At 45.3% G+C, this 266,637-nt stretch overlaps 14 protein-coding genes across 17 annotated transcripts in view; 5 read left to right on the top strand and 9 right to left on the bottom strand.

Annotated features, from left to right (window-relative positions):
- The window catches only part of LOC119457818 (EH domain-containing protein 3), a 38,231-nt gene extending 23,631 nt beyond the window's left edge, over positions 1-14,600 (bottom strand). The window contains exon 1 of the mRNA XM_037719555.2: positions 13,195-14,600. Coding sequence (XP_037575483.1) covers positions 13,195-14,109 — 915 coding nt within the window. The 5' untranslated portion in view covers positions 14,110-14,600. The remainder of the gene's footprint in view (positions 1-13,194) is intronic.
- A 1,050-nt stretch (positions 14,601-15,650) lies between these two features.
- LOC119457819 (DNA repair protein XRCC3) lies at positions 15,651-17,571 on the bottom strand. The gene has a single exon (XM_037719556.2). The coding sequence runs from the start codon at positions 17,547-17,549 to the stop codon at positions 16,641-16,643; it is 909 nt and encodes a 302-aa protein (XP_037575484.2). The 5' UTR covers positions 17,550-17,571; the 3' UTR covers positions 15,651-16,640.
- Positions 17,572-23,414: 5,843 nt separating this feature from the next.
- Positions 23,415-47,453, bottom strand: LOC119457816 (transcription initiation factor IIA subunit 1-like). 2 transcript variants are annotated; one of them, XM_037719550.2, is made up of 7 exons: positions 47,250-47,453; positions 44,121-44,222; positions 43,095-43,206; positions 41,787-41,962; positions 37,267-37,443; positions 31,515-31,790; positions 23,415-23,864 (listed from the first exon to the last, which is right to left on the bottom strand). In XM_037719550.2, the coding sequence occupies exons 1-7, from the start codon at positions 47,265-47,267 to the stop codon at positions 23,757-23,759; spliced, it is 969 nt and encodes a 322-aa protein (XP_037575478.1). In that variant the 5' UTR covers positions 47,268-47,453; the 3' UTR covers positions 23,415-23,756. The 2 variants fall into 2 exon arrangements, with proteins under 2 accessions (XP_037575478.1, XP_037575480.1); XM_037719552.2 differs by having other exon boundaries at positions 41,787-41,920.
- A 979-nt stretch (positions 47,454-48,432) lies between these two features.
- LOC119457814 (SPARC-related modular calcium-binding protein 1-like) lies at positions 48,433-71,525 on the bottom strand. 2 transcript variants are annotated; one of them, XM_037719548.2, is made up of 10 exons: positions 71,333-71,525; positions 65,821-66,238; positions 63,370-63,471; positions 62,380-62,607; positions 58,506-58,646; positions 57,161-57,406; positions 56,322-56,403; positions 55,116-55,191; positions 54,253-54,427; positions 48,433-51,627 (listed from the first exon to the last, which is right to left on the bottom strand). In XM_037719548.2, the coding sequence occupies exons 1-10, from the start codon at positions 71,423-71,425 to the stop codon at positions 51,557-51,559; spliced, it is 1,632 nt and encodes a 543-aa protein (XP_037575476.1). In that variant the 5' UTR covers positions 71,426-71,525; the 3' UTR covers positions 48,433-51,556. The 2 variants fall into 2 exon arrangements, with proteins under 2 accessions (XP_037575476.1, XP_037575477.1); XM_037719549.2 differs by having other exon boundaries at positions 58,506-58,610; positions 71,333-71,524.
- A 192-nt stretch (positions 71,526-71,717) lies between these two features.
- LOC119457817 (lactoylglutathione lyase) lies at positions 71,718-79,437 on the top strand. The gene is made up of 4 exons (XM_037719554.2): positions 71,718-72,193; positions 74,168-74,229; positions 76,127-76,216; positions 79,137-79,437. The coding sequence occupies exons 1-4, from the start codon at positions 71,904-71,906 to the stop codon at positions 79,232-79,234; spliced, it is 540 nt and encodes a 179-aa protein (XP_037575482.1). The 5' UTR covers positions 71,718-71,903; the 3' UTR covers positions 79,235-79,437.
- A 2,195-nt stretch (positions 79,438-81,632) lies between these two features.
- On the bottom strand, positions 81,633-109,864 carry LOC119457813 (N-acetylated-alpha-linked acidic dipeptidase 2-like). Its single transcript, XM_037719546.2, has 18 exons — positions 109,241-109,864; positions 108,454-108,543; positions 106,111-106,368; positions 105,029-105,188; positions 104,349-104,477; positions 96,867-96,989; positions 95,868-96,039; positions 93,759-93,846; positions 92,271-92,339; positions 91,419-91,504; positions 90,432-90,634; positions 89,615-89,678; positions 88,677-88,741; positions 88,128-88,207; positions 87,646-87,736; positions 86,453-86,705; positions 84,868-84,946; positions 81,633-81,969 (listed from the first exon to the last, which is right to left on the bottom strand). The coding sequence occupies exons 2-18, from the start codon at positions 108,528-108,530 to the stop codon at positions 81,633-81,635; spliced, it is 2,334 nt and encodes a 777-aa protein (XP_037575474.1). The 5' UTR covers positions 108,531-108,543; positions 109,241-109,864.
- A 124-nt stretch (positions 109,865-109,988) lies between these two features.
- LOC119457812 (regulator of microtubule dynamics protein 2) lies at positions 109,989-126,653 on the top strand. The gene is made up of 7 exons (XM_037719545.2): positions 109,989-110,419; positions 112,023-112,255; positions 116,786-116,922; positions 119,138-119,314; positions 120,320-120,370; positions 121,518-121,599; positions 122,888-126,653. Coding segments are annotated over exons 1-7 (960 nt in total). The 5' UTR covers positions 109,989-110,141; the 3' UTR covers positions 122,890-126,653.
- Positions 126,654-129,361: 2,708 nt separating this feature from the next.
- On the top strand, positions 129,362-133,232 carry LOC119457810 (dnaJ homolog subfamily C member 17). The gene is made up of 6 exons (XM_037719543.2): positions 129,362-129,679; positions 129,967-130,036; positions 130,083-130,141; positions 131,426-131,722; positions 132,094-132,234; positions 132,752-133,232. The coding sequence occupies exons 1-6, from the start codon at positions 129,611-129,613 to the stop codon at positions 132,950-132,952; spliced, it is 837 nt and encodes a 278-aa protein (XP_037575471.1). The 5' UTR covers positions 129,362-129,610; the 3' UTR covers positions 132,953-133,232.
- Positions 133,233-135,448: 2,216 nt separating this feature from the next.
- On the bottom strand, positions 135,449-139,471 carry LOC119457811 (GTP cyclohydrolase 1 feedback regulatory protein). The gene is made up of 3 exons (XM_037719544.2): positions 139,303-139,471; positions 139,137-139,231; positions 135,449-137,139 (listed from the first exon to the last, which is right to left on the bottom strand). Exons 1-3 carry the CDS (start codon positions 139,336-139,338, stop codon positions 137,016-137,018), a joined length of 255 nt encoding a protein of 84 aa, XP_037575472.1. The 5' UTR covers positions 139,339-139,471; the 3' UTR covers positions 135,449-137,015.
- Positions 139,472-145,899: 6,428 nt separating this feature from the next.
- Positions 145,900-156,114, top strand: LOC119457808 (uncharacterized). The gene is made up of 2 exons (XM_037719541.2): positions 145,900-148,312; positions 152,916-156,114. Exons 1-2 carry the CDS (start codon positions 147,466-147,468, stop codon positions 153,206-153,208), a joined length of 1,140 nt encoding a protein of 379 aa, XP_037575469.1. The 5' UTR covers positions 145,900-147,465; the 3' UTR covers positions 153,209-156,114.
- Positions 152,152-160,481, bottom strand: LOC119457809 (peptidyl-prolyl cis-trans isomerase FKBP2). Its single transcript, XM_037719542.2, has 3 exons — positions 159,882-160,481; positions 158,800-158,882; positions 152,152-153,241 (listed from the first exon to the last, which is right to left on the bottom strand). Exons 1-3 carry the CDS (start codon positions 160,175-160,177, stop codon positions 153,180-153,182), a joined length of 441 nt encoding a protein of 146 aa, XP_037575470.1. The 5' UTR covers positions 160,178-160,481; the 3' UTR covers positions 152,152-153,179.
- A 4,450-nt stretch (positions 160,482-164,931) lies between these two features.
- LOC119457806 (serine/threonine-protein kinase VRK1) lies at positions 164,932-202,242 on the bottom strand. 2 transcript variants are annotated; one of them, XM_037719537.2, is made up of 15 exons: positions 202,111-202,242; positions 196,088-196,254; positions 194,519-194,665; positions 191,967-192,022; positions 191,807-191,876; positions 189,187-189,383; positions 186,292-186,390; positions 185,100-185,229; positions 181,925-182,045; positions 181,279-181,337; positions 180,753-180,928; positions 179,346-179,390; positions 176,349-176,604; positions 174,490-174,750; positions 164,932-165,657 (listed from the first exon to the last, which is right to left on the bottom strand). In XM_037719537.2, exons 2-15 carry the CDS (start codon positions 196,134-196,136, stop codon positions 165,572-165,574), a joined length of 1,752 nt encoding a protein of 583 aa, XP_037575465.1. In that variant the 5' UTR covers positions 196,137-196,254; positions 202,111-202,242; the 3' UTR covers positions 164,932-165,571. The 2 variants fall into 2 exon arrangements, with proteins under 2 accessions (XP_037575465.1, XP_037575466.1); XM_037719538.2 differs by lacking the exon at positions 179,346-179,390.
- A 151-nt stretch (positions 202,243-202,393) lies between these two features.
- Positions 202,394-221,417, top strand: LOC119457805 (uncharacterized). The gene is made up of 17 exons (XM_037719536.2): positions 202,394-202,866; positions 202,971-203,128; positions 203,893-203,963; positions 205,201-205,358; positions 206,161-206,252; positions 206,359-206,465; positions 207,083-207,185; positions 210,201-210,287; positions 211,781-211,871; positions 211,967-212,018; positions 213,316-213,425; positions 214,097-214,287; positions 215,192-215,283; positions 216,230-216,371; positions 217,541-217,624; positions 218,149-218,258; positions 220,566-221,417. The coding sequence occupies exons 1-17, from the start codon at positions 202,551-202,553 to the stop codon at positions 220,609-220,611; spliced, it is 2,010 nt and encodes a 669-aa protein (XP_037575464.1). The 5' UTR covers positions 202,394-202,550; the 3' UTR covers positions 220,612-221,417.
- Positions 221,418-223,450: 2,033 nt separating this feature from the next.
- LOC119457803 (apoptosis-resistant E3 ubiquitin protein ligase 1-like) overlaps positions 223,451-266,637 on the bottom strand; it is an 83,627-nt gene continuing 40,440 nt past the window's right edge. Inside the window, 18 exon segments of the mRNA XM_037719535.2 lie at positions 223,451-228,602; positions 229,629-229,804; positions 231,674-231,760; positions 233,376-233,564; positions 233,986-234,111; positions 235,580-235,759; positions 239,190-239,299; positions 240,178-240,253; positions 241,352-241,473; positions 243,655-243,796; positions 245,739-245,816; positions 245,968-246,101; positions 246,605-246,773; positions 247,184-247,353; positions 248,815-249,019; positions 249,021-249,059; positions 250,234-250,457; positions 251,588-251,799. Of these exon segments, the coding sequence (XP_037575463.1) occupies positions 228,500-228,602; positions 229,629-229,804; positions 231,674-231,760; positions 233,376-233,564; positions 233,986-234,111; positions 235,580-235,759; positions 239,190-239,299; positions 240,178-240,253; positions 241,352-241,473; positions 243,655-243,796; positions 245,739-245,816; positions 245,968-246,101; positions 246,605-246,773; positions 247,184-247,353; positions 248,815-249,019; positions 249,021-249,059; positions 250,234-250,457; positions 251,588-251,799 (2,542 nt within the window). The 3' untranslated portion in view covers positions 223,451-228,499.

Here is a 266,637-nt window from a genome sequence, read left to right as displayed (position 1 = left end):
CGACGACGATGATGATAATGATGACGTGGATGAGGAAGATGCTTGAGGTGGTGTTGATGATGATGGAGTAAGATGCCGGAGATGGTGATGGACAGAACAGGAAGAAGGATATGATGATAAAGAAGCGGAATGATAGAGAAAACAACGAACACATCACCATGTATTGAAGTGTTGTAGAACGTCTTACCGAGCAGCGCGACTGCTATAGACGAAACAAGACAGCGAAATTCACGGACCTCATTTTGTACCTGTCCTTTACCGCGGTACTTTTATGACCTGTTCTTGCGACCACGTACGACGTCAAAATTTACGTAGGCGGCGGCGACGACGTCAACGTTGTCACATACGACGTAACCGCCAAACGGGTGACGTAGGGTGGCGCGCAAGATCAGCCGTAAATCGCGTCCGCTACGCACCAAGCTTATTTCAAATACAGTGGAATCTCGTCGATACGATGTTCACGGGAAACGGAAAATAAAGTGTATCGTCCAAAAATCGTATTATCCGACGTATTATCCAACCAAATCGTATTACCGGGAAAAGAAAAAAAAACGTATTAGCCCGAAAAACTTATTATGCAGAATCGTATCAACGAGACTCCATTGTAGTTATTTTAATTTCATTCGTTACAGAAAGAATAAAGCCGCGTAATAAGCTGCTAAGCTATAAGCAGCTTAATGGGACGGCTACCACCCATAACTCGATTTTGCTTTTAACGCCCGTATCGGAAATATTCGTCCCAATTTCTAAATGCCCGCAAAAAATGGAACCTAAAGAACCAAACGGGGAAACGCTGTAATTATAAAACAAACAAACGTCAAAGTCGATCGGGAATCGTGTACGGATGAATAGAGACGTAAAGGAACCCCCCACCTGATCTGCGTTCCAGATCGTTAAATGTCCATCAAACACTACAGCGATTAAGAAAAAAAAAAAAAAAGCAGGAAGAACCGAGAACATGTTAACAGTTTGTCGTAACGCATCAAGCGACATTCCGTCTCGTACGTATGCAGGATATTCATTGTTCGAATACATATCCATTTCACATTAAATAGAAAATTGATTGATTCACAGAAACATTCAGTGATGATGTAGCGCGAGATAAGTGCACTAGCCTTACGTCACACCTCTTTGAAGTCCCGGACCCATGATTTAAACCGCGTTCACCACACTGCAAAGTGTTGTTCAGGAGCTCCCTCGACACACCTCCTGCCTGCTCTTCGAGGAGCCAAGTGCAAGCAACGGTGGTCCGGAGCAGACGACCGTCAGTTGCACTATATATACCACGTGACCGGCTTATTCTCACACTTCACACACATACGCTTTTTTTTTCCCCACTTCTGACACTCCTGATGCTAACGCATTAAAAGAGGAACGACCGCTGACTGCATCGTAACTGTCTATAATGCTCGCGTCTCACACCTGAACATCGGTCAGCAAGGGAAGAAAAAAAAAAAAGACACGAAGGAAGGGAGTCGCATTAGGCGTCATCGATACGAGAGTCGGTAGTTCGCAGCGCCGCACCGCAATCAAGCAGCATGCTCAAATTGCAATGCCAAACAGAGAGACACTGAGTCATCGCTTCAGCTTCAGTCACGCGTACAAGGCCGCAGTTACGCAGCGCGGCTTCAGCAGGGTGTAAAAGAGGACAAGAAAGGGGGGGGGGCAACGGACGCTCGAGTACCGCGGAACCCAGTTTAGGAAATGCCGTGATTCACACTCCGTCAGCGATTCTCTGTAAGTTCATGCGCTGCCAGGCCACCCCAACAGAAAAAAACCATCGGCTACACAAGCCACCCGCGATCAGGCAGGTTTGATCTCTCATTTAATTTTTTCATTCCTTAAGGGCCCAGAAGCAGGGGGGGGGGGGGGGGGGGGGGGGGTACGCAAACGGTGTGAAGTCAGTAAATGTGATTCCATTCTCCCTCAAAAGCCCTTTCCGTAGAATTAGTTTCTTTTTATTTGTCGTATAATTCATTGCGTTACCGTATCGCCTACATTGCGACATCAAGCCCATTCGCGACAAAAATCACAACCTAATCCTGAGAATATTTTTTTTTTTGTATTTGTTAACATAATTTCGAAATTTTGAACAGCAACGTACTTGGAGGTTCGTAAGTACAACAGGTATTGCCTGGAGTCTTTCAACCGTGCCTGTACTATTCACCCACCGTGTACTAAGCTCTAATTTTATGCGCAATAAAAATTCGGTCGAATAGAATCGAGCCATTGTCTATTCGCGCGGTAACGTGTGCCATTGTGCAGTCGGTATAACCTGATCCATTCATTCACCGGTAAACACGCTGCTTATAGGCTTCCCGTTGCTAAATAGATAAAAAAGCTCAAACAGGACGGGAGATTGATACGGATCGATACGGCGTCACGCACGCGACCATTGAACGTCTATACCTCAAAACTGGGTGGCAAGGCCAGAAGTATTCTTTTACTCGCAATCAGTTTAGAGTGGTAAAATACTTTAAACTGGCTTGTACTCAACACAGTAAACCGACTTGGCCCATTAAGGGTGTTTTACAGTGTCTATAACTAACACTGTTGCATCCTAGGAAAAATGCATTTCCACAAACCAAAACACCCACTCAATGGGTGCTTTGGCTAGCCATCCCACAGCTTCTTTTTTTTTCTAAAGTATGCAAATCCTATGACATTACACCCATCCCTTAGAAGCCATGCATGCCAAGCCAAGCCATACATTGCTGCATATTGCTATTGTAGTTGATCATGGTGATTTTTATTGACATCCCATTTGAAACGGGGCAGGGACAATCAGTCCCTTAGTCTGCTTGAATTACTCAGGGTTTTACATCTATCGTTATCTAGCGTTCTTCCCTAAGTTATCTCTATCCTAACTTTCGTATTTAATACCTCTATTACTATAATGTACTATTACCTAAACTTGCAATGACTCCGGTTTTATTGACCTCCTACCTTTCTTGCTTTTTCTTCCACCAATACTCTAATCGTTTCTTATCTCGACTGCTGACCAATTAATCCTTGCATTTTTTTTTATCCCGACGCTTCTGGAAGGTGTGCACTCCCTACGGGTCTCGCTGGGTGTATTTTGACATTCCATTACGAATGGGGATTAAAATGAATGAGCGATGATGATGATCAGAAGAAAGTGCGTACATTTCCAATATCCCCTTCAGTCACGACTTATGATCTACTGTCGATAAACGTATAAAATTTACATAATTTTATGCCAAGGTGCTACAAACTCCACTAAGAGGTGGTAGAATGACTCTTTCTACATTTCATGGTGAGTCACGATAATTGCAGAGTGACTAAATGTCTCACTATTGCGCACTCTGTAATGATACGTTTCTTCATAAAAAAACAACAACAACAAAGAATTGAATCACTAGTGTGAATTACCGGCACAAGTTAATTTTATAGCCAAAAACTGCCCTGGTAAACTTCCTCAGTGGACTTCGGCTGAAGTTCAATGCCTGGCCCCCACATTATCGCAAGGGGGATATCTGCGTATCCGTTTGTCGCTACGTCCTGAGACATACATAAAAAAATAAAAATAAAACTTAAGTCTGCCGTGAAGCCCCGCCCAAGCCCTCATAACCGCCAGCCACTGTTCCTCCGCGAGGCTGCAAATAGTTCGTACTTGAAACTTCGGATGTCACCTAAATAAGGCGGTAACCACAAAAATAAAAAATATAAGCGCGTAATTTTATACGTTTTCTCTCGTCTATTATAATGGAACGTACAAGTATGCCAAGTACAGTCGTATCAAGTGCGACGCCATTTTGAAAAGGTCGCATGACGACGATTTTGTTTGCTTCTGTGATTGGCTGGCGAAGTAACACAACCCCGCGCGGTCCGTGTGCCTTTGTTGCCAACTGCTGTTTTTTTAAGCTGTATCCTACTATAGTGAGCCAAATTTGGGTGCATCAAAGCTGTATTTCTGGGCAAAGCTCAATTTTGAGATCTGATGCCGTTCAAGCAAATCGGGGGTTATTTTCCCCTTTTGACGTTCTGACTGTTAAAGGCTATAGCTTAAAAAACAATAAAAGACAAAATTCCGAGGAAGTCGTCATAACTATTATCATCACCATCTTTCTCAGCGACTTTTCTCCAAAAATGGGAGTGTTTTCGGCTGAAATACAGCGATATTGCAAAAAAAAAAAAAAAAAAAGCGAGAGAGAGAGAGAGAGAGAGAGAAAAGTTACCACTGCCCTGTACTGCGCTTTCTCACCTGCTATTCTACACTGGGGACGGAAATTAAAAAGAATGGGTGATAATGATGATCAGAAGACGGAAGTGCGTACATAAAGTCCACTACGTCACGGCATTTCTAAAGACGCGTATCTAGCCCAGTGCCTTGGAGAAAGGCGATCGCTGCTTTTATAATAACGGCTGCGCTGTTGGCGTCAGTTCAAGGACCACAAACCAATCAGATAGCCGGGTCTGATATCGACGTGTCATATCAGACGCAGCCATGCTAAAACGGCCGTCGCTGTAGGTGGGAGGGGCTTAGAGGCAACAATGTTGAATTGAAAGGTCAGGTTACAACGTACACTAAGAGCACGTTTACACGCGCGTGTGCGTGTGTAACCACACTGGTCTCATTACTATCAGTTACAACGATAAACTGATAATAGTTGGACGACCGCGCCATGGCCCCCTTAAGCAATTATGAAATATATCTGGCCTTCCCCGATTGCTTCCAGCAAATATTAACTTGTGCATGCGCATAGAGTGGCTGATGCAATTCCTTCTATGGAAAAAAAAAATAAAAAATAAACATGTTTGAGTGCACAGAAGTAGATATTTAATTACTCTTCAATTATGAGGTCACAAATAGAAGAATGCACGAACCATATCATCCTACTTTCTTTCCAGCGCCATCGGCATAAAAATTCTGCAACTTTTGAAATATTTAACGAGAGCCTATCATGACCCGCGACCGAAGCGTATACGAAAAAAGCACACTAAAAAGCTAAATTTACGCAAAACGACCACGCCTTGCTTGGATCGCCCCCCAAACAACCAGAAAAGAAGATATATATTGCGGCCGTTACATGTTAAACCATGGTGTGTTGCTATGGGGACTTTAGCAGGCGCCTCTCCCAGGCATCTACTACTACGTATAGGCAGCGGACGGCGTGGAAGCGTCGACTTGAACGTCACGAATAACGTGACGGCTCGTCGGATGCATTTTAAGTGGCGCGGCGTGTGCCCTTTCTTTATGCGCCAACGAAAACCAACGGCATATCGCGCCACGCAGAGACAAAAACGAAAAACGGCCCTAAACGAATTCGCAACGGGCACTTAAAAAAAAATAAAAAAATACGAGACGTCGAGAAGATGACACAACTCGACGTATATCGTGGCAGTTCTCTTCCGAGACTGTCGTAGCAGCCACAGTTTCGACGTCGCGAGTTAGCGAAAAACGCCTACCAAACTTGAGCGCTTTTTTTTTTTTTCTTTCGTTCGTTTTTAAGCACGACGACTATCTCGCGCTTTTTTAATTGTTTTCTGGAGTGTTTGAATAGCGAAACTTTCGAATACTCGACCGAATATCGCAATTTGCTTCCTTCCTTAATTAATTAAATAAATAAAATGAGAAAAGGCGAAATCTTTCTTCTGCGATGCACGTATTGGTATACTTATAAAGTCTTTTCTCACGGAAGTTGGTCAACATGGTGAGAAAACTCGCCGATTTGGCCGGCCGTCTCGCACGACATGCAGGCTCTAATATAGCCAATATGCCTTTTCGCGACTCCAATATACAGTATATATTAACAATGCAATGTACAATATATTGCACACTGCCTTAAAAAGAAAATCTCTTTTTTTTTTCTCTCTTCAAAATGAACTCTAAAGCGATCACGCGAAATATTCGTCCTGGATATTAAGTCCGGTGCATGTGTAAATGTAAAGAAGTCGTTTACTCATATTCTTGTCATCCACTTTCGAGAGATTCGACACTCCATCGATCTAGATCTCTGCGTTGTCACAAACGGCGGATACAAACTTTAAGTGTGTTTCCCAATTCCTCGAGATTGCGTGAAAATCCAGGAAGCAGCAGCAACACGGCAATGTATTACGTGTAGTTCCAATCTTCCCCTACGTAGTTAGGCAATGAAATGCAGTTTTTATCATAACAAACAGGAGGAGATGGTCACTTCTTCCACGTACATGGAGATGCAGCTTTTGCCCCATCTAACCACGGTATCTAAATTTAAAAATAATGCCGGTCACTTATGTATCATACCAGTAGACAATAAAAACCAGGTTGAAAAGCGGCTATTCGGGTCGCTTTCGAAGGTCAATAAAAATTCAAAACGTCGAAGCATCTCGATGCGTTGTAGCATCTGCGTAAAAGTTCTAACATCTTACAGGTGCGCAAATGTCAATAGATTCGCAAGTCCGTTAATGGTGCACTAGAGAGGAATTTCAAGAGACGTTGTGTCGCGATTAAATTGCGATTACGCAATAGTGAAACGTCCCAATTTACTGTGAAGCGAAGCGACACGTCAGTTAAAACACGACACGTGTCTTGACAAGAAAAACGACAGCGACTGGTGGCGACGCCGCCCTGAAATTCCTACACCAGCTAGTCGTGAATGGCCTCCGTGATCGGGGGCGGCGCACGCTGTCTTTACCATATCACGAAGGCCATGCCATGACGTCACGAGATTTGACGGCACCCGCTCGGGTCTGGCTGACAGCTCCAAAGGAGCCAGATACTAAGCTTGGAACGTTTTCGAGAACGAACGCCGGCACTTCTGCGCAAACGAAATTGAGCACCCGAGTCAGCCCCTCTCCCGGCTCCTTCGTTCACTAGGTTGATGAGGGCACCCCCCTCCCCTTCCCCCCCCCCCCCCCCTCCTCACTTCAAGGCTACCCCACATCTCCCTCTGGGCTATATATACACCACCGAAACGTTGCAAGAAATTAAGGAATTACAGAGAAATAATTAAGGGGCTATGTAAGAACGAAGAGCTGCCAGCAAACACCTATACCAGTTTCGTTTTGCGTTGTTCTTTCTCAAAAATTTGTTTTAAACTTTTCGATCAGTCACTTCATGACTAAAATGTCGAGTGCTTCTGGCCAGCTAACTCTTGCTCTGATACATCGGCCTCAAACACACTGCCTTGGAATGCAGAATGTAATAGTAGTAGCATAAAGTAAATACGTAATAATAAAGAATGCCACCCTATGATTCATACCCAAAATCCAGTTTGCTTTGCTGCTCAAAAGTAAAAGAGGATGTCAATGATGCCTCAGTAATAAAGCGAGCAATTATATCTAGATATGGGCTAGTCATTATAAAACAACTGCTTCAGCGCAATGAAGTATTGAAGGCTAAGGCAGACAATCGGCAGCAGAAAACAGTTGGTTTTATATGCGGAGAGGCCTCCGATACATTTATTCTTCATCATTTAGCCGGAACAGCTGGTACGTTTCCTGGCTGAATATTTCATGCGTAGAAAAAGTGATCTGCAGGCATTTTTCTGCGTTTTCTGTAGCATTGATGGATTTATAGCTGGCTAATTCACCAATAGCTTTTCTTTCTACGGAATCCTCACATTCTGAAAAGGATTTTCACCAAAAAACCGACAGGAAAGAGCCGCACAGCCTGCTTAACGGCTACGTTAAATTGCATGCTGGGCGTCTAAGATTATTCTGTATCTTGAAACTAATTTATTTCCAGTTCTGAATTTACGCACAATAAGTCAAATGCAACTTATGGATATGTTTCTTGCAACAGTCCAACACATTGTTATTGTTGGCTTTCACATATTATTTCACAAATTTCTAGTATTTTGCAAGCCCGTAGTTGAGCTTATACTTCAATTTACCTTGGCTCCTTAGCAAAGCACAGATGTAATGATATTCAGCACTTTTTGTGCAATGATATTAAAGGAGGCAGAGAAAAAAGAGATGGCTTTATCAAAACCTTTGTGCACAGTTAAAGCAGCTATATTTTTCAGTGCAATAGATTCAAAGTGATTATCGCATACGAAATCTCTAAGGTTAGGGAGAGAAAGGCTCTGTAATGAAAACTGAAAAGGTTTGCTTGGCAGCATGACTAGCATAGTCTCATAAATAGGCAAGTCAAATATCTTGCCTATTTCATAGACAGCAAATCACAAACGGCAGCTAACTATTATCCTTGGAGAGAAAAGTTTTACGATCAGTGCATTCTAACATTGTTGCCCCTGGGGTCAAAACTCGGAGGTCAACCAAGAAATCGGAGAAGAAGCAAAGGACCGCGCCATGAGCGATGGAACAGAAAGTTATAGGTTTAACGTTAACAAGGCAAGAAGAGGGCAATCTGGATTAAAGAGCAAGCAGGTGTAGCAAGTGTTCAAGTTAAGATTAAAAGAAGGAAATGAAGCAAAGCAGGACACGTAATGTGTAAGGCAGATAACCAGTTAGTGCGTTAACAGAATGGCGTACTAAGGATAGAAAAACGTAGTCATGCATGGCAAAGAATCAGGTGGTGGTGATGAGATTAGAAAATTTGCAGGCACTTAGGAAATGGAGTCAGCTGATGCAAGACAGGGTAATAGGAGACTGCTGCCAGAGGCCTTTGTCCTGCTGTGCACGCAAGGTGGGCTGATCACGACATTTTCTGTGAAGCAAACGTAACTCCCGAATGCAGCTGCACAGTCCTCCGAAAAGTGCAGGTGAGTGGATGACCTTCACGAAAGTGAATTGTGCCTCAGTGTGGTTGAGGTTCATACTCACTAAACCTGCAACACTAATCGGACATGTACAAGTTACTAAGAGAAAGTACCTAAGTTATTTTACGGAGTACAAGGCAGAAAAAATAACTGAGCAGAGTAGTAATTGCTGCATTTTAACTCTTCCTGGTTTGAATTTTTCCATGAAGTGAAAATGTTATATTACAGGTATCCGAACAGCAAAGTACAGAGAAAAATAAAGAACGTCATTCCCACTGGCATTTTAGGCAATGAATCGAAATGTTTTTCTCATGAACTGCCAACAACTCCAGGTGTTGTGGGCAGAATGTATTTCTTCAGACTTTTTAAGTTCAGAATCATCATGGTGCGAAGTATGGCCACAGATTAAATGACGATTTTTGTGCCACCCAAGGAGGGTTATGTGGATTAGGCAGCAGGTTCCACCAGATAGAATACAGAGGCCTAACCTCAGCATGATGCGAATGCATGGACATTTGTGAAATTTCAGGGTGAGCCATATTTATACGAAGCACAGGGTTGACAAATGATGACCACGTGTTAGTGGCAGCAGTGCTGCCATTCACATTTGTGGGAATAGTTTTGTCGTTTGTTTTGCTTGACGTGGGACATTTTATGCAAGACATTATGATTCCCACAAGAATCATGGGCCTAGAAAGTGTTAAAGAGTACTTGAGTACTAATTACAGGAAAAAGTAACTAGTCAAGTCATATCCCCAAAGGACGCTCCATCATTATCTAAATGCCACACTTGCCCTCAAAAAGAGAAAGCTTTAGAAATTCGAATCACACAGCTTGGTCGTGCTTTTCCCGGGCGAACTGTCACTGAAAAATTGCAGCAAAGAGATAGGCGCTAACCCAGAAAAGTAACTTGCAAGTAACAAACTTTATAAGTACAAGTTAGCACCAAAAAGTAATAAAGTTACAGTATCAATTAATAAGCAACTGCAAGTTACTAACTCACAAAAGCAATTAAGTTACAGTAGCTTAAGTAGAGTATTCAAGTTAAAAGCTTGATGTAGATGCCTCATTACAAATGTTGCTTTACAAAGTGGCAGCGGAAACTTTTTTTTTTACCATTTTCTGCAGGGAAGTTCAAGCACAGCACATGCATGGAATATCTCCACACGGCCTACTTATCGTCACAGTTATTGTTCCCAGATCCCGCTGCCTTATCTCACATTTCTGAATGAATAGATATCTGTGGGACAAGCAGATACAGGCTGACCTCGAAGTAGGCCAATTGGTCATGCTGAAAGATATGTCTCCTGACCATCGTACTGTTCAATAGAAAAACACGTGTTCACGTGAAGTGCAGATTCGTCACGTATTTCAGCAGAAGTAAGCACTACAGATAAACAAACTAAGACAAAGTGCACATACTGCAGAATTCTTACATGCTACATGTTTCCTTGGGGGACCTGTATATGTGGAAACCATTGAAGACATTATACATTCCCAGATTCACGGTGCAAGAATTGCACCATAAGCATAACCTATGAAATGAAACAAACACTTACGTATACCATATTTGAGATAACTATAGCCTGATCGAAGAGTGATCGCTGACCTAACTATAGGGCCTTCATTTATTTGTGACATGCAAACTTCAGCACATCCCCTTCGGACAGTGTTTACAAATGTGCATGCCAAGACAGTGCAATATTATGAGCAAAAGCCTCGAAGAAAGCATCATTTAAAACGTGTTTCATACAGCTTGAAATATTTTCGACTGAACCTGTGCTGCAAGTTTGAACAACATGCGTAAAGTGTTTTAGTAAAACAAGTTGGAAGGCAGATGAATGGGAGTTTGTTCTTGGTGTCACTATGTCGTCAAGTAGTGGGTTCATTTCTTTCGTAACTTTTCACAACAATTTATATCCGACATACTGAAGTCGCTGGACAGGTGCTTTCCAAGTATATTGCTGGACATGAAATAGTTGATGTTCTTATATCTGAAGTTCCTGTAGCAAATTCTCATATTGAGTCCGCATTTTGCGAACCTGGCAAAACTACCTGAAAAATTTTAAACTCTTGATCCATTCTGCAGCTGTATGCCTATCATGATTCTGAAGATGCAAGAAATGTGGTGAAAATAAGTTTTCAATGGACAGAAATTACTGGCACCTGAAGGGGATATAAAAACAAATGAGGTCTCCAAAAAAAAAAAAAAAAAAAACACTGAAGTGAGCTTATCTGCCATTCATACGACTCCCAGAACAGTGGGTTGGAGGGATAGGCCAGATGTTTCAATGCCAAAGACAGAAATGCAGGGTAAGACTCAAAGCGCACATTCCTATTAGCCAGAGTGTGCAAATCCTGCTGCATCACTTCCATCCATTTATGTTACAAAATAAACACTTGCGCTCACTGTACTGCTATTTATTTATTTATTTTTATTTATTTATTCAAAATACCTTACAGGCCCGAAAAATAGGCATTGGGTAAGGGGAGCTTCAAAATTTTACATAGTATAAGTAGCATACAATTTCACACTGAACCATCAAAAGGTGAGACAACTTGTGAATTTATTATCACTGGTAAACAGCCCAACGTCCCATATCAGAATACTGCAAAGTATGACACCAGGGCAGATGAGGGGGAAGGACTTTGACGCATTTCTCTCTTACAACAAATGCTTCTAAACTACAGCTGCTTCTTTCGCAGGTGACAGCAGAATGGGAGAAATACGGGTTAGAGCTGTGCTGCTTGGCATCAGTAATTTAACCCCCCCTTCCAATGTCAATGCTCAGCAGATCCAGCAACATCAGTGCTACCTGGTGGGCTACACCCAGAAGTGCCTTCGAAAAGTTCACCAGTGGAGTCAAGGAGTGAGGGCTTCTTAACCTAGTGGTTCCATTTAAAACCAATAAAGATTTCAATAATTAATTCAGATGACAATTTCCTAACCTGGCTGTGGGGTTTGCCTCCACGAAATCCATTCGCAGTGGTGCACACTCACTCTCATTTTCCCATTCAGGCATATACAACTACTTTTGCTTCTTTCTCAAGGTCTCGCAAGGCTTGCTGCACTACTCCTGCATTATTCCTGCATAGCTACAACCCGAGCTGAAACGGTAAGCTAACTTGTAGTGCACAACCTGCACTGCTTATACAACATAAAATAAAATGTGGCGGTGGTAGGGGCACGATTAATGAGGAAGTGTGCAATTCGTTTGCTACAGAAACATCCCACCTAAACGTTCCTTAACTGGAAGTACCCTGTTTTCTACAACAAACAGCAGAGTGAGCCTCCACTGAATATTTCATAAGGACAAATAAGGGATCAAATTCTTTAGCAGTGGTTGAAAGAATGGTATCTGCCGAGTCACCTAAGAGAAAGTGATAACCAAAGCAGCCTGTAAGAAGCCAGTGCGAAATGCTGATGACAACACTAACTGTGCTGCCCCAGATACATCACCCTCAAACATGTGTCGCTACTCCAAATTCCACGGTGCATCTTACCAGTCACGTAAAGGCAACCAAAAGACTTATCAGCGAAATTAAGTGTTTATCTATGGAACCTTTTTCATTCACAGATGAAGCAACCTAGTATTTATTACAGGATACGTAAAGCCAACCTACAACTACAACACATAGCCTCGTTTGAAGGTTAATCAATACTCCTTGTCATATCTGTATTTCATTGCAAGCTTACTTCAGAGCTCATTTTCCAATGAGCACTACTTTGCGACATGTTGGTGTGGTACCAGGCCAATGTTGAACTCTCATGAAGCTGAACTTGTCATGCCAAGTTCAGCTCATACTGCTGCATACTAGTGCGAGCTGAATCTTGCAACAGCGGCAATGCTAAATCCCAAAATGGTGGTGTGACTGCACTCCCACTCATCAAAAACCATTTACAATAAGCACCTGTTGTAGCAGTTTGGTGTCTGGGGCAATGGCAAAAGAATGCTGTGGTATTATGCTCACATTACCTACGCATGTGCACTGAGACACCAAGCTACATTAGAAATTCAGTCGCACTTAAGTGTGAATGTCATCTCAGATCTTTGCCCATTTCTTTTTGTGGTGGCATTCTACAAGTGACACAGGCAACAGCAGCACAGGGTGACAAACACAAAATATGAACAAGCGTGTGGTTGGAATGTTCATTCAAAAGTTGAGTAGCATTTCATCAGAACCATCTGCAAATTACCGCAACTGAAAGTGACACGGTTCGCGGTATACATGTAGATGCACGTATGGGGAAATACTGCGGCTCGATTTTTTTCAATTTTCCAGTGGCTTAGTACAGCGAAGGGTACGACCTTGGACCAGCCGAGTCTCGCGGTTCGGGTGACACGACTTGACAGCGCATGCATCATCGAACTACGCCAAGTGAACGACGGCTGAGCGGTACACCTGTTGCCCCAATTTGAACGTTTGCCCAAAAAGAACTGCAAGACGAGACGCCGGCACCCCGTCGCGTAAAACGGGGCTCGTTAAGACGCCGCAAATGAGACGCCGTGGGCGCGCCCACACGTACCTTGGCCAGCCTGGCCCGCTTGATGAGGTCGTTGAGCTTGCGGAGCGCCGCGTTTCGCGGCAGGCCCTGGATGTCGTTGAAGAGGTCCTGCTCCTCGGCCTCGAACAGCTTGCGGTTGGTGTCGTAACGCAGCGGCTGGTCCCAGAAGGAACCGATGTAGACGCGCGCCACCTCGGGCGTGTTGAGCACCTTGCCCAGGGACCACATGAGCGCGCCGTAGACCCGCATCAGCTGCTGGTGGTCGACCATGTCGGCCTTGTTGAGCACGATGCGGATCTTGTCGTCGTGGCCGCGCAGCGCCTCGATGCTGCGCCGAAACTCGTCCGATATGTCCAGCTTGTGCGCGTCGAACAGCAGGATGATGCGGTCGACGCGCTCCGCGAACCACTCGAGCACGCCGGTGAAGTCATAGCCGCGGTCGACGCGCTGCTTCTCGCCGCTGAGTATGCCCGGCGTGTCGATGATGGTCATGCTCTGCAGCACGGGGGACGAGAGCTGCGAACACTGGAAGCGGTTGAGGAACGCGTTGCCGAACTTCGCCAGCGGACGGAACTGCTTCTTGGGGTCGACGACGAGCGCGTTACCGGGGATGACGCCCTCCTGGTCGCCGTACATGACGGCGATGAACCGGTCCGTCGTCGGCTCGGGCCCGATCCGGATGCCCGGGAAGTCGCGCTCGAGCAGGTAGCGGATGAAGGTGGTCTTTCCCGTCGAGTACTGGCCGACGAGCAGGATCATGGGCTTCGACTCGAAGTCCGGGTCGTCGAGCTGCGGCGAGTGGAAGTCGTGGAACAGGTAGTGCTCCTCGAGCGGCAGTATCTTGGCCTTGTAGATCTTCTTGAGGCCCTCGACGACCGTGTTGTAGAGTTCGGGGTGCCGCTTGCGGCCGTCATCGTTGTTCAGCCAGCTGAACATCTTGTCCAGCCACCGCCGTTGCAGCTGCTGTGCCGCCCCAGGCTGCTGCTGCCGCTGCTGCTTGCTTAGCTCCGCTGCCGCCCCTTCGAAGCGTGCGTTGCGTCAACGTCACTTCCCCTCGCCCAGCACCTCCGCCGCGCCGATGATGATGATCGTGGCTGCTGCCGCCGCCGCTGCTGCTATGAGCGCGCGTACGCTCTCTCCTCCTCTTCCACCGGTTGCCCCACCCTTCGCGTGCCTTTGGCCGCTGACGTCACGCGCGGTGTTCGACGCCGTCGACGTGGTGCTTGACGTTTGGCAGATGTAGCAGACGGCAAACAAAAAACGTGGACCTCGATCCCCGGGTCGACCAAACCACGACGGCACACAGCGCGGAGTTTCGACGCTACCAGCGCTCGCGTTTCACCGATCGGTTACCGTGACGACGACTGCTCTGGGCTTCGCACCTGTTCGTGGCCGTCCCGTTCGCGCACACGGCCCAGCCGAGGAACGAGAGCGGTCACTCGTGGTCAGGCCACGAATGACGTCAGCTGATGGACATTCCCTCCCTCCCTTCCCTACTACCTCCATTACTCGTTTCTGCGCGCCACTCGCTTTCCTTTCGGTCGAGAATTCTCAGATCGTAGTACGTGGTGCGCTTAGGAGACGCATCGTTCGTTCAACGAGCTCGACATATGCGTGTGTCAAATTCAGCCGCCGCTCTCGGCTGCATTGACCGAGTTCAGCTACCTTTGTCCTACGCTGCTGAGATCGTCGCACGCTTGTCGCGCGTCATGCATTGCTGGGAGCCATGGGGTTTTCCCCCACCCTTGCGCGTGCAGCAAGCGAACGTGACAGCATACATTAGTTTCCGCGCTCATTCGCGAACGTTTGTAGGCACTCTGAGGTATTTATGCTCGTCTCGCGACTACAAAGCAAACGTTTCACTGAAAGCTGACCGCTTGCTCCAAGTTGGCAGCAATAAGCGTGCATTTTACGGCCTCCATTCACTTGTTTAAGCACTGCATTCTTAAATGCATGGTACGCTGTACCCGTTTGTATACTTCTTGGGCGATGTGGACATTCGCCTGTTGACCTTGTGCTTAGCTGTGTGCACTGTAGTGTCTGACTAATGGACAAGGAAGGAGGATACCTGTAACAATGCAAGAAGGAACTACAAGACATGTCGCCACAGCATGCTTACTGATGACATTGTTCTCTACTGCTGCTAGAAACAATGTTGTGCAAGGTCTTAATAGTTTAATTCATAAGCTACGTCTCATTGCTAATATTTATTCTATTTGTTCAAACATTTTCATTATTTCACAGCAATGATTTTGTAACCATGACCATTTTGTTTCTGCAAAAACATCTATAAGCTGATTCGATCAGCAGTGATCGCAGCAGTCCCAGGAGTCAACATTTTGACAAGGGCAACAACATGCTTATTGTGGCCCTGAATAAGACAAGTTATCTTGTTGAGCATGTTGGCTTTATAGACGTATTTTGTTTGACCGCTGTTCATAATTCGAGTTTCCATTTTCCTTTTCCTGTGAACCGCTGTTTGGATTTGGCTAATTTGGTCGCATACTTATACTATTACTTTTCCATTTATAGCCATTTAAACGTTACTTCAAATGATGTAAAAAGCATAAATAAGCTGCGAGAACTAGAGTCGAAAGTACAGTGTTCAATACTTGGGATGTTAACCAAGGAGCACACATCTCACACATTTACAAGCATTGTGGTATACCAAATGTGGCATAAACATTGAGTACTTTTAAGGGTGGTGGTGTAATGGCTCAATTAATCTTGACTTGCTTATTTCAGATATGGGCAGTTTCAGCAGGCCAGCCATCTAAAACATGACTTGTGCAGCACTTTCCAGTATATTAAATTCAATATCAGCTGATTTGTGACAAAATAACTGTATTGATCTTCGTGAGGAATGAATATCCATTGAAAAGCAGTCATCAGTGTTTCTCGGTTGCTTAATACGAATTTAAAGATGCTTTTATGGCCAGCTTTTTTATTTTCAGCTAAACTGTATTGCCTCTTCACGGTGCCTTCAGTGGTGGATAGCCAGGCAGACACATAGTCTTGGCACAACACTACACTATGTGGTACACAACACTGCATTTTGGCCATGCACGAATTGTTGCCACCTTCTTCAAGGATATGGTGTCCGTGTAATGGTTTCGCACTATAATCATCCTTGTGCTTTTTCGTTACTACCTTGTACACTGCCTCACGAAGGATATATGCAGAGGTATGCTTACCTACAAACACATTAGCATGCAGAGCAGAGTAGAAACCACGCTTCACAGCTTTATCACAGTTAGTTTCGCACTACAGTAGTCCACTAGATATTTTCACTTCGGTTTTACGCTTGGGGTTTCGACCTACTTCAAGCACCACATTAGACACAGGAGGCGAACCATGACCATTACTGCGCGGTCACATATGACGACTCACACACATCGCGCTTTCCTAGCTCACGGGACGTTGAACACAGTAGCGGTCGACACCGGTACAAACGAATCGTCGCGTTTCTACCGCACTCCTCGCACGCCATCCGCAGTGATAACGAACCGGCACGCCTCTCTCGGCGACATCGAAGGCGCGAAGGCGACACGCAGGGCGCGGACTCCCGACCTTGACCGACTCGTCACAAGGCGTGTGGTGACCAGGTTCGCCCAGCCGGGCCCCAGGCTGGGCGCCGTGCGACCTCCGGGCACGTCCGTCACCTGGTTGACGCACAGCACAGCGATACCCGATCGCCAGAGGCCGTCTAGAAGGGCGCCCAGACGCCTCACGCCTTCGGCACGCTCCGGGTCCGCGCGCAGGAGCGCAGCGACCGAGTCGATCACCAGAAGCGTCACGCGCCTCGTTCGACGTAACGCCGGCAGCGAGCCTTCGAGGCACTGAATAAGCATGGGCCATTCTCCCAGCTGTGCCACGAGCACGCGTTCTCCGCGTACTGCGCTCGGGTCCATCTGGCGCAGGCGCTTCTCGGGAAAGCGCTCCTCGGTGCATATGTAAAGAACGTGCGCGTCGTCGTTGCCCCCTCCGGCAGTGGCTGCGAGGGACGTTTGGAGGCACAGCTGCGTCTTGCCGCTGCCACTTTCGCCGCACAGCTCGATCAGGCCGCGAGTGCTCGGGCCGCCGTCGAGGTATTCGTCCAACACGGGACAGCCCAGACTCAGACGCGGCGGCTCCGAAAGTGTCTTGGCCGTGAGTTCGATCGGTGCTGCTCGCCGGCACGCGCTCGCCAGCTTCCGACTCGCTTCGCCCTTCGAGAGACCGGCGCTCAGGCGAAACTCCAGCAATGTCATTTTCAGATCGACGGCGTCGGCTTCTTCGGACGGTCCCGCCATGGCATCGGTCGACTTGAAAGTCGTCTTGACCGCAGTACGCGCGTACGGAGCCGCTGAGCGAGCCGCGGTGTGGCGGAGGTACATGTGGTGCACTTCGCACTTTACAATGTCAGAAAAAAAAAACTTGATAAACTAAATTAAGTTTTTGTTAGCAAATAATGTTTTTGTAACTTTTATTACTATAATTAGAACATATCATAAGAAGCCAACAAACAATGACACCAAGGACAACACAGGGGAAATCACTTGTACTTACTAATTCAATTAAAGAAAGTGATAAATTAACAGAAATTAAAGTGAATGAAAAAACAACTGTCCACAGGTGGGGAACGACCATGCATAATTAGAACAGTGTGCTTTGAACAGCAGTTTTGCATGATGGCAGCAGCCATCACTTTAGTCTTGCGTTAAGCTAGAGTTATGCTGTACGTCTAGGTTGAAATTAAAGAAGCGGGAGATTTGAACCTAATACTTAGCGCGGAACTACGTTTAGACATACAGAGAAATAAATTACAGTGGATATTCCTACAATCAGAATTCTCGCAGTGTGTGGGCACAATCATGTAAATCTTCCTGACCTAACTGCCCACCCACCTCATGCCTTTGAAGTTTGATAAATCGAGGTGGTTTGCGCTATGTTATAGTGATTCCTTCCTTTTTCTATTCGCTTTGTGTTATTTTCCCACACGAAGCTCCGCTACCGCCAAGATCAGCCGCTCAGCAGCGACGGATAATAGGCTAATGCACAAAGAACCAGACGAAAATAATCCTCACAAAAACTCTTATTCGAAAGAAGCAAGTTTGTTTTTCAAAATGCACTTTGCATTATCTATTTCCGCTGCAATGTCATATGTGGCGGTGCAGTGCGGTCCACTGTTAAAGGGGACACCCTAATCTGCAGGCTCCCACATTTCTGGGCCGCTCGAGCTGCAAGTGCCGGCTGACGTTACATCAACTGCAGAGTGCAGACGTGTAGAAACGTGGCGGTGGCCACCAACCACGCTCAAGTCACGTGCTGCAAAGCCGGGCGATTGTACACTTGCAAGATGAGGCAATTTGCACATATGCTCTACACTATCATGTGGTCCCTACAACAGTGGACCAGGCTGTACGTGCTATGCCACCTTTCTTTGTCCTTCAGCTAAGATCCTACAACACAGTTGCGCTGCCCAGCTTGGCTCTTGCGCAAGGATCTCGACCTCACATACCAACAGCAGGAAAGAAAAAGAAATGTACTGAGCTCCCGAAACCACAAGCTGATGCATCATTCAGAGCAACTGTCGCTGGCAATCACAAACATCACATGTGGAGGGCAACTTTTTTTAAAGGGAAGACGTACGTTGCATGTGCACACTTAATTTCTTTGAGGCACCTAGGCTATGCCTGCACCTAAGCCATGGCTTAACTTGAAAGGGTTACATTGAAGAATTAGTGCGACACAATACAGAATTTCTGCATTAGTATGCGTAAAAAGTTTGGAAATAAAAAGTGAAACATCACTGTTTCGTAGTCATATCCATCCACTTCAAACAAGGAACATAAAAATGCTGGGAATAAGACGTATTTCATAGTTCTAGCCTGCTACGAGCAGAGTTTGGCCACAATATGTCACAGATCAACACATATTGTGTCCTCTCCAGAGGAACTTGACAGCTGTCCCAAATTTATATAATGCATGTTTACATAATTGTTATTTAATAATGGTAATAAGAAATACGAGAAGGAAAAGACTAAGCTTACTCAACTGAACTGTTAAGAATTAGGAAGCAAAGTGGTTAATGGAAGCAAACTTGCTAATGTGGGAACACATGCTCAAAAAGCAATAGAGCCAGCAAGGAAAGGTTGGAAGACATTCCACTGGACCAGCGATGTTTTGCATCACTGCATGTTCAATACACTGCACACATCTGCTTTCTTCTATGTCTAGAACTTATATAAACATGAAATACTCCTCCACTTCATAGTAAGAAATCTTGCAGGAATCTAAATAAGTTTGGAATGTATTGGAAGGCCACTGTTGTGCTTGCAGATGGGCTAAATTCAAGGCAACTACCAGCAGCTTCATCTCTTGGTTTGCAGCTTTTGGTGAATATTCACACAATGCCTAAAGGACTGCAGATTGATGAGAAAGTTTCTTAGCCACTGCTGCACCTCCTTAGTGAAGACATTATAGGTCACACGCTGGTTCTACAAAGCTAGCTGTCAAGCTTACAGGTCACTAAATAATGAACGCAGTATAGTCCTGCTAGCTTATGGCAGATAAAATTTTACTTCTCACATTGTACTCAGCACATCATAAAACATTGAAACAAGCAGCCACTATGATTGCACTTCAGTTTAAAAGGATCATAGACGAGATCGCCGTCCTCACTAAGGTATGCGAATGTCAACACCATACAATTAGGTTGACAAGACAATATAATGTGTAGCGTTACACGTAATAGACACGGACAGAAGCAAGGAGCTGCAAGCAAGATATGCAGATAACAAAGTTTTGCCCAGTGTGTGCATCTTCGTTCCTTACTTCTGTCCGTGTCTTTTACGCACAATGTTACATGTTCTAATGGCACATCAACAAACCAAAGTAGCAACCTTAGTGAAGACATTATAGGTCACATGCTGGTTCTACGACACTCTCATTGTAGAGGTACTTAAACCATCCCATCTTTCATCACTTTAATAATAAATAAAAATTGTGGCAGAAACTATTGAAGGCGATTTGTCAGAGCTAGCCAATAGCTTTCTTGTTATATCCTCATGCCATCCACCAATCACGAAACCTTGTGGGCACGTCAGCAGACACACGAAGTGACTATCTCGCTGCCAACCATAACGCCAAACGATACCACGACACAGTGTGTAATCACGGCACCCCAGTTGAAACTTCACAGTAAACGCCAGTATTCGTAGTATCTTGGCTGCAACTTCGTTGCAATGGCTGTCCGTCAAGCAGCAGTGCTCAACTGCTGCAGTGTCTGTTGCAGGTCAGGTGCTTGCAGCCGACGCGCGTCATCCTCACCCCTTACCCTCCTCTTCCTCTGCACCTCTGCTTTCTCTTCCTGCTCCTTACTTCTCCTCATAGCTCATATTACCCTCGCCAGTTTTTTAAAGTGGATCCCATGCACTGAGTTGCATCGCCGTCCAATCATCCAAAGTGGGCAACCTAGGCGAAGAAAGCTGTTGCTTTAAAAGCTTCTCACTTGTCCCTCCATGATCGTCCTATACACCATTACAAGCCCTGCACCAAGACAATTTTAATAAAGCTTTATTCTTGTTGGTTGATGCGCACTTAAAGACAGATGCTAGAAAAAAATAGGCACGCTAAACAGTCAAAGTAGTGCACTCTAAAGAATGCAGAAATGTCAGGAAGGCCCAGCTCGAGGTGCAAGACGCTGATGAACTCAGGGACGTTATCTTCATCATGAGGCACTATAAGTTAGGGACTTTCAGAAACTTATTTCAGGAACACTAATCAGGCTGGTCTAGGTCTACCTAAAGTGACCGTTTTTTCATGTTTAAGGCCATTGTCATATTTTTGGCACATCGCTAAACGGAGACAGAAAAGTCGCTAAATTGCTGGTAAATTTTGCTTAAAAGTCACTGAAACCGTCGAGTGAATTTTAGATAAAGTAGGCATTTCGGAGAACTTTAACATAAGCTAACGTGGCACAAATCATCGACCAAGGTGTTTTACGTTTGTCTAGTGTCCGTGCAGCTGAGGAATAAACAGTAAATTTACCAGCAGGGTGTACGGGGCTTTGAATTTACTTTATCTACATAACGAGTGAGGCAAGCTGAAATAGTATTGCGTTTACCTTCAGATTTTATTATTACAAATCCAGGACGATTAAAAGATTATGGGTAGATCGATTCTCTCAGCACGAAAGTTTAGCTGCTGGGACCACATTAACCCTGCAGATTTTTTTTAGTTCTCAGTGCTCGTGAAAGCAGAACAAGATCCTTTGACAAGCGCTTGTTCGTACATTAACATAGCGATTGCGTGTTCAAGGTGAGCATTTCTGCCCCTTGATCGCCTGCAGTACTTAATGATTTTTACGAAAGCCGTGAGAAATGGAAGTAATGCCTCCATATTCACATGAACACGGCCGGCCGCTCCGATATGTACGCCTTTCTACAGTCGATATAATTACGCACCGGCTGCATTTGCTATCTCGCCACAGATTTGACTGCAATTAGTTTTTGTAAATTCATTTAAGGCTATGCTTGAAAATATACACTAATTGAACGTATTTAGTGAAACCGCAGAACCTGCAGCACTAAGACGAATTCAAATCAGTTTTGCAAAAAATTTAAGAGCAGCCATTTTGTAAGCGTCATGTGAAGCCTGTTAAGATCACCGTGCTGTGAAGCCCAAATACGATGTGGACACCACTGATGTGAAAACGAATGTTGATTAATCATGGTCACGAAGCCCACACACACAACAGGCAATTTGGGCCACTTACTTGTAGCTTTCAAATAATAAAGTGCATCTCAAAAAGTCCTTTTTCAAAGCAACTTTTCAAACTTCAATGTCGCTAAAATGTCACCGATTGTTCTGTTATGCCAAAATCATTGATGACTAAATAGTAAAATGTGTCACTAAACAGACAAGAAAGTTACTAAATCTAGCAACAAAATCGCTAAAATGGAAACACTGTTTAATAAGACCACCAGGTAATTACAAATAACATATTGGAATTCCTGGTTGCAGAAATAGATGATGCAAGTGCAAACACGCACTTCAAATCTAGCAAAATGGAAAGCAAGTCAAAACATAGCAACCAAGTTCTACCAGCGAATGAAAGTGCATGGGGTGCATGATGTACGAAGTTGAGTCTCTGTGAAGCTGAGGGGCTCAGGCCCATAGTCTGGAGTTCAGACATTGTACTCCGCACCAGTATGTACCAACTAGTATCGCAGCGTTCCAATGATTTAGACTCTGCATGCCCGAATTTAGGGGTGTGCGAATATAGTAGTTTTTGGAACCAAATTCAAATACCAATCAAAAGTGTCAGAAGTGAATCGAATATTGAATATTCTTCGAACAATTTGCTAATAACAACAATTTTAACATCCTGGTATTCACAACATTAAAAATTTTCTGTTATTACGCAGCACATTGCAAAGTGTGCTTCATTAAAAGGACAATGGGAGCATTAGGAACAACTAAGCAGTTTGTTCGCAAACTCGGGGCTCTTCGGAGCGTACACGGTCATGCATTGTCATATGAAGCTTCGAAAGGAAGCTTTGTTGGCCAATTAATATCTGTGCACACCTTTGCGACCAAACCAGGAATGTATGCCGTCTGTGGCAATGCCGAGCGAAAAAAAGCACATTTTCCCTCGTGCCATTATCTGCTTGTGGCAGACAATGGCAATATTGTAAAAGGTATAGTGCAATGAAACGCATTCATATTTAATTCGATGAGAAGACACAGATGCTGCATCTATATATAGTACCAAATAATACGCACTGCCGAACATTGTCTCCACACAACATTTTATCGCGAGTGATTGTGTTTAGCTGGAAAAGTATGGATGTCTGAGCAACACAGTGCGTCTAATACGATATGTTCACTGCAGATAGCAGATATGAAAAAGATATTTTTGCTTCAATTTCATGTTTGATCATGTTCAATCGACGACATGAAGTATTCGAAAACCATTAGGAAAAATATTCGCATTTTCAAATAGCGACTATTCGACTCTAGGACCTAATCAAGTACTACAGCGACCATTCAATTCAAGGACCTGAATTGAATGGAACTATATTTTATTGGTTATACAAAAGTATCAAATATTAACACATCCCTACCTGAACTGATCAGAAATCTTGCTTTTTTTTTTAAGAACCCGCACCACATAACTTAAGACGCAGACATTACATACTCCATCAGGCAGATGACTGAGCACTGCAACAACGCACAACAAATCCAAAAGGACAATCGAGTCAGCAGTAGGCTTTATTCATTTGTTTCACTGGTCCATCAATGGACAGATCGAAAAGATACGGGAGAGGTTTCACAATCTAGTTCATTCTGTCTTATAGCCTTCAGTTATATATTTACAACGTGTTACCAACCAGCCCAGAAGGGTACCCTCATGTACGTTTCAGCAAATGTAATGACAAAAAGAAATAATAATAATAAAAAAAATTAAAAAAAAATAATAGTAAAGAAACATCCTCACATGCCCCTTGGCATTTTATTGTCCCCCCCCCCCCCCCCCTCCCGTCTTTCCTTCGCTTTGCCCTCACCAAGGCCTCCAGTGCCTTGGATGAAGGAAGGCTTCACCACTCGGCGTCCCCGACTGCCTTCTGGAAGACGTAGTCCTTTCCTTGGAGGTTCATTATTCCATCTTTGAAGTGAAACTTCCACCGATTGCGACTCCGTGATATCTGCACAGAGCGAAGATAAATAAGAAAATATGAGGTTCAATCTTGGCGTTGCAATGCGGGCTTGTTGGTATGCGAGCTTGGAGCACTAGTGCACGTAGTGCAAATAAGACGAGAACGTGCCCTTCTATTGTCCGCGTCGTTTGCGCTACGCTAGTATTCCAAGATGGGGATTTAAAGTTCCGCTTGTGCATCGAATTTTGCACAGCCTCCCAGGTTTCGGCATTCCACTGTTGCAGCATTGCGGCAAGCAATAATAATCTCAAAGGCCATGCTTTTAACGTACCGTAAAATTGCGAGTCATCCTCGCACAAGCGGAACGTGCTGAACAAGAGTTCAAATGCACATAAAAAGCAAGAGTTCGTTCTACTGAAGAGAATTTTATAAAGTGAAAGGTGTGGACAGTGTACAATATGAATTAGTATCGCCTTACCAGGGCATCAACACAGGACAGCGTGCACAAAAAAGAAACTGGCGACAAAGATTCTAAAGTGTAACTGCGGGGTTTAATGTCCAGAAACTGCACAATGGGTTATGTAAATCATCCTCAAGAGGAGGAATTTCCTTTTTTCGGATGACACAGGCCAGGGCAGCTTATAAGACCTTTGGTCATCTAGGCCTGGGGTGAAAACCCCGAGGACCGAGGGAACTGTCCAAAAGTGCGCTGCCGCTCCAGCTCCCACAGCGGGGATTCAACGCCAGTCCTGGCTCTGCCCAGGAATGGGGGCTACTTGAGAAAGGATGCTAAGAGCTGCCAAGCTACGAATTGATCAGACAGACATTTACAAGTTTGCTAAACCACCATACTGCAATTTAGTTAGGGAACAAACAGCGCTAGGACGGGACGAAGTGAGTAGACAGACAAGGTGCTGAACTAACAACCACTGGTTTATTGCTGTGAAAGCAATATATACAAAGCACAGGTTCAGCGCGGAAGGCCAGAAAAACACGGTTTATGCGCCGGGAAGGGAATAAAATCATCACATCACGCCTGTAGTCAAGGCATGTTATCATGTTTTAACAAGTAGTTAATCACGCGCGTCGTCATGGCAGGTTATGTTTTTAACAAGTACAGTAAAAGCTCGATGATACGATCACGGCTAATACGAATTTCCGGATGATACGAATTTTTCTGTGGTCCCGGCCGAGCCCCATTACTTTGCAACGTGCTAGAGAACGGTTGTTACGAATCGATTTTCAGCCTGCGTCGGATGATACGAATAAACGCCGCCCCACCGACGGCCGCGAAAGAGAACAGCGCGCAGTCACGCGCTTTCTCTCCGTCTCTTTTGGTGCGGAGGCGCAGCGCCGGACCGCGCGGACTCCGCGACTGGGCGCGAAGAGTTTGAAGCAGTGGCGCTTTTGGTGCTTTTGTACTTCTCCTTTTCTGCGAGCTGTCAGATGGAGTGGCTGCTGCGCTTCGGGCCGCGTTCTTCGTGTTTGCGCCATTTTGCCTAGTCGCAGCGAGCTATGTCTCGCAAGCGGAAAGCACGCTCCTTTAAAGAGAAATTAGACATTCTTCGAAAGGTCGATGAGGATCCCAAGAGGAAGCGGACGGAGTTGGCTAAAGAGCTAGGCCTCGCAACGTCAACACTGAGCACAATTGTTGCACAGCGAGACTATCATGAAAAACGTGCTTTCGTTCAACGTCAACGCGAAGCAAGCGAATTCGAACGCGCTTATTTCGAACATACCGCGCACCGACAATGCTCTTAGCAGCGCGCCAAATCACGCGGCGGCGCCTCCGACCGGCATTGCTCCGACACCGCCATAGAGCAAAAGCTCAGGAGAGACCCCTCAATGTCGCGCGCGAAGGAACGGGGAAAAAAAAAAAAAAAAAAAAAACCCGTGGCGGAAATTTCACCCTCTCTCAAATTGCAAGGTCGCCATTTCTGCATCGCGCCGGAACAAGCGTGTACGTGCCGACTAGAGTGTTCTAGACAACCGTATTCTAGCACACAATAGTGCCGACGTCTCAGCCACGCGGATAAAATGGCAGTGAACCCTTCTCTATTTTCTAGTCACATGTTGACCTTGCACGCTGCGGCAGCAGCGCAGAGGGAAGCAGCGGCGGAGGCACAGTCGGGCCAACGAAACTGCCACGCCCGCAAACGCTCGCTTCTCGATAACGGCAGAAAACGAAACTTCAGGGGGCGGCTAAAATAAGCTGGCGCCAGCACGGCGGCGGGCGCGCACGGAGATGTGCGCACGGAGTCGAAGGTGAGAGAGCTACGAGGGAGTTGAGAGGGAGGGCGAGGGGAGCCACCGAAGCGGCGGAGTTGACGCGGCCAAATCTGCTTCCCTGCCGCCCTCCTCCCTCACCCTCGATGGTCTCCGCGCGCACTCGTGTGCCGGCGCCGCCCGCTCGCTCCCTGAAGCTTTGTTTTCTGTCGTTATCGGGAAGCGACCGTTAGCCGGCGTGGGCAGTTTCGTGGCCCGCGCTTGCTATGCGCTTGCGCGCCGCGATATTTCACGACTCGCACCGTTCGTGCATCGTGCTATGGTGCACGAATACTTCAAAAATACGTCCTTTTAAGTCGAACAAATTTTCGGGCCCCTTCGAGTTCGAATTATCGAGATTCGACAGTAGTTTTAATTGTGTTTCGATGATACGAATTTCGGCTAATACGAATATTTTTCGTGACCCCGTGAGATTCGTATCATCGAGCTTTTACTGTAGTTAATCTCACTACTTGTTAAAACATGATAACATGCCTTGACGACACGCGTGATGTGATGATTTTATTGCCTTCCCGGTGCAGAAACAGCGTTTTTCTGGCCTTCTGCGCTGAACCTGTGCTTTGTATATATTGCTTTCACAGCAATAAACCAGTGGTTGTTAGTTCAGCACCTTGTCTGTCTACTCACTTCGTCCCGTCCTAGCACTGTTTGTTCCCTTACTAATGATGTATCAACTAGCTCAGACCAGCACACTCCTTCATACTGCAATTTCTACATGAGGAGGGCACCGTTCGTTTATCTGAAGAAACAATAAAGAGAAACCCTAAATCAGTTTACGTTGATGAATTATTCTTAAAAAAAACTCTATTTTCATCAATTCAGCGATAATAAGTCATTACAAGAGAAAATAAAGGTAAAAACTTAAACCCAGTGCTGGGAATGTAAGTGTGACGTCAAAAGTTTTTTTTTTTTTTCCTTCTTTTTTTTTACAAGTTTGGGTCACACCCGAAACTTGCCATTTTCTGTCTTTGGCTACTTTAGAACACAATGTAAACCATTTTTTACAGATAAACAATTAACCAGGTGCTAGCAAACGGCGTCAAAATCCATGAGCCACAGCGAGCTGGTGCAGGAACTTCAAGACGTCGCTACCCGTCTTTCCTTTTTTGTACCTTTTTCTGGCTTATTCAGCCTCTTCTCACGATAGGAGTAGCATTTTTTGGTATTGTAGAAGGGTTATTTACTAATACAGGTGAGATAATTTTCCTCTTAAAGGGACACTAAAGGCAAATAAAAAGTCAAGCTAAAGTGATAGAGCAATGCTCTAGAACGTCTAAGGTGTCAATATAATTGCGAACAGAGCTTTAGTAACCGAGAAATTGAAGTAAATGCAGGACATGATAAGAGACTCCCCAGGGACATTCAGGTACTTACCCGATGACGAAAGCACTCCTCAAAAAAGTTATGTAACTAGTACTCAACCACTCAGATTAAACACATAATTTCATTGGATTATAAGACGCAAGAAAATGCTACTTGTCTACTTCTATTAGATTAGAAAAGACAACTTGATACCCTTGATAACAACATAGGTGATGTAATAAAGGTTTTGTTTTTGCTCGACTCTGCGCCGTGCGCTTTCGAGTTTCAGTAGTTCCGATATCGCGTAGTGCTTCGCTGGTGTTACTGGCTCGCTAAACTCGCACTTGAAATCGCAAGCAGCACAGAATGCCACGTCCATGTGATGTCGCGGGGTGCCCGAACGGTCTGCACGACGGCACGTCCAGACGGTGACAAGCTTCTTCGCCTGATGTCGCATTGCTGGAGTCCTCGCTGCTTTCGCACTTGCAAGAGCCGGTGTCGAGGCCGCCGTCGTAGTACGCAACGATGCCGGCAGCGCGAGCCCTCAGCAGCATGTCACGCTCACCGGACCTTAAATCGCTGAAATCGAGCCCAGCGTCGCGAGCCAATGTGTCGTCGTCAGTGTCGTCAACAAGGTCCATTGCGACGAGCGTTGACGGTCATCACATTTACAAAGCGGCGCATGCTTTTCCTTTTCTTTCACACTGCCGTCGGCTCTGTCTTGGCTCTGTTTCTGGCCGCGCGTCTGTGTTTTCCGCAAAGAAGCCGTAGCGCCGTCTGTGTGCGGTACTTTCTCAATGGCGGCACAACGCCACTATGAGACCATGACGTCACCACTCCTTGCTCAGGAAGGAGGGCGATTTGAATGGCACTAAAGTACAGTAAAACCTCGATAATTCGAACTCGGTTAATTCAAAATTTCGGTTAATTCGAAGAATTTGAGCGGTCCCGTCATTCTCAATGCAAATTCAACCGGATAATTTGAATGGCCCACTGTGGCTCTATTCGGATAATTCGAAGTTTCCGGCTGGTAGCAATGTGCGGCGGTTAGGTTAGGGCGCTCCGTAGAGCCGCCAACCGATTTTCCGAGCTCGTGGGGACTGAAAAATAGTTCGAAAAACTCGTTAGGCAAAGAAAATTATTAGTGCGGCTTAAAAAAAAAAAAAAAAAACTCTAATAATGCCCTGCCTCATACTACGCTTGGAGGGGATCGACTTCCTTGGATTTGCGCAGCAGTGACGTTGTCTCCGTGTACAGTGGACACGAACGTCACCGCGTTGGCGATCTCCGCCAACGGAGTTCGCCATGGAGATCCAAGAAACAAGCTTCGCACCGCTTAGCTCTAACGAAGGCACAGGAGGTGGCGCCGATCACTGAGACATGGGTCTCCGAGACAACTGCTCAATATACACGCCGCGTTCAAAATAGTAACCGAAACTTAAGAGATAAAAAAAAAACAAAAAAAAAAAAAAACGCTGAATTAACAAGCGTGGAGTCAGCGCGCACGAGCGCGGCCGCCGCAGCATCGAGCGAAGGTTCGTGCGGTCTATCGCTTCAACGGAAACTGAGCGGCGAAAGCACAGCACATAGGTCAGGGCCGTCTGGAGATCGATTTCAAGATACGGTGCGCGCGAGAACCCGCTCCGGCGCTAAGTACACAGTTGTTAGAAGAGTAGAAGTCGCCCCCCCCCCCCCCCCCAGCGGCCTTTCGCGCGAGGGAGGAAGTCGCGTTTACGCTCCGCCGTGCGTTCGCTCTCCATGAAAGCGCGCGGCCCCCGCACGCTGTCACTCGCACATACGGCGGGCGCGCGGCAATAAAAAAAAACATACCACAATAAATGGTTAAAAGGATAGTGCAGAGCGCATATACTAGAAAATAAAAATAAAAAGTGCAGTACTCTGGAGCGTTTTATCAGCCAAGGAAGAGCGGCCATGGCCTCCGAAACGGGAGGATGGCACGAGCTTTCTATTCATAGCGCGCGCCTTCCAATCTTGGAGGCTATACAGCGAGCCACTGGAATCCAAGCCAGTGCAAAATCCAACATGGCGGCCTCCAAGATTAGGGTAGTGTGGCTCGGAAAGAGTGATTTTTAGTCCGGGAAATGGACCTTTGGGGTCTCAATTCGTCCGAAAAATTGGGTGCGAAAATGCATGAACTCAATGGGAACCCCGACGGTGCATTTTTGAAGTCCGGTATATCCATCAAGTCCAAATTTTTGAAGTCAAACACCCCCACGCCCGCTTTCGCGGCAGTTATCGATTCCGTGAACATCGTTCGCAACTTTGTTGAGTGCAGTGCGGGTGATATTTGTATGCTACGTGCTGTGAGCCAGCTGGAGAGCATGGCACTAGGGGCGGCGAACTACCGCGCCAAGTAATCCCGCATCAGTGATTACTTCGAGTAATCTTTCTCGGACATGGAAAATAAAGATGGTTTCTTTTTGCGGCAAGTTCTTGCTTGTTTTTTTTTTTTTAATTCATTTCGGTTAATTCGAAAATCCGCTTAATTCGAAGAATTTTCGTGGTCCGGCGACCTTCGAATTATCGAGGTTTTACTGTACATGGACACTTCAGATGCAATTTTCTCATAAAATAAATATTTTTTTTTGGCACGAAACAGCCGTTTCGAGGTTTCTGTGATCATATTTTAACATTGCACGTTGACTTAATATTTGCCTTTAGTGCCCCTTGAAGTGTTCGTTTAAATAAACGTACAGGGTGTCCCACTTAAATTTGTGCCAAAATTTGAAAATATGCTGGTGCTACGTAGCTGGACAGAGCCAAGGTAATGTTGTTTGCCGTTGCTTGGAGCAAGTCGGACTATATTTTTATGACATAAATGTGACTAATGAAATTAATTAGTTAAAATTAATCAGCTTCATTAAATATCATATTCACAGCTAAAGTGTCAATGAGAAAATTGTAGACCATCCTGCAAAATTCCCGATTCGCCTTTCTCTCGCTCAATATGTGCTACATAAAGCTTTTTTCCAAGCCTGAAAGAAGCCGGCGACTTGTCGTGCGCCACTTCTTTTGTGTTTCACGGGCTTTCCTTCAGGCTTGGAAAAAACATTATGTAGCACATATTTAACAAGAGAAAGACAGATCGGGAATTTTCCCATGACGGCCTACAATTTTCTGATTGACAATCTTGCTCGGATTATAAGAGGGTGAATCAGAAAGTAATTCTTTTTTTTTGCCAAATTACGGCTGTAAATGCAAAGTCAACATATACGATTCCTAGCGGTGGACTTTTCTTGGACCGGCCCGGCCTTAGCTGCCAGTAGCTTCGCGGCACGGCGCTGCTGTCAGTTGTTGAAGATGGCGGTTGTACTTGACATGCCCACGGCGTACGAGCAATGAAGTGTGATTCGTTCTCTAAGGAGCAAGGGACCAACGCCCATCGAAATCCACAGCAAAATGCAGCCCACGTATGGGCAATGGTGTCTCGCTTTGAGAAGTGTGAGGTGGTGGTACGAGTTTGCAAAAGGCCGCGAAGACTAGACAGCAGTCCGATGGCGGATCCACAGTCAGCGGGACAAATTCTTCCACAGGGGGATCTCAAATTCAGTGCTGTGATGGGACAAATGTCTGAACCGGTGTGGGGACTTTGTGGAAAAATAGTGTAAGGTTCGTAGAACAGTATGTATATGTGTAATTACCTGTATGTACCTTATTTTGGCTAATAAAAAAATAGGGGCAAAGACTTTTGATTTGCCCTCGTAATATCAGAGAACTCATGTCATTAGGCAAAATACAAAAAATAATCTGACTAGCTCCACACGACGGCAAACAGCATTACAGTGGAACCTCACTGATACGATCTTCACGGGAACCGGAAAATAAAGCGTATCATCCGAAAATCGTATCATCCCGAAAAACATATTACACAGAATCGTGTCAGCGAGGTTCCACTGTACCTGGGTTCTGTCCTGCTGCATGGCACTCACATATTTCTAAATTTTGGCACAAGTGGAACACTTTGTATATTCCACATGATGGATGATAGAGGCCACTTGAAAAATAAATAAAAAATAATAATAAACGAAAGCTGCAATTCTGACACTGGAATTTGCCATGAAGTTGCGTGGCTCTCTGCTGATTCCTCACCTTGTCGTACTGGCAGACAACCACGTTGTCAATTTCAAAGTTCTCGGTGGCCTCCTCGTCCGACACGTCGTCGTCCGAGTTGAGTGGCTCCACCTCCTCCTGGGGACCGTCCTCATTTTCGTCCTCCTGAGGCCCATCCTCATTGCCCTCCTCCTCGTCTTCATTGAACTCGTCTTCGTCGTCATCCTCATCACTCGTGTCTCGTGCTCCGTCCAGTTGGACGACGTTGCCCACGCCGGGTTGCGCAGATGCGGCCGTCACCACTTGCGTAGGCACCTGAGAAAGTGGCTGTCATTAACAAACTTGTGCAAAGTACTCAAAGGCATTTCAGTTAAGATGCTGAGTACCTGATGAAATAACTAATAAACAGAATAGCTGTATGCTAAATTTTGCAAAACACAGTCAATCTAGATACATCAGAATCCAAAGGGGATCAGCAAAATAGTTCGATATACTATATATCAATAATTCTCAATACAAAATATGCCTATCTGAAGCTTATCTCAAACCCCGTACGTCTAGCACAGTTTCCAGAGACCGTGAAAAGCGGGAATTTACCGATTTCCTTCTCCAAGGCCACGTCAAACACACAAAAGTTGACTTATTCGTTGCACTCGAATGTTGACGTCCACTCGCACAGCGGAATGGTCTTCGGTATGCTGACTGTAACTATTCTAGGTCAATCTACTGCAACGCTAACCCTAAATGCCCGCATCACCTGGCCGCGAGACCGCGGTGCGCCTCAGGCATGTCAAAACGTTTCTTGCACGTTTTTATTTAGCATAAGGCAGAAATGAACTCAGCGCGGAAGCAAACCAGCCTGTATGGATGTGCACCATGTCACCATCAGTGCACTTGTATTGCGAATCACGTGTAAATGTGCCCGACTGCGTGCCTGTTACAATACAGTAGAATCTCGATGATATGAATCTCTGGGGACTAGGGATGTGCGAATAGTGATTTCTTGTGATCAAATCGAATACGAATCGAATAGTTCCATAAGCGAATCAAATCAAATATCGAATACTTTTCGAATACCGTATAGACTCGTGTACACACATTTTTTTCCACAATTTTGATGAGGTGCGGCTCTTACACGGGACTGAACCTTGTGGTCAAAATAGTGCACACCCCGGATGTACCATTGCATCAGAGGTAAACGTGCAGCTCTCGCCATCTAGTAGCAGCACGCGGAAGTACACAGCGTGCGAACATTCACCGATACATGCGTGCCACACCGAACAGTACCGAACGCGATTGCTTCTCCATTCAATGATGTGACTGACCGAGGCCGTTTTGGAGCAGCCAAAAGTGCGTTTTGGAGCAGAAAAACTAGCTTTTGGAGCATCTAAATGCACATTTCCAAGTTGAAAAATTGCCTTTGAAAGAAGCAGGAGAGCTTACAGAAGGAGGAAGCAAGCACGTGAAACAAGCACCTTTTTAACAAGAATCATTAAGCTCAACATAAAGTTGTGGTGCTAAAACATGCGAATTCCATGCATGATGACGAAGTAATGAGGCCGACGGTGTGACGTCGATAGCATTATGGCAATGGGATGACAATTGTATGACGACGATGGCGTGATGAAAATTAGACGACGAAGCTGGGATGACGACAGTACGACCACTACAGCGTCACGATGATAGTATGACCACAAACCTCTCTAATCTCCACTTTAGCTTTCCAATTTGCAGGAGGCTGGACGCTAAAATGGCGGAAACACGGAGACGGAAATTTGGGGAACTGGACTACGGAAGAACATAAGGAGTGTGCAATGCTCGATCGCTAAGCTACACCAGCCGAAAACAGCAAAATGGCAGCAGTGCAACAAAGAGAAACAAGCTCAGTAGCATGTGCAACGAGTTGCCCCCATTTAACAAAATTTTCGGCCATCGTGTATGCCCACTTGACCAAACCACAGGAAAGAATTATATCGAGAAAAGGCTTTGCTGTACCAGCAGAACGCTTTTCCATAAAGTGTTATTTTATTACTAAGAAAGCTGTGTGCTCTTCTCACCTCTTAGTTTTGAAAGTGCCATTTCAGCAATGGCTGAAGCCACCACGTTTCAAGCGCGTAGTAGCACCACTCTCGTGCCGACGTTTTAACGCGACAGCGTTAAACGTGGGCACGAGTTGAGAAGAAAATCAGATTAAATGTGGGTCTCCTAAATTGAGAAGAAAATCAAGTTTCGGAAAGCTGCACTGATCATATTAGTGAGGCTTTTCTTTGACGCAGCGCCGCCATCTTGGTATAGCCGTAAACACGAGAGATCAGAGATTCAGACAGATGCAGCACTGTATTTTCTGCATGCAGAAATAAAAGCAACAAACGCAAGAGCAGGAAGGAAAAACTAGCTCCCGCAGTCACATGGCGCGCAGGGCGTGCCGCTTTGGCTTAGGTAAACTTGAATCATTGGCGCGCTTGTTTGCGCACATTTTGGCAGCAGCGAGCTGCACACTTCACGTATTCCGCAGCCAACATTTCAAGATATGCCTGTTTATATCTTGAGTTTCTTTCATTGCTGTCTCCTAACTTGCTACCTGATGGTGACGAGGACATGACTTTCGCAAGATCGGGGTTTTGTAAGATGGTATATATCTGTTTACTTTCCTCTGCGGTGGCGAAGCTACTGCGTATCCTGTGATCTGACGGGTGCAAAGGTAGAAAAGTTTCCAATGGTCATTGAGCACAGATGACGAACGGAAGGCGTTAAATACAGAGATGAGGCTACCCATGGAAGGGAATGCCGCCGATCTTGCTGACACGGCAAGACTGGGTCGCATGTGACTGCCGGCTTCTGATAATGTTAGAAGTGTTTGAAAACGGAGGACAAGTCGCATAATACTGCACAAAGCAACGGGGGGTGCATAATATGAAGTACAGTGGAACCCCGATTATACGACTTTGAGGGGACCACGCAAAACCGTCAGTATAATCCAGGCGTCGTATAATCGGAAAACTAAGAATATCAGCAGTGACGCTCAGTCTTGCCCAAAAAACGGGTACAGACCGCCTGAATAAGCCCGCGGCATTAACCTGCACCGGTTCCAAAGAAGGTAGATTAAATTATTAAAAAATTACCGTGCGAATTCGATTGTAACGCGAGTTTTTTTCTTTTTATGATTTTTCTTGCTTGAACTCGACCCTCACGTTAAATTCGAATAACGGCAAAATTGACCATTTACGTCATAACGGCATTTACATCTCAATCCAATCTATAGACAAGTCGACCGAAGTCAGAACTTGTATTTGGTTGGAAGTGACGCTGTTTTTGCTGTGCTTGTGACTAGTACCCACGGTCGTAAGGTGAGCGTCGTAACCACTAGGCTATACAGCCACGCTTGCAGAACATGCACCTATGCGAACCATATGATTGCGTTCGAGCGTCGTCGCCTTCATCCACAGCTGGCGCGTTCGCACGCTCGTGCTCTGTGAGGTGATGTTCTGCACGCTATGCTCGGGAGAGAGATAAAGAAAATGAGAGAGAGAGACGCATTCACGGAGCGGGTCTGCTGGAACGCGTAGTCGACATTGCAACGCGTTGAAACACAGTATCGGCATTGGAATGCGGTGTCGGTGTTGCAACCTGCTCTATGCAATGCGAAGTGATGGCCGTAAGTCCGAGACGCACGAAAAGAAATTATCATCATGAGTAATAAGATGAAGAGTTTGCGCGCACTTCCGGAAAATGCTGGGCTATGATCACCCAGCTTCGCTGTTTCAAGCGTTACGCGGCCGAGTGCATGGTTAACTTTTTTTTTTCTTTTTTTTTTCTCCAGCGGTACCAGAGAGGCATCGTATGAGGTGTGTTAGCATAAAAGTGCATCATATAATCGAGGTTATTAATACATTATTTCTATAGGGGTATTGCCAGGACCAAACCAATTCGTTGTAAAGTGCGGGTCATCGCATAACCGGGAACGTATAATCGAGGTTCCAGTATATAAAGTTCTGGCAGAATTCATTAATGCAGAACTCAGTGATGGAAGCGGCACTTGGTCTGTTGGAGCAGCTTTAGGAGCAGGAGAAATCACAATTCGGAGCAGAAATGTTTGCTGTTCGGAGCAAGGAAACAATGCCTTGGAGTAGTAACTTACTGATCTGGTGCAAAGAGGTAATTCACCCATGCTGTCCTTGGCTTTGTTATCGATTTCATCTGTTAAACGTTTCATTTGTTAAAGCATTTCATCTGCTAAACTCATGTGCACAAGTGGAATACATACAGCTGTATCCTCATGCATTAACCGGGATAAGCTCATGCTAGTCACACGGTATGGTACATGGGAAATCCACTGGGAACTACTGCCAACTCGCCTAATATATGTGTGTGTGCTTACTGGACGGAACGGCATAAGCGCGGAGCTGCAAACTATGAAAATTGTGCGCATTGCACGACGCGCGGCACATCAGGCTGTGCAACAGGCCAGGGATGGGCGAACACTAAGTGCGCCCGCAACCAGGACCATTGCATTATATTAAGCGCAGACTATTTAAACAAAGCGCTGTAAAAAGCAACGAAACTGAAAGGTTTTTTTGTTTTTTTTTTGCTATGCTAGGTTATATGGAGAAGGTGCATGTCGTCGCAGGCGTGGTGCAACACCTGCGACAAACAACAATTTGGCGCAGCATTTCCTTCACAGCACAATTTTTCACAATTGGTGCACAACTTTCATCACTGAAAATTGCAGTTAAAGAACGTTTTATTGTCGAGAGATACAAAATGCAGTGAATACTATGGGTGTTCGCTAAGGACACAAAAATATTTCATTGTGACGAGAATTCTGATGTCTCTGGCTTCAGTTATCACAATGTATGTAAACTTGTGTAAGCTTACCATGCCCAATTATGACACTTACACAGTACCTTTCAAGAACTATAGGCAAATGTTGCCAAGCACATGAGATTCAACCCACAAGGCACTGTAACACAGTGGTGTACACTGACACTACAAATGTTGGCCGGCGAAATCCACCGAGGCAAACTTTGGACTTCAAACCCCGGTTGCCACTACTTTAGCATAGTGGCAACGCTGCCTTAAAGGGACACTAAAGAGAAAAATTATTTCTTCTGTATCAGCAGATTACCCTTCCACAATACCGAAAGCACCCCTCTTACCGCGAGACGCCGCTTGGTAAGCTAGAAAGTAACGAAAAACACAGAACGCCACCTTGATGGTCCCGCACCAGCTCACCATGGCGTCATGGATTTTGACAGCATCTTCTAGGTCCCAGTTAATTCTTTAGCGGTAAAGATTGACAACATTGTGTTCTAAAGGAGCCCAAGACTGAGTATGGCAAGTTTCGCGAACTTTCACTGAGCCAACGTGGCCCAAATACGAAAAATTACTTTAGAAGTCGTGACGTCACACTGAAGCGCTGACGTTGGGGTTTCCGTGCGAAATTCAATGAAATTAACTTTGAGATTCATTTTCTCTTCTAATAATTGACCTATTGCAGTGTAATTAACGACAGCAGAGATTTTGAAGAATACTATATCAGTCTAAGCTGAGTTATTGTTTTGCTTTAGTGTCCCTTTATATGCTGGCACTGTGACCCCCCAAACAGAAACAACAGATCTCTTCAATTTGCCGTACTAGACTACCCAGGACTCCCTCAGGCACTGCCTTCAGCCAGTAAACATTGGCGTACGCAGCATGTCGGGCAGTCCTGGGCTGTCATGACGACAAAACGAAGACGCTCAATGCGAATGCACTGCGGCGGGTGTTGAAATCGGCCTTTTGGGACACACACCTGTCCTGCCGCGGTGGTGGTGGTGTAGGGCTCGCCTGCGAGAGTGACGACGGGATGAAACTGGAGTTGCCCGGGGTTGCCCGCCTGGCGCTCAGCCATGTTGAGGACACCCCCCTGGATCAGGCTGGCGGCAACGTCGGGGTGGAGGGCCAGAGCGGCAGCTGCGGCTGAAGAAGACTGCAGCGCAGGCAACAAGCGAGACGGGAGTGAGGTTTCATGAAGAGCAAGAAACAGCAAAGTGTACTATACTCTTCCACTTCCTTATAACCGAGTCGAAAAATGTAGCACAGTTTACATTCGTTATAACAATCTACACTCTTCGACTTCGTTGCAACGAAGCTGATTAATGCAGAATGTTAATGTAGAACAATTGTATAAATTGAACCTTATAACTAAGCCGCAATCGACACAAATATAACTTTGTTATATCTAATATTCGTTGTAAGAATCGACGTCGATATCGGCAAAATTTTTTAAAAATTACTTTGTTACATCTGTGTTTATCCTCCTGAGAACCAAACACAAGTACGGGACATAATCACTCTTCAAGGTGGTTTTTATTGAGTACTGCTATGTTATGAGCTTAAAGAACAATTAAAAAAAATTAAATACTACCACGCTTACATCCCAAAAGCTGTGTCTCCATGTCTCCACTCTGTCATCATCTTCTCATCTTCACGGTGGTAAAAACTACATTTCATTGCTTAAAGACAGAGATGGAGATGGAACTATGTGTAGTACATTGCCATGTTGTTACCGCGTCCGGTATTTTCACACTATCTCAGTGATTTCGAAGCACAGCTAAAGCTTGCTTTTGGCCGTCTGGGACGACCCAGAGGTATAGATCAATATAGTGGCAAATTTCTCGAAAGTGGATGACAAGAATATGAGTAAACCACTTATTTACGGTTACACATGCATACTTTATGCCCAGAATGAATATTTTGAGTAGTCACTTCCGAGTGAATTTCTAAAAATAGTTGAAGGCAATGTGCAATGTATTGTACAAGGGGTTTTAGGAAGTTATTATATCTAGGTTCGACTGCATTAGTCGCTGCAGTATACAGGGCGTCCCAGCTAACACAGAGCAAGATTTAAAAAGAAAGGGACACCTTCTGCACTGATGAAACAAACTGCTAGTTGTTAGCAACTTCATGAAGGATCCTCCAAAATTATCAGTGCTGATTAATTAACAAACATATTATAAATTTATGGCCACAGTTTCAGAGCAAGGCTGTGTAAAGCACATTTGAAAACATCACTGAAAACAAAACATTTAAAAATTCAGTGGGCTTTCTTTAGTCTAAATTAGGGAAGAAAAAGAAAACTACAAAAGTGGTTGCAAAAAAATTGAAAGTAATGTTTTCGAATGTGCACAACAAGCCTTGTACTGACAGTGTAGCCCAATGTGAATAACGAAAAAGTGTGTTAATTAGTTGATACTGATTACTCTATTAATAACAGCAATAATATTAGAGCCTGGCTGCTGCAGTTCGATGGGCAAATGATCAAACAGAACAGGAAGGTGTTGCTTTTTTTTTTTTTTTGACAACTGCTAGAGCCACATGAAGCCACCCAGACTCGAGGCAAAATTGAGCTGGATTACTTTCCCCCGAACGCGACATCAGTCCTCCAGCCAATCGATCAAGGTGTCGTGCACTCCGTGAAGGCTGCCTACCATACACACCTTGTTGAACGCCTGCTCTTCGACATGCAAAGTACAGTAAAAGCTCGTTAATTTGCACCTCATTAATTCAAGCTTTTGGACAATTCGAATTGAATGTCGCGGTCCGGCCACGCAGGATAGGTGTCTATGGGAAAATCAACTCGTTATTTTGCATGCACATCAGCTCCACCATCAATAATTAAAACTGTGTGCTACCACGTGGTGATAAAAAAAAAGGAACCCGCAATAAGTGGTTATGATGACATTGCTGACCAAAAAAAAGGAAAGAAAACGAAAAAAGTGCCGTCCCCTGAAGCGTTCTGTCGGCCAAGGAACAGCGGGCCTTTGAGACTAGAGGATGGCGTGCGTTCCCAATCTTGGGAGGCCATAGAGCGAGCCACTGAAAGCCAAGCCAGCGGAAAATCCAACATGGCGGCCCCCAAGTTTAAGTAGTGTGGCTCGGAACGAGCTATTGAGTCAGAAAAATCAAACTTTGGGTCCGAAAAATCGGTCACAAAAATGCATAGCTCTATGGGAACCCTGACAGTGCATATATGAAGTCCGGAGTATCCATCAAGTCCAAAAAATCTGTCAGCTACTGTAATAGAGGCGCTCGGTGTCCATGCACTTATTTTTCAACTTCAAAAGGGTGAAGATGAAGCTCTGCGTCACTTTCGCGCTTTGGAAGACAAACTGATGACCATCGCTTTCAGAAAAGAAGCAAAAAGTGATCACAGATTATTTTGGCCCAATAAATATTGTTAGTTACATGTGCTTTCTAGCAACCCAGTCTCAATTCTGGCTGTTTTTCAATGACTTTCATTAGTTTGAATTTGGTTTAATTCGAACTCCTTAAGCATCCCTGTGAAATTCGAATTAACAAGCTCTTACTGTAGTCAAAAATTGAAAATAGACGTCAGATTCCCAGTTGAAGTGTTGGCGAGCATTTGGCAATAGCTGAAAACTGATGTCATCAAAAACAGTCTCAGGAAGGCTGGTTTTCAGAGAAATGAGACTGCCTGCGAGGAGTCATCCGTCCTAGATGGGGAACCATCAGACCCATCAGTGTGGCCTCAGGTCAGGGAGGCAGTAGGAGCAGAGAGCTTCTCCGACTTCGTCACATTTGACAATGGTGTTGTCGACAACGAGCAACTGACGGACAAGGAGTTGAGAGCCATGATGGAAGGCCATTCTGAGTTGTCATCAGACAACGACACAGAGCAAGAAAATGAACCACATGCAGTCAGGCAGACTTCAGAGCGAGTGATTGACCACATCGAAGAAGTGAAGGAATACTTTCATCAGCAGCAAGACAACTGCTTCGTTCAAGTGTTGCTGCTGGCTGCAATACGGCGCAAAGTGACTGCATCCTCCCTCAAGGGGGGCTGCCAATCACTCCTCACAAAGTTCTTTTCGAGCTAAATCTAAATAAAAAGCTTTTGTTTGTATTTTTATTTTGGACGTTCGTCACTCACTCTTTGCAATAACATTGTTAGACATCGCGACCAAAGTTTCAGAAGTGAGGCGTTCCGGTGTTCCAACCCCATGTCCCAGTGTATGCCACTTGCAAATCAGAATTAGTTATTGTGAGAGGTGCGTTGGTATGACTATGTTAGAGCTAATTCACTTTAGCAGCGTAGGCGAAGGCAGGGGCGCAATCGTTGTTCGGAATGCGCCTTCAGTTTCGCCTCGCGGACAAAGTCGGTGGCCTAGGCCAATCGCGCGAGACATAACAAGGTGCGCTCCGAACAACGATCTCCGATCGCGCCCCAGCAGTGCACTGCACGCAACTTTTTCCGCCAAACGTGTGGAAAGTACACATGCATGTCTTCGTGACGGTTCCCTTTCTTTTTCTTTTTTTATGATGATGTTTCGCGGAGTTCTGGCGGTAGGCGAAACATGCAGTGACTGTTCAACGATCTTTTGGCATTTTGGCGGTGGCCTCCAGTTTCAGATACGATTATGATTTCACATATTACAGACTTTGGATAACACGGACAACTTTTGTCGGATTGTCAGGGTCCGTTGTAACAACAGTCGACTGTATAACTTGCGCCATGCGAGTTGGGAAACTGGTACAGTAGTAGTGTCAGTAGTAAATGTGTCAGTAGTATGCCTGCTCTCACCTCTCCTAGAAAGCTGCTTGCGAGTGCAGAGGCAACCACACAGAAGCGACATCCAGAAAAAAAAGGTAGTGACAAATTTTTGTTGTCCGTATAAATAAAATCATACACCCGTAAAAAAAAAAATTGTAAATATTCCACGAGGCCAACACTCTAACCAGATAGTACTAGATCTAGTAGTTTTAATATGCCATCATTACCAGTAAAACTGTGTTCCATGTCACCAGCTTAAATTATGCAGTGCCTTCTCGTAGGTAGAAATGAAAACACTTGCGTGGTTTGGTGGCCTTTCAGACGAGCTGCGTCCAAACAAACAGCTGATCTCAACCATACCGACAACATATCGGCAATATTTTGTCCTCAGCATGAGACAGACGAAGTAAAAGCCGACTTTAACATTGATTTCATGGTGTCACGGCAGAGAGCAAGCAGCGAGAGCGAATCTGGATATAGGCAGGCGTACTAGTTTCTGCCATATTGTTACGCAACCATGCGGTAACCAGCAGCGGCAAGCAAATTTTCTGACTGGCCTGAATTGACGATGTGACAATCGTGATTGATGCCAACAGACGATCACCTTCTGCGATGGCAAAACCTGTCCCTTGTTGCCGTCGCTCGAAAATCGCGTGTATGTGGCTGAGCTTAATTATTAATAGCATCAAACAGAAGCAAGAGGTGCAGACTACAATATGCGCGGCCCAAATGCCTGGACAATAAAGTGCACCACTGACCATGACCGTCTGGCCGGGCTGAGTGATGATCAGCTTTTGGTCCACCAGACCCGAGGCCCGAATCGGTGTGTGGTATTGCACCAGGGTGGGCTGCACCAGGCCATTTGGTCCTATCGTCAGCGGTTGGGCAGTGGCTGCAAAAGCAGGGTTGCGTCTCGGTATCTTTTCCAATATGGCTAAAAGAAAGGAAAAAGAAGAAACAAGTGAAGTGCATCCAACGAGTACCGGGTATTTTATTTTTTTTTTAAATAAAGAGATCACTATGTTCATGGCAGCTACACTCATTTAAATGTGTATTCCTAAGAAAATTTCAGTTGAACAAGGTTCATTTGTGGACCTTGCACTCCCGGTGACATAAAAATATAACAGCCAATCGTGAGCAAGGTGTTGGTAATATTTTTATTGCGGTACGTTATACCATAGCTACCGAGTGTCTTCAGTAAGGCTTGGCTTCATCACATTCTTAAGCAGTTACCATTGATGAAAATGAAGGTGGATGAGATGCGTGCACATGAAGTGTTTGGCGACGTTGCTCTTTACTTCAGCAAGATCCTTCCTCACTGCAGACGTGCACAGCCCTCTGCGTATCTGCACATCTGTCCATCTTGTTTCTCTGCGTTAGATGTCTAATAAGGCAGGCCAGTGACAATGAGCCTTTTAGTTGCGATAGAGTTACAGTCGGTTTCTTTTTTGTCTACGTCCTTCCCTCTCTTGGTTCACTGCTCAAAATTACTAATTGTTACCAACTAGCCCAGCTTTCAATCGTACGGCATAACCTACCGGCTGAGGTGGGCAAAACTCGGCCATCTTTGAAGCACTGCTGGAAAGCTGACCATGCTGCATACAAGGTAAGTGCTACAAATGCATGAGCCACTCAATAAATGTCCCTATGAAGTCTATTACCAAAAGGTAAAAATTCAAATAGCACAGACATCTGTGCCAATGATACACATGCTATTCTATAGGCAAGGAATCAAAACATTAACCTAGCATGCAAACAAACACAAAAATAAGTCAGCAGACACTAGCACTCACTGGCAGGTCTTTATCATCAGAAGGGTACATCGAAAGACTTTCTATCAATGCATGGAAAGCAACTTGAATGGGATACGGAACCAACAAAGTGAAAACCTATGCATGCATCACAACCAATTACTCGAGAACACCCTGTACTCAGCTGCAAGAACATGAGTGCCTCGCTGGTATCAAAGCCTGATCACCTTTCTTACGCGTGTCTGTGTTGTTCTGTTCCCTGCCACTAAACCCCCTTTCCTCTCCTTGTATCTCTAGTAGGGCAGGACAGTTTACCCTGTGGGGTAGGCTGCAATGTAGCTGTAGCCTGTGGCCGACTGGCAGGGGCGGGCACCGGGTGGTCTGGTGGGTCGATGGCCTTTGACTCGAGGAGCTTCTTCTCCCAGATCTGCACCAGCACACACAGTGTGTTAGCAACGAGACGCCGAATGTTGGCGTCCCACAGCACACAGTCCACAACTCACTCACGGAGGCTCTCCTTAACTAGCCTTTACAGCAATAGACGGCACAGAAAATCTCAGGCCATATTCGTAGAGCATGCCATCGCCGCAGGCAGCTATGACCTTATAAGGGAGACCATGACATTGTGAGGGTGACCGATGACAATTAAAATCATAAGGTCAAGCGAACAGGAGAGTAAGATATACAAACGCAGAAAAGAAGGTACCCCACGCTGGCATCTGAACCTGTCATCTCAACTTCCAAAAACTGATGCAGCTGGAAAGAAGTTAAAGACAGGATAGGAATCAGGAAAATAAATATTAAAAAATAATGAAGCCAAAGCTCCTCAAAGCATATCGATTCCATGCTGCTGCAGATGTTTTCTGCAACTAATACTGTACAGAGCAGTGAATTTTACTGCATGTAATATTAAGCTACTTATCTCTGTTAGATTATCACTGTTAGGAAATTGAATGGTTAGACACACCCGGTGTCCCAGTAACCATAACATCGCAAAGTGCTCTTTAACATCATAGCACATACCATCACACCATGAAATCCACTGTAATCTAATAAATGCCCTTAAATGCTTGCAAATCCAATAAATATCCATCTCTAAGAGCTCACACTGTGGCCCATTGTTGTCATGCTTTGCATATTTTTAAGTTTCTCATCACCTTCAACACCATGCGAAGTGTATGATGTATGCCCTACATGTGATCAGTAACATGTAACACTGAATGTGGCCTCACCTTAGTAGCCCCACCCGCCACCAATCACAAAAATATGCGGAAAAAAATAACTAGCATGAAAAGTGGCTAATATCGCACAGTGGCTGACGGCCATGCTCATGTTCCTCACCTGACGCAGCTCCTGAAGAGCTTGTTCGTCGACGCCTTCATCCAGGAAGACATCTTTCACTCCATTGATGACATCTTCGATGACACTCCTGTACAGCTTGGGCTGCAGAGAGAATAAAGAACAAATAAGGGCTTGCAAAGTTGAAATATGTCGCAGTCAAAGCCACACAACTTAAAGGTCAATTGCAACGAAATTTTTGAGCCGCATAAGAAGCCTAGTTTTAGACAGTTTACATATACAACAGCATGCCATCGCCGCAGGCAGACATGACCTTACAAGGGAGACCATGACATTGTGAGGGTGACCGATGACAATTAAAATCATAAGGTCAAGCGAACAGGAGAGTAAGATATACAAACACAGAAAAGAAGGTACTCCACGCGGCATCTGAACCTGTAATCTCAACTTCCAAAAACTGATGCAGCTGGAAAGAAGTTAAAGACAGGATAGGAATCAGGAAAATAAAAATTAAAAAATAATGAAGCCGAAGCTCCTCAAAGCACACTGACAAATCTTGGATGCAATGTGGTAGGACTTATGTCAAAGCCACCAATCGTCAGATGCACGCGTCGTCTCCTTCTGTGCTACCAAGAGGCTGCTAATATGAAAATTAGACAATTACCAGCCCTGCATCTTTGGCGAAATCGCTTCAACAGTATATACTGCTCCTATTTAACTAATTTAGCGAAAGTGAAAGCTAAAGTTGCTCTTTAGGACCACAACACGCTCGCATTGGCCAAGTATGCACGGACGGGCTACAAAAACCAGCATATGATAGACGCTATCGACAAAACAACACACCAGGTTTTAAGTTCCCAGCCTAGAAACTGATGACATTGTTGTACTTGAGTATGCTTTATTTTTCCAATCACTTTACGACACAAAACAAACCACAATCTCAAATTAATCAAATAAAGGTAAATCAATTCAATTGTCATTGTGGCTGCTATCCGTCATTGTGGCTGCTTATGCTTTTTGCGCAGCACCAGCTGTTATGAGCACGAGCTGTTTCATGGTGCTACTTAAGCAGTACCCAATGCTACCCAACTGTTAGTTTCTAGGTCTTGCATGCAGCAGCTACTAGTTTACTTGAAACTTGAGAACATTCTATTCAATTTGTCATGGTCAGCCAACTTTAAGTCAACAGCATGACGGGCTCAAGGCATTTCCCACAGATCTGTGGTTAGTCTTGTCCGGTATCAGCCGATTCCACCTTATATCTGCCCCAATATCATTGTTCCGTTTACTCCTCTCCGCCACTCTCTCAACTGCATTCCTTTCTATCGACTTTGATCTGCTGCTTTAATAAAGCCTCCAGTTACCAGTACTGCGCATTACATGAGCTGCCAAACCACTCCTTTCTCTTGTCTAGTACATTACCTACTTGCATTTGACCTCCAATTCGTACCGACCGTCCTTCTCTACAACTATACTAGCAACATATTATACGCAATGTTATGCACAATATTCTGTCAAAGCATTGTGCACTGTCACGCACAACGCAGTCACAGAATATTATGCCGATAAAATGCAACTTGAACAAACTGATTATAACCTGCTGTCACATTGTGATGCCAAGTACCATGCAGGAAGTTCAGAGGCATCAATGCAATTTAAATGTGCACAAAATGCCCCTTTCGATACATCGAAACTGCATTCGGCTCCCTGAGCGATCACCCAGCAATCACTGGTGGCACAAAAAGCGCCGGCCACCATGCTGTATGAGTATCGCGCTTCAATCGCTGAGCACTGTACAGCGAGTGTGCCAAGATACTGAATATGGCATTTTGCAGACGTCTTTCTTGTTCTCTCTTCCCCATTGCTTTGCTTAGCGTTATCGCTACCAAATGTTTTGATACTACGTATACCCACTCCTGTCCAAGGCGTGACACTAAGGCTGGCAGTATGTAGGAAAGGAAATGAAGTTCTTCATTGCTGCCTGTGAAATGATAGGTGGCAGAGAACTTAGCAGAGCACGCCATCCTTCACTAAGCCCATGAAAAAAAAGACACCCTTCATTGAAATTTGAAATGTTAACTGCAAAAGTGTAAGCTATGTTCACCTGCTTTTTGCCCCTGAAATTTCTAGTCCACAGCATTTATCATAGATGAATATGTATGCTCTAAACAATCTCGAAAACACATTTTGTATGTCGACGTTAGAAGTATAGACTTGCATCAATGATCTGTACTGTCAAAAATAAATTTTTCCACACTGTTAACCTTGGTGTGGCAAGTGGACTTATTGCGAACGTTTGGCTATAACGCACTGATTTCGTTGTTTCACGGTAGTGTTCGCTTACTACAAACGCTCGGCTATAACGAACGAATCCCGCGTGACGGTCAGGCTCGTCGTAGGTGGCGCCAACTGTGCAATACGACCAGCCTGACTGTAAATGTAAACAATGCAACCCCATCCGCACACTCATTGCATTATGTTGACTGACGTCAAATTAGATACTGTTGCTGGCTAAACCAGTCATATTCCTTTACCATCTGTGTTTTGCAGGTTGAGCTGCAAGTGCTAGAAGTGCTGCAAGAGATAGAAGTGAGGGGAAGCCGAGCTTTCAGAACTATATATCCATCCACCACTTTAGCGCAAGGTTCACAGACGCAAAAAGAAGCGGCAAATGTTTAGTGCACGCCGTAGTCCAGCGAGAACAGGAGGCCACACCGAAATAACTCGTTACGAACTGTTCATCGAACTCTCTTTCACTAAGCAGCAAGGACTGCGCCGTACGCTATGTTACACAAGAAGCAACGCTTCCAAGTAAATGAACGAAAGCCAATTTCCCACGTTCTTCGATCAAACTGACCCTCAGGAAAGCGTGGACCTCGGAAGACAAAGTTTTCTCCTCAACACGCGGTACAGTGAGAGCTGCTAGGCCAGAGGCGGCACAAAAACATTCGGAGGTTTGCAGGCAAGCTCCTTGAAACGTCCAGTTACCAGGAAGACCTCAGATGCACCGGTGCGTGCGGAGAACAGAGGCTGGACTCCCTTGACATCGTCTAGTGCGGTTAATTTGCGCGGTAAGCGAGACCGTTTGCTCGGGGCCGGAATTACCCACGACCGGCCCTACACCATACAGGCAGGCACGCGGGAGAGAGCCAAAAAAGAGTGGTTACGCACCACGCCAGCTGCGGCCATCGAACCCAATGCAGTGGTCTCCCGGTCGCTCCCTTGGGTCGGCGGCTATACGCCAAGCTACACTGGCGAGTTCTTCCCACCGATCGCAGGCTTCTACTTTTCAGACCCGTGGCTCAGTCATGCGAAGGATGCACGATCAACCCCCACTACGCCGACTGCTTTCTTCCGTTGGCAACTGCCAATTAGGGTTGCCAGACTAGACGTCTCGTAGCGCGCGGCATCGTTGCCAGAGCGTACGCGGCCTTCGACCGAAACCTATGCCCGGTGCCACGCCCACGCTTTCATTTGAGCAGATTCAGCTAGCTGCTTACACTGCATTGCTAGTTAACTGGCTACGTCGCATGCAGAAATAGCAACAGGCTCGTTTACAGTAGCGCTGGCGTGGCTAATACGGCAGCACGACGTCAAAGTTCCTTAGATGTGAACTTAGAGATAGGACGCACGAGTGTGCTTTGAGTGGGACAAGTGCACCGATTATTTTCGATTTTACGTCAAAATGAACCTCGTGATTTCCATCAAATGTCAAAACATTGTCAAATATACATGCGCAAAATATCATGATGGTAGCGTTTTTGTAGACTTCCTCTCTGCTTTTAAATCATATCCGCTAGCTGGCCGTGCCAATACGTGCACGACTTTCATTCATCATGAGACTGCTTCATGCGTCTTTGAAATGATTGGTGTGAACTACATTACATTTTCCGTCATACTGACACACTTCGTGCAGAATGTACTCGTATTTATTGATGCCTGCCTCACCCTTGTTTCATGTAGAGTTCCTTAAATGCCATTTCCTCTTCTACGGAAATGAAATAACAACTTTAGTTATCCTGATGATTTGAACACTGCCTAGTTTCAAGACTTTCTGTGTTGCAATTCACGAGGGCATTTCTGGTATCTACAATGCATGCATAAAACAAAACTATTTCTAATGTCTTCAGAGTTGCAGTACCGGAAAAAAAAAAAAAAAAAAAAGCAATGTTATTGTTCCCACAACCCACACTCTCCAGAACGTACACTTACAGTGACCGTAACACTGTAAATGCCGCTGCTTTAACATTTACAGCAAATCTCGGACAGGCTGGAGTAAGGGCAGCAGAGCTGATCTGACAATCATCTACACTCCCTCCTTGTCGTGGGGAACAAATGGCAGAAACGAATCGACTCTCAGTGAATACTTTTATTACAACCTTTTCAGCCATACATCACATTAGAGAGTGGCCGAACAAAGTGCTAATGGTGACCTTACGTCTGATGTCTCGCTTCCACCTGCTCCTTTATGAATGAAATCACAGTATTATATAACATCGTGCGAACCATGAGTCCGAGGCAGCTAGCGCTCATTTCTACAATGCTATAACCAACCATAGCAAAACAAGGGTTGGCGAAGCTGAGTACATGTGCTTCCACTGATGAGCTCGCAACATGTGCATTGGTCTAAGAGGGTATCTAAAACAGTCGAGTCGTGGGACCTCTGAAAAAATGTCAGTGTGGTGCAAAAAATGTACCATCGTGGACAAATGAACTGTGGACAGGACAGTTTAAACACACGCAGACCACATTCCCTCATGCAAGACACACACATCAGAAGTCTTGACAACACCCATTGCATTGCAAGCCATGTGGTCTTTATACAAAACCAATGGGGCAACTGCTACAACCAATGCTGACTTATTATTTTTGTGATCACCATCATGAAACACAATCTGTTCTGATGCAGGCATTTGTGCAACTAACCTATGGCGAAATATTCCTTTTGTAGTGAAGAGAGACGCTAGTGGGTCGAGCGCTCTTGATCGGCAACGGCTCTCATGCTTGGAAAGCTGTCACTGCGCTGATCGTTGACGTTGCGCTGCTCCAAGCTCTGCCAAATAAACAGCTTTAGAATTGGTGGAGGTGCTGGGTATCGATCCCCGTACCCTTTGCTTTTCAGAATTTCTGAGCTCTAAATTCAGGGTGTGAGTTTAACATGCAGGGGAGTCTTGCATGAATAAATATGGCCGTTTCATTGGCACACCATATAAAATTCTGAAATTCATTTTAGCGGTGCTACAATTATAACGCAAGTCGTAGCTAGGGTACATCAACGTTCAAGTCAATTGCATTCCGCAGTCCTTGAAATCGAGAACAAGTTTCCGATTCTGCCAACGTCAGCTGAAGTTTCCTGTTCAGGGTTTCATCTGTCCACGATGGTTATTTTCAAACCTGGAGGCAATAGTGCTGTTTTCCCTTATCCAAGCACTCGACATTTGCATAACAGATTTGAGAAATGACAAAGTTGGTTGAAAGGAAAACGATGTTTGCCACTGAACAACACTAGACAGGCTAAAAGCAAGACATTTTGAGTCTGTGGAGCAACCTAAAAGAAAACATCTTGATTGTAATACATGTTGGGTGAATAGTCAGCTATGCCAAGCATCACTTCTTTGCTAAGGAAGAACACAGGACAAGTGCTGAGGTCAGCAAGCGCAGGTCAGCACTTATCCTGTGCTCTTCCTTGGTCGTCCTCATCTGTTCGCACGCTGCCTACAACGAACCCACCAACAGTACAATGCCTTCACTGCATTGCGTCAACAAACTGGTTCCCCCCAAGCTTTCGCAGTTCCATAAGTTTTCTAGTTTAAGTCCACAAACAAGTAAGCAAACAGGATCGCTGCTTGAATTTTACCTTGACAACTTTTAGTAATAAAAAATCAAATGAGTTCAAAGCCACCTTAAAAAAGAAAAAAGAAAAAAATCCCTATGCCTATGACTCGCAGCTAAAATGAGCTTTTTACAGAATTAAATTTTCTGTCAACAAAGGAAAAAATTTGGATGCCTCCCTCATTCGAGGTTTAAGAATGCAGACAGACACACTATTCGTCTTCGTCTCAAGATCACAGAATTCGCAGCATTCGCAATAAATTCAGAGTGTATAGCTCAACATCTACGATGCGATATTGTCGCAGAACAATTTTCAACAGACACGACATGCGGCATGATGGCATGTTGAATCTCTTAGCCAGGACTTAAACCCGCAGTTTGAGAAACACTGGTCTAGTCAAACAATGCACTAATCATGCATTCCAAGAAGCAAGAGTGCCTAAAATACTTGCTTCCATCGATACATTTCAATATCTTTTATTCTAGTTTCCTTATACAAGGAAACTACAATAGAATCTTTCCAGCAACCACTGCAAGCTTTGACATTGGTCAATGACAATAGATGGATACGTTAAAAGGTCTGCAATAAACATGTATGCAGTAACAAAACAGTGATCGTGCTGAAACGGCAGCAATAAATGACATGCTCTCCAACACTGAGTAAGTACATGAGAAACATCATAACTGCATTGACATGTTGACGGTCAGTGCAACAAAGAATTTGCATAATGGAATTGGTTGGCTTGTTTTCGCTAACATAATGGCACAAACGATAATGATGTCGAATGGATAATGTGTGCAGGTACTAAAACTTTGATGGCGTACTTTTGTTCAAAACAATGACTACTCATTATTAGTCATATTGCAAGAGTATTCATACAACAAGCAATCAATAATGACGTCAGTGTCAGGATTTCTTCACAATGTGGCTCAAACGCTACAAAAAGCTGCATAACATGAACAAGCGTGCAGCAAGTGTGCGGATGGGAAAACTTCAATGGCACCAGGAAGTATGAATGTAAACATCTGCTTTTAGAAAAGGCAGATGGCTTTTTAGAATCAACTAAAAAGGATTGTGTAACCTTTGCACACAGGCTGTTCTGGGCTCTGGGAATGTGATATCACACAGGTACCAGCCTTCAAGAAAGCAAAATTGAACCCACTTAGCTGGAAAAAACTTTAAAAGAAGAAAAAATTTTGTGAAATTATGAAATGATTTTCATCCTTCGTTTTCATTCCTTCTTTATCACCTGTTGTGCCAAATGCTTTATCAGGACAATAACTACAGTGCAGGATAGCATGCAAACCGACGATTGAAAGCATAAAGAATGAAATTGAAGTGTAGTGACTATGTGAGCCCCCAACCCCAGAACACTTCTGCAAATTCCACAAAGTGCTCCGTGCTCAGCAATCGCACATCTGTCACTACACAAGCACAGAAAACAAATGCTGAAAACTTTCGATTCCGGTTGCCCTACAATGACTCCCAATGAATGTGCTGCCCTGCCTAGTATGAGGGCTGTTGATCGAAGGACTGATGAGCAGAAACATCACGCAGTTCAGCGTACGTGGCCGTTCGGCCTCTGCTGGGTAACCACGCCATGAGCCAAGGGCAAACTCTAAGAGCGCCTCTCCCTTCTTGAGCCTCATCTACTTATGAGGATGGTTGAAAAAGGATTGGGCCCTTTTCGTGTCCCACTGCTGGGCCGTGCAGAATCTGAAACGGAGGTCAGAGAAGAATGACTAGAAAGCATGAGGCTCTTGGTGAAAGATCTCCCACATAGCAAAAGCCATGGCATAATATTTTATTTATTTTTGCGACAGTAATTATATGAACACTCCAGGCAAGTTTTCAGTGTCCCCTTCGGCGTTGCCGTGAGGCTCCGCATATGTTTAGGTAAACCATTATATGCTTGTTCATGCTGTATATGCACGCTATCCAATCACTAAAGTTGCTCGTACCAGGCTTTAAGTTCTTGACTATATTATTCATCAGATTATTCCTCATTAACAACTGTCAAGAAACATAACATTCACAGTGCATGCCTTTTACCTTAAACCTTCTCGGATTATTAAATATAAAAAGTGCAAAACAATATCAGTGCTGAAACCTGAAAGTGATGTATTTGTATGTGAAGTATTTGATGTGTGTGTGTGTGTGTGTGTGTGTGTGTGTGTGTGTGTGTGTGTGTGTGTGTGTGTGTGTGTGTGTGTGTGTGCGCGTGCGTGTGTGTGTGTGTGTATGCGATGTATTTGACGTATGAGCAGCAGTAACAACGGTGGAAAGAAGATTCTGTGACGCTTTGCCGAACCACAACGCCTTGGAAAGGTTTGGGCGTTACATGGGTGTTCTCACTGAAGGAAAAATAATAAAGACTGCACGTTAACAATTATGTCAGTGCCAGTGCCTTACACAAGCAGCTCAGTAGAATAATGTTGTCACTGCAATAGCAGCAGCATGCCCACTCGGGTTAAAGTCTGCCCCACAAGATGGCACCAGCAATGCAGCTGCTCACGTCTACATCGCTGCAACCTGTTTTCATAAAAGAAAATAGGTACATGTATATGGATAGGCTCTCCAGTAGGGGTGTTCGGTATGAAACAGCTCCTCCAGTTAATCGGCTGGCTTGTTTGGATATTTCACAGATATGGCACTTTGCAGTGTATTCTGTTTATACTGCGCTTGGGTGCAGTACTTGTCTGTTTCATCCAGAACAAATAAGAAGTACATGTCGCCTTCAGGATTGAGAAAGTAATTATCTTCTCAGAAAGGAACAATAGTGCCACCTGCTCTAGGAGGGCTAGACGTCTGCCATGGAGAGAAAAAGAAAACTGGAGTGGTCTCGCATTCAGTGCAACAGGTGGCACCACTGTTCCTTCTAATACAAAGATCCCCAGCTCTCGCCCGGCACTGCTGCAGATGGCATGTGCTGCATTTGAGCATGGCAGTTGACAAAATGTACAATAAGATCCCACGTCTGAGGGAAATTTGAGCACAAACAGGTCAGCAGTTTAGCTGCAAAGAGCTCTCTACCAAGTCTTTAAATTATGCAATGTTCCATACTCTGACACTCCCATCACAACTACAGTTAATTTCTGCTAATTCGACTCAGGTTAATTCCATTTTTTGGTCAGTTCAATATCAGCCTAAGGTCCTGGCTTGCACCCATGTATTTCTATGGGCCCAAACGTTCGTTATTTCGATCCTAAAATTTACCTTCACCAGATCATTCGAAGTTCACCAGTCAGCATGCCTACACCTGACCTCTATGGTGACCCCAATAGCAACAACCCCTTTAGTGGTAGTGTCTGTCTCGACGGAGCTTATGAGACAGTGAATGCATTGAACACACGTCACGTACCATCGAAAACACCTATTTTCGGCCTGCCCTAGAAAGATTTTCAAGCAATAGCAGTCACTCACAATGTCTGATTATGGCATTTACTCGATTCTAATACGCAACTTCTTTTTTTGTTGTTTTTTCAGGACTAATGGGCTGGAAATTGCCTGAGCTGTGCAATCGGACACGATACCAAAACTGCCTTCCCGACGCTGATATTCTTTACTGCACAACACGGACGTATTGAGGCGAAACTGACTTCAAAAACCGTGTGGGGAAGCTGACTTTAAGAAGCCAGTCACTGTTGTGAAATATATATTAGACCCTTGCCCATTTTTCTTGCTAAAAAATCATGCACCCAGTAGATTTTCTTCGCTTAAGAGCTTTAGTGTCATTTCTATGTTGGTTTGTCACTTCGGACACATAGAAAGTGGCCGCGTGTATGAGTGAGGGGCGTGTTATAATCTTGCAAATAGTACTGCCAAATGAATTAGTGATGTGCTTTGGTGTTTTTTTCTGCATCTTGTTTAATTCAACCCGCCGGATAATTTGATCAGTCTCGTCAGTCCCATAAGGGTCGAATTAACGAAGGTCGACTGCATTGCGCAAATTGCAGCTGCGTAATACTTTATGATAGAATGGACAGGCAACAGCTAACATTTGGACTCACTGGCCTATCATGCTGCATGAGTAGACTATCACCCGTAGCAACCGCTAAGCAGCTTCGGTCTTGCTCATAAATGGAGTGGGCGACCCCGAAGTACAAGTCATCACATGTGCAGCAACATGTCCTTGTATTCCGACACGTGTGCGTGTCTTGCTATGGCATGACAAGTTTTGCACTCCAGCAGCTTAGCACTCAATGTATCATGTTTTCATGGTGAGTGGCCTGCTTTGAGGAAGTGAAACCAAAAACATTCAACAAAATGTCGAGTTATAAAAAAATATGGCACATACAGATTCACGTAAAGTGTGCGATGATGCGCCAAGAGAAAGTGTACCTGCCACTGGCTTGCCACACTTCAACCACTCGTCCTGGCTAATGCGGCTGTCGTCGTTCTCATCGCAGAAGCGAAGAAAGTTGCGCCAGCACTTGCGTAACTTTTTCCTGCCACCGTTCTTGAGGAAGCTCGCCCAGCCACGCCGGAACTGCTTCCACTCTTTTCGCTCCAACACCTGCACACATCAATGCTCCAACGTTCACTGCAACATACACAAACCTGCCTTGAGTCAAGTGTTTCTCTGTCAAGAAGGCTGCACCGCACCTCACGTGAAGGAGTTGTTGCACTTCAATAACACCAACTGATGATTCTTGTATTTTTACGAAATTTTCCCAGAGCACGCGACTTTTGCGGAACACAATGGCACTTTCTTACGATGATTTACTTTTACAAGCAGCACACAAGGGGCAGCAAACTTGGAACAATGGAGGCTGACAAGCAACGTGTTGTTTCTATACCACAGTGACTTTTTCAGTGACCTTGATGTTGCCAATTTTGCCTGCTACAGGAACCAGTCTTCATAAGGTTGCTCGAAGCAAGTACCTATCAGGTGTCCTTTCATCGCCAGAAGACTTCCAAGGCTACGCTCGGATACTGGCAAGGTATACTTTTTCGTGAACGAAACTTTTCATAAAGCTTGATGCAGCACTCGTAAAACTGTAGAAAGAACCCCAAATCACAAACTTTACGGAAAACTTGGGAAAGTTGGCAGATATTCACTTCTCTCTGGCATCACTAACTAGCTATTATACACAGAAGATGACGGGATCGGGAGGGTCATACATAACTTTTTGGGACTTGATGACCCAACAAACTCGTTGGGTCATCACTGCATTGCACTTAGAAATGTGGGCGAGTAATACCTGATTGTGGTTGATGTCGAGTGTGGAGAACTTCCATCGCAGCACGTCATCCCCCATGGTCTTCGACCCTGAAGGGCTGCAAGAAATGGCATTTTATTCAGCCACACAGTCAGCCAGTCGCCTCGTCTGGTATTCCGTTTTTCGAGCCACTCAGCTAAACATGATGGGAACATGCTATATTCGTAAAGCAAGAGATCTCTTCATGCCAGGCTAGGTAACACACTATATCCTGTGCACAGTCAATCACAAAAGTTTATGGGACATGAGATTTGTGAAAAAAAAAAAAAAAAAAAGAAACGCTGATTTACCACGAAGTCTGGGCACATAGCTTCAAATGAAAAGTTTGACTCTATAACAGCTTCTGTGACCTACATATAGTGATCGATTAAATTACAAGTGTCGCACCTTAACACAGCAGATATTCACATTTGTTGTAGAACTCTCGTCCTCTAAACTTCTGTGGCTGCCTGTACCTATAAAATTTCTAGTAGACACACACACACACAAAAAGAACTGCTACTGCAGCCAGACTAAATTGATAGTTAAGCTTGTTGCTGATTGATCATCTTTGTGCAAGGGGAGAGAAAGCTTATAGTACATGAAAGCCACTACTTGTGGATTCTATTGTAGAATTTGTTTGGCTTGACTACCTGATTCATGTTATGGCTATTGCCACTGGCTAGAGCCAAAGTACTTATGCATAGCTGGCTATCACAAGGAGTACTCACACATGTACAATACAACCTCGCTGATACATTTCTAGGGGGGCTATGAAAAAAGAAGGTGCAGAAAAAAAAAAGGGGGGGAGACATTAATAACGTTGTGTCAATACTTAAAGGAGTAGTCAATATTCCTTTAAAGAAGTACTGACATAACATTATTAATGTCTTTCTCTCTTTTTTTTCGCACATTTCTTTTTAAGACATATTTTAAATTTTATTTTCTTTGAATGAACTTCAAACCCTCTGAACTTAAGAAAAAATAGCGGCAAGTGCCAGTGCACCATAAATGCTATGATACTCATTTCTGCGAACTAGTTTACTTTTCAACATCTAGAAACGCGTCATGACAACGGTACACACTAGCTCACTTCGTTGCTGCGCTTGCATTAACCTTTAAGCGTTTATTTCGGTGCTCACGCCGACTTTGCTTGACACCCCTAAATAAGCCAGTGTTTCTCAGGAACACAGTGACCGCAGATCCTACCTGGTACCAGCTTGCTCCCGCTCCCTCTCGAAGCTGTGCAGAAGCGCAGCCAAAAACAGCTGCTTCTTCCTGAAGGGGCAACCTGCGCAAGCAAACGTCCCCTTGTACTCCCCATTTTCATCTCATTTGTTTATCTAGTTGCTTCAATATACCAAAGGGACGGGGAGCGTTAGAGAATGGGGATGGGGTCAGTAGAGTGAATGCAAATGTAAATACAACTGACAATGGACATATACTAAGGCACACGGAAGTGTAAAAAGCTAATTCATTCAAGTTTCACAGGGATGGTCATAATTTCCAACTGAGTGACACTGGGCCTGACAATGGTCAAATCACTTACAGCACTTCAAAAAGCTTTAGTTTTTTACAAACAGAGTCAGTGATCATAGAAAGCGATCCTCGTCAGTCTCGTCACGTGAATACTTATTTAGAGAGACACTTGATGAGTGGCTTGATCGAGTCATTTTTAATGACTCTATGCATTGTGCTACATGCCTTTGCATGCACTGCACTGTTTGCTGGCACAAAACGTTTTTATCAAGAAATATCCGTTATCACCTTTACTATCCATTGATTGTTTCCTCTTTATCAGGCCCTCTACTAGCTTCCTCTAAAGAACGCTTCCTTGAATGCCAAATAAAAGCCATGTCTCAAATAACCTTTCTAAAACACCATCAAAGTAACAAGGATTGCATTTCCTACTTGACTAACATACGTAGCTGGCAGAGGTTTAGGTCCATCATCACCTTACCGATTGATTGTCCAGTCGGTACACGAGGAACCTTGCAAGGCACAGTAAAATAACGATCCACAAATAGCCTAGAACGAAGACCGCTTGCCTTTAAAAGTGTCACCGAGTAAGGTGGCACAGTCGGGCCGGGATGTGGACGTCGTCCCGCGTAGTGGTCGCCCAGTACGCACGCTGACACACCAGCACAGACCTCCGTGGCACTGCGCCGGCACGTACGTACGGCCATCTGGTTGGCACTCGGGCACGTAGATCCGCGGTGCATCCCGCTGCGCCTCCTGTGCTTGTCGCCGCGCAACACCGCAGTCCTCCCCGGCCCCTACAGGCCAGGGTCCACCTGCGACACATGCAGCAGACAGGATTGCCACGTGAAGAGGAAAACAACAACAACAAAAATTCAATGGTAATAAAGTCCGTAAGTAAAAGAAACTGAGACTATACATTTTTTGCTAGTTACAACCGAGAAATTATAAAAAGTTAAATAATTTGTTATATCGAGAATGTCGTTATATTGAAGTTCGTTACAGTCAAACTCACTTATAACGATACTGGTTTTAACAATATGTCGGATATAACAATGACCAGCCTATGCACCGTCAACTTTTATGCGTGTTCTGAGGTAAAATAAAAACCGCTTACTTTAATGTTCCCATGCCATTGTTATCAGTAATAACAATTAAATCTAGCTACTGGGTGTGCGCGCCAAAAGGAATAAAAATGCAAGATTCGTGCACCTCACACAGCCCGCCTTTGTCGAACTGCCACAAGAAAAAAAAAAAAAAAAAGGAAGAAAAAATGCAGCCGGTTTGACACCCGTCTTCGGGCTATGCACTCCCAACAGCACACCTTTGTCATATCGCATCGCCTGCCCACGTACACCTCTCTCCCGTCTCTCTTCCACCCTCTCACCGAAGTCGGAGGGGGTGAAGGGGTAAATGAAGGTGTGCTATACTGGGTGCACTGTACAAAGGCAGGTGTGGCGAAACTGCGTTTTTTTTTTTTTTCTCCCTGGATTTTGCATTCTTTTTTTTTTCGGCGCAGACACTCAGTAGTCATATTTAACAGTTATAGCCAATAATGTGGCATGAGAACACTGCGGTAAGCTGTTTATTTTACCACAGCACACACACAAAAGTTCACCGGGCAGCAGCTTCTCATTGTTACATCTGAGTAATTTTAAAACAGGTGATGCTTTTCGACCCTACTTCCTGATGTCAAATTAAAATGTTTAGGTGTTTGTGCCCTCTGCCTTCTTTTGTGCAACCCGGTTATAACAATTATCAGTTATAACAATGGGATTTTCTTGGCATTTGAACACTGTTAGAAGTGGGTTTGACTGTATACCGACATTGAAGTTTACTACATTCGGTGTTTTGTGAGCATTTGCAGGATACTGCGCACCACGTTTCAGGACAACCAAGCGTGCATGCACTCACCTGGCTCCTGTGTCTCCTGGCTGTCCTTGTCCTCGTCCTCCGCGGGCTGGTTCTCTGGTCGCAGGGCCCCGGCCAGGACGGCCGCCGCCTCCGAGTTGCCCCCCTCTGAGTTCAACGACATGAACACGCGCAGGGAAACCACTGCGTTCCCCTCACATGCCGTGCGCGCGCACATGCACCACAGGCTGCCATGCAGGGCCGGATTAAGAGGGTCGTAACCCCCCTCGGGGATGCCACTGCATGATCAGCTGACGTGCAACGCTTCCCGAGGAAATCTTTCTTTTTTTTTATGTTAAGACGACAGAAATATACGAAGATCGGAAGAAAAAAGCGTAGAATAGTAGTAAAAAAATATGGTAATGGTCAGGCATCCTTATGCCCCTTTCTGCGCAATCGAAGAACTTGCAGTGAGCAGTACTGTAACCATCAAGTGAAAAACTGTGAGATGAGACTCCCGGAAATCATGGCCAAAGCTAGCACTGAAGAATAGGCATTTGTCGGATGCGAATTAGTACTTCACAGTCCTGCAATATGACGACAGCTTTCAGGTGCTAGACGGCTGTTAACATCTCGGAAATCTACACTGCAAGGCTTCAAATGCTCTCCTTTCTTTCACTTGCTCTCATTTCCCTCAAATCTTTCATTTTCATAACGAACACAATAACACAGAGACTAAACTATAAAACTTAACGGTGGTGCAAGAATTTTTAGTGCAGGGATGGCAGAAGCCACAGGATATCTCAAGTTCCCTTCTTGGGTACAATTACGCTTCACTAGAGATCGTAAAACAATGAAGTACCACATCAAATGTACCTCATAAAATTTTGAGCAGCAAGCGGTAACTGCATGAACATGTAGTACTTTGCATCTGGTGAGCATTGCGATATTCGGTGTCTAATTTGTGAACATATACTTCTAAAAAAGTATCTCGCTGCTGTATGTCTGAGTGGATGTCCTTACCGTAAACAGAGCTTCACATATTTTTCAATACCTGCCCATTGACGCCGCAGTGTGTATAGAGCAAATGCTCTCAAGCTGCGGCACTAGAGTCCCGGATGTTTGACCTGTCATGCAGGCCAGAGCACGGACAATGTTTAGCGTGTGCTGTTCCCGCTTCGCTGGTGCCGCATGCTATTCTACTAGCAGAGGTGACAAGTGCTGAAAGAAGGTTATTGCCACCCTAGCCATGTTCATGCAGCACAACAAAGAAACTTGAAAGGAAGCTTTGGATTGTGCAACGATTATTGGAACTGAAAATACTGTATGTCACATAAAAGGGCCCCTCACCAAAAACAAACAGTGTGGCGCTTAGATCGTGCGGTGGCAATCATGCCTGCAAAGTATGGAACAGCTGCATGGCACAAAAACGGTTGAAATTTTCAAACAGAAGGCCACACGAACTTCCTCTCGAGGGTCAAGGTCTCACAGCACATGTGCCTCTAAGCAAGACGCACTGCTTGCAATATCACCGACTATAGCCCGGGACTCCGGTTAATCGTCTAATTGCGGAATGCGCAATGCCACCACTGGAAATGCTTTGTGCAGCAAAAAAGAAAGAGAAGAGAAAAAAAAAGTAGGTGCGACTCGTCATGTGAATGTTACGCGGTCCCTTGGCTCTGGTATGGGAGAAGGCATGGAAGGAACGCCGCTTGCAGATGCTAGTCGAGGCAAAGGGAGAGTGTGCCTACATTTGCAGTGAAGCTTGCCTCCTGACGGCACGAAAACAAGACGGTTTAATTTCTTCCATATCCTCCATAGTGAACAGATTTGAAAACCTCTTGAAAACAGATACTGAATCAGCATACTTTCCATGTGCAACGGTTTTGCATTTGCCCAAATGCGGAAGAAAAAGAAAAAGGAAAGTCAGATTTAGCGCTCAGTGGTGCATTTTCGCTCTTATTTTGCTGTCGTAAATGAGATGCTTATGTTTTTTTTCTCCCCCTGTTTAACTAACGCAAATAAGAATGCGTGACCTTTTTTTTTTTTTTTTCCGGAAGCGCTCTTACTTGTGGACGCTTTGATTCCATAGAGTTATTCGCGAGTACAGCTGGTAATAACTCATCTGTGACTCAAGCAACATCAGATGAGAGCGCCATTGGCATGTTGTTTTTTATCTCCCGTCTAATCTGCGCTGCTCAACTTAAAAGATTATGACGACCTGCGCTTGGTCACTATAGTCTACCTCACCAATTCTGCGCAGTGCAGCAGAAGTTATGGGTCGGGTCATCGGCCAACCAGAAATGATATTAACCAGGAGAAGGGCTCTTCTAATGACCACCTCTGATTGCCCCCAAGCGATGCCAATTGAATGCAAGCTTTCTAAAATCGTTAGTAGTGTGCAGTGGGCTAGACCTCCCTCTGGAACGTGCAAGCAGCTCTTATTGATTGGCTGACACAAGCCATATTTATCGCTGCAATGGATGAAGATGGTGAGGCGGAGTGTAATCAACACCGTTAACACTGCACTTATCATTTTCTCGTATCGCTCACTGCGCACTTTTTGCCTGCCTTTCAAGTTTCTTTGCCATCCTTCAAGAATTAGCGCCACAGGTTAGTATTGGCAGAGTACAGAGCGACTGCGCACACACACGTACAGTGACCTGTGATTTTGCCGTAAGAACTTAAAAAGAAAAAATCACGCTTGCCAAGCTTACTGTTACTCAAATTTAGCGGAAAGATAGAATTTTATGGTCCAGATCACTCAAAATAATACTTAGCAGTGCTACCTGCCTAGTTTGTCAGGAAAAGAATGCAAATTTGCCTTCGTCTAAGCTTCTCACCACAAGTGGTGTCCGAAAGATGGCTGTTATATAATTTTGTCTGGTTGCTTTCATAATCTGTTGTACGGCAAAGCTTGGCCTTTAAGGTTGGCTTCTGTTAATAACTGGGGAGTGCGATTACGAGGGATGCAGACTAAGGCAAATTTGTGTTTTTCTTTTTCTCCTACCAAACTTCAGAAATAAGTGCTAATTACCATATCAAACAGTCTGAACCGTAAAATGCAACCGTGCAGCTAAATTTTAGTGAGAGCAAAGCAGCGGTAAGCACAAAATCATTGTGCGGTATTGCAAGGGGCACAAACAAAGTTCACTGCCAAACCATGCGAGTAACAGCGCTAATAACGACATTGAACGACCCAGACTTTATTAACTCAATTAGCATTCTTATCATATTTCACCCACTTTCCTCTGTCTGTGTCTCTAACTGTCTTCCATGCACAATGACAGATCGCTTCAGTTCGAGGGAGCCCACTCCCCAGGCCTGATGTAATATGATCCGTCGCCTGCGCAATCTGAACCATCCTTCTCTTGCACGTCATACTGGCGCCGGTGGGGCCGTCCTTCTTTACATTGATAGTTTAATGTGGCCGCAGAAACAAGGCAGTTTGCTTGTGTACGAACTCACAATTTTCTTTAACTGGACATATAGGATATGCATGACATGACATGTATGTCATGACATATGAATGACACGCATGCATAACATGCAGTGCATACACGTGCAATTCGACATGCGCATGATGAGAATCATGTTGGAGTGCCATGTGACATGCAGCACAAAACATGTGGGTCGACTTCTTCGCAGCGATTTGGACTTCCACGTGAATTTGCTTGGCGAATGGCCGCAAAGCGGAGCATGGATTATCGCCAGATTGCTTTAGTACTAATCACCTTAACGTCGACAGTCATCGTGAGATGGGTTCTACCGTAATTTTTATAAAATGCAATCTTACTTGCAAAATTTGAGCAAAATTAAAGCAGCAGTAAGCACGAAAGCCTCTTTTTAAAGTTTTTATGAAAAAAAAAAAAAACACAGGTCACTGCACCAAGCCACTTAATCCGGCCCCGCGAACATGCAGAGAGAAGGTGCTTACTGTCCACACGGACGGGGCTCCCTTGAAGGCAGTGCAGCCACTCGGAGAGCGACAGAATCCGATCCCGATTGGTGTCACAGTACCGAGCGAGGCCCCGGGCACATGCCTGCGGCTCCACAATGCGACGTGCCAGACGTCGCAGGTCGCGAACTTCGTGCAGCTGCAGAAATTCATCATTGTCCATGTCCAGCTCAGAGAACTTCCACCTGAGCACCGCCGCCACACGACCTGCGTTTTTGCGCCGCCGTAGAGGCCGCCTTAGTTTAGGCCGATGGATGCCATCGTCTTGAAGATGCTGGGCTGCTGATGGAAGCCCCTCGCTATTGCATGTATATATACCATGCTAGCAGTGCTGCCATTTTTTTGCTTGCAAAGATTTTATTATTTGAAAATACCTTACAGACCCTATCCAAGGCATTGTGTAACTGCGACCTCACAAAAGCAGGATTGGTGTCCCATCCCCCCGAAACAAAAGCGCATTAGGAAAAGTGGAGAACAAACAAAACAACACAGAAGTTTTGTATAAGTTTAATGATTATTGGCACAACTAGTTATTGTGTAAGGTTTGTATGCAAGATACACGAGAATCAGCTGAATATTCAAGCGAACTTGCTACAAATTCACACACTAAAGCACATTGCATTTTGCAAATTTATAAAAATCCACACAATGAATAATTTTGCACTGGCAAATTTTCAAGTGCGAAATTGCAAGAAAATGCACACTATGTGAAATAGACCCCCCCTTCACAGTAATCTCCCTCTCCCAGATGTTTTCAGTGACAACCCTAAAAAGCCAAGAACCCATGATCCATATAATGTGATGGCATTAAGAGAAAAATGAAAGATGTTGAAAAACCACCATTTTTTTTTATATACCTTAAAGCTTTTACTGCCTTTGTAGGGGAACAATCTGTAACTGTGCTTACAGCTAGGGGTGTACTAGGGGTGTAATAGGGGTGTCACAGGGATGGGTGCACAACAGGTGTACCTGTGGCATTGGCAGCAGGAGGTTTGGGAAGCCTGTCAAACTCCTTCTGGAATATGCCCACCAAGTTCTGGTTGAACTGGCTGCGATCAACGCTTGAACAACCTGCGAAAAGAAAGGGAAGGCCGATAAGTACGTTACGAGAAAATTTCATCTCGGCAGCTCTCGTCTGAATAACATAAAAATGGAGACATCATTTTCGCACAGCTTCCATTGCACCTAATTTGATGAGATTTGTTCCAGCTAAAACAAAGACATTTGTAGCAAGTATATTTTCTATTTAGGATGTAAATTTTAAACAAAAATTGCTAAGGATTGCACAAATTTTGAACGAGTGAGGCATCTAGTTAGCTCAGCAATAAAAAGCAGATGACAAAAATTTTTACGCTGTTGTCATTGTGATGTCTAAAGGGGACAAAATGGACGTACAGTCGCTAACCTATTCTTTTTTAGATTATTTGGACATGCTCGATTATTCAGACTGCTTTGCGGCACCGCCACTGGTTCCATAGACTTGTTATGTAAGGACGACTGAAATTTCACGTACATTATAGTGTGCCATTCAGTAAATTGGGCTCCGCCTGCACAGATTAAGCAGAAATAGTGATATTCTGGCTTTGTTTGATACGTCACCTGCATAGAGTTTGATGACGTTTGTTGCACTTAACTGAAAAAGTTACATCTAGTGACTGCAAGAAGCAGACTTATTTATTTAGCCCGTCAATCTTTTTGTAAAAAATTGTTGAAAACAGCAAAATTGAAAAAAAACTTAGACATCAAGTTGACAACTCTAACTCGGCAATGAAAAACGATATCACAACCTGTACGCTTCACCTGATCATACACCAAACGCGAACAAAATTGATGCATTATACGCCGCTCTGAAATTTATATCACTAGTTTGCGAGTAGGACTTTTGCAAGAGCCTCGTAGACGTTTTAACAGTTTGACATAAGCTGTAAATTCATATATCACATTTGTCTGCCTTAGATGCTCTGACGAGTGTAGTTTACAGAACTGCAATCTCTCTTTTGGCAGAAAGTTACGGATGTGTGAAGTTCGGGCTTCAATTTTTCTGAAACTTACCGATATTCAAGAAACTGCATCAAACATTACAGGCCCTTTACCAAAATTCAACTTCCTAGAGTCAATTCATGTCAATTGAGCAGTTTTTTCAGGAGAGCATTTCTGGGTCTCACTTGCACTTGAATAGGAAAATCGTGGTTGCTCCCGAGCTACAGCCTCCAACAAAGGCCTGCCAGCATTTTGTGCAATTCTACAGACGACACAGATGTTGAGCTCATTCCAGCTGCGAAACAACTTTAGCGAGCCCTGTAGCTTTAGCGAGCCCTGTCCAAAGTCTCAAGCATACATTTATTTCAAGAGTGAAAGAGGCACTAATTCCTCAAGAGTTTCATAACAACGATGTAGGAATAAAAGCAAGTTCGTTCTTGCAAGTTCAAGAAAGGCAACAGCATTTAGAAATAAGTCAACATGCTCAGAACAATTTTTTTTCATTGCTGCTTGCAATGAGATGGATGTAAAAAACAACCACCGCAGCTTTGCAAAAAGTTCGGAGTTGTGATAGCTGATTAGTTGATTGACTCATTGATTGATTGAATGAATGATTGACTGATCATGTCAAGAAGCATAGGGCCCATGAGAGATGCCAAGGTCGATCGAGGCCCCCAGGTTTATTTCGACCTGCCTGGGGTTCTTTATAGTGCAGCCAAAACTCGGTACATGCGTGTTTTTGCATTCTACCCCTATTGGAATGCAGCCACTGCACCCAAGAATGGAAGCCGCAACATTGTGTTCCGCAGCAAAAAGCCACAGCCACTTGAGTCGGCACTGTGGGTGTTGCAATAGGCACTACCAAGTGTAAAACTCGCCACAGACCAGTTCTATTAAGAAGTCCATGGCCCATCTATCTGATTCCTTCTGTTTGTTGGATACTAAAGAGGAACACAAAATCAGTTCAGACTTATAAAGTATCCTTTTGAAACTGTGTTTTTGATGACTGTTCCAAATTTATTATCATTTGGAGCTGTGCAGTTTCGCCACAGCCACAGGGCAATTAGCAATGCACTTCATAAGTTTACAGACATCTCCAGCTGGTTACGTTAGCTGGGGTTCTATCCCTCGGCTGAAATATTTGTCACATGTTCCTTTAATTCCGATTTTGTTTAATTTCACTATATTTTCTCATCAAATAGCTTCCTTCCTTGCCTTCCTTTTAAAATTTTATTGCTTATAGATACTCATTTCATTTGGGAGGCCAAAATGGCATCCAAAACATTGGGACCAAGACGTGCCTCCAGCTCTTGCAGTGCACAAATGCATGGCCTTCGAGATTGGCATCCATTACTCGAAGAGTAGGACCTCATGGGTATGTGGCCATGTTTGAAAAGGAATCAACGTCAACATCAATGCAGTCAACACAATATTCCTCGCCTGTCTTGGCCTGTGCCTGGTGAGAGGCCCTGCGCTGAAACGACCCCTGTCGCCGGGTCGTGCAGTTGGGTTTCTGCAGGTGAACCGAGGATCCTGCCAGGGGCCTGCCCTGGGTGTCCACGCACCAACAGTATCCGGTCAGCTGGTGGCACTGGACGAGCTGGAACCCGCCGTCCGGTGCGCACTCCGGGACGAACGAGCCTGGCTGCTGCTTGCTCTGCTGTTTGCGCTGGAGCAGGCACCGTGCCGCACCTGCGGCTTGCGTTGGCTCGGTGCAGGGGCCAGGGTGGCGTATTTCCACAAAATTTCCCTCGCATCGGGAACGTTCAAAGTCGCAGCGCGTGGCGTACGTGCGCCCATCTGAGCCGCAAAGAGGCTCCCCGGTGCAGTTTTGCGTAGGAGGCGGGCATCCTGCTGTCTGCAGAGGAGACAGACATAATTGTAAGCTTAGAACAGAATATAATAATAAATCATTTTCTATCAATGCATCTACTACTAACAGAGGATGTGGGAATAAGAACAGTGAACCGCTTGGCAAGGTCTACACCACCTGTGTAGTAGAAAGCGGCAGGGAGGTGCGACGAACACAACAAGCATAGAATGATGAAGTCACAATGAGGGATATGCATCCTAATTACGTTATTACAACTTATGCGAGACACATGACGCAGCATAAATAAGAACGGTAACATCACCTTAGTGTACACGGACAACATATCGTAAAGTGCACCATAAACATAATGTAGCCCACATAATGCTACCAATATTCACACCGGGAAAACCTATCCCGATATCGTGGGGCCACAGCTGTGCCCGCACATGAACGCCAGCTTGAACATGCGCGTCTGCCCCGACATTATTTAGAACGCAAGTCAAATTGCCTCGTCCTATAACACTATGTATTGTCGCATGTCAGTGATGACAGCTTGCAGAAAAACAATGAACTTAGAAGAACACTGTTTGTTTGGTGAACTTGTCTCAGCAAAACAAACTACAACTCAACAATGATAGTGGTGATACTGGCAGTGCAGTTGCCGATTATCGGATTCAATGACCCTGCATAAATCTGTCTACTATATTTATATACCTGCATCACCATCCCAAGTTCCAGATTCGTCCATGGGGCTCACATTGATTTGAGAGTGTAGTAAAGCATTCACAGCACATGTAAGTACACCTGTCAGAAAGAGTATACTGACCACAGGCTCACCGACAAAGCTGAATTTATTTATAGTTCACAGGCACAAACTGCCATTGACGAGTGCACTGGAAAAGTCTGGACTGCAGTGCTCGATTTCAAGTTCCATTCATCGGTGGAGAAGAAAATCAGCTTTATCACAGAATCACTGGTCCGTACACTTTTGCTTAAGGGAGTACAATCTCATTAGACTTGTCCCATCTAGCCGCAGTGTTCGCGACATAACACACGGTGATGTAATCTGATACAGCGAGTGCATCTGTTGCTGAAACAAAAGAGTGATAACAATGATAACTAAGGTGAAAGGGGCCACAAGTGAAACGCAAAACAAGTGCGCGGCAGTTTACAAGGTGCGGCAGGTATTTGAGAACACCTGAGTGAAGCAAAACAATAAAATAAACAAAATAAATAAAAGTGAAATTTCATTGCAGTTGCCTTTTAATGTCACAACACATCCAGGGCCATCTTGATTGAGAATAGAGCTTTCGTAAACAAAAAAAAAAAAAAAAATACAGTTCTTCACATAAGTTTTCAAGTTGCCTATAACTACAGTAAACTGTATGTAACTCCTTGAAGAAAATTGTTATTAACAATCACGACAATTAACCACACTTGAGCCTGCTTACAAGGAACTGTTATGAAGTGACAGAAGTCTCTATTGTAAGAGAAGTTCACTGTTACTGCACTTGCCCTCAAAACAACCTCTGAAGGAGAAGCAGCAGCTCACCCGTGCATAGTCAAAATAGCATGGTATTTCAAGACCTGCATAAATCTCTTGTTACAATGGAAAGCTTACTAAACAGAAGTGTGTTAAGTAGCCTTGAGCACACAATGCAAAGTTCGGGAGCACACGTGATTGAGGGTGCCAGATGATCTGTTTATATTAGGACCCCGTGCCACAAAATAATCTGGTGTAGGTGTCTCGCATCGGCCCCGACCGTCTTCTTGTGAGTGAAAAATCATTCCCAACCACGTATACCAAACTACGCAGGCCCTTCACGTGGCACAGAGGCGACACTGAACTAATTGAATTTCTCACAGTAAAATGCGTCAGAAAAATTGTAAAGCACAACTTAAAACACAACCCACAGATATGACTAGTGTCGTATTGTAATTTGAACATACGAGAAAACATAATTCTGTTACGCGGAAGCTCAAACACAAACCCCTTCTCCGGCGTTTCTACCATTCTTAGAACGGTGCACCCTGCTCGGTTCCTTGCAACACACCATCCAGATGGCGCTCGCCTCTGCAGCAGCGGTGCACGGAGGTGAAGGTGGAGAAAAAAAAGAAAGCTACAATAGCCGGGAAGCGGGACAAGCAGTCAGGGATCTCTGAATGCTATCGCGTTCCAATCTTAAAGGCGAAGCTTAAGCATTCATCCAAAGTTTTGTGCTTCTTAAACAAAGTGACGCTATGAGATCCCCTCCATGTGGAGTTTCTGTAGTTAAAACTCTTGAAAAATTTTGCACGACCAGACAGTATTCCGTCGAACTCCTGCCTACAAAAGTAATGCCTAGTACAGATACCTTTGTTGTTGTGCCAGACACGTGTCAAGGTTTGCTTCACTGGCACGTACCCAGCTACTGCAATCTCCTTTTGACAGGCTACACACAAGCTTGCTGTACGTAACCTAGCACTGGGAATGCGTGGTCGCACAGAGTGCTCCATTTTTGCTGCATAAATTCTGTTGCAGAACTGTTCTCAAGGATTAGACTATAGCATGCTCAAAGCTAATGCTGCCTTCGACAGCCTGATGAACTATGCTGCCCATTCCTTCAGTGTGCCCTTGGCATGGGAATGTACAATGCACAAAATAAGTGGCTTTGAATGTTGAAATGTCCCTCCAGATCACACTTGGTGCTCCCTTGTGCGCCACATGTGCTCTTCTGCCAACTTTTAAGGTAGCAAGGCTTCCTTTCTGCGTCTTCGTTTAGAGGTCAGATAGTAGCGACCACTGTGCCGTAGTTTGTTTCATTAGTTCTAGCTGATCTAGCGAAATAAAACAAGGTAGCTGTTAGTAAGCGCATTCCACAGGCCTTTCGTAAAATTTTTTCAAATCCTGAGAAACTGTTCATGCAAAGTTCACTTTCAGTGAAGCCATTGTAAGTGGTCTTGACCGTACCAAGCTGCAATAAAATGACCAACAGACTTTTGCAGGGAATATTTTCGTCTAACACAGTGACAGTGGTTTATAGGTTTTAATGAGCCAGACTGGGTTTTATACTTGTTTTCAAGCCAAATAATAATCATCATATGGCAACAACAAACACAACAGACTTGTTACAGCTAACATTGTCTCATAATTAAGCATCCAAGTGTTAGCTGCAGCAGGATGCTGAACACCGTATGTTTGCCGTCAAACAGTGTATGCCTGCAGGAGAAGTGGGACTGAATGCAGAGTCATTTGCAACTCTCCATCTACCACCTTTTCACAATTTCCCCATGGCACTTCGTCAAGCTAACCAACAAGACCAATTAGGGGTGTGCGAATATCTGGAGCTTTCAAATAATGAACTGAACATATTGCCCTTTTCGCTCTGGTCTTCGAATTGAATAGTCATTATTCGCAAACATGAATATTTTTGAGTAGTTTTATAATACTTCAAATTGCCAACTGTGTGCTAAATTCCATCCAGGCGGCCATAGCTAACTAAAGCATGAGGAGTTATGCATTGGAGCATGCTACATGACACTCGGGCAGCCAGAAGTTTCTGATAACCACTATCATTCACACTCAACAATGAGTCCTGAGTGTGCAAATGCACTGCTTTTTTACTTCTAATAATCCATTTGTTAATTTATATGTTTGTTAGCAATGTTTCATAACATTCAGTGTAATATGACAGAAACTTGCTAATGATGATATACCAGGTCATGAAAATTGCTGGTGAGAACAGTTGTTCATTATTCAAAAATACACGTGATATTCGAATTGGTCTGTAAAATTACTATTCACAGACCCTTAAGACCAACACCAGGTTGCAATACAGCTTGTTAATAGCCCGCCATCCTTGAGCAGACCTCAAAGCTGTTAGCTTACACACACACACACACACACACACACACGTGTGTGTGTAAGATAACAGCTTTGAGGTTATATATATATATATATATATATATATATATATATATATATATATATATATATATATATAGAGAGAGAGAGAGAGAGAGAGAGAGAGAGAGAGAGAAGCAGCAATTCACAGCAGACACGGTTGCATCCCTCAAATGCTTGCCTCTTAAGAAACAGCTAAAATAGATTTAAGCACAAAGAGAAGGATCTGTAATGCATAGCATGCGTTTAATCAGTTGCCAGTGTAAATTAATTGAACCAGCTATAGGATTAGTAAATAACACAATCCAAGTAGCCAGTTCAAATATTTAATTGTAACTGCTATATGAGGTGTTTTTAGCCTTAACGAGCGATGAATACAAGTGTATAAATGACACTTCAAAAAGCTGTAACTGCCGACAGTCTCGAAAACTGCGATATAGATAACAAGCAAGCGCCAACTTCATAGCACGCACGGCACTTGTCAATTCGCTCCGGTATGCATCCCTGGCAATGTGTCAACCTCAAAACATATCTCGGTTTCCGCGCTTGCCAAGCTCAAGGTTAGATACCGCGTGCTCACAATACGAACCCATTCAGAGTGTGGCCACGACGCAGAACGCCTTAATTAGTTCCAGCCGGGCACCGACATCCCTCGTTCCCCGAACCGCTGTCGCTAACTGTTTACATGTGGCGAAGCCCCGAGCGCAGAAAAAAATAAAAAACAGCCCGTGGACGAAAGGATCTCCACTCGTTTCGATTGTAGTACCTGTGCGAAGGGCGCACAGATACGAGCTAGCTACGAAACGACGAAACCGCCAACCCGTTCGCCGCGAATGGCTTTACAGAAGAAAACAACTTTTTCTTGTTTTGTTTGTTTTCTGCCGCTGATGACCGCTCACGGCCGATGCTCGCGTACGCAGAATCAAGACAGCCGCGAGTTGCTGGAAAACCGCGCTCAACCACCTGAGTCGGAAACAACACGTTGGCTGCGGTTACGCTCTTTAATCAGCTGCCTTCCGCACAACCGATGTCACGTGTCGAGCGTCGCCGAGAGGAAATGACAACTGTCGGGATGAGGCCCGAGCCCCGTGTACTATACGAAGCGCGCTCGCCGCAGCAGGTAAGCATACGTATACACAAACGCACCAACACACGCACAGGCGGCACGCAGTCTCGTCAGCGCGCTGGATCAGCACGTGCGCGCGTTTTGCCATCGCGTGCACGAAGAGTGCCAGGTGTCGCTACCCGCGTCTCACCTGGAGAGCCAGCGTCGGGTCCGCAGCTGTAGCGAGGGCGAGCGCGGCGGCAAAGGCAGCGAGCAGGGCCATAATGCCCCACTGCGCGCACATCCATCCGCTGCCTGCAGCGAAGGCCGGACTCGCGCAGGAAGCCGTCGGAGCCAGCGCCGTGCCAGTTGCGAAACCTTTCGTTGAATCCTCGTTTTAGAAACCAACCAAATAACTTCAAATTTGTCTCTCAAAAATTTGTCGCGGCACCCACTGTAGATTATCAAACCAACGGCTGCATAGGTTATCAAGTATTTTTTAAAAATGGTTTTTTACTTTATGCATAGAGGGCGCGAAACTCTGTAAGCTTTAATTAGGTGGTCGCAATAAAAAGTTAGAACTTGAAACGCAGTTTCTTAACTGATAGTGTCACAAAACTCCGGTCGAGGGGGCTGCGGTCGGCGCACTTCTCTCCGCTCTGCTCGCTACCCGCGGTGAACTTGTTGCCGGGTCTTGTCTTGTCGCTACACCCGATTCTGCTGCTTCCTTCCAAGGTGTTCGTACCTGCTCCCGTTGCTGCTCCGCAAAAAAGAAAAGAAAAATGTCGGGCTGCCTTAGCGATCAGGAGGCGGAGAAATGCTGCTCCGAGCCGGACCCGTCGACGCGAGACTTCATCATGCAGCAGACCATGTACCGGATCAAGGATCCCAAGGCGTCGCTCGATTTTTACACTCGCATTCTCGGCATGCGGCTGTTGCAGAAGCTAGACTTTCCCGAGATGAAGTTTTCGCTCTACTTTATGGGCTTCGAGGAGTCGGTGCCGAAGACGGGATCCCGCAAAGAGCGCGCCGAATGGGCCTTCAGCCGCAAGGCTACGATCGAGTTGACGCAGTGAGTTTGTCGTGTGTGTCCTGTGCAATAGACACACCCACCCTCTTTCGTTTTGCGTCCTGCCGCTGCGGCCAAAGTTTGGGAGCGCTCGGAGGTGCGGAAATCTACCACTTGTTACGTCAGGCTCTCTGTTGACGGAGAGAGCCCGAGTTGCCGGGCCGGAGCGCTCGTTTCGATATCGCGCGCGCTTTGAGTGGTAGTTGTGCAAAGTTTGCCGACGGTGCTAACGGCAGGCCAGTTGCAGCGCGTGTGCTTACAAATGCCGCAAATATGTGGGCCATGAAGATATAAGCAGCCTGACCGCGGAATGCACCACGTACTACGTACGCGTGCCGATAACAATTTCTAAGGACATAGTTATGAAGCCTTGCTGTCCTAGCTGTGGAATGTGGGCCATGAAGATATCGTACGCAACCTGACCGTAAACTGTGTTTGCCACGTACGGTCTGTAAATGCCACAAAAACTGGTTGCGAAACCAATATACTTGCAATAGACCCTAGCTTTGCGCCTTGTAGCGATTTTCTCAATATAGCTATCTACATCACGGTGTAACGCTAGAACTGGTCACTGCGCACAGGTCCTCAAGACTTTCCAACAGATAACATACAGAACTATGTTTCAGAGCAGACGTGCACAGAAGGCCGGCAACGTATTTTGAATGTGATGTTTGAAACAATTGTTTGTGCTTACACTTACCTTTCCGTTGTGGTGCGCATAAATCACACATTACGAGAGAAGCTATTGCACTCTGCAAAGATAAAATAAGCACTGCTGTTTTTCAGTCTTAATTTCTTTTTCTCACGCAGCGTTACAAGCATGTTATTTCTATGTGTTCTGTGCCACACATCTAATGCTTCATCTAATGATCATTTCGCCCAACTAACTGTATGATACTAATCACCATCAGGACCTGTGTTCACAAAACTTATTTCACGTAAGTGTTTTCTGCAACTGGCCATCACCATGGTGATTGTCCTTTCACGTCTACTGAAGTGCTGCGCGGCGGAATGCTGGCCAGTGAGGAAACACTCTTGCGTAAGATAACCTTTTGTGAACACGAGCAAGATTTTGCTCGTGTTCAGGACTGATCCCTTAAGTTGCCTCGTCCTAAGGTGCAGTTGTTTGAGCACTAGGTTAGATAAAGACATTGAGGTCAAGAGTGGTCCTAGATAGCCATGTGGCTTCTATTGTAGACCAGTAACTAGCCGTAGGCTTGTCTGGGTGCTTTGATAAGACGTCTAACTTTTGCCCATTTGTATTGGCAGACAATCTATTGCTTGCTCAGAAAGATGTGAGCTCAATCACATGAGCTGTGAGCAAAGCAGCAGCCAAAAAGTGGAGAAGTTTAAAACCTCTCGGTCGTGATGCTCCTTGTCTTTATAAGAATGCTGAAATTTTATTCCTGACTGTATAGAGCAGAAACGTTTTGAATCTTGCAGTTGACTGAAGCCCTTGGAGTAGAGCAGTTGATATGCAGCAGTGGCATTATTACCTGTGCTTTGAAGTAGTGTCATTGTACGTATGTTGTTTCCGTCATCCAGCAAAGGAATCGCATGGTAGTTTCATTATGACAGTCGTGGCTTTCTTAGAGATTCCATGTTTGGATTACACAGTTCTTGTAAAAGCTGCTCGTGCATCAACTTGCTTGGAAATTAACCACCTGCCTCTCACAATAAAAAAAGAAAAGAAGAAAAAGAGCACCCGTTGGTTAAATCTACCGCACCTTTAACTTTTGAGCCAACAAATATCTCACCCGCAATGTTTGAACCACTGCCAAAGGTCTTACAATCAAATTTTGTCTGCAGTTTCACCCCCAGAAAAGTGGCATTTCAAAGAAAAAAAGAAAACATATAGTGGAATTTATTTAGTTTAATACACAACCCAGTGAGAATCGAGCCTGTTAAACCACTGTGGCTTTTAAAGTAGTACATTGAAAGTTTACTCTGATATGTCATGTCTACTCTCGTTCACAGCAACTGGGAGGATCACCCAGAGGGCGGCTACCACAATGGAAATACCGCTCCTAGAGGATTTGGTAAGTGCATGCCTGCTCCTGTTGCATGAACAATGTTGGGTGACATCTTTGAAAGACGCCATTAAAATTAGGGACACTTTCCTAATGACACTGTTCGGGACTAGTCCTGGCCTCAGCTCTGCAGTTTAAAATGAAGTGCTGTTAGAAGATTCTATGCGTTCAAACAACATTGAAAGAATGTTCCAAGATTTCCGATGCACGTTGGACAGTGCTGTTTCAGTGTAAATGGCTGCCATGGCTAAACAAAATTTCTGATATACGCGTACTTCTACATGTTTACATATACATTAAAGCAACTGAGAAGGCTCCTTACATTGCGCATTACATTTGATAGCGAGTGCTTTTCCTAGCTCGTTGCGCAGCCTTGCACTGTCCGCATTGGTGGGCCGCTTCCGGAGATGGTGTAGTGCAAAGTTTCCATGGGTGTGTGCCACTGGATGTGTGCGATAGTCGTCGCACCATCGTCATCATCCAATGCTCGTCATACCGCCTTTGTCATTCCATTGTAATGATGCTGTTGTCGTTCTGTTATCATCATAAAGTTGTCACACTGTCATCGTTATACTTTCATCATTTCGAAACCATCATCCCATTGCCGTCATGGCACCGTCGGCTGCACCAGTGTATGCTTGGAAAGCCGGCCTGTGATGGGTGAGGAGCATAGTAGTTTTAAACGAGGACACTATAAAACATCCTTTATACAGAAAATGTCATAGAAGCACTGGACCCACACCAGAGCTAACGATTAAAGGTTTGCGTTACACACATGTAACCGTCTAGCGAGTATTAAATCTTTATATGAAGCGAAATATGCTTTCAAAGCAGAAGATGCTTTTTTGCTCCTACAGTACCCAGTTTTAGCACTAAGCTTCACCAAAACCCAAGCTATACTGCTTAGCACATGACGTTGCCATCGTCGTCACTCCATTGTGATCATCCAATCTCGTAATACAGTCATCGTCATGCCATTATCATTATAAGTTCGCCATGCCATCATTGTCATACTGCCTTTGTCATTCCATGACAAACTCAACTGCGGCAGTCACGTTCCATGGTCCACAACTTGCCCCATCCATGCAATTTACAGCCTCTGCTCCCCCGCCATTTATGGTATACTGGAGCGTGTGAGCCTCGTGAACAAATCGAAACGTTTCGTGTAGCTCACTCCTGATAGCCAACTACTTAGCAGCTTCGATAAGCTGCACCAGTGCGCATCTGTTAGCAGTGGCTCACCTCCTCATCCTCGACAAACTGCACCGGTGCGCACCAGCAGTCCTCGATAAATGAGGCGCATTCTCGCCAGGCACTTTTCGCTTGCCTCTTCGTGCACTGCGGAATTCATCGGTGCTCCAAGGTGCGATCCCAGGAAGCGTTACAGTTGAGATGCAAAACTGTGCAAACTGGACATTTTGCATGTGATGCTTATCATAGCCGTAGATGAAGTTTCATTGAGTACTTCTAACAGTGAAGATGAAGAACTGGTCTCTTTGTGTGATGTATCAACACCCGCCGTGGTTGCTCAGCGGCTATGGTGTTGTGCTGCTGAGCCCGAGGTCGCGGGATCGGATCCCAGTCGCGGCGGCCGCATTTCGATGGGGGCGAGATACGAAAACACCCGTGTATTTAGATTTAGGTACACGTTAAAGAACCCCAGGTGGTCCAAATTTCCGGAGCCCCCACTACGGCGTGCCTCATAATCATATCGTGGTTTTGGCACGTAAAACCCCATAATTTAATTGTTTTTTTCATGTATCAAAGTGAAGCAATTTGTCCTCAGTATTGCCCCCCGCTCCGGGCTTCATTGCAATGGGGCACTATGCGCCATGCTAGAATCTGGGCAGTTGCGCGGTGCGTTAATCGAAGATGCTACTAACCCATCTGTTGACTGGGTCTGCAGGCCACATCGGAATCATGGTGCCCAACGTTGCAGAAGCGTGCGCCCGGTTTGAGAAGCTCGGTGTCAAGTTTGTCAAGAAGCTTAATGAAGGTGAGTGGTCGTTGCCATATTGTTCCCTGCAATCTGGCGCTAGTGGTCAACGGGAGCTGCCAGTAAGCCTGTTCAGCCAGCTTAAGAATGATTGGTAATAACATGGATTTGCCAAAACTTTGTCCTTCTGGCTTACAGCGGCTGCGCAAACTGATCATTTAAAGCAAGAGATTGCGTTACAAGCGCACTAATTCGCGATAATGCATGTGTGCAAGATATCTTATCTTCCGTCTTGGTGTGTTTAGAAAGATACGATGGCTTGGAAATTGCTAGACCAGAATTTCCAGTACCTGTAGGCGGCTGCCATGTGTTTCTTACGATGATGATGAGGGTGACTGCGGGAATGGCTTGGGCAGCTTGCTGAGCAAGAAGTCTTTTCTATTTAAAGTCACTATCCTATATAGTCGTTTCCCAGGCGCCACAGGAACCTGCACGTCACACAAGCACAAACTTCTTGTGTCTCCATAAACGTCGATTGGAGGGCTCTTGCATGACCAGCTTCCTCGTTCGCTGGTTGTTGGTGCAGCCAACGGTGGCACAATGCCTCTGGACAAATAACCTTTATACATCCCGCCAAGAAGATGCGGTGAGAATATGTCTTAAGCAAACACCTCAGCAGATGCAGCAAGAACACATCTAAAATCAAAACAATATGCGAACATGCACCGCAAGTGCACCCGATTTCTCAGCCTCTCGCAGTCCTCCCCAGAAGGCAGCACCTGGTGTTGAGAGTAGCGGCACGGCTGACACTCGAGCAATGAGGCTATAAAAAGTCTGGTCTATAAAGTGTAATAAATACAGCCACAAGAGTGTCTAAAGCCACAAGCAAAAACATAGGAAAATCCATACTGCCAATCATTTCTCACGGTACCTGAAAAATTGCAGCCCCGGATTATGGTCCACCCACTATGGCTCTGAATGGCACTGGCTAACACTCCCAGAGCTAGATCTAGTAATCATATATATATATATATATATATATATATATATATATATAGAAACTTTATTTGGCTGGAAAATATTTTAAGTATAGCGGTGGCCGGAGCCCCCGCAGTCCAGGGCCCCACTGGCCTCTGCCGCCTGCCTGACCTGGCTAATTAAGGACTTTTGTCCTGCCAAGTCAGAACGGGCGAGCTGTGCCTCCCACTGCTCCATTGAGATATTATTAGTGGGCCTATGAGGGTGCTTACTACACTCCCAGGTCACATGTATTAGTGTAGGTATGCCACCGCACCAAGGGCATGTGGCCCTATAGCGGGTGGGATACATGGCATTTAGCAGTTTTAGATGGGGGAATACCCCGGTCTGTATTTTGCGCCAGTCGGTGGCCTCTTCCCCGCTAAGTTGTGGGTGAGGCGCCGGTATTTTCTGCGGACTCCGCACTGATGAGCAAGGATGTCTTTTACATTTAAATTGATGGGATTTTGTGAAGGATAGTGTGAGGGGTTGGGGTTCGAAGAGGACGCCATCGCTCGGTTAGTAGACGCTCGAGCTAAAGCGTTAGCCTGTTCGTTCCCCTGTACCCCCGAATGTCCCGGGCACCAGAGTAGGCGATGGCGGTGGTTGAACGATTTGGGGATTATCGCGAGGCTAGCCGCAGTCACGTGCCCCTTAAGAAACATGCAACATGTCTCCCGGGAGTCAGTGACCACGACTGAGTCCCTTTCCGAACGCTCCGCGTGAGCGAGCGCGATCGCCACTGCTAACATTTCGGCCGAGGTGGGGGAGCCCGCCGTGGTCGACGCGGTAATTTGCTGCTGGCTGATCGCGTTCACGACTGCTAGTAATCATAAATACCCAAGTTAATGGATGGACTGATAGCTGTTGCCATAGAACAATTGGTAGTGCAACATGCGCAATGCAGAGTTTGTAGGTTCAGCTCCAACCAGCCACACATTATCCTATCGTCCACTTTCATTTCCCTTTTCTTTATTGTTTTCTACATTTCAACTTCAAACACAGTTGATTTCCCCAATGCTTTCCTTGGCTTCATTGTCTGTTAAGTTTATATATACATACATGCAAGTTGCGATGCATGGCAGTCAAAGTATAGAGTGGATAAATATGAAAGGGAACGCCTGGTTGCCCTTGCTTTTGCACTGAAGTAAGAATAACATACTGAACTGAAGAGCCACGTTAGCATGTGTTGTGCAAGTTACGTTTCTAAGCTCTCAGATCTCCAGCAGTCGGCAGTTGAATACAGACCAGATGCTCCCATTCACAGTGTGAACCGTTGTACATCTCGGCGCCAAAGTGCTGCGATTGCAGCGTTTCACTAATACAGACAGGGTTCCTGCATTGGCATAGAGGTCTTCGTTAGCTGCTGATGGAATTAAAATTTGACATTTTCGGAACTTACATTTTCGAAGTCGCCCAAAAACATCATTGCCAACTCCAGGCTCTTGGTACGTTAACCTCATTTACAGCATGGTACGAAAAGGCAGCATGCAAAACATGGACACGAGAAGACATGAGTACCAGCATGTGTGTTGTCTGCCTTGTTCCTCTAGTATACCAACATACTCAGCTCTGTCGTTCTAAGCTTCATTTTCAACAATGTATCGATATGATGGAACAAGAACAAGGAAGTTCAGCCCGGTAGCGAAATTTATATTCGATCGCAACATTAAACATAATTCAGCTTGAAGTTACCAAAGTGCTCGTATTTATAGCCATTCACAGCAAAATTATTTTGGTTATTTTGCACAGTCGTGCAGAGGCTGATTTCACTGAGAGTGAATTAAGTCATTTTAGCTACCTGCTCGGTTAGCTAGTTTGATACGTATTTTGTTGCAAGTTTCATCGGGTGTTCAGTTTAGCCGAAGCATGTAATTAGCATTTTAAAATGGCACTGTACGTAGGGTTGAATGCAGCCACCGTATGTCGTGGTGAAAACGCTAATGCACACTTTTAATTTCAGGAAAAATGAAGAACATTGCCTTCATCCAAGACCCGGACGGTTACTGGATCGAGATTTTCAACAACAAGATTGTTGACAAAGACTTCCTTAAAGAATGAATACACTTTTGTATTCTGTTCAGAGGAACTCGAACCAAGCTCAACAGTGCCTTTTTGATGTACATTTCAGTTAGATGACAATTATCTAACGTGTTTAGATGCGTGTAGCTACGTAAGCTAGCAAGTACAAAGATGGCTGCTGGAGATTTAGTTAGATTGCCCAAGTGTGTCGGGAGATGAAATAAAAGTTTCTGTTTTGTTTTTGACGAGTCCAAAGCGAAATAAGTAAGAGTGCCGTCCTGATGTTAAAATGGGTACTGTTCTAGTATCTTTGTAGCACATGCCACCTCACAGGATGCCCAAGACCAAGATACAGTTTAGGTTGTAGATGTAACCAAGGAACCGTTAACGAAGTTATCTGGCTGTACTTTAGGGACACTAAACAAGCTTAGACTGATAACATACTCTGAAAGCTATTCGCATTGGTTTCACAGCAAAAGGTTGATTACTAGAAAATAATATGAACTTGCCGAGTGGCAAAAAACTCTGACCCAAGTCGGCATGAAAGAGGGTCATTGAAGAGCACCACATACAGAGCTGCATACCCGGTAGAGTGACCCAAGTTTGTCCGACAGTTGGGTTTTGAAACCCATTTCGCCAGTGCTTCAAGTTGGCGGAAGAGAGGTTAGGCACAGACATACGAGGTCTGTTAGAAAAGTGTCCGACCTTATCTTTTTTTTTTTTTTGCGAACACCTGACGGATATGAAACATCAGCCGACCTTGAACCTTCATGCGCATGCGCAAATTTTTTCCCGCCTGCCGATAGCGTCAGTCGCTAGGGACGCAGCGTTTGAGTGAGATGTGTGCAGTGCTCTCGTCAGTTTTTTTATTGCAAAGAAAATGGTGGAGCGACTGGATCAGCGCTACTGCATCAAATTTTGCCAGAAACTGGGCGACAGCCAAGTGTAAACCATTCGGAAGATTCAGACGGCTTTCGGAGATGATGCTATGAGCAGCACACAGATTGCAAAGTGGTACAACCGGTTTAAGGATGGCCACATCGGTGGAGAGCGAGCCACGCTCCGGTCGGCCATCAACATGCTGAAATGACCAGGTTATTGCCAAAGTGAACCGTCGTCGAACGGGACCGTCGTGCGATTATCCGAGAAATTGCAGAAGAGGTGGGCATCGGCACTTTTTCTGCACATTCCATTATGACCGAAGATTTGGCCATGAAGAGAGTTGCGGCGAAATTCGTGCCGAAGCTGCTCACGGTGGAGCAAAAGCAACTTCGTGTTGAAGTAAGTCTCGCAGGACATGTTGGATTCCGCAAACAGTGACACCGACTTCATGAACACCATAATCACTGCTGACGAGTCTTGGGTGTACGGTACGACCCGGAAACCAAATCCCAGTCATCACAGTGGCAGCATTCCACGTCACCAAGACCAAAGAAGGCCCGCCAAGTGCGCAGCAACGTTGAAGTGATGCTGACTGCTTTCTTTGACTCCCGTGGTGTGGTACATGAGTAAGCACCACAGGGTCAAACAATCATCAAGGAGTACTACAGGGATGTCCTCCGTCGCCTACGTGATGCTGTGCGGCGCAAGAGACCGGAGTTGTCGTCAACAGGAAATTGGCGCATTCATCACGACAATGCTCCTGCACATTCTTTGCACTTGATTCAGACTTTTTTGGCCAAAAACCAGACTCATGTAGTTCAACAGGCTCCTTACTCTCCCGATATGGCCCCCTGCGACGTCTGGCTGCTTCCCAAAATCAAGAGGGCATTGAGAGGAGCGCGATTTCAGACAAGAGAGGACATTATGGCTGCAACGACAGCTGAGCTAAACTCCATTCCAAAAGAGGCCTTCTCGGAATGCTTCCAACAATGGCAGCACCGCTGGGAGAAGTGTGTGGAGTCCCAAGGTAACTACTTTGAGGGTGATTAGGTTTCCAACGCCCCAGTTATGCCAGTTATTTTTTTTTTTCCGGCCAAAGGTAGGATACTTTTCTAACAGACCTTGTACATAGAGACAGACTGCAAACTGGAGGAAGTTTCCAAAGAATGCCAATAGCATTAAAAGTTAACTAGGCCCTAGCAGGCACCATCAAAATCCATGATGTCTTGGTGAGCTGGTGTGAGACCTTCAAGAAGGTGTTGCCACCTGTATTCGTTTTTTGCGCCTCTTCTTGCTTGCAAAGCCTCCTCTTGCAGCAAGACGGCCTTTTTGGTAACGTAGAAAGGTAATTTACTAATACAGCTCAACCCTTTTTTTTTCCCTCAAAGTATAATCATTTCAAGATTTAAACATTCAGCCACCTGAATGCATATGGGAGTGGCATTCTGAACAATAATCATACTTGTTAAATAACAGTTGAAAGAACAGAAGCGTCGAGAAAATTTTAAGAGTGAGCTCAAAGCAAGAAATGATTTTTTTTTCCTTTTTTTTTTGTTTACGTTCCATTCAAATGAGTATTGTTCAAATGAGTTCCGGTGGGTATTGCCATGTCGGGGTTGAGCAGGATCCGGGCAGTTCGCACGGCGATGCAGGCCATGTTGATGTAGGCCCGCACGCGGCGCCAGATTGGCTCCTGCTTCGCGACGGGCAGGCGTCCAGCCTGGTACGCGAGGTCATGGACCACGGGAAAGCCCGTGCCCGCATACGCATTGGACAGCTGGGGCGAGAAGATCAGGTGCCGGAAGGTCGGCCGGTCCTTAAGGGGCGCCTGGCTCAGCAGGGCACGCTCCACCAGCATCATGCGGTCGTTGACCCGCCGGCGGTCGTCCTCCCTGCCGCAGATAGGGCATCGCACCCTCTTTCAACAGATGGTTCGAAAATCATTGAAACGTCATCTGGTGGTACCTAACGTGACATTTTAACTACATCTGGTTGGGCTTGTTATTTTAAAATATGAAAGCTGTTCTATCATTTCTCCGTATCATTTTGCATCTTCTACACCATTACGCGAAATTATATTCTCAACTTGGCTCCTTCTTTCGTTACATTAAATGAAGGACTAAACCTCTAAATCCTACAAAGAATGCTGGCAAGCATCAGAACTCTATTTTACTATTATACCTGAATCTATGAACCAGCTTGTATTGGCACCTACGTCATGGATGATGTCGTGACACAACAGCTCGCTCCATTCTTGTCATCACTGAGGCTCCAGAAGAAACACGTGCAGCATTCTATGTCCGTACAAGCAGCATCTTCAAGCATAACTTCATTGCTACACAAAGTCTGCAAATTTCACTCTGTGTCATGACGTTGTGATAACGTCGATGGTGCCAGGTCCGGCATTTTAATATTAATTTTGTTGCAGTAGACTTCCGTTAATACAAACCCGGACAAAAGTCCCGGCTGGTACGTTTCTATGGGCCCAAACTTTCGTTATGTCTATCCTAAAATTGGCCTTTGCTGGATAATTTGAACTTAACCAGTCAACTCGGGCATGCGCCTGACCCATTTGATGACCCCAGTAGTGACCCCTTTAGTGGCAGCATCTATATCGGTGGAGCTTAGTGGACAATGAACGCACGCCAAACTCCTGTCGAAAACGGCTATTTTCAGCTCAGGCGTGCACCTGACCCATTTGGTGACCCCAGTAGCGAACCCTTTAGTGGCAGCGTCTGTATTCTGTATCAGTGGAGCTTAGTGGACAATGAATGCGTTGAACGCATGCCAAACTCCTGTCGAAAACGGCTATTTTCGGCCTGCCCTTGGAATATTTTCAATAATCAACTGTAACTCGCAATGTTGAGTGTGGTATTAACCCGATTCTAACAGGCGCTTTTTTCTTTTAAGGATAATTGGACCGAAAATTGCTTGCGCAGTGCAATCGGACAAAATGCCAAAACTGCATTCGTGGTGTTCATATGCTATGCCTCATAACACGTATGTAGTGCGGCGAACCTGACTTTAGGAATGGGGTCACCATTGTGCAACACATCTTGGACCTTTGACTGACTTTTCTTCTTTGACTGACTTTTCAACACATCTTCGACCTTTGAAGCCGACTTTTCTTGCTAACAAATCGGGTGCATGTTAGATTTCTGCTTTGTTCAGGAGCTTTAATGTAGTATCCACGTTAGTTTTCTACTTTGGACACATAAAAAGTGGGTGTGTGTTTGATTCGGGGGCATGTTGAAATCGGGAAAATACTGCCAAATGAATCAGTGGTGGTTCGACGTCTTAAAGCAAAGCTTTCTTTGCAAACCCCCCTGTGCCTCCCTTAATGACTGGCTGCTGCCTGCTGCTGCCGCTGGTGCGTTCTCGCCGAATAGCTCGCACTCTGCTGCGGTACGGCGGCGCCATCTAGGAGCGATGGCTCACACTACTTCACCCGCAGCAGTGGAACGTAGAGGGGGCAAGCCGGCCTGCGCATGCGGATCGTTGGCCGCTGGTGTAGAGGGCGAGGGGGCCACGATGCAGAAAGCGGCGGTGAGACTTGAGAAAGGGCACGGGAAGAAATGGCCTCTCACGTTGCACATGCGTTGTGTCGCCTAGCAACCGAGTGGACGGTCGCATCTGCGCCTCCAAGGGGAGGCCGGTTACCCCAAACAAATGGCGCAGAAAGCCAGCTTGCCTCTTTCAACCCCTATAATGCTGGTTATGTTCAAAAGGACATTGCATTGCAGAGCTCCTCGTTCGGGGCATCCTTGAGCCAGATGAGAAGATGCATGTGAACACTGGCTCGTAAGCCTTGCTGTATATAGATTTCAACAAGGGATGGTGGATCTGCTGCATTTTTTTTTTCTGCATCTTGTTTAATTCGACCTGCCAAATAATTCGATTAACTTTGTTGGTCCATCAGGGTCAAATTAACGGAAGTCGACTGCATCAAATTATAAATGTCTCCCAGACTTCCTACTTGCGAAGTGTAATCTCTTTATCTGCAAAAAGTGTGTGGTGTAGTTTCTACAACTTCTAAAATGTGTGTCAGTATTCCTTTAACCGTTTCCATGCTGTAGGAAATGTAAAAAAATACTACAGAATTTCCCAGGACTACGGCATGCAAGCCAGCCACCTTTCTGATGCAAGCACTCAAGCAGCCCGTTAATAAAGAGGAAGACTACACACAATGCTACTGACATTTGAGATACTGTATATGCTACCAAAGGTAGCTTTGGTAGCATATAGAGTAACTCTAACAGACATTGATGAGCACCGTTATCTAGTGTCAAAAATGTAACTAGAAACAAGTTGGCGGATACACTCATCAGCAGTTCATACCGCAAGGTATTTATCCTTATGACGACTATACACATGTTGGATGTATGTATTGGTACAAATTCCTGTGACAACCATACTCGTCTATGGTGCAGGAAGGGTTGAGTACTCTTGCAATTTAACAAGCACAATGTTCTAGAAAACCTAGATCATGGATTCCAAAACTGAATTTTGTAGAAACCAGTTTATAGACATCCATAGCCAAAACCTTCCGTGAAGTACATGTACATTGACACATAGCTCAGTTTCATTCCTCACTATCTTTTAAAAGCTTTTTGGGAACTGCAATATCATTCTGGTTCTGTAGCAAATTTCAAGGGACAGACATCTCAAAGTATAGCTAGTCTTGGCATTTCTGCTAACGGCGAGTGGAGATTGTAAAACCAATGGCTGCAAACAAGAAATCGGTTCCGAGACGGCGCATGATACGCCTCGGCTGACGCCAAGGAGCTCACCCAAGCTTCGCTTTCTCCAGCCAGTTGTGCCACTGCTGAGCTGCCTTGCTGTACAGAGAGGTCTCCTCGATCAGCCATCCTGGACCGGAGATAAATCCGAACTGAAGGTTAGTGCAACTTGGAAAGAGTCAGTAACAGACTTGACCAGCAGTGCTAATGTATCACAGGAAGGAGATCTAAACAGCCAAACCTTGTTGAAAATACCTTCGCTGTATCCAATATTAGTTATACGCATATGTTTGTTGCGTGTTGGGGATATCAGTGAGAAACATTCAAGATTTACTTGATTATATCCAATATATTACTATACAGTTGAACTTTGACATCGCAAACACTGATATAACAAATTGTGAAATGTAATAAAGTAAATATAAAATTTACAATTTATCAGTGGGTATGCTTATAATTAATAGATTAGATATGTGAATTCGCTATAAGGAGGTTCGATATATCTGTGTTGTTTATTTGATGGTCAAATTGATGGCAAAATGAAATAACATGGCAGAGCAATGAAGTCATTTCAGCAGAAAAGCCGAGTCACACAGTGCATGAGAGAGAAAGAAAAATGTACGAAAGAGAATGTGCGAAAGATTACTGAAGAAGCAGGAAAGAGGTTTAAGGAAATTTTCTGAAAATTTTCAGTACAAAGGCACGGCAACAAAGAGAATACATGAGGACAGTGCAAAGTGACAGCTTATCAATTCAAGTGACCATCAGTTCGGCATCCCATCGAAGCAAGCGCACATCTCAATAAAGTGAGAGGATAGATCAATCAAGGTTAACGAACTGCCCTTGAAAGTCATGTGGTAGGCTGTGAGAGAGCCCAGGTGATTCAGTACACGTTACATTGCATGCAGGATGGATGAATTAAATAATAAATGATAAGCAGTTGTTAAACAGAACATCAAATTAATATTTCTACACAGATTACAGTTCGACTCTGACACAAGGGCTTCAGCAATACTTTTTGCAATGGAGATATACCTAACGCACCACATCAACTTTTTTTTTTCTTGTGAAGCTGATGATGTGTTCAAGTTAATATTGGTCGAATACTAATTATATTCTCTCTTTAACAGTGGACCATACTATACTACACATGAACTAGTACCAAGAATGGAGAAGTGAATCTTCCAAAGACCAAGCACAAAGATAAAGTAAAACACAAGCTTACACTTGGCCATCATCTCCTTAGCTGGTCTTTTTTTCTCTGCCGAAACGAATTCTATAACCTGCACAGTTGGCCAGCCATTGTTGAGATTTCCAAACGATCCTTGTGTTCATCTTAAACAAAGTCTAGTGTCTTTTTGTTTACTATTACTATGCCTATGGATGACACGATAACGCGATTGTGATCATTTCACGTTGCACTGACAGTGTTCAATGCCTGTTCTGCCACCAGTGCATCACCGGCTCTCGTTCATAAAATTGCATCTTGGTTTTAAGGCTACACGACTTCCAAGAACGCATGAAACTTTTTCATCTGGCATGCACACGTGTAGCAATGGGACAAACTCGGTTGGAATTTGAAGAGGCAAATGACATGGCCTCAATGTCGGCGCACCAGACGCCATTGCCGACTCACCCATGGGCACCTTATAAGTGTCAAGCTGCTCGCGGAACATGGACAGCTTGGAGATGCCATTCTGGATCTCCTCAGCGACGGTGCGGAAGTCGTAGGGCAGGAACTCAACCTCGGCCAGCATCAGCGTCAGCATCCCATTGAGGCGAGTGCACGTCTCCATAAAGTGGTAGGTCGGATCGATCCAGGTCTCAAACAGGCGAATCGTCTCGAAAGCAGTGTGGTAGGACGAATAGGAGCCCAGTTTGAACACCCTCTGCAGAGGGACATTGTGGTGGTAATACAAGCTTTTTTTCTACATTTATGATCACTGCCATAAGAGAGCAGCTGATCTGGCAAAATCTTGGTTAATTTACTGCAGTTTCTCGAATCTGAGTGTCCCCAGCTATTCTCAAGGTGGAAGCACAGAAAAAATTTTGTTAGCTAATTATAACAGTTTCCTTTCTTCCTGGTCGGAGGCCGTCACCATTAAATGGACATGAATATGACCGTTTTTCTCGGTTGCAAGGAAAAGCAAACATTGCCAGGCATATTTTGCTAATGTGCATTTTATTTTAGTTGAGCGTATGCATAAGAAGTGAAGTTGGTTAGCTCACATATATAGGACAGTCCCTGCTCAAAACAGTGTTTCAAATGTCTCAACTATGTGTCATCGCAAGAAGGCTTATAGAAACAAAGAAAATATGTTATGGGATGCTGGTAGTGGTGGAGGCAGCTAGTCGAGTGTTGGCAAGACTCAAATGACACCACCCAGTTAATGACTAAGAGAATGCATTTATGGTGAGCAGTTATTTACCTAGCAAAATGCAATTTGTTTTTCTCAGATTCGACAGGACTTTATACTCATGTAGGCGAGCCATTGCACTTGTCTAAGCGAATGATAGTGTGACAAGAAGGGTGCATTTCTTGAGATAAATAAAAGGTGGATTAGTGGGTCCATTAGTGAGTGCAGATTAGTAAGACAAGCGGAACCGGAAAAACGTTCCTGAAAAAATTTCTCCGTAGGTTTGGTGGATGCTACTGAAGGCTTACAATAAATTCAGACAATGCTGTCTGACAGACAAATTCCAAACTGCATCAATTGACGACTTTGCCCGACTCTATACTTTGCAATCCGCTTCTTTCCTGCAAGCATGTTAGCAGGGCATCATACAACGCTACTGAAGCAGCAGGCTTTACGGTTTAAAACGACTCACCCTGTCGGCTCGGAAGGTGAAGATAGCCGAAGGAACGCCAGCAAGGAAGTTGAAGGCAGAGTTGTCCATCCCTCCGTGGGTCAGGTACACCCTGGACACAGTGGTGGATGAAACTGTGTTTTAAGTGTGCATTGGCTGCTATTGCTGCTTTCAAAAATATTTGTCTACGGCACGCTCCAACTTTCACATTAACGATTTCAAATATCATGTGTAGCTGCAGCACAAAAAGCCGCAAAGATCAGCAAGCAAAAATTTTAGTTGTACCAGTTATGTACGAATATAGTGCTCGCCCGCTCGATACATCCATCAATCGATAGATCGTTTTTCATTTCCATGCCAGACTGTTCCACGCAATATTAGATCACTTTGTTGTAGTAATAATTTTGTTGCTGCTACCAGAGGTGCCATAATGTCGCCTTGTGCAAGCCATAGGTTGTCAATGCACAGAGACGCCCAGTTCTGGTCTCCACATGAGTACTCACTGGGGGTTGGTCGTTCCCGCGATGCTATGCTCGTACTTGTACCAGTAGTCGTACAAAGTTTGAGTACCGTTGAATGGGACCTGCAAGCAGACGCTTCAGTCATAAGCAGTAGTCAAATATTTTAAGAGGTGCATCTGCATTTAAATCAGCTGGTCTGTACCAGTCCACATTAACATAGCGTGCTTCGACACTGGTAACAATGTTCAAATTATCTATCACAACGGTGGCTTCAAGAAAAACCTGCGAGATCTAAGTCGTTTGCAGAAATCTCCATGCAGTCCAAATTTATGGGAACTGAATCTGGAGGCAAAGCTTCAGGGTCAATAACCTAGCTTTAGGCTGCTGGCAGACAGCAGGCCTTGACACTAAGCAGCATGCTAACTGAATTGGTCAAATGCTTGCATGGACTGGCACAACCCTCGAGCTGTCACCTTATTTGGATGGTCATCCTTACTTGCGTATGAGCCACTGCACGTTCCTGATGAGTTCTCACAGGCATGCTTCCCGCTGAAATTATTGGCGTTAAGTTCACGCACAAGAAATAGGCACCTGTTTGGTTGTTTTCACGAGGAACTTTCTCAGCACAGGCGAGGCATAGGCGAAAAACATGATCCCTGCAAAACGCGAAAGCACATGGTATTAACAGCGTGCCATGTGGACTGTAAATCAGATATTACGCTTTCAACGTATCTTTTTTTTTTTTTTTTTTTTTTTTTTAGCGAAGTTATGTTAGCATGTTTTCTGTCTTTCCTTTTTTCTTTTTCTGAGGGATGGAGGGAGCTTACTTTCTGAGAAACAAATTTGAGAGCTTTCGAACTCTTCACTGTCACTCTTTTGGGCTCCAAAAAATATTTTAATACAAAAATAATTACTCCAATTGGCGACAAGCATGTCTTTGCTATGCAAACAAGATCTTAGTGATAAGCGGGATTTACCAGTCATCACAGCATCACTGCATGTTCCCTGCATGCCCGCATTCAAACCTTTATTTTGTGCAGTCAGCAGACATTATCCAAAAGCTCCAGGCAAAGCAAGGAAAGAACGACAGACGGGGCCATGCATGCAAAAAATCGAGCTCTGGAAATTCCACATCTTTTGTGCAAGCGCGAACCTGCAACTTTTGATAGTAAAACAGCGCAAGAAGCGAAGACTGACTGAGAAAAAACACACACCACAAAGCGCCGACCAACAAACGAACGGTTTACTGCAATGAGAGCAAATAAATAGGATAAAACAACCGAACACGTGTCAGCAAGAGCCGATTGTAATGAACACATGTCACATGATAAAACTAAGCAGGAAGTAAGCTTAACAGAAGAAAAGAAAGTCGGTCTTCCTTTCCTACGCTGTTTTATCGTGACCATTTTGAACCAGCTAACCCAGCATCGTACACTCTGCAAACCATTTATGTGTGAGCGTTTCACAGATCTCAAGTTTACTTGAAAATCAAGAATCTTAGGACTGTAAGCTAAAAGGGATTCACTGACCAGAGACACAGTTGTCTACGTTGGTATAGCCAACGGCTCCGCGGTTGAGAAGGAGCAGCTTCTCCTAAAGGAGAAAAAGGAAATGAAAAGAAGAGAAGAACGGCTGTAGTGCTTTGAAATTATAAATAAAAATGGGCCGCAGTGCCACTTAGCATCATTTTTGTGGATGGAAGCCTGGCCATTTGATGGCCGTGTTGAACAAAACAGGCGTTTTTGCTCTCTCAAAACACCTGTTTTAGTTGCTGCCATTAAGTTTATTTCTTGCACGTACACGTGTCTGGACCTGAGAACTACAGGCACATGGCTAGTAGTGGGTCTCAGCAAAGTTCATTGTTGGGCAAGTTGACATAGTATTTCTAGAAGGTGGTCTATCCTGCACCTCTCTTGCATCCTTTCTCATCACTGCTATTTCATGCTCGTTTTTAAACTTCCAAATAACAGGGAATCCACGGCGAGATTCTAGAAACAAGAATGACGATGGAGCAAAGAAACACTTTGCATCGCCATCACACTAACAATACAGCCTAATTATTTGGCATCAAAAGTTACAGAAATGCTAGGCTTTTGCGCATACTTTACAACAGTGAAAAAGTATTCTTAATGATTTAAGTTCCATTATAACGCTTCAATAAAGCTTATATAGAGTGAGAAATGCACTTTCATGCAGCCACCAACACACATAATTTTTCTTTTCACCTAATTTCATCATCTTTTCATGAATATCAATTATGTGGCATGGAGTGAAGCCTATATCAAGTTTAAGAGACGTGGGAACAGGGCGATCTGGTGCAGCTGACAGAATGCCCCCGGTGCACACCTCGACCCACTCGCCAGATCCCGCGATGGCGATCTCTTCCGCGGCCCAGATCGCCAGCACCACCGTGCGCCGTGGCCGCCAGCCGCGCTTCAGCTGGTTACCCAACACGCGGCTGAGCTCGAGGATGTTGGCGGTGGATGACGACGGATCGATGGTGCCGTATCCCCAGGCATCATGGTGGGCACCCGTGATGCTGTACCGATCTGCGCCCATGCACACTGTGCTGTACGATCGATTTTCGCCAACGCACTTACAAATTATTTGATATGATCATCAGGTGCAGCCTACTCGCAGAGATTCCCTATCGCCTTTGTCTTGCAAGAGCTGTGTACATTTTATGCCCACAAATACCCTGGTCTCATCAATGCATCGAATTGTCCACCACCCTTGGCTGAGTTTCACTTCTTTTGGCACTGACCCTGTTACTCGACAGTTATCTGTTCTATGCAATATAGGATCAGAACAACTTCACTCCTGTTTAATCAATTCGAATAATGTCAACAATCACTTGCGCACTTCCTAAGATATTGCCACGAAAATTTTTATAAACTTTGCCTTTATGTGCATGTTTATTAAATGCTTGGCTACTGTACAGGGGATTTTACAAAGACAATTGTACACAAAGATGATGTACAAATAATTTTAGGGAAAATCACCAAGCATGCAAAAAACCTTGTAATAAACAGTTCTACGTAATGTCTCCCATCCATTTTCCCAAATTTAAAAGGTGGGCAGGACCTGTTAAATGCACTCAATTTTGAAAGAGGCGGCTAAGTATGCGCGCAGTGGCCACAGAGAATGTAATGCAAAGAATGTGAAATAATTGCATGCAAGTAACTTCTGTTAGAATGTGACGAGTTAACTTGACCTGTCTTTTAATGTGGCTGTGTTCAAGTTGGCCACAAGGGAGATCATCCATTTTAAACGGTCCTTCCAATTCAAACATTTTGCATGCTTCACTGAGTACCGGAATTCTGGCATGCTCACCGGGTTCCAGGCGACCTCTGATGGTACCGATGATATCGTAGACAATGGGCCTCGCCCACTTGTTGTTCACGACAAGCCGCAGTTTCCTGTAAAAGGTCCACACAAGTCATGCAGAGCACTTGACACAGCCCAGACCTGTGTGTCAATTTTCACTATGATCGACAAGAAATACCAAAATCACATGTATACGTAGCCACAATCATGCGAAGTACCATACCATTCAGTCACAGTCTACATAGCAATACATAGCAATCACGGGTGGCCGAAAGGCACTACATTAGATGTGAGAAGGTGCCTTCCCTTAAGACAAACAAGCACAACAAACTTGAGATAAGTTTCATGCATTTTAAAAACTCGTAGCAAGCAGCAAGTACCTGTGCTGCATTGTCATCATTCACTCCATCTGTTACGCTCTATTCCTAGTACCTCAGTATGAATACCTATATCATCCATCTTCAAGTTCTACTAGCTCGTGCTAAAATTTGTCTAGGAGGCCCTCCCCTACCAGCATTTCTAATCTTCAATTAAAGAATGCTGTCAATGAGATGCCAACGCTACAGGAAGACTCCCATTTCATACAACTACAGAAGAAAAAGAATAAACAGTAGGCACTACCAACAACTGACATTGAAACCACAAGAGGACTCCCACTTAAGAGCTATCATACTGGAAAAATAAATGCTAAGTAAGCTTGTAGTTGCAGCCGCATTAAGTTGCAGTTCAGCGCTCGTGTTTGTCTGGCTTTTGTGATCGTCCATGTGTCCACAAGTGCGCTGCCTTTAGAAACAACAGCGGCCAGTCAACTAGCCACAACACCTCCTCAGCAAGTAAGCTTATAAACAACCAGCTCACCTGCCACCTTTGATGGGACCAGTTCGCCGAGCACCACCACTGAGGTTGACAACTTTGCCCTCCATCTGGCTGCACGGCAACAACAAAAAGGGGTGGTAGGCGCAACATGCCTCAATTCGAAGTCGAAGTTTGAGTTTATTCACACACAAATTATTAATACTGCAAATGGAACCCTCGGCTAGAAACTGCAACAAATTTGTATAATTGTTAGGCAGCATAGCAGTGGATGATGTAATAACATATTAAATGCAAGAAAAACAAATGATAAAAATTGCAGAGAGAGGCCTTCGTCCTGCAGTGGACATAAATATAGGCTGATGATGATATTTACATCTGCAGTAAAATTATCAATAAGGTAAAATATATTAAGTACTAATAAATTAGTTTTCTCATTAGTGTAGATTGTGTGCTTGTTGAACTGCACCCACACCTCTAAAGAAAAAAAATTGCCTATTTATTTCAACTATACGCTGTCCTAAAAAATTTTCATCCCTGCTGAAGCAGATTTTACAGACATACGGCAAGAAACTGAGGCGGTACGCACTATACAAGTGTATGGTACACATTATACAAGTGCACCAGCACCACAGCTGATAGACACCTTCATCATAAAATTACAACTTCAGGCCTAATTTCTTATTCTGAAGGTTTTCTTATGAGCAAACAGCAATAATAATAATGTTGTCACATGGTGTCCCAGCTTTTTTTGACACCTTATGTGGACTTGCATCCTTTCTTTGCAGAAATGGCTAACAGAAGTTATAAGCAAGTCTAAAACAACCAATACTCACGTTTTCAGGTACCAACGGACTATAAGGGTATTTACAACAACCACCTTTTCCTTAGATTCTATAGTCTACACCATATTCCTCGACTAAGACAATATGACATCAAAGGTGGTTCATTCCTTCTGTTGCTTCTATGGACAGCTGCTAGAAAATATGTTACATTGCGAGTTTAACCCCTCAACTGAAATCGCATAAAAATTGATAACAAAGTGTGGCTTTTTTTTTTTTTTTTTAGCCAGCATTTCATTGCCTTTTTTTTTTCTCGAAAGTGTGATACCACGGATGCTCTTGTTGAAATAACTAGCAAAAGTGTAATGTGTAATAACTAGCAAAAGCATTGTGTAACATTTATTTATATACCAAAATTACAATGCCGTGACAACATGTCTTTAGCAGTTCTAGCGGTTACGAGGCCTGATGTGCTCGAACGATGCAAGAATGTAATAGAAAAATCCAGTGCAAATCGTGAAAAAGCATCGAGTGATTGAAGGGCACAGAAGAATATTAAAAATGCAGCTATGCTTCCATTAGTTGTATCAAATGATACGCTCGTTCCATACTGCTTTGGTCAGTCTGGATTACTGAAAGCAACCCTTTGCAACGAGTCATTTTAGCCCTGGTTTAAAATCACCGAGCAATCCCTCTAAATGCCATAGTGAGAAAAAAAAAAAAAAGCTTGAGCAGGCAGTTTATTACTCACTCGAGCAGTTTCATAGCAAAGTTGTAGCTGATTGTGAGGGCCGGGATCTTGGGTAGTTCACTGCTATTAGTGTCACGATAAACTCCATCTGGAAGCAGATGGTGTTGAATGAGAATGTGACTGAACACAGCACGAAAGTCCCAAGAGGTAATCTTGGGACTATCTATCTGACTGCAGTCAAACCTTATTACAGTCGAAGCCTGTTATAACACACAGGGCTATGAGCTAAAAATAGTTCAATATATCAGGTAGTTTTGATATACCCAAACTCGGCTGTAATGTACCTAAATGAAGTCTTGTGATGCATTCATTAAATGCAGATTTGTTTTTTTCCAGTGGAGAAAGACGCAAGAGAGGAATCGATTTACTGAATACAAAACTATGTATAGCAGGTATAGTAAGATTTACCTGTGTTTTGAACTGCTTCTCAGCATCATTAAACGGCATCCTCAACAAACGGCACCGGTGCCCTTGATGCTACAGATTAGGGGTACACACAATCTGTTGCATCAACTAAAGACTTGCAAGTTTTTTACAGTAAATGAAGATACATTAAAAACAAGAAACAAAGCATCAGGTTTCCAACTTTGACACCACAATGAAGCCACTTTGACACCGCAAGTGCTGGATTATTCGAAGAGGTGGACATTACTAGCACAAGAAATTGAAACGTGTAATCAACTGATTAATGGGAATTCACTAATTAACTTCTCAATTACATTACGGCACATAATGCAATTTACGAATTGTAGCCGGTGAGCTTGCAAGACGTATCCAATCGAAATGAATTTCCAGGACGTCATCAGTTTCTGGATATTTCCCAAATTGTGGGACAAAATACATGGTCGTTCAGGTTACGTGTATGCTTAAATACATAAAAGAGCATTTTGTTAAAAAAAGTAAGTGAAACAACAACGCATTTTGAAGGCGAGTTAGGTGGTGCATATCTCCAAACTGGTGTCATTCTGGAAATTCATTAAAATTGGATACACCTTGCCATGTAGGATACACCTACAAATTGCCATATGTGCTGCAAAGTAATTAATTAGGAAGTTAATTAGTGAACTTTTGTTAATTAGTTGAATACTATGTGTTTCGATTTATCACGCAAGTAATGTTGGCTTCTCCGAACAATCCAGCCCAAGGAATAGAATTAGACTAGAATCGCATCTGCCTTCAACAGGCGATTCTTAAAAATTTCATAAAACTTATAAATGATCACCCCTTACATCTTAAGCAAATGCGCATCATCTACATCTTGTTTTTGTTTTTTTTCAGCCACTGCAGTGTTTAGTAATATTGGGTTACACTGTTTCTTGCTAGAAATATATCCATAATCCTATCTCCCTGTATGGGCTATGTTCTCTGCGGCTAACTGATATCAACCATCGACACATGAATAAGTTCAACAGAACACAGGAGTACCTCAAGGTTCTGCTTCACAATCAAAGCTTTATCAATAGTTAAACATATAAAACCAAACTTTCATTTATGGTAACATTAGATACACACACAATAGTGTGTGTTTATTCTGCACAACAAGAAACAAAAATTCAGGAACACACTCATAAAGCTAGTAAGAGCATTGAGGAAAAATGTTTCGTCATTCACCAGTCATCGACTGTTCAGATGAATTCCCCTAAGGACTGCATACTCCTCACGAATAAAAAGCAGAACAAAAGTAACTTGCTCTAAATAACACCAGAACTATCTGTACTTCACAAGCTGAGAAATAGGTGTACCCGAACAATGGAAACTAAAACAATGTTGACAAAAAATGTTCAGTAGAACAATCTAGCAATGGCTGCCAATGTGAGAGCATTTGAAAGAACACTGATCATCATGATCATCACCATCATTACCAACATTTACATCATAAGGTCATCATCATCAAGCATCATCATTTCTCCAAAACATGCAATGTGTGCACGTCAGAATGCACTGTGGCACCATTTACGGGGTTCTAGCGTCGCATAGGAGCAACAAGCCCAGATTTCGTACAGTGGGTTCAGTAGGCAAACAAATACTTTGGCACTTTTCTTTCTTTAAATGTACAGTTAATTTTTAATTTTTTTGAACTGTACAAGGCAGAGACAAGTGCAGGCTTACCAACTGATGGGTAGCCAGGCGTCTCGGGATCAGCAAATGTGAACAGAGCCCCACGCTGCAGCGCCGAGCCGTCCACAACAGTCGAGTTTGGGTAGAAATTTTTCACATTTGGTAAGGTGGGCTCCAGAAAGAGAACGGTTCCGACACCGCCACGTTCTTGGCACACGGTGATCTGTCATGGTGACCATGGTGATGCCCATTCACCACATTCCCACAGCACTGCCATAGCAAGGCTCTTAGGAATAAAACGAAACAAAGAAGCAGGATTCTCCGACATGAGAACTATATATAGCAAATAGCAGCGAGCGATGTTGTGACTAGCAAGTTTGCCAGGATCGCTGTTTGAACACTGGCAATTCCCTTTCATACCAGTGCAGAGTGTACAAATGGCATTCATGGTCACAGGATAGACCAGGGGCCATATTCTTGGTCTATTATTTTCACTTATGGCGTGAGGTGCAATGCCTCACTGGAAGCGACGGCCGTTCTGCCACTGGCTCAGCCAATCAGCATCCAATGAAAGTGATTCTCTCGAAAGTGAACAACCGAGAATACTGCACCAAGTAAGTATGCGACACTGTAATCCCATTGGGCTTTTCACCTTGCTGTATAAAAGCATGCAAGTCAAATCTTGTTATAACAAAATCAGTGAAAATATATCCATTATATCCAATATTCATTATGAGCATACATTTGTTATCACACTGATATCAGTGAGAAACATCTTGTATTTACTCTGCTATAGCCATGTTCATTATATTGATGTTTGGTCTGCTAAACAGGATATAATCGTATAAAAAGGCTAAAAAAAGGATTGGAAGAGAAATAAATCAATGTGATTTCGAACCATCAGTTTGAAAGCCGGGCCACTATAGAGGCGGTAATACATGGCACAGATGGTGAAGAAAGCGATTTGTTTTATATGACCGTTAATAAAATAAATGGCGTGGGGGACCCCAACTTGAAACATCTCCTCGAAGTATACGCAAAACCACATACCTTTCCGCCACGGTGCCCGCCACCGTATCGTGCCAGGCAGATGCGACCTTTAACGAATATTTTGTTGGCTTCCAGCATGTCCACATCCTTGTGCGTGCCCGAGCCAACGTACACCACGTCTGCCTGCAAAAATCCACAGGCTGTTAGCATCCAACACAGATTTTAGATGTCGTTGTCCACCCCCCATAAATTCATCAGAGTGTAACGAAGAAAAAGAGCACCCACTCGTAGAGCATGAGCAATGTTTTGCTTACAAGAGGGACGTTCAGGTATGTACTCTGTGTGCGCAAAGCTTCAACATGTCGCCATGGAAATCCCACCTTATTGCATGTGCATTATGTTGGCCGACAAAAGTAAATGGGACAGCGAAAAAGAAATTTACAAATTGTAAAGTAATGGGCATACTAGCAGCTACTTCGCGCCTTAGGATATCAAGCAATCTGCCATTTACTTTTCAGCACATGTGAACCATCCGTGAACACAGCCTTTGCAGTAGCCGCTGCTGTGAGCTCCTTCCTGTCTCAGATTGATTTACTATTGTCACGTAGTAGTGACGCTGAAGAAAACAGTCGTGAAACTGTGTAGGACGAAACTGGTTGTTTATTGGGCGAACCTGTGCCCACAAAAGCAAGGTACACTCAAAGCACAACGATAGCGGCGAACACAGTCGGCGATCGTCGAAAATCTGATCAGCGGCGAAACGCGTCGGCTTTTATACCTGAGTCATCGAAGGTTCTAGATTAATCCCTGATGCCCGCGTGTCTTCCAGAAAGTTCTAGACAATTCGCGTCAGTCATGCAATCAGTAAACATAAGCGTCGGTGAAGATAGGCAATGGCAAGAAGCATCGATAACGTTCTAGAAACTTCCGATACAGGCGTGTCCTGCGCCGAGCGATAACGTTTAACATTTGTTAGCCGGTGGAAAGCGGCCACCGGTGAAAGATAAACATGTATATGTGTCAATACCCTCCCCTTAAAAAGCATCGTCCCGATGCTACAAACAAATGTGAAAGCGAAAACAAAACCACGCGTAATAAAAAGAAAAAAAAGTTAAAGTAACAAAGTACCTAAGTTCGTCAGCGGGCGTAGAAAGGCTTAAGACGCACCACATGGATGACTTCGGGTCGTGCGCGGCGCCGCTGTGATTGCGAAATGCCGTCTGGCACGACCTCATAGTCCAGTGCGCCAATACGTCGGATGATCTTATATGGTCCGAAATAGCGACGTAAGAGTTTCTCGCTAAGTCCTCGTCGGCGTATCGGAGTCCAGACCCAAACACGGTCTCCGGGCTGGTACTCGACGTAGCGTCGTCGAAGATTGTAGTGTCGGCTGTCGGTTCTCTGCTGGTTCTTGATGCGCAGGCGGGCGAGCTGTCGACCTTCTTCGGCACGCTGCAAATAGGTGGCAACGTCGAGATTTTCTTCGTCAGCGACGTCCGGTAGCATGGCGTCAAGCGTCGTTGCCGGGTTCCTTCCGTAGACCAGGTTGAACGGCGCCATGTGCGTCGTTTCTTGCACGGCCGTGTTGTATGCGAAGGTCACGTACGGAAGGATGGCATCCCACGTCTTGTGTTCGACGTCGACGTACATTGACAGCATGTCGGCGATGGTCTTATTTAGGCGCTCGGTGAGGCCATTCGTCTGCGGGTGGTAGGCGGTGGTGCGGCGATGGCTTGTCTGGCTGTATCGCAGGATGGCTTGAGTTAGTTCAGCCGTGAAGGCCGTACCTCTGTCGGTGATGAGGACTTCCGGGGCACCGTGACGCAGGAGGATGTTCTCAACGAAGAATCGGGCTACCTCGGCGGCACTGCCTTTGGGCAAGGCTTTTGTTTCGGCGTAGCGGGTGAGGTAGTCCATAGCTACGATGATCCATTTATTCCCGGACGTCGACGTCGGAAAAGGCCCCAGTAAGTCCATCCCGATCTGCTGGAACGGTCGGCGAGGTGGCTCGATCGGCTGTAGAAGTCCGGCTGGCCTTGTCGGCGGTGTTTTGCGTCGCTGACAGTCTCGGCATGTCCTTACGTAATGGGCGACGTCGGCAGAGAGGCGAGGCCAGTAGTATTTTTCTTGTATCCTCGCGAGCGTGCGGGAAAAACCGAGGTGTCCAGCCGTTGGGTCGTCATGGAGAGCTTGCAGAACCTCTGGACGCAATGCTGCGGGTACCACGAGGAGGTAGTTGGCTCGGAGAGGCGAGAAGTTCTTCTTTAGGAGAATGTCGTTTTGCAAGAAAAACGACGCCAATCCTCGCCTGAACACCTTCGGCACAATGACGGTCTTGCCTTCCAGGTAGTCTACAAGGCTCCTTAGTTCCGGGTCGGCTCGCTGTTGTTCGGCGAATTCGTCGGCACTGATGGGTCCCAAGAAAGTGTCGTCATCCTGGTCGTCTTGTGGCAGCGGTTCGACGGGGGCTCGAGACAAGCAGTCGGCGTCAGAGTGCTTTCGCCCGGACTTGTAAACGACGGTGATGTCGAATTCTTGAAGTCTCAGACTCCATCGTGCGAGGCGACCTGAAGGATCCTTCAAGTTAGCTAGCCAACACAAGGCGTGGTGGTCGCTCACAACTTTAAAGGGCCTGCCATAGAGGTAGGGGCGAAACTTTGATGTAGCCCAGATGATGGCGAGGCACTCCTTTTCTGTTGTGGAATAATTTGCTTCCGCCTTCGATAGTGACCGGCTAGCGTAACTTACAACCCTTTCTAGTCCATCAGTCCTCTGCACAAGCACGGCGCCGAGTCCTACGCTGCTTGCGTCGGTGTGGACTTCGGTATCGGCGTTTTCGTCGAAATGCGCAAGTATTGGCGGCGATTGCAGGCGTCGCTTCAGTTCTTCAAATGCTTCGAGTTGCGGCGTGTCCCACTTGAACTCGACGTCGGCCTTCGTGAGATACGTCAGTGGCTCTGCGATCCGTGAAAAATCCTTGACGAAGCGCCTGTAATAGGCGCACAGTCCAAGAAATCTACGCACTGCCTTCTTGTCAGCGGGTGGGGGAAAGTTGGAGATGGCTGCAGTTTTCTGAGGGTCGGGGAGCACTCCAGACTTGTTGATGACGTGGCCCAAGAACAAGAGCTCCTCATATGCGAAGCGGCACTTTTCTGGCTTTAACGTGAGTCCGGAGGTTTTGATTGCTTGAAGAACTGTTTCAAGGCGCCGCAGGTGTTCTTCGAAGCTTGAGGCAAACACAACGACGTCGTCCAAATAGACGAGGCAAGTCTGCCACTTCAAGCCTGCCAGTACTGTATCCATGACGCGTTGGAAAGTCGCAGGTGCCGAGCAAAGACCAAACGGCATGACCTTGAACTCGAACAGTCCGTCTGGTGTTATAACGCAGTCTTCTCCCGGTCCCTCTCGTCGACTTCGATTTGCCAGTAACCGGTTTTGAGGTCCATCGACGAAAAATACTTTGCGTTGTAGAGTCGATCCAAGGCGTCGTCAATCCGTGGGAGGGGGTATACGTCCTTCTCCGTGATTTTGTTGAGGCGACGATAATCGACGCAGAAACGTAGGGTTCCATCCTTCTTCTTCACTAACACCACGGGGGACGCCCACGGACTCTTGGACGGCTGGATGATGTCGTCGCGTAGCATTTCGTCGACTTGGTGCCTTATGGCTTCACGTTCGCGCGCCGAAACTCGGTACGGGCTCTGACGGAGTGTGCGGACATTTTCTTCGGTGATGATGCGGTGCTTGGCGACAGGGGTTTGTCGAACTTTTGACGACGACGAGAAGCAGTCCTTGTATTGCAGGAGCAGAGCTTTTAGTTGTTCTTTCTTATGCCTGGGAAGGTTTTGATTGACGTCGAAAGTTGGCTCAGGTATTATAGTCGTCGTTGCAGGTGCACTGGAATCCGTGAAGGCGAAAGCACTGCTGGCTTGTACTATTTCGTCGATGTAGGCGACCGTGGTGCCTTTGTTAATGTGCTTGTATTCAGGGCTGAAGTTCGTGAGCATCACCCTTGCTTTCCCTGCACGTAGCTCAGCTATGCCTCTAGCGACGCAAATTTCACGGTCGAGCAGTAGGTGATGATCGCCCTCGATGATGCCCTCCATGTCTGCAGGCACTTCGGTACCGACGGAAATCATTACGCTGGAGCGAGGCGGAACGGTGACTTGTTCTTCAAGCACATTCAAGGCATGGTAACTTATGCTTGTATCCGGTGGTAGCGCGTTGTGCGTTGAAAGCGTTATCGACTTGGATCTTAAGTCGATGACTGCCCCGTATTGGTTTAGAAAGTCCATGCCTAGGATGACATCCCTGGAGCAGTGCTGCAGGATTACGAAGCTCGCCGGGTAAGTGCGGTTGTTTAACGTGACTCGCGCTGTGCAGATTCCAGTCGGCGTTATTAGGTGGCCTCCAGCTGTCCGGATATCGGGTCCTTGCCAGGCGTCTTCACCTTCTTCAACTTGGCGGCGAACGGCCACTGAAGACGGAATAGTCGGCTCCAGTGTCGACGAGAGCGGTGACGTTATGACCATCGATGAGCACGTCTAGATCGGTAGACCGTCGTCTGGCGTTGCGGTTAAGTCGTGGCGTCGGATCACGGCTGCGTCGGCTTGCTCCGCTGCAGCTACGCCGCGTCGGAAGTCTTCCTTCGGCGGCGAAGTGCTGTCAGCGCTGTTGCTAGGTGGCGTGCTGATATCTCGTCGTGATAATTCGCGAATCGTCGTCGTCGGCGGCGGAGGATCTTCGGCATTGCGTCGTACAGCAACCGCACCTCCATCGGTTGCTGCCTTTAGTTTCCCGGGTAAGGGCTGGGAGATCGGCCCCGGGTGGGACCGTTGTACTGACGGCGATGCGGCGAGATGTAGCGGCCTGGTAACGGCGAGCGTGAGGATCGTCGTGGTTGCCACTGGGCTCCGGCGAGGTAGTCGGCGATGTCGCGCGGTCGTTCACCTCGATCGGGACGCGGCGCGTTGACGGGGAACCCTCGTAGGCCCATCTCGCGGTATGGGCATCGGCGGTAGACATGGCCGGCTTCCCCGCAGTGATAGCAGAGCGGGCGGTGGTCGGGGGCGCGCCAAATGTCCGTCTTCCTCTGGTAGCTGCGCTGGGCGACGGGCGGGCGTGCTGGCGGCGGCGGCGGTGGACGACGGAACTGCGGCGTTACGGGGCCCTGGCGCGAGCGCGGAGGGGGGCCTTGACGACGGGCGACGGCGGCGTAGGTCAGCGCTTCCGGCTGGGGTTGCGGCGATTGTGGCTGCACATCGGGAACTCCAAGTGAGCGCTGAACTTCGTCTTTGACGACGTCGGCGATAGATGCCACGTGAGGCTGCGACCTGGGAAAGAGCTTATGCAGCTCCTCGCGAACGACCGCTCTAATGGTCTCGCGCAGGTCGTCGGCGCCTAGCGCTTGAGCGTCGGCGTAGTTGGTCAGGGCACGGCGGTTGTATTGCCTGACGCGCATTTCAAGCGTCTTCTCGATCGTTGTAGCCTCGGAAAGAAATTCGGCGACAGTCTTGGGCGGGTTGCGCATCAATCCGGCGAATAGTTGGTCTTTGACACCCCGCATCAAGAACCGAACTTTCTTTTCTTCAGACATATCGGGGTCGGCGTGGCGGAAGAGGCGAGTCATCTCCTCCGTGAAGATCGCGATGTTCTCGTTCGGCAATTGCACTCTGGTTTCTAAGAGATCCTCTGCCCTCTCCTTTCGTACGACACTCGTGAAGGTCCTCACGAAGTTTTCACGAAAAAGGTCCCACGTAACCAGGGTGGTCTCTCTGTTCTCAAACCAGGTCCGAGCAGCGTCATCTAACGAAAAATAGACATGGCGCAACTTGTCGTCGTCGCTCCATTTGTTGAACGTCGCGGTCCGCTCGTATGTCTCCAGCCAGGTTTCAGGGTCTTCAGCCGATGATCCACGGAAGGTCGGTGGCTCCCGAGGTTGCTGCAGCAGGATGGGGGACGCTGGTGCTGCCATTTTGGTCGTTGACTTGGCCTTGATTGCAGTGGTCTTTTCGGGAAGAAGTCCGAACTCCGGTACAAGTCCTTGCTGCCTACGGCTAGCTCGCTGGTCCTTGGCGACGTTGGTCTCGTCCTCCGGTTTCGGGCTTGGGTCGCGGCTTTGCGGGGGCGTTCGGTGCATGAACGAACTAGCACCTCCACCAGATGTCACGTAGTAGTGACGCTGAAGAAAACAGTCGTGAAACTGTGTAGGACGAAACTGGTTGTTTATTGGGCGAACCTGTGCCCACAAAAGCAAGGTACACTCAAAGCACAACGATAGCGGCGAACACAGTCGGCGATCGTCGAAAATCTGATCAGCGGCGAAACGCGTCGGCTTTTATACCTGAGTCATCGAAGGTTCTAGATTAATCCCTGATGCCCGCGTGTCTTCCAGAAAGTTCTAGACAATTCGCGTCAGTCATGCAATCAGATAACATAAGCGTCGGTGAAGATAGGCAATGGCAAGAAGCATCGATAACGTTCTAGAAACTTCCGATACAGGCGCGTCCTGCGCCGAGCGATAACGTTTAACATTTGTTAGCCGGTGGAAAGCGGCCACCGGTGAAAGATAAACATGTATATGTGTCACTATGTTGAATGTAACCGATATCAGCCGTACTCAACGCTCAACTGCGAAGCCACAGAAGGTGCTTTAAAAATACCATGCGAAAATTAACACACAGGTCACCTGCATTCACGAGTCCCGTTATATTCCAACAAAAGGTTGGATATTACTGGTGTCGTACATGCCCCCTAATGTGCCAAATGTGAAACGCACAAACCAAGTTAACGGCGCGGTCAGTGCTCTATTTCTCACATGTGACACTTTGGTTACACGAATGTCACCTGCATCTGCCCTCAATTATAATGTGCTCATGATTGCTCACACCGACAAATAACTTATCACATAGAACGCAAGCAAGAAAGCTTAAACCAAAGAAAAAGAACAAACGTTTAGGCCATTAAAGTTTCAGGAATGTTCTGTGGTCTACATAGGAATGATGCGTTTCTTGAAAGTGGAGCCTGCTTCTATGCCTCCTACTGCATGATTAGGTTTATTAGTTCACTTGCTGCTCACAAATTTCATGCCAGCAAACGTTAATGACATTACCACTTCCAAATGATGGCAATAAATAATGCATACGGTTAACTTCAGAAGGAAGCGATGGGGGCTGGTGCAGCACGGCGTCATCCCTACAATTATTTGAGAAACAGGTGGGTCAAAAGAGCAATGGCTTTAGTGTGCCTTCATTGCCAGAGATAAGACCACATTCTCCTTTATTGTGCGACCCAAACCACATGATTGAAGAAGCAGGGACGATGGCTTGTGGTTGGCAATGCAGATGACGCTACAACCTCCATTAGTAATTTCAAGCATAAGGAACGTGTGCACATTAAGCTCTTGTAATGGGAACACCGCATAACTAGAACCCCTTCTGCATGTCCTGTGTGGGCAAAACTGAAGAAACTTGACTACAGTTGGTGCATATTATGTTGTAGTGCTGCACAGTGTTTCAGCCAGACACTTCAACCAGCACCCACCTCAACTGTGCCCGGACGTGCATATGCAAGGTAGCCAGGCACTACAGTGTCGGTGTGGTCGCCTGGAACAGGGTCTTCTTGCAATTTCGCCTCGTCAAGCACTTCTCCCTTCGCGTCCACCAATTGCACCTGGATAGAGTATAACCATGCCTCGCACTGATTAATTTCATCGATAGATTTGTCTATTGAAGTATACTATGAAAGTGTTTTTGCAAAAATATGCGTGCAAAGTGGCTTGAAGAATGCAATGAACGGACGACTCGGCCACGTGTTAGTAACAATAGGAGCCATGGGATACGCACAAATTCCTGCACGGCAAGAAGAAGCTTCCACTGGTGCCTTCTGCAGAGTGATCTATAATGTCCGATTGGATACGCACCATTCTAATGAAAGAAAACAAAACTGAGGAGGCACCCCTCGCATCCCTTCACATTAGTCTTTCCCACAAAACTCTTGCATTGCTCGATGCTCATTTTCTCACATGGCGCTCACAAAATTACGGGAGTGTCTACGACAAGAGATGGCTCAAACGCTCCTGCGAAAGCGCCCCCTGGGGTTATCGTATACAAGGTGCAGTGAATACCCTTCTTGTGTAACTGCACTACTGTGTGTTGCATACAAGAGCTATAATCAGCCCCAAGAAACACATAAAAATATCTCGGCCAAGAGACATGCCCCACCTTGTTCGGATTCTTTGGGTCAGGATACTGGTGCAGAACGCGGTAGGGCACTTTCTCGGCCGTGTCCAGTCCGTGCTTGCGGAACTCGCCGACGATGAAGTCGGCGACGTTCTCTTCGCTGTACTTTGTTCCACTCAGGTGGGGCTTTCCCGAGAGAAACCTACAATGTTTGAAACTTCAATCAGCCACGTTTTCATAACTTTATTTTTTCTTTCTTACGAAAGTAATCCTGCGCTACTTTTCAAGACAAGGACACAGAAAGACATGGTAGGACGGGTGCTGACTCCAACTATGTTTATCGAAAGACACACACGTTAGATTTATGAAGAATGAAGGCACTTACTGCAATTAACTTGCAGTAACACTGTCAGCCTGAGCACTCAACTGGACGTTTGCCAACTGGCGGATGAATGCAAGTAATATGAATGCTACAGCCACAGAAAGCAGCACAATATCATGGTAGTGGAATGAAGATCGAGAGCACCAATCCCAGCAGCATGAACAATTAACTTGGCTGACAAGAGAAAACGTTAAGCTGTGTATTCTGTGTGCAGTTCTTTGGCTTTACCACATCTGCTGGTTCTCCATTGTGACAAAGTTTTTACAAACAGGTGGGGAAAGTTGGGTATTGAAACTAATAACTCTCACTAAATTTCTGGCCTCTCAAGCCTCGTTTCCAAGTACAATGGCCCTATCCCGCAGTGAAGCATACATCACCTGTTGACTATTTCATCACACTGTTGGTGCCAGTTTCTGGTAACCAGGGGCGTTAAATTGTCCATCTCTGGAGACACCGGCCCTAACAAGACCCGCTCATCATGTCCACCCGCTAACTTAACAGCATGCACGGGGCATAGGACCAGGAAAGTTGACGTTCCATGCTACGCTATGACTATTTTGTTATGTTTTTCTTCCCTTGGCAATAAAAGTTATAAGGGAAATAAAAAAACACACTTCTAGTGACATCACCAATGCATGACTCACAAGGGAGATGACAAACGTCAGTACGACTAACATGCTGAACAAATGCAGAAAGGCTTAAAAATGTTTAGAAGCAAAGCTTTGGAACAAGCATGGCGCACCTGAGCGTACGTCGCAAGTAGCGCCTGCTGACATTTGCCAGGACACTCGCTGGCCCCTTGATTTTGTGCGTAGGCTTGGTGGAGGTGGGCTTTGAGAAAAACTTGGTGGTGGTGTGTCCACGAGTAGGGCCGCCACCGCCCAAGACAGTTGTCCGCAGCTTCATCGGGGGTTCACGGGTGGACAACAGCAGCAAGGCAACAGCTGCCACCAAGACTATGACTCCGATGATCGCTGCTACTGGCAAGAATCTAATGACCCTGGACAACAAGCACTTTACTTTCATATGTATATATATATATATAGTATGTATATTTTAAGTTTTACGGAATTTGTAGAAATCGCCTGTGGCAGGTAGCATAATTCTTAATATTGAGCTGGGTTATTCGATGAGGCAGACATTAGTAGCACGAGAAACCGAAACACATATTCAATGAATTAACGAGAATCCACTAATTAACTTCTTTATAGTTAATTACTTTACGACACATATTGCAATTTACGAATTGTCGCCGGTGAGCTTGTCAGACGTATCCACTTAGAATGAATTTCCAGAATTACACCAGTTTGGAGATATGCGCCATCAAACTCGCCGTAAAAATTCAGAATGCTGTTTTATACATTGAAGCTCAAAAGTAACTGGGATGCCCATGTATTTCGTCCCACACTTTCGGAAATATGTCGAAACTGGTGTCATCCTGGAAATTCATTTCAAGTGCATGCGTCTTGCAAACTCACCGGCTACAATTCGTAAATTGCAATATGTGTCATAAGGTAATTAACTAAGACGTTCATTAGTCAATTTTTGTTAAATAGGTGAATATTTTTTCGATTTCTTGTGCTACTAATGTCCACGTCTTCGAATAAGCCAGCTCAACGATAATAATTATGCGACCTGCCACAGGCGATATTTAAAACTTCCGTAAAGCTTAAAAATGAACACCCTGTAATATGAAAAAGCCGCACAATGGGTGCTGCTTGAGAACTAATACTTTTGTCTCCAAAAATACTTTTACATCTGTAAAAAGAAAGCTTAACAAAATAAATAGTCAAGGCACGGTAATCACTAACAGTACAGGGCCGGTATTTTGTAGCGATGCCTTTCCGGTAATAATGCCTTTTCGCGCTTTGTCAGTGGTCACAGCGACGGTCCACTCACGTTATACACGGGATCAGTCGGCCGTGAGCAGTGGATGATAAGACTAGTATAGAATAAGTCATAAGGCATCGCTACAAAATACCGGCCTAGACATCTATGTGTATCTTTTTCTTTTGTACAGCATCATTTCTCGCCTTACCCTAATGGACAACCTGGTACACGTCTGGAGTCCAATATTTTGACACTCCTAATCCTCTAGCATAGCGCCTTTTTTTTTTCATAACTGTAAAGCTAGCTTCCTGTGGTGCAGTTTGTCGCGGTATTGGCAGCACAGTCACTTCTGTGCCTTTGTCACGAATGATACAGTTTCCTTGTCTTATGACATGGAAAATGTAGACGTGGCTCCCACAACAAAACAATGTGCAAGAGATGAACTCCAGCACATAGCATTATCTTCACTTTTAAACATGACCGGTGTGCCACCATTAGCTGGGCAAATGTGCAATGCAGAGGAGCACACTTGCACCAGCCGAAAGCTTTAGCCGATATGGCTGCAAACAGCGCCAGAGAACGCGAAGGACAAGCGAGGAGAACGAGGCGATCACAAGGCACTTTCTGTTTGCTTACCCTTTGTGTTCTCTGGCGCCGTTTCCAGCCATGACAAGCCAAATAGCCGAACAATACGTTTTAGCCTATATGTTTGGCACAGTACCAGGACAGAAATGCAAACGTGGGCACTTCGTACGGTGTACGCCATCTGGTCACAGCATGTTCAAATCAGTATGTGATGGAATGTCCTTCCGATGCGTGACATTTCTTGGACATGTACGTTTGCATCGCTGCAACAACCTTTTACACAAGGGCCATCGTACAACTTTGGTGAGCACAACATCACAATTAATACCGCCTTTGGTGTTGTTCCCAGTAGTCGGTTCAAAACAAACAGTAGTGCCAAAATGTACATGTGCCAGTTACATTTTTCAATATCCTCAACAAAGGCAGTCTCTTGTCCATGTTTACTGGAGCAGGCAGCATGCAAAGAGAAACACACAACCTGGAAAATTCCAAGCTTTCGATGAATTTTCAAAATATCCATGAATGTTTTTCTTTGAAAGAGACTGCTGCATTAAGGTGAATGGCAAACTTTTCTTTCGCGGGGACCCTCCAGAGCGTCCCCTAGCAGATTTCTGCACAACACATTTGTATCGCATTTTTAATGCCGAAATCAAATACTACACAGCCTTACCGCTTGGTCTCTGGCTCGGGAGGGGCAGCGCGCTCTGCTGGCGCTTGTGATGATCCGGTGGCGTTTGATTCACTCATGGTTGGAGGTCAGCTGCCAGCAGCAGGGCGCATGAACAAATGGCATGCCAATTTTTAAAATACGAGCGGTAGGCATTTGACTTGTAAATGTGACACATATACTTAAAATGCTCGTCACAATGAAACCAAAGGCAGATATGCGGCAGACGTCTTACTCCCAAATTCAAGGTGCATAATTGGCTAAGTCCATAGCCTAGCCTAATATCATCAAACAACCGAAAGAAATCGGACCTCTACTAAACATCCCCATAGAACACAGTTTTCAAAAGACAAGATTAAACTAATATGATTAATTACAATAAATACTGCATGCAGACTGCAAACTAAAAGATACATAGCCAACTCAGTTTATGTCTGAAAGCTCAATTTATACCGCATTAGGACTGTCTGTTTGCATGAATGAAAGCTGCATAATCGCAACTGCTAAAAAAATGCAGAATTGTAGTAGTAGTAGATATCAGCAGACGAAATAAAAGATACCGAGAATAATTTGCTATGATCATTTTAATCCCTGCCGCAATGACCCGTTCCCTGCCATATTCATTGCTTCCTGGCGGTGCCAACTAATTCGTGGCCAAAGATTTCGTGCGCCGAGTGCAGTTCATGATCATGGTATACACAACTTGCACGTGCATGTCCGAGGTAACCGGGAGATATATTTTGTTTCCTAGATCCTACAATATAACGAAAAACAGGTATATGTAAGTCACCTAGGGCACACGTCAGCAGCCACTCAACAAACTTGTCCTTGCGAAGGGATCGCTTGCGCTGAGCAAGACCAACGGCTGCAGTCGGTTGGTGCCAAGCGAAATGGCGTAACGGCGAACGGCAGAGCGCACAGATTTCCTCTTCTTTCGCCTCCACGCTATAGTGACATCCGTGCGTGCCATAATGGCGATTTGACTGAAATGAAATGGAAGAAGAAAAAAGAGGTTACAAATTCTGGCAGTATAGAAAGACACAAATGGCAATTTGACTACGATGAAATCGAAAATGAAGAAAGATGACAAGTTCTGTGAGAGTAAAGGTACAAGGAAAGCCGACGTATGAAACAGAGTGACGAGACAAGACCGCAGGGGTTCGTAACGTCAAAGCACTACGCGCTAGCCACAGGATATTTCAGATCACCCACCTTGATGAACAAAAATAAGTACGCAGGGTAACCCCGGCTTTAAAAACGCTGTGATTGAAGGATTACAACGTAAGTGCCCTTGATGCAGTTTACGTCCAGGCCAAGATTTCCCTTCGATATTGCGTGCAAACGCAGGCTTTTAAAGGGAGGGTAGTAACTGGATGTGCTCACAAAGCGCGCGTCCGAAACCGCGCGCTATGCGAAACCAACCAAAACAAATCCACGTGGAGCGGCAGCCGGCTACAGCCGGCTAGCAAGTCGGCTCGATCTGTTCATCAACTGGATTCTAGGCCAATGTCAGGCCAGGCCAAGACGATCCCTGGTCGCACTTACAAATGCGAGAAGCTTTTGGAGGTCTCGGTCAGCTGCGCGGCCACTGCTTTAGTGGGGTGTACCGCCTAGGAGGAAAGAAGCGCAGGAAAAAAGTGTGTCATCCGGAGCTGCCGAGGAAAGGCGGCGCGGCGTCCTGAACAGACAACATGGACGGCCTGCTGCGAGATCGTCTCACAATGCTCGCCGCCCTGGGCACGGGCGTCGTCGTGGGCATCAGCGGCATCTACCTCTACTACCGGCTCAACCGCACCGTCAGCCGAGAGCTGAGCAGTCTGGCGTGCAGCATCGCCGACCTTCGACGTGAGATTGAGCAGCTGAGAACTGCGGAAAGAGGCGAGACGCCCGTGCACTCCGAATCGCTGCCCCTGCAGCACTCCCTGCGTGAAGACGATGAGGATGACGAGTATTACGACTTCACCGACGTGTGAGTGAAAGAAGCCGCGGCGACTGCGCGCACGCGTTTGTTTTGGCATGCCGGCGTCGATGTGCAGGCCTGGGCGCATAATACGCGTAGCCAGCGCGTAACGCCCGGCCTCTCGTGTGGATAATTGCCGTCTCGGTGCAGGAAGTAGGCGCTGTCAACGAAACGTGATTACACGGGCGCAGCAATTCGTATCTTGCTTTGCTGCTCTACAACGTCGGGCAATGACAGCTCACGCGAACCGGCAAGTGTCGTGCACTCGCTGCTAGAGTTTACTGTCTGCCATGAACAATGGCGCGTAGCAACGTCAGCGTGTTTTTGTTGTTGTTGTTGCCTCGTTAGTGCCCCAAATAAGCCACGCCTGAAAAGGCGACATTGTCGCCCCTCGGAGCAAGCAGATATAACAAAACAAAAAAAAAAAATGGGGTCGGCGGCTGACCTGTCAAGATTGAACCCCACGGTTGCGGTAATTTCAATTGTAAGGAATCGCGAGCTTCAAGAATGTGAAAAAGAGCACGGCTGCATGCACCTTCATGAGAACAAGTAGATCTCTTATCTTGCATAGACGGCAGCAGAAACCATCTTAAGGATTGTAGCGTGACAGCAGCCCAAAATAATGTGCAAGCTCAGAAAGGTGAAGTCGTGTCACCTGCACCATCTAGCATTTGTTAGAACATGAAAATCTACTTCATAAACAAGTTTATAATTTTTTTGCGTTTGACATGCGCTATAAAATGTTAGAAAAAGCTTCTGCAAAAATGTTAAGGCTCATTTTACGTCTGCTCTGTGGCCAGGGTTGGCATTGTTAAGACATAAATGTTATGTTTACCGACAGATGTGATTTCTTTGAGAGACATGACAGGCATTAAAGTACAGTGGATATGCAGCAATAAGTTGAGCCACACATGACATTCCAGAATTGGGTTGGTAATGAAATTCAAAGAAATAGTTTCCAGGTCTCATAACGGCAGTAGCCCAATGCCCATCAGCAAGACATTGCAAGAGCTTTCTCAAACATAGCATGAAGTTAGCTAGTGAAATGTCGTATAGCTTTGTTATGTAGTTCGTCAAGCAATTTGAAAGGGAACACGCAAACTGCTTTCAACAGGCAGTAGTAGCTGAATGCACACGTCGCACAAAACTGCCCAATTAAGCTAAACGTTCAAAGGGTAAGCAACCTGTTGCACATTAACATGTCAGGTTTTAATCTCCAGATAATTGTTGCTTAAAAATGAATTGGGTCTTCTTTCTCACATTACACACGACTGTACAGTTGTTACTATTTCGTGTTCCGACACCTCGCAATGAACAGTCAGGCTAACCAAGTATCGCGTGTTGAACAGAGATGTCCTGTCACACCTGCCGCGGTGGCTTAACGGCTGTGGTGTTGTACTGCTAAGCACGAGGTCGCGGGATCAAATCCCGGCCACATTTTGAAGGGGGCGAAATGCAAAAACAACTGTGGTCCCGTGCATTGGGGGACATTAAAGATCCCCTGGTCGTCAAAATTAATCTGGAGTCTTCCACTACAGCGTGATTCATAATCGGATCGTGGTTTTGGCACGTAAAACCCCAGAATTCAATTCAGACGTACTGTCACGTGCAGTGAGGATGCCTCGTGGACAGGGCTGCGCGAGGCCGGAGACACGGGGTGGCTCGATTCACTCGACGCCGAACTGGACCGGCCTGGGGACAAGCAAGCACTGCTAGATAGCATGCTGGCTCGTGAGTCGCAGTATTCTCGTTCGTCGGCTTTCTTCTGGCGTCTTGCCAAGGCATCGCACCTGTGCGGCCTGCAGATGAAGCCTGGACGTGCTAAGGAGGAGCTCGCTCGTCAAGGTACAGTTTCCCTCTGTCGTGTCTCACCTGTTTGAAAAGTTGGGCATGTGTTGAAAGAGATTTGGGTACCTGCCGCTGTGGTCCAGGGGCTATGACGTTCTGCTGTTAAGCAAAAGTCGCGGGTTCAATGCGAAACCAGCCGCGGTCAAAGCAATTCATGGGGGCGAAATGCAAAAGACGCTCGCAAACATAGATTTTGGTGCATGGTCAAAGAACCCCAACTAATCAAAATTTATCCCGAGTCCTCTGCTATGGCATCTCTTATAGCCCCAAGGTTGCTTTCGGATGTTAACCTCCATGAATCAGTCGAAAGATTTTGGTTGGTGAACCATGCAGCAGCCATGATTCACGTGAATTGCTGTAATGACGCATGGTTGCACCTTGAAAATATGAAGAACAAGGCATACGTATATTTAGAAAGAACATTTGTGTTAAGATTCTCTTTTAAAACCACTTATGTGCTGGTTCGCTTCTCCAAAAAATAACCTGGTTGCCAGAACTTCCAGATCAGTCTGCTTGTTTGAAATAGCGTACAGGTAGTATACAGCAATTTAGGGATGCTAAACTTAGATAGTAATAAAGGAATTTGAAAGGAAGCGAATGACCTTGTAATGATCAAGGCAGAGAAAAATTATATGCATAACGCTAAAAGAGATAGGAAGATGGCAGTATGGATAAAGGATAAGGCAGTATAGATAAGGGATGCTCTGGAGATAACAGTCCAGTTGAAATTTAGAGCAAGAAGCACAGTTGGACAGGCTGCATAATGCATAGAACAGATCAGTACTGGTGGTTCGTTGGAATGGGTGTCAAGTAAAATGCCAGCCTAGGACTGCAGAGGATTACAGGCAATGACAAGTAGAGTATTGAACTGGAAAAAAAAAAAAAGCCTTTTTGTGTGCGAACCAGAACTGAGGCACAACATCACAATTGTTTTTCACTCTTGAATAAAATCAAAAGAGAAAAAAGAAACTTGCAGCATCGTAAACATCATTTCCAACTTTTTTTTTTTTTTCAGTCTTTCTGTGCATCTGAGGAGCACGTCCGAGTTCTTGTACAAAAAAAATTGTTTTATTGTTTTTCTGTAATTATACTTAGGCAATATAAATAAACATAAGCCAGTTCAAATTGAACCATAATTTTGCTTTTGCTCAGGAGTTGAACCGAAATGATAAAAGCTCTGGTCCAACACTCTGGTGACAAGATTAGGATGTTAGCCAGGCACAACGTGTTATCAGTTCTTTCAAAACAAGTAATTGTACACATTTGGGTGGCACCCTTTTCTTGCAGTGGATTTGAAACATGGCGATGATAAATATAGCCGCTGGATTGAGAATCTGCTTAGGTATTGGTGTGTACTGCAGAAGAACTACATAATGACAGAATGGATCAGACACTGTAGTGGTAAAAAGTACACGACAGAACTCTTGTTTTGGGAAGAAAGCAGCTAAGCATACACCAATCAGGTAACATTATTAAAAGGGTATATGAATGAAGAAAGAAACACATTTCAGACAGCACAATTTAAGTTTGTCATATCTGTTGCCAGTGACAGGTCCAGAATGTGGGAAAAGCTCATCGTGCAAGAGCTTCATGCACCTAATCTCCATCCCTCCTCACTCCCAGAAACTAGTTCTCTTACAGGTCACAAAGGCAGGAAGCGGAGGTAACCGACTGGTTCAGCAACAACAAACACACCACAAAAACAAACACGGCCTCATAACAAAGTCACATCCATCAAGAAATATATCCTGTATTCACTTTATGCATACACTTTGATATCGGCGAAAAAATGAAAATTCATGATCGGCTCTATGTGAATTGGGATAGGCTGTGACGGGCCAGCAAAGGATCTCCTGTCAGTTTTGATGGCCTGCTGGCAACTTCGGCCCTTGGACAGTGCTAATTTTAACGCAATGAGTGCTGAACCAGGTTACCTATCTTGATCTGTTAGCGAACAAATATTCACTGCGCTGTTACCGTTAGTGTCTCAGATCTTGCAGTTTCAGTTTGATTATAGTACGAGAATACTCATTGAAGTAAAGCATGGCCAACCAAGTTCTAGATCTACTTCATTATGTGCAATGATTTGTTGCATTTGTGATTGTTGTATTAAGGTTCGACTGGTACTTGAGGATCTCTAAAGAGATTAGGAGAGTCATATCGGACCTTGCTTAGCATCCGGAGAACCTCCTTGCACGCAGCTTCGGTGCATCATGAAAAGATGGATTGCAGACGCTTGCATTGTTTGTCTCTCACAAACACCATCACTGCCAGAGTTCACAACACATTGTGAGAAGAGGGGGTACATCAATAGCAAACAGAATGAAGGAGAGGTGTAATCAGGTGAGATGGTTTTTGCTGATGCATTTATATGCATTCCCTTTATGGGGGCATTTGCTGCTGCATTCTTCATCTGTTGCTGACTATAGTAAAGGTTGAAGTTGGGCTAGTTGGTGGAGTTCCATCTGTTCTTGCGCTAGCGGGAGGACACAACTTGGAATGAGAACGAATGCAAAAAACGTACAAAACCGAACAGCATAGGAAACAGCAGAAAGTACCCGGGGAAAAAAATAAAAGAAAGAAAAAAGAACTTATTACTGTCTTGCACTTCTACTGTAATAAGTTTTTTTTACTTTCAGCTGTTTCCTATGTCCTTGCAGTGTTGTGCGAACTCATTCACTCCGAAGGTCAGTCACGGAAAAGGTTTGCCCGAATGCAGATTTTTTGGCTCACATTTCATTCGCAAGCACGCCAGAGGCAGGTTTAGGGCAATTATGTAGAAAGGGAAGACCACATTTTCCTCCTATTGTCTAAAGGGCAGCTCCTGGAAGACGGCACAGAATGGCAATTGTGAGAGTGCGTGCAAGTGTGTGTGTGTGCGTATGTGTGACGTAGCACAATGGCAGCTCAGGCTGTCCTGTGCCAATTGTGAAGAGTGTACTTGAGAGGTAACAGGGTATGACTCTCTCCAGAACAACTGTACTACTGTATTTACGTTGTTAGGTGGTTTTTATGTCTATTGCTGGCACTCAGCATTGACATTCCATAGTGCCTTATATACCTGTGCCACATGGACGATGTCAACGGCATTAAAAGTCTAGGGGCCAGTCGCATATATTGAATAGCATTAAACACCATTGCGATATTTGCATTTGATGCAGCATACAAGTTTATAATTGGAATTTCCAAAAATAAGCATTTGTCGGTTAAAAAGTGTAAAACTTATAAAAAGGTATTAATGGCCACATTTGAAGCAGAGTTTGCGTTCTAAAATGTGTTCTTGTGTGCGTCTGTGCATGGCGTGCACCCGTCTAAGAAGAATGCTTGCCATATTATCTCAAATCCAAAACTTAACTTGTTGAAACGAGATGGTACGTGTATGTTTTAAAGATTTCAGACTTGGGTCTATAACAACCCTGATAATTCCTGACAAAGGAAAATCTTAAAATATTTCTTTTAACGAATAGTCATGGGCATTTGGTTGCACATTTAATCATCTAAGCTCACTGGTCAATTTAAGCATTAGGGATAAGGGTATGCATTTTATGGGGCTGCTGTTAGTTGTTGGAACTTGGCACACCTCCAATGAATGGTGTAAAGGTTTTATGCCATCAAGTTTGCTCATGTGGTGTAGGACTCGGTTAAGATAAATTATCTGATATGCTATACCGTTTGCATACTTTTAATTGTTTACCATATATTCAGTACACATATTTCAGGTGTACTGAATTATAAGAAAACTGTTATAAAACAAGGCAAACAACAACAGTTGTGTCTGCACTCAACTTTATACCATTATTAGTTTCCTTTTTTAAGTTCATGCCATTTCCTTCTCAACTTTGTCTCCTTTTCTCGCCTACCATTGGTTCTCATTTTTGCATATCGCACACCCTGCACTTTATACAACCCCTTCAGTCACGGCGTCCACATTTGTGGAGGTGACCTATTTTTGCCATTTCTTTGCAGTGGTAGCAAGAAATAGAGCACAAACAATAAGCTTTGGGTACTTTGAAAGTTCTGCTAACCTAAATTACTTCCATTTTACTTCTGAGTGATATGTTTCATTACAGAGTACCACTTTGGTGAAGGCACTACCATGTTTTACCTGACGTTTGACATGGGGCATGTCAGTAACGACCCCGAAATATAAATTTTTTTTTCTTGAAATGCTTCCCGCCGATAAATAACTTCTGCATGTAATTCGGGCTAGTGATCTTGTTTATGAAGAAACGTAGCATGACTGACTTTACAATATTCAAATATTTAGTTACTCTGTAATTATGATGACTCATCATAAAATGCACATAGTCATTCTACCACATTTACTTGCTTTCAGTGGAGTCTCAAGCACCCTGGCATAAAATTATGCATGTTTCACACATGTATCGTCTGTCAATCATAATTCGTGACTGAAGGGGATAATTGTGGCTCTGTTGTGGTGTGCCAACATTGTGCCTTTCAACGTGATATGTCACCTTGCCCATTGTCGAGAGATTTATTGTGGTCTGTGGCGTCCCCTGTCGGCAGCATTTGCCCGTGCCCAGCAGGCCCTGCGGCTAGACGAGTCCAGCCCCGAGGCGCACAAATGGTACGCCATCACGCTCGGCGCGCTCTCCGAGTACGTCGGCACCCAGGAGAAGATTGAGAATGGTTACCGCTTCAAGGTAGGCACTCTATTTTTACACTCCCGCTGTCAGGCTATCGCTTTTCACACGCTATCTATCGCGGACGTTCTCGGGCCAAAGCACTTGTGCTTGCCAGACCAGACGCAAAGCCACGTAGCAGCACTGCAGTGAGCGGAAGTAGTAGTAGTAGTACTAGTAGTAGTAGTGGTTTATTGTATTACTGACAAAAGGAGAAAGGAAATGAAGAGACATGGGCATCGAAACTGTCTCACTTCGCAGCAAACACCTGCACTGTCCCATGGCTGCAGGGAAGATATAAGCTAAAAGAAAGGATAGGGAATAGGATAGGTACCATAAAATAGGACATAAGTGAAAAGGGAGAGAGTGACAAGGAGGGAGGAAAGTCGGGGAGGTTAGCTAAGCTTTGTCCAGTTTGCTACCCTATGCATGGGGAGCGGGACGGGGAGTGAAGAGAGAGAGGAGCCACGAAGAGGGAGATGATCTAAAGAGTACAGGGAGGTCTAAGTAATGTAGGCCTCCACACCCCTTGATGTATTTATCTCGTCAAGAAATACCAACATGACATTTTTTACTTGTCACTTTTACTTGAAATGCCTCGAAAGAGGCGTTTCAAACCATCGACAGCGGGCTAACGATGCCTAATAGGCGCGGTAGGGAAAGAGTTAAGGGACCGAAGAAATATGTGCCGATTAACTCCTTTTAACTGGAGTTCCATTTGCGTTTAGCACTATATTTCATGCACCCTCTTAACACTGTTAGATGTGTTAAGAACTATGAAGTGAATGTAGCAGCTAGTTTTTCCAGTGGTGGGCGACTTCTGGATTGACTAGACTTTGCTAGTTTTGATTTAGAGGAGGCACCGGCGACTGTCAAACCAAAAACATTGCTCTCATCAAAAACACATGCCTCAGTGGCTGAATTAGTATGACATCGTGCTGGTGGGGTCCAATTATCGAATGGCACGCTGCAAGATGTCCGAAATATCAGTTATTTTGGCCATCCATGGGGGCAAGTGACGGTTCAGCCAAGCTATCCGGACTGCACATGCTATGCATTAAATATTGTAATTTGTCACTTAAACGTCGCAACATAGCGTGATAGGCCCAGTATAGCATGACAGCAGTTTTTCAGACAGGCGGACGTGGCAACCAGGAGTCCACAGAAGAACAAGGTCTCCGGGAGAGAAGTCAAGGTTCCTGTGGCGACTGTCGTAGCGAGCTTTTTGTGACGCCTGAGCCACTGTAAGTCGATCGTGGGCAGTCTGCCGAGCCATACGAGCCCGACCAACGGCGTCATGGGCGTATGTCGTGGTGTGTCGTGACACCGAAGGTAGCAGGGTATCAAAAGGTAGAGTTGGGATGGTGACCAGATAAGAGGTAGAAAGGCAAGAAACCAGTGGTATCCTGACGTGACGATAGCTATCAAATTTTTGCTTGCTTGAGCCTTTGCCACTGCTCCTAAGCATGGACTTCTGCTAGAAGGCAGGTGTTGGAAAATAAAAATCGGGTTTTGGATTTTTCTGAAGGGAAAAAAAGTACATTAGAGCTTCCTTCTGTTGTTCCAATTACTGCGAGTAGTAAAATTTTTGGTTCTGATTAACGAGAGTTTTTTGCATTATCCATATACAAAACCAACCACGATAGAGGTTGTTGTTTTGTTTAACCGTCAATTTCGTTGAGCTATTTCCATTTATCGAGGTTCTACTGCAAGTGATGATGCATACAAACAAGAGAGAAGTTAACAAGAAGATGAAGGCATGAAGGGGTGAGCACGAGTCAAACAAGGAATGTCGCTGAAGCTGACGTTTCGACAAAGTGGCCTGTCTTCATCGGTGCAGCAACTGCTTTCCTTAGCAGTGTTTTTATTTATGCATAGCTCACTTCCTCAATGAGGGAGGAGTTTGTCTATAAACATACCAGTTCGTGCATAAACATGCTGGGCATTAGTGGGTGCATATTAATGTTCAATGCAGTGCATAGGTAAACACACTGGAACCTAGCGGGCAAATAGATTAACATATTGGGCATGTAATAGGTGCACAGTTTAATGTAGTGAGCATGCAGTGGTCACATGTGTTACTGTAAAACATGTAACGGCTGCTTAGTTGAGTCATGTTACTGCTCTTGCAGTCGGTACCTTTAGTATATGCAAATGCATACAATGTGTGCTTACAACTGTGGCTTTTTTTTTACCACTGTACACAACATTTAAGAGTCGCACACTTTGTTTGCAGGAACACGTAGACATAGCGGTGCGACTCAAGCCCCAGGACCCAACGCTGCATCACATGCTGGGCCGCTGGAGTCTCGAGGTTGCGACGCTGTCTTGGCTGGAGCGCAAGCTGGCTGGCGCCCTGTACAGCCGGCCGCCGGACTCGACTTCGCAGGAAGCACGGGCCCACCTTCTGGCGGTGAGTTGTGCGCCATCCGAGTGTATTGCACGGAGAAAAGCCGCCATCCACATGACCATAGCAAAATGCTGCTACCAGACAAATTTTTCTTTAAATTCAGGGTTTGCTTTTTGAGGATGCCATAGTGGTGGGTCGCCTTGTAGCATTTTGCAATTCAGTTGGATGTCAATTTTTTCTGTCCATGAAACTCCAGCCAGCTTGGGGATTTCCCCACCAGCTTGGGGATTTCCCCAGCACTTGAACGAAGTGTGTTGTATATAAAGGAAAAAGTTTTAATAACTGATACAAGCAGGGTTTATTTATTTATTTAGGCCTTAAAATCTTGGAGATTGTATAAAATTCTTACATGCACAAAAAGCCTTACCGAAGCACAAGTTATACAAATTTGTTAACTCTAACGCCGAAAACCTCACAAAAACTGCATCTATTAGGGTTTCCCTTTGTTTCTGTGCAGGCCACTCGTCGTGGTGGCACAGCGGCTGTGGCATACTGCTGCTAAGTGCGAGAGTGCAGTTTCGATTCCGAGCAAAATGCAAAAATGCTCATATACTGAACGTTTGGGGGAATTAATCCAGAGACCTCCACTAGGGTTACCTTTTGTAGTCCGACCCGCCACGGTGGCTTAGCAGCTATGGGGTTGCGCTGCTAAGCACGAGGTCGCGGGATCGAATCCCAGCCGCGTGTTGATGGGGGTGAAATGTGAAAAATGCCTGTGTTGCGTGCATTGGGGGTACGTTAAAGATGCCTTGGGTGGTCAAAATTAATCTGGAGTTCCCGAATTACGGCATGCCTCATAATCAAATCGCGGTTTTGGCACGCAAAACCTCAGAATTCAATTCGATTCATAGTCTGCATGTTGTTCTGGGACATTCTCCGCCTCTCGGGTGTTTGTGCAATGCTGGTGCCGCCAGAGTAAATAAACGGTTTCTGATACTCATGGCAATACTGTGTTCTACCCACAAAATAAAGAATAGTAATTCAAACAACCAATCTTTCTGTGTGCAGGCTGATAAGCTGAGGCCAGACTGGAAAGAGAACCTGCTCTACATTGCCAAGGTAAGCTCCCTACTACGCTCCGTTTCATACGTAGCAGACAACGTTACGAAGGCTAGAGAGACTTATTGCGCTGATCTCATCTGGCGAACAAAAATTAGTGTGCTACATGTTCAAGAAAAAGCATAGGTGATATGCATCATGTAATTCAATGTAGCACTAACTTTCCATACTTGTGTGTCGCACAACATGGCGTAATAACATGGAAGGCGTCACAGATCTAAACCCACTTACCACTGAACCAGCAAAGTGACACGTTCTTGCGACCAGTAGTCACGACGCACTACTTGCATTAGCGACTAAAACATAGTGCACTGCACACAGGCATCATAAAGTCGCCAGATCACTACGCGACTTCATGAAACCTGACGTCCACAAGTTGTAGTTGTGACATATGAAGCGGTCATTTGTTAGAACGCCTTGCAAGTGAAACACAACTGCAGTGCAAAACGCATGGAGTGAGACTTGCGCGACCATACTGCTTGCACAGCTGCTGCAGTGTTGCCGCCAAAACTGTTTTCTTCGTCTTAGAGACAAAAAGCGTGACGAGTGGCCACAGAATGTGATAAAAGAAAAGCATCGTGGGGTCCGTCACGACACTAGTGCAATTTTTCTGGTCACTACTTTCATGCTTTGGCATCACAACCACACGCTGTGCTCTGTTGCGTTAGCCTTCCTTGTTGATAGTTAATAGCAAATGCCCTGTTAAGGTTTTGTCGCACTTTCCTGGGGTTTTTCCTGCGCGTGGCACGACCGGTATCACTTGGCATTGGAGCGAGCCAAGTAGCGCCCATCAGAGTGACCTTGAGTTGCTGAGCTCAAGGTCGCCAGTTCAATCCTGGCTGCCTTCCAATGGGAATGGAATGGGAAAATGCTCGTGTACCGTTCATTGGGTGCACCTCAAAGAAACCTGGGTGTTCGAAATTAATCCAGAGTGCCCAATACGGCATGCCCTGTAATGAGATCGTGGTTTCGGCACGTAATGTCCCAGTATTTAATTAATTGCACTATGTTTGTTTAGTTGTTCGACTTGTGTTGCAACAATCTGTAAACCTGTTGCATTGGTGTCTCCAGAATGTTCTTTTATAGAAAAAAATTTTGATATCATTGCTGTCACTAGAAACAATGGTCCTTATGGTTTTTCTTGCAGACATACATCTGCGAAGGGCATTATGGACCTGCCATGGCATGGATTGACCGCTGCTGCAGCGCTTCCTTGCGTGGATCCTGGTGTAAGCACACCTGCCAACTCTCCCGACTTTTCTGGGACATTTCTCACGATTGCATTAACACGACTTGAAATCTTCTGAAAACTGGCCGCGGCCGTTATTGAGAAGCGCTATTTGTGAAAATAAGTTCGCAGTAAGCACGTGCCTGCCAATTCCGCTGAATTAGCTGTAAAGTGAACACATTTTGACCATTTGCACAGTTTTGTACATTTTTATTTTCACACGCTAAGACCGCCATTGGTCTAGCCACACACACAAAAAGCAGTATGCATGTCCACTCCAGCATATCTTAATCGAGTCAACGTGGTGCAGTTGTAAGGCCGCCGTTTTGAATTTTCGTACGTCTCGCAGCCACCACTGAATCTCTGTATAGGTGGCCTAATACATGACCTTCGAGATTGCACTGCACAATGCCCGCAACGACACATGGCATGTAGCTGACTTCATTGTGCCTTCACTTAGTGCCTTCAGCATTAGTGTGCTCGCTGTTGCCGTCAAGTCTGCCATCGTTGCAGTTTAATGATTACTTTCACGATGCCTGATGTCATCCTTTATCACCTGCTTCGTTATTTATGACAATTACTTAGGGATTTATCACAAGCAGTGATAAATAATCCATAAAAGTAATTAGGTTGTTTAAGTTAATAGCTGTTTCCTTTTTATTGTTGTTTTCTTTTTCCTTGCTCGTTCTACGTGATGACCCGTTTATTTATTTAAGAATGCACAATGCCTCCCACGAGGCCTGTAAGGTAAACGGTGTAATACAAGCAAGAAATATATTGCACGATGGAATTAAGTACAGCATTAGCAAAGTTCCTTTATTTTAGCATAATAATGAATTTGTCATCTTACATGAATACCTGCACTTCTCTGGGGAAGAATAATAGCACGGACCTAAAACCAGAATGGTGCAATAGTAGTACAGCAAAGAGAGTAGTAAAGTACAACGAAGTTATATAATACCAATGATAACAATATCAATACCATAACTTTGCTGAAAAACAAAGAAGTGTACAGCTACGATGGGATACCACAGTAAGCATGCAGGATGTCTGCTCGTTTAGGTTTGCAAAATGACTTGTTAGATTATGGCAGAAGCTGTCGTAGTTAGGCTGGGAGGCAATCTTGACCTCACTTACATTGGCTTTCGAGAATAACCTGCGCCCTGTGTCAACTCTTGCATAGTGTCTGTATATTGCCATTGCATGGTGCGTGATGATAAATGTCACTCTGAGAGTGTCAAGTTTGCAACACTGTCCATTTGACCAAAGGTGAACTGAATGTCATGCAGGATGACACCGTGCAAAAGGAAGTGGAAAACCTGCAGCAGCAGTATCAACGATACCGGCCGTGAACGAGGCTCAGCGGGCGACATATGCCATGTTCAGGAGTGCCCCGTGTTCAGCCACGGACGTGGTTGCCTCCACGCACTGAAAGCAAAAGTCTCCAACGAGAAGAGGCATCGATCCTGTTGGTCGTTCTGCGGAGCTATACATCCTGTTGTTGATATGCAACCATGAGTTAACGTTTGGGAGTAGCTGAGGAAGGGTGCAGTTGGCGTATTATAACTCGCGCACAGCACCTAGAGAGTTTTTATGTAAAACTACTTGCTCGCTATTTACTACCCTTCACAAGTCCGGTGGTCACGTCAAGAATGTCGCAGCCCTTTAAGGCCTGTTCCATGTGCGTAGGAGCTGACACAGCTGGCAGACATGAACCTCGACGTCTGCGTAGCGGCGCATCTTGCATTTGTTTTTGTTTTGGGATGAGAGTTTTTGTCCGTACGTGACCAACGGCTTGGACCCATGGTGCTGGGAAAGTCAACTATATATATGTATATGTTAATAGTATCTGTTGCTTAGCTGAGGTAGGGGATTATATTTCTGACGTTATGGTATGGTTATTGTTTGTTACGTGGCTTGTCGTTTACATTCTATGCTTGTCTGAGACGTGTGTTATTGCCGTTTTGCCAAGCTCACGTCGCCTTGCTGGGCACATTCTGAAATTCTTGTGCCGCGTGGGGTATAAACGGCAGCAAATTTCCGCAGTAATGCGACCACAATGTTCATTAATGCATGGACTTTATCGAGTTGGTGCATATCGCCCGACATTCTAGCTTCAGCGCGACACGGATGAATACGTCCAAAGCAGCAACACAAGACAATGCTTCTAACTGTTCACCTCTAACTGTTGGATGTAGCACTCTGTGTTGTGATCTTCTTTACGTATCCATCTTATGCCACACCGAGGCTGTCATATTATACTCTAGGCTTATATTTATGCCCTCTGGATATCTACTCTCCTTGCAATGAAAAGAGGAGAGCCAATCTTTATACCACGAATTGCACTATTGACCACAATTGCTGGACAAGAATGTGGTGAAAACTTTTGAAGTAACCTAGGTGCTGGTTTACTTTGCATTTTTTCTTGTGCTTTTCAGGCAGCACACATGAACGCTCTTCTGTCATTGTCACAAGAACGTTTTTGCTAAATGTGAACGTTTGATTACACCCTTGAAAAAGCGTCTTCACACGCTACATTATGCTAATCGAATTACTTTAGTTTAACGAAAGTTGAAATTATTTACTGTAGCATGTACCTGCTAATGGAATTGTAATCAATTACAATTATAGCCTCGCAAATAGTAATGGAGCAGCAAGAGAAACATGCAAATCTTGATTATGCTTATGTTGCTTGTTACCAGTTTTTAACTTAATTTTAATGATTTTAATTTATAGTGCACCTAAGCTAAAATTTAAATTAAGTTATAGAACCTCAGGTGGTCAAAATTAATCCGGAGTCCCTTAGTACGGCATGCCTCATAACCAGATCGTGGTTTTATCACATAAAACCCCATAATTTAATTTATATATTAATTAATGTTGCCATTTCTGTGAGAATTTCACAGGCGCGAGTGAGTGAGCTGGTCACGATGCTTTCTTGCATTATCGTCGTCGATGCTCAATTTTGTAGATGTGTTACTTTTGAGAGTTCTCAGTGGTCATTTTTAAGGTTTCCTTCTAAAGACATGGTACAGCACTGTGACGGGTACGTCAATCCACGACACTTATTTTATGCATTGCATCTCAAATTTTGTCAAGACGTTGCACGGGAATTGTGGTTCACTTTCAGCTTTGTTCACTGTGTTGCAGTTCCAAAACTTATTGAAAATAGTGCTGACTGTTTGTGCCGGCACACCTAGACGTGCTCACTTGTAACACTTCTCTGCAGCTGTACCATAAGCTGTAACAAAAACGTCCCTCTTCTGTCAGCATTGTCTGCTGCCAAGTGCATTGTTCGGAATATTGTTGATTTTACTGTAACTACTGATTGACTATCAAAACGAGTACTACCATGTAATTGAATTGTCAAAATGCTGTTTGGGGAAAGTATCAAAACCACCCATTACGAAATTGCGAAGATGTGTGATTGCACCTAATCAACTACATGTGACACAATGTGTACAGATGTGAGCGTCTGCATAAGCAGCTCTTTGATATTGTATTGCTAAATGTGTAGTTTAGTTGGGAGTGATGGAACTAGTACTAATTGACTATCATAATGAATTATATTATCAACATACTTCTAGCATAAAGTCTAAAACAGCATAAAATCTGTCAAATGCTAAATTGTGAAGATGTGCGATTGATTTCACGCAGTCAATTGTGTAGAACACATTGTGTACAATTCTGCATAAGCATCTCTGATAATGCATCACTAAATGTGCTGTTCACTTGGGTTATCGGTATGTCCTGACTGCATCTCAAGGTTAACGCTCCAGCTTGTTAAAATTTGCTTGCTGTATTGAAAGGGGGTTCTGTATCAGTAATAATGTATAATAATATTTCAACCTAAAAATAAAAGTAAAACTGCGACAGTCAACATCAACCAGTGACCCCCTGCCTTGCTTCTCTGAAACACGAACAAACCGACTGTAGCGTAATATTGCCCAACTTGTCTTTCCTAAAGCCTGTGACCTGATTATTTTTTTTTTACATTCCCAGTGGCACTAAGGTAGGATACACATAAAAAATTGTGGTGCATTCATAACGTGCACTTATTGCTATGAACAACAGTAGTATCCTTGTGTGCTCATGAATTTCAGAAGCTCCTAAAGTATACAGGCAGCCAAAAATGAAGTGCTGTCAAAAGCGTTGACATAATCTCTAGTGTAGTCCATTCCAGGTAGGGTTGCCACCTGACTTACAATCGGCACAACTGGTTTAATGCTTTGGGATTCATGTGATCTTGCAACCAGTCCAAAATTCAGAATGTCGAGAATGAAGAAATCGGCTGCCAGTGATGGGGAGGAGAGGTGTGATGTCAAAAGTCACATGATCGGGGGGAGTCGGCACCGGAGAGGGCAGAGAAAATTGGTGGGAATGAAGCAGGTGCCACTGCAAACACGTTACAGCCACTCGTGTAGCATAAGAGGCTGTGGGGGATTTTTTTTTTTTTTTTTTCGTGTGGTATTCGTTAAACATCCTGAGTGGCATTGGCCAGTTATTTCATCACTTTCTGGATAAAGAACTGAAAAGCCAGGACGAGGACATCTACCAGGTTCAGAGGGTGAATTGGAGGAAAACAAAACTTTTGCTAGCACTAATTTTGGTAAAAGTGCAACAGTGAATAAAATTTGCCATTGCATTGTTTTTTGTTACAATGGCTGCATTCCTGTGGGGTCCAAGTGTATAAGAACATTTGTGTGCTTAGATTTAGGGGAACACCTCAAGCAATCAAAATAAAGCCAGAGCACTGCACAGAGAAGTCTGTTGGCTCTCATGTAGGTTTGGGACGCACATCCGAGGAATTAAATTGTGCTGTTAAGTTGCACTTTTGGCTGACTGTATGATATATGTTTTCATTCATCAAGCTACGATGCAGATGCGTACGACATAGTGCCCATACCAAATTGAACTCGGTTAGTGAATCTCTGCACCTGTGAGATTGCTGTGAGCATCTCATATTTTGGTAAGGTTGCAGTAGAAGAGAAGGTGTAACCAGATTGTCATTGAACTTGCTCTTGTTTTACAGAAATAAAATAGGAACACCCTTTACTTGTGACCCTTGTTGACTCACTATGACTTCTGATGAACAACATTTCATGTTTGCCCATTCTAAAGGTCGCCATTTGGACACCGTACCCACTGATGCAGTATGAAGCCAGGGAATTAGCCAAGCCTCCAGTGCACTGTCGCAGTGCTTTCAGGACCTGTACTTGCGAAGAGTAGGATACTGATTAGGCCGTCATGTGTAGGTGGCTAGCTGTCATTCTGTTAATCTTTGAGTGGTTGGTTTGCTATCTTGTATGCATTGGTCTTAGTTTCTACCTGTAAATGTTCTTTGGAACTATGGCTTCAGGTATTCTTTCCCTGTATTTACAGCTCATCCAAATGTAAGGCACACAGGAGTTACCAGGCATTGTTCTATTCATACTTCAGGAAGTATAAAAATGTAGAGGTGTTCAAATAGCAATTTTTAAAAATCGAATTGAAAGAATCTTCTAGAAAAAGTACTACTAAATAACAATCGGACACAATGTTTCCTCATTTACAAGCAAAGTGGAATATAAAAGTTGTGTGTAGCTTCTTTGGTTAAAAAAGAAAAAGGCTTATTTTCACTACTTGATACATGTAATAACATTGAGAACTGGATGTCCGGCCAACTGAAGAGCTTGTAGATGAGAGGCAACTGAAAGATTATCATATTTCAGAGCACACCATCCCAATGACGGTAATGAAACACAAGAAGTGCATGTCGCCAGATGAATGCAGAATGCCATGTTTGTTGAAGGAGCGACGTGTGATTCTGTGGAACCGCATGTCGTTTTAAAGCTATGCAAACAGGTTGAAATTGTCCAAATAATCATTGCCTTAACACTAAGTGAGCTGCCTAAAGGCAAGGCATCCTTATTGGATGAGTGGTAATTATCAAGCAGTATTTAGCTACATGTGTTTGGAACTGTTGCCACTTGCATCTGTCTTTCTCTGTGACTACTCCAATAAGTGTGTTCCATAGCAAGGACTATTTGTATTTGATATTTCAAATAATCTCGCACATCTACAAAAAACAAAAAAAAAATGTGGACAGCTTGCACTAGTGGTGCAAGGCTAAAGTAAACTGCAGAGCTGGTGATCGACCTAGCTTCTTCCAGGTTTTACTAAGCTTGGCTAAGTTTTGCTAAGTGCTGCGGCGCGGTATTCCGAATCGGCTCGCCTCCGACGCGCAGATTCTCGCTTGGCCGCGCGACGCGCTTCAAGATGAGCGGCTTCTTCGGGTGTCCGGATCTTCTTTGGTCGTCCCATGTCAAGGCTACATGTACTCGCCGCAGAGTCGAGAGTTGTGGCACCGTCGCGGCGGCTCCGAGCTTTATCTCGCCGGTGACGTCACGGCCAAGCTGCGCCTCTACACTTGCCGGGGCGTGGCTGGTCGAAACCTACCGAGCCGCCTGCTGCAGTCACGGACACCGCGCACGTTCGGCGCGAAGGCGGAGAAACGCGGACGGCGTCGGTAGTAGCTCTGCGCGTTGCCTCGTTGGTGCTGCTACAATTTATTTCTCTCTCTCCTCGCTCTCATTTTCTCTTTCTCTCTCCCAAGCATAGCGCGCGCCGCGCGCGTGCTCTCCTTCCCTCTCCTTAACGTCCCATGCGAAGGCAACATGTGCATGGCAGGAGGCGAAGCATACGCCGCTCCGCGAGGTGGTTGCTAGGCAACGCAGGTGACGTCATAGCTCAGCGAGGTTCGCGACACACGGACTGGCGGTCGATCGATCGATAACAGCTCCGCTGTTAAAAATGTTGCTGTTTTGCCTGAAAGGCGAAGCATCGATTGTGATAGCAAATTAGTAGACCTATACACGAAGTTATTAAGGATAGTAGTTTTGTATAAACTCGAAAACATTTGCTTACTAAATTCGCAAGCATGGTGTCACACGCACACAGGCAAGCATAAACACATTTGAGTCGATGAGAGCGAAAACTCGTTGTCAAATGTTAAAACGCTGGCGTGAGGAAGAGCGGCAGCAGCAGCGAGCGAATTGGTCTTCGTGTTGCCTCTCGCTTTGACGCGAACTCTACTGCCACAGTTAGTACCATGGCACGATGTTTGGAGGGCAGCACGACGTGCTGCCACCACTGTTTACTTTTTGTTTTAAAGGTGCTCCCGCGGGTGCTTCCTCACTAAATGATACCAGATGTACTGACTGCAGCTGTCAGCTATTTAGAAAAAGGTTTAAGTTTTCAGTTCTATGCAACACTGGCAGTAAGCACGCCGATTTCGCCTAGTCAAACCAATGGTGAAACACGTGAAATGTAGCATCGGGTAGCGAGCTGAGATATCGCAAGGATTTATGCGCGCGCTACATGTAGCAATAACGGATATAACCACGTTTGGAAGCTGTAGTCGTTCCAGCGTGCTTGTATGTTTATGCGCCCAGAAAGACAGGTCCGCATTTGTCCGCTTTGTGAGATAAGTATTATATTTGATGCAACATTGGAACCAAACGGATTGACATCATCACGCCATGGCATAGCAACTTTCACGCGACCAACGTTTTTAGATTGGCGATAGCTGCTGACACCAGTTCTGATTAATGATGCACGCCGTAGTGGAGGGTTCCGGAATAATTTTGACCACCTGGGGTTCTTAACAATACTTAACACTGTAGTAGAAGCGAAATGCGAGAGCGCTCTCGCCCTCTCGTGCCAAATGTTGCCGCAAGTCACACGAAAGTCAAAGCAAGCCAAGTCCAGAGCTCAAGTAAGTTTTTCGGCCAATTCAAGTCGAAGTCACCTGCCTATGGAGCATCTGCGGCGCCTTGCTAACCTTGCGTTTAGCTTGCGTTGCGTGGATGAGACCTTTTATCCAGTTTCTGTGCGCCCGATTACGAAATAGATTTTACCACTTAAAGAGTTAGCCATCGCAGCAGTTCGCAGAACTCGTGGACAGCGTCATCGGGTGGTGCGAGTAGCCGTTGAGCTTTCAGCGGAAGTGTAGCTGACGCTGAACCGCGACCATGGATTCTCTAATGCAAACAAACCTCTACGAACTCCTGCAGATCGCAGTCGGCGCTGACGAGAAAGAGGTAAGTTAGACTTGGCTCTACTAGTCTTTCTGCACCCTTTTTTTTATTTTAGCAATACTGACTGTCCATGAGAAGATTCGATCAAGGTTGTGCATAAACACCGGTTGCTCATACACTTGCACCTCTTGGTTTCTCTGATATTCCCGTCACACAGTTCACAGCGAGCATCGTCTCATCAAATAGTGTGTCTTTGGTGCCGCTTTGCATGTGCCTCTTTACACCAAACAGTTCTTTTTTTCCTGATTTTTAGCACATAAGCGTTACAGTTCGTGCTTTGCGTCTCGCAGATCAAGAGTGCGTACCGAAAGAAGGCGCTGACATGCCACCCGGACAAGAATCCCGACAACCCCCGAGCAGGTAAGGCGGAATGTAAAATGCAGCAGCATCGACAGCGCCACTTTAGCCGAACTCTTTCAACAGTTGTCCCGTGCCTTGGAGGTGCTCACCGATCCGGCGGCGCGGGTAAGTACAGGCACCTTTGCGAACTTTATCCACATTTCAGCATTATACCATCTTTACGCAGACATAACAGTTCATAATTCTCCCAGGGTCCACGCCCTGCCAGGGTTAGGGTGCACGTACATCTGCCAAAGACTGTTTATGCACCGTTTAGTCGTCATTATGAAGATGCAGACGGCGTCACATTTGATTTGTCTTGCTGCACCTGCCTTGTGGCGGTTACCTGGGTCTCCGCCAAGCTGTTTATACAGCTTTTAGCTCAGTTATCGGGCCAGCAGTATCTGGTACATAATGTGCATTGAACTGAACCACACAAAGCCTCTTTCATTGCATGCTGTAAAGCAGTTGTAGAGCTCTGGTGCAACTGGAATGCCGGAAGCCCTGTAGGGTAAGGCAGCCTGTACCATTAGAAAGCAACTGTATTTGTAATATTACTTTTACACGCTATGAAGAACGACACATGCTAGGATCTCCGTTCAACAGCTACATATGTGTGCAACAAGCACAGCATTGGAAACCTAGGGCGCGATCTTGTACGCGTTCCAAAATGGAACGGAGGCGTTCCGTTCCATCGAGCCGCACGCGATTGGTCAATTTGAATGTCGCGATTGAAATTGACCAATCGTGTGCGGCTCAGTGGAACGGAACGCCTCCGTTCCATTTTGGAACGCGTACAAGATCGCGCCCCAGAGCCACTGAAAGCCTACTCTTGCCATATACAGGGTGTTTCAGCAAACACTTTCAAAAATTCTTAAAGCGTGCCTGTGGCAGATAGCCCAATTCTAGTTAATGAGCTGGTCTACTCGAAGAGGCGGACATTACTTGCACAAAAAATTGACATGCATACTCGACTAATTAACAAAAATTCACTAGTTAAGTTTTTAACTAATTATCTGATGGCCCATATCGCAATTTACAAATTGTAACCGTGGAGTTCGCAAGGCGGGTACACTTGGAATTAATTCTCAGGATGACACCAGTATCGAGATATTAATTCCCGAACTTTGCGGAGAAATGCATTGGCGTTCCAGTTAAATTCTTTAAAAAATGTCGCTTTATGCATTGAAGCACAAAATTAACTGAAACGCCAATGCATTTCTCCGCGAAACAACAGTGGAAACCTAAGCCACTGAAAGCCTACTCTCGCCATATATATTGCTGCACCTGTTGCAAGGTGTGGCATATATTACGCTGAGGCTGCTGGCTTTGTTTTTTCACTTATTACTTATTTCAAATCAAGGCTAAAGAGCAGGGCCATGGTATCCCATACAGTCAACTTGCTTGCAGAGTGCGTACGATGCTGTGCTCAAGGCTCGCGAAGCGGCCAAGATTCGGCACCAGGGGCTGGACGCCAAGCGGCGCAAGCTCAAGGAAGAACTGGAGGCCCGCGAAGGGCCGGGGCAGGAAGCAGCGGCGGCGGCAACGGCTCAGCAACGACTCAAGAAAGAAGTGGAGAGACTACGTCGCGAGGGCTCTCGGCAGCTGGCTGAAGAACGGGAGCTGCTGCAACGCCAAATGGCCAAGCAACAGGCACAACAGACGCAGCCGCGGGAGCAACAGCAGGCAGATTTGACAAGGGTGAAGGTAAGTTGTACACCCCTTTTCAAACTGTATTTGATAAGGCCTGATTAAAGGACCTTTAGAATCATGGTTAGAAACAAAACTCGACATTAAGACAACGGACTCGCACAAGACCGCGCACTTATGTGCACTTGCTTCTTCACCCCATCTTAGTGCTGTGTTTTGCTTGTAACCACGAATCCAATCCAACTAGTCCAATTTGCAGTCTTAATTGGTCCTTTAGAAGTCAGGATGTCTGTAGTTCAGTAGCTGTGCATAGACCTTATGGACAACTTCTACACACTAACTAGCGCTGAGTCATTTGAGACCAGCACCTGGCGCTTGCGACGGTTATACCAGTTGTCTGGAACTAACTGTGCTCACAACTACTGCAGGTCCGTTGGAAGCAGCAGCCCGGGCTTAGGGGCTACACCGAGACAAGCCTGCGGCAGCGGCTTTCTCAGTATGGAGCCATCTGCTGCCTGGTGTTTCGCAATGGATCGGCTCTTGTCGAGTTCGAGCGACCAACCGCAGCCGTGAGCCACTTCCTACGCCTTTACCTTTATGTTTGGCGTTGATGCACTACTGTTTGCTGCCTTCCTCATTGAAGAGCCATAACTGCACAATGCACGAGAGCAATTTCTTGCTTTCAGAATCGCTGTGTTGCACCAAGATATACTAGTGTTGTGTTTGTGAGGGGTCGAATCATTTTTTAAAAAATTTTTCTTAACTTACACCCTAGTGCAGGAATATTTACGTCATCCTCACAATGTGTATGTTGTGCCTGCACATGGTGTCATAGATTGTCGGCAGAGTTAAGAACTGCACCAATGGTCTTGGAGGTCATGCTTTGCCACTCGCTCCAAGCCAGAGAGCACCGGAAAGCTTTAGGGGGCCCAATGCTTGCTGGTTGAACAGGCCTGTTCGAAACTTTGTGACATGCATTGTTTGCATGGCACTCAGTCCAACAGTTTGAAGAGTACTTTTAATTAACCAGTGGTGATGGTGAAACTGTTGCACTGAGACTGTCTTCCGGTTCTTTGCGGACTGCAGCGCCTGGCATCCCAGCTCGAACAAGGGAGCCCAGACGAAGGCCCACTGACTGTTCGCATGTTGGGCGATGCAAGAGGCGGCGAGAGTACACCGCCTGCACCAGCGCCGCAGCCGACGCTAACACCGCACGATGACGATGACTACGAAGACCTGGTGCTAAAAAAGCTGCAGCAGGCTGCTGCCGCTTCGCAGCCATCATAAATGCAGTTGCACTTGTGCGCATCTGTTGGACTGTGCTTCAGCACAACACATGCTCCAGAGGGCCTGGTGCCTTGCATGAACTTCCTGCAAGCAGCCCCTTGAAATGGGTGTGTGGTGCCAGATGCTCAGTTAAGTGTACTATGGAGACTGTGCTCATGCATATTGCACCAACGATCTCGATCTTCTGTGACGTGAATGTGCCCTGGTGACCTTTTAGGCCTACTGATGGACTGTCATCGTGGCGATAAGTTTTCTTTGAAATAAATACACCTGTGGCCTATTTCAGAATGTCTACATGGTTATACAGCTGAACCCGATATATCGAACCCACATATAACGAATTATTGTGTATATAGAGCAGCTGTAATATCCCCTTAAAAATTTCTGTATAAAATTTCTATTTTATATATTGAATTATCTATATATCGAACTTTTTTTGTGATTCCCTTGAGATTCGATATATCCAGGTTCGACTGTACAAGTGCACTAGTGTTTATTAGTACCAGGGTTGCTAGGTCTAAGAACAGAAAATGTAACTGCGAAGTTCAAAGGTAGCCAAGCTTATGGTACCAGTATAAATAATTATGGGCAAAAGTCAAAGAGGTTCAAAGAAAGGTCCAAAGAGCCCCGTTCATCATCGCGAGTAACCTGGCTGCAAGTTAAAATCTGTGGATACAATTAAAGGATGAGGGATATGAAGCATGAAGGACTGTTTGGAGGTTGTGGCAAATAAAATAAAGTCTTTTGCAGAAGTGTCCACTACAAGATCTGAGGTTGGTTTCAAACGTTGGCCAACAAATAGCTAACAACCAGAGATTTTCATAACCACCAAAAATTAGCTAGTATGGCGAAACGTGGTGATATCTGGCAACTCCGGTGGCAACATGTACAACCCATAATTTTGCTTGGCCTATTGCCATAAAATAGCAACGTCTAGTGCTTGCATGGTGCATACTGACAATTAGGTGGACCAACTGCAGAATGACATTGGGAGCCTGGCTCAAAAGTTAGAGCCATAAAAAATGGGCACTATGATCACCCCAAAAGTTAGACATGAACTTAAATCAAGCTAAAGTGGGAGCCAAATGCTACTGATCAAGCATGGTGCAAGACACCCACCCCATAACTCCAACCATTATGCTGCCAGGTGTGCAGGGGCGGTATTCTGTAAGAATCTACCTAGTGAACTGTCCATTTCGGCGACCGTTGATTCGCTGCAGCTTGACGCGCAGGAAGGAGACTGGCTGGCACCTTCCTGCACGTCAAGCTGCAGCGAATCAACGGTCGCAGAAATGGCGAAATGGACAGTCCACTAGGTAGACTCTTACAGAATACCACCCCGGGTGAAAGTCTCTTTTCTGGCATTTTGCACCCCTAACTGCACGACGACCATGGAGAGCACTATAGTCGAGGGCTTAAGATTAATTTTGTTTGCTTCTGGTTTTTAGCGGGCAACTATATCCAGGCATATGAACGCATGTTTGCATTTCATCCCTACTGGGACGCAGTCACAATGGTTGCGAGTCAAATCAGGCTACCTCTTCAGCAGCGGAACATTATCCCGGCCAGTGTTTAGAAGACTCAGTTTTGGTGCATGGTGCTCAGTTTTGCTTCCACATTCGCCCACCTAGCGATGGAGAATAGGAGAGCAGGCTGGGTTTCATGGCATCCGAATAAAAAGGTGTGTTCAAAAGCCGTTAGGACGAAACGTCTCTCTGTTCAGGTACCAACATCATAGCCACTGGAATGAATTAAGAAGTCGGGGAAGCTAGAGTGTCCTTGCTGTGGCAGTTGCACGTGGATGTGAGTGGAATACGAAAGTTCGATTTTACCAAGATTTCAACACACTAATCATTTTGAGTTCCTTATCCAGCAGTTTCCTTTCCATTGGCAATCATGCCTGGAGCAGTAATTTACCACATACCAAACATTTTTTTAATATTTAGTCGCACAATGTTGTTTAGTCAACAATGTCAGCAGCTGTTCTGCTTTGACTCGCACCATGAAACAGAACTGCAGTATGTTGGCTTGAGAAGGAAAACGTTGCTCTCCGAGCAGCACTTTTTTTTCTTTTTTTTGCCACGGTGCCGTTTCTTGCTCTAAACAACCTGCAATGTGCTGTCGCCACAGCTTAGGTTATTGTGTGCTGACTGTCACATAGACTAGTTTTTAAGAAAAATTGGCCTGAATAGTCTTGGAAGGCAAAGATGTTAACATTGAAGGTACAACTGTTCAAACCCTATGCTATGGAAAAGAAATGAGAGCTTGTGACATGATTCTGAAACTACAGTAGTGAACCAATTTAGCAATACCAGAGTGCTAATTTGCGCCATACTTGGGCAATTTTCAAAATAACGACAGGCAGACATCAAATATACAAGTGCTTCTGTGTGCCATCTTTTTGTCCCATCAATAAGTGTTTCCTACCTAATTTCACATGTGGTGCAAAATGGGAAATACGTCTGTATTGAGCAGTAACTTATTCCACACATCTAGTAACAAAAAAAATAGCTTTATATCAAGCAACGACAATACAAAATCCAGTTGAGCCAACAATCACAGTAAGTTCTTTATACTTTGAACAATGCCTTGCTGCTTTGGCAGGATACACCAAAGGACAAGGGCTTTGTTCCTTAAATAGTCCGCCGCACTAAAGCCCCTCCATCCCCGCACTACCACTGCTTTTGCTAAATAGCTCCAACCTTCTATGTGCACTGCTGTGCTCCGATTCGTCGATCACACTTCAGTTCTGCTTCCGTAATTTCCAATTCCGAGATTTCCATTCCCGGTAGATCCGCTTCCTAGATTTCCTGACGTCCCCGATTTTTCGCGTGTTGCGCGCTTGCACCTCTGTGCTGCAATATCAGGCGGCAGTGATATCGCTTCTGCTCGGAACTGGAAGCTTGGACTATGTAATTTCGTTTGACACCGGAAGCTAAGGGAATGAACGAGAGAGAGAGAAGCAGGGAGGAGGGGAGTAGGTTATTAGGCGGAACTAGTATTTAGGCGGAAACATGTATGGAGGGGCTTTAGGCCACACCTCGTACAGCCATTTGACGATGACAGGAAGTTGTAGATGCTCAACCTATCTTTCACGTGTTCTTCTGCCCATAACACTGTTCCCTGGCAATCTACTGAAGAGGGCAGCAGTGGTTATGCCCAGCCTCACGTGGCTCTTGCGCTAGCGTGAGGTGCGATGGCTGTGTCAATACGTCTATCAAAATGCATTCATCCTGAGCAGGAGTTGTTGTAAGCTGCACTGGTAAACTGAGAAGGCAGCTCATTGTAACCTAGAAAAGTGTGAGGCAAGCAGATAAGCAAGACCTAAAGAAGAAGGCGCATCAATTATTTGACTTCTACGTACCAGTTGCCCTTTATCAGAACTGTTGATTTTCGGCGTTACGCCGTTCACTCAGGGCTAACTGTTACTTCTTTTTGGTGCTTTCTTCTTTGGAATGCTGTAAAGGAGACCAGCTCTCTGGGAGCAATAGTCAAGTTATATAAACTTCTGTGGATGAGGTCACTTGTGGGAGATTATTCGTGACTCGGCACTGGTCACGACGTCAATGGGTGACAGCATTCCTAGCACTGTGCCAAAATGTATAATATGTTGGTTCTGCGAGAGAAAAAAATTAAGTATAAAAAAAAATGCCCTTGGCCATGGCACTACGTATAACAGAGGACTGTGCCAAGACAGCATGCCTGGCACTCTGCCAGGAACGCTGTTGCCCGTAGATGCAGACGTGTCCGGGTGCTGTTCTGGACATGGTCAAATTCTACTATGTGAGCCAATCAGAGATTACAAGGGAATTCAACTACACAGCGGAGAGTAGCACCACAGGGCTGAGTTATGAAATCTCGCAAAAGGGGTCATATCCACGATGGCAATAGACCAAGGATAACAATGCCTGGCTAAGTGAACCCCTGGTCAAGTGAACGGGCTGTTTTAACCAGCAGTTTGAGACAAAGCAACTATAAAAATAGAAACGTGAGACAAGCAATCGATGCTAGTAGTGGCACCAGAGCGGTAAATGCAAAACACGGTAGGACTTGGCGTACAACGTCATGGCTTGTGTAAGGTCCAGATGCAAGTCTGGCCAATGCCGGACATTGCCACCACGCGGTAGCCCATCAGCTCTAGCTTGTTCAGCACAGTGCGGGGTGGGTCTTCGGTCCGGTACTCGGGGCTGAAATGGCAAACATGATTCATCCGCAATTAGTACTGCTTAAGGTGCATTCACACGACGGACAGGAGCAGGAATTTTCTTAGACAGTGTATCACAGGACGCATGTGCCATGACTTGCTGCCCTCGCCGAGTTCGGCTTTCTACGCTCGCAGGCCAGATGGAAAATGTGGTGCAGTATTTGTGTCCTTCCGTTTTGTGGTCGCCTGTCCATCTTAATGAGGGTCAAGTTTGTCAACATGGGCTGGAATGGTCTGGCTAGCTATCCAGTGTGGAATTGTGTTTGCGATTGCAAAGGCGAGTTTTTACTTTGTTGGTTCATTAGCAATAAGCAACCGTGCGATAATCAGTTGTGCGGCCAACAGAACGCTCTCGCCTCTTATGCTTTGTGCACAAGCACACGAGACGGGAAGAAGCATGCGGATCCCGTGAGCGCACTCCGGCCGAGTGAATGCGACCCTGTCCAGTGGTACCTTTATCAGCTTTATCAGTTGCCCCAAACCTTAGGGGGCCCAGGGACCTGGGTACTCTAAATAATGTCCAGCCTGGTAGTGCAGTGGAAAGTGTTCATGTGCAAGCACCAATGTCAGTTACATTTGTGACCTTGGATTTTATAATTTGAATATTTGTAAGCTTGCTCGCTCGCATCAATGGTTATACAGCCTTCAGTATACTACTTGCCTCCCCCCCCCCCCCTTTTTTTTTTTTGAAATTGCCAGTGGCATATACCCAGAGAGGCAGACATTAATTGCATGAGAAATCACAAAAAATTATTGTTAATTAACACAAGTACACAAACTCGCTTTTAATTATAGTTACTTCAGGTAAAATATGACTGAATTGAAGTTATAGTGAGCTCTCAAGGCACAACTTTAACAAATTTTTATATTACTATTGTTTTGAGATAAGTACTCTCTCTTCAGCTCCGATACCTAATTGCCATATTAAAATGTAAAGTGATTAAATAAAGGATACTAATAACTGAAACTCTATTGCACTTATGCATTTTGATTTATCGTGCAAGTAATGTCCCCCTGTTCGAGTAGTCCGTGTTACGTTATTGCCAGAGGCGATTAAAATATATAAATTGTCAAAGGAAAAGAAAAAAAAAAAGCTGGTATAATTATCTCTAGTTCACACACACAAGCATCGGTGTTCATTCACGCCATCAGACCACAAGCGTCTATTAATGCAATTTCCTTTGATTGCTGCTGTCAATTACATTCCATAAGTTCTTATCGGACGTTCACACAAGGTCGATTATATTGCACGGAGTCATGGCACGGAGTTAACGAGCGCGCCGTCGGCTAAGCGCGCCCTATCGCAGCCAATTCACGTATCGCTGCAACAGACCGCGAAGCCGTCGCAAAGAGGCTGCAATTTGCAACTCCGTCTCAAATGACCGTCGTCTCCAGTTGTGACCTTGGTGTGATTCACCGACCACCGGGAATTTTTTTTTTCTCTCTCTCTTTTTATATATCTCCTTTCGCGAATGGACCCGTCAATCACTGCAACAGCTCAATCACTGTCACTGTGCCTCAATTAATACCCAAAAGACAGCGCGTTTCGTAGTTAAGAACAAAATCGAACGGTTGTCGTAGTTAAGAACAAAATCGAACGGAAGACATTTAGGCGTGATGAAATGCTTCCTGTTAGTACAGCTGTCGTTAGCCGAAAACTTGAGTCAATCCCGAGTGAGATCATGTGGGGCACGCCCTCCCGGCCGTTTTGAAATGCCCGCAACACGCCATCAGCTCGCGATAAATTTTAATATTCATCGAGAATTTACGTAAGAACATGTCGGCAGAGGCCGGCTGTCTCCGTAAATTAAGCGACAACTTCGCAATACGCGCTCTTCTTCGACGAAAGATGAGCTGGCGGCGTCCGACCGCTGATTCCCACTGCTGCTTGGGTTCACAAACAGCGACTGAGCTGCCAGCGTTTCCGTTTGTTTCACGTACGAATACTGAGCAACATGACCAACGAAACGACGCACTCACAAGTCGTTTCCTGGCTGAGTGATCTTGCGCGCGCCGAGATGCTCCATGAGAGTGGGATCGCTGTTGCGGTCCCCTACGATGGTGGGCCCGTTCTCCTGCGGCACGTAAAGAACACGACAGCGGCGTTACAGCCGCGGGCGCGAACTCCGCATCGAGCGCCACTTACCAGTCGGATCTGGGTTGAGATCAGCATGTACGGCATCGCGGTCGCCAAGCTGCTGCACACCACGAAGTCCGTGCGTGCGTCCTACAACAGCTGCGCGCAAATCGTTGGTTGTACGCGTCGCGCGACTACAGCGACTAGCGTGACCCACGTGCACTCCACGAAGTTGCCAATTCGCGCTGTAAACTTTGAAACTCTTCCCAAGCGTAGAAACTCGTACGGTCGAGGGGCCAATCTACTCCAACGTATGTGCAGTTAACAATTTAAATTTTACAATTTCTAACAAATTAAACTTCATTTTATAGTTTCATTTGTTGAACATAGGTGACGCGACAGTCTGTAAGAGTCCTTTTTTACTAATAAATTTTGAGTTGAATGTTTTGGATGCATTGCTTCTACGAATACTGCCGCAATTTGAACTAGAAAACTACATGTTGAGCTGCATGCGAGAGCGTAAATCTCAGTGTGCGCCTTTTAACGTTTCCGTGAAAATCAAATAAAGGAAAACAGTACCAATACAGCGGAGAGTTCTCTCGTACAAACTGTAGCGGCATCGTAGTCTATGCTACGCGGGAAACACGAATTTAAATTCAGTCATCGGGGTGATCGAAAGGCTCCGTGCTGAAATTACCGCAGCTACACGTCAGTATCGAATACAATACGCGAGAACTCGTCCACACAATCAGCGCGTACGGTGACCCACATCTACACAACAACGGCATTGTTCCGTGCGTGTCCGCAAGCGGTCTCGGTCGACTGACGCATACATATTTATCTTCCAGGGACCTGGCAGCGGTTCACGCGCACAGCACGGCTTGTGAAGATGTACAACCGGCTAGCTCGAACTCCACAGTAATCGTGCTTCGGTCCTTGGTTTTGCGGTATACAGTGCAAGATTTTACGGCATGTTCAAGCAACAGGCAGCTGGGGAAACTTCGAATCGAGCAGCTGTGAAAATAAATAAATAAATAAATAAATAAATAAATAAATAAATAAATAAATAAAGACAGGCGCGCTCGGTACCAGCCATTAGCCTTATCTGTCCGAGTCGACCAATTCCCCATAGTGGGCACGAGCAACCAGTTGAGAAGAAAACAACTACCAGAACAATGTCAGACATTTGCATCTGTTTGTCGGTTTCTTTCAGATCTTCGATTACATGTTTTCTTTAAATTTCGTGTATCATATTACCGCCCGGTTTGTTCGGTTATACAAGGGATCGACATCATCATTTGTTTTCACTCCCTTTCTCATAGTTCTCTTCAATTAATGATTGATTACTGATTTTTACTGTCCCTTTTCTTATCATAGCGTGTCATTCCGCATTTCAGCTCATTTGCTCTATACGTCGGGTCTGTAAATTATTTCTGGTTATAACTTGGGATAATCTATTCATTTCTCGGCCAATCCCAGCCACATTTCCGCACAGCGGCGACTGCAAGGCGTGAGACGTGTTCGGTCGTATTAGAGTCGTATCATATGTGCACGCAAGATACGTCACGACAATGCGCAATCCAGTGTTCTCGCACCTAGAATTCGAAATCTGGCATCATGCTCTAGGCGGGTATTGTGCAGGTGTCCACCTAGTGGACATGTCCATTTCGTTTGCTGCTGAAGTGCTGATTGGCTGGGAGCGCCCTGTCTCCTTCTGACGTGTACCCCAGCCCACCAAATCAGAACTTCAGCAGCAGACGAAGTGGGCATGTCCACTAGGCGGACACTTACAGAATAACCCAATGTCATGCAGACACGTAGTTCCTTCACAGGGCGGCTTTCACCAAAATCATGTCAGAGATATATAACAAATTTCAACCGCTGAGAGCTGTCCGAGAAGTTTGCAGAGGCATTCAGAAACGTCTGGAGGCCCGAAGCCATGGTGACGTCACGCTATAGAATGGCAGAAATATAGCGCCTAATGTGCGCATAAGAGCTTCAAGGAAACTCCGTGAATCTGTTCATTCTTGACGAAGGTAAATACACACACGGACGCACCCTCGTGTTTTTACCTTTGTGTGCATCCTTATCTTCTGCCGCAAGAAAAAGCTCTCCTATGTCGCGCCAACGGGACAATGTGTCCTTATCGCAAAGCATGCGTTTATGCTGACAAAAAGCCGAACGCGATAAAGCACCGCTGATGGGCGTTGCAATACCCCACCCCCCGTCCGTTTTTTTTTTTTTTTTTTCCTTTCTTTTTTTTCCCTGCAAATACAGGCCGACATCCCAATAGTGTATGACGCCAAGGCTCCGCGCACAGGCAATACAGAAAGTATAAGATGTTTTGCGTTTCTTTCTTTCTTTTCTTTTTTTTTTAACGTACCGTATGAACAAATGAATGAATGAATGAATAAAGCCTTTATTTTTTGGAAGGGGACGGCTCTAGGCCACTGTTGGGGATTAGGTGGGAAAGGAATGTGGGTTCCCGGATTGTTGGCTGAGGCACATCTTCATCGCAGTCTTTGATCTCCCACTTTATGCAGACTCAGTTCCGCCGCTCTCGCATGGGCTGGTCGACCCCTTCTACACTACACTAGGAATTGGAATAAAAACTAACCCTGAAATACAGAAAGCCATTGCGACATATGAACAAATAAATAATTAAATGTCCTTGATTATAACGCAAATGCAAGCCACAGGGCACGGAAAGACGCGACGAGGACAAGCGTTCACGCCTTATTTCGTCACGCTTATGAAATATAAACAAAACGAAAACAAAATAAAGTGGCGATACTCTGACTGCAAAGTTTGCACGGTTAACATTTGTTCTAACGCTTTGCGTAAAATTTGGTACCTTTGAAATTTTCATGCTGTTGTTCAAAATATTTTGTTTGTAACGGTATATATATATATATATATATATATATATATAGGGCGTCCCAGCTAAATTTAGCCAAGCTGTTCAATGGAAAATAATAATAATGAAAATAATAATAATAATTATTATTATTATAACAAAAAGATTGCAAAAACACGGTGCAGACACGATTTTAAGACCTATGCGGCGTTCGGTCGTACACCGTAGGTCTTATAATTGTATTTTACACCATGTTTTCTTTTTTTTTTTTCCCCGTGGAACAGCTTCGATAAAGTTAGCTGGGACAACCTGTTTGCTAAGAATAGCCCAGCTATAGATGAAAATCTAGATCACTAGGCAATACGTGATATCCTTGTCTTAGTCTGAGTTCATCTTCGGTGTCCATTGAACGTACGCAAGCCGTTTGCGTCTTGCCGTTTACAAAACTATCCATACGCCAAACTGGTCCACTATATACCGTTTCATTGAGGACGTCGTCATATCGCGATCACAGCGCAGTCTATCGACCGGCGCCATGCTGGTATGTGGGATCGCGCTGTAGGCTGCATGGCGAGCGTGCTGTTGACGAGTGGCAAGATTTCGCGTTTTAAGCGAAGCTTTATAGGCTCACAAGTATCGGCGGCGGTGGTGGTGGTGTCAAGCTGAAAAGTGGGCCGATCTTGCTGATGGTACAGAAAGGGTTCAAGCTCAATGGCATATACCCCTGTGGGCTCGGGGACCTGTAACGCGCCCTTGAACTATACCCTTGTCACACGTGGGACTTATAGAGAGAAAATAATCAGCCCTTCGCCTGTCGAGAAAATGGGGGTAAGCGAAGCTTGTCGTCCGATTCTAGCTTGAGGGCTTCCGAAGCCCAGGCGAAACGTCAGCAGAGAGCCGCGGACCCCGATTTGCGGGAGCGCGATGTTGAGGCGAAACGTCAGCGAAGAGCCGCCGACCCTTTACGTTTAGAGCAAACGAAGCGGAACGCCTGCGACAGGTGTCGTCTTGCCACAAGCTTCGCTTACCCCCATTTTCTCGACATGGGAAGGGCTCTGAATTTTATTGCGATCAATTATATGGACACTCCTAGTGAATTTCTGCCGTCGCCGTGAGGTTCCGTATTAAGTCCAACGGCGATAAAATCTTCGCCGCGCGTCGTACGCAGTGTGCGTGAGTGAAAGCATACGAGTGTGAGCCGGCAATGATGTAGCGCACGCGAGGAAGGAAGGCAGGCCGGAAGCGCGCGGTCTTCTTTCGCTCTTTCGCGCGCGAAGCACGGTGGCGAGGCGACGGAGAGGTGCGTTCTGATCCGTCGGCGGCTGCTCACAGCGCGGCTGCGCGGACGCCGTATCTTGAAAGCGATCTGCTATGTGCAAAAAGTACATGCGCCGAGTGCCGGTAGCTTTCTACGCGCTGTGCCTTCGACGTTTGGTTCGCGTTAGAAGCGAGACGAGGGACAGCGCGAAGGTCAATTTACCCGCTGCTGCTGGCGCGCTTTCCCCGGTGTTTCCACAGAGTTTCCGGGTCATCGAGCGAGATGTGCTCATGTTCACCTGTAACCGCATGATACCGTGCTTGTCTATTTAGTTAGTAAGCGAATGGTTACCACTTTATAAGAATGGTTACCCATTAAACTACTATCCAATTGTTTCGTATAGCTCTCTACTAATTTCCTATCGGAATCGATGCTTCGCTTTTCGGGCGAAACTGCGACTTTTTAAAGAGTGGTGTCAAGTTTTTGCGATTGGGAAACTTCTTAGCGTGTCGTTACTAAGCTTTGAGCTTCGATATAGCCGCAGTATCGAACGGCGACGGGCCTAGAGGTGCTGGCACAGTTCTACCCGCGATTGAAACAGGAGGCGAGTCAAGTCGGAACATTGTCGATACGTAACACACACGCAACGTTTTTTGTTTTTCGTTTTTTATTGTGGGGTTTTACGTGCCAAAACCACGATCTGATTATGAGGCACGCCGTAGTGGGGGACTCCAGAAATTTGGACCACCTTGGTTTCTTTAACGTGCACCTAAATCTAAGTACACGGGTGTTTTCGCACCTCGCCCCCATCGAAATGCGGCCGCCGGGGCCGGGATTCAATCCCGCGACCTCGTGCTCAGCAGCCTAACACCATAGCCACTGAGCAACCACGGCGGGTGACGCGCAACGTGTTATTTTTGTATGTCTAGCCTTGAACTCTAATAAAGATATCACTCTGGTGACAACAGTTGGAACACGTTATAGCCGCACTAATTCGCAATGACACCGCTACCGTTCCAAGCTGCCGCTGTGAGAAACGGTGGTCCGCACATAACAGTGCGAGGAGGCGAGCGGCGCGGCGCAGTGGTTCGAGGCTACGTTCCTCCTCGCCCATAAAAACTGTCTATACAGTGGCATCTATACACATCTATATAGCGAAATGACCTGTACAACGAAGGAATAATTCTGCATCGGTTCTATCAGCTATGCAGTGCGCGCGACCTTTACAACGAAGTTACCTATACAACGAATGATTTCGTAGGTCCCCAAGAACTTCGTTATAAAGGCGTCCCGCTGTATTTCCAGCAAGCGTGATGCGGACGCGCGCGCACGGCGGTGGCGTATATTCAGGCCGTGGGACGCCGCCTGCCACTTCACATCCGGCACGCGCAGCTGCAATTAACGGCAGGCGAGCGCGAGGCGTTGAGGGAAATGGTTCGTATAACTGTATGCGACCTTCCTGCCGTTTGTAAACGCAGGTGCTTGACAAATTTAGAACGCTATATCGATAAATTAACGGGACAGGAGTGTCACATAAATGACATTCCTGTCATTTCAGTTACAGGAGTATGGTATGGTAACACTTTATTAAGGTCCTTCGGAACGTGCATCAGCCCGTAGCGGGCCGCTCCCACGTCGATAGGGACAGGAGTGTCGATAAATAAATGGGACAGGAGTGTCAAAGTATGTATGTATGTATGTATGTATGTATGTATGTATGTATGTATGTATGTATGTATGTATGTATGTATGTATGTATGTACGTACGCAGCGCCACTGCTGGTGGTCTGCTCCGGACCGCCGTCAATTGCTCTGCGAAGATGAGCAAAACGTGTGTTGAGTCAGCTCCCGAACACTTCGGCGAATGCGGTTTAAATCAAGGATCCGGAAACTCAAATTGTCAAACGTAATTGTCTCGCATGTACCGCACTGATTCTTATTTTAGTAAGGATATAGTCTGGTCATTTTCAGAGTACTTCAGACAGTGATATACGCCGTGAACTACACCTTCTACATGCTAATAAGGGGGTGAAACGCTTCAAGAAACGTTTTCACCCTTAGGACTTATCTTGTCCTCGGGCAATAATCGTCATATGTACGCTGCGCGACCGGCACTTGCAAATCACGAACGGCACACACGTTATCAGCGTCATATAGCATTCTTGATGGGAAAATATAGCGAGCTCTGGAGAGTTTTCAAGAAAAGGAAAACGCAGGCAAACAGCTAACAGATAGATAGCTGTGAGAACACAAGCAAACAGATAACGATTATTTTTTTAGGACAATATAAGCCATAAGTAACGTAAGCTAATTCTATTTAGAGCGTTTTATACGCACCCCCCCCCCCAAAAAAAAAAAAAAAGAAAAAAAAAGAGCTTGCACCCCTTTTGAGGCTTATCTCGTCGCCCAACAATGAGCCGTCGCCTATCATGCGCGCATTTACTTTCTTCCTGTTCACGAGCGTCATAACGCGTATGGGCATGACCCAGCGGTCATCGGAGAGGACAGTATGCGAGCGCAGAATGTTAAAAATTGTACGCAATATTAACGGCAATTATTTCTGGGGGTCAAGGTAAGCCGCAAAGGGTGCAACATTTTTTTTTTTTTATCGTGTGCTTTACTTTCGACATTTCGAGTTGACTAATATGCTCGCAGTGAAAAATAAAATGAAAAAGAAAAAGCTTATTCTTGCACGACATCTGAAGCGCTGTCCCACCGTTTCCACGACCTTAGACTTCCTCGACCTCTGAAGCGCTGTTTGCCTGTCAAACACCTCGAGCAAAATTTCCACAACTGAAAACAAAGGAAGCATGTGGTGCGACTGCGGTTATAGCGATTACTTCATCGAAAGGGGTACAGAAACATTTTTTTAAATACTGCGATAATGTTAGAAATATCGGTTAGACTGCGAGAGCAAAATCAACATAAGTGAAACACGAAGTGGGCGCGTTATACGGAGGCGCGCGGAAGTTCAGCCCGCGGAAGTATAGAACGGTAGCAAAATGGCGCGCGGGCCGCAGCTGTTACCGATGGCTACACATCACACCGCTGGCCTGGTTTCTACGCCGAACGTAGTAAGTGCAGAGCGTTCTGAAGTTATAAGGGTGACTAATTTTGAACCATAGAAGCACGGCACCGCTTATTATAGCGATGAAGGATGTTTGTGGTGTCGATAAGGGCGCCTGGTCGCTCGGCAGAAGTGATCAACTACGACGCCGACGGGACGTCGACTTGCCGCAGGATCCGCACCCCGCGTTCCCGCCCAAGACGGTCGTAAGACGATAAAAAACTTCGCAAGCACCGCCTACCGGAACATTTCGTTCACCGGATATATACAACGAAAGAAGAACGGCGTGAGTACGTTCGCTCTATCGAAGCAAGTACCGAAACTGCTCAGAAGGCGCGAACAAAGAGCCGATCGTCGGTCGTTTTTAACCTTCGACTATTCAAAGAAACTGTAGCACAGGCATACGCACAGAGTCCACAGTGGCATGGCCGAGAGTTCCTAATCGGCATGGGAAAATAACGCATATCGCACATCGTGCGGCTTTTGTCGTGAGGGGGAAGGCGACTACTTCGCTGCGAACCGCAGAACCTCGCCGCGACGAGTCGTCCTCGCGGTTACGTCACCACTTTTGCTTTCCAAACCCTTATCGAAGAAATGTCGCCCGAGGAATCTTCAGCTGCATCCATAACACATATCGCACGCGCGAGAGTTCTCCAGATATACGTATGTACCACTGCCGCGGATACTCGACGGACCTTCTGGACCAAATCCCGGCACGTCCCGGCTCCTGCCGCCGTCTCCTTGGAACGATAGGTCACCGAGCTTACGAAGAACGACAACAGCACAGCGTGGCCTACACGTGCTTCAGCACGCAAGACAAAAGAAATATTTACGAACACGTGCGCGCGCGCTCAGGTCAGCAACGCAAGTATGTGTTAAGTGTCTCCCATCCCCTGCGCGTTATCCAGTCCCAAGGAGGCTCCGATAAGACTACTACGTCGGCGCACCGATAAGCGGGCCGGTGCGTTAAAAGACACTTTCAAACTAAGGCGAAAAAGTCTCGAGTGTGGTGCGGGGGGTTGGGGGGTGTGTATACAGTGCCGGCGCGCTATGGCGCCGTCAGCCGGTCTGCTGGTGGCGACCTGGGACGCTCTGCTGAGCCTTCTGGTGTGCACTCCGCTGGTGGTCGCCCACTGGCGCGCCGTCTGGTTCCTCCTGGACTGGTTCGTGCTGCCGCAGCGACCTCTGTTGAGCGGCTGGCTATGCTGCGTCATCGGCCACGCGTTCGTGCTGGCCGCCCACCTGGCCCAGCACAACCTCGGCTCGATCGGAGACGACGACGTCGCCCCCACCGTCAAGGGCCAGCAGCAGCAGCGACGTCGGCGGCCATGGCGGGAGTTTGCCGGTCGCCTCTACACCCCTCTGCTGTCGGTGGCCACTATCGCCCAGTGGCGCGGCATATGGCTGCTCCACGATCTGTACCTCGACGAAGCCGGTCCACTACCGTCGGCGCTGGTCTCACTGGTACTGGGTAGCGTGGGTCTGGCGTTGGCGGGGTCTCTAAAGACGATGGCGGCTTCGCCGCCCTTCGCTTTCGGAAGCGACGTGCCGTGGGCCTACTTTGACGCACCGACGAGACTCGGTCGCCACCCGGATCGCGAAGGCGGCTGGCCCTGGTTCGTGGCCGACTGCGCCCTGACGGTGGTCGTGCTGCACACTTTGCTGGTTAGCGGATGGAGGGGTCTTTGGGCTCTCTTGGACGTGCTGCGGAGGTCGCCGATGGCGTCGCTGGTGTCCGGCGCCACGGCCGGAGTGTTGCTGCTGGTCGCGCAGGCGCCGGCGGGCTTCTTATGGCGCCGCCTAGGCGGGGTGACTAAAGCTCCCGTGAACGTCTTGGATGGGGAGGCTGGAGTTTCCAAAGCCATGCTGGACGGAGAAGCCAGACCCTCCGAGAACGGTAATGCCAAAAAACAGTCACTGATTCTCGCAAAACAGACACCACAGGGGGGGGGGGGGGGGGCACAGTTTGCATCAATGTTAGCTACAGATTACTCGGTGCATGATAAACTGGCATTACTGGTCGATGCACTGCAGCTATATATCACTTCTTAGTGCGCAAGACTTCTCTACTTTGCTCAAAGGGTGCATCTTGTTTGGACGACAATTGTCCAGAATGAGAACGCTCTGGTGCTTGAGAACATGGTTTACCTAGGCGTACTAAATTCCCTTCACCTTATAACTAGGGCTCCATGTTTCGGATAAATCTGATAAACACTCGCCGGTAAAATTTTTGACAATTCTGATTTATCCAATAAACTCAGATTTTAATGGCCAAACGTACACGACCCTGTTTTGTTCTATATCGAAAGGGCATGTTCTAAGCAGTCATTGACACATCGGCCAGCTTGGCCGACAAACTTTACCTCACGTCAACACTATCTCTTAGACCACACCCATCGCACATTTAACAAAGGGCTTGTCGCGCACGGAGCAAGAGACGTATGACCGCTCAATGACTGTCGCAGACCTTCATGGATACTACGCTACTGTTGTTGAAAAGTGGAGACAGACAGTTGAGAGAAACATTTTAGATGCACTCCAGTACACCAGTGAATCATTCTGGTATAGTGTTCAAGTTGTGAATCTAAACGTGAAGCATGAGTTACCCCGCGCGTTCAAAACCTATGCACTGATTTTTAAGTTAGCGTTTCTTGAAACTGACGACATGAGCCAACTCATGAGTGATTTTGCGAACTATCAGAGTTAATTAATCAGTAACGTTGTTGAACCGCTGTCACTTTGGAGACTTCACATTGTCTAGTGGCCAGTGCTTTCTCGTTGCGCGCCGAGTCTTCAAGCGCAAATATTGAAAGGGCATTTTCAAAGCTGAGAATCATCAATCAAAAGGAGCGTGCTTCCATCAATGACAGCAACCTCGTAAAGTACGATTGCGTCTATTACACCAAGCTTTAAGGTTGTAATACGCACAAACATAGATGTTTTGTATTCAAGTATTTGTGCTTGTGTGTATGCGTTTGTGCGTTCAAACCTTCCAGACAACAAAAATACGCTTCGTGTGTTCTGATGTTATCGTGTTCAAATATCATTTCATTTAACATTTTGGAGTATTGAGAATAATGCAAAATTTAACTCTGAATTTCGGAGAATTGGGGATTTACGAGAAATAAACTCCGATAAACTCAAAATTTTCGCCACAAAATAAACTCCCCAAAACACCCTCCGAATTTCAAGAAAAACAAACTCTGAAAACACAGAGCCCTACTTATAACCGCTGCCTTCAATATTTCTAGTGAACAGCGGCAAATGTTTCATGTTTTGGCATGTTTCAACCCGCCCAGGCGGGCTTTCGTCGAATTCTCTTAAAGTGGCTTTTAAAAGCCAATGTGGGAGAGGGTCACAATCTTCAAAACAAATAATGCATTACATGCCTCATCATCATCAGCAATAGCCTATTTTCAAGTCCACTGCAGGACGAAGGCCTCTCTCTCGCGGTGATTTCCAATTATCCCTGTCTTGCGCTAGCTGATTCCACCTTGCACCTGCAAATTTCCTAATTTCATCACCCCACCTAGTTTTCTGCTGTCCTCGACTGCACTTCCCTTCCCTTAGCACTCATTCTGTAACTCTTAAGAAAATCCAAGGACGCCTAAGCACTTTTTACGAGTTGAGAATGCGAAAGCATTAATGTCCAATTGAGTGCCACTGAGCAGTCCTCCGAGTTTTGCGCTGCGAGTAATGTACCACAGTGGTACGTGCTGCCTGAGCCAGCAAGGCCACTGTGGTGGCGCAGAACGTTGGTGCGGGTTTGGCCCTGCGGTGCCAAACCCGCACGCCACCAACGTTCTGCGTGACGAGAGACTGAGGAAGCAGCAACGGCCACCAAGGCCGGCAGGTGCACGCAGCTGCTAAGCCCAGTGGGGGTGACAGAGAGATGCTCCACCAGTTATCTACCCTATGCATTACATGGCCTGCCCAGCTCCATTTTTTGCTCTTAATGTTAACTAGAATGTCGGCTATCCCTGTTTGCTCTCTGATCAACACTGCTCTTTTCCCGTCTCTTAACATTACCCCTAACATTTTCCGTTACATCGCTCTTTGTGCAGTCCTCAACTTGTTCTCGAGCTTCTTTGTTAACCTCCAAGTTTCTGCCCCATATGGTAGCACCAGTAGAATGCAATGATTGTGCACTTTTCGTTTCAACGACAGTGCTAAGCTCCCAGTCAGGATTTGCTAATGCCTGCTGTATGAACTCCAACCCATTTTTGTTCCTCCTGTAAATTTTCTTCTAATGATCTGTACTTCTGTACAGACTCTGTACTGTACTGTACAGATAACATAGGGCTGCTGCAAATACATTTTAATTGCTCTGCTGGTTGCCATCTTCCAGCTTATATGGCCCTCTTCGTTCCCCTTACCCGCATAACAATATTGCCACAGATTCAAAAAGCCGTGTGATCGGCCAGCTCACACAAGACAACGTGAAATTGCAACAAACATGGGCTGCTGCAGCACCACTTCCCACGTCAAACAGCCAAATTTTGATGTGGGAGGATTGTTGACACACAAAACTATGCTATGCTTTTCTGCACATTCTTCTCTTTAATTTTGCTGCTGGTTGTGCTATTACTGGATGCTACTGTAATATTGTTTTGAAGCCATTCGTAAAATTTTATGGCACATTAGCTTAAATTTCTCATATTCTTTCCGATGGCCGCTAAGCAACTAAGTAATCACAGAAGTTTTTCGCGGTAAAAAGTATCTAAAACCCTCTGCTGACAGACAGGCCGGATATAATGTAGCAGCCTGAGTCATTGCTCATCTAATTGATTGGTTGGCAGGGTTTATTGTTCTATAGCAACACAAAGACTATGATAGATGCTGCAATGGGGGGGGGGGGGCAGACTAATTCCGACCCCCTGGTGTTAGCATGCACCCAATGCCGAGTCCATGATCTGTTTTGCATTCAGCTCCTGTCAGAACACAGCTGCCACAGTTGGGAATCGAACCCACGACCATGTGCTCAACAACAGAATGAACAATGTAGCCACTGTACCATCGTGGCACGTTCACCCCTGATATGTCCTGCTCTGCCCTTTAATACAAAATATAAATTTCGCAAATTACGCCAACACATCACCCACATTCACTAAAGCTCCCTGCCCGATAACAGTGCCATCGCTAATTCCAGAACATTTGAACAGCTTGTAGTGGTCATTGATGGCATAATGCTTCCTTGCATGTTTTGCAAAACGTGTTAACACATGTAAGCATACAACAATGGCAAGTGTTCACAATTCACAGTGGCTGTTGGTCCCACTAGGCAATTTAAGCTTGGTAACTTAAGAATTTCTGCTTTTATGTTGAGACATATGACGGGGGTTTGTAGTTCACACGTAAGGGTGTGTGGCATTGCAGCTGCTTAGCATAGTCACTGTCTTGGAGCGGCAGAGTTTTGTACAATTTCATTAACAAATTATGTCCGCTGGTGAACATGGACAGTAACTGGCACGACCACTACCAGTGGTTTAAAATCAACTTCTCACTAAGGATCGCTATACTGGGCCGGTATTTTGTAGCGATGCCTTTCCGGTGCTAATGCCTTTTCGCCCTTATCGTGCTTTGTCAGTGGTCAGAGCGCCGGTCCGCTTGCGTTATCAACAGGATCAGCTGGCCGTGAGCGGTGGATGATAAGACTAGTATATAACAAGTCATAAGGCATCGCTACAATATACTGGCCCTGATAAGCTAAATAAAAAGCAAGCCATGATCACCCTCTAAATCTAACAGGTATATTTATTTTAGCATCCCTCAATATCACAAAATATCAATGACAAACTAAAAACACACAAAAGGTTGGGCATGTTTTAACAAAGAACAATACTGCAAGGAAGGTTCAAAAAAATAAGGAACTCACAAGCAAGAAATGTACAACCAGTGCGAATGTGCTCATTCTGCCTCGTTAAACCACCACATACTCTTTCCGAAGTGTCCCATTAAAAGCCTAATTCCACCACCAGCAGTGACAATCTTAGCATGCAGCGATGAAACTTGGCCAGGGGTGCAGCTACGTCCCAAATGACAGAAATGACGCGAAAAGTACAAGAAAAAGAAGAATGGGAATTACGTGAACAGAATCTGGGCGCCGACTTTTGCAGAAAATGCAAAAAAAAAAAAAAAAAAAGGTGCCTGACCCTGACTTCAAGGATCACAGGAACCTGGCAGTAAGCGCACAGCAAATACTATGGCTTTTGTGCACTTGCAGTGAAGAGACCAGAAAAGTAAGCACAGCTGACATTTCCTACTGAAAGCTTAGCTCATAATTAGGCACCTGTATTGCATCACAACACCTCACCTTTCTTCTGATCTCTTGACTTTTCTTAACAAAAACCTGTATGCCCCTCAACTTCCATATCCAATAAGCCCCTCACGATGAATTATTCTATACGAAGGATGGAATTATTGATTATGGAGGTTTCTGGGCGTCTTAATGCGGTCATGCACCAGAAAAAAAAATCCCATCACCGCTTTTTCTTTATCAGTGGCAAGTGGCCTGTGCTGGGTGCAACGTCTATTCGAGGAGCTCTGGCACCTGGCAGCAACCTACGCCTGCGTGTCTGTCTGGCGAGGGATTTGGATGCTCGTCGACGAGTGGCTCCAGGACGACGTGCCGGCATTTGCACTGCTGGCCATTGGAACGTTCCTGCTACTGCAAAGTCTGTACGCAGCCAACAATGTTCTCACACGAGGTGTCTCCATCGACGGACAGGGCGTGGCGTTCGACATCGCTTTTCTGGCGGAGCTCCTCACAGCTCCGTCTTCCGGTCTATCTTGACTAGCTCCACCTCAAACGTCAGTGTTGCGTCACCTGCGTTTTGAGACGAAAGCTTGAGACGCTGCTCGTGCAGCGTCTGCACGAGCTCGTGCCTAGCTGCTGCAGCCAGCTGAGAATGTCGTAAACGACTGCTTTGCTCTATGTTAGATAGGAAAAGGCAGGCGACTGAAATTACAGGAGCAATGTGGTGGAAGAAACACAGAGATTAGCAATACTTGTGGAAAAAAAACAAACTAGTGTGGATGTACAAGTAGCCAGAATGAGCAGCTGGCAAGCGGCTCATACCTCCACGCCATCATCAGTGAGTCTAAGTGATCCACATGGAGGCTACGCCTGTGATGCTTTACAAGCAGTGGATGCACACTACACTCACCACTACACCCACGCCCCAATCAGGTGTACAAAGAAGCAAAGTGTGGCATGATTCAACAAACACTCAAAGTTCTCCATGTTTACAGGGTGCGGCTCCTTTTACTAGTTCGTGCTAGCGCTCGCTACCGAGGCCATCTAGTTACGCTTGTGTGCTTGTGTTTGCACCAGGGTCTAAAACATGTCCTAGCCACGATACCACTTCGCATGAGATGATTCTCGGAAGTGTGCTGCGCAATACTCTGCATTTGCTATGTCAGTTACACAGTGTACAAGTAACGATATGCATAACATAATGCTTCTGCATCCTTCTGCAGATGAGGAAAGAAAGCAGACAACACTGAGCCATGCTGCTTTAAAGAGTTCAGCCACAGCAAGTGAATGAAACATAATTTTTACAGTGTTCACCCCCCTGCCTCCTCCTCTTGCTGTGTAAATGGCAGGGCTTAGCTAAAATGCAGCTTGTTTCAAGCGTCATCAGTTCAAAAGGACCACAAAGTAGAGTGCTGGAGTGCTGGGAAATGCACTGGACTTGAACATCCCGGAAGACTTCGCTGTTATTAGTACCCCAGTCACACGGGGCACTTGAGTGCGATTGAACCCAGTCGAGATAGAAATTCTCTATCGCGATTGGCTCCTTTGAGCAAGCTGCGGAAGGGAGCGAGTTGTGATCGAGAAATTCGACTCTTTGATGAGACTCATTCGTAATTGAAAGTGCCCTGTGAGAACAAAGTATAATTCATTTAGCCCAAATGGTTTATTGCTGACGTGATGAACTGTTAAACATAGTTTGTGCAATTGTGTACTCCAGCAACAACATTGTTTTATAAACTGTGCTTTGAATGTATCACAAAAGCACTGTGCACTCCAAGACGTCCTCACAACCGAGTCTTCCACTCTATCGTGACTGAGGAGCAGAAATGTCGTGCTATGGTTTGAGTGCTCACCGCCTGATTAGGGCATCAAGCCCTTGCAGCTGCACCACAGGCATGAAGCCGTAGAAACAGCAAGCAATATTCACATGTTAAAGAAAGGAAGCTTGCAACGGCATTCTACCTTATCATTTCGTAACCACTCTTTTTTCATCAGGACACATACTACAAATGTTGTACTGCATAACAAACTCTCCTCCTCTTGTTGTGGTTTGGGCAGCATGTTACTGTAGATGAAAATGCAAAATCCACAAGAAGGCTTCTTTGGACATCTCGTCTAACCGAGCCAAGATGGTGGGCCAGCGTGCAAACTAATGCAATTATCTCGGTCACCCTTTTAAGACGATTTAAAAGCGCACCCATCGAATTTAACGGTGCCACTAGTAAGAGGTCGGCAATCTTGGCAGGGGAAAGTTACACTGCATTTCATACATGGCAGGCGATGCTGCGGAAGCTATGCAAGTGGCACGATTATAGAAAGTCTCATCCTGCGCATTTCACTGGGTAGTTGTTGCGTCCTACAGAGTAACTACTTCATATACAACTACAATTTGTGGTTGTAAGCCTACGTCAAATTAAGCATAATCAAACCCGGATATAGTGAATCTGAAGGGGATTACAAAAAAGTTCGATATGCAGGTATTTTGATACATAAAATAAAATTTGTATACAAATATTTTCTAGGGGATCTAACTGTTGTTCGTTATACACAATAATTCGTTATATGTGGGTTTGATATATCCGAGTTCGACTGTATTCTTTCTGCAGCTCTGTGCTTCTAGTATGCAATGTACAGTGGAATCTCGTTGATATGATCCTACATATTACATTTTTCAGGATAATACGTTTTTTCTTATATATGATTATTTTCGGATAATACGATTTTCAGACGACACATTTTATTTTCCAGCTCCCATCAACGAGATTCCACTGTTTTTGTTGCGAGTGCAAGAGGTGTGCTGTGGCCGATGGTCACAAAAACGTGTCATTCCGCTTGTTTGGTGGTAAATAAGCTCAGATTTGTGATGCCTTTTAAGTAGTAAATATTTCATATTATGTTACATAAAAGTATGAGATATAAAGTTACATTGAATTACATGAGGCATACCTATCACCATCTTTTATATTGGACGCACTATTTTTGGGTCGTGACTGCGAGAGGAGTCAATCTAACCTCTGTACTGTTGCCTGCTAAGTATGAAACAGAGTACAGATGCATTAAGAAAGCCTGCTTATGGGATTAATCATTTGCCAAGCACACAAATTCACTTTATCGTGCTGACCTCCCTCTTGGGCATGTTGCCTATGCCAAAATGGGGCTCGGTAAAATTGCAGGCATGAGGCTGTAATGCCTGCGTGATGTCTACTCCACTGATAAGGGAGCAGCTGAAATGGTGTACACGAGATTGTGTTATATAAATTTCTGCAGCTACATGATGCATTACAAACCTTTCTTCCGTGTGACATCATCAAGAAACAGTACGTGACGTGCGCCCCAAGAAATTGCTGCGATAGTGCCTCCACGGCAGCTTTTATCGCTTGTTTTCACTTTGGCTAAATTGGTAATAAATTAGCAGTGAATACTACTGAAGCAATGTTGTAAGAGTTGCAGGGCTGGTAATTGTCTAACTTTCTCATTAGGAGCCTTTAAATAACACCTAAGCAGACTTAGCACACACCTGGTGGTTTGCGGTATTATGTAAGTCTCGGCACATCGACTTTGAGATTTTTTTTAGTGCATCGTGGGCACCCGCACAGAGGTCAGGCCAAGGAATCACACTTTCCGGGTCCAGCAAGTAGTAATGGCAGTGTTTTTTTAGTTTTAGTAGCAAAAACGTCTACTTCTGTGAGCCCTTCACGACACCATCCACTCATATCACAAACACAAAATTTCGCAAGGAGGTAGCTCTATATCCATGCTATATGAAACTAGGCTTTTTACACACCCAACTTTTTTTTTTTTTTTTTTTTTGTAGTTGGCGTTTAATGTGAACTGCAAATCCTGCCTGTCACTCCTTAAAAGGCAGCAGAACTGACTCCATCTTATTGGGTAGAATAAAGAGGTTTTGTTGGGTACAACATCCTATCCTCTGTATTGAAGTACATACACCAGGCATTTTTTTTTTCCTACACAAAATTTTTAGAAATCGTCTGTAGCAGATAGCACCAATTCTAGTCCTTGAGCCGAGTTTCTCTAAGAGCTGGATATTCTTGCATGAGATATCAAAATGCATAATAAACTAATTAGCATATTGTGACTAATTAGGTTCTTACCTATTACGTTACAGAATGCACTGCAGTTTACTGTAATTGTAGACCATGAGGTCAAACTTGCAGTAAAAAGCGCCGCTTACCGCAAGTTTCACGGTGCACCACTCTTCAATGAACGTCTTTGACGCCAACTTGCGTCAGGTATGTGCCGCTCGACGCTGCCGCCAAAAATTGCGGCAGAACCCATCTCGTCATGGCTGTCGAGGGTAACGCATTTAGCATTGAATCAATATAGCGACACAATGTATTGTCACCGCCGAAACAAGTTATGTATGAGGCATGCCGCTCACTGAAGAGCGGCACACACCTACTGGCCCCTGCCCAGTAACCCAAATTGTTGGCATCAAAGAGGTTCACTGAAGACCAGAACTGACCGAGTGGCACATATGCGGTACTCCAAGTCGGCGTCAAAGAGTTTCTACGAACAGCGGTGGCTACCTGGTCCCGCATCTACAGTGACCCATGTCGGCGTGGAAGAGGTTCGCTGGAAGACGGCGTGGAAGACGCATCGCTACATACTCAGTGACCCAAGTTGTTCAGATGGTTTCGGGCCTTGTTCCCTCAGCACAGCAGCCTGATGCGCTACCCATTTGACCACGAACTACCCATTGACCCGGACAGGTGGGAAAATGGTTAGATACAAACATACACAGATATATATTAAGCCCCCGAAAAGTGCGTGCGAAGTACCATAAGATTGCAATGGCAACGTATTTTGTTGCAAATTTTGGGAATGAATATCTGGTAACTGGCGTCAATATGAGAATTCGCTCTACGTGCATAATGTGCTAAGTGCTGCAATTCGTATACATTGAAATATGTGCTGCAGAGTAATTAAAAACATAAGCCCTTTTGTGCCATGCTTATTAGACCGAATTCGGACCGAAAATGGCCAAATTATTTAAAGACCCCAGTTAATCGAAAAAGTTAAATTCTGGTGTCTTATGTGCCAGAACCACGATCCGATTATGAGGCACGTGGTAGCGGGGAGGGGGTCTCCGGATTAATTTTGACCACGTGAGGTTCTTTAACGTGCACCTAAGGCACGTTGCACGGGCATTTTTGCATTTCACCCTCATCGAAATGCAGCCACCATGGCCAAGGTTACATCCTGCAACCTCATGCTTAGCATTGCAGCACCGTAACCACACAGCTACCGCATTGGGTACAGACCTAAGTTGCCAACACGTTTTACTTCTAAAGCCAAAATAAACTTACTCCTGCATGCACGGCCCACAAGACTTTTGTGTGCTGCCATCTCCCAGAAGCACAACAAAGGACTGAGACAAAAACCACCTCGTCCGTGGCATTGCTAGAAAACAAAAAGTATCATCGAGGAGCTGAGCTCGTCCTTGGCGGTTTTTGTCAGAAACGTGCGGACAAACTCAGCTTGTCCTTTGCACAAAAGCTGTGGAACTTTGTAAATTACTTGATTATTCATTACTTGCAATTAATTACTTGAAAGTAATGTCCGCCTCTAACAAGTAATCCAGCTCAAGAACTAGAATTGGGCCATTGGCCATATGCAATTTAAAAAAAATTCTCTAGTCTTAAGAAAACGCCCAGTGTATATAGATCGAACAACAAAAGCATGCATAAGCTATTTGCAACAGGCAATTTAAAAAAAATGTGTATAATATATTAAAAACATCTAGCAAAGATAGACATGGATTATGAGTACCCATAGGTGGCAGCCATCTTTTTTGTAGGGACTGGGGTAACTCGTGAACAAACGACAAGGATGCCACTCAGCCTGGAATCCTTCCCGTCACAAACCCCCAGTCTCTACATGGGCCATGCCAATAGATGGTGACAGAGGACGAGATTAAGTATGCTTGCTCCACGCGTAGGTTCAAGAATAAAAGATTCTGGTCTACAGATAGCACAACAAAGGCATGTATATGACATTCAGAGAGCTAGCATACATCATACAAGTGCCTTTATTGCCTCGTCCACTTGTGCTGCAACAATTCACTTTTCCTTGTTGCAGCCGCAGAAACGGCAACGTGGTGCGCTCACCTGGAATAGTGGGCGGTGCACCTCGGGAACCGTACGCCAGGTCAGGTGGTATCACCAGCTTGCGTTTCTCTCCCACACACATTCTGAAAAGCAATGCCTAGATTTTCAATTTGAAAAAGTGGTAAGCATCATCAGTTGTACAAAAAAGAAAGGAACTAAATGTGCCGCTTTTACTTTAGTAAAGTCTGCAGTTCTCATGGCCAAACTTAGTCAGTGAAGAATTTACAACATTGATAATGTCGCATTTAAATCTGCGGTGGGTTCCTCTTGACAACCAAAGCAAGAGGCCTCGTGTCCAAGTGTCTTCACTGCTGGGGAAAATACCTCATCAATATTCCAACACCAATATCAGAATACATTTGGACATGAAGGCCTGCAAATGATCTTATAGATATGTGTTTGAAGTGTCATGCCTCCAATGTTTTTGCTATATAGAAACGTTCCAGCTGTTGCAAAAAAAAACGAGTGACTTAGATGCTCGGTTATGGCGTAAAAGATATGAAACAATCTGAAGGAATGACAAAACATGAGAGAACATCCAATGTAAGACATCGGCATCAGCTCACGTAACGCTCCAGTTTTATGCCATATTTGCTAAATTTGCTATTGACAGAGAGATAGTTAACTGATGCCCCTGACAATTCAGAGTTGCTCGAGATTTCAGATATATGTTAAAGAAAGAAACGTGATGCTCCAAACCAAACAATTTGCTTAATGTTCCAAACCAAACAATTTGCTTAATGTTCCAAACCAAATATGGGGCTATGTGAGAAGGTGCAGTAGGATGCTCTGAATTAACTGTCTACCTGGGGTTTTTAATGTTCACATAAATTGTTGTACAACCGCATTTCCGGGAATAGACAAGAAAAAGACACTTTTACATACCCTGCGAGTTCTTCACATCGTTTCACGCCTTTCTTGCACTGTAACTAAGTGTGAACCAACTCGCCCAGCAACAAGTAGTGACAAGTATTCAGAGTGAACAATCCTAATCATTAATACCGATTCTCCCTGAGCAGCGCAACACTCGAGTACGCAAAAAAATAAATAAAAATAAATAAATAAATAAACAGAACGCTCACGCCAGCAGTCCCTGGTCCCAACCTCGGATGACCTGCCCCGAGCCAAGCGTGAAGGTGAGCGGCTCGCCGCGGTTGTAGCTGCTGTCGAATTCAGTGCCGTCCTCGAGAGTGCCGCGGTAGTGCATGTGCAGCACGTCACCCTTGCGCGACCGAGCTTCGCACTTTTCGACGCGTCGCTTGACGCCGATCTGCAGCCGCTTGCTGTTGCCGCCGCTGCTGCTGGACTCTGACGTCGCCGACACTGCGCTGCTCGCAGCTACTACGGCGAACCACGCTACCAGGCCCAAGCGAACCATTTCTGTAACTTTCGCACGACAAACGTTTTTCTTCAACGAATCAATAAGCTTGGCATCAAGGCAGCACTTTGCGAATGCGCCGAGAGCGGTGCGCGTCTGGACTTTCTCTGCTCGCACGGGGCTTCGTAGAACAGCGAGAAAAGTGTCGCAAAGCGGCAAGAATTAAGTAGTACGTTACAAAACGCGGGCTAAGAACGACTAAGAACACCAACTTTTCTTTCAATGTCTCCACACACGTTGTAAAATACACGGCTCCATGGAACCTCTCACCGGCGTCAACCTCGTCGCGTTTTCCGAGCGCTTGCCAGCTGGCACTGTGCCAATTTCAAAGAACGCCCAAGTGCGGCAGTGGCGCTAGTAGTCAGTTATTATTAAGCAGTATTTCAAGTTCCCAATACAAAATTACGCCTTTCTTCAAGAAAAAGACAGCTTCTAAACTTAATTCAGACTGTACAATTTGTAGATTACCTTTTGAACTGTCGCAGGCGATACGAATATCAACTACACTATAACGATCCTCCATGGAACGATGTATCAGTCATAAAACGCTGAAAATGTGCAAGATCATAAAGTTTCCAGCTAAAAGTGTACGAAATTTGATGTTAGAGACAGCGTAGGTGTCAACGCCCGTAATTAACGAAGCTGCTAAAACGATTGGCCAACTAAGGGGCCGTTTTCCCCTCTCTGCGCTTGGCAACGTACAATTTCGGTGCATTCAGCACACAGTAAAGTTCGAAATACCGAAGTTCTGCAGAACAATTGTAATGGAAACCCACCTGAGAAACAACAATTCAACTCGAGAATTTCTGCTTGCCGCTGACTAACGCATCCCCACCCTTTTACAGCTGCAAACGGAAGAAATGCGAATTACAAAGTTCCATTCGCTGTATGTCCAGTACGTCATAGTCACCAGCATACCACGAGTAACAATTTCTACCCAGACTGCCTAACGTATTACATACTTCCTCCCGAATACACCGTGTGCAGTTAGGGAGAAACGGTAATGCCAAGCTACTGTAAGCGTGCGATGTAACCGTGGTCATGTGCCCTGTGATCGAACAGATGCCAGGACAGACTAGCTGGTACACTACATTCCATTATCAGCCATTCAACTACTGAACATTCCTTTAAGAGCCCAGCTCTTAAGCGCCCGTTCCTGCGTTTAGCATCGGCGTCCCTTGGCGTAACCGGGCGAACGAGCACAGCGGATGAAAGAGCGAACGCAGTTGGGACTGTAGTAGTAGTAAGTGGTTCGTGTGGAAAGGGAAAGGTTGACGCTATCTTCTGCAGCCCTTGAGGGAGCACGGCTCAGCGCCAATGAAAGACAGCGATAGCGAAGAGAGCACGAGGAGGGCGGCGCAGCGGAACCATGCGGCGGAGGAAGAAAAGCGTAGAGCCGCGCAAGACATGTTATGCGGCGACGACCGCTACGAGATGGCGCCAGAGTAGCGCGCCGTCTGTTCATGCATAGCCTCCTCGATAACTTTATCGAGGAGGCTATGGTTCATGGTATGCGGTGAGCGCGTCCACTGATACCACGCCATCTTCAGCATAAATTTATGTCCGCTGTAGGACTAGTAGGACGGAGTCCTCTCCCTGCGATCTCCATTTACCCCTGTCTTGCGCTAGCGGATTCCAACTTGCGCCTGCAAATTTCCTAACGTCAGATGCCAGGACAGACTAGCTCACTACATCCCATTATCAGCCATTCAACTACTGAACATTCCTTTAAAAGCGCAGCTCTTAGGCGCCCGTTCCTGCGTTTAGCATCGGCGTCCCTTGGCGTAACCGGGCGAACGAGCACAGCGGATGAAAGAGCGAGCGCAGTCGAGGACGGCCGTCCTCGACTGCGCTGCATGAGCGGAGAAACAAAGCGCTGCATGAGCGCGAGTTGGCCACAGCGTTTTCCGTCCCGTAAACTGTTGCTGTGGCCAACAGTCCGCAGACCAAAATCGGTGTCATGTCGGCCTAGTGTGAATGAACCTTTAGCAATATGCCGCACGAGACATTGTCCGCGCCAGCCAATATATCGCGAAATGAAACACTATAGAGCTGAGGCAAGATTTCACACTCAGGAATCGTCGGTGAATTTTTACTTTCGCACGAACTCGACATAGCCGGTTCAGGATTAATGATAAGCTTTATGAGAGAACGCTAGCATTTTCGTACACGTTTAGTTGAAATGGGAATCCTGATTAAAATAAAATTTCCGTGGGGGAAATACATATCTTGGCGTGCACTTTGCAGTCATGACAGCTTAGCGATACCCTTGACAACTACATGGGCAATATTGAAATCTGCGACTAATTAACCTAAGCATGACACAAGCAGCCGAATAAAAAATACTGCCTTCTCTCTTTCTGGGGTTTTACGTGCCAAAACCAGTTCTGATAATGAGGCACGCCTAGTGGAGGGCTTCGGATGAATTTTGACCAACTGGGGTTCTTTAACGTGCACTACAACGCATGCACACGGGCGTTAATTTTATTGCGACAGCAATTATAAGGGCACTTCAAGCGGATTTCTGCCGCCGCCGTGAGGTTCCGTATAAAGTCCAAGGGCGATAAAATCGTCGCCGCGCGCCATGTGTGTCGAGTGAAAGCGCGCGGGGGACGCCCGCTATCACGGAGATCGAACGCACGGCTACAGTGCACAGCGGTGAGAAAACGCGACGCGCGAAAGGCCGTGGGGGTACGGGAGTGAGGAAGGGGGGGGGGGGCGACGCTGTGCTGCGGCACCAAATGCGTATCTTGCAACCGGGCGCAAGGGGAACTGGCGATGCAATCTCCCACGCGAAAGGAGCAAAGCGGGAAGGCAGCGCGGGAGGGGGGCTTCTACTCTGCCAACAAATGCGTTGTACTGGCGCAAAGTACAACGGTTGTACTTTGCGCCAGTGCGGGCTGTCAGTGTTGTCGCGCGCACCGCATCTTGAAAAGCGATCTCCACACGGCTCTGACATTTGAATGCGCTGTGCTTTCGCCGCTAAGTTTCCGTTGAAGCGATAGACCGCACGAACCTTCACTCGCTGCGGCGGCCGCGCTTCCCCACGCCAGCGGGTTGACAGTGGTCATCGAGTGTGATCTATTCAAGTTTGCTTGTGCGCGCTGACACTACGCTTGTTAATTCAGTTAGTGAGTGAATGTGTCAAGTTTATGCAGCCGATAAAACTACTATCCCTAATCCTTATATAGCTCTCTACTAATTTGGTATCGCAATTGATGCTTCGCCTTTCGGGCGAAACTGCGACATCTTTCGCATTTCGCTTCCATCGAAATGCGGCCGGGATTCGATTCCGCGATCTTGTGCTCAGCAGCGCAACGCCTTCTGAGCCACCGCGGCGGGTAAAAAAAAAATACAGGGTAAATCTATTAAAGCCACATTGAGTTAGGTATGAAACATTGCTTACATTTGTCACTGAACGCAACCGCAGCAGCAAAAATATACTACTGTCGAACTCCAAGAGGTAGTATATAGACGTTAAGAGGCAATTTGCCCATTTCTGTGACGTCACCACGGAGGCGAACTATCATACATAGGCATCTCTCTCAACTACGTTTTGACATGCAGACACACAGTGGACTAGTGCACAGTGGACAGCATGCCAGTCCATTAGGCCAAATGAATGAATTTCAACAGAGCGAAGCAAAACGTTACAAGGATTTATGCCGATTGGGCCATTCTTAACCTCTTAAAAAAGTTTCACCCTTTGGGGCTTATGTTGTCCCAGAACAATAGTCATCTGCCTTGCGTTTCCTAAAAACCTGGGCTCGCTCTTTCCTGTCGATAATGCTAAGTCGCGATAACGCGCAGGCCATTAGTGACCTGTAAGTACTGGGCGCGCAGTGTTAAAGAAAGGAAATGTGGGCAAGGCTGATGGCAATGATCGTTGTGGGACAAGATAGGTAAGCCCCAAAGGATGCAAACTTTTAAACGAGTGCAGTGCAGCAAGTCGAGGGGGTAGGAGTAAATGGATACCTTTACTCCATAGCCAACTGATGATGAAATCCTCAGTCAGATCTGATTACAAAACTGGTCATAGTTGCTTACTGGTGTATCGTAATAGACAATCTTTAAAACTTTGTGAAACGTACTAAATAACCAACGCAACTCTACAATAAGTGTTTACACTTCCCACAGCTGGAATCACTAATGCGATTATGAGCACGCTTTTGGCATAATTTTTTGTGCCGTGACACCCAGTTTCTATAACCAGAACGTGCAACGGCGTAGTAGTACCAGATTTAGTCTCCAACCATACACATTTCTATGGGATTGAACACACCAATACCAATAGTTTTGAAATCAGCTAATCTTAAATATCACCTAATGGCGTTGTGCCAACTACAGAAACACTCGTCACCATACGGGGCTAGTAGAATTGCCAGATATTTATGGATGCCTTTGATAGAATCATGCAAGGTTATCCACGGTTTGGTTGAACATTGTACAATGCGGGGACGTATATTTAGTTTAAGGTAAACAAATGCGTACCGTGGCAAGTGTTCACTTACCTTCCAACAAAACATGCGAGATGCACAAAGGAAGACTAAAAGAAAGTGAGGACGGCAAACTTTTTTTTCGCATAACTTCATATCATCATGGGTGACCCTGAAATGAGCACTAACCTTGAACGCATTAAGCCTAGCTCCTCTGCACCCACGTCCAAAGCTGCAATTACTCGACCGTAAGACATGGCAACTTCTGTAGCATCATATTGACCCAAACACCACAAGGACACCGGGCAAACACATCAATGCCAAGGCTAGCAAGTTTTTATTTTCTTAAAAAATGAGCTACTTCGCTGACAAAAAAAAAAAAAAAAAACACAGGGAGGGGATTAAGAAAAATAAAGTAAGAAATGCAATGGTGTGCCTTGGTGACACAAAATGAAATGCCGAATGCCCCACAACTATGTACAACTATGGGCAAGACGTTTGTACAAGACCACTGCAAACGACCCGATCAAATGGCAGGCGACTACACGGAAAAAAATTTATATAAAAAAAAACTAAAAAAAAAACGCATATATAAAAAGGGAGAGGGTGTGGGACAGCTCATACCCCTTTTTAAGTTCAGGAGGAGTGACCAAAAAAAAAAGGGGACAGGAAGGATTCTGCTGCAGAGAGCTAGGTCTGGAGAGCTAAGAAGGACGATGGGGTTTGCTTGTCACTGATTTAAAAACAGTTGCGGGCGCGCCACAGAGCAGCACAACAAGTCTGTACACGCTGGCAAACGTGGCCGTGAAGAAACTTGGCTCTAGAGAGGTCGATGAAAGCCTCGCGGAACGTGGTGACCTTTTTTGACATCTCTCACACACTAGTGCTCGGAACCATTCACACTTTTCCTCTTGCAACACCATGACTCCGTGCCGAACACTGCCTCGACTGTCTCCCCTCAGACCGCATCTGATGGCTCGGTCTGACAGCCGGTGGAACGTAGGGGACGCTTTCGGGCCGCCCGGTCATTCTTCTGTCGTGGCACTGAAACAAAGTCAAATTCATCGTCAAAGCGTGGCCATACTGTTTGGCACACGGCAAAAAGTGCGACCGAGCAGCACAGAACCATTTTGTATAGCAAAATCTTGATCACACGAATTTCTCTGGCTCTCGGGAAAAAATATGCCATACAATCGCAGCACAAAAGTTGAGGAAACGCAATCTTATTTACGGTGGTAACTTTCAGTAGGAGAAATTCTCACTGGCTTGTGGATCGTTATTTCTTTGTTGTCAAGTAGATGCCTCTGGAATGCTGTAAAATTCCACACCTACTCTAACAATGGAACACACGAGTCCCAAAAGTTATTTTCACTTCACAACTCCATACACTGAATAAAAAATGCCCCCATTGCCACTTAATGAAGCTTACTTATGTATATTGTACAGTGCAGTCCACTTATAACGATAACAAGATGAATGAAAAATCCGATCGTTATAACCGATTATCTGGACTGCGGTTAAAAAAAAAAAAAAAAAATATATATATATATATACGGCGTCAATTTTTTACCGCAAGTCGCAAATTTGGTTTTGGGACTTAAAAAAAAAAAATAAAAAATATATATATGTATATTTTAAGTCCCAAAACCAAATTTGCGACTTGCGGTAAAAAATTGATGTAGAAAGTAGGCTGGGAAAAACAAAACGTTTATTTATACCTCTAAATAGCGTCTCAATCTTTAGGCGCGCTGAAATAGAAATCTGCGCTTGCTTTTGCAGAAGTTTCGGATTCACAACCGCCGTATGCATTGCGTCCAGCTGCTGCGCGAACACTGGCGGCTATAATTTAGCGAGCGTGAAATCAATGATCGACTCGATCGACGACATTGCACTTTGGTTCAACATCAGGGTCGGTGTCAATGACGGGCTATTGTCAATCACGTTGTCACTGCCGCTGCTGTCGTTGCCTGTCGCACAAAGCCGCCGTCTGTCGGGATAACGATCGCCCCGGCGGAGATCTCTTCGCAGAACGAGGCAGCACTACCTGCACTTAGAAACTCCTCCATAGAAGCACCACTCATTTCATCGTCAGTAGCGATGTGCTCCCAGATTTCGGTAAAATGTCAGCGGCTTCCACAGTGTTAGTTTCACCCATGAGGGTTTCGTCCAGGCGCACAAAGCCCGCTTTTTCCGTTGATCGGCATGGCCACTGCTTCTAGCCTTCATGATCGTGGCGCTCCCGGTTTTCATAATCGTCAATATCATCGACTGCACGAGCTCGTACTTCTTTGAGTCTTGCTAAATTTGCAGCTTTCTCTCGAAAGACACGGCTTGGCACTTTGCCGGCGCACCTCCCGCGGCGAATTTCCGAGCTCGCTGAGAGAAGGAGATTGTAAAAGCTGGCGCCATCTTATGCACGCTACACCAACTTGCGAAGCTCTCCGTGGCTTTCGTTCCCAATCAGCGCGCGGGCGGGATGAGCTGCGCGGTAATGGTGGCAAATACGAACTCGCGTAGGCAAACTGTCTTAGAAACAGGCAACTTAGGAACGCAAATTTCGCGATTATTCTGCATGAAAAACGCTGCCCAGAAGCAAGATTTCGATCGTTATATCCGATATGCGGTGAATAATATATCGTTATATGTTTTTTTTTCTCATAGCGCTAATGCATAAGTTGAAACTCTTAGGTCGACTCATCGTTATAACCCATATATTATTATACGTGGACTGCACTGTATATACAAATCGGAACATCTTGATTGAATGAAATAACCATGCCAGCGAGTCCTTAGCTGGCAGCTCTTACTGACTGTTCTTACAGTTTTTCTAGTGTTAGTTCAACGCAGTCAGATCTAAAGGAAAAAGTCCTGCGAAGAAAATTCTTACAGAAACTGGGGAAGAATAAAAAGTGTGCATTCGTCCACACAAGGTTGTACAAGTGATGTGTTTCTAATGTGTTCTGCATTCTGCTGTTTTACGCAGTGTTAGGCTTAGCAAGTAAAGTGCAGAGCCAAGTGTTCATTCTAACTGTCACATTCTTTATTCATTCGTTCGTATCAAAGACCTCACGCATGAGGAAGCCACTCCTGTTATTACAGCCGGCAGAAAAGTTCAATGGCAGCGAGGATAAATAGTAGGAGAGCCCTGAAGAGGCGTGGGAACTGCGAAGCGACGAACCGATCAAGGATGGCACCCAGGGAGCGGCCAAATCCGTGGCTCCCTGACCAATCAAACAGAGAAAACTACACTTCGTATGCATGAAAGAATCAGATGCAGCAAGAAACAAGCTTAACGGCAGTTCACATGGAGCAGGGGTCCCCCCTATAACGGATCTCTGCGAGTGGTCAAACCAAACTATGTTCCCAAAGGCAATTAAAAAGTTTATAAGAACAGGTAAAATGTAGTTTTATGATATTATTGGCGATTGTTGCGTTAAGTCCACAGCCGCTATGAATCTCGGTTAGCAAAAAAATATCACTTCACCTCTAACCTAGTTTCAGATCGTGCAGGCCTTGCCAGAAATGGTGCAGAACCCTGAATGTTGAGAAACAATGCCTGGGCATGACCCACAAGATCAGGTGGCACTCGCAGCATGCCAAGAACCGTAGAGGCCACATTCCTGTGGTATTTTTGTCGCATCCCCCAACCACAAGACGCCAGTGTAGGTCTGTATTCCAAGGTGATATTTGAACGCTGCCATAGAAGAAAATTAAGACAATCACAGGCCCAGCAAATTAGGCAAGCTTGCATCAATAGCATATAATTAATTTGCAACCAGTTAAGACGAAGTGAGATTTTGCTGCAGCTGGCCTTTATCCCTGTAATGCACAGTCTATCATATGCACTATACAGAGTGGCCTTTCCGGCGGCCTTAAACTACTGATGCCAAGAGCGGAAAACAATGCAAAACCCAAAAGTACATTTTTTTTATATGCCAGAATGAAGTTTCAGCTGTGGATTTCTACCCTATTCCTAATTCATAATTTACTACTATACTAAATACGTTCTAAAATTTATTATGTTCCTATTTTCCTTGATATGGAACTTTGGACCCTACAGGTTTAGATAACGAGGGTTGGCGCATACCACAGTTCCCTGGAAAAACTACAAAAGGAAACGTTGCTGCTGCTGCAATCCTTAACTTGCTATAGAAATGATCGGTAGAAAAGTAGTCTTTCTGGTAATTTGATTTCGATTATTTTGATCCCAGCCTTAGGTCGTTGCTGGCACCAGCTGTGACCTATGTTATTTCGACACTACCATTGACCAATCAGCACGCACACGCTTGTGACACCCCTACGGTAACCCCTTTAGTGGCAGCATCCCTCATCGGAGCTTAGGAGACAGTGAATGCATTGAACACACGCCATCTCCCATCAAAATGCCCATTTTCGGTCAGCTCTAGAAAGACTTTTCAAGCAATAATGGTAGCTCAAAACATGCGGTTACATTACCTGCCAGCTTAAACGTAAAGGTACAGGTTGCCAACATATCGCTAAAAAATGCAGAATTAGGATTATGTGTACAGTAGCCGACCGATTTTCCGGACTTCGCGGGGACTGAAATATAGTCCGAAAAATCGAGCAGTCCGAAAAACCGAACAGTCCGAAAAGCTCGCCCCCCCCCCCCCCCCCCAATAAAAACGAAAAAATTGAGGCAAAATGTCGCAGTTTCGCCCAAAATGCGGAGCATCGATTGCGATAGCAAATTAATAGACAGCGATACGAAGTAAGGATGTTAGTTTTAGCGGCCGTATAAAGTCGTAAATATGCGCTTACTAACTAAAAAAGCACGGTGTCACGCGCGCACAGGTTACATGAACACATCTCGCTCGATGACCGCGGGTAAATTGACCTTCGCGCTGTCTATTCTCTCGCTTCAACGCGCGAACGACGAAAAAAAAAAAAAAAAACACACACAGCGCATACGAAGCTACTGGCACTCGGCGCACGCCCTTTGTACCCATCGCAGATCACTTTCAAGATACGGTGCCTGCGCGGCAGCTCCGTCGGCAGCAGCCGCAAGGGCGGAACGCAACTCCCCACCGTCTCCGTCGCCTTCTCCCCGTGCCCCGCGAGCGAACGAAGTCCACGCGCCTGCGCCTCCGGGCGCCTTCCTCTCTCGCGTGCGCGAGATTAAATTGCGGTTGTCGGCTGACCCTCGCACAGCGTACGGCGCAACCTAAACTTAAAAAAAAAGAAAAAAAAAAAAAAAAACGGATTCCGCTTAAAGTGATTATGATGATGCGAAAAAAAAAAAAAAAAAAAAAACAAAGCAAGTGCCGCTTTTTGGAATGTTTTGTAGGCCAAGGAAGAGCTGGCATGGCCTCGGAGACAAGAGGATAGCATGCGTGTACTAATCTTGAAGGCTATACAGGGGGGCACTGGAAGCCAAGCCCGGCCAGCGTGGCTCGGAGCGAGCGATTTAGTCCGGAAAATCGAACATTGCCACCTAGATTCGTCCGAAAAATCGGTCGCGAAAATGCATTAGCTCTATGGGAATCCTGATGGTGCATCTATGAAGTCCGGAATATCCAACAAGTCCGAATTTTTGGAGTCCAAAAAATCCGTCGGCTACTGTATTAAATTCTTGCCGTTATACGAATCTAACAGGAGGGTTGAGCTCAAGCAATGAAAATCATGATAAAAACTCTTGCAACACTCGAGTAAATATGGTAATTTTCGTAGGATAATGGTACACACAAAGGAAGCTATTGAATACAAAGCAAGTTTGAGCACAGAACAATTCTTGGTAGAAGTCGCGACCAGGTTGTCAGAGGATTATTGCGGCATTTGACATTAAGAAAAGAATGCAATGTGTCAGTGTTCCCCCTCGATATCCGTCTATTGCAATGAACAGAAGCCCAGGCCACTACGGTCTTGCTTTAGATACAGCTGTCTAAACAATATGGAGCTTACGAATGTTGTGTTTCTGGATGTGTGTGAATGCGCCTGCATCCGAAGTTCACTTCAGTGTAAGTTTCTGGCCATAAAATCGGTTGGGAGTTGGTGACTTCGTCCTGTTCTTGGCAGTGTCTTATTTTGCACCATTCTTTAGCCTTTCAGGGTCAATGGCGTACATGTACATCCTCCGCGAACACTTTCAAAATTGTCAATGACGTACATGTACGTTATCACTTGTACAGTAAAACATTGATAATTCGAAATCTGTTAATTCGAAGAATTTGAGCGGTCCCGTCATTTTCGACGCAAATTCTGCCCGATAATTTGAATGGGCTGCGCGGCTCTATTCGGATAATTCGAAGTTTCCGGCTGGCAGCAACAAGCGGCTGTTAGGTTAGGGTGCTCTGTACAGTCGCCAACCGATTTTCCGAGCTCGTGGAGACTGAAAAATAGTCCGAAAAACTCGTCCGGCTGGAAAAAAAGATTAGGCCCCTTAGTGCGGCTTAAAAAAAATCTAATAATGCCCTGCATAATACTACGCTTGCAGGGGATCGACTTGCTTGGATTTGCGCAGCAGTGACGTCTCCGTGTACAGTAAAAGCTCGTTAATTCGAATTTCGCGGGGATGCCCAATGAGTTCAAATTAAACCGAAATTCGAACTAACGAAATTCATTGAAAAAACAGCAGGAATTGATACCGGGTTGTTGAAAAATCACTCAAAATATTTACTTGCGAAAATAATCCGTGATCACTGTCTGTTTCTCTTCTTTGAATGCGATCGCCATAGCCTTGTTTTCCAACGCGCGAACGTGGCAGAAAGCATCCTCTGCATCTTCCTCGAAGCTGAAGAATAGACGCGCGACACGCATAGCCTCCATTAGTTCCAAAGCTGAGGGCCGCGTGGGTGCATCATCCTCATTGTCATCCGCACCTACATCGACGACGGGCGCTTCTCCACCAGTCACCTGCGCGATGATATCATCGTCGGTGATTGTGCCGCAGACCGCTGCACAGCAATTTGCATCGACGTAGTCGTCGAAGGTCACGTCCTCCAGCACATCCCGCAATCCGGCAGGAATGACCACGGCCTCGCGCTCGTCGGGCTCGCAAGCTGTGCCCTCATTGGTCACACAAAAGCCACTGTGGCGGAAGCAATTGGCAACAGTTGTTGCCGTGACCAGATCTCAGGCCCGCACCAACATATGCAAGGCCATGAGCAGCGTCAAATCGTAGCGACACGGCACAGAACGACTTCGTAGCTCTGACGTACACGAGGCCTAGCGACTGAATGTGCGGCACACAAAGGACACGGAGACTACGAAGACACGTCAGGCACGAACAACCACACGATGTGAAGAGCGAGCGCAATGACGACAGTGACGCCGCTGCGCTCGCGCCAACTATCGTTGAGCCTTGAAAGCTTGCGGCGGCAGTATAAAATACCACCACGCAGCGGCGCGCAGTTCGAATTATCGATAGAGGAGCCGATGTGGGCGTGAACTAACGAGTTGGTTAACCCATAGACGCCTATATATTGTGGCCGGACCATGACCATCAGTTCGAACTAACCCGAAAGTTCGAATTAATGAGGTGCGAGTTAACGAGCTTTCACTGTACAGTCGACACGAACATCAGCGCGTTGGCGATCTCCGCCAACGGAGTTCGCCATGGAGATTGAAGAAACGAGCTCGCACCACTTTTTAGCTCTCGCGAAGCCACATGAGGTAGCGCCGATCACAGAGACATGTGTCTCCGAGACACCTGCTCAGTGTACATGCCACGTTCAAAATAGCAACCAAAACTTTAGAGAGAGAGAGAGAGAGAAAAAAACAACTTAGTAACTGAAGGAACAAGCGTGGTGTCAGCGCGCACAAGCAAACATGCATAGATCACACTCCGATGACCGCAGACAACTACTGTCAAAATGCTGGCGCCAACGAGCGCGGGTTTGCGCGGTCTACCGCTTCAACGGAAACTGAGCGGCGAAAGCGCAGCGCGTACAAAGGTCAGAGCCGTCTGGAGATCGCTTTCAAGATACGGCGCGCGACACCCCGCACCAGCACTAATACGCAGTTGTTAGCTGAGTAGAAGTCGCCCCCCCCCCCCCCCCACCCCACCTCCATCCCGCGCTGCCTTCCCGCTTTCCTCCTTTCGCGTGGGAGATTGAGTCGCCAGTTCCCCTTGCGCCTGTTTGCAAGATACGCATTTGGTGCTGCAGCACAGCGTCGTTCCCCCTCCCATACCCCCAAGGCCTTTAGCATGACGGAGGAAGTTGCGTTTGCACTCCGCCGTGCGTTCGCTCTTCGTGAAAGCGCGCGTGGCCTCCGAGACTGGAAGATGGTGTGAGCCTCCTAATCTTGGAGGCTATAGAGCGAGCCACTCGAATCCAAGCAAGTGCAAAATCCAACATGGCGTCCTCCAAGCTTGGGTAGCGTGGCTCGTAACGAGCGATTTAGTTCGGAAAATCGAACTTTGGGGTCTCAATTCGTCCAAAAAATTGAGTGCAAAAATGCATGAACTCAATGGGAACCCTGACGGTGCATTTTTGAAGTCCAGAATATCCAGCAAGTTCACATTTTTGGAGTCAAGCACTCGTACGCCCGCTTTAGCGCCAGTTATCGATTCCGTGAACATCGTCCGTAACTTTATTGAGTGCAGTGCGGGTGATATTTATATGCTACGTGTTGTGAGGCAGCTGGAGAGCTTGGCACTTGGGACGGCGAACTACTGCGCCAAGTAATCCCGCATCAGTGAGTACTTCAAGTAATCATTCTCGGACATGGAAAAATAAAGGCGATTTCTTTTTTGCGGAAAGTTCTTGCTTTTTTTAAAATTCATGTCGGTTAATTCGAAAATCCGCATAATTCGAGAAATTTTCATTGTCCGGCGACCTTCGAATTATCGAGGTTTTACTGTACATTTAAAAAGCGCGCCTTATTCGATCATTTCTTTCGCTTGGCATGTGCTGCCACTCGATGGAAACACGTGGAACTTTTACGTGCGCCAAAGCCTCTCCGTTTGTGTGTGCGTGTTTTTTTAATGGCAACAGCGCATCGGCTATCGCTTGCGCAACCGGGCGCGCGCGCAGCGGTGACAAGTGTGCTATTCTTTCGATTATTTCTTTCGCTTGGTATGTGCTGCCACTCGACAGGAACACGTGGAACTTTTTACTTGCGCCAATGCCTTTCCCCCCTTTTTTTTTTCGTTTTAGGCAACGGCAAGTCGGCTATCACTCGCGCATCCGGGAGCGTGTGCGCGTGCGGCTAGGGCCCTAGCGCGGCGGTGGCAAGTGCACGCCTCTTTCGATTATTTCTTTCGCTTGGCATGTGCTGCCACTAGATGGCAACACGTGGAATTTTTTACTTGCGCCAATGCCTCGCCTTTTTTTGTTTTTTTTTTATGGCAACGGCGCGTCAGCTATCGCTTGCGCATCTGGGCGTGTTCGCGCGTGGCACCGGCAGCAAGTTACGGTGTTCTCCTGCAGCGGCTCCCGCTTGTTGCACACGCTAAACTGATGGCTATCTGGTTTCAAATATCTTAAAGCTTGTTACACGATCGTTTATCGCCCACCGGGACGCGATTCCACCCATTCCCAGGCAGGCGCTTATATACAGAAACGATGCTGCCGTTATTTGCGTTTCCTTTTTTTGGAGACCACAAAAACTCTATCGCACCTTGTTGGTGATAAGACGAAGGCTTATCACTTGTTTCGGTTTCCGGACGTGCCACACAACCATTTTTCAGTGCGCTTATCTTCTTATTCATGAATAAACATTGTTCATTTTACAACACAAACGTTTTTTTCCTCACTTTACTGTCACTCTAAAAAAATTACGACCATATTTTTTCGAAATAGCTTCTGTCGAAGAATTTAAATCGGCAAAAAAACTACCCTGGGGGGTCACATTTGGCAAAAAAATTCGACCCTCAAAGGTTAAGCTTAGAACAAAAAAAAGCATGGGGCAGCTCACCAATGCCGTTGTCAGCTTGCACAGCGCGGTCACAAGTTTGGACTGGGGAGAGGGGACCGTCTGCCCAGGACGGTGATGAGCTGTGGTTCGCAGGCGGTGAGGTACTTGAACGCTTGCGGCCGTTGGCGCCTGAAGGCAGCAGGCCTTCCTGCTGTTGCGCCAACAGAGCCTGCTTACGCTGGAGCACCTCCAGCATGGCTGGAGTGGGGTTGTCCAGGCCCATGCTGTTGCTGTCTTCGCAGAAGCCGTTCCTCCGAGAGTCTGCATTTGGTGTTCAATTAAAGATCAAATCTTCGGGTTTTATGTGTCAAAACTATGATAGGCTCAATGCTGGACAGGTGGATCCTAACGCTTATATTGTCGTGAGACAGTGAAGGGCCTGGTTAAAGGGGCCCTGAAACCCTTCTTTTATTGAACTTGAGAAATGCATTACCACAAAATGTACTTCACTGCATTCAGCAGAAGCAGAGTTATGGCCATCAAAGATCACCTTTGCAGTTTAAAAGAGGGCACATGCTAAGTGCCAAAGCCTGGAAGCACGACCAAAGTGGGTGCACACCAGTGCGTGCCCGCTCCAGTTTAACTGCGACAATGATACAGCCTTCGAGATTAGCGAGTGCCTCGCACAGATTTCGGAAGCCACGAAGAAGGTCACGTATTTTCAAGGCAAGCCTCCAGGGCGGAGGCGTGTCACGTACAACAATAACAGCATGGCGCAGGACCATGCGCAGTTGCGATATCGGATGCCACGATGGCATCACTTGTTTTTGTGCAATTGAATGTGTGGCACCATGTGCATTACGCCTGTTTCAGCTATTTGCAATGACTGCTGAAGCCTTCCAGTTGACGCTGCCCTATACGACCCGAGTTGCTGAGAACGTTGCAGTTTCGAAATGACAGGTGATTGGAACCGGACACCGTCTTGAAAGAACTACGCGACACCACATTTCGTTCTTTAGATGGACATTTTTAAAGGAAGTTTGCAGCTAGGTGAGGGAATGCACCGGGAACTAAAACGACACTGAAAATCTGGTTTTCGGACCAGAGTGCTGCCGAATTGTAACTGCGGACGCCAGCTACAGTGCGGTTAATTTCTGAGCATTTTTAAAGGAGAGTTCTTGTACGATGAAATGGTGTTACAAACGACCACGTTTCGCGGAACTATCGAGTTCATTATAAACAGGCTGTATTAGCGACGGTTAGGACATCAAGAAGCAGGCTGGCCAATGTTTAAATTCCCACACGGGTGCTCGCACATGAGTAGACGACAGTCTGCTCTGTCCGAAAGTACGCAATTCTTATTGAAAGTTCGAAAATACATTTTCGCATACTTCCGCCTGTTTATTAAATAAACTGTGCCAATACACGGTAACAGTAACAAGAAGCAGACTGATCCAAAGACCCTTTTTGATTGATGTCAGTTATCAGTCAATAGCAGCTGTCTATGGGAATCTTGCTTCTGACATATGCAAGCTGTTGACAGCTTCGAAGCGAGTCAGGAGAAAGCCTCGTTTGAAAATACAGTGCGAGAAATATGGTACTTCGTGGTCCGCTTGCGAGCTTCATGCGCCGTGCATGAGTACTAAATTTGACCGAGATGTTCACAGCAGCGAATGCTGTCTGCAGACTGCGTTTTTTCCCGAAGCCTGAGGGATGGTTCAGGGCCCCTTTAAAATGAGCCTTCTTTTTCAAACTTGATTCTCTCTCACACACACACACACACTGCAGTTTCCCAATTCTTCAATCAAGAAACGTACTTGCATTATGATTGAGTGAACATGCTATAACCAGTCAACACATGAGCTATCCTAGGATGACAAAAAGTGGGCGAGGACTGTTGGCGCTGCACTCAATCTTACCTTTAGAACTTGTTCTACCCGAGAGGGATGAAGCCGCTTTCTTCTTCCCCGTTTTTGGCTCTGGATCAAACTTGGCAAGGCTGCTGAGCCCCGAGGTGGACTTCGTGGCCGCAGGTGACCGACGGTTGTTTTTCCGGGCTGGCGCAGCGCGGCTGCGAGCAACCTTGGCTGCTGGCGGCTTTGCCGCGATGTTTTCGCTTTCGCTCTCGTCCGCGCTGTCTTCGGCAAGAATGATTTCTTGCAGCACCGCTTTCTTCTAAGGTGGGCGAGAACCAAAGAAAAATAAATGCTGGCAATTAGAGACCGGAATTGTGGAGTCCGACAAGGACTTTCACTATTCACTATTACATTTAAGACACTAAACAATAAATCGCTTTTAGACTGATATAAATTTTTGCGGAACTCAATGTTCGTGGTAATACATTGTTTATTAGATGAGAAGATGAAGGTCCCACTTTTTAAATTTCGCACCAAAACCCCCATGCCGCCACGCAAGCGTGACATCACGGACTTCAAAAAGTTGCACAACAATTTTGTATGACACGTGAAGAGTGGCTTCAACACTTCACTAAACTTGCTAGAAAATTTAGCCACATTTTTTTATGCACTACAGTCGAGTCCCGCTACAACGAAATTCACAGGACACGCGAAAAATGTTGTTGTGAAGGAACTTTGTTGACGTGAAATTAGTATGTATATACGTATGCCAACGGCAAAGCCGCGAACGAAACCATCGTCTGGGAAATCTTCACGATGGCGTGGGGGCAAAGATTGAGACGTATTGAAGGCGGTCAATAAAGTGCCAATTCCACGAGAGAATGCATTTCGCGCCACTGTTACAGCATTTTTCATACGTTGCGGCTGACGCCTAACCCAACGCGCCTGCCCGGCCGATCGCGAAACACTCATTTTGAGGCACATGCACCGTCGCAACGAAGCGGTTTAAACTATCACAATTTCATTGCATATTTATGACAAAGTCAGCAAACTTGGCAAGCTTGCGCTTACCGGAAGTTTACCGGAAGCCTGGATTTCTTACGCTTCACGGCAAGCAAAGGCACTACGCCAGTCTCACAGTCCATTAAAAGAGCCATCACAATGTCATTGTCGTGGGCTTTGATAACTTTTAAGATGAGGTCAAAAGCATCCATTACATTCAAAGCAGTCGCTGGAGTCGGTGTGTCTAGCGGGTTGTCATTTTCCGCTGACCACAAGACGGCATCATGTTGACAACAGCGGTTGCGGCGCAGCCGTCATATCTTGAAAGCAATCTGCGCTGTGCACAAAGTGCGCGCCCGGGCGGGCCTCATCTTCAAAGCGATCTGCGATGTGGGCAAAGTGCAACTAGTGCCGGTAGAGTCGTGTGCGCTGTGCTTTCGACGTTTAGTTCGCGTTGAAACGAGAGACGGCACGGAGGTCAATTCCCTCGCTGCTATTGCCGCGCCTTCTCATTCCAGCGTGTTGACAGAGTTTCTCCGGTCATCGCGCGAGATGTGCTCATGTTTACCTGTGTGCGCGTGATACCATGCTTGGTAATTTAGTAAGAGAATGTTTACAAGTTTATAGGGCCGATAAATTTACGATCCTTAGTTCGTATAGCTGTTTACTAATCTGCTGTCGTAATCGATGCTTCGCCTTTCGGGCGAAACTGCGAAATTTTTTCCTTCGGCTTTCTGCCTCGGCGATCATATGTGCCTTCTCGAGAGAGAGAGAAATTTACGCTCCTTCGTTGGCATAGCCATTTTGACTGGACACACACTACAGAAAACGACAGCGATTGTGGTGATCCCGTGCAGTCTCGCGCATGCACGTGATGACCACGCGTGACTATTGATTGCAGTGGCATAAATCGGTACTAGGAACTTGATTTCGTTCGCGAAAACCTCGTTCAAGTGGACATACGATCATCACAGCTTTGGAAGGGCCTTCTAATTTGACTACTCTGCAGTTTCAATTTCAATTCAGTCCCAGTTTTGTTCTCGAAAAGTTAGTTGAAGTGGAAATACCGAATAAAATGCCTTTGTTATGGAGATACTTTTTTAGTATTACTTTCTATGGGCAGCTGACGGGGAATTGGAAAAGCTTCGTTGTAGCGGCATTCGTTGTAGGGGGATTCGACTGTATTACATTGATTGCATAACAAATCTACAACAGATGTCTGCCAGTAACTTATACCCTTTGTGTTGGGAATTCCACAAGGGCCTTCACATTTTTTATAAATGTAGTCCAGTTTGAACATCAGATAATTTGCACTAATTATGGATGGCCTTTCAAAGTGAAGTTGTCTGAGCAGGAGTGTATAAAGCGACAGAACCAACTTCAGACACCTTGATCTTAGGGGTGTGCGAAAAGTGTTTTCATGACACGAAGTCATACATGAATTGGAGAAGTGATGGCCCCAAATTAAATATTTTTCAGACGGTTCCCAAATACAAGGCAGACTTTTTTTTTTTGAAGTGTCTCAACTATACCACGTTGGCTGTCTTTGCAACACAACTGAAACTGTAGAATGAAGCAAAGATGCTTGGCTTTGCCCGAACAATAAAAAATCGAGCACAGCTAGATTATGTTTTTTAAAGAGGCTTGACAGGCATGCTTGACAGGTGCAGACCCCATTTCCAACGAACAAGCAGGAAACAGTCGACAGTAATGAGAGACAACCAATTACCCGAATAAAGCAGGATAACAAGATCCAGGAATAGGAACGTTTCAGGTATAGAAAAGCCCTAGCAAGTGAAAGCTCGTGCTATGGGAAAGCAGACAAAAGCTTCTGTTCAAAATGATTGGTTAAAATATACAAGCACAGCGTAAAGTTATGCCTAATAGCTGTCTAGTAGTAGGCACCACCAGCGGGAGCAGAAAAGCATGGCAAAACTAAACCCAGTGCACAACGAATTAGATGAAGCAGCCAAGCTACCAGGGCATTATTAGGTGGATTGCGGTTGTATAAGAGCAGCGTCAACAAAGATTTCTTTGAATGGGCAGTTCAAAACTTACTGATTGACACTTCCCCATGAGCTCCATAGAGGCACAGAAACACACCTATATCATGGACAGAAAAACGTGCACCCACACAGAAAAAAAAATGTGTGAGGATAACTTTGCTACTATACTAGCTCCTACTACACTGATATCACAGCAGACACGGCACTTGAAGGCTGAAAATCAGCCCACAACTCATGTTTTCACTCTTATCTCCACGTGTCCAAGACTGAGACCCTTCTGCCCCAATCTACAAATATCAGTTTCAAAGTTCCGTTTTATTTTCTGCATCTAACAACATCTTCACCAAGAAAGTAATAGAATTTTCCAACATCACCCACTAGAAATGAGCAAATCAAATAGGCAGGGGGCATTTGATTTGTTATTCAAAAACTTTGAAACCATTCGCACACCCCTACTCATATGTAGTCTGATGTCAGCACCACATGTATTTGGCAACATCAACTTATAGCCCACGCATGTATGCACTACTGTTGTCACCACTTCCACGTTTCAGCTGCAAAATTCACAACACAGCTCCGCTCGCACGTCTTGAAAGCCTCAACACCTCGAACTAAGACATTAAAAACTGCTTCGCCCAGCTACACCTTCATTTTTCTTGCACCCCCTTCACTTTTTTCTTTCTGTTGGCAGCGCTCCTACTGCAAGTAATGAACTGTATTTGCTTTTGAAATAAGGCTAGTTAATTACCCTAGTATTATTAGCATGCATTATCTACAGGATCCGACTTTAAAGGTTGATGGTATCGGTGTTGTACTGCCCCGATGTGGCCAGAGTGTATCCATCTCAACAAATTTTGAACCATTTTGCATGAACGGCTCGTTGAAAGGTGGTCGAATTAAGCAATCCCTCGTAGTTTACATTTGGAGTCCCTTGCTTGCACGGTTAATTTACCAAGAGCCATTTGCGGGCCCGACTGTTGGCCTGCTCTGCCACAGAAGAGGGCCGCAGTTGCTGTTTGCCAGCCCTGTTGCCAGTTTCGTCTACTCGATGCCCGAGGCCAATGGAAGGCGACAGTCCGCACGATTTACAGAGTTCCTGCCAATCACAAGATGAACTTGCTTCCCCCAGAAGTGAGAATAAGTTGCACCATGAACAGTATCCTGACAATGGCAAACCTTAATTCTCACAAAACACCAGCAGTAATGCATGCACAGGGCTTTCAATTTTGTTATAAATAAATCGTACAGGCAACCGCACAATCGCAAGCGAAAGCTTGGGGACGTACGGTGACATGAAAAACGTGTGCACACTTGACCGTGCCCAGCGGTATGGCCATGCCACCGATTTTTTTTTTCTGTTTTTTTTTTTACCGTGATGTCAGTTTGTAATCTTTTGCTCACAATGGTATGCCTGCGTTTCAACTTTCAAAGCAGCTGGGAAATTCAGCTTGACACAAACCTTGGGCGAGGACGAGTTGCGCCGTGGGGCTCTTGGTGGTGTGAACAGTAGTCTGCCATCAGGCTTGAAACCCGACGCCTGGATGCCCTTCTCCAAGATCCTCTTTAGCCGCTTGTAGTCTGGCGTGTCCTCAAATTTCATGGAAGCCACGTACTGCAGGAACTCTGTGATGCCAGCTGCGCAAAACACGATGATCTGGGAGAGCACTTTCAGAGACCCATAGTGCATACCCCACTGCAGTAAATTAACTTCTCAAAGTACAAAAAACTGCAACAATTATGTGTAGAACTGCACCGGACAACAGTGCAGTACGAAATGTTAGCTGTGAAGTCTTAAAGGAACAGTAAACAACAATATTATATCAGCTAAGACTGGCAAAGCAATTTTTTTTTTTTAAATGGCAGATTGGGTGAAGTGACAACACCCTGGCCAGGTGCTTTGCTACAGAATAAGCATTATTATACTAACACAGCTTAATTAGCATTCCTCTTTAGCATAACGGATGAAGACAAGAGTCGCCACTCACTTGGAACGTCTCCATGTGGGAAGCACTTGCTCATTAGCAGAGGGATGTTATCCATAAACCTACAAAAGTAAAACGCACAGAACTAGGTTCAAGCAATATAATTTGAACAGATTACAGGAATTTATTGTAGCCTTACAGAGGACGAGCAATACAGTCACAGAACGAGCACTGGCACCTATGCCTTATTTTTTGAAAGGCATCACAACAAATGCTACTGTTAAGCATTTTCATTCACCGAAGTTGTCATATGTCTATCTTCCGAGTATGACACAGCCTTAGGTGCACAATCTAACCTCGATACAACTGAAGACAGACACAATGAACACGCTACCAAAAATATTGGTTATAGCAAAGTTAATATTCTATGTGCATCTATTAGTAAAATTGAGTCAGCAAGACTAACATAAAACAGCACAATCTGGATGTGTAGACGAGTCTTGGCCAGCGGTTTGGCTTGGCTTACACGGCGTCATATTCGCACAGCAAGCTACCGCCGCCATGCCATAAAAAAACCAACGGAAGACCTCTTGCTGGCCCGCACCAGGCATGATGTGCGCTTGCATTTCGTTCGCATTGATCCAATTACAGAAGATTACAGGCAATCTGTTCCAGTGTCGATAAAATGCGAAGTGACTGAACAACCTACCCGCACTTCTGTTGACTGACATACTCGGGGTCCTTGAGGTTGTCCTCCCAAGGCAGTCTGCAACAGAGCCACTGCAGCAGGTTGTACCCCAGGATCTCCATGTCTCCCCTCCGCGAGTGTGCTAGCAGGAAGAAAAAAGTTTTCATGCTTGGAAGGCAACACACTGATAGCAATAGCAAAGTACTACTGGACAATTACAAATGAGGTTGGTAGTTCTTAGAAAAGTATAAATTGCAGTAAACATTTGCTTACTAACTGAACAGGCATGGTGTCATGCACACACAAACGAACACGAACAGATCTCACTCGCTGTCACAATGCTAGCATGATGAGCGCTGGCAGCGAGGAAGCACGCGTGCCTGTTGAAACGTTACCATTTCATGCTGCTGCTCGCTTCCCATTTCAACTGTGCCACGTCTCCCAACTCAAATTACGCAACCTCTAACACTAGGCGCGAGGAGAGACGGCAAGCGTGAAGCCACCGGCCATCCTTTTTGACTCTAAGCTCTTCTTTCACTTCACCGAACTGAGCACAGCAGCACCCCATGGCTGAAAAAGATGCTATGCTTTTCAAGAATTGCTGTGGGGTGTCATTGAAGTGCAGTGACCACTTCTGTTGAGAGGCAGTGCTGCCATTCATTTTCTCGAGCCAACATTCTAGAATACGTTCGTTAGCAAGCTCACTGGTGTCAGATTTCAGCAATTCTAAGTGAGCCCTGTGCCTTCCGCTGACCTGTGTGTCACATCAATGTTCCCTCTACTTTAGCGTGAGAGAATGGCCAGTGCAATGCTCGACACAGACACTTGTCAAAACGCCTAATGTGTGTTTACATCGACACCCAAGCTTGAGCACACCTAATAGGTGAGACAGAGACAGAAACAAAGAATACACATTAAAGAAATATATAAAAAGAAAGCACAAACAAGTCTAAACAGCAAAGCAAATGGAACAAAGGCAATCCTGAATACAGTAAAAGCTCATTAATTCGCACCTCGTTCATTCGAATTTTCGAATTCGAACTAAGTGGCACAGTCCGGCCATGCTCCATAGAGCCCCATGTATTAAAAAGCTTGTTATTTCGAATGCTAATCCCGCCCGCCACGGATAATTCGAACTGCGCGCCGCCGTAGCCAGCTCGCAGTCTCTGCTGTTAAGCGACAGATGGCGCGACATACACTATCATCATCGCGTGTTTTTAGTGGGCAGCACTTGCGTTTATTCGCAAATGCTCTGCCGCATCGTCATGGACAGCGGGATACGCAGTGCATTCGGTGGCAACCCCGAGATCGACCATTCTCTCCGTCGCCAGTGCAATCGCAATGTCTAAGCCTACGAGTGCGCCGTTGTTCTCTTTTGTTCTGTACGCGTCCGTCGCAGACCGACACTGCTCGCATGCCGCTATGTCGTCGCGTGCAAAGTACCGTGCTAAAACGTTGAAGGAGAAAGTGGAAATTGTGCGGGAAGTAGATGCAGGGAAACAGAGTAAGAACGAAATCGCCAAAAAGCACGATATACCGAGAAGCACGCTGTCGACCTACATCCAGAATAAGAAGACGATTGAGGACTCCTACGTGGCTGAAACTTTCGCCAAGCATCGGAAAAGAATTCGTACAGCTAAGCACCCGGACCTGGAGGCAGCATTGCTCACATAGATCAAGGAAAAACGGAGCCAGGATATCCAATTGAGTGGCCCCATCATCGTAGCGAAGGCGGCTGATTTCGCGCAACGTCTGAACGTCTCCGACTTCGCCGCTTCGGACGAATGGTTTCACCGCTTCAGGAACAGACACGACCTCGTTTTCCGCAGTGTGTGCGGCGAAGCCAAAGCCGTAGACGCGGAAACCTGCACCGTGTGGCGGAATGGTGCACTACTAGACCACCTGAACAGGTACGCACCATCTGATATTTTTAATGCCGACGAGACCGCCTTGTTTTTTAAACTCTTGCCGGACAAAACAATCACCTACAAGGGGGACGTGTGCGCAGGCGGCAAATGTTGCAAAGAGCGGGTGACGGTGTTGCTCGGGGCCAATATGACTGGAACCGAGAAGCTCCCCCTATTTGTGATAGGGAAGTCGCAAAAGTCTCGATGTTTTAAGAACATCCGCATGCTGCCGGCCGACTATGCAGCAAATAAGAAGGCCTGGATGACGGGCGAGCTTTTCAAGCAGTGGCTGAGGAAACTCGACCGAAAATTTGAGCTCAGCAAGAGGCAGATTCTCCTCGTCGTCGACAACTGCTCGGCGCACAAGGTGGAAGTCGAGTTGAGAGCCATTGAGCTGGTTTTTCTTCCGGCTAACACCACTGCGGCTCTTCAGCCTATGGATCAAGGCGTTATAAAAGTTTTGAAAAGCTTTTATAGACGCCACGTTCTCGAGAAGTTGCTCCTGTGCTCCGATAATGAGAAGAGCTACACCGTCACTCTGCTCACAGCCCTGCACATGCTTGTGCGTGCCTGGAATCAGGTAACTACAGAAACAATTGTGAATTGTTTCGGCACTGTGGTTTCGGAGCCCTTAACGCAGACGCAAATGAAGTTGAAGAGGACGTCCGCGCTCCGGTTCATGTACGGGAGGTGCTCGGCGATGTGCACTTCGGCGACTACGTGACTGTCGACAGCTGCGCGGCGGTGTGCGGTGCCGTGACCGATGATGAAATCATCGCCCAAGTCGTCGGCGAAGACGAAAACCCAGCCATGGATGATGACGACGCGAATGATGAAGATGATGTTGGTGAAACACCGGTACGACCTTCGTTGGCACAGGTGATGGACGGACTAAATCACGCCCGGCTTTTCTTCAGTTTCGAAGAAGGCGAAGACGATGCTTTCCGGCTCATTCGAGTTCTGGAAGATAAAGCGGCAGCAATCGCTTTCAGAGGCAAAAAGCAGAAAACCATTACTGACTTCTTTTGCAAATAAATGTACCTAGAGGTGCTCTACCTTTTTTTTGTCATCAGATGTGGCTTTCTTTAATCACTTTCGTTAGTTCGAATTTCGGTTAATTCAAACTCGTTAAGTGTCCCCGTGAAATTCGAATTAACGAGCTTTTACTGTATAACTCAAGGAAACAGACCTGAAACCTGTTCGCAATAAGTGGAAGTGGGCTGTTTTGTTACAATCTCTTTCGGCCAATGGTGATGACCTCTAGCAAAGCTTCGCAAGGGGCTACTTACCACCAATGTGGGCATCCCGACTCGTGAACTCAATGGTGCCATCGTGGGCCTTCCGGAGATCTTCTTTGTATTCTTTGTGTTTGCCGTTTTGAGTGTACCGACAGGCCAAACCGAAATCTACCAGATACACCTGGTTGGAGCAAGAAAATTCTCTTTCAGACAATGGACACACAAGAAAGAGCAGCACATAAGAAAAATAAAATAAGACAGTGCGAGTAGGGCCCGAATCCATGACACAATCATGGCATAAGACTACGACAAGCCTCGCAAAAGTCTGATTGAAGATGTAGCTTGACATTGGAAATGGCTCTACCGAAAGCAAGATGCATACAGCTTGCTCAAGAAGTTTTGGTACAAAAATCTGAAACAATGTTCTGATCACAACTCTGTTTTCTCATGTAAACTGGTGTTGCCACTTTAAATTTAACATACAAACAACAATAGAAAGCCATGCTTCGAAGAAAATCCAAAGTAGCCATCAAAACACTCAGATGTTGCTGTCTGACAACATTTAAAACAGGACCATGAAAACAAGTCCTGCGAATCCTGCGAAACAAGTCTTGCAAGGCCTAACAATAGCTTTATAAGCCACGTGCGAAAGGAAGAGAAAACCGAGGCAGCCTGGCACAACCAGGAGCGACCACACAAAGGAGAAAACTGATCTGCTGCGGGAATCCATTGTGCTGCTTTCTGCTATTGCATCACCGTCTCGTGTGCAGAGGAAGTATGGCTGGCGGGCTGACGCCTGTACTTGAAATTCACACTACTTGCTCGACAAAGCATGGGTATGATAAAAGGGCTAGTATATCTAAAAAATTTGCCCGAATTTTTGCGCTTGTACTTCCTTTGATTACCTGCACTGTTTCTTTTCTTTCCTCTTTCTTTTCTAAGCACGACTACATGGATACTTCTACCTAAAGAAGTAAACGCAGGTTAAGTAGTCAAGTTGACATCCTACTGCTTAGGGAATTCCTTTAAACAGTTTTCGACAAGCTTTTGTCATCCGTGATGCTTTGCCATTTAAATGATTATTAAGGTAGATAGCAATTTTCCAAAACCTCAGTAGTTCACTTTGTTTTCCACGAGACAGGACGAGAACGTCTCCTGCAATAACGAATTCACATCAACACGGGGAACAATCAAAGGGTTAACATGACTAGTAACCAGGTAGTGTACCTCCCATTCTACTCACCTTGTTTTCATTGCCTTTGCCAAAGCCGAGCAGTAGATTGGACGCCTTGACATCAGCATGGATATACTCGTAGCTGTGGACATACTCCAGGACATCAATCTGTTTTGGGACAGAGCACAAGGATAATGAGGTGTCAGACCCGCTAGGGGGCAGGTGGGGAATGAAAGAAATAACATTCAGTGCAGAGAAGCACAGCTATGCTACATTGATTGGAGAGTTGTTGGTTGAGATGAAAATGTTGCGAGGAGCATGAGAAGATTGCAGACATCGACTGCTTGGTACACCTGCAGTGCACAAACATTAAACGGACTAGTAGGCATTGCAAGCGCACAAGGCAAACTCGTAAAGCACTGCACACCTTTGGCTCGGTTCTACCTTCCCTGGCCTGTCCTTGGCAATGGATTGACTGCAGGAAAACAGTGAACATGCCGAAGCAACGACCGAGCTATGAAAGGCGGGCGCGGGAGCACTTTGGATTATTAACTTTTAATTCAAGTACACAAGTGTTCTTGCATGCCGCCCCCATAAGAACGCAGTGGCCACAGTTTGGAATTGAACCCACAACCTTCAGTTGAGCAGTAGAACAGCATAGCCACTGAGCTATTGGAGCGAGTCCCTGAATCTGTGTTAGATTGCAAAGAGAAGCAAGTGGGCAGGGAGCACTGAAAGACAATGAAATCTACTGACTTGCTTGTACTGCCGACTGCATAAGTTTTTAAACAAGATCTGTGAGAAATCTGAATATTCGTGCAGCCTTAGAATGCAGCCTGGTACAGTGTAGACCGCTTATAACGTAAGTCGCCGGAGTCTCGAATATCTGCACTATAAGCGGTACCGCCACGATAACCAAAACAACGATTTTCAAGCCTTGCACGTATGCAAAACATGTAGACCAAGCATGTAGACACGCTTTGTACTATCTCGCGCACATCGCGATGTAGCCGGTGCTCTTCAAGCTCGGCAGCTTTGCACCGAGTCAAAACGAAACAACCGTTTCCCGCAACCGCTGTGGAACAAACCGTGACCGCTATTGACGTGATTATGAACGGCGACGTTGCGGTGCTGAAGGCACGCGCCTGACGCACGCACCGAGTCTGGACGAATTAACTACCCATTCGCTGCAACAACTACAGTCGAAACCGCGATCGCTATCTATGCTATCATCGATGGCGACTGCAGTTTAGGCAGGCGGCCGACGCGCATACGGAGTAAAAATGAAACTACTGTTCGCCGCAACCGCTGCGGAGAAAACCGCGGCCAACGCGGTGCTATGTGCGGCGGTAAACGCAAGAACAAGGCTTTAAGGACACAAATAGGCTCGAAGCGTCCCAGTGTTGCTGTCATTCACGTACGATTTCAACTGATGGCTGTGGCGATGCGGAGTCCGCCGCTTCGTTTCGGTTGGATGCTAGCGCCGTTCTTGTTCTTTTGTGTCGCACATTTGCGGCGCTCCTCGCTCACCGAGCTCCGAAAGTAGTTCGAATTAACCGATATGCGGCTAAATAAGTCCGAATTAACGAGAGTTTGATTGCATTGAATAATGCATATGTCGGCCGGGAGCACGCACCTTATTGAGAAGCGTGCTCGCTGCCGCCCTTGTCGGCAAAATTTTCCCCGCGGAAACCGCATTGTAACCGGTATTTCGTCTCACGCGGTTGCACTGTAAGCGGTATGCGTATACATGGAGTTCTATGGGAGGGTAAACGGGAGTCGGAAAAGGCCGCGTTGTAGCTAGTTCTGCACTATAAACGGTTACAATATAAGTGGTCTATACTGTATTAAGATGCCCAGCCATTATCAGCATGTGCAAACCAGCTCACTGCTGTACCCAATTTTACTCGCCACGGTCATAAATGGTAGGAAATCGCAACGTTTTTTTCAGATCCTGCAGTCCACAAACTTTTGCAGTTGCCTACACATCAAACAAGACGCACACTGTCGGAAGGCATGTGCTTGTGCAGTTGCCAGCACACATTGTTCGGACAGCGTTGGAACACGCGAAACTACCACTCGCCGCTAATGCAAAGGTATTGAAAATGGTTTAATGGGCACAATATATGCGGGACAGAATCTACACTGTCACTGCTCACCAACACAAAGATATATGTATGGGTTATAGACACAATATGAACTGCCGTGTGTTTTGAATAATGGGACACTTATTAAAAGTACAGACGACAAGGACTATGCAGAGCTCCGAGACACGATGTACATTTGAAACAATTTGGAACACAAAGTTTATATGAGAACCACCGTGCACAATTGCCAAGCCTGTGAACTTCAAAATTCGTAAGAATCCTGCTGACACGGTGAAGGAGCGAGATAGCACAAAAACGAAGAAGTCCTTTGTGGGATACATACGCACTTTATTAACGATAATTTACTTTCAGACTAGACAAACAAGCAGCTGTAAATTTGGAATAGAACACACCAACAAGCAACACCATGTTTACATGTCGCAGCAAATTTAGCGACTTTGATGTTGCCAGTTTTGCCTGTTTCGGGCACTTGTCAAAATAAAGCTGGCTTGAAGCAAGCACCTCTCTAGGACTTGGCGTCTTGAGCCAAGTCTTTCCAAGGTGCTGTCAACACATTTTTAGGAACACATTTTATTTATTGCAAAACTGGATGGCAACATCCGTCAAATCGTGAACCAACCCTAATTCATAAACTTTACGTAAAATTTGAGATAGTTGGCAGGTATGCACGTGGTAACCAACACTCAATAGGACTGCAACTTGGGGAAGACAGAAACATCATTGTCATTCCTTGTTAATGTCCTCATTCGTTAGAGCACTGTTTGTAACGAACTTCTCAGGATGAGTCCTCAAATTCCCAGCTCCCATTCATCAGCATGACCATTCTCCCGGTTGGCTAATAAACAAAGCCCCTTACCACTCGCATTCCGAGGCTGAAGGCAGTCTTCAAGGGAAGTGTCTTTCCATGCCTATCGAGGACCTTCTGCAGGTCTTCGCCAAACCTGTCCATGACCATGAACCGGTACTTTACTCCACCGAATTCGTGGGAACCAGAACCTCGAAAACGGGGCATGCCAAGGTAATCCAGCTTCCTCTGCTTGACCCACTGCTCAACTGCAAGGAACGCACCGTAATGAGTGAAAATATGCGCCTCCTTATCCTCATTACTCAAGTCTCGTATAATGAAACTTCTGTTGTCAAAGCCATTTTTTGTCGCACAGGCACATTTATTGTAATTTAGCAGGATGTGGCAAGAAAAGGTTTAGTGACATGCACTTTGGAACACACTAGCTGGCAAGGACGTTTGAAGAGCCAGCTTAACTTTGAAAAGTGAGTACACTTGATAGGCTGTGCTTCAATAATGATAATACTCAATGTAGCTGGGAGCCATCTTATAAAACTTGTGCGACTTCAATTAAGAATCCCCGTGCCTCCTGCAATGAAAACTGCCATCTTTCCTCTGTTTGTTATGGATACAATGCTGTCTTGGCTTGTGATGACTGATTGTGTTAATGCGGTTGCAATGAATTATCCTAAGCTAATATTCATGCTAAATACCATTCCTAATAATGCAGTGTTATTCTGCCAATATACCGCTTAAATTAATGCACACAAAACACACCTATTGTGACTTAGTCTTTGACACTGCTATCAATTACAAATGTCACTCAACTTACCTAACCACCTGTCATGCATTTTAATATAACAAATTTATGTCAACTTACATTTTTACCTGCTGTAACACATTTCAGAGGACAAACTTTTTAATGTTACCGTGCTAATAGATTTAACAGCAAACATTTTACTGATTGACTTATAAAAGCAAAGCCTTTGTCAAATTGTGCAGGACTATTACTATAATTGTGCCCTTGAAAGCTGTCTGTTATCAATGGACCTTTTTCCAGTAAGGACCCCTCTAGCGGCCGCCACTTCAACTAAATTTGACGGGCAAAACACACGCTCCCACCGCTTCTCGCCTCTACGCAGAGCATGGTAGCAGTTTGACCAAGCAGTCGATGCGCGACGGCCATCCCTGCGTTTTTTTTTTTTGTCACTTGTGTTGTTGAAGTAGCTTCTCAACGTCCTGCTCTAGCACGCGCGTATTTGCTCACGTGTAATAATAACACATTTTACATTTACCGACGCGACGGCAACATGCTAATGCGACAGTGCAGGCCACTTGTAACCAAGATTTGAGAGATGCGCCGGCCTTTATTCTTCAGCAGCTTGGTCAGTACTTTGATTCAAGTGGCGAAGGCATGTGTGAGCGTCAAACACGCCATGGCATGACTTTCTTCAGGATAAACTCGACCGTCGTTTGGAGTGGCTCGACTTGGAAGAGGCGGTCAACATACGCATGCACCTACGTGCTTGCCCTCAAGAGCGGGAATGCAAGCAGCTCACCACGATGAACAAACAACGTGCAAAACTTCTGCACACGTACTGCGAGTGTACTGCAGGGCAAGTGTTGTTTTATCTCGAGATATGTGTCGTATATGGCATGGTAGTGGGGACTAAGTAGACTCAACACAGTACGGAGGGTTAAGCAGAAGGGAAGTGGACACAACGCGTTGTTTTGTCAGGCGCGTAAAGCTTCATTTGCGTGCAAAAAGTAAGACTCGCGAGTTTTGTATAATGCGACACCGCGCGTGTCGCTTTGGCCTCGCACGATGCATTCTGATCGGCTGTGTGGCGAGATTCTTCTTTTCGTTTGGCCCCACGTAACCGTACAGCTATTTCCACCTGCATGCGGTAACACGTTCTTAAGCCAATGGTAATATCCGTGCGGTATACATACCCGTACATTAAAACATCGCCGTGACTTCTGAGTCAGTCGTAGGGCGAGAAGTGCAATAATCACAGCGCTAGTGTCATGCTGTTCGCAGGCTTAATTTTTGCCTCACTCAGCAAAAATCGCGTGATAACTCACTGATAACATAGGATTTTTTTAAAAATTTGACCGTGCGCTCCACTCCAGTCACCATTCCACGCCGGTTTGTGCAATCGACAGTAAAGCAAGTGCCCGGCATGAGATTCGTCGCAAACGCTGCACCTATCGCTCGAGCGTTAGTTCACGGAGTTGTTTTCATCGACAAAAGTGCTTGCAGTCTTTCCCACTAACTGCTAAGTGTTTCCTTTAATCAATATCCTCGCCCAGAACACGAGAAAAATTATTGTTCAGCCCCTAAAGCTCAGAAAATTGCCGCGGATCATGCAAGGGTTCACGCACTCACTTCGCACACCTGCCCTGCGATAATGTCGGTGCGGCGTGGAATGCAGCTGGGGCGAGGGTACGCACATGCGCATAGGTGAATTGGAAAAAGGTCCATTCCAAATGACAATTTCATTTCCTCTGTGAAGCAACAGCCCCAATGACACTCAGTGCAGCGAAGTGCATTCAAGTGACACTAAATTTGCTCACTTGACCGGGTTATTCTTTGAGTAGGCATTTAGCAAATGTGAAAACTTGCTTCCCCCAGCAAAAGGCTGGTTGAAGGTGGCATGAAGACGAGTTGACTTTGCAACAAAAAGCTCACTCTGTTCGGCTTTTCCCACACGAAGGTAGAAGTTGATCTCGGTGAAAAGTGGCCCGTTGCTATGAGGTTCCTGGGAGAAATAACACTGAACTTAACAAACGAGCACACTTGGATGTGAGCGTAAATGCAAGCTCAAAGTTACCAAGGTCGGCACACTCACAATTTTGATGACATAGGGAGCATTGGCATCCACAGGTTTGGAGACTTCATCAGATGCTGAAGGCAAAAAAAGAGGAAAAAAAAAAAAGAGAACGGAGGACAGTTTATACATTTATATATTTTTTAAAAGTACATAAAGGAGACACCCGTTAAGACAAACCCTATTTAGTATCTAACAGTTGAAAGACCTTCATACGGCTTTTCCAAGTGCTCGGCTCGCTTCTATTAAAGATGAACAGGCCTCGTACTCGCAAAACCTTTAAAGTGTAAGCACCGTCCGCGGCTGGCTGTATTGTAGCACTATCTCAGCACGCTTAACGTCTGCAAGTGCCCTGTACACTGGCCAACGAGGAAACGCTCGAACATACAAGCTCTTCAAACAATGTCCTATATTTCCACGGTCTCTTCAAGATTGTAAAGGATGTCTACTGTAATTAGTCTCGTAAAATTGTTACCAACATGAGACAATTTTAGAGTCAGCTTTCTACATGGTTGAACACCAGAACACTATACAGCCTTGGCACATCAGCCCTGCACTATAAGCCGAAGGACTATTGAAAACACCATCAGTTGACAGGGCTGTGCCAGGCCATTCAGAAACACGACAAAAGAAGACAACAACACACGAATGGGTAAGAATAAGGTATTTTATTCAGAACAAGCATAGTACGCAAGAAATACAGAGCTCAATGTCTGAATCCATATGTGCAATTAAGATAAAAGCTGAATCAACATGATGTCCGAGGTCAAAGCACAATCACGTCCAAAGATGTTGCGCACATGATACATGCTTCTGTTTTAAATATATTGTCAGCCCCCAAGACAAGAGCTGAGAAACCAATCAATTGCAATAAGAACAATTTCAAAATACAACTTTGGGGTTACAGGTGACCAAACATGAGATCTTACAATACATTTTCATGTGAATTTAGCCTCGCAATTCATGACAATCAGCTGCCAAACAAAGTGCTTTGACAAGATACAAGTGGTGACCAAATAAAAAGCAAGGGAAGTGATAAATACCAAATAAATACTTTTTCTCCCCTCCTGAGCAGCTCTGCATTTCAGCACTTTTCTTTAAGTTAAAAATTAATGTGCTTACATTAGTTGCTGACTAATGATGACCCTCTCCACTGCCTTGAAACAAAAGGCACGATCACAATTTCAGGCAGCTTTAGGAACACCACTGATACTTCTCAAGTTCCAGCAAAGTTCCACACACCCTCATTAAGAAATGTATACCTGCCAACATGTGAACTGTAATTACGTTAAAATTTCCTGGATACGACACCCAACAAAGGGGGGGGGGGAGCACACCACACTGAAGAACGCGGGATACATACACTTTATTGATGGCGATGTCTCTTTACACGCAGCACACATGCAGAAGCAAACTTGGAACAGCAGATGTCGACAACTAGCAACACTTTTTTCTTTCATTTTTTAACACAGCGACTTTTTGCGAAACTATGTTTCTTTGTAAAAAACTTGCTCAAAGCAGATCTGTCGGATATGCTAACACCATAAGACTTCCAAGTGTACGGTCGACAATAAACAAGAAAAACTCAGTTCGGGTCTTGCGTGCAATACCAAATAGCCATTTACGTTCAACACTACACTGTGAAACCGACATGATCAGCAGCATTACCGTTGGGATCCTAAGGAACTGCAGCAATCCGCCCACATCTCCAAGGCTTCCTGCTTGTGCGCACGGTATCTCACATCTTGGTTCGTGCAACATTTCTAACAATAGTATTCCAAGTTGATGAACTTAAGTTCTCAAATTTCACAAAACTTCGCACTAAGTAAATATGGCAGAACGAGCCGAAATCTGTAAACTTCGTGGAAAATTTGGGAGTAGACAGGTGTGGAAATGCTGTTTGCAGTACACCGAAAAACAAAAGGCACGTACACAAAGAAGTGCTTTTTCTTCCATTCGTGCAGCCTGCAGCAGTGGATAACGTGCCAACCAACCCAAACACGGCACACAGGAAGAGCAGCGACTTGACCAAACCCAGGAAGATGCAGAAGTGCCTTGTAGCGGTGGTCCAACACAGTGGAGCTTCAGAAACGTCACCACCCAGTTCATGCAAGAAATCCTTCTCCCCTTGTCCGTGAAAGCTAGATTGCACGGCAAGCGTACTTACAAAAGTGCCAGCCCCAGCCAAAGGCGTTCCAGCCACGAACGAGCAGCAAGCATACGAAAAGTTATGCTTTTGTTAGTTTCAAGGTAGATTTGCAGACATTGCAAACTTTCACAGTACATACTCACCCAACCACAACTGCTTTTGGCTGATGCCAGGTCAAATTCCACCACCCCCCTGGGGCTGGATCAAACCCAGCAGGACGTCCCTAGTCTAAGACTGGAAACCTACCTAAGACTATCTACAGCCACAGGGTGCCTTTTTTTTTGCTTCGCCATTACACACCGACGGCACACTAGATTTAAAGAACCATCATTGTGCCAGGCTGCACAAAACAGCGGCACTCCGCAATGAGCGGAGAGCCGCTAAGTGCGGCACAAGCCGCCCACAACGGGACAATCGCACTCACCTAGGTAGATCTCCCCAAATCCGCCCAAGCCCACCGCTTTGCCGAGGCGCCACTGCTTTCTGAAGAGGTCCGTCAGGACCTCACCGGCAGGCAGTGGATCTGGTAACCGGTGTCCATTGGCAGCTACCCTGGGTGCTTTCTTCACAGCTACGAACAAACAAAACATGCCACGTATGGTCAGCACAGATTAAAATGCAAACATGTCAAAAACAGCTGAAACAAGCTGGAGCATTCCCAGGTACGCCTGCATTTGCAACAGTGGCTCAATTCACGCACCAAAATGTACATTTACTATTCCATGCCTAGAAACCAGCTAGATAGTGACTATACATTTTACTACTACGTGATTGTGTACAACAGGTTTTCAGATAAATTATTTCCAGTTTGCATTTCAGTTTACGCTGATGACACAAACAAAAATACATGCAATTATGGTTGCAGGCAACACCGAAACAATCAAGCTTAAAAAAAAAAAAAAAAAGGCTTGTTTTGCTTCATGTAGTTCTGTTGCCAGGCGATGTTGCTGTGTGCGTAGTGCTAGTGTCTCATATGCTCTATTTGCTATTGGTCAGTACAAACACTCTTTCTCCAAAAGCATTCCAGATGGGAGCCGGTACTCGTGCTTGTAGTATAACCATTTATTCTTGCCCTACTATCCTTCCTTTTTTTTGCAGTTGGTGGTGTCGCGAAGCATTCAAAATAAAACAATGGACATGAAGCTGTTAGATTTAGGCTGCGGGGAGGGGGCAATAAATAGAGAGTGAGAGTATGGAGTATGTTTTCCCAGCATGGCTCCCGTCTCCTGTAATCCGGCTTCATTGCGTAGTTTTACGATGGCGGACTGCGAGAGATGGCGCAAGTGTCGTGCTGCTAACGCCACCTAACGGCGGGGTTACGCGGGTGCAAAAGGGAGAAGGCGGTTCCTCTTTGGGTAGGGGTCGGTGAGCGATGCGGACGTTCCGCTAGGAGCAGGGCACCAGGTATGGACAAACACGAATCGTTCGAACTTGCGATGATGTCATAGCATGGGGCGAACATATGCGCTCGCTATCCGATCGCGGTGAGTCGGTTCTTCCTTGATTTGTCGCACGCCCACGTGAATGTTGTATGGGAAGTACTTCGGCTAGCATGCATTAGTGTATGAAAGGTGCAATAAATGCCCTTTTGACTATTTGCACTACTGTGTTGTCGTTCCTTTGTCCCAAGAGCACGTGTGAGACCCCACAGTGTTTAGCGCAGAAACAATTTAGAAACAGAAGACGAGAAACCCACTGTGTGCGCGTCTCACCTTCAGTCCACTTTTTGTGAATTGTTTCGAACAGTAGGAAAGATGTACCAAACAATGCCGGAACTCAATGCTTGCAAAGTGTGTGTGCTGTACTTCATGCCACAAGTGGTTAAAAAAATAAAAACAAAAGATGGATGCACATTTCAGAAGCAGTAGGCTTTCCCTCCTTTTCAGTTTGATTACAGAAAAAAAAAAAAAAAGTAACCTGTCAGTTCAGCTAGCAGTAATTTCTCTTTTTTCCCTCGCTTCTAGTTTGGTGCCCAGTTTTCAACAACACTTACCTTTCTTCTTCGGCGGCTCAGGAGTGCAGGGTGACGCTCTCTTGGGCATTGCAGGTTCACTTGGGGCACTCGGACACTGTCACGAGGGTCCACCGTCAAGCATTCAAAGATCACTCAATTTCGTGTTGCGTACCTTCTACTTCTGACAAACTTCCCGGGGACCAGACCTGCACGAGAGCACCATCCGTCGGCGTCAAATGAAATGCACAGCACTGCATTTACTAAAAGTAAAGGCGAAATGCAACAAAATTTAACTTTGGCTAAATGGTTGTAAATCAAGAGTACACACTGCTGGATCATTCTTGGCAATGCTGAAAAGCTGTAAATTGTCCAATTTCTTTACTAACAGCCTTTAGTTGGCACCTAAACAGATGACATGTATAACCAGTGGTTAGTGTATATGATGCAAACCCCAGGCCATGGCCTCCGAGAGGATCGGTGCGCCACCGAATCTCGAAGGTCATGACTGTTTCTCAACCCCCCGTTTGGAAATCAGTCATTTCCAACGAGCCCAACTTGCGCTTACACTAACTTGCATCGCTACTTAAGTCAATCTGATGAAAATTATAGCACTTTGGCAATGCCCTCTGAAACCTAGGATACAGTACAAGTGGTTGAATGACAAATGGCTTGATAGAAGTTCAATTCACCAATACCATGCGAGAATGTGATAGGCAAAAACAAGACCTTTCACAAGGACCAATCATAGAATACTAAGACGGGAAGTGCTTAAAGTGTAGTCTATAGTATTTTTATGCAAGACATCCGATTCTACTGAACCTGTGAACTACCCAAATTTGAAGCACAGGAACTGCACTCAAATTAGAAGGGTGCATTGACCTTTGGAAGATGCAAAATTTTTTTTACTGAAACTTCTTGGCAGTCAATTACTTTGGTTGCTCAGATGCAAGAAATAACAAGGTGGTTTACGGCTTGCCAAGTTACTGTGCCAGCCCATAACATTCAATCACTGCTCCAATAAACAGTAAATTAGGTGGGATGCACTATCAGATTTAGATTGAATCATGTCTCATAATTCAACATACCCAATTATATGCTTACAGTTGGAAATCAGCCAAAGGACACCATTATTCATAGACTGTGTATGGTTACGTAGAGTTGCCGAAGCCACAGTTTCCTACTAAATTTACAAGAGGCAACTTGGGGCACTGCGACTGTCCTGCTATCACAGCCACGGTGGTTAGTACATGGATTTGTCTGATCCTGGTGCTTCAAGCATTCGTGCGGGCTTTGTTTACTTTGCTTTATCAGCCTTTATATCGGCCTAAATTTCCTAGCAACCCTGTTTTAGAAATGCTGAAGACAATAAGACTTTCAGCATATGCAGAATCGCAGCAAATCGTGGCATTTATAAGCAAAACTTTGCTGAAAATGAGACTGAAAAGTCACCAAACCTTTCGAAGCCAGAAGGACTAAGTTTTGGCACATTCATGCACAAACCATCACTTTCATGCTGGCAGCTCCCGTAGAATAGTTCCAGAGTTCTCTAGTAGTTTATGTAGGAAACCTTATGGCCGTAACTACTGCAGGTACCAATTTCCCTGATCCAAAGCAACCAAGATGAATATTCAAAGTTTTCCAGTTCTTTCCTGATTGCAGACCCCCCCCGAATTGAGGCCGCATTAAAGAGGTAGTGAATATATATATATATATTTTTTTCAAACTTGTGGAAACTCTACCACATCTTCTCGCACGTAAAAGGATCACACTTAGAAAGCGTGAAGGTTCGGAAAAGCTTACAAGATGTCACAAGAAATGTCATGAAAGGTATGGCTTGGTGCCACTGACATTTTAATATTGTGACAGCGGCTTCCTGAAATTGTGCAGCAATAAAAATGCGCACAACAAAGCTCCTCCTAATGAATATACGACAGTACTGCGCTGGTACATGGCAGCTACAGAGATAACAGAAGACCTGTCAACCTTAGAACGCGAAAAATGCTACACTAGAAAAAAGAAAAGGGGGTGGGGGGAAGGTACGCATTCTTAAAAAGTATTTGATTATTCAATATGTTTACTGTTTATTAAAGTTTTGCAGACATTCTGTAGGGATGCTGTAAACAGGCATTCTGCTCCATTATTCGTAGCCACAGACAAGCAGAAATGCTTATGAAGTTTACTAATGCAATTGTCACGTAACAGCCATCAAAGATTCAGTTGCCATTGTGCATTGGTTCAATCAGTTGAGGTCGCCGTCATGTAGGTACGCCCAAACAATTGGGCCATAAAAATTCGCTCAGCAACTGTATTTGTATGTTTAAATGTTGTTTTTGCCTTAAATACACATGACTAAAAAATATATATATAGTATATTTGTGTCAATACGACCACCGAAAACAAGTGCTAAAAATCATGCCATTTTACTATAAATGCGTAATAGTTGGCAGGTATATAACAGGAACAGGGCGAGTCGTGTTTCATGACGCCTCCATCTTCTGGGCAGCAAACCAGAAACTGATCGGCAGAATCGAGCATTTCAATTATTTAGGGCATTTTAACGGTTCCATGTTTTTTTTTTAAGGTCCAGAAGGTTTGCACCATCACTTATGGGGAAGAAAAAGAAAGAAGACAAGCCAAGAATGTCATGCAGGTACTCCTCTAAATGCCTAGACTCGCAAAACAGTGGTTAAACAATGGTTGGGACAAAAGGCTTGTCATTTCGGGGGTAAACAAGATGCGTTTCACAGACACACAAGTTTCTCGCGACCGAGCACTTCCACGAGAAAGCCAGCAAGTGTGCACAAAAAGCAACTTGCTCGTTAAATGGACATTAAAGGAAAGCTCTAAATTCAGTTTAAAATGAAAATATTCTTTTAAAACGCTGTTTTCACTTCAATTGGCAGGAAATTTTTAACTTCAACTTTAACTTCCAACTTGAAATTTTCAACTTGACCGCAGACGATCAAACATTTTTTTTTTAGAGAACTTCGTGCTGAAATCAGGGCTGGGATAATTTAACGATTGTATTGTAATTGCTTTCCTTTTTGCCCTTTGTTAGTGGTCCAAGTGGTGCTGTGCTTAGGTTGTCATCACAATGATTGGCCGATTGCAAGTGCTGGATGATAAGCGAATACAATCGCCCATACGAAATTCTCACATTATGCAGGTTTATTAGTGTGAAGGTTGTGAACTTCAATCTATATTTTCCTACTTGCGCTGTTTTTGGTTCAAATTCTGAAAACATGATAGCCTGAGCATTTGGTCCTGTCAAAACAACACAGTCCCCCCTTTTAGACAAACAAGCTATGGCCAAGCCAAACGTTTCAAAATAAACTAGGTGAGCTGGTGCAAAACTTTGGTGCGATGTTGCCACCAGTCTGTCGCCTGTACGTGTTTTCATGCTCACCGAGTCTTCCATCACGCTAACAGTAGCCATTCCGCTATTACTGAGCCTTAATTTACTGCCACAACTGAACTGCCCCATTTAGTGTCCTTTTAACTGCAAGAAAGAAACTAAAAGTGAATAATTTAAGTTCAGTGAGCCCCCTCATGTCCTTTGTAATAACTGTTTCATGCTTCATTCAGTACTGCAAGTCCCCTTCATCTGCTTCATTTTAAGATTTCAAACTCTTAAAATTGCTTCCTCTATTCCTAAATTGCAAATTTCAGAGGTGACACGTATCACAATGGAAACACACCAAGCAATCGTGCCAGATCAGCTGGGAAAGGTTAATAGGTCACATTCTACAGATGAAAGGGCTGAAATATGCACACAGCTTTAGCTTCATATGTGAATGCACATAATGAAGTTCGGGACTTAAGTCCTACTAAAACAGACAATATCTAATCTCATAGAACAGTGTTGCAACGATACTATTTGAGTTGCTATTATAAAGTCTAAACATGTTGGAAGCTTGAATACAGCATGAATGTACACAAAAACAAAAGGATAGCACTACGTGCCTTTTTACTTCAGTGCACATTGATGGGCCAAAGCCTGTCTTGTAGGTGCCACAACACAGGTAGCATGCAGCTGGATTTGCAAGATTCTTTTGTTTTCTTCTTGCTTTTTTTTTCTTTCTTCCTTGTCGTGAACCATAGGACTGTTTTCCCTAAAGTTGCAATCTTTATAATTGTTTTCACGGCCATAGGGTGCTCATTGATGTGTAACGTACGTTTATGTATATATTATTTTTTTTCCTCTCTTCATGATCTGTAATGAATTTTGTTCGATGTTTTAACTAAACATGTGATAAAGCTCACAACATCTCTCCTTCAAAATGTTCTAATAGTGACCATAATCACTATAAAGAGGCCTTTTGCTGAAAGAAAGAACAACAGCCTCCCTAAGCAGAACTCCCTAAGCAATTGTATGGCTGGCCGCCAATCACAGGATCAGCTGTGCACCAACACTTTATTAAGAGATAACACCAAATTCAGCTACGAATTCCAGCTTTGATGCACTCACGTAGAGAAAAAGAACTGGACACCATGAGGCAACTCTAATACCCAGCTAAGTCAAGATATACAAAAAAGCCTGGCGGACGCTGCTGAACAAGGTGCGAACTTCGTATCGCCTAGTAGAGGTAATGTGACAAAATATGCTAACCATACTCATAGATAACTATCAGAGGTTATTAGGGAAACTACAAGGCCCCAGATTCTATGCTTGTGTTACTGTGGCAAGCATTCTGGCAGCGTTTGACGGCGCTTTCAGTTTCTTGGAGCAGATAACCGAGTCAGCCTAGCTCTAAGGTGTGATGGATTTGCAATTGCCCAACGCGGAAAGGAAAAGCAGAAAAATAAGCCAAATTCAAGACCCAGTTACCTGTTTTTTCTTATTTCACTATTGTAATAAGACGTCAAAAGCTTGCAGATGCGTTGGACAACGGTCAAACTTTAATTTTTAACTAGCGCCAAGTCATCAGGAGGCAACCTTTTAGAAACAACATCAAGCCCCGCATTTGCCATTCACTTGCGTCTGGTTTTAACTAGCAGGGGGTGAAAATGCCGACATATCCACGTTCGTCAGCACACAAAAGGGGTTGTATAGCTGTAGGGGGTTAGCGTCCTCCTACAGATGATATGACGGTAATGAGTCTGACCAGCGAGCTCCTAACGACGCGGGTTTCAGGGAACCGAGAATCAAGAATAGGAGCCCCCGATCAAAACTCCCGTCTCCAGTTACGATGCGTCAGCCCCGAAGGAACGCAAGCTGACTCTTGCAACTGTCAGCTGGGCGACGGCAACAACCCTAGTTTTCGAACACAGCAAGGGTGGTGGTGCATGCGTGCCTTTCCACCAGGGATGCGCACCGCGCGAATATCGATACGTACCAACGTCGTCTGAGCAAATAAATCACGAGAACAAGGACGCGCTACTGGGGAGGGCAGTGACCGGCACACACTTGGCTGCTAAGGAGGTCGCGGCACTATTTTTCTACTGTCTACGAAACGCCGGTAGTCGGGTCGTTTCGAACGGCGGTGGCAGCGACGTTCCAACGGCCGCTGGCTCACCGACCGCTGCCGATGTTCACAGCGCGTTAAACTACCAGAGCAAAGGGTAACCGTCGCATCGCAAGTCCACAGCGAGGACCGTACGAATTCAAGGGGAGCGCGGCACAGTGACAAAACATCAGGCACATAACCGTGTATCGAAACAAAACTAGCCGAACCCGTCGCAGACCAAGTTTTAAAAAAAACCCCGAACAACAAAGAGCGACAATGCATACAACCCACCAGCCCGTCGGCAATACTCGGCAAGGCACGTGTCACGGTAACGGGCGAGACAAGAAACTTCGGCAGTGGCAAACAAAAGGTTCAAAACTCGTCCGAAAAGGCGCAAAAAAGTTGGGGAATTCGAATACGAGTGCGCTAAGCCTACCGTCAAGCTTAGGCCTAACTTATGACGTTACTCGAAAAAACAACCGCTGGCCGCTGCGCGATTACGATGTCAGCCATGGATGCGGCACAGTCTGGGAAGCCCGTCATTTAACGAGACTTCTGAAACGCTTTGGGCGCGGCTTGGAAGGAGCTAAAGGGTTGAAAAAAATTAACACATACCTCTTAAATCCGGCCTACCGCCATTGATTCAAATAGCACCTGAAGTCTCGGACCCAATCGCGTTGCTGAGGTGAAAGATTTTTTCAACACCAGAGAAAGTTGTTGAGGCTGCAGCCAGTCAGCTACAGGGACATTCGGAACATCTAAATCGGAATAAAAAAATTAACCTCCCGTAAACAAAATGTAAATTACCTTTCTTTCTCTTATAGAGTATTTTTCGCATTGTAGGATATAATTTAAGATATATTTCTTGCATGCCGTAGGCCGTAGTGTCGTACGCGGGTGCACGGATCTCGCAGTATGCGTTATCGTAGCTGCTGGCAAGAGCTGTCTGGTATGACTTCTCGGTCCGCAGTTTTGAACAGCTGAGGTGCTTGAAACGTGTTGAAACGCGGAAAAAGTGAACCGCAGTGCTCTCGCCTTGACCCTGGTGCTACAAGATGTCAGTCGAAACGCTGAAACTGCTGTGCAGCCCGACTTCGCTGGAACGGGACAGAGGCTACCAAGAGGCGCAGAGGTATTTGACAACTGCGCAAGGCGGCGATGTCAGCGTCTTCGAAGCGGCCGTGCTCGCTAAGCTGGAGAGCGACAAATTCAATTGGGAATCGAAGATAGGCGCCCTTCTGGGCGCCAAGGCGATCGTGGAACATCGACGCTCCGCGCAGCGGCCCAGCAACGAGCTGTTCCACGAAAGCGTCGCTCGTATTTGCATTTCGCTGGTGGCGGACCCCAACGTTAACGTGCGGTTGGAGGCCGGTAAGTTTCGGTTGTCGGCGGTCCCGCGCACATTTCGTGCCTGCTCGACTTTTATAATGCGCGAGCCGTCGTTTAACACCATGCTTTCGTAACGTTGTATCTAGGTCATGTATTGGGCACCCTCTGCGCCGTTGACGGCGTCAAGCTGTACGCGAAATATCACAAGGACCTGATGCACCTGATCGAAACCTACTTGGATAAAGACCCGTCGGAGTCCGGTAGCGTTCAGGAGGATGTGAAGACCGAATCCAGCATGTCCTCTGTAAGCACATTTATCTCCACCTGCAAAAGAACAAAAATAAGCTATTAATATGTCTAGACAGTTGCTACGAACCGAAACTGTCTACGCATACAAAACCCAGCTTTAATTTATTTACAGCATTTACTGCGGCCTTTGTGGCCCAAGCAGGACGGTCAAGGTACAAATATAAAAACTCATAAAATGAAGGCTCGACCACTTTTGATCGCGATCAAGCCCGATCCGGATCGACATTCTCGACAGCTATTGGCTCCCCCGCGCAGCTTGCGCAAAGGAGCCAATTACGACCGAGAAATTCGATTGGGATCGGGCTTGATCGCGATTGGCTCCCTCGCGCAGCTTGCGCAAATGAGCCAATCACGACCGAGAAATTCGATCCGGATCGGGCTTGATCGCGATCAAACGTGCACCGTGTGACAACCGTATGACACCCGTATATTGCATTAGAAGAGAAGGAAATAATCAAAAAAAGGATAAAACAGCACTAAAGAGGGGGGAATGACGTACGGGGTTGTCGGGATGCTGAAGGAGTGAGATATGTTCGGCTCCGATCCAGAGAAAGTTTGCAGTTAGAAATTGAGTCGTGAAATCCATTAGCGCATTAATTCACTTATATGTGTAGCAACTGTTTTTTTTTTTTCTTTTTTTCGTGTCGTGTATTGCATGTTGCTTTGAGGATAATGATTGTGAGAGTGCCATTTGATTGCGAGGTTGCCACCATTTCCTGGAATTTGATGTTAAATCTGTGCTGTATCTGTTTTGTTCAGCATGATGGATCCAGCGCTGCGAAAGTTCTGCTGAACACTGTTGGCTGGAGGCACCTGGAGACAAGCATAAAGTTAGTAGTGCTTGCTAAACATAACTATTTGTCAATAGCCTTATGGTGTTTAAGAAACGGCTTGTATCAGCTGTGCCTAATTTTGTTATTGCCGAAGGGGAAAAACGTCACGAGCATCATAGTAATGTGTTTGGCATAAAGATGTCGCAACCCAGTAAGGGCATATTGTCTCATGTGTACAGTCAACCACAAAAGTTCATGGACCGCAGGATCTAATAAAATGGTGAATTCCCAAGCAGTTTGCAACTGTATTCAGTAGAACCGGACATTATGTTGTTAGCACATACTAATACGAGCTGGAAATTTGGGTATGCGTTCTCGGACAATCCCTTGCAGCGATAGTATCACTTTTGTGTGATGTAGTGCAGGACTCGGATGATTCAAGCGCTTTAGCTGAACCAGCCAATCAGCTCCAATGGTTTTGCTCAACCAGCCAATCAGTGGGCACTGAAAGTGATATCTCCGAAAGTGATTGTCCGAGAGTACATCCCTTGAATACCAGGCTGCATTCTGAGTACATGGAGACATTCAGCTTGTTATCAGATCTCATGGTTTGTAAACTTTTGGAGTTCGCTGTACCTTTAACCCTTTGGCTGCCAGGCTTTCTCTCTTACTGCTCCTCGGTACCTGCTGTTTTTCGTTTCTTTCTTCACACGTTGGCTCGGTGGACATTTCTTGCATCATAGAAGCCTCCTTTTTTTTCCATCGCTTTCACTTTCATAAATTTTTTGGGCTATCATAATTCAGGTGGACAGGCCCGCCACACTGGCCATAGCTGGCCTTCCGTTGTTCAGCCCCTGGCCGTGTTTTTCTTTTCCTTTTTTTTGCGTGTTGATTAAGAGATAATTAAGAGAAGCATTTGTGTGAACTGTGCTTAAGAATAATGAGAAAGTGATCACCATTTTATTAGTCATGAACAAGATGTTCCGAAAATGCACTGCCCAAAGTGTTTATACGAAATTTCTTTGATCATAAGTGTCGTCCAGTTGCATTGATTGCTCTCATCGGTCAACATATTCCACTCTGCACCCTAGGACATCAAAAGGGTTTTGTTGGTAACTGATAACTGGCTTGTACGACACATATGATGCACAGATGTGGAAAGAAAACGGATAAAATTAGTGCAGCTTATGCAGCTTCTCTTTCTTGTCACTGTGGTGTCGGTGTTGTAGAAACACAACAATGCTCTTTAATACGAGGCCTGTGAGAATGCCACTTGCTTCTGCCTCTGATTCAGGTGCCTCCAATCTGTTATCGACGGCTGTGGAGCGAGCTTTGAAGAGTTCGTTGACAGCACGCTCCTCGAACTTCTCTGCAAAACTGTGCAACATGTCAGCCGCTTTGTTCGTGAAACAACGTTTTGTGTCATCTCTTCACTTGTCACCTGTTGTTCAGGTATGGCCGCTCATGACGAAGTTTTTTTGATAATCCGTGTTTAAACAGTCAAACCTGAGGCTGCATTCTCGGCCGATCACTTTCAGGGATGCTTTCACTGTTGCGGGATCTGACGTCTGGCGCGATCTCCTCACAGGAAGTGACAGGCGTTCTCTTGGCTGGCTTAGCCGATCAACATCTGCTGAAACAGATGTTCCTGAAAATGATTGACCCATAGTCTCCTCGCTCTTGGCTGTAACAAACTGGCATAGACAAATTAAAATGCTGTTAAAATGCACAAATATTCGTTCAACACATCTAGTATGGTTCAGTGAAGTCAGCCCTGTGTGTAACCAGCTTTTGTTGTTTCCATCATAAAACAAATCCAGGACAGAGTGCACCAACTTTACACTGAGACTGCTAATCGATTGCATCTCCTGCAAATTGGTCTAACTTGCTCTATTTAATCAATTGCTTCTCAGCTTGTCATCCAATGAATGGGTTTCTGACGAGTTAAGCCCTTCCAGCACAATGCAATGAATCTTGCCGATCTCTTACGAGTAAAAAAAAAAAAAAAATGCTCATCCAAGCTCTCAGCTAAGCGGGTGCAAAACAGTGGAATTCAGGATGGCCAACTGACAGCCTTAGCCGATGCATGCTTTCATTGTTGTTACTTTGCGAGCCCTGCACTTTATTTCTGCCACCTTGATGTTAAAACAACATAGTTGGTGATCATCAGAATTAAACATGTTGACCGGGGAGGAACCGCCATGACAGACAACAGCGAAGCGTTGAACAGTCTTTACGTCGCTCACTGTTTCAGCATCCGGATCGAAAAGCCTCTTCGGTGCGAACCAGTACGGAAAAAGAATTAGCAAGTGCCTTGCGCTTGGTTTAGCCGACAACTGGAGTCAGGTGAGAATTGCGCTCCCCATTGTCTGCTTTTTGATCTCGATAGAGGGAACCATTGGGAAAAGGGGAAAAAAAAACAACTGCAGCACCTGTTCTGATGGCGTTTCAGGTTCGGCTGGCGGCATCAGAGGCGACCAGAAAGTTCTTGCTGTCCTTCTCTGAGAGGGAACGCGAGCTCTTCTTTCCTGATCTCCTGCCCCAGATGTGCCTTAACAGGTAGCTGTCTTCAGGGGAACACAGAAAAAGAGAAATGTTAACCTAGATTCATAGACCATAATTTGGAAGTGGAGATAGGTTGGTGTTACAGTCGGTTCTGTTTTGGTATGTGAGAAAGGACACAAAAGCCAGAAGATGAGGGGGGGGGGGGGTGAAACCATCCTGAAAGCTCTGTGCATGCTCACTGTGACACCATCAGGTTCTGACACTGACTGCTTGGCACTTGTTAATCGTGCCATGTTGGTACTAGTTATTTGTTAGCCAATCCTAAAGGATTACATGCCACTCAGAAGAGTAAGCAAAAACTCGACCAGCCAAATATTGTACGGAATTCTGTCCTGAGTGATGTCCTGGCAGAAAGGTTCTCATTGTCTCTCCTCTGCAATCTCCATAGATTTCTTTCCAAGCAACCTTCACGGTAACACCCGGTATGCATGCTGCAAAGTTGTTGGTTGTGTTGATTAGATGGGCTGTACTACCATCATTACAGTGAGACATTGTTCTACTTGTCGCACCATCCAGATTCGCGAGTATTGCTTGAAGTCATTTGTTGAAAACATGACTTCACCTCTTTTTCTTCTTTAGTTGCAGTTGCCATAATTGACCCTGCTTTTCAGATACTACACTGCTGATGGGGTGCGCATATACTCCCAGGAGACGTGGCGTCGCATTGCCAAAACAGAAGGCAGGGAGTTGGTTCAGAGGCACATTGCTTGCGTGGTAAGCTGCATGTTCACAGTATGATAATTATTACGTATTGTACATTTTAAAAGGACACCAAAGGCAGATAATAAAGCGAGCTGAATTGATAAATTACTGTCTTAAAATTAAAACAGGAAATGTGCCAATGTTGCTTAGAATAGTGCTTTTCTAAGCGAGAAAACAGAGTAAATGTAAGAGAGAGGTAGCGTCGCCGGGAAGTGTGGAATCGGCACTCACTGATATGTGTCATTATGGCTATAATTTATCGAGACAGTAGCCAGTAATTAGCGAGTTACACTACATTTATAAATGGGAAAGAAAAAAAAAGAAAAACCACCTTACCCACTTTTTATTTAATATTCCTCCAGAGGAACTTGCTTGTACTGGCTCTGTGCGCCACTTTATTGGTAGTATTAGGTGGTTCTGGGAGTCCTCTCTGTACCACGTTACGAGTCGCCAATAGTAGCAGAACATGGCCTCTGAGATTGTTGGCACTATATCGGTTTCCTACGTTTATGTGTTAGCAGTCTTGGAGCGCTTGCTTTAAAGGGGCCCTCGAACACTTCTTAAAGCCACCATGTCTTGGTCACGTGTTGCATTGATTGGCGGTTTGAGCGATAAATGCAACAAGAACGGTAGCGATGAGGGTACGCAGTTCAAAGTTATCCATCCGAGAAATTTCAAGATAGAAGAAATAAAAAAAAAAGTGCATGCCTTCAACTCGAATTTTGCGCAGTCTCCCATCCCCATTTCTCCCATCCACTGACGTAAACCCTCGCTGCCAATGGTGAGAGCTCCAAGCCCTTTCGTAATGAAAGTTGGCACTCCATGGGTGCCTGTTCTCTGTTCACGGACTCCGTTGTGCCGATCGCACCGTTACCACGGTAGCAAACCAGGTGGAGCCGCACCACGCCATCTTGTTTACATCTTTGAAGGGAAGGCCGCTGTAAGTAATGAGCTTTCCTAACGATAATGACTAAGAGGCACGACTGCTACTACCGGTCAAGCATCATGGGACAGCGCAAGGTATCTTTCATAGTCTGTGCAGGCAGCTTGGCAAAGCAACGCGAGAGAAAAAGGTGCACCAACAACAACGCACCGAGTTGAGAAACTTGCATCGTCTGAACAATGCCCACGAATGTACTGCGCGTGCTAAACAAGGTGATGAAGCGAGAAGCTACTAGTGTGTGCACTTGTGTAACACAAAGCAATGCTGAATGGCCAGAGGCAAAAGAGCAACCAGCGCCCCTGCCATATTTTGTAGCTGCAGTGTTTTTTGTTTTCTTTTACGACCTTGTCTGTTTGTGTTATAGAAAGTACATTGAACAAAAATGAACCCAAATCTTAATTTATCACGTTTTTGCTGCAGTGCAGTGGTTATTGCAACTTTGTTTCTATCCAATCACGGACGCGAGTGTGGTGGCATCGATTCCTGTGCAAATGCACCTGGCAAAGACCACTGGGGGATAATGCGATCGGCAGCGATGTGATTTGCTTGCGTGAATAAAATATTAAATATTTAGATGTTGGTGTGGCTTTAACCTATGCTAGAAGCATCTCCACCTATCAGTCTAAGCAACCTGCAACAGAGAGACGGTGGCTTAAAAAGTGCTCGAGAGCCCCTTTAACAGGCTATTAGACATGAGGAAGAAAGATGCTGCATTCATTTGTTATTTTCAATGGGACTGAGTCTTTCTCTTGGCGTGGAACAATTACAAGGATATTTTTGCTGGCGCAATTTCTCCTTGCTCTAGCTAGGCTTGATGTTTACCTCCAGTGTTTCTTTAAAGGTTAGTTTACTTATAGGAAGCTCTGTGTCACATGTTTTGTTGACAATGTTTGCTTGACATTAGCAGAACACTGAGTATAAACAGACTTGTGCTTTTTTGAAGCACTGTAGCTAACCTAACCTTAACCCTTTCCCTGCCGAGATTTTTGGCCAGAAATAATACGAAAATACAATTTTTTTTATAGTTGCCTGATTAATTCTACGTATCTTGAAACACCAAAAATATATCCCTAAAGGCACTTTATTTGTAAGATACACGGAAAATATATTTTTTTTAAATATGGAGAAGGTTGGCTTCACTGCACTGCACAGCGGAGATTGTCTGACTTTCTGTAGTAATACCGCGCACAGTTTCTAACCTCTGTCACGGGTACCTTTATGCCAGGCGTGGCCGTGAAAACAAACCTAGGAGGCGGCGGTGGGGGGTTCTTTACATCTATCGGCGTCCACTGCCAACACGTCGAGACGCTGTCGTCAGAATCCTATGATTCCGAGAAGATATGCTGGTCTGTATCATCGCTGCCACTCTCGGAGGAGAACCGAACTTCCTCACTGTCCGTGTCCGCCAAAACGTCCGCAAACAAACGTTTCTTTTTTCCCCCTCTTTTCCGGAGTGGAGCCGTTGCAGGCACGCGCACGCACAGAGGAGGATGCAATTTTTAAATCCCAGTTGCCAGCATCGAAACGTTTTTCGGCCAAGATGCAAGCTTTGAGCGCGGTTTTATTTTTTTACTGCGCCATCTGTTGAAGCCAAAGAGAACTAAGTAAAATTTATCAGGGTAGCTTGAAAGCAGCAGTGCGCAAGCGCTTGTTTCAGCATGGACAAGCCCAGCTCATCTTCGGTGGGAGCGGTACAAACCATGTGGACTAGCTCAGCTCGTCTACGGTAGGGAAAGGGTTAATTTCAGTGAGGAACTGCCTATGACACATATAGAGCCTTTCAGTCTTGACTTCTGTACGTTATAAATTATCTTGCCAGGTGCGGAGGTAACCTTAACCAGCATCCAGAACAGAACACACGCATTATGTGCACAATTCATGGCTTCACAGCCAACTGATGGTACTGCCTAATGTCATAATGCATATCTAGTCGCACTTCACTTAGTGTGATGAAACACTTCTCACACTGTTGTGACTGAGCTGGTTTGATGTCACCCAGTATGCAGTTGATTCACTGCTGTTGTTTCCTTTTTTTGTTGCCTTTCTGCATATCTCCATACACTTTTTCTTTGTCTGCCGTGCAGGTCGACTATTATATATCTCAGGCAGCTGCTGATAATCACGCTGTTCGGGAGGCAGCCTGCGCTTGCATTGCGGAACTTGCCTCCAAGGTACGGTACACCGCATCAGCACTGAGTGTGCGTTGTGATTGTACTACTGCAGCTCGTGAGCATCATCGCCTTAGTTAGAGGCGCCAGTCTCCTGGTGGATGAGAGTTTGGATCCCACTGCTGCCACCATGTTGTGTAACTGAGAAACTTAATGGACTACATGGCATTGGGGCGGATAATTATTTTATTCTCTCGAACCTGCTAGTCCTAAATTCACTATGGGCTTTGCTGGTTGACCCAGAGCACATGCACTCTTGCCTAGCAGCCGACTGGTAGCCAACTGGCATGGTGGTGCCAATTATAGCATGTATGTATTGGTAGTATGTACGTGCGTCTACAGTGTATATATCCACATACAACATTTACTCGTTGCACCTTTTTCTGAGCTGTAACTGTCATTTAAATTCACGTAATATCTGGGACTCTGTTTAAATGCAACTGATTGAGTGAGTGATATAAAGTCAGCAGGTGGTCAGCAAATGTCCTCGGATAAGAGCACTTTAGAAAACAGCGACTATGAGGATAGTAGCGTGTGAAAAGTGTGTTCTGAACTATTAGTACTCGTTGCAGTGGCTAAATGGCTGTGGCGATCTGCTGCCGAAGACAAGATCTAGGGTTCGATTCCCGGCCACCGAGGCTGCATTTTGGTGGGGCCAGCTTGCAAAAAAATTCTCTCTCAGGCTTAGATTTAAGTGTGTTAGGGAACCCGGGGTGTTCAGAATTACTTGAGGCCACCAACAACAGCGTCTCTCCTGATCACTCTTGTGCTTCTTTAGGACATTAATCTTGATCAATCAGTCAATCAATCAGAGCAAATACTAATGTGAGGTTAGGAGTATTTGACCTGTCTTCAAGTATTCCAGGTCAATCAATGGATGTTGCAATCTGGAATGTGTAGAACTGGTACAGTTGAATACTTGTAGTCCAAGAATACATGCTAGGCGTTAAAAAACCTTTGTTGTTGAAGTCACCGTTTTGTATGGAAAGATTGTCAAATTACCTCCTTGAGTGGTGAAGGATCTGTGTGCTAAACTCTTACGACTCATTTCGCTGCGAAGGTGTTGACAGTGCATGTTTTTATAATATAAACACTCTCTTATTGTGACTTTACGGTGTTGGTTTTGGTGAACCCACCACTGTGGCTATGGCATTCTGCTGGAGCACAAGGTTGTGGGTTCGAGGCCTGGTCCTAATGGCTGCATTGTGCAAAAACGCGCGCGCACCTAAATTTAGGTGCATGTTAAAGAACCCCAGGTGGTTGAAATTACACCAGAACGATCTACCACATTATCCTTCATAACCAACCTGCAGTTTCGGGACGTTAAATCCCGTAATTTGATTTGCTTTGGTTTTGGTGCCATCGGCAGAAAAAGGAGCATCGGTGACGCGCTAGGAAGTCTGAGCCCGTGTTGAGCTCCTTTAAAGGCTCTAGATGGCAGTTCTTGGAGATAGCAATTTAAAACATCTATTCTTCCACTTCTGAATTTCTTTCAGATAGCTCACGATGCTGTGAGGCCACACGTATCCCGGCTCTTTCAAACCCTCCTCGTTTGCTTCCGAGACCCTTCGTGGGCAGTTCGGGATGGTATGTATGCTTGACGAAGCAGTCTTTCATGTGTTCATCTATGTCCTGTTCTGCAACAGTCTTATATTATCATTTTTTTTTTGCCATGTTTACAGCCGCTTGTCTTGCTTGCGGGAACTTCATGCTGTGCTACCCTGAAGAGTCCAAGTAAGCGCTTTTCTTTTGAGGGAGACTGGTAAGCTTGTCTTGCGGTTTGTGCAGTGCTTATGAAAAAGACAACAGAAAAGGGAAGTCCAGAAGACACACTGTGATCCCTGTTTTTGTTGAGCACTATATGAACCGCAAGTTGAGTACTGAGTACCAACTTGCCGAGTTTTTTTTATCCTAATGTAGTAAGCTTGTCATCGAAGTAGAAAATTTGTGACCTCGTTTTGACGCCTCCGGCATAGGAGTCGGTGCAGTGGTTGTTGCTTTTTTGTTGTCAGCTCATGGAAGGTTAGACTCCAACTCTTCGAAGTTATAGCCTGTAATGAGCGGGGGGGGGGGGGGGGGGGGGCTACTGCAGTTTGTCTTAGTCGAAAGAAAGCTTGAAATGCAAATACTTGTGCCTCACTGCACTGAAGGCACTTTACGTTCAAGGTCGGTAGTGTGACCTAAAAGTTGGTACAGTCAAACCTTGATATAACGAAGTTGTACTTGCAACAAAAAACTTTGTTATATCGAGAATTTCGTTATATCGAGGTTTCATTAATTCAATAGAACTAAGATGGGCAAATAAAAATAGTTCGTTACATTGCAAATTTCGTTAGATCGAGGTTCGTTATATCGATGTTTGAGTGTATCGACTTTACAGGTGTAGTGGAGGTTTGCTGACTAGCAGTATCAATGCATATTTTTTGAAGCTGTGGAAACTCCATAGCACGTTTCTCTCACACAAGAGGATGGCACTTTGCAAGTACTGTAAAGGTTGGGAAACATAAGTTATTTCAATTTGATTCTTAAATTGGGTCTTAAAACGCCCAATCTGGCACCATTGACATCATCGCGACGTCATGATACGGAGAAAGAAAAAATGAGTGCTTGCATGCCTTTCTAGCTCTTTCTAATCTCGCATGTGGGAGCTGCAGGGATCGCAGGAACAGAGCAAGCCAGCGTATCATGACATCATGACGCATCTACTCTCGGTACCAAGACCAAAAGCGGTTTGTAGAAAGAAGTATTACAGCAAATTATTTACGGTGCTGTGACATATACCAGTATCTTTCCCAGGGTTTAGAGTGTTCAGACTTTCCTTTAATACCAAAAAGGCGACAAGTCAAAAATGTCATTTCGGTGATCCTTTAAGAATACAGGAGTGTGTTACAGTGACTTTCACTGAAGATCTTGGGGTTTCAGTGTATCAATAACAGCTTCACCCGCTGCACAAGTTGAGACCACTGGAGACCCGTGTGTGAGGTATGCCTTTGTGCATTCTACCACCTCTTTAAGATCTCTCCACTTGCAGGGCATCCCTCAAGACCGTCTACCCTTTGTTCTTTAACAACCTCCAAGATTGCATACCGTCTGTGCGGCAAGGGGCTGCGGCTGCTCTTGCCAATGTCATCAGGGCTTACGGTGCGTACTTAACCTTACTTAACCTCACTTATAATTAAGTGCTTCAACCTTGCTTCTAAACACATTTTTTGCAAGATCACGGTAATGGAGCATTATAGCCAGGAGACATATGCAAACACTCTGATAGCGACGTTGTAACGAGGAAGACATGCTAGCTAGAAAGATACCATGTGTTGAGAGAAAACGCTTTCTGTTGTTGTTAATCTTAAAAGCAAATTTGCAACAGTGCAAGAGTTTGGTCTTCGTCTGAAGTACACATTGGCACAGCCGCGACGTGTCGTGAAAAACATCAGTGCCCACTGCTTTGTTTTGTGCATCACTCGCCACCTGCATACATGATGAACTTAAGGTCAGTTGTGTTAACACGCCTAGTTGCAATGGCAGGTGGCATAGTGTGAATGCACAATTGTAATGCAACATCCAATTCAAAACTCTACATTAGTCTGTCCTGGAAAGCTCGCAACAGATGCAAATTAACAGGTCGTCGCAAATTTCTGGTCCAGACATCTCGCTCGCTCTTTTGACACGCGACATCTGTCAAACACACATCTCCTGCTACCAGCGCTGAACGCGCACGCACGCGCACGTGTCTGCTCAGCTCTCTTGAGGTCTCCTAACCAGTCTTGAGAGAGGCTTAGCTCTAAAACTGGTGACGTGCTCACTCTCCGCAGGTGAAGAAGCCTTTCAGGTGGTGAAGGCCAAAATCACGGAGGGTCTTGCCGGTGTGGCCAAGCAGCCAGCAGAGAGCATCCACTACAAGGACATCCAGGGCTGGGGCTCCGGTGGGAGTAGTGGTACGCCTAGCATCAAGGTCATCAAAAAAATTCATGACAATGACCCCGCCCTGCACACTAACCAGCCGGTATGTGCTGCGCACAACATTAATTCCTTGCCTTTCAGCATTCTTTGCCTCAATGAGTCACTTTGTGCCTGCGGTCTGTCTGGCATGTTTTTGGTGCACCACCTTCAGGATTGATATATTCTCCCAAGACCCGACGGCAGGTCAGGGATGTAATCGCTGTGCAAGTTGGTTCTTATCACCGACTGGGTATTTTACGAAGATGAAAAAAATTTTTTTTTATTTTTATTTACACACCATTGTTGGATGCTGAAAGCACAATCTTCATGTACATGGAGTAAGTGACCATTTTCTTGTGTTGGTCGTGGTCAAAAACGTTTTTCTCTGCCCAAACACGCAGACGAAGATGTAACATCATCTGGCAGCTTGGCAGGTTGATGCTGTATCTTGTATTTCTGTGTCAGTTTACAGTATTCGAAGCGCACTTAACAAGAGCTTTTCGTCGTCTGTGGCGATACAACAGTCTACATACTTTGGATAATCTCAATTTTCATGAAAGCTGACGTCAAGAATCTGATCAAAGCACTTCCATACAGTTCTGCAAGCATTTGATTTTATATACTTAACACATACTTTACTTAATTGCTTCCCAGATGATAATGAAGAGGACTGAAATCAAAGTGCAATTATAATGTAAAACAGGTCTATATATTTGGAAGCGTTTTAACCCAGCTTACATAACATAAATGTATTAGTATCAGCATGGTGGATGTTATTATGGCCATGTTGCTCTACCCTTTGATGCATACCATTGTTGTGTGGTTAACATATACTGCCACATGTGTATGACGCCTTATGGAACGCTTAGTTTGCTGATGTTGTACCATACAGTAATTCGTGCTTTGCAGAAACAGCTGGCTGCAACAATTAACCACAACCTCTTTATTTCTTTTTTTTTTTTCTTCAGGCTTTTTCCTGTGAAAATCTCACTCCAAAGGCAGGGCTGCCTACAGACTGGAATTACCGGAAACCATCGGAACCTTGGGAGTTGGCTGATGGGTATGTTTTTGCAGTGGTGCACATTGCATAAATTCGTTCCAGAAGGTATTACAATGTGTCACAACCTTGAAAAAAAAAAGAAAAAGAAAAAAAAGACAGTAATTTGTTTTAATAGCGTACACTCAAACCTCATTATAACAAAGTTAAAAGGAGAGCAACAATTTACTTCGTTATATCTATTATTGCCCTTTACTGCAATATACAGTAGTGAACAAAAAGATGCTTTGTTTTTCGTTTCGGTCCTGTGAGCTAAACTGCTCAGAATCTTGGTGCTGGGTTATGCCAGACTGCTAGCCTAGGGCAATAGCTTCTTGAACAGGCACTGCCATCTTACATTATCCATACTGAGTAGCCCACCCATGATGCACACAGTTTGTGTTTTCCAAGAATGTATCACAAGGAAACCGTAGTATCAACCAGTAGTGAAAATACATGCGTGCTGGTGAGAGAAATTTTATTGATACGTCGACACGCTACTACAGGTTTAATGTGTAACAAGAGATCAAATGTGGATAGAAGAAAAAGAAAAAGTGCACATGCATCCCACTCGCACCGAAACTCGGAACTGGGCAGCAGTGAGCACCATGAAACGATGAACAAAGTGGAAAGTGCAGCTTTATGGCATCGTAAGTAAACAAAATGTCATCTTACCTCAGTGGTGCAGCCAAAGGGACAGAGATACGCTGGCTTCATTATTGCCACTGGAGCACGCCTACACAAACACTAAGGTTCAGTTGCCGTCTGACGGAACCTTTGTGAAGCTGCCGGAGCACTCTGAAGTGACCAGTTGAATGTCATTAGTTAGCTGCACTTTTTTTTGTTGGAACGTTCCTTGCATTTCATTTCTGTGCGATTGTATGCACCTTCACGACGTTTTTTTTTTTTTTTTTTTGTAAGGTTTGCGTGTGAGAACAGCTGTCGTTTCTCTATTTCTTGGACCTGCTAGGTGCATCCACCTGATATCGGAGCTGTCCCAGGTATCGCAGGTGTCGACGAGCGTCGCCGAATTCCTGCCTGCTCTCTCGGAAGCATCGAGGCACAGGCATTACGTGCACCACGTGGTTTTGCTGGAGACTTTATGCAGTCAGGTGAGGCTTAAACCTTGATTGGGATTCAACTTACTGCTGCAAACTACTATATAGCCTTTTTGAGCATAAAATAATGGAGACGAAACGGGGAAAGGGGGGGGGGGGGGTATTATGCTGAAGGTGTGGAGGTTGAAAAATACTGTTGACACGCATTACGCAAGTCTTGTTCACCTCTTGGCTATTCTTATTGCGATGCGATTCTGTTACAAGTTGGCTGCATGTAAGGAGAGTCTTGCAAACGTTCTGGCTATGCCTTTTAAAGCAACCTTGTATGTGATGCAAGGTATTGACCTGAATTCTCGGATGTCGATTTTGCATCTCGTATTATGTTCTAGTACTTAAAATCTCAGGTGTTTTAAGTGGTTCTTGACCTTAGAATGACCAAAAGCAAAAGTGTTTTTTAATCATATTAGAGGTGTTCTTGCTTTTTCCTTCGCCACCTTAAAATGTTCTTTGGGTGATATGCAGGATTTTGTGGTATCTTGCTAAACTGCCGATGAACATATCACAAAGCATTTGTTCGTGTAGGTGTTTCTATGAACTATGAGGAATTGTGGCCATGGCACTAGATGCATGTTTTAGAGGAAGCCTACATATTTAAGAAAGTTACAAGCAGCACGAAAGAACTCAAAGGGCAGAGAAAACAGACCGGACAAGTGCTGACGGTCTGTTTTCACTGCCCTTAGCGTCTTTTTGCACTGCTTGGAACTTTCTTGAGTATCAATGCATACCAACTTGCCCAACTTATGGCACTTCTGAAGCATACAATATAGTATTTAGTTTAAAGTGTATTACGGCAAGTTAAAGGCACTGGGTGAAATAGTACGCCATGTGGAAGTAAAAAGTGGTGAGGCATGGCGATATAATCGTGTTCGCGTGGACCTGCTCTTGAATGGTGTAATTAGCAGAGTCGATAGTACACATCTCTGTTTCTGCAGTTTTATCTTGTAGACTTCCTTCTGATGGTCACTGTTTTGGTCAAATGGAACGAGCAGAAATAAAAAAAAAAGAAATTGTAAACTGGCAGGGTGGTGTAACAATAAACTTTCCATACATACTATCTAATGTGGCAGTGTACTACCTGTACGATAAGTACTACCTGTACGATACTGTATTAGACTGCCGAGTAGTTCTGAAACCAGGTTTTGTGTACTCATTGCTTCCGACAGCTCCCCAACGTGGTGAAAGGCGTGGGAAAGCGAGTGTTCAAGATGCACATTGAACTCTTCTTCGAGCCCATTTTCTACAGTCTGGTAGGTGTGCTTTTGTAAAAATCCTGTGTCTCAAAATGAGCTGATCTTTAAAATTTATTTCGTATAACCTCCAGGGCTCCATAAGGGGGATGGATTATGGCAGGCACCACATAAAAATTTATATATATTATTTGTGGTTAGCATGTTTGAAGGCACTAATGCAGGTGCACACGAGTGCCTAGTGTTGTGGTACTTTTTCAAATTGTGTGCACTTTTTTTGTAACCTGGAAAAACTAGAACCACAGCAGCTATTTCTGAAAAAAAAAAAATTATTTGGATGTTTGTCAATAAGCTCCACAACTTCACTATTGAGGATGTTGCGTTTATACCGATACTTTAAAAGTTGGTTTAATTAATGGAGTAAAAAAAGATACTTCGAGTTGCTCACAGGGAGAGTAAACAATACTTAGGTTGTTGCATTTTTGTGATGCGCATGTGTATTTCTCTAAGGCTTCGCACGATTTAGCTGAAACGCCCTGTGTTCTGGCGTGTAACTGAGCACCTTCTCTGATGTGTCTGCACAGAACTGCGAGAATGCTCTGACGTCCAGCGCGGCGAGTCAGTGCTTAAATCAGCTCGCAAGTTTATTCGGACCGAGCATACTGAGGGCGAGAGTGGAGCAGTGGAATTCAAGGTAAGTTAGTTTTTGCATAGTTGGTTTTTTGTACCCTATCTCGCCAAATCTGTGCAGCACTTCTAAAGCTATGCGTTGTGTCATTAGCCAACTAGAAAAAAAGGTAACTGGAAGAAGATGCATTCCTCCGGTGTCTATCACCCTCCACGCTACGCCTACTGAATGGAAACAGTGTGTCAGCCCTTGACTTCTCTGTAACACGTGGCTGGCTTTCATCATTAGGCTGGCTGACACAAGCTTGATGCTGCTGCAGTACACACAACTATAGTTTCCTTTGCCGAGAACTTTGTTACACTTCGGTTGCTTAAGGCTAATGGGAGGTTCATAAGCAACAATAATTCGGAGGAAGCTTTTAGCTTGGGGGCCACCAGTGATGTCCGAATTCAAATGCATGTGAAATGAAGACGTTGCTAAAACTTGTTTCATAAAAAATGTCGCAGTTTCACCCGAAAGGCGAAGCATCAATTGCGATAGCAAATTAGTAGAGAGCTATACAGAGTAAGGATATTAGTTTTATCAGCTGTACAAACTTGGACATGCAGCAGCACCAGCAACGCTCGGCGAACGTTGCCTGCATTCGCCGAACGCGCGCAACGTTAGTGACTGTTGTTAGTGCCTCTGGGGGCGGCTCGGAGGTTTTCGACAAGATCAGAACGAAACACTCTTCCAGCAGCGTCGGAAGTCTTTACCACCTTCTCGCCTCACAACGTTTTTATACAAATACGCATTTGGTGTCGCAGCTGAACGTCGCCTCCCCTCCCTCCCTCCCGTCCCCCCATGGCCTTTCGCGCGACGGAAGAAGTTGTGCTCTCCGCCGTGCGTTCGCTCCCCGTGAAATCGCACGTCCCTCGCGCACTTTTACTAGCACATACATTATACGGCGCACAGCGACGATTTCATCGCCGTTGGACTCTATACGGAACCTTACGGCGACAGCGACGCCGACGGCAGAAATCTGCTTGGACTGTCCATATACAGTTAAACCTGGATATAACGAAATTGACAAATTCCCGAAAAACTTCGTTATAAAGAAGATTTCATTATATGCAGGTTCGGCACGAAAGTTCGAAAAAGAAACGCTTACCGTATTTAATTGATTCTTACCGCTTACCGATGGCGTCGTAGCGTCGTGTAAGGCCCGTTTATAGTCCGACGTTATCAGCGCGCGGGCCAGCGTCGTTTGCGGCCAGTAACGCTACGCCGGTTGCGCTGCACCAGCCGAAACTTGGATAATAACTATCGCCCTATATCTATACTACCGGTATTCTCAAAGGGTATAGAGAAATTAATGCATGGTAGGGTACTATCATTCTTTAATAAACATAAGCTTCTCCTTGATTTTCAACACGTGCGCGTCGTCGGTGGTTATCTTCAGAGCATGCGCAGAACAATCCCAAGCCCGCGCGCCGCTTTGAATGGCTGTCTGCGACCATCGGCAAAGCGGCGTGGGCGCCTTAATTTTTTCGGCAACATCAACTAGAAAAGGAGAGTGCCGGCTTGGCGGGCTAGGCCAGCTGCAGCAAGCGGCGGGATCAGGTTTGAATGAAGGGAGGGGGAAAGGTCACGCCCGCGGTGGCAAGATCACCGAGTCGAGGGATGCAGGTCCACCTCGCGCACGCACGCACACGTGCGCTCGCTCTCGCCTCGCAGTCGCCGTGAATTCGAGCGCGCCAAGCGCGACACCCCCGCTTCTCATTCTGTCGCGGCGGAGAAAGTGCTGCTGGTTGCTGCTCGCGCAAAAATGAAAAAATTTGGGGCGAAATTTCTACGTTGTCGGCGGGGAAAATTCGTTATTTCGAGGGGGTCTCCCACTGCCACTTCGTTACGTAGAGGTCTCAAATACATGTGCTTCTATGGAGTAACGGCGGGGAATAGAAAAACTGCGTTATATCCAGGAATTCGTTATATGGAGGTTCGTTATAAGCAGGTTTAACTCTAATTGCTATCGCAAAATGAAGCAATTCTCAGTAATCACACGAGCCATGTTCTTATACAAATTTGCCGACTGTTGATGAATTAAAAGAATTGAAGCACCAAGTTTTGCAACTTCATAAGTCTGGACCAGCAACAGATGCGACAATTCTGTAGAATGCACGAATTAGTGTGTTTAAAGTGAATAAATCTAATATGTGCTGGACACGCAAATTAGCATGTACAAAGTGAATCAAATCTACTAAAATGCAAAGCGGCATAGCGAACAACCCGCCTTAATGAACGGTGATGAAACTTGCGCAGGAATGCCGAATTTCCTTCCATTCACGAGAACATGTTCGGTCATTCAACCGTTGCCGTTTCTCTCGTGCGCAGGTACTTGGAACAGCTCGATGCCAACCTTCACATAGCTGGTCTTTGAAGAAAGCCACACGAACATCCGACAAGCCTCGACGTATCAAGCCTGCGTGCCACTACTGGACTTAAACCTTGTTCACCGAATTCTTATCTTTTGCACGTAGTACTAGGTGCACAAGGCATGGTTGTTTTTGTATACCTAACCTGGAAATGGGAGGGGGGGGGGATTCTTACACTTTCCAGTGTGAAGTACCATTCCACAGAGTTGTTTGAGCGAAAGTGCGAGTGTGCGAAAGGATGCGCAAAGCTAGAGTAATGGACGCTGTGGATGTGGATTTGGCTACGCCCTCTCTCCGCAGTTGGCCACTGGCGCTGCCAACGCGCGTCTGGGCCAAAGTGCAATGCGGGTCCAAGTTGCCAGCCAAGATGATCTCTTTAGATGGCAGCTATGCAAGAAATGTGTAACATGCCTGCATGCCTTTAACATATCAGTTCGAGAACAAACAAAAAATAGTATTCTTAAGCTTTCCTCATTGGGAAAGTGTTTTTATGGTTGAAACACTTCCATGTGCGAGTATTTATGACAAAATGCTGCCATGCAGGAGAGAGTCAAAGAACAACAGTATTTTTTTTTAATGCGGTGGCAGTGGCTTTGTCTAATGGCACCGTCTCTTTCAAGACTTCGTGACAACTTTTTTTGTTTGTTTTTGTTTCTTTGTCAACAAAGATCTAGTCTGAAGAGAGACTTTGTTTTCAACTGAACAAGTTACTTGGCACACCGACGTATATCTATATATATATATATATTTTGTCTGTGCTGACCTTCCCAAACATTTTTACAAATAAAAGATCCAAGCTCTGCTCCTGGTGGATGTTGTTGGTTTTTGGATAATTTCATCAACACAGTCGAAGTCTTTTAAATATGACCTCCCTTGAGCCATTGAAATTTGCTTGAAATAAATAAATTAAAACGTGGGCCTAGTTTGGCACTTAAGCACCTGGTTAAACTCACGATTGTCAAATTAACTTAAGTTTGACTGTATTGTCGCTATCACAAGAAACTACAGGGACCGTTCATTCATTCCCACAAGAAGAATAAGCAGAACCCCGAGGAATGATTTTTAATAACTATCATAAGCCAGCAGGCAACGAAGCCCGGGTAAGTGTAGGGAAACTTAAGTTTGTTGTTGAAATGTCAAGTGTACTATCATCATAATTTAAAACGCATACAATTCTGGAACTAAGACAATGCATTGTTCCATTCACAGGTTCACCTGCATTTAACAGCAAAGCTGTATATGGCTCAGATCAGGGTTTTCGTGGCGTATGTGTGTGAAAATTATCATCGGCAATGGCTTGAGCGTCGCTGTCTTCTTCCACAGCTGGCTCGTTGGTGCAACCACGCGAACGCACTCATGCCACTGCTCATGCGTTCATCATCGTCATGTTCTTCCACAGCTGGCTCCGTCGCTGCTGATCATTACAGCGTAGAATTTCACTTCTCTTCTGTCGTCGTGATGGGGAGGCCGCGTTTACGGGGGTATGAGCCATTCATCTGACGAACCATTCACTGTGGAGTGAAGTGCTTTAGATTAATTTTTACCATTTGGGGTTCTTTAACGTGCATCTAAGTCCAAGTACACAAGCGTTTCTGCATTTCACCCTTGTCCAGGTGTGGCTGTCACAATCGGGAACCGAAAGCTGCAACTTCGTGGTGAAATTCATGCACGTTTTCTCTGTGCAACAGACACCGAGACACATTGTAAAATATGGTTTAATATTCAAAACATCTGTTTTTTCCCCAAGCATGATCTGGAGTAATAGATTGGACACCGTAAAAAAAAAATATATATTACAGTATGAACACCACCCAGTCTCTATGCAAGGCATATGATGCAAGATTAAATAAAAGCAGAAATCTTTTAATTTATAATTTCCACTCGAGCTACCTGTATGTTCGACACAAGCAGCAGGCAACAAAGATGAATTATATCGTTCACACTTTGCATCCTGTGGTTTAAACATGGTTGCATAATCATTTACTAACCATGTAATGGCACAAGATAGTAAGGGCAATAGTAGTTGCATGCAGGCTGCGTTCAGAGCATTCAAAGGGTGCCATAATAATACAAACACCTAACCAATGTTCAAAAGATGATTAATGCAGACGCGAGTTTTGGAACGTTCTATGTTGATGTATGCCAAGTAGTCCTTAATTTGGGCCGTCATGTATTTTCTTTTTTTCAATTCACTGCTAAAACTAAGGATGTTTAAAGAGACATTAAGGAGGAATACTAAGCTAAGCTGCATTAGTAAATCACACATCCACAATAGCCAAACCTTTTCGTGAGATGAGCCTTGTTAAGCTGCAATAGCTGCAGAAACGACAGGTGCCAACACTGCCATGAAGTCCATGCACCAGCTTGCATGACATCACGAAATTTGACAATATTTAATCACGTCCAGTTAACTGTTTTGCTGTAGAGGAAGACTACACTGCATTCTAAAGAAACAAAAACACTCTAGAGAGCAAGTTTAAAGAATGTTTCTTGCGCCAAAAAGTGACCCAAACACACGAAAATACCTACGTACAGTACTTCCAAATTCGTACTCGTAGCTACCAACTTACAGCTGCCTAACTTCTACCATTTATCATAATACGCCTGATTTTTAGAGTTTCTTTCAGGTTAAGAATGTGTAAGCTGGACAAGCTGGCATACTAGTTTATTTTTTGAAGTGGCACGTACAAACAAGGAACGAAAAACAAGGACCGACAGGACACCTTAGCGGCGCATCTGTCCCGTCTTCCATCTGCGCCTTGTCCGTCATTCTATGCGCCTTTGCACAAATGAATTGTTTACAAGTGTCGTATGACGTCAGTGGTTTTAAGACTTTTTTTTTTAAATCAAATTTAGGGCAGCATTTATTCTTTAAAAATACAAATACAGTCACCGACCGATATTTCGAAGCCAAATTTTATGGTCCCACGCATTTATTCTGACTCCCACCCGCAGGAACTGCCACCCACACCATTTTATAAACATATTCGCCTGTGACGCAGATAAATTCAGCTCTCAATACTAAGAATTCACAATATTTAGTTAAGCAGCACTCTTAAAAAGACACACAAAGTGTGCATGTGCTCGTTTATTTTTTTCATGTCCATGTTTTTTTTTGTTTTTTTTTCAAGTGTGTTGTTTAGCTACATTATAAATTATCACCTAGCCTATCAGTACCTGCTAAGCAATACTGAGAAGTGTGCCTGTTCGCAGCATTGCTAGAAAACAGAGGCTGCAATTTATTTTAATAGTCAACATCACAAGTACTAAAACATTCTTTAAATATTTTTAACCAAAATATTTTATTTTCGGGCATTGATTGAAGCAATTTCTCGAACTTTATAGAAGTTGGCGGGTCTGCTAGCGTACCTACCTGCTTAGACCTGCGCCAAGGTTTTTGGCATGAACTTCAACAAAGGGATGTTTGGTGTTCACTGTCCCGCAGTAACAGTAGGCTTGCTTTTTTTGCTAAAAATAAATGAAAATAGAGTTTTAAGAAAATGACTAATTTCTGATTATAATTTTTAAAACATCTAATTTAAACTGATTTATGCTGGCCTTAGGTGTCCCTTTATTGAGCTGGAAGGCAAATGAGGCATTCCCGTTTTATACTAAAGTGCACTATGCAAGCCATGTATTCAAAGGCTTCTTGCCCAGTAACCCACGTAGAAACAATACTAACGCCACTCATTGATGCTGATTTTGATATTAATTTCTGGAACTGTGCCTGCTCTGTAGAAATGACCAACTGCACGAGACAACGCACTGTGCTGTTGAACAGGCAAGTTGTGCGATTTAGACCAAACAAACCTTTGACGAGATCAGAAGCGACTTGTGGAGCTCTCTTTCCCGAAATGTCAAGCTGTTACCTCGCATGGGAAAAACACGTTTGAGATGCATATTTGGTTGTGATCTCGGCTAGAGTCTGCTCTTAAAGAAAAATCATTTTAAAGAGACAGCACTAATGGCCGATAAGCAGCCATCTGGTGTGTAGCTTAAGGGTTTGGACTCGTATTCTCTTCATACATCAAGCATTCCTCAGACAAAAAAGAAAAGTGCTATGGTAGGGACAAAAAGGCTGCTATATTAACAGCTTCAAGAGGCCCCGCCGTAATTATAACATTGTTTAACAATCCCCCTCCCCACGTGTAGGGTAGCAAACTGGACAAAGTCTAGTTAACCTCCCTGCCTTTCCTTCCTTCCTTCTCTCTCTTGTTCAACAGCCCAAACCAGACAAAAAGCTTAAACCATGATGGAGAGTTCACCTGATCAGCAAAAGGCAAACAAGCGAAATAGTTTCGACAAGGAGTCTGGTCTTTGTCAGGAATCCCCGATGAAGATAAGCGAGGCCCCTAAGATAACAGGTCGGGTCTTGACAAAAGCAAGTCCTCTTGTCAAAACGCTGTTCCCAGGCTCGGGCTTCCCTTGTTTGCCAGGTATTGATCATTGTTCAAGGAGTAACGGCACAAACAAATTTGTGCCCGACTTTCTTTTTAATTATATTTCTTTTTTTAAGTAGCTGTTGACTCCACGATTACGTTGCAAATCACTTGCGAAGAGTGCCACAAGTGATTTCTATTACAAAACTTTCTATGCGACCCATTCAAAATGCGCACCAAGTGCTGCGTGGCTTCGGACTTGAAAAAGGAGCCTATTTACGTCACTGATAGGAGAGGTGGAGATCACGTGGTATCGCACACATTTCAGGAGTGTGCCAGTCAGCCCGTTACAGTAGTTGAAGGCCTTATAGTAACAGTCACCGAAAGTTGCCAAATCAGCCCTTTTAACTGGGAGCCTCTCTTAGAAATGCTGGAAAACTCGCTCTTCCTTGTTGTCCCATCAAATGCTGGATGGACTCTGCTTTCGGCAACATGGCCATAGTGTGCGCGCGTGTGTAGACAGTGGTTCCGCAAATTAGCTCTGCCAAATCCAACAAGGTGGAGGAAAGGTTTGTGAAAAGGAAAATTCCCATTCATTCGACTATAGCATGAAGCTACAGTCGGTGAGTTTCCTTTGTAGGTTTGTGCTACTGTCGGGTGGGTGACAATTTTCTCCCTTTCCTCAGTGGTATCTGGTACCACGAGACCGCCACATCAAGTATTGGTGACCCATGAACAGTCTTCTTTTTTCGATGTCTGAAGCTGTGCTGTCCACAGGGTGTGCTTTGAATCGATCACGTTGAAAGGCAACGCAATTATTTGTTGCGCTCTCGGGGAATTGAGGCTCCATATTGCGATTACTGGGTCGACAGCTATTCAATAAATAAACAAAAACAAGGACAATTTTTTTCTATCAGTACTCCTTTGAGCAACACTCAAACTTGGTTTGGTAGTGCAAACAGCAAGCTCTTCACGCAGCTCAGGAATTCTTAACGCGATTCACGAAACCGCTTCCAGTCGAGCAGCGTTAATTTCTACTTCTGTCAAAAGAGGCCAGGCAGCAATGCACTTGAAATCCAGCGTCACTTTTTTTTTTCTCACTTGGCAACGAAATTACAAATAAACAGCATCAACAGGCCGACAGCCAGAAGGCAGACCATGCAGGCGTCTGTGCTGTCTGTCTACTTGCCACTGGCCTGTCATCTGTACCACGTTCACAATGTTCTTAACATCGTCAGCACTTTTTCTTATCTTTTTTAAATTTTTTTTATTGACTGTTTCCATTTAAAACCAACTAACCCAAGTTGGTACACTGCAGCAATAAAAGTGCGCCCATGTGACAAGGTTAACAACATTACCAAGGAACTGTAGCTTTTGGGAAAGGAACCGTGGAGCAAGCGCGAAGTCTACCTAAAGAAACGCTGAAGTTGCAGCAAAACTTGACGTACAAAACATGACTAGACAACTGCTTTTTCTTGTTTGCATCAAAAGGAATGCTACAAGGTTGCCATGGCGATTGGATTGGTTAAAGTCGATCGAGTGGTCCCCCTAACGCAGTCTAAAAATGGAATATGGTGAGTTTGTTATATATACACACACACATCAGGCTCAACCAAATGAAACTTGGACGTGGCAGAGGTCGGGCTTGCAATACTGATATTTGTTACTGAACCTGTAGCTCACTAGAAGTTCAGTAACGCAATAACAACTGGCACAATTTCACACATGGATATCTACATGTGAAAAAAAACAAAACAATATACAGCATTGTTTTTTGATCAGTGTGCCTGTGTTAGAGCTATCAGAAAGAAAATTTGGGCGGGAACGAAAAGCCAGACGAAACTCTTGCACCTTATCCAGGTTTCACTTGGCCAACCCTCACAGAAATGCAATCGCTTTCTCCACACTAGGAAGGGTCATGGGGAACAAAAGTTGAGTGCGCTGCAATGAAGCATTAAATGCAAGTCAAGACAAACACCACAAAAATACAGCAGTCAAATCATGGTAATTGAAGCTCTAAAGGACCGAAGACCTTTGTCTGAATTATTTGAAGTAAAATGTGATCCATGAACAGAATCGCAACCTTTTGTATAAAAATGTATATGTAAACAGATTTCAAACAGACAAAAAATATCTAGGACTGGTAGGCTAACATAGTAGTATACCAAATATGTATGACATGGCTGCAATTACAGTGACTGGGTCAGGTCAATGGCGCCACCTGGTAGCTGCGCCATTCACCGTGAATGGTGTCCTGGCACTCAAACGTGAGCACACTTTTGACTATTCATGCCATACTATGACCTCTCAAAAGCCATTTCTGGCTTCCCTGTTCTTCCCTGGGGAAGTCAAATTGTTCGAATTAACTGAAGGGCCAGTTTGAATCAATCGACTTTAAAAATGTATAGGCTCATGGCTAGCCCCTTCAAATTTTGAAATTTATATTGAATAACTAGAACTTTTAATTATCATGGTTAGAATTATCGTGAATCAACGGCACTACAAGAAAATATGGCATAAACGAGGAAACGGCAAGGCATGTTATAATGCGCTACATCATGAGCAGCATGACACGTAACCACCTCGCCAAACTACCACCTGTCTCTCAAAGATGTGCCTCTAAAGAGGCCTAATAAAGTTTGTTAATCATTCCTCGTGGAGAGCTATAAGACTACTTTGCAGAGAGTCCGTGGTAACTTTGAAAACATTTGCATTCAGCATGTGCTAAGGCCTGGCAGGTATTAGAGCTAAGGGAGACGGCACGTTTCTGCAGTGCTTGTTTCAAGTTAATGCTACATTTCAGCTTTAATGAGATTTCTAGCTACAGCAAGTGTTTGAGGAATGAATGATCTTAAGTACACAACGAAGCTATAGAATGTCATTATTGGACTCTCTAAATGCTGCTTTGATAAACAAAGATAACGATGGTATCGTTTATACCGTTTCCCGTCCAGTGCCAATCGCACTCGTGACACCGACGAAACCATTTCAGAAAGACATCACACACTACACTGCACGAACTAAGTGAGCCGTAGTAACTTGCAGCAGCGATGAATGCATTGTGGCAAAAAGTTAGCGCTGCCATGTGCGTTGCATATTTTGACACGTTAACAATGGGCTCGCATAGAAGTACACGACGCAAAAAAAAAAAAGAAGAAATTGTACGCAGGAGATGCTTACAAGTGCGGCACATGAAAGCACCAAGGCACATCACAAGTGTCTGTTCGTTGATGTGCCAGCCGAAAATAACCGCACATGAGGTCTCGTCACTCGTCACTGACTACCAAAACTTCCGTTTCACTAGAAGTACAAAAAGAAAGACAAAGTTGTCTTCTTTGCTGCTAGAACAACACTTGGCATCAAATTCTGCAGGCCCTCCACTCGTAGCACCAACCACGGCAATCCGTGATGCATCGGCGAAGTCGTGCGTACTCACAACCGGTAGCATACACACACGTGCACTGAACTTTCTTGGCGGGTAGGATAGCTTCGGAGCGACATTCAGAACCATGGATCAGATCATGCCGAAGCCTTCGGTGCCTTCGTTGATGGAGAGCCTCAAGGCCCGCTCAAACTGCTCGTACGAGTCGTAGTCGGGAAGGCAGAGCTGGTTGAAACTGTGGAAGCAATGAAAGAGTCGAGTAAGCCATCAGATGAATGGCACTGGTTATGTATTTATGATTACGAAGGCAGCTCAAGTGATGTTGCAAAACGCGCTTGCTGACAATGTGCTGCATGGCGTACGGAAAAGAGGTAGTATGTCATACACAATGTGTTTTCAAGATGCCTCAACATAATTTGATTAACACTATGACAAAATGCACATTAAACCCCTGTATATAGCTAAGCCTAAGGTGAAGGGTACTGGCTGCTCATGTTTATCGAGGCAGTAAATGACATTGCGAAAGGCTCACACTGACAATAAGCTGCGTGAAGTACACAAGGGAGGTAGTCTGTCGCACACGCTATATGGCTTTTCCAAATGGCCTCAATTATATTTTTTTTACACCGTGATACAAAGCACATTGTATCGAGGTGTGGACATTGTTGTGGTGTTTTCCTCGTCAGAAAGAAACAGTGTGTGTACATGCAGCCGATGATGATTTATTTGCCTTAAAAAAAATGTAAATCCATTTGAAACTCTAGCACTAGGCAAAGGCATCTTGCTTGTTCAGCTTTTGCAAAGCAGAATGCCTCTAACATGCTCTTTGCAAAACAACACGCATAGAAAAAAAGCCTGGTTATATAAGTCAAGCCACAATTTCCATTAAAAAGAAAATAGATTTTCAACTTTTGTCTTAAGCATATGGTACATTGTGCTGAGTGTGGTGGTATTATATAACAAAGGAGACTGCAATGAACGGAGGGATGTTGAAATTTTACAAAAACGGGGCTACTTGCAAGTTTTCCATTTTGTAAGGTGCTTCAATTAGAATGACATGTGCACATCGTTGCAAGAGGCAAGCTACAACCTAATTAAATTACGAGATTCAGCGTCTCTCAACTGCACAGTGGGCTATGACGACACCACAGAGGCACCGGATTGATCACTGGCGAGTTGGTCAAAGCTCGATTTTGTGCCGTTTACATATCCTTGTTGACCTTCGCGCTGTTCGCTTGCTAGGAGAGGCAGCACCGCTTACCACGTGTGCGCTGTAGGCAGGCTGCCAAAAGTGGGCGCTGCACTCAGATGGAAGCGTGGATTGAGCTCAGCAAAGCCCCCTGGTGGCAGCTGGGAGCAGCCGGTGGTGAACTGGAGCAGACGTGCCATCTCCTCCTCGGTGAAGTTTGACACCGCCGTCCAGAACCAGTCCAGCACCTGTTGATTTGCAGCAAGGCTTTGTTTATAACACAAAGTTCTTGGGAGCCACGAAACACTTTTCTTCTTTAAAACAAAGAACAGAGGTGGGATTCGCCAGCAATTACTCTCGGAGATAGTTTCACTTTCGCGAGGCTCGGCACTGGATGCGTCTACATATACGGCTCACAATGTTTCTGGCGTTATCGGCCGTGTTGACATGTACAGTCCCGAGAAGTGAAACTCTGAAACTGATCGCTCGAGAATACTGCTCCTGCATTAAGTAGAGATTAAATGTTTGACCCCACAGCACTCTGTGAAACAAAAAAAAAAAAAAAAAAAAGCTGTGAATTGGTGAAGTCTGGTAGTGAAGTTCAGAGCCAGTACAGTGTACTTGCAGATCTGCAGTTAAGCGAACGTTCTTAACAAAGTCTGAGGGAGATGTAATCTGTATCATTAATCGTCTAACTCCCAAGTTCTTTCATAAAAGAAAGTGTACAAAATTTACCTTTTTTTATATCCAAATTCGAAAACTATATTGCCAAGTGCAGCTTACCTTTTATGTTCGCTCGAAATATTATTGAAAAGCATCTACACTGACGTACACAAGCCCAATGCTCTGCCTCTACTTCCGCACCAACCGTGTGGAATAGATGCAAAGGGAAGGAGAGCGCAGTTCAGGATGGCAAAAATTAGGGGGTCTGATGACATTAGGAAATTTTAAGGCATAAGATGTGGTCAACTGGTGCAAGACAAGTGTAATTTGAGATTGCTAGGACAGTCCTTTGTGCTGCAGAGGATATAAATAGGATGATGATGAACACTGACAAGAAATTATCCCTTGGCAAACCTATATGGTTTGAGCATATTCATCTGAACAGATGAAAACGAAAGAAATCGAAAGCATCGAAGAAACTCGAAGTTTCGGCAGAAGAAGCTGTATCCTCGATGTGTGCGGCTTGTCTTGGGCGATATTGGCACAAAGAGCTAGAACGCTATTGGCTTAAACAGCTAGAACGAGTACAGCTCAGGCTTGGTGGCTGAAGACTTAACTAGAGAACTTCATGTAAAATGAAGAGACCACATTTAGCTCCTCCGCCCACTGTGACAGAAATCATAGTTGGTGGACTGGAAACGGAGAAGTTGAGAATTGTGGTGCTTCATTGAAGTTAACTTTTGCCATAATGCCATAAATGGGCTTTTATGTATACGATTTAAGGAATGCTTGGTAACAATGTTCACCTAGCTTGGTCAGCAAGACCACTGCCAAAAGCAAGCAAAGAAGCATAGGTTTCTCAATTCCATCTCTAGCTACGAAACTTTAGTATTCACTCATGACTATAATAATAGTAATAACAATGATGATGATGATGATGATGTTAATAATAAAGAAAAATATAAAAATTCTTAATTGCTAATTAGTGCTAATAACTAATTTAACCATTGGTATTCTATTTTACCTATGCCAGGCAAGTTTTACGCAATGACAGAGCAAAGCAAAGTGACAAGAATGACAAGACCACAATATTTATAATGACAGATGGCTGAACGAGTTGTAAAACAGGAATAGAAATGGAGATTTGTGTTTTCATTATTCATTGCTTTTCCATTCAAACCACAAAAGCCATGAAACGTTAATAATTGTTTCATGGTCTGTAACCAGCTTCTGACGGACACTTCTGCACGAAAAATATAGAAAAGACTTTAGGTACCAATGCTGTGATCCTAAAGAAAGACAGAATTCTCACGGATGCTTGACACCAAAAGTGGACGACCATTTTGTGAGTTGATGGTTCAAACAAAACAGCTTGCGAAGCAATTGCTCATTCCACTAGCCACAGTAGACGAAATCTTAGCACCATGAAGGCAGAAAAAAAAGAGGTAGCTTACCTTTCTGAACTCAAAAGAAAAGCCACTGACTGTGTGATTGGCTTTGAAGTCGGCTATGCTGAACTGGCCGGTGCCGCACATCAACAGCTGCAAAGACAGAAACGTGCAAGAGAAAATACATGGCAGATTTCTCATTACTCCATTTTTTTTTTCCTTAGAGGTTCACTGATTAGCCTGTACTTCCTGAACTAGATCAGGAAGTGCTGGGCCTCACTATTTTTTTTTTTTCACTAGTGCTACCTAGTCCGGTCTAGCACAACCGGCCCAGTCAGGTGCTTGTGCACTGAACAAGCACCGAACCACAATGAACTAATTCACTAGTGCAGGATGATTTGAATGAACCTCAGATGTCTTCATAACTTTTCACCAGCACATGATACAAGAAACAGTTGCTAGTCATTTACAAACATCCGTATATTGCGACTATTGCTTTTCGTAAGTGAGCTTTGCCACAGCCCTAGTGTGCAAAGCAGTGCAGTGAGTTCGATGGGTGGCTCCGACTTCACAGACTCTTGCCAGTTATAGGTTGTACAGAGGAACTACGCAGAAGCAATGGATGGATAAAATTGTCTAACTGCTTACAGGCACCCGATTTGCAGCTACTTGAGCAGAATGTTTATTTTTCACAACGCTATGTCATAGATGGTACAAGCAGCCCGAGTAATAATACATTAAAAAATAGATGCCCCATCTTCCGACACCTCAATAAGCCAGTCCAATATTTTATCTGTGGTAACATTAAGTGTTTCTTCTATCTGTAGACAATATCTAATAGTAAGCTTTGAAGCAATGCTGTCACCCATGGTTAAGCCCAATTTGTTCTAATGATTGATGCACCGTGTTACGGTAGGTAATTAGTGGGAGTCAAAATAGTATGCGGAGTATCAAATAGTGTGGGAGCCAAAATAGTATTACGGTAGGTAATTTAGTGGAAGTCAAAATAGTATGCATGCAAACACCCTCCGCCGCACTTTCTAAACGTGTTAACTTCACACCATCATGTCCAAGAGTGAAATAACCAAATTACAGCCAAAGCCAAAACAGCCCATACAAGTAGATGCTACACTGTGGCAAATTCTATGTCCTTTGTCTAGGGCATTGGTTACTTCATCAAAAAAGAAAAAAAAAAAACCAAAGAAAAAACCTAAGCTCCATACCAACAATCCTATATGAACATATAGGAATCACATATAATAACCTGTATGTTCCCATATATGATATAGAATTATTGGATGTATGGATATGAGGATCCCAAATAAAAACCCACATGTTCCCATATATCATACAGAATTATTGGATATGGGGATAACATAAAAACCAGTATGTTCCCATATATCATATGGAATTATAGGACATATATATCCCATATAAAAAGCTGTAGGTTACCATAGATCATATAGAATTATTTTGCATATGGTTTTCATATAAAGACCCCAATGGTGGCATGTGTCACATGGAATTAATACATTAGGGATATCGGGATCCCATATAAAAACGTACATGTTTCCAATATCATATGAAATTATTGGATACTATAGGGATGTATTCCATATAGAAATCTGTATGTTCCCATATATCAGAAATTTTTGGATATAGAGGTTATGGGACACAAGGTTTTTTTTTTACAGGGTAGGACAAGATAATGAAGGCAATGGTTATGTGTAACTATTGTCAAAAAAAAAATGATAAAAAAGATTAGTACCTCTAGCTCGTTCTCGTCGAAAATGCAAAGCAGGTTCTCTGGGATGAGTTCGTTGAGTCCCTTGAGGAAGTGTTCCACTTCCTCTCGGACACTGGTGGCCAGCCGATATTGTGCCAGCGCGTCAAGGTACATGAGTTTGTTCTGGTTGGTGACATGAATCCGTGAGCCACCAGGGATGAGCTCGGTCGTCTGTACACGCAGAAACAAGGGTACTTATCAAGAAAAAAGTCATTTAAGGAGTAGGCAAGTAACTTTCCAAGTGGTGCCATACTCATGTTGTAGATTCATGAAGCACCGTATACTACTAGGTGAAAAGCCAGGCTTTTCCTTATGGTTTGTGCCGACATATGCAGATTATGCAACTGCCTTTTTTGATATAATGAAAGAATTTACGCAGCTTGCACAGTGCTACATGTACTGCTAATGTGGCACATCTCAAGTGGGGCCAATGACCCAAAATAAACTCCTCCATGAATGGCGTTGACATTCTTGCGTCTATGCTAGGCAGACGCAAAGTATGCGTGCTAGTGCCTGTGGCACGCGGCAGTGGTCACAATCGCGGCTACTCTCACCAACAGTGCTGAAAGTGAAGCAAAGCAAAGACCATCACCTTCAAGAGCTGCCCGGAGCTGGTGTACTCTTCTTCGGAGAAGTACAGCTCCATGTCGTCCACGTCGTTCTCCAGAATGTACTTTATCTTGGTCACGTACAAGTCTGGATCGTCCTGTTCGAAGTACTGGCAGGAAAGAATTTAATGGCAAGAGATGTACGCAAGGCGATGCTGCTAGTGATGGTTTTGCTCACTGCCATTCTTACCACAGCAAATGCATCAAATGCTATTTATGATGGTACCGTAATAATATAAATATTACTCACACTGTTGAGCACTTAGAATGTAACATGCCCATCACCAAGCATTGCTGGCAACAACTTCTACATGAAAGAGTATTTCACAGAGTCAATAAGGTTTGATGAAAAAGTTCATTGGTGGTTACAAGGGACGGCATAGCAATGAGCTCGGGATTAATGCTGTCTTAGGTTTTTTTAATGTGCACCGAAACCAGAGTATACATGCGCATTCGTATATAAGGCTGTGGTGACAAGGAATTGAACCTTCGACGTAGCTGCTCAGCTGAGCAGGAGAAAGCCCATAGCTACTGAGCCACTGCAAGTAATAACAATTACACAAATTTAAAGGATATGACTATACATAATTATTATGTATTACATTCTTCTGCTGATAATAAACTTTAGTCTTGACTTTCATTGATGCTGCCTACTACTTTCTTGCCCTCGTGTTTGTGCTTACATGAAAAAAATAATATGAATAATATAATGAGAAAAAAAATAAAGTAGCAATGAAACCTACACATTGCAAGAGCTCAGCAGTTGAACGTACACATCATACACGGTATTGACAGTGAAGTGCTGCACACGCACATGCCGCACGTCTCTGTATAGACTCGGCATGTGTGCTGGCTGCACAAGAAGAAATCAAATCCTCGAACTCGCACGAAGCAACAAAGTGCAACAGCCACTTAACCACCGTGGTGGATAAGAGTTCACTGGTTGACTAGTCGAGTTTAATCTCATAAAGTGATCCTGGGTCTATGAGAGACGTAGTAGTAGGGGGGCTCCGGATTAGTTTAGAACCCCTGGGGTTCTTCAACGAGCACTTAAACCTAAGCACACGAGCATCTTTGCATTCCAGCTCCGCATAAATGCAGCAGCTGCAACTGGGAGTCGAACCCGTGACCTCACGCTCAGCACGATGAAAGATGAAGACAAACATTGACTGCAAAAGGTTTTAGTAATGTTAAACGTTTCAGCTTCCACACAAGAACCTCGTTCCCAATGCCATCGTGAACAAGACTCTCAAGGGAGAGATACAACATTAAATGTTTTGCGGTCAGTGCTTGTCTTCACCTTTCATCATGTTTCGTCATGGCTTGACAGGATCCTGTCATACTCACAATTTCATTGGCCACTGTACAGGTTACTGTACTGGACCTGTACTGGACCCACTGTGCAGGTTAGCACTTAATATGCTAAACCAGACTTTCTGCGGAGAAGCCCTGGCCACAGAAGTTGTTAAGTGCTCTAGATTGCGCTGTCTTCTGAAAAACCCCGAACATGACAAAGACAAGTAAAAAAAAAAAAAAAAGAGAGAGAGAAAGTGCGAGTAAGGAGCACGAGAGGCTTACCTTGTAATGAACCCTGAGTCCGATGAGCTGAGCAAGGAACGACCTGGAGAAGCGAGCCCTGACTAGTTGCCTGTAGCCACTGCCTAGCGAGGACTCGTAAAGGCACTTGCTGACGATGCGGCCCGCGTACTCGTAGTGCTTCAACTTCAAGTGAGCCGGTCTCCGTGGGTTTGGGTGAACCTGCAGGTTCGGGCGGGGCGCCGCGCGAGCATGGGGTCAACGATGAGAAATGCGAACAACGTAATGGCATTCATCGTCATCACCATATGCCAAAATGCATTCACGGTAGGTTTTAATAACAAATGCAAAGCCCTATGATGGCCTGTGGCATACTATAGCTACACACGGCACAAGATATTAAGGTGTGTGGTTGAAGCTTGGGTGTCATGCATGAAACATAATATTAAACCCCTTAGCCATTTTTTTTTCATTGAGAAATTTCTCACGCAGAATGCTTACTTTTTTTTTTATTGCTGATTGTGAATAACCTTGTCATATAAAGAAGGTTTTTTGAGGCAAAAAATAACACCGCCTCATAGAATGAATAAAAGTAGGTTACTGAAGTTTACTGTACGCTATAGTAAAATTTCACCAACACCTACTAGCAATCAACAAAAATTAAGGGAGAAGTATATATAGAATGTTTTAGTTTTTAGCACATTAACTGAGGATGCTAATGTGTGCTACTTGACTAAAGGAGCTTTGGCTGGGTGTAGTACAGCTCAAAACAAAGATTACGCAGAGTCGTTTTCCGAATGGTTTCATCCATTATCATCAAAAGCAGCTCATCTTCTAGAAAACACTCAATATATTATAAGAATTCAGCTGACGAGCCTATAGTAAACTCCTTACAGAGTACAGAAAAAAAGGAAATAGTGGAGGCTTCGGTGGAACACTGTTCATGTCAATTTTAGTCTACAGACGCGCACTTGCAGTGTTGTTTTATGAGCTATTGTCTTTGTCTCCTTTGTCTGAGGAGCTGCTGACCTCAGTCATCATCACGTTTGTCTCCTCATCATGAATAGACATTTACCTCACTGTTTGAACCATCATCATCGAAAGAAGATGAAGAAGTGCCTCGTTTTTTTGGAACATAGGCCAGCGTTACACACATTGCCTCTGCCAGACACCATTGCTAAAACACCAGTTGCCACATGATAAACGCGCTTCAAATGTAGAAGAAGAAATAACCAGGCACGTACTGCCATCTGCTGACCAAAATACCAATAAAACTGCGGAAGAGCATCTCTTGTCCAGAACGGGCAAGGGGACAACAAGTACCGCAAGGGCGAGCAGCATTCGTCCTAAACGCTTTAGGAGCACGAGGGCTTGGACGAGCAGTGCTCGTCAAAAACAATTAAGGCATTATTGGGCACAGCTTGAGATGCTGGAACGGAGTCGTACAATACCATGCAGGATTATGCGGCACGTTTGATGTGGGTGGAATGGGATTCTTGTTATGCCTATGACATGCAAGCTATGTCGTACCCTTATGAAGTTTGGAGAAGAGGAAAAATTGAATGGCTCGATTTTTTGTTAATAACAATTGGTAAGGACAATTTGCAGCGCAATGCATGCGTAGTACAGAGGTTGTGGGTTCGGCTCCCACCGGACACGAGTTATCTTTTCGTGCACTTTCATTTTCCCTTTTCTTCATTATATTCTTTTTCTACATTTCAATTTCAACCACAGCTAATTACCCTAAAGCTTTCCTTAGCTTCATTGCCTGCTGATTTTATATGGTCAAAATTAACAAAAATCAAGCCTGTCACTCCAATAGCCTATCAGCCGAATCAAGCCTGTCACTCAAAACAGACACACTTAAGACTGCTTACGAGTGGGAATGCAAAAGCATTATAGTCCCTTTGGTGAAATAGGACACACCTTTTGTCAGCCAGATGGCTGCGATGTGACGTGTGCAATCACGCACACACTACGCACACCTCTAGTCAGCCAGAACCATGGAGCCGCTGTGGCGTCGGGGAAGCATGCTCGTCTCGCACCCCTGAGGCCCGGGTTTGATTCCCACCCAGAACGAAATTTATGAAATTTTCTTTTCAAAGCCATTAATTTACTTTGCTTACAGGAACCTCCCTGAGAAATATGATGTCAATCCGAGCATTTTTGACATGTTTTTACTGTTTGAGCCGTCGGCCATTTTTGGTACCTTTGATCGGTCACGCCGCCTCTGCTGCCGGATTTTCAGGTCATCATCATCATTAGCCTATATTGGTGTCCACTGCAGGATGAAGGCCTCTCCCAGTGATCTACGATTACCACTGTCTTGCGCTAGCCGATTCCAACTTGCGCCTGCAAATGTCCTAACTTCATCAACCCACCTAGTTTTCTGCTGTCCTCGACTGTGCTTCCCTTCTCTTGGTATCCATTCTGCAACTCTAATGGTTCACCGGCGCATATAATAATGCTTTTGCATTAAAACCTGTCACCTCAAGCAGGAATGAGGTCTGTGGATCTGGACTAGCGCAAGCCTTTCTTCCTCGATGCTACTGCCAGGTGTCACAAAAGAGCGCGTAATCAAAGCGTGCGCCGTGTGTCACGCAAGCCAGCGAAAGAAACATGTCTGGCCCGTGGCAGCTTCAACAGAGGGGGAGAGCTCATACGCCTCTAACAGTCGACGCCACAAGCGGAGTCTAGACATCTAGAACCATAGACGAAGCGACGGTAATGAGAGAGAGAGAGAGCACAGGCGCCGAGACACCTTCTCACCCGGCGAGTCGAGAGAGAGATTACTACAGCGTGAGCGTGCACCAACAGGAGGAGTCACCAGCCCCCCCTCGATGACGCTCTGATGGCGGCGGTTGAGGATGCGAGAATTGACTAGAAGAGTCCCAGGCTTTGGCCATGCTATGGGATCACGACTCCGACCGATGAAGGCTATATAATCGCCATGCGAGAATCAGAAAGCAGTTGAGACCGCTCCAGTAAAGAGATTTAACGTGAAGACTGACCGTCTGAGGAAGAAGGGGATTGCCCGGTAAGCTTGTCGACGAGTTCATCGAGCGTCTGCATCTCTGGAGAAGTTCCTCCTTCGAGATTTGCCCCGATCTACACCGAGATCGTCTGACTCCAAGACCAGCACGGGTGAATACTATTGGACACTTAGTGTTCCTATTCATTTTGTACTTTACATGTTGGACTATTAGTGCTTGTCGTTAATTATTTTCCTGTTTCTTGTGAATACCCATCTGATTTGTATCGTGTTGTGTCTAGCCTAAGTGTGCAAGTGTGTGTGTGTAACTGCCTTGTGTGAAGAATATATTTTGATGGGTTTTGACAACTCTCGGCTCTGACTCGGTCTTTGGACAGCAACCGCCGGCGTTCGCTGGCGCACTAGAGGGCCCATTCTCAATTGTCCTTGCTTTCATGGGATTATTTTCGAAAGCTGATAAGTCGGCTTTGGAATTTGATCCGGCGTCTGCGGCTCGTTCACGGGGTCTGCGACACCAGGTGACAAAAAATTTGGCACAGCTTCAAGCACAATTTTCGCATTCGGTTTTTGGTATGGGCAGAGGTTCAACACAATGTTCGTAAACATCAGTTCTTGTTGTGGGAGAGGAGTCTTTAGAGAACAAAGTTTCGGCTGACTCACCAAGCCCTGCTTGTCATTCTTAAACCGGTGAAAGAGCTGGTTTTCGGGGTCGAAGAGTGCAGAGCAGAGGATCTCAAACCATTCTCGACGAAGTCCACCCCAGTCCAAACCTTGGAATGTCAAAAGACAGGCAGGGTAGTTGGAGCCTTCAAACGAGTGTCAGCGGCAAAACAAACACACACTGCCAACACAGACAATGTTACAGTTGGCGTCGAAAGTTTGCGGGGCACGAGATCTCGGAAGGATCTGAATATATCCGCAGTCAGTAATTTAGATCTGCAGCTTGGGGCTAGCACGCGCGACGAGCAGTGCTGTGCTACTTTACTGACAGCAGTTGAAAACTGAGTAGGAATGCAAATTTTTTTCGCAAAATACGCACCCTGTACACTTCTGCAGCCAGCTTTGCAGTCATGAGGAATAAGATAGGGAACACTGAATTTGTTTTCAGGCAATGATTACTCCTGGTGCACAGATTCGAATCTGACATGTTAATGTGTAATAACGTACATAGCCTTCCAGTTCAACATTTAAGTCTCGTGGAACTTTACTTAAGTGGGGGTAAAAAATATTTTGCTCGAAAGAGTCCATTTATCACTGTGATGCCTTCAAGAAAAGCAAAAGAAACAATGAAATAACATGAACGGAAGACAAAGCAAACAATCAGTGCCACCTCTGTGCCTTGTCAATGAATATAAAAATACATAAAAAAAAATGTCCTAACAAGGCTCAGAAACATAGCCACACAGAAGTGTTGAACTGTCGTTATATTTCACCACTACAGCGCATTGGAGTTGCCCCGAAAAGTGGGACTGATATGACCCGCTTATCAATCAAAGGGTTAAGTCAAAGTGATATCCAAGCAGTTGCTGAAAATCGCAAACCGCTGTTGGAATACTCTGAATAACAGTCAAAAGACCACCATGAGCTTTACTAAAATGTCTGCTGTCAACGTATGACATAGTAGGAGGCGTTTTTAACAGAAACTTACCTTGTTCTCCCATGAAGGTTATCTCGAAACTCTTGCACCAATCACTTGTGCTGAAGTTCTTGGTTGCCTTCATTGACTGCAGCAAAAATGAGGGGGAAAAAAAAAAAAACAATGTTGGCATGTACTGTTCATCTTCCCTGCACGACTTTCACGCCTCGTGAAGAGTTCTGCTTTCTCGCATGACATACATGCATCAGAGGGAGCCAGTGTCGCAGTTAAGCTGCTACAACAAAAGGTGGCACAAGCACTCCTATGCTAACGCCACCTGATGGTGTGGAACAGGAGGCAAGTCTTACTTGCTCAGAAAAGTGTATACACTCAGTGCACTGATTCTTGGTCCTAACGTCTCGAGGAAGAAATATTATGACTCCTTCTGGAGCTACATATTAGATGCTAAGCGTTTCTTTGAATAAGTATATAACAGGATAGTAAAGTGTCGCTTACACTAAAACGGCAACGTTCATAATTTTTATGTGAAAAACCTCCTTTCGAGTCTCCAATTAAATAGTAGTAGCAAAAGTAAGTTGCAAGCCAGGCGCAAATGAAGACACAGCTTAGGAATGTTACAGATACTCCTAACTTACAACAAATTTTGAGAAAATGTTTGGACAAAAGCATCAGGGGCAACCTGAGCAACAGTAAAAGTAGTCCAATATAACATACAGGAAGCTACAAATAAAACTTTTTAATCGTTAGCAGCTTGAATGAGTGAACAAGTCTGGAAGAATAAGCTGCCGATTCACGGAATGCACATTTTACATTAATGCCTTGGCCAATTTTTTGGACAGAAGGGTTAGCCTGAGAATTTTTAAGTGCAATGAATTTGTTGGCACAGGAATAAGGCACCAAAGCCTTATTCACAGAATCTCTTAGCTTGCTCACTTCAACTTTACCTACAAGCAGTCATGTGACCATTGTGTAAACAGCCAATCGCACGGTCACCTCAAGGGCAAAACAACTTATAAACAAGACTGAATTGGAACATTGATGAATCATGTATTCTGTGATGTTGCAAAGTCATTCTTACAAAATGATCCTTACGCTTAGGGTATCATAGACAGTGACAGGTCCTGTGCCTTTTTAGCGTACATCCAATGCTTTTGTTTCTCCTTTGGGAGAAATAGAATGTTTCATTTTTGTTAAACATGGGTATGGAATGCGACAGATGACTTACAGACTCAAGAATCTTGTCTCTTGACACCTTCAGCTGAAGCTTGTCATGGTAGTGCTTCTGATGCAGCTTCCGCACCTCATAGTGGAAAAACTCAAGCTTGTCTTTGAAGGTCTCTGACCCACCTGTTTCGTAAAATTACCAGTCACACTGATTCTGATCATGCTCAAAACAAGGACACCTTCATTAAAATAATATAAAGCCAAGTTGCCATGAACATTTCATATAAGAAACAAGGCAATAACAACATAGGGCTCTGCCCAATTTCGTAACAAGCCGCACTGAACTTCAACGATTGCACGCAGGTTAAACTATGGACAACTGAGACTTCCTTGAAACATGTTTACGTTCACTACAACAAAAGTGGCTACATTCAAAGTTCGGGATTTCATCCAGCTATTTGCAACTGAAAGATACTAAAGCGCAACATAAGATGGTGCTTCGATGAGAATGAAGAGTCGAGCGACATTGTTGCAATTCCGTTACCCGCTGCAGTAACACAGCGGCTATGTCATTGAGCTGCTGAGTTTGGGCTCGCAGGTTCGACCACGGACGTGGCGTCCGCATTCCGACAGGGATGGAATGCAAAAAGAGACTCACTGCACTTGGATTTAAGTCCATGTTAAAGAACCTCAGGTGGTCAAAATTTATTCGGAGGCCTCCACTACAGCATGCCCCATAATCAGACCGTGGTTTTGTCAGTTTCGTGCCTGTTTTATGCAAACATACTGGTGGCAGAGTGGTGGAAACATAGTCGAGGCAGGTTATGTATGATGTGCAAGGTGACAACATGGTTATGACAGTCGCAGCATTTCTGACAATTCACATCAAGATCAGACAGCAACAGCGGCGTGTTCTGGTGGCAATACTACAGTCGATTCCGCAGTGGCGGCACCAAGCCACGACCGAGACCTAGTTTACATGCAATTGACACTTTGTCTTCACACGACTGACAAACAGCTGTGCCAAAACGTAGTTTATGAAAACGCTTTTAAATAAATGAAACCAACGACTGCGAGTGCTTCAGGTGGAAAAGAGGTGCTGCTATGCAATGTGCTCATTGAAAGCCTGGTAGCCTTCCACGCTGCTAAATCAGTCCTCGCAACGAGTAGCCGCATAGGAGGCGACCAAGCTGGCCGCAGTGAGTGCAAAATAACCGCAATGTCAATGTCCTGCTCCCACGTGACCACCTTCTGCATCGATGACGTCCCAACACAGCAGAAACAAAACTGAAACTGGCTGTAGAAAAGCTATTGTATTAAATTATTTAGGGCACCCCGACACTTGTGTGCATTTTTTCTGTGGTTTAAACATCTAGGACCTTCACTTAACGTAAAAAAAATGAAGGGTTGAAAATATCATGTCAGTGCTCCAATTCTAAGACAATCCTATTGGATGCCTCACATTAGCACTAAATCAGGCGCAGCTCCCAAGCCGAAAAAATGTTTGCAACCATTATCCTGTAGTTTCGTTTCTTTTCGTTTGTGAAGTGCCGTCTTTTAAAGTGTCTTCCTTGGGCAATGAACACAGTTGTACTAACCAATGGTCTTGAGCTTGTGCTAACCAATGTTCTTGAGCTCGTACTAACAAATGTTCTATGTAATAGTTCAATCGTAGCAATTGCTACAAAAGAAACCCATACGGGTTCCTCGAGAGAAAAGCCTTGCAGTTGAAGAAAAATTCGTCCTGGTCTGGGACTGGACCCAGGACCACCGCCTTTCAGGGGCAGCCGCTCTACCATCTGAGCTAACCAGGCGGCTAGCAGATAGCAGGGCAAAGTCGAATTTACCAACAACTTGAAGCAAAGGCAAGTGTTTGATGTAATAGTTAAGCGTCAGTGGCGCACCGACGGGGGGGGGGGGGGTATAACCCCCCCCCCCCCCACTGAGGCCAAGTTAACCCCCCTTTTGTTTAACCCCTTTTCTTTCCTTGTGCCTTTGAGTACTGCAACTAAGATGTAAGACGCGCAATCGTCTGCACAAAGTGCATTTTTTGACAATTTTCCGTAAAGAAATTAACATTAGTGCTGTTTAGATGGTATTGGCAAACTAAGGCAAACTGTCAACCAACCCCCTGGCAGAGATCCTGGGTGCGCTACTGTTAAGCGTAAACCTGCAAGGTGGAGAGAAGAGATGAAATGCAAAATGATACATCCACCCTATCGTAGCAATTGCTACAATCCTTTATAGCAATTGCTATGATAGGGCGGATGTCTTATTTTCCACTTAACTAACCAATGCTCTTGAGCTCGTGCTAACCAATGTTCATGAGCTCGTACTAACCAATGTTCATGAGCTCGTACTAACCAATGTTCTTGAGCAAGAACTGGGTGAAAGTGGCGGCAATGACGTCCCTTTCCTCGCAAACCATTTCAACTTGTGGCTGGCAGCCATCGTCTACGACAAGCACGGGCTCTCCTTCGTGATTGTTGCTCCCTTTGAATTGAAACTGCGAACGAGAAAAGCACAGGCACACAGTCCTCGTGAAAAGCTTCCAAGATTTGGGCATCACAGAACACGGCAAGTGAACGTTACACAGGGCTTGATGTGAACAAATTGGAGCATGAACAAAATATAAATTTATGCGTTGGAGCAAGGCAGTCCAAAAGACTCCACAAAGAGCTATGTAGTCTTGCCATTAACTATGAGGCAAACACCCTGAAAAGCATTATAATTGGGATATGGTACAAAATAGATGCACATGACTCAAACGCAACGAGGAGTACACCGCATGATTTTTGTCTGCCTTCACAATATGTCTGTCTCAGTCGAGCCATTGTTTTAAAAAACATGATCTATATGAGACGACTCATCCAAACCAAGCAATGATTTGCCGTCACCAAAACCACTAATGCACCCTCATCTTTACATTCTGTGTCAAGAGATTGCAAAGGGCCGTATTAGAAGCAACCACATCTAAGGCCACAGAAATGGACTGAGGTGGCAAGATTTTAACATTCAAGAAGCTAATATGTCAAGCACAGAGGAAGCCACAATGGAGTGCTCTACAATATGTCCACCATAAGTTTATCATGACATCTTTTTCACATCAATCCCTTCAAAACATACAGAAACATAAGTGTCGAGCGATGTGTATGCAAGCTATGCTTGAGATGTTCTCATTGCGCCCGAGTTGCGAGTGCTCAACTCTGCGTTACAAAAACCATGGAAAAGCTGCGCAAAGGAGGTCATTATTTTAACTTCCTCTGCTCCTTGTCGCCATTTTATGTATCTTGAATACAACTAGATTACTCAGTAAGCTATTATGCTAGTGCCATAACCGCATTGATGTCAACAGCTCTAAGTGCTATGCACTGCTTTTGTAGCCCTGTTGCCGAACATAGCCACATACTCACCTCCACCCATAACTTATGAGTCAATGTTCCTGAACAGACAAGGTAACAAAAATCATGTAAAACATAGCAAGAGCCATGAAGAAGTATTTTTAGGAGGGGAGTCTGTCCGACCGCTATAACGTCAAGTGCGGACGAAGGAAGGAAGGCGGTTTTGTCGCATCAGGACAGATGACACAGCAGCCCGTGTTCCTATCATTTACATGCTCTTCTATGGGGAGACTCAAAATTGCAACGTCGTCCCATATTTAGTAAATTTTCCCGAATTTCATTCAATAATTTCAAGAATCAGAAGTAACGGACATTTTAGCAACAGTAACTGCTTAGTACTACTTAAATTGCATTCCATGCTGCCCTTGAAGCGAGCTACCAACAGTACATCTGAGCAAAAAAACCTCTGCCAGTAGCTGCGAATTCACTCGCTCGCATGCGATGTACATGTGTGCATGTGTAGATGACCTTGGGAGGCAAAGCTCCGATTACTTAGGGTGCGATGTGCTGAGAAGCAAACTGTCCTGCTTTTCCCTGCAGTTTGCAAGCTTACTGTCTCTCTTGTTCTTGCGGGCTTCCCCATTGCGGCGGGGGCGGCGGCAATTTCTCAGACACTGCGTGCGTGCTTTTCACATCACCACAAAGGCTAGCGCTTCCCATTCGTGCCATTTGAGGATGGGGCACAAATGTGTAGTTCTGAACCGTAGCATCGATTGTGCATCCAGATGGCCTTGTAGTGGCCTGTAACTGGCAAGCCTCTGCAGCAAGCCAACTCGAACGACAAAGAGTGTGTCGGCGCCGTGCCCTCAGCCGTGACTTTATTGTTATGCCGAAGCAAGTGCTATTTCACCTCCTGAAAAATTCTTGCTCTGTGGCTAGAGTACATGGGCACACTGTTGTTATCGGTTCTAAGCTCAGCAGAGACCATTTGTTTTGTTTTGGTTTATTCCCCCCCCCCCCCCCCCGCCTTCCCCCCCTTAAACAGCCTACAAATGGTCACATAAGTATTCAGAACATATCAAGGAAAAATAAGTTAATCAAGCCTACCTTTGTGCTGGGGCACAGTCGGAATGTGATGAGCCTCTTTGGAATGATCCTAAGCACATATTCCTTGATTGTGAGTTGCTAGAAGAAGCAAACGAGAGTCATTAGAACGTGGGTGATTAATTTAACGAATACAAACTATGTTCAGGCAAAGAAACACTTGGGACACCGTTTATTTAGAGCACAAAAAGGAGATGAGTTCAACATTGACATTTTGGTACGTGCAGCTCACCTTAGGCGAAATGTAGACAAACACCTTCTTGGGTTTGCTAAGCCTCTCACAGTTCATAGCTATCAGCTTGGCTTCGTACCAGATGTTGTGGCTTTTCTTGGCAACATTCTTCCTGACCAAAGCAGCGTCGCTCTCTGCATAATTGACAAAAAGAAAAAAAGAAAGAACGATTAAATTACGGTAGAAGTTCTCCACGCAATTGAAAAGCTACGAGTACAAACACAAAGCAAAAGTCTTAAGATAACGGTGTCAAATGACTTGTTTTTTAACTATCTTGGTCTACAATTAAAATAGTATATCTGGGCTTCAACGACACAAAGCGTATTCTCATAAAACAATGCACTTTTCTCAGCTTATTTCTTCCAGAATCACATATGAATGTTCTAATCATATTTCGTTAATTGTTCAAAAAACAAAATGAGTTTTCTTTTTTTTTTTTCCAGTCACAGCGGTGCTGACACAAGACTATGGCGAAATCACACATTTGTCGATAGCAACCATGAAAAGGGGCAAGTTTATTTTGTTTCACTTAATACGTTAAACCCACAAGCTGTACTTCTCGCTTAGTTGCCTTACACAGGATACGCAGTCAAGTTAAACTCCAATGCTGCTCGGTGACATCGTGTGACACACTCACTCGAGAGCACAATGACGTGGAAGTCTCCATTGCTCAGGCTGGTGCCACGGTACGAGACGTTGACTTGGTAGCAGCCAACCTTGTTGAGATTAAGCACTAACGCGATCCTCGAGTTTTCAGGATGACTCTCCCAGTGGTAGCAGGATGTGACGGGTCTGTTTGAGCTGACCTGCATGTTTCAAATGTAAAAAACAAAACAAAACGGAGTCTTCCCAACTGAACCGATAGTTGTTTTTTTTTCCCTACAGTGTCAAATTGATGCTGACAGAAGGTCGATTTCGAAAGTTTTCATCGAAAGCTAGTGCACAGGGCCAAACCTTTGAAACGCATCAAGCCAAGATTTGCTTCAGTGGTATATACTACTCATATAAGGCCAGTTTAGCCAAAGTGAAATTTTGTTGCAGTTGAACTTTAAATAAAAAAAAAAAAAAAAAACACAAATTACATTCGTGCAGTAGGAATGCTCTCTTTGAAGCTGCCCTCTGTTGTAAAATAACGCATCTGTACCAGAACACGCAAGATCATAAGAGCTGCTCTTCTCGAGACAGTGGCGAGACGAAAAAGGTGTGGAAAGCCCACCTCGACGATGTCGACGCTGTACTCGTCGCTGGGATCGGTGGTGGAATCCACAAGGCACGCGTTGTTGTACTTGTCCCTGGGCTCTAGAAAGAGGTGGTGCAGTTCGTCCTGGGTGCAGACCACCGTGCAGCTGTGGTGAATGAATCCCGTCTTCTGAGGGTCCGGCCGACCTAATTTGCACGGAGTGAGAGAGCAGAGAGTTGACCAAGAAAGTTTCTCCCGTGGGACTGGTTTAAATGGCTGATTATTTGATTTATCGGATTGCTGGTTGATTAAGTGACAAACTATTTGTTAACGGACAGAGTCATTCATTTACCTATTGATTAACCCCTTTCGTGCCATGGACGAACTGGGTTCGTCCACGTGTTTCTGTAGGCCAAGGACGAGCTATGCTCATTGATGGCACTTTTCATTTTCTAGCAATGCCATGGACGAGCTGATTTCATCCTAAGCGCTTTGTCGTGATTCTGCTAGATGGCAGCACACAATCCGTGGGGCAACGCAAACAAGAGCATGTTTATTCTGATGGAGGAAGTGCGAAACATGTTGGCAACTGGTCATATCAAGCTAACCGACTAATTCTTGGAATGCAAAGGCCGAACTCCAATGTGGGTCGCTGATTCTCGGCGAACTACTACCTTCGTATTGTTGCCTGCTGCAACCATTTTGACAACTGGGGCCTTAAAAATTATTTGGCCGTGCTTGGTCAGAATTCGGGACAACGCCGTGGCACGAAAGGGGTCACTTAATTGATTAATTAATTGAATAAGTGTTTGATTAAGAAGTGATTGAATCGCTGATTGATCAGCTAACTAAATCATTTGTTGGTGGTTAATTTCCGTATTGATTGATTAGTGGGGTTTAATGTCTTAAAGCAACGTTAGGACGAGAGATGACGTGGTGGAAGGATATGGATCTATTTAAACAACCTGGGGTTCTTTAATGGGCACATAAATTGAAATATCGTACTGTGCAGCCTGCATTATGACGTTATGCAGCGTGACAACCCAAGTGAAAAAAAAAAAAAAAAAAACAGACACCACCATTTTCGCATTTTACTTTTTATTGAAATGTAGCTGCTGTAGCAGGGAATTGAACCTGTGACCTCCTATTGAGCAGCAGAATGCCCTAGCCACTATAATTGAGCTTTTGCAGTGAGCGAAAACTGGTGCTAGGCACAGGGTTTCTGCCAGATGGATATTACCTACTTCATTAATGCTCAGCTTCAATAACGCAGTTGGTACATGTGTGCTGAAGTAATTAACTATAAAGTTAACTAGCGCTTCTTTGTTAATAAACTAATATTGCTCTGCTGTTTGTGTTCAAGCAATATCTGTCTTCTTCAAGTAATCCAGCTGATGCGACGGAATTCCAATATCTACCGCAGGAGACTGTAATGCCTAAATTGCACTGTAGTTAAGACAGTAAGCAAATCAATAGAGGCGATGATGTTTATTAAGCCTGCTTCCAGTAAGAAAGATAACCTGGTATATTAATTTTTGTCTAAATCAGGTGCAAAGAATCGTAACATTAAGTAAAGTTTCAGCAATTATAGACTTTGCGTAATTTTTTTTTTCAGCAAGGTCCCACCTTATGCTAAACAAGAAATGCCGGAAGAACCGCAGACCAACCTGGAAGAAAGTTCTTGACAAACGGTGAGCCTCGAACGTGGACCATGCCGATGAGGACCGACACATGGCAGAGACCGGCGCGGCGTACCGTGAACTGGACTCTCGCCTGATTGGCCAGGTTCGGATCTGTGCCACCCAGCTCAACGCTGCATGCCACCTTGTGGGCGCCATTGCCGGCTACGATTTCGACTAGCAGTGGATCTTCAGTCACAAATTGGGTAGCTGCGCCCATTACGCTGGAAGAACTGCGAGAATGAGAAAGAATCAAGGTGCGGTGTATCAGGCTTGAAAAAAGCAGGAACTTCTTTTGAGTAAAAACTCGGCCGAAGAATCTAAACTGCACTCAAGTCATCAATTTCCTCCCCTCTGTAGACAGTTGTTGCCCATGGAAAATTACCTACACTAAACAAAAAATGAAGAGCAAAAATATCAAAACGATGATTTGATGCAGTTTCACTACAGCGGTCACATTCGTAGAGAATGGACCACACTATTTGATAATCTGTATACAACGTAACAGAAATTTCTGAGGACAGCTTGATTCTCACTTTTTTAAATGTCAAGGAGATATCTGGCCTCAAGAATAAAATTCACACACACACTGTGCTCTGTTATGGTGCTTCCACTGCAATATTTAAATAATGTGAAAAAATCGCGAAGCGGCAGTCAAGGTGGTACTCAAAAGCACTAGGTGACTGAATGACAATGGCAGTAAACACAATGATGAAATTCTTCTGAATATTATTCAACATTTTTTATTTATTTGACTACTGCCTTGATGGTGCAATGACATATAGTTTTGCCACAGTGTAGGGACAAAACATCAAGAGTTTAGGCACCCTGCAGACACTGAAGGCAGCCTCGACAAACTGCACCAGTGTGCCCTGGTGTGCTGTTTCATCCAATAATTCTCCCAGTCAGGGTGCCCTGGTGCACACCGGTGCAGTTTGTTGAAGATGCCACAAAACTAGGACACTGTGTGCATCGTAAAGAAGTTTCTTTTTAGAATATGGTGGCGTGAGCTGAGAGAGCCTGTTGCTGATGTTGCTGTTGCAGTAAATGAGCTCGAAGCTGGAGGAAACCTTGAAGATTAATTACAAGGGGGAGGGGAGGGGGGGGGGGGCATGTGTGCGTGTGTGTGCGTGTGCTACTTTCTAGTAAGGCACTGAGTGCTTAAACTGTAATCTTGTTAGTTACAGATGTGCCAACACGTTTTTATGTTCATGATCATGACGAAAGTATGTTCTCCTGTATTTACTCTGGTACTAAAAAAAATGAAGGAGGCACCTTAGGGCCCTTAATGATCTGTGAACTTGTCAGAAAGGTCTTAAGACAGAGATGGTAGCGAACCAATACATTTCAACGCAGGGGCAGTGCGATGAGCAGTCAGCTCCAATGCAGTGCCTGACAGCAGCACACCTTGATGAAGAAAGTCAGTGTGCAGCCCACGACCTGTGGCTCAGTCCAGTCGAACTCGACTTTGCAGTTGGCTGGTGAGAGGTACTTCCCGGTGAGGTAACTAAGGAAGCCGAGCTTCGCGGCGGCCGCAGCCGATTGGTCACACAGTAGCCCCGCGGGCGCCAGCATCAGGGAGGCCACGCCCACCAGCACAGAAGCCACCAGGGACACACCCAGCATAGCCCCTACAGTGGCAAGCCAAGAGATGTGGCATCATATGACACGCAATTCAACACAGTAACACGCAGCAGGTTTTGCACATGGGGAGTGTCACACAACAGAAGTGCCACGGATAGCGTGTGTCACCCTTCACAGTGATCGTGTCTGTCGCACATACTGTGTGTCACACTTAAAGGTGGCTGCACCTGTCACACACCCTGTAAGTCGCACTTAACAGTGATTGTATCTGTCGCACATGAAAATGATTACGTCTTTCACACATACCTTGTCAGTTACCAATAACTGTGTCTGCCACACGTATGACGTGTTACATGTAATAGTGGTAGCATCTGTCACACGTACTGTGCATCACAGAATTCAGTGTCAGAGCAGTGCCACAGGGAAAAGGTGTTCCAGACAACACTGTCACATGCACAACAGATTCAGTACAGAGCAGGCATTGAAATACCAGCTCTCTACACAACAGCATATGACACAAAGCTAAGATACAAGGTCTGTGGGTCACACACAGCCCATGGTCAATGTGTTTTTGATGTCCCCACGCAACATGCTGTTGTTGCCAAAATAAAGAATAAAAAGCCAAGCTGAAGAGGTTATCTGAACTTGTGAGAAGATATCAGCCCCCTGCCAGCAGCTGCAATGACAAGTTAACACAGGCAGAGGAAACAAATTAAAGGCATTGGTGCTGCATTAACCCACATGAAATTTTTGCTTGGCACTAAACAACCCAACATTATCTTTATTTTGGCCACATTATGCAATCACTGTAGTTACACCAGAACACTAACAGTGTTTAAGGTGAACCTCAGTTATGGCCTGTTACAGTGCTCAGTGACGAGAACCTGGGCATTACCTTACTGCAACAACCTCACCAGGTCTTTATCTACAATTCCCATGCATGGCTATGAGAATACATATGATTAGGCTTTTTTTTTTGTGTGTGTGTAAACCACCATAACTGCAGCAGTCTTTAACGGAGGCCCTGCCTAACTGTGCTTAGCATGCCCGTGTAACTGGGTTATAGGGATTTGTGCTAGTTAATTTTGCAAAATATTTCGCGAACAAAACAGTAGCACTGTGCTTTTATCAGGGCGTCCTGAACGCTCAATGGCATCGTACATGGCTACACACTCACCAAAGGCCCATGTCTTTTGTTCCTGCTCAAAGAGGATGCGCTCCCAGATGAGGTCTGTAGCAGATTCGAGCGCCTCGGGTCTGTTCGGCAGCTGTTTCACAGCACGCACCACTTCTGGAGTCCAGTTGTGGCCCTTACTTTCGACATCAGTGAGGACCTGCCGCACTAGCTGCTCGAGGCTCTCGATTCCAAAAGGAAACCCGCTGGTCTTCCTGAAATGATGCGAGTAAAAAAATATGAGAAACGATCCTAATCTTCGACTTAGGTGTCTGCTAGTGGCATTCGCACCTCAGCGTTTGTGTATCCTGGTGTAGGGTGGGAAATCGAACTCGGAGGAGCGAGCGAGGGAGCGGAATGCGAGGAGCGTGCGACACATAGCCGCTTAGCGGACGGTGCCCGAAGCACACCTTACGAGCCCCTCCGCCGTTGACGTGAGAGCATGTAATGAGCGCTGGCGCGCGGGAGTGAGCGACGGAGCAGCTGCGCGCCGGGAGAGAAGTGAGTGAGGAGGGAGTGACGTCACCCCTCCGCTGTGTTAGGCAGACGTTCACCCTGTGTCAGGTGGTGTGTAGCTCTAATTAGCTTGTTTTATTTTAATTAGTAATGAGTGGATACCCCTGGTTTAAATGTGAGGTCACTGATGAAGTCGCTTCTGGTCTTGGAGTTTCACCGGAACCTGTACTGATGCAGTGGGTATCTTAAAGTGTACGATTGTGTGCTTTTGTGTACGGCAATTAGACTTTTCTTAATTGTTTCTAATTATTCCTGAGACTTAATTAGCTCTTTACTGTGTTAAACCTATGCTCTGATGTCATATATATCATCAACCATAAGTAGAACCATCAATATCTAGCTGTTTTTATTTCTTTACGATTTATTAGTAATTTCGTCCCACCTCTGTGACAAACAGGAAGTCAGTCGCTAACCGAAACTTGATGCGCAAGAATGAAGAGTGTCACTCGGTGCTTGTGCAACTACAAAAAAAAAAAAAAAAAAGGAGCTTCAAAGTTATTGTAAGGAATGGGGAAACATGGATGAGTGAGCATAATGCTGGTTATAAGAGTAACTATGCTCGCAGCAAAGAGATATTCTGGTGCAGCTTACTGTTAAGAGGTAAAACATGCACATACGCTGTGGGGATGTGTGACTCTAACCCGTCCCCTGATGTTGTTTTCCCCACATGGCTCCCTGTCTCCTGTAATCTGGCTTCGCCGCATAGCTTTACAGTGGTGGAGTTCGGGCGCATTGCGAGAGATGGCGCGAGTGTCGCGCTGCTAACGTCACCTAACAGCGGGGTTACTTGGGCGCAAAAGGAAGAATGCGCTGGTCTCTGCAATGCGCTGGTCGGTGAGCAATGCGGACGTTCCGCGCGTGCGCCGATCCAAGCTTCGCGAGACCGTCTTGCGAGGCTAGGAGCAGGGCACCAGTATGGACGAACACGGATCGTTCGAACTCGCCACCGTTCGCGTGACCGTATACGTTAACGACTAGGCGATGGTGTCACAGCATGGGGCGAACATATTCGCTCACTATTCGGTCGCGGTGAGTCGGACTTCCTTGATTTGTCGCGCGCCCATGTGAATGTTCTATGGGTAGTAATTCGGCTAGCATGCATTAGTGTATGAAAGGTGCAATAAACGCCCTTTTGATTGTTTGCAGTACTGTGTTGTCGTTCCTTTGTCCCAAGAGCACGTGCGAGACCCCACAATTAACGCGCAGATGCACACATGGACTGTGGAGTAGGTAGACCACAATTTCAAGAATGCAGCAGAAAAAAACACATCATTTATTAAATGAAAGATTTTAAGATTTTGCTGCGAAGACAGATATAAGAAAGTTGAAACATGAATGTAATAAAAGGAATGCCGCAAAACAGCTTGCGCACCACTAGAAACACCAAAGCAAAGAAAGAAGAAAGACAGGTACCAGGAGCAGGAAATGAAGATTTGATGGACAAGAAACAACGTATAACTATCGGCACCATTGGAAGCACCGAGTATTTTCGTATCATGATGCCACTGTGCCACACTTTTGCTCAATCAATGGTTTCTTGGCACTCCCAACGCTCCTGCAAACGAAATTATTATGACTTCCCACCTCCTAACTCGCCCCCCCCCCCCCCCCCCCTCTTCTTCCCCGCCACCTATCGTAATGGCATTTCGGCCGCAAAGTATTCTGCCAAGGCGGCCTCGAAAACTACATACATGCAGCCCAAGCTTTACGAAGGCTGAAAACGCACACACATCCTGGCTTTCTAAAAAGGACATAACACAGTAGGTCACCGCCCACCCACATAGTACGCAGGGGTCGCTGAACCTCCTTTCATTACCCTCTGTGTTACGTTCCCCGTTGTCGAAGAAGACCCAATTAACTCCAGGAAGCCCAGTAACAGCGCTGCCTCCATGATGCAAGAAAAAGGCTAAGCAGACGTTGATGGGAAGATTGAGTTTCCTCCGATCTCCTTTTTCCCTTCGTCCCCAAGTGAGCTTTGTCCCCATATCCCTTATTAGTTTCTCGCCCTGCTATAGAGATGTTCTACGTTGACATTCTTTTTTTTTGTCTTTATTATTCTTGTCCTGAAAGCATGGCAGTCTCAGATTATCCCTCTGTTTGAATCCCACCGCTCGTTTATCACTGTCCACACAAGCGTTATGCGTGGCCTCTCCCTGACGAAGATAAAGCTGTTTTCGGCACGTCGGCGTTTCTTTTTTGACACCTATGGGTAATAACACGGGCGTCTGCCTCGCTTCCCATTAACTACCAGAATGAAAGAGGGAAAGAGTGTAGGCAGAGAGTGACAAGTGAAAGGGAAACACAAATGCAATTAACGGAGATGAGTCACTTTAATGTTCCTTGAAAATTATGCATAAACTATGTAAACCATACTGCAAGCGAAATATTTTCTAAAAACAGAGAGAGAGAGAGACACAAGCTTTAACTGATATGCTGAAGATTTTAGCCTTCCTGTTTGCCTGACATGCTACTCCAGGTGCTCTAAAAAAAACTGAGAATGCAGCAGTGTCTTTATTTCTTGTTTTTAATCCTTAACTATGCATCTATAGTCAGAAGAGACAGCCACAAAAGAAACACAACTTGCTAGATCAAATATATATGACCTGCTTTTCTTATACAACCACCCAGTGTGCACAAATCTGTGCAACAGAGGGAAATGACAGTGCACATTATGCACACATGAAGTGATGGTGGCACTGATATGCTAGGAAACAGAGCGGCATACGAGGTGTTCTTGTTTTTTAATTAATTAATTTCTGAAGATCAGCCATGGATGTAGTACAATTCGACCTCTTGAGCTAGGTTACTCTGAGAGGCAGATGTTATTTTCACGAGAAGTCAAATTGAAAATTAAAAGAATTAACAAAGTTTTTCTAGTTAAATTTTAGACAAATTACTTCAAGGCACATACTGCTATTTATGAATTGTAGCCGGTGACTTCTAAAGTGATGTTCACTTAAAAAATTAAACTAAATTATGGGGTTTTACGTGCAAAAACCACCATATGATTATGAGGCACGCCGTAGTGGGGGACTCAGGATTAATTTGGACCACCTGGGCTTCTTTAACGTGCACCTAAATCTAAGTACACAGGCGTTTTCTGCATTTCGCCCCCCATCAAAATGCGGCCGCCGTGGCCGGGATTCGATCCCGCGACCTCGTGCTTAGCAGCCCAACACCATAACCACTAAGGAACCACGGCGGGTTGTGTTCACTTGGAACGACTTCTAAGGATGATACCAGTTTCAAGATATGCATTTCCAAAGTTTGCATTGGTGTTACCGTAATTACTGAGCTTGAATGCATAAACAGGCATTTAGTAAAAAAAGTGGAACAATGAATTTTCACCTCAAGTCTGACAGTGCTTATCTCAAAATTGATGCTTGTTTCAAAATTCGTTTCAAGTGGATGCACCTTCTGAAATCACTGGCTTCAATCCATGTATTGTAAAACTTGCGCTAAGGTAATTAGTTCTAAAATTGATTAGTTAAATGTTAATTAGTCAATTATGCATTTTGATTTCCAGTGCAACCAATGTCCACCTTTTCGAATAATCCAGCTTAAGGACTAAGTTCGTGCCATATACCACATGCAATTTTTTTTAAAATTTCTGGTTACGTAAAAAAAGGAAGAACGAAAAAAAAAACGGTATACCTCTTTCATACCAGCAAGATCACCACACAAATAATTAGTAATTTTCAACGCAAGATCGCGTTTTCCTTAGTCCTAGTCACCGTTCACGGCACTGCGCCACATGCAGTACCACTGTTCAATAAAACCTCGAGCATTCCTGGTGTGCTTATGCAACTAAAAAAAAAAATCTTATTAAAGAACACACAGAAAGCAGTGCAAGCATTAGAGCATTTCCGCGCGTATTGCAATCGCCGTAAATCCAACAAGTTTACGCTCACAATAAGAGGTTAAGTTAAAACGCCAATTCTGCCTTGCAGTCCAACTTCACGGCACCTCTCCGCACCATTGCCGAGAAGCCACATTGCACTTAAACAGAAGGCGGCTTCGTGAAGACGTTATGATTGAGCATACAACTAACAAAATGAGCTATGCTTTGCGCCGATATCTGCGTGTTGCTGCTGTTATCGTATGCGGTCACTTGCGCGGACTGTGCGCGCTGTAGTACCCAATGCAGAACGCGCGTAACACGCGTAGCTAGGTGGGGTTATAGCGCGAAAATGCGGTAATTCGAGTGTACTTTTTTGTGTACACTCGAATTACCTGAAGCTGGCGCGTCAGAGCAAAGACAAAAGGAACTCAGTAAAAAAAAAAAAAAAAAAAAGAAGAAAAAAAAAAAGAACCAGCAGCAGCTCCGAAGAGAACCGCCGAAGCAGGAGTCCCGTCCCATATCTCTCTTGTAAAGCAGCTCTCTCGGGAAAATGTTGCAAGCGCTCGCGTAGTTGGTGCCGTACGGCGATGCATAATTCAAGGGCTCTACGTTGCGTAATGAGCTTCGACAACCGGGTAACGGCTGCGCCGTCAGACTAGCTGCTGCTCGCTCATAATGCACTGTCAGGGGAAGGAGGCTGTGGGTGAGGGACTGGGGGAGGGGGGGGGGGGGGCGAGAGAAAGGTGGGAGTGGAGGGGAAGGGGCGGCGCCTGTGTTCCATTTCCAGCTCGTCCGCGCGATAATCAACATGTTTACGCGCTGCGCTCGCGTAATATGCCGACGAGCGCTGCTTTATTCAAAGCCGCGTCGCGCGAGACAGTTAATTATACATTAGTGAGAGCGTCTGTCCATCAAAAGGCTTTCTTGATTGTCGTCGTATCACACTATATACCGTCTAATTTAACGGAGCCATCGTGAACGGGAACGCCAGAATGGGAATGTTATAATTGTTAAGCCGTATTGGTATACTAAATGAGGTTAAAAGGCGGGAACATAGCAGCGTGGATTAGAGAACATACTGATGGATAGCATACTGAGAGCATGAACACACACACTACACACAACACATACATACATACATACATACATACATACATACATACATACATACATACATACATACATACATACATAATGCTTTATTTCCAGAAATGCAAGAGTTCTGGCGGAAACCATCGGCTAAAAGCTGTTGCAAACAGCTTGACTGCGCCGAAGGTCCATCGCAAGGCTTACATATGGTGGTGTATTGACATCGTACACTCAAAACAATTGATTAACTAACCGCAAAAATAAATGCACGCGAAAGACAGAAATAGTACGGGGACTAAATAACGTATTCGATACATCAGCACAAGTCCAAGGGTTACAAAATTCAAACGAGTAACGTATATGAGGCGTGTACTGCAGCGGCGATTCCTCTTTCGCGCTTCCCTAAGGACACTCAGCACCATCTACGCACCGCCACAGCGAAGCCTGCGCGTTGCCTCCGAAATGCACGGCGCACCGGTGCGTGCACCTTCTAGTGGCGCCGCCGAGAAGTGCGCGCGTGGCCTCCAAGACGAGAGGCGTGGCGCGCCGGCGCCTGCGAACGCCGAGAATCGTTTTTACCCGCCTGTCGCTCACTCAGTGGCACATGCTGATTGACCCAAGTTGGCAAGACGTTCACTGAAGAGCGACACATACCCATTGCATTCATGGCGCAGCTCGCTAAAGCGTTGGCGTGAAAGGCGTTCGTTGATAAGCGGCGCGTGCCCAATGCATTTCTGGCGAGTACATCACTGGCGCAGCCTGCAAATGCGCCGGGTTGCTGTCCAGCGCATCACCGGCGCCGCAAAAGGCACCGGCTGCCACGCGGTATGATCATCGCGCGTTTGAATTTTAATCATGGGGTTTTACGTGCCAAAACCACGATCTGATTATGAGCACGCTGTAGTGGGGGACTCCGGAAATTCGGACCACCTGCGGTTCGTTAACGTGCACCTAAATCTAAGTACAGGGGTGTTTTCGCATTTCGCCCCTCCCCATCGAAATGCGGCCGCCGTGGTCGGGATTCGATCCCGCGACCTCGTGCTCAGCAGCCCAACACCGTGGCCACTGAGCAACCACGGCGGGTCGCGTTCGAATCGCCTAGCACTGTACATTATAGGGTTTATATATGTGCAACATTTTCCAGAAATAAACCGAGTTGCGAGTCGGCGCTTCTTTGTAAAACTACCTGGGTTTTTCGTTCTTCGCGCGCGCGCGTCAGTTTTTACCACGAAAAATTACCAACTCTCCCAGCTGTCGATGCCTGTGTGCATTAGAGTCCGAATGACAGCTAGACTTTTTGTAAAACAGCCAATCAATTCAAGTTAATCGAACAAGAAGTCGAGTGCTCGACGTCGCTTTCTCCTCACCCTTATCGATGCGCATGCGCCGTGTCACTTTGCAGCAAAGCGGCGCCTATAATGAGGTTTAATTTGCCACGGTTCTCTGCTCCCGAAGAGCAAATACAAACATGCCGATTTTGTTAACGCCAGCTTTCAGTAGCATCAGCAGCAGCCGCAACGACAACACTGACAAAAACAACGACAAAGACGACTCACTAGAGCCGCTCCACGGAGACTGCACTGTTTACCAAGGCGTCGCGTCCCAATCTCTTAAAAGCGTCGGGTCGCGCGAATTATCCGGCCATTAGTCGTCGTCGCGCACGGATAACGCGAGCGCGCACACAGCGTATTCAAGGCGTCCTCATCCACGCATGCAAGAACCAACGGTAAAAAACGCGCGCACGCGCGCACACACACACTTCCATCTCACACACACACACAAACAACACACACCGTCAGTCGCACATACGCTCTCGCGCATACCCAGAAAGCAATAACACGCTTTCACTAACACATACGGACTCCCCCTTTCCCTTCACACACACACACACACACACACACACACACACACACACACACACACACACACACACACACACACACACACACACACACACACACACACACACACACACACACACACACACACACACACACACACACACTCAAATATTGTCGCGCAAACACACAAACACACAAAACAGCGGCAGGAGACAAGGAGTGTCCATGACCCGACAAATACGAGCTCCAGACACATACCCGCCATGGCTAGAGTTAAGGCCCCTAGCCAAGTGACCTAGCCATGGCAGAAACCCCGATGGGGGAGTACGACTAATTCGCTCTCAGAGATATCACGAGCGCAAAAGCGCGAGGGGAGGGGGGGGGGGAGCATCCATTATTCCGTAGCAGATGCAAGTTTCATATCGCCCGCGAGGCCACGCCGCCCAACTCAACGGCAGCTCTTCGCGGAACGACCGAACGCGCGTCGTCTCGTCACTTCTCGCGCGCTCGTACGTGGGACGCGTCCTCGTGTGCGTGCGTCGCTCGCTACGAGGAGGCCAGCAATGCAGCAGGAGCGACCCCGCGAATCAGGCGGGGCTGCTGGCTGCGGCGTCCAGCGGGGGGGGGCTTCGTTAAACTTTCAAAAAAGCGGGCCAAGGCTGCGCGCACGCCGAAAAAGCCGCCGTGGCGGACATCGCTTGATGGGAAAAGATAGACGCGTCGACGACAACTCGTATACAGGCGGCGATACGAGATATATAGGTTAACGCGGGACGGACCGCGAGGGAAAGGAGGAGGTCTTTAGCGCAGCGTCGGTCTTCTAATCGTCATTAAACGTTCGTGTGCACGCGGACAGACCTTCCCACCGACACATACTGTATATAAGGCTTCGCCGTTAACTGGTGACGAAGTAAACAGCGCGACGAAGAGAAGGACGAGGACATGATAAACGACAGGACGAGCTCTCTCTGTGTGTTGTTTATATATTGCCCGTATATCGTTAGTGTTGTTCTCAACGTTTCTCGCCGCGCTCTGTGCATTCGTCGTGCACGAAACGGGAACCAACTTGCTGTACTTAACTTGCTGTAAGTCGTTCCCAAAACTTAGGTATAAATTACTGTGACTCTCTCTCTCTCTCTCTCTGTGTGCGTGTGTGGTCAGGAATCGGTCGTTATAACCAAGGAGGTTGAATTCTTTTTTTTCAACCTCCTTGGTTATAACGACCCTCAATCTGATATCCGAATGAACAGAAAAAAAGTCACAGAGCAGCGCTGACTTGTTGCTACACTTGTTTTCAATTTGTGGCGTTGATCGAATGTACGAGAAAGAGGGCGGGAATCGAATATTAGCGCCCGATTCTAAATTGAAGAATACAAAAAGAAATAAAGAAATATAACGAAACGAAAGTACAAACAAACAAAGAAACCGAAAGCTCCAACACGGATGCTGGTAAAGTAACAGCAACGCCCTAAACGGAAGCGTTCGGATTGGCAAAATCAAGACGGACCAAAAGAGGAGCGAATCAAATATATAATGGCCTTCGGAACAACAACAGCCTTACAGTGGTCCTAATCACCGTTAGGTCTGCGTACACGGGCAGAACTTCCCACCTACGTACTACACTTTACAGCGACGCTGTTAAAGGGCGTTCCGCAACCGATTTTCGTGCAGCGCTGAAGACCGGCGTGCGACGGCGTGGTCGATACAAAATGTAGATGCAGCTCAACGCGCGTCGGAGCCCCGAATTTGCTTTGCATCGTAACGATCAATGACTGTAAAATAAAAAAAAAGTCGCAGTTTCGCCCGAAAGGCGAAGCATCGATTACGATAGCAAATTAGTGGACAGCTATACGAAGTAAGGATAGTAGTTTTATCGGCCATCTAAACTTGCAAACATGGGCACACTAACTAAATCAGCAAGCACGGTGTCACGCGCGCACAAGCAAACATGAACGCATCTCACTCGATGACCGCGGACACTCGTTGTCAAAACGCTGGAGTGAGGAAGTGCGGCAGCAGCAGCGAGCGAATGTACCTTCGTGCCGCTCGCAACAACGCGAATTAAGCCGCGAGAACACAGCGCAATGCGGACTCTGTCCCCGCCGCAAATGGCCTTAACGATACAGCGGCTCGGGCGGGTGCGCGCGGCGTAGACCCCTAGAAGGCTTCTAGGTGGTGTTGGTAGAACATAAGTACCACAAGAAATAGAAAGAAACACACATTCAACTAATTGACAAAAATTCACTAATTAACTTCTTAGTTACTTACTTTACAACAAATGTTGCAATTTACGAATTGTACCCGGTGAGCTTGTCAGGCGTATCCACTTGGAATTAATTTACAGAATTACACCAGCTTGGAGATATGCGCCATCAAACTCGCCATAAAAATGCACTGTTGTTCCACTTACTTTTTTACCAAAATGCTGTTTTATACATTGAAGAACCAAAGTAACTGGAACACCCATGTATTTCGTCCCACACTTTGGGAAATAATATCTCGAAACTGGTGTCATCCTGGAAATTAATTTAAGTGGGCGCGTCTTGCAAACTCCCCGGCTACAATTAGTAAATTGCAATACGTGTCGTAAAGTAATTAACTAAGAAGTTAATTAGTGATTTTCGTTAATTATTTGAATATGTGTTTCGATTTCTCGAGCTACTAATGTCCGCCTCTTCGAATAACCCAGCTAAACGATAAGAATTATGCTACCTGCCACAGGCGATTTTTAAAAATTCTGTAACGCTTAATTTTGAACACCCGGTATAATGACTGAAACGAGACAACATATATGCGTACGAACGACAAGTGTTAGCCTTCTAATTCTGCGTGACTCAAAGTTTTGCACACGGACCAGCGTTGTTGACGACGCAGGCCGCGAACGAGCAAACGTGCCAAATATGGAATGCTATACGGGTAAACCGAATGCGAAAGTGCACGCACGCGCAGTACTACAACACACGGGCACAGACACAAAACATGTACGCAAACACACGCAACACAAAGAAAAAAAAAAGAAAAAGCGGACACAAATACGCATGCCTCCACACCCATACACAACACAACAAACACACGCGTGTAAACAAGCTACACAAGCACACGCAAAACACAAACACGCTTACACAACACGCAAAGTAAACGCTGCAGAAATGCAACATGAGTTTGTGACGCGAACAATTAGACTTCGAAGATTAAACATCACGGGTAATCGTTGAAACGAGAGAGATACAGTGTGTAGGATAAATTATCTACAAAATGCCGTCCTCCTTATAAGGTCCGGTCGGTAAAAGAAAACAGCTAGAAAACGAGAGAGAATAAAGAAAGCGCAAATTGAAAGGAAAACTATATAGACGCTAGCAAGTAGAGAGGAACGCGTATCTCAGGACATTCATACACTAGCGAATCGAAAGCTACCGCGAAGTAAATGAAACGAGACCGAATGAACTCAGTCACACCATCAAATCTAAACGGGAGAGAGAACAGCTAGAGCCGATACTACAGATTCCAGTGTCTCATGATGCAAAACGTCGTCTTCAATTACGCGTTTTATCTTTTCGACCCCGTTAGGCCAACGCACATGAGCAGGCAGAAGAACACACCCTCCCACGCCTTTTTTTTTTCCTATCTTTCTTTGTTCTTCTTTTTCGTATAACGTAAACAAAGCGGGCCGGCATCTCGCCTGGCAACGAGTATTTATGGCAAATTTTCGAGGTCGCCAATACTTCGACCAGAACGAAGAAGAAATAAATATATATATATATATATATATATATATATATATATATATATATATATATAGGAAGCTTCTGCGGCACGCGTGCACTTGCTCTCATCACGCAAGCGACTCCGCAAGACGCGTCGGTTAGTTTTTGCGAAGGGCGCGCCTTCTATAAAGCTGCTGGCAGCCCGCTGCAACAGCACGCCATATTTCCGGGTCGACCTCCGGACCCCTCCTGTCACGCTTTTTATGTCAGAACACGCGACGTTTTAATTCACCGCCATCGCTCAAAAGCGCTCCGCAAAGTGCATCTGTGTGCGAGAAATGGACGGACGGACGGACGGACGGATGGACGGACACACACACACACACACACACACACACACACACACACACACACACACACACACACACACACACACACACACACACACACACACACACACACACACACACACACGCACGCACGCACGCACGCACACACACACACACACACACACACACACACACACACACACACACACACGCACACACACGCACGCACACACACACGCACACACACGCACGCACGCGAACACACAGCTCGACTCGCTCCAAGTGAGGCCTCTGGTTCAAGTCCTTGGTGTGGTGGTTTGTGTATAATGAATTTTGCCGCAGACGGCTGATTGCGGTTACGGTGAACACCATACATCCGCACCACCTCACACTACACCAGAGTATATAACACTTTAAAGGAACAGAAAAACAGTTACAGGAATACAACTAAACAGACGTCCCTCAAAAAAAAAAAAATGTTTAGAAATAATAATATTGCTACACGCGTGTGGTATTTGGTTGTTTGAACGAGGCGCGCGGGCGCCTAGAAGAAGACGAACTGCTCTGGGCTCTCGAGCTATCGGCTGATCTGGCCAGCGCTGCATCTATCATTTGTAAATATACTTGTAAATAGTCTCCTGTACTTAATCCTTCGTTCGCGTAACATTTTGGTGGAGGTGCGGGGTACGGCACGCTAGTTTATTACCCATGTAAAGCGTGCTTTGCCTGTACGAAGGTACGTCGTGTGGCAAAGCCGAACCAGATTACTCGGCCGTGTCGTATTGTCGGCGCGCTCAACCAACCAACCAACACACCTGCAGCTCACTGCGTGCGCGAGTGGTCCACCGAAGAATGCGACACGGACAGAGTTCACGCGGGCACGCCTCTCGCCCTTAATCCTCCTCAGAACTGAAGACAACTGAGAAACAGTCGCTTTTCAAGTCGGCCCGCACGGTGCCCCCAACCACCTGGTGGCGCAGAACTCAACCGGACAAACGCAGAGCTAATATAGCAGTAACCAAATTTATTCTACTTTGCTGCTAGCGTAAGTTTTTGGCAGGGGCGTAATCGTGAACGCGTTGTATTTTTAAAAGTTTAAAATGTTTTTCACTTGGTTACAGCAATATTAGCTCTGTGTCTGGCTGGTTGAGCTCTGCGACACCAGGTGGTTACACCGTGCTGGCCGCTCACGTTTACGCCTCCGCCCATCCTGCAGAACGCCCAGCTTGCCTACGTTTACCAGAATACCGGACACACTAACACTCTATTCTTTGTTTAAATACCACGGTTGGATGCTGAAGACAGCATTCTCCTTGTGCGTGTAGAAAGCGACCGTCTCATGTTTCCTGTAAAAAAGCACTTTTCTTGGCCTAAAAACATACACACGAATGCTTAACGTCACGTGGTAGGTCGGCATGTTGATGCTGCGTCCTGCATTTTCACGTCAAATCGCTTGTATTCGAAGCGCGCTTCACGGTTGCTTTTCGTCGCCCTTGACGACACGGCAGTCTAGAAGAAATCAGCGTAAATTTTCACGAAAGCTGACGGCCGGAATATGATTAATGAATTTCAACAAAGTTTCCCATGCATCATGTTTTAATATGTGGGACGACTATCTTACGTAATCAATTGTCACTTACTTTTGAAAATGATTAAAGGCAACGCGCATTACAATTTTTACAAGGGGACCCGTGTAGATACTATATACACTGCGCGTGTGTCGTAAATAACCTAGGTTGGCTAAGGCGCGCGCGCGGAACACAGTTCTTTATGATATAGACGAATGATGCAAGAGTGATCAAGTGATACCTGAAGGCCAACGCGAACGTTAAGAATCCAAAATCACAACAACGGAAGTTTACGAGCGGGACCTGTATATACATCGGTGGTAACTTCATATACTGGTACAAATTATATAAACTGAACGTGTTACGACAGACGCCGACAACGACCACGGGCAGACTCAGGCGATTCAGGAGCCGATAACTGTCGCTTATGAGAGCGCGTTTGTTTAATGCGTTAGCATTAGGAGCGTTAAAGTGGAAAAAACGTGTTCAGTGAATCAGTGAGAGAGAGAGAGAGCGTGCGTGCCTGCCTGCGTGCGCGTGTGTGTTTGTGCGTGTGTGTAGTTTCAATGATGGATCCGGGACCCCAAAGGTGTGACGTAATGTTAACGCATTTCTCTCGCATTTACCGCAAAATCGCCTTTGAATTTCTTTAACAGTGTGCTTTTCCTGCACAAGAACAGTATCGCGGGGCAAATACTACATGTACACACGTGCAGGGCTATTGGACTGCGACCATTGGCGACGACAAACGAATGAGACAATGCAACGCGCACTTCGAAATAAGAAGAAAGATGATGCAGATCCCTCGCGAAATGCGGGAATCGGTGCAAGCGAAGCTTTTGGTGATCCGACAGGTCAAGGTAAGAGACCCGCAGCGTACTTAGCTGACGAACGCGTCTCGCAGCCGTCCCTGCAACCACGGCGGCAACATCGACCACAACACCTAGACCTTCGGACGCCACAAGTAAGGATTCACTAAATGCGGCCTCAAAGCTACCAGCCAGTTTTGTCACACTGAAATCACAACTGGCGTTCAACAAATACGATTTGGAATGAAAGAAAGCGCGGCTACACGAGATTTTTTTGGGACGTAACGCTTCTACCTTTATTAACAACTAGCAGAGCTCGATTTCAAACTTTTCTACGTAAATTGCCGGTATGAGAAATGACTCACGTTCCAAGCACCTCAAAGTCCCGACTGCGGGGAAACAGGAAATGAAGGGCTTCGATTTAAAATTAAAATTAAATTAAATTATGGGGTTTTACTTGCCAAAACCACGAGCTGATTATGAGGCACGCCGTAGTGGGGGACTCCGGAAATTTGGACCACCTGCGGTTCTTTTAACGCGCACCTAAATCTAAGTACACGGGTGTTCTTCGCATTCCGCCCCCATCGAAATGCGGCCGCCGTGGTCGGGATTCGATCCGGCGACCTCGTGCTCGGCAGCCCAACACCATAGCCACTGAGCAACCACTGCGAGTTTCGATTTAAAAGACACCCGAGATGAGAAAACATGAATGGGAAGTATAAAGGTGTCCTACACCCTCCCGTAAAGCGTGCTCTGGCTGTCAGACACGAACGTCCCGGGGCAAAGCCGAACCACTGCAAGACGAATCGCCTAGAGTGGCGGTGGCGAATGTGTGTGGGGAGGCGGTTCGCTGGCCCAAGTGTTGGTAACAATATATATATACCAACGACGATAAGGCGAGCCAGTATCAAAATCGATTCGGAAAATCACTTGAATCACTTGATCGATTTGACAATCGGAGACCTCCCACACCTTTCTTTCTGACTTTAACAGTTAGCCTTCTTACACGTCTAGGAACGTAGGACAACGCAGAACATGGAAAGCGAACAAAACGACGCGAATTGTACATTTGACACTCTGGATCTTTGCGATAAGGTATAAATGGCCACGACAAAAAGAAAAAGAGAGGGAAAAAAAGGAAGAAGGGAGGCGAAGAACAAAGACACAAATAACGAGCACAAAACAACGAAAGCAAGAAACACTGGAAGAAAGAAAGAACGCGTAAGAAAGGAGATAACGAATATAGAACGAAAGAAGGAATTGATGAAGCGACGTACACCGACAGAAAGAAAATAAAAGCAATAAGACTGAAAGGAAATAAAGCAAAATGGACAAAGAAAAGAAAAAAAAAAGGCA

Source organism: Dermacentor silvarum, chromosome 7, assembly GCF_013339745.2.
Source record: "Dermacentor silvarum isolate Dsil-2018 chromosome 7, BIME_Dsil_1.4, whole genome shotgun sequence".
Lineage (NCBI taxonomy): Eukaryota > Metazoa > Arthropoda > Arachnida > Ixodida > Ixodidae > Dermacentor > Dermacentor silvarum.
This window is presented reverse-complemented; position numbering and strand designations above follow the sequence as displayed.

Coding starts and splice junctions, on each gene's coding strand:
- LOC119457819 (XM_037719556.2), bottom strand. CDS start 17,549: ATGTACCTCCGCCACACCGCGGCTCGCTCAGCGGCTCCGTACGCGCGT.
- LOC119457816 (XM_037719550.2), bottom strand. Junction 43,207..44,120: donor CTCTTCAGGAGCTGCGTCAG/GTGAGGAACATG, acceptor GTGCTGGTGCAG/ATCTGGGAGAAGAAGCTCCT. Junction 41,963..43,094: donor ATTGCAGCCTACCCCACAGG/GTAAACTGTCCT, acceptor CCTTTCTTTTAG/CCATATTGGAAAAGATACCG.
- LOC119457814 (XM_037719548.2), bottom strand. CDS start 71,425: ATGTGCGCGCAGTGGGGCATTATGGCCCTGCTCGCTGCCTTTGCCGCC. Junction 62,608..63,369: donor TCCTGCTGCCAATGCCACAG/GTACACCTGTTG, acceptor GCAAAAACGCAG/GTCGTGTGGCGGCGGTGCTC. Junction 51,628..54,252: donor GTGTGGCAAGCCAGTGGCAG/GTACACTTTCTC, acceptor CCTCCGTTTCAG/ATTCTGCACGGCCCAGCAGT.
- LOC119457817 (XM_037719554.2), top strand. CDS start 71,904: ATGTCGGGCTGCCTTAGCGATCAGGAGGCGGAGAAATGCTGCTCCGAG. Junction 72,194..74,167: donor GCTACGATCGAGTTGACGCA/GTGAGTTTGTCG, acceptor TCTCGTTCACAG/CAACTGGGAGGATCACCCAG. Junction 76,217..79,136: donor TGTCAAGAAGCTTAATGAAG/GTGAGTGGTCGT, acceptor TTTTAATTTCAG/GAAAAATGAAGAACATTGCC.
- LOC119457813 (XM_037719546.2), bottom strand. CDS start 108,530: ATGAGTGAATCAAACGCCACCGGATCATCACAAGCGCCAGCAGAGCGC. Junction 93,847..95,867: donor GCCTGGCTACCCATCAGTTG/GTAAGCCTGCAC, acceptor ATCTGCTTCCAG/ATGGAGTTTATCGTGACACT. Junction 88,742..89,614: donor CGTAGACAACTGTGTCTCTG/GTCAGTGAATCC, acceptor CGCGTTTTGCAG/GGATCATGTTTTTCGCCTAT.
- LOC119457812 (XM_037719545.2), top strand. CDS start 110,142: ATGGACGGCCTGCTGCGAGATCGTCTCACAATGCTCGCCGCCCTGGGC. Junction 110,420..112,022: donor TATTACGACTTCACCGACGT/GTGAGTGAAAGA, acceptor TGTCACGTGCAG/TGAGGATGCCTCGTGGACAG. Junction 112,256..116,785: donor GGAGGAGCTCGCTCGTCAAG/GTACAGTTTCCC, acceptor CCCTGTCGGCAG/CATTTGCCCGTGCCCAGCAG.
- LOC119457810 (XM_037719543.2), top strand. CDS start 129,611: ATGGATTCTCTAATGCAAACAAACCTCTACGAACTCCTGCAGATCGCA. Junction 130,037..130,082: donor TCCCGACAACCCCCGAGCAG/GTAAGGCGGAAT, acceptor GCGCCACTTTAG/CCGAACTCTTTCAACAGTTG. Junction 130,142..131,425: donor TCACCGATCCGGCGGCGCGG/GTAAGTACAGGC, acceptor ACTTGCTTGCAG/AGTGCGTACGATGCTGTGCT.
- LOC119457811 (XM_037719544.2), bottom strand. CDS start 139,338: ATGCCGTACATGCTGATCTCAACCCAGATCCGACTG. Junction 139,232..139,302: donor TCTCAACCCAGATCCGACTG/GTAAGTGGCGCT, acceptor TACGTGCCGCAG/GAGAACGGGCCCACCATCGT. Junction 137,140..139,136: donor ACTCAGCCAGGAAACGACTT/GTGAGTGCGTCG, acceptor TTGCCATTTCAG/CCCCGAGTACCGGACCGAAG.
- LOC119457808 (XM_037719541.2), top strand. CDS start 147,466: ATGGCGCCGTCAGCCGGTCTGCTGGTGGCGACCTGGGACGCTCTGCTG. Junction 148,313..152,915: donor AGCCAGACCCTCCGAGAACG/GTAATGCCAAAA, acceptor TTTCTTTATCAG/TGGCAAGTGGCCTGTGCTGG.
- LOC119457809 (XM_037719542.2), bottom strand. CDS start 160,177: ATGGTTCGCTTGGGCCTGGTAGCGTGGTTCGCCGTAGTAGCTGCGAGC. Junction 158,883..159,881: donor TGGGACCAGGGACTGCTGGC/GTGAGCGTTCTG, acceptor ATTGCTTTTCAG/AATGTGTGTGGGAGAGAAAC. Junction 153,242..158,799: donor TGCACCGCCCACTATTCCAG/GTGAGCGCACCA, acceptor CTCAAAACGCAG/GTGACGCAACACTGACGTTT.
- LOC119457806 (XM_037719537.2), bottom strand. CDS start 196,136: ATGCCCAAGAGAGCGTCACCCTGCACTCCTGAGCCGCCGAAGAAGAAA. Junction 186,391..189,186: donor TCAGCCTCGGAATGCGAGTG/GTAAGGGGCTTT, acceptor GTCCCAAAACAG/ATTGATGTCCTGGAGTATGT. Junction 174,751..176,348: donor GGGTAGAACAAGTTCTAAAG/GTAAGATTGAGT, acceptor CACCAAATGCAG/ACTCTCGGAGGAACGGCTTC.
- LOC119457805 (XM_037719536.2), top strand. CDS start 202,551: ATGTCAGTCGAAACGCTGAAACTGCTGTGCAGCCCGACTTCGCTGGAA. Junction 203,129..203,892: donor CCGAATCCAGCATGTCCTCT/GTAAGCACATTT, acceptor TGTTTTGTTCAG/CATGATGGATCCAGCGCTGC. Junction 212,019..213,315: donor TGCTACCCTGAAGAGTCCAA/GTAAGCGCTTTT, acceptor CTCCACTTGCAG/GGCATCCCTCAAGACCGTCT.